This window comes from Hyperoodon ampullatus (assembly GCF_949752795.1).
Source record: "Hyperoodon ampullatus genome assembly, chromosome: 13".
In the NCBI taxonomy this organism is placed as follows: domain Eukaryota; kingdom Metazoa; phylum Chordata; class Mammalia; order Artiodactyla; family Ziphiidae; genus Hyperoodon; species Hyperoodon ampullatus.
In genome coordinates, this window is record NC_136926.1 from 79220156 (window position 1) to 79508513 (window position 288358).

The following is a 288358-nucleotide window of genomic DNA, read 5'->3' on the forward strand; positions in this document are numbered from 1 at the left end:
TGCATACTGCAAAAAAAAAAAAAAAAAAAAAAAAAAGTGTTAATTATCTACTTGGAGGTTCTAAATATTGTATTCTCATTGATTTCTAATTTAATACTGTTGCAGTCACAGAACAGAGCCTATAAGCTTCAACCTTTTGACATTTATTAAGTATGAATTTTATGGCCCAGCATATGGATTACTTAATTTTAATATACACATTAACTAACATGGTTTCTTCAATTATTTAGTAAAATATTTTGTTAATGTTATTTTGATCAGATTGTTTAGTAGTGGTTTTAGATTTTAAATAAATTGTTTATTTAAAAAACTCTTTGTATCCTTTTAACTTCAATCTGTCCATAATTTTCTATTTAAGGTGCATCTTTAACTATACACATAACCTCAGTTGGATATTTTTATCTAGTCTAAGAATGTCTGGTATTTAACTGGAGATTTTTGTCAATTTATATTTAATGTAATTACTATAAATCTGGATTTAAGTTTATTATGTGAGAATTTGTTTTATTTTGTACCTTCTCTATTTTGTTCCTCTTTAGGACTAGATGAATGTCCTTGTAGCAGTCTTTGCAAATGACCAAATTAAGGTTAGATCATTAGGGTGGGCCCTAATCCAATATGACATATGCCCTTATAAGAAGAGAAATTTGTACAGAGAGAGAAACAGGTACAGATGGAAGACTGTATGAAAATACAGGGAGAATGCCTTTTACAAGCCAAGGGACATCTGAGGCTACTAGAAGTAGGATAGAGTCATGAAACAGATCTTCTCCCCTCCTTTCTTAAAAGAAACCAACCTTACTGACACCCTAATTTTGAGCTTCCAGCCTCTAGAACTGTGAGACAATAAATTTCTGATGTTTTAGCCACTAAGTTGTGGTACTTTGTTATAGCAACACCAGGAAGCTAACACATCATTCAAAAAGAAAAAAAAACAACAACAACAGAAAACACAGTCTTAGGAGATAAAGCATACAACAGAATCATACTGAGAAGTGGCACAGATTTTGGAATTATCACACAGGAAATTTAAAGTATTATGATTAATATGTTATTATATTTCTCATAGTGAAAGTAGACAGCATTCAAGATCATATTGATAATGGAAACAGAGAAACAAAAACTTTTAAGACTGCTAGGAAAAAAATTTTTTAAATGCCTTTGATGTGCTCTTCTATAGAGGGGACACCAATGAGGAAAGAATCAGTGACTTTGAAGATATGTCAATAGCAATTTCCCAGTCTGAAATGGAAAGAATAAAAAGGCAGAATATCAAAAAAGTTATGATAATTTCAAACAATGTAGCATATATGTAATTGAACTATCAAAAGAAGAATGAGACAATGGAGCAGAAGAAATATTTGAAGTAATAATGCCTGAAAAATTTCCAAAATTAATGACAGACACCAAACCATAGATCCAGGAAGCGCAGAAAATTCCAAGTGGGACAAATACCAAAAGATCTACACATAGTCATATCATATTCTGACTGCAGGGAAACAAAGATAGAGAAAATAGAGAGGAAAACAAAATAAAAAACAAAAGAAACAAAAAATAACTTACCTATAGAGGAAAAGGGTAAGACTGACACTATTCAACCTGAAGACTTATTATAGAGCTATGCTATAATCAAGACAGCACAACATTGTCAAAAGACTAGACAAGTAGATCAATAACATAATAGACAGCCAAGAAATAGATTCAAACAAATATACTCAACTGATCTTTGAAAAAGCAGCAAAGGGAATTCAATGCTGAGAGATAGTCTTTTCAACAACTGGACATCTATATGTTAAAAAAAAAAAAAGAAAAAGAAAAACATCCAAAAAAAATAAAGACTACAGATACAGACTTAAAAATTTTCACCAAAATTAACTCAAAGAGGATCACAGACTTAAACATAAAATATAAAACTAAAAAATTTCTAGAATAAACTACAGGATAAGATCTATGTGACCTGGCTTTAGTGAGGAGTTTTTACATACATCACCAAAAGTATAATCCATGAAAGAAAAAATTGATAAATTAAAACTTGTAAAATTAAAAACTGCTCTGCCAAAGGTAAATTTAATACAAACCACAAAATGGGAGAAAATATTTACAAAACACTTAACAAATTATTTTTATTCAAAATATAAAAGAATTATTAAAACTCAATTATAAGAAAGCTCTCCAATAAGAAAATGGGCCAAAGATGGGAACAAATACCTCCCTATAGAAAACATATATAGCAAATAAGTATATAAAAAGGAGCTTGACATCAGTTGTCACCAGGGAATTATAAATTAAAATAATTAGATATACACATATATTAGGCTGGGTAAAATTTGAAAAAAGAGCAATACCAATGCTGACAAGGATGTAGAAGAACAGAAACTCTCATTCATTGCTGGTGGGAATGCAAAAGGGTACAGCCTCTTTTGAAGACAAAGCTAACTTTAGTTTAACCAATGATCTAGCAATTGTGCTCCTAAGAATTTTCATAACAGATCTTAAAACTATATCCACAGAAAAACCTGCATCTGAATGTTTATAGCAGATTTATAATCACCAAAAATGGGAAGCAACCAAGATGTCCTCCATCAGGTGAATAGAAAAACAAAACATAAAACATATATATATATGTATATATATATATATATATACATACACATTCATATATAAAATTGAATTTTGTTCAATAATAAAAATAAATGAACTATCAAGACACAAACATACTTGGATGAAACTTAGATGCATATTGTTAACTTAAAAAAAAGCCAGGGCTCCCCTGGTGGCACAGTGGCTGAGAGTCCTCCTGCCGATGCAGGGGACGCGGGTTCGTGCCCCAGTCCGGGAAGATCCCACACGTTGTGGAGCGGCTGGGCCCGTGAGCCATGGCTGCTGGGACTGCGCGTCCGGAGCCTGTGCTCTGCAACGGGAGAGGCCACAGCAGTGAGAGGCCTGCGTACTGCAAAAAAAAAAAAAAAAAAAAAAAAAAAAAAAAAAAAAAAGCCAGTCTGATAAGTCTGTAAATTTCACGATTCCAATCATATGACATTTTGGAAAATACAAAACTACTGAGAGTATACAATAATCTTTCAGTGTCAGGAGTTTGGGGAGAGAGGAGGAGAGAAAAATAGGTGAAACACAGAGCGTTTTTAGGGTAGTCATACTATTCTGTGTGATACTGTAATGACCTAAATAAGACACTATGCATTTGTGAAAACCCAGAGAACTTTACAGCTGAAGACTGAACTTGAACATATGCACATTTTAAAAAAGTCATTCAGAAGATTAGGAAATCCCAGGAAGGAATGTAGGCTGTGACAAGAGAGTCTACTTGTTTTACAAATTTATGAAACAACCTTACTGAGGTAGGTGAGGGACAATGATATTCACCTAAGTAAATTTGGAAATGAGTCAGTCTGAAACATTAAAGGTAAAAGGAGCTGTACATAGGTGCTGTATTCTAGATGATGAAGATATTTCCCACAAAGTGTGGCTTAAAAATTCTAAAACCACTACATGTGCATAATGGAATTAGACAATAAATGGATGCTGGATGGTGGGAAACAGGTTTCTCACTTTTGGAGTGGGAAGTGACAGATAAACAAGGAGAAAAGGCTAGAATGGTCTATGCGAGAATGGACTAAAACTGGAAACATCAATATAAACTCATGTATTGCTTAATAGAGATTTATAGTGTTACATATAGAAACATTGATAGATACATGTACATAGACGCATCAGTACACAGACACCTATATCTTTATTGTTGACTGAGCCAGCCTAAAAAATGGTACCCTGGTAGCAACAAATACACCTAAGACCCAGATCTTGGTTCCTAATACCATCATCCATTAAAAAGAATCAAAGTTCCTTGGAGGAAGGGCTGATTCTAGAACCAGGGCAGGAAATACACAAGATGAACCTGGACCTTCTTGTAGTGCCAGAATTAAGAAAATACTCAACACACACACACTGATGGGGTATGTCAAAGGAGCAGTGGAATCAACTGAAAGAACTCTCACTGTCTAAAGCTGGAAAAACTTGAGCAACAAAATAAATGAAGTATTACTGGATTTTAACCCACAGTTAAAATAAATATCTATGAATCCAGACTGATAAATGTTTGAACAAATTCATTAATGAGGGAAAATATCTCCAGTGCAGAATAACTCCAAATAATTTATACAGATACTCCATCCTTAACTCTCCATCTCTTAAGTGTATGCTGTGCATAGTGACTTTCTTCCCAAGGGTACAGTCTGGAAAGGGCATGGGAGGATTAACTTTACAGTGGAGAACCTGACAAATATTTACTATGTCAACCAGGTCATCAGGTCAGTATCGGCAATGGTAATCACACAGCTAGTATGTATTCTTGATATGATGTGATAAAAATAAAACTCTACCTCTTTGGTTTTGGTTTCCCTCTCAATAGCTCATATCCACAATCTTATGATAAAAACATCAGACAAATGCCAAATTTGGGCATCTTACAAAATACCTGACCAGTACTCTTCAGAACATTTAAGAACATCAAAATAAGGAAGTCTGGGAAACTGCCACCACCAACAGGAGCCTGAAGAGACAAGCTAACTAAATGTAACATGGTATCCTGGATAAGACCCTGGAACAGAAAAAGTGATAACTAAGGAAATAAGAAATAAGAATTTCAGTTAATAATAATATATACATTTTTAATCATTATAACAATGTACCATATTTACATAAAATGTTAATAGGGAAAATGGAGATTACGTGGAAACTGGGATTTCCTCAATTTTTCTGTAAATCTAAAATTGCTCTAAAAAATAAAGTCTTAAAAAAAACGTGTGAGGGCTTCCCTGGTGGCGCAGTGGTTGAGAGTCCGCCTGCCGATGCAGGGGATACGGGTTCGTGCCCCGGTCTGGGAAGATCCCACATGCCGCGGAGCGGCTGGGCCCGTGAGCCATGGCCGCTGAGCCTGCGCGTCCGGAGCCTGTGCTCTGCAACGGGAGTGGCCACAACAGTGAGAGGCCCGCGTACCGCAAAAAAAAAAAAAAAAAAAAAAAAAAACGTGTGAGGAAAATGGAGTTGCTCCATTTTAAAGGTAGAACATCTTAAAATAGGTAAAAAAATAAATCCAGATGTATGGAAGGCATCTTTCAGATATTTATCAATACAAAAAACTAAAAATTAATATAAAGTTTTTTGATATAAAATTTATCAATTTAAATTATAACCAGAAATCAGATTTATAATGCTGTGCAAGGTAAAGTGTTCTGGAGGGTTAAAGAGTTGCTCTTCTGGCTCCCAAAAGAATGAAGGGACAGAGCTGCATGACACTTCACAAGACAGGAAATGGATAGACCATGTCCGTTTTAGGAGGCTGAATAACTTCCTGTTGCCTTTAGAAAATGCTCTTCAAAGGGTCAGACTTCCATTTTGAAAATAATAATCTGTTTATAATTGTAGAGAGGATTGGAGGAAATCCAGAATACACGATTTACTAGTGCTGTTGCATTAGACAAGGTAAAAGGGACAGAAAAGTGCTCCAGAGTGGTGAAAATGGAGCTGAAGAGAGATGCAACACTTACAGAATTACATATAAAATCAAATAAACAGGACTTGTTGATGGATTATATACCAAATATTAATATAAAGGGGTAAGAGATGTTAATGAGGAAACCAAAGTTTCTGGCTTATGCAACTCCTAATGAAATTGCCATTTACTGAAAAAGGAAACACTGGAAAATGAGCACATTTATTCTAACTCATTCCTTTCATCTGGATGTAAATTCGTCTAAGCACCCCTACTGAAATCAAACTCTGGCTCTCCATCTATTATAATGTCTCTTTAGAAGGTACCACTATGGGATAAAGACAGGTAGATATATATTTTTAATATTCTCTCTCCCTTGCCTGGTGCGATACCTGACACAGTAGGAACTTCAATAATTTGTGAATAATAAATATATGTTTTAAGTAAAAAGTGAGTCTGGGCATGGTTTCCGATATAGTTTCCACTATGTTTGCTTTAGAAGGTTGGTGCGTGCTGCGGCCCTTCACATTCACCCTTTCGCTTTTCCTTACAAAAATGTTCACACAATTGCAAAAGTGTTTTCTGTCCTTATTTTGCCATTAGTATTGATCTTTAAAAAATAAGTGTACACCACAAAAACCTATAATTTAGATTCACTGCTGAATATTCAAGCACTTCATATTTATACTTAGATAGGTCATACCATGGTCTTCATTTACTTCTATTATGACTCATAGCTATTTCACTTTTTTTTTCAGTTTTCCATCAAAAAGATACTCAGACAAAGAAAAAGTAACCATAGGCAAGAATCAGCAGAAGAAATGGAAAATGTGGCCGATCAGCAAGGGTTTTTAGATATTAGACATAATAAACACAATATGTCAAATAGATGTATTTGAAGAAATAAAAGGCATAGTAAAATATTTTGAGTGAAAAGAATTGTATTACAACGAGTATATAGAACGAACAGACCTGATAAAGAATCAAAGAGACCTTCTAAAATTGAAAATGTATTTATGGATTTCAAATTCTCACGATGGTACATAAGGTAATTTAGAACTAATACAGAGAAAAACTAGAAATTCTGGACCAAAAAGAAAAAATGTGTACCTATCTCATCTGCCTGAGGGCATTAGAGAGTTAACAAGATAACAAAGATTTATCAGGCCCGTAGTACAGAGATGATGGGACCCTGAAGATGAGGGTAAGTTTTGGAATGCTTTACACCCTCTAGACTTTATCCAATGCTATAATGCATGTATGACTGAAAGGCTGAGCATCAGTTATGTCAGCCTTCTGAGACTAGTTCAGTGTTTCTAAACCTCAGCAATGTCTACATTTTGGGCCAGATAATTCTTTGCTGTGTGGGTATGTCCTGTGATATGCAGGATTTTTAGCAGCATAACCTGTCTTCTATCCACTAGATGCCAGGAGAACTTTCCCAACTGTGGCAACCAAAGTGTCTCCACATATTGCCAAACGTTTCCCGACTTTGTGGGTTGAGGATGCAAAATTGCTCCCTCTCCCTTGCACCCTGTTTATGAGAGCCACTGGAAGAACTTTTTGGAGTCTAGAGTCTGCCAAAAGAAGGGGCACCATGTAAACTTCTTGTTTTGGATTCGGAAGGCAAAAGACTCTGCCCTAGAAGAAAGGGAAACTGGAAATACAGTCAACTGTAGAAAGTTCCTTCAATTCCAAATCATCTCAGTGTCTTAACTGGTATGAAGTCACTTTTGTTTCTGCTACTGCCACCCATTTTATGTAAACTTTAAAATTATTTATTTTGAAAATGATGATGCAAACAGATGAATATTATAGAAGTAGACTGCAAAGTATAATTTAATACAGTACTAAAATAAAACATTAAAAAACATTTATGGTAAGGTACAATATTAATCCTGATTTTGAATCTTCAATTCAATTCTCATTTTGATTTCATTTGATTTTGATTTGCACAAAATATTTTAACATGTATAAGAAGTTTTTCCATTTAGAAATTTATTCTCTCTAGAATCTATAGAGTGAAAGTTTGCTTTTGTGCTCACACACCCACTTTCATTAAAACGTTAATTTTTTTCTCATCTAAATACTCATAACCCTACTCCATGTTAGACAATCTTATGAAAGGTGTATTATTTCATCAAAAACTTTATAAAGTAAATAGAATTAAATGTAAATTTAATGGAAAATATGCTATTTATATTAAAAAATATATTTAATATTTCACAACTATCAAAGCTTTCAAGATCTTATTTAAATATCATATATAAATGGCAAAATATTTTACAATTTCATTTGTTTATGTTTGTACTGTGTTTATGTATATGTTTATCTAAAATTAGCATTTAAATTTAGGCAAAACCATGTACATTTGGGAAACCAAAGGCTAATAAGACATGACCTATGCTTTTCTGATTTCTTTTTTTTTTTTGGTCTTTGTTTTTTACAAGCTTTGATAGAGGCTAAACATCACAAAACACTATTCTAATAGATGGGATCAAAAAAGAAACTACTACAAATAACTATATTACAAAACAGCAAGACAGTCATAATAGAATGGAGATTAAAAAGATCAATTGTATTTCTGTCAGGAAAAATCAAAATATTTGTTGGAAGAAGTTATATCTAAATTCATACGCAAAGGATTTGCTGAAGTAAAATTAAGAAAAGCATCCCAGGCAGAACAACCGACATGACTGGCCAAGGTGAATTTGCGGGCCAGTGACCCAGTTCCCAGAGACTGTGGGCTCATTATCAATTGATAAAGTGGGGGGATTATCAATCAGGCAGGTTAGAAAAGTTGGACCCTACTGTGATGACTCCAGAATGCTACTGAAGTGAAGAAAAAATTCTTGATAGTAGATAAAATTCCAATACACTTCATACTTTTAAGTATGGATTTATGTAACCATGATAGAATCTTATAAAGTTTAATCTGGTATTACTATATAAAATAAGTCCAACAGAGGACAGAAGATAGTTTGAAAAGAAGAAAAAGATGTACTTGGGAGACATGTTCCAACACATTTTATTTGGCAAAAAAGTGGAAGAAGATGCAAGAAAGATGAACAAAATTATCTGACTATTGTTTTAAATGGGAGTGAATGATGCAATTATGACATCACTTGAAATAGGGAAGTCAAAATAGAGAAGATTTTTAGATTAACACAAGATTCATGTGTTACACTATAAACTCAAAACATTTTAATGGAGTTGGAAGAGAAGTCAGATTGAGGATTTGACTGGTAGTTAATGAAATTTTCATTATTCTACACCAAAAGTTAGAACAACCCTTTAATAGCACAGATCAATTTTACCTCTTCTTGAATGTTATACAAGTAGAATCATTTGTCATATAGGTTTTTCTGCCTGGCCTCTTCATATCAACATTGTGTTTGTGGAATTCATTCACATTTTTCAAGTAGTTCGACTGAGCACTCTCATTGTTTCTCTTATTATTTCATTTTATGAATAAGCTACAATTTACCCATTCTACTGTTTATGGATATTTAAGTTTTCTCTAGTTTTGAGAAATTACAAGTAATACTGCTATAAACATTCTTGTAGTTTCTTTTGGTGAATATATGTGCACTACAAATATATATTAAACATGCTTCTATTGAATATGTATCTAAAAATGAAATTCTTGGATCAGAAAATATGCATTTTATTTGATTAAATAGTGCCAAACGTTAGTCCAAAAAAGTAGTACAAATTTACATTCACATCAACAATGTATGAGTTTCAGCTGCTCTACCTCTATTCCACCACTTGGTTTTATCTGTCCTTTTCATCTTAGGCATCCATCATAGCAGAGGTATAGTAGTATTATATTTTGGTTTCAATTGCATGTCCCTTAATGACTAATGACAGTTTTACTTTTTTTGGCTCTTTGGATATCGTTTATTGTAAAGTGCTTGTTCAAGTATTTTGACCTTTTTTTCTATCTAGCTGTTTGCATTTTTCTTACTGATTTACAGGAATTACTTTACATTCTGATCTATATGAAAGTGAATATATTCTTCCAGTTGATGGTTTTATAATATAATGTCCCTTACCTTATTAATCTATTAAAAATTAGCTATAACCCAAACGCTAATTCATAAAATCACAAGAATTAAAATCAAATTAATCCACAGAAGCCGATGGTATTTATGTTCATAAATATAGAGATAAATAGATATTTTAAACTTAGGAAAACATTTTGGGGTTGAAGCAGCAGCAAGATAATCAGAAAAGCAAAGAAAACATTTTCAGATGAAATAATAATCTGGAATTTAAAGGTAAAGAGACTTTCATCTTCTAAGGATGGTTACTAATATCAGGTACTGCAGAAAGTCAATGACTATGAGTAAAGACTACTTAATTTGCCTTGTAACAGGTTACTGTATCTAAAAAGAGATTAATTTCAATAGTTGGCTAGAACAATAAACCAGAGTTGAGTGAGTGAGATATGAGGAAATTCAAGCAAAATATATGCTTCTTTTTCAAGAAGTTTGTAGGAAAGGAAAGAAGTAGCATGAAAAGCTGATATTGCTATTTTGATTTCCCTATTAAGCAAAGATTTATTTATACGGTAATACTTTTTCTATTGCCAAATTATTGTTTGTGCATTTATTGCTGTCTTTTTCTTAAAATATCCATCCTTCTGTGTGGTGTAATGAATAGTAGCATTGTCTACATACTCCAGGGATACTGAGAAGTCTCTGAAAGTTTAAAATTATTTTTATACTGAAAACATTATTAAATTCAGTATGAAATGAACTCTTCAAATACCCTATAAATGTTTGTGTAAGGAATTGCTGTTTTCCCCTCATGTCAGCTATCCTGGCCTTTTTTTTTTTTTTTTTTTAATACCTTCACTTCTTAAGCAAGGCTTGCAGCCTCCTTCATGGTCATACCACAGGAATACTCTTCCTCTCAGACCTCTATCATGGTTAAATCCTAGGGGCTTAATTTTCCCTCACAGTGTTATAGTCAGCTTCTAGAATTACTCTTGAAATCTTTCTCCAATGTGTAAATGTGTTAACAATAGAACTAAAATAAAACACCATGAATGTATAATTTAATATAATTTAAAAACTGATAGTGAGCTCAAAAAGAATTCAAATCAACATTGTATATGTCTGTAATTTATGTTATAAAAAGAAATAGAAAGACGCAGATGTAGAGAATGGACTTGAGGACACAGGGAGCGGGAAGGGTAAGCTGGGACGAAGTGAGAGAGTGACATGGACTTATATATACACTACCAAATGTAAAATAGATAGCTAGTGGGAAGCAGCCACGTATCACAGGGAGATCACCTCGGTGCTTTGTGACCACCTAGAAGGGTGGGATAGGGAGGGTGGAGGGAGACGTATGAGGGAGGAGATATGGGGTTATATGTATATGTATAGCTGATTCACTTTGTTATAAAGCAGAAATTAACATACGACTGTAAAGCAATTATACTCCAATAAAGATGTTTAAAAAAAGAAATAGAAACATTCAAAAAATACATAGAAAACAAAACTAATGATCTAAGCTATAATTTGGAAATAAAACTATAAATTATATTAAGAAATAACAGAAGTGAGGGGGTTCTTAGTATGAAGAGGGGGCTTGGGAGGTGACAGATTGATTAATATAAACTAACAAATACATTTGAGAACATATTTAGCTAGAAGCAGAATTTAAAAGTTCTTCCTGTCTTTTCCGTGGTTAAATTCATTCAATGATTTACTATTCCCTTTGGCAAGAATTACAAGAATAATGTTTTCTTCAGTTATTCATTGTGTCATATATTCCATCTATGGTGCTCTTTATTTTAGCAATAATTGTTTCTTACCTATTATTTCTGCTTATTTCTCCTCATGATTTCTTACTTTGGTTTCATATTGCTAAAATGTTCCCTTGCCTCTTTTATGTGCTTACTGTGCTTGCTTTAAAATCTAGGTCCATCTACATTAATATGTTTGCTACTAGGTAGCATCTATAATCCATCTGTTTGTATCTTAGGTATTCGTCTGCTTTAGTTTACATTTGTTGGGGATACTGACTTTTTTGGCTGAATGTATATGAAAAAGGCCAAAGGCTAGAGGCTGATCAGCAAATGAATACCTCAGATGTAAAGGACAGTTCAAAGAAAGATGACTGAATGAGTTATTAGGTGAAAAACCACAGGTACCACTTACCACAGTAAATCACTCCCATTTTGTATCATCTCATCAAACCACTATTATGCTCAACACATCAGCTTTACATACTCAGGAAAAAGCACTTTGCAGGAAGCATTGTAGCTTATCGTGTACCAGCTATGGAAGTTTGGAGAAGAAGAAAAGTTAAAAGCTCATCAGTCCTTACTTGTTTTCTCTGCTACTCTGCCCAAGCATGAGTTTTGAGCTACCGTGATCTCACCTGTATGGATATCTATTCAAGTGACTGTAGCTTTGCCACAATATTTGCAATAAAGGAATAAACACTGCTTTTATCCAATGCAAAGAGGTAGGGAGCAAGAGAAATTTAAACCATATTTTTTTTAAAAAAAAGGGCTTCCCTGGTGGCACAGTGGTTGAGAGTCTGCCTGCCAATGCAGGGGACACGGGTTCGAGCCCTGGTCTGGAAAGATCCCACGTGCCGCGAAGCGACTGGGCCCGTGAGCCACAATTACTGAGACTGCCCGTCTGGAGCCTGTGCTCCACAGCAGGAGGGGCCGCGACAGTGAGAGGCCCGCGCACTGCGATAAGAAGTGACCCCCCCTTGCTGCAACTAGAGGGAGCCCTCACGTGGAAACGAAGACCCAACACAGCCATAAAATTAATTAATTAATTTTTAAAAAAGACTCATAACCTTGGCTGCTATCATTTTAGATTCTGTGTTTTCCTTCATTAGCTTCTCTTGGGTTGAACTTTGAAGAAGGAGCCTTCACTGGGGGCAAATCCACCATCTTGGCAACAGCCCAAACTGCATACTCCCCACTAAGATGAGAAAAAAGCAGCCACAGGTTTTAGGTAGAGATCAAGAGTTCAGATTTCAACATGCTATATTTAAGTGTCTTCAGCATATGAGTATTTTCAAGTCCAAGAAACTCAATGAAATCATGTAGGATGTGAGTGTACCTACAGGTATTCAAGGACAGAATTTGAGGTACCCCAATATTTAATACCCATAAAGTTTAGAAAATGGAAAACAATCTAGCAAAAAATTATTAGAAAGAGTAGGCAGTGAGGTAGTAAAAATGCCTGAAGGGATTGGTATTATGCAAGATAAAGGGAGAAAGCATTAAGACACAGTATCATAAGTATCAAATGCTGTCGAATTATCAAGTAAGATGAGGACTGAGAATTATACATAAGGAAATGGACAGAATGAATAGACCAGAATGAATAGAGTGAACAGACCACTCTTCCAAAGAATTTGTAATTAATGAGAAGAAAAACTGGGTTGTAGATAGCAATGTTAACTCAAGGTGGTTGAAGATGGGAGATAATACATTTTATGCTGAAGGATAGAACCAGTGAAGAAGAGACCACTCAAAGGAGAGAGGTGGATTAATTTCAGGAGGAAAATCCAGTGCACAAGTAGAATGTGTATTCTGATGACTGACTTAACTGATGGGAAACAACAGTCCTTGTCACAAAGTGTGTGAGCATTAAGTATGTGCTACTGTGGTATTATGGATATTTCCAATCTCATTCCAGATTTTACTTTCCTTCATAAATCTTCATTATTTATCACTCTACTTCTCCTTTTCCTCCACAATATATTTGTTGAATTTAATTTTGGTAGCCCCACTCCTGTTCTTTTAATTATTAATGGCTTATATTTATTTTAATCAACATTTTATTGGGTTCAATGAAGAATAGGTTAAAAAAATGTGATCCATTTACATCTGGTTACCATACTGACCACTGATTATATTCCTATTTTCCTAATACACATACATAAAATCTAAATCACAGAATGCTAAAGAGATTTTTCTAAGGTAACAAAGTTACTAAATTGTATAACTGAAAATTCTGAATGTATCTATGTGACTCCATACAGAAGCTGCTTTTCAACTAATTGAATAAAACGCATATAAATAAAACTGGCACTGCTTTCATTTTCTAAATTCTTGGAAACTCCTCAAACATTTAAAAAATATATTCTGTATCTATGTATAGTATCATGTGATCTGCAAACAGTGACAGTTTTACTTCTTCTTTTCCAATTTGGATTACTTTTGTTTATTCCTCTTCTGTGACTGCCGTGGCTAAAACTTCCAAAACTATGTTAAATAATAGTGGTGAGAGTGGGTGAGAGTGTCTTGTTCCTGATCTTAGAGGAAATGGTGTCCATTTTTCACCACTGAGAATGATGTTGGCTGTGGGTCTGTCATATATGTCTTTTATTATGTTGAGGTAGGTTTCCTCTATGCCTACTTTATGGAGAGTTTTTATCATAAATAGCTGTTGAATTCTGTCAAAGGCTTTTTCTGCATCTATTTTGATTATCATGTGGTTTTTATCCTTCAATTTGTTAATATGGTGTATCACATCCTAAAGATGCTACCAGAAAACTACTGGAGCTAATCAATGAATTTGGTAAATTAGCAGGATACAAAATTAATGCATAGAAATCTCTTTCATTCCTATACTAATGATGAAAAATCTGAAAGAGAAATTAAGGAAACACTCCCACTTACCATTGAAACAAACAAAAAATGCCTAAGAATAAACCTACCTAAGGAGACAAAAGACCCATATGCAGAAAACTATAAGACACTGATGAAAGAAAGATGATACAAACAGATGGAGAGATATACTATGTTCTTGGATTGGAAGAATAAACATTGTGAAAATGACTATACTACCCAAAGCAAACTATAGATTCAATGCAATCCCTATTAAACTACCAAGGACACTTTTTCACAGAACTAGGACAAAAATTTTCAAAATTTGTATGGAAACACAAAAGACCCCGAATAGCCAAATCATTCTTGAGAAAGAAAAAGGGAGCTGGAGGAACTGCACTCCCAGACTTCAGGCTATACTACAAAGCTACAGTAATCAAGACAGTATGGTACTGGCACACAAACAGAAATATACATCAATGGAACAGAACAGAAAGCCTAGAGATAAGCACACACACATATGGTCACCTCATCTTTGATCAAGAAGGCAAGAATATACAATGGAGAAAAGATAGTCTCTTCAATAAGTGGTGCTGGGAAAACTGGACAGCTACATGTAAAAGAACGAAATTAGAACACTTCCTAACACCATACACAAAAATAAACTCAAAATGGATTAAAGACCTAACTGTAAGGCCAGACACTATAAAACTCTTAGAGGAAAACATACACAGAACATTCTATGACATAAATCACAGCAAGATCCTATTTGACCCACTTCCTAGAGACATGGAAATAAAAACAAAAATAAACAAATGGGACCTAATGAAACTTCAAAGCTTTTGCACAGCAAAGGAAACCATAAACAAGACAAAAAGACAACCCTCAGAACGGGAGAAAATATTTGCAAATGAAGCAACTGACAAAGGATTAATCTCCAAAATATACAAGCAGCTCATGCAGCTCAATATCAAGAAAAAAACAACCCAATCCACAAGTGGGCAGAAGACCTAAGTAGACATTTCTCCAAAGAAGATACACAGATTGCCAACAAACACATGAAAGAATGCTCAACATCATTAATCATTAGAGAAATGCAAATCAAAACTACAATGAGATATCATCTCACACCAGTCAGAATGGCCATCATTAAAAAATCTAGAAACAGTAAATGCTGGAGAGGGAGTGGAGTAAAGAGAGCACTCTTGCACTGCTGGTGGGAGTGTAAATTGATACAGCCACTATGGAGAACAGTATGGAGGGTCCTTAAAAAACTAAAACTAGAACTACCATATGACCCAGCAATCCCACTACTGGGCATATACCCTGAGAAAACCATAATTCAAAAAGAGTCATGCACCACAATATTCATTGCAGCACTATTTACAATAGCCAGGACCTGGAAGCAACCTAAGTGTCCACCGACAGATGAATGGATAAAGAAGATGTGGCACATATATACAATGGAATATTACTCAGCTATAAAAAGAAATGAAATTGAGCTATTTGTAGTGAGGTGGATGGACCTAGAGACTGTCACACAGAGTGAAGTCAGAAAGAGAAAAACAAATACCGTATGCTAACACATATATATGGAATCTAAAAAAAATGGTTCTGATGAACCTAGTGGCAGGACAGGAATAAAGATGCAGACGTACAGAATGGACTTGAGGACATGGGGAGGGGGAAAGGTAAGCTGGGACGAAGTGAGAGAGTGGCATGGACATATATACACTACCAAATGTAAAATAGATAGCTAGTGGGAAGCAGCCACATAGCACAGGGAGATCAGCTCAGTGCTTTGTGACCACCTAGAGGGGTAGGATAGGGAGGGTGGGAGGGAGATGCAAGAGGGAGGGGATATGGGGATATACATATGCATATATTTGATTCACTTTGTTATACAGCAGAAACTAACACATTGTAAAGCAATTATACTCCAATAAAGATGTTAAAAATCTAAATATGTATTCTGTATCAATGAATGTATCAGATTAGGAAAAAAATAGAAACATTCAATTTGTGCCTTTGACTAAATCATAGTCAGCAGTCCCACAAAATGTAAATGTTGTGGTTGCCCTTTAAAACCAAGTAACACAGGGTCAAAGAAGAAAATTATTATTTATTTGTAATGTCCTAGGCAGTCATAATGCTGGAACTCTACAGAGACATCATTCTTTCTGGTATATAATTAAACACCTTAATGGTAAATCATTCTGGAATGTATCATTATTCCTAGGCCACTACGCCAAAACTGTTGGCTGCTAGGGAACAGCGTGCAGTAAATATACTATGTGCCCAAAGATTCCTTCAAACCAATTCTGACTCCAAAACGCTGCACTGTCTTCTGAAGCAGGAAAGTGAGTGATTGAAACCAGTCCTGCTATATACTTGGTCTTGTACACAGTTGTCAACGGAGCCAAATGGCCGAAAAATGTAAGAGCTGCTCAATAATTTGAGTTTATAGAGAACAATGTTTAGACCTTCTGCCTAAGAGCACAGTATCTAAATTCCTTTCTTTCAGTTACTGCTTATCGATGGAATATTGTTCTGCTAAAAGCAACTCAAAAATTAAATCAGTCATAGCCACATATCCAGTCAAAGCAACTGGATTGATGGGTGCGGTAATGCCTCCAACTTTGTTTAAATTAATTCCCATTTTTCTTTTCTTTTTTTTCCTTTTTTTTTGAGGCAAGGAATATGACTTTATTTGGAAAGTCGGCAGAATGAGAAGAAGGCAGACGAGTGTCTCTGATAAACCATCCTCCCTGTTTTTCTAATAACAGTATTCAACTTGTTTTAAACATGAGAATATTTTGTTCAAGCTATTTAGAAGCTTAGTTATATGTGTATGTGGTGGAACACAGTCGTGCTTCAAAGACTGTGGAATCACATAACAATTACAGCAAATTTTCTAAGTTTTTCAAAGGTCAAGAATGACTGAAAAGTTACCTGGAAATGGGCAAAGCTACAGGGAAAGTAACTAGAATTTCTAATGACCTTTATGCCAATAACATGAAAATTATAAAGTGTTTACTTCTTTTTACTTTTCCATGTGGATACACTTTTGAAAAGTTTCAAACAACAATATAAAATGTAAGGAAGCTCACTGGGGCTAGAGCCCCAGAACAAGCATTAGAACACCCACAATGTGTGCAGAAAAAGCACTGTCAGAAGAAATGTGCCACAGGCACCTGTGTGATGAAAAGACAATCATTGATTCTATGAACCGGCATGACAGTTTTATAATCCCAGCTTGACCATTTACTGGATGTGGAACAGTGGGAAATTCACTTAAATTCTTGGGGCTCTAGTTTCCTCATATCTGTATAAGACAATGCTTCTGAAGATTTAATGAAGAGACGTGGGTAAAAGCCTCTACCCATAGTACCTGGAATGAATTGTATTTTCATCGATCCAATAAGCATTTTATGTTTTTACGTATATATACATATAGCCAGGGTGGCAATGCATGCCTTGTTCGACCTTTCTAAATCCATTGGTGCTTACAACAGTTAAGAGGATTTTTAATCTTACTATTTATTGTTAGAATTCAAAGGTCAGTGTCCCTAAACAACCGTGGTCATTGTTTGTTACATTTAAAAACATGTATGAAGAGGAGCCACCGCAATGAGAAGTCTGTGCACTGCAACAAAGAGTAGTCACCGCTCGCTGCAACTAGAGAAAGCCCGTGCACAGCAACGAAGACCCAACGCAGCCAAAAATAAATAGTTATTTAAAAAGATAAAATAAAAAATAAAAATATGTATAACACAAATAGAAATTACACTTCCCAGTATCGCTAAACTCAAAGTTATTCGGGAAACATCTAAGTAACTCAATCAAGAATACACATTTAAATGCATTTGATGTGTTTAAATTAACCTCTAGCTTCTTTAAGCAGAAACAAAAATAGGGCAAGTGAGCTTATTTTGATATTTTTTGATATGAAATAAAGGTCATAACCAAACTAATGTGCATTAAATATCCAAACCTGAGGAAAATGTTTCTGTTTACTCATATGTCCACAGGTCAATTGGAAGGTCAATTTTTGATCCTGAGAGAAATTATATTATTGTCAGTATCTGGTTTACAGAGCTTAATATGCTTACATTTTTGGTAGAATTCTGTTTATCAGCTATAAGACTAAAACCTATTTATCACCTTAAAAATTGGTTGAGTCTGAGTTGTTCATTCTCACTGGTAGGCGATGGTAGGACAAAGACAAAATCAGACAGGCCATGCTGTATAGAGTTAACGAGCTTCAGATTTGCTCTGAGATACCTGCCCCCTTGCCAGGTGGCCATAATGTAGGAAGTTATTGCTGGGACCACTGACAGGACCAGTAGGCAGTTATTGTTTTTTGTTTTTTTTTTTAAATTTATAGTTGCATGGGGTCTTCGGTGCTGCACATGGGCTTCTCATTGCGGTGGCTTCTCTTGTTGCGGAGCACAGGCTCTAGGGTGTGCAGGCTCAGTAGTTGTGGCATGCAGGCTCAGTAGTTGTGGCACGTGGGCTCAGTAGTTGTGGCTAACTGGCTCTAGAGTGCAGGCTCAGTAGTCGTGGTGCACAGGCTTAGTTGCTCTGCAGCATGTGGGGTCTTCCCCAGACCAGGGATCGAACCTGTGTCCCCTGCATTGGCAGGTGGATTCTTAACCACTGCGCCACCAGGGAAGTCCTGGCAGTTACTGTTCCTAACACACAAAACCACATCTAGAGAGAAATAGTGTATAAAAAGTTAAAGATGCTTAGGATCAATTGTTTGGCTTGCTTTGTTTTTATTAATTTATATTAAATATAGTAAAAATTCATATGTATATACAGCCTCATCTACGCTGCACTGAAATCATGTGCTAGTCTTTCATCAATGTAAAGCGTTAGCATGAATTTGTCTTCTTAAAACAACTAGATTTTATAACATACTGATAATCTCATGGAGAATAAAATCAATGGGATAACACTGTTAGTCAAATTCTTGAGGATACAGTGAAAAGAAGTTGGAAATTACAGCTGTTTCAGTTGCACTGTTTGTAAACCACATGGATTTCAATGGAAGAAGCCGCCTGAATCCATACAGAGGTTGTCATTGCTGCTTCTATGAACAGTCAATGCTAGCTCAATTTTTATCCATGTTTTCAACCAAATAACGTCTCAACATGACTTCACCTAACTGAAATGCAAGGCAGATTTGTTGTTTATAGCAAGCAAAAATTCACTAACTGTATTACAATTCATCTATTTTTTCCCCCATCAGAGACTTATTATTTTTTAGGATACTACGAATGAAATCTGAGCTGTCCATTGAAGCCTTACCTTCCCAGATACCAGTCTTTTAAAGGAGAAAGGTAGATGCCTAATCTCTATAAATAACCTTTTCTAGTTTTGCTGTTCTTTCCAGTTGAAATTTCCTGGTTGAATTTTTCTCGTTTCATCAGATGCCCTCCCCTAGCTCCCTGCCTCTCTGCCCTGTCCACTGGAGTAGTTACCCAATTGGAGGTGACAGACACTGCCTCTCTCAGTAAACGTGGTAGCTTCTAGAAGGCGGAGACGGATCCACTCCACCTAGCACGGGAGTAGGCATATAGGAGAAACTTTGTAAAATAAATGAGTATATATATTTACTGTGGTAAGAGCCCCACTGACATTTGTGAGTACGTAATTGATTTTGTAAGTGGCCATCAGCGGGATCCAATTCATTAAATAACAGAGGTGCTAGGAGTACAGTTCAAACCTTTCACTCCTCAGGGAGAGGCTGGAAGGTAGGCACACCCTCCAGACTATAGCGTGCTCTGCCGGGGCGGGGTTTATAGCGAGAATGCGACTCAGCTTTTCCTACCCTTTCCAACGTGGCTGTTTTCTCATTTACTCACGTGTAGGTACCACTCAGCTAGTTTCTGGATTTCTCCCAGTGAACAGCGGTGCATAGGTGGACATTTGGTGTGTCCTGGGAGGGGACAGTTCAGGAGCCCCTTAGGTCACCATCTAGGTCCCTCCCCTCAGCCTCGTCCTAAGGTGTGGGCCTCATTGTGGTTTTGATGTGCATTTCCTTAGTGATTAGTGACATCGAGCTTCTCTTTGATGTACCTGTTGGCCATTTGTATGTCTTCTTTGGAAAAATGTCCCTTCAAGTCTTTAGCCCATTTTCCTATCCGTTCCTCTGCAATTGAGTTATACAAGTTCCTTTCATATTTCAGAAATATGTGATGTATGCGAAAAAGGTGATAAGTGGTTTGCGAAGAGTCTCCCATTCCGTAAGCTGCACTTTCACAATGAAAGAAAGGATGAGTGGGCAAATAAGTGAATGAGTGTTGCCTAATACAAACTGTCACTTGCCATCTGCCTCTAAAAGGATTAGTTCACTGGCCATTGCAGTCGCTGTCCTTCAGAACACCCTGAAAGGAGTTCAGGGTGCAGATCAGGAATGAGGCCCTCTGTGCTCTGGAAAAAACCGGCAGAACAGGCCTTCAGATAGTTAGATATTTTCAGGAGGAGATTTTCATGAGCCCAAATTCTTGCATCCTCTCATACCTAGAAAAGCACTCAAGTCATTAACGAAAATATCTGCTCCTGAGGACTAACCTTCTCGTGACCAGCAGCAAAGCCTCTGCTGAAATGTGTGCTTGAGTGCACGTCCCCAGCCTTCCCTGAAATCGTGTAAGATACCGACCTTCCCCCCTACCTCTTTGGAGCAGTTCCTCAGAGCTATCTGAGAGGTTATCTCCCAGGCTACAGTCCTCATTTTGCCTCAAATAAAACTTAACTCACAACTCTGTTGTGCATTTTTTTCAGTTGACGGTGTTAGCATAAAAAATGCTGTTTTCCTTCCAGCAAGGTCAAATTCCATACTTCTCTTGATCCCTGTCTTTGCTAACGCTTTTTTCCCCAATTGTTTCTCAAATTACTAGAAAAAGAGGCTGAGGATAATTAAAATAACAGTGAAGACAGTAAAATAAATCTTTTCTGTAGAAATACTGTGTGAATTTCATCCACTCTGAACTGGCTCTTTGGCCAGGTTTTTATTAAGCTATGTTGCCAAGGGGGGGAGGCGGAGAAAGAGAAAGAGGGAGGGAGGGAAGGAGGATGGAGATGCATGCGCTTAGGAAGACTGTCATCACTATTAGAGTAATAGAGCAACAAAATAATGGACTCTTCCCTAAGGCATATGGTAGCACACTGCCTTGGGGACTGTTTGCACTTACTACACTGACTTTACATGTTAAGCATGTGAGACGGTAATTAGTTTTACAAAAATGCCCTTCTTCCCATTCCTTTTGTTTGTTACTGATCAATTTGAAATACACCACTTGCATTTTAAATGACTCTTCAGGGCTTCCCTGGTGGCGCAGTGGTTGAGAATCCGCCTGGCAATGCAGGGGACACGGGTTCGAGCCTTGGTCCAGGGGGATCCCACATGCCGCGGAGCGGCTGGGCCCTTGAGCCACAACTACTGAGCCTGCGCGTCCGGAGCCTGTGCTCCACACCAAGAGAGGCCGCGACAGTGAGAGGCCCGCGCACCACGATGAAGAGTGGCCCCCGCCCGCCACAACTAGAGAAAACCCTCGCACAGAAACGAAGACCCAAAGCAGCCAAATAAATAAATAAATAAATAAATAAAATTTAAATGACTCTTCAAGCATGGATGAGGCTTTTTGTTTTTTTTTTAGCTTTAAGGTTTTGTTTTATTGTGAACAATGTCTACTAGCATCATTACATACAGATCCTCCAAATCAATTACTTCTATAAAGGAAGAGAATCTTTTTTTCTGTGATAGATTGAGAAGAGCCATCCTTCATCACTCAGTGTTCTCTAATGAAAGACTCACAGTACAGTAGGTGGGCACTGGAGCCAAGATGACTGGCCTTCAGTTCATTAACCTAAAAGCTGAGTTATTCTCACACATTCTTAAAGTCCCAGCCGGCCTCCAAGCAAATATTTGATAGCAAAAAACTAGCCATGAAGATTTAGGGTAAGAATTCATTACTGGCATTAAATATAATAAATCCATTTGATAATATATCATCAAGTGTTAAAAAAATGGAAACTAAATGGCACTTGTCAAAATAGTTTTTTAAAAGGATATTTTTTGAACTACTTACTTCAGGTGTTTTTTGGCCATTTTTAACAAAAAGTAATTCAACAGATCTGATCAGTCAAATTAGTTTTCCACGTTATTAATGTGAACTATAAAACTCTTCTACATTAAATGATGGATTTAGAAGATCTAAAACATTTTCAGGGCTTCCCTGGTGGCGCAGTGGTTGGGAGTCTGCCTGCCGATGCAGGAGACACGGGTTCGTGCCCCGGTCCGGGGGGATCCCGCATGCCGTGGAGAGGCTGGGCCCGTGAGCCATGGCCGCTAAGCCTGCGCGTCCGGAGCCTGTGCTCTGCAAACGGGAGGGGCCACAGCGGTGAGAGGCCCGGGTACCGGAAAAAAAAAAAAAAAATTCAGAGGCAAGATTCTTTTTTTTTTTTTTATCATTTGATGAATGGCAGAAAGACTTGAATATCCATTTCTTTCCACTTCCTTTTAACCAAAATGGCTTTAACTTCGCCTAGACCTGACTAAACTTTATACAGGCTTCTTCCTGACTCTAGGCCCTGACCTCCCCTTTTCTTGGAGTATTTACTTTAGAAAACTTGCTGCGGTAAATTCTCTATCCCTTTGAAATGTAAATCTTCTCCCAGCCTCCTGCCAGTTTTACAGCTCAGAAGAGTCGTTTTCAAGGACCAGGGAGCCAACTCTTTGAAATGTCATCAAGAAAGATCAGCCTCCTCCCCCAGTCTCTGTGGGAGGGTAAGAGCCTACTTTCAATAAAGGAAGGTTAGAAAACAGAGATAGCCTAGTCACACTGCCCAACCTCTCTCAAGTCCTTCAGTACTTTTCTATTAGTTCACCCATTTAAAAATCCTCCCACCCTTTGCTTCAGAGAAACTGAGTTTTATGTCTCTCCCATAGTGTGATAGTCTTGACCCCTATTGCAAATCTATTCTCAGGGCTACTTTTGTTTTGTCTTGCTTGTAATTACACTTTCCTTTTTTTTTTTTTTTTTTTTAACCTCAAGAATATTTGAACTTAGAATCCTCTGATAAACTGAACATCTTATGGAACTTGACAGAGTGGTATCACACAGGTAACATTTCCTCTTTTTAAAAGTTACTAAAAATGTAACTTTAAGTGATCATTTGTAGAAATTTTAGCACAATGCCAATGATTTTAATAACTTTCTTCTATGACATTTAAGTACTTAATTTATTCATTTATTTTTGGCTCTTGCTGAGAAAAAAGAGCATTATTATCTCCATTATGAGAAGTATGTCATACAATGACAGTTTATAAGTGGAAATTCACACATCCCAACAAGCATAGAAGGGTCTTCGGTAGCAACCTGGACTGTGGTTTCTATCCTTCTAATTCTAGAGAAGAGAGACCATGCAGCAAAGGCTATACAATAAAATAGAAGTCTTTGCTGTGTGATACTTTCTCTGAATTCCTAGGTTGGTTCTCTGGGTATCAGGAGGCCATCCTTTCTTTTATTTCAGCCCAAGTCAACACCCATCTTCCAAAAAATCGTCAGACACAACAACTTTTAAGTCAATTTTGTTGCCACCTCAGTCTTGAAATATGAGAATTTCCCCCTGCCACCCTATCTGGCCTATCTTTCTAAGATTTTCTGTTCTCAGTGGATGTTTAATCAATCTATGGCTAATAAATCCTGTCAGACCACCTTAAAAGAAAGTGATGACAGTGAGATACTTTGGTATGAAAATAAGTTAAATACATAAACTTCATAATAAATGTTCTGAATTTTCTTGAATAAAAGGTACAAAAAATGTTCAACATATGCTAATATTTACATGGGGTTGGTGGAGATAATTTAGTATTTGTGAGCCACTATGTGTGAGGCATGTGCTTGTACCTTACATACACCTCCTTTAAATTATGATACATTTTTCAAGGGATACTAATAAAATGAAAAGTAAGTACAATACAAATTGAGATTGAAATTCATGGGTAAAAAATTAGATTTTGAAGAGAGTATTACATATGCTAGAATTCCCTTAGGCTACATATACTAAGTCAGCCAGCTTTCAGGCAGCAGATGGAACACATAGGCACTGACATCAGTGGAATTCTGCCATTGAATTTTTGACAAAGACAAACTATTCAACAAAGAAGTCTTCATCATTAGACATTTGTGCCTTCACTGTTGGAGAAGAAAACATATTACATCATGATTAGTGTGCAGTATCATTAAAATGATTGAATGGACCTTATCAGCTTCTTACTCTTAATTTTCTGGGCACTGAGGGGTGTGTGCAAGTGTGAAATGGAAAGCCATAGCAATTGCTGTGTGATTATATTTTCTAAGTGTAAAAAGTGGATTTATTTCAACCTTTTCATTCTTGAACTGAAGAGTTCCTGTCTCTCTAAAATTATGCAAATATTTGCCATTAGGTTTAAACATCTTAGTCGTGATGATTTTACAAACTAAGTGAACACAGAAAAGCTTCTGTAGTCTTAAAACGGCATTTTTAGTCATTTGTCATTAACTGGTAAAAAAAAAAAAGACACAGTTGAAAATTTTTTCCACATTAATCTAACTTTTCTTCCCATATTGACAATTTAGTCTTTAGTCAGTATAACTCCCAGAATTTCAGCATCATATGCAACAAGCCTGGCAAAGTTCTATTCTTCTCAGGCAGAACTGATCAATATTTATATACAAAATTTTTAATGATTGTTATGCTTTCTGCTAGCCTCATGAATTTATGTGAAGACTAATTAGAAGTTGAAAAATGATTGAATATGGTCTTTTATTGAGGTGAAATGGTTTTGTTTCAGGGGGTGCTTTCTGAATACACACTGAATCTAAACAAAACGAATTTTTAGAGGCGATGTTGTATAGTATAAAGGGCAATTAGAAAGACAGAAATTACTTAGTTTTGGTGCTTCAACAATGAATTTATCATTTAATCTAAAAAATAACCCCATAAGTATTCTAGATGTCAGTTTTTTATATCTGAGAAGTACTTGCAGTAAGGTGACTTTTCAGAATTTCTCAACTGAAAATTATCCAAACCAATGTGGCAGTGAAGCATGAAAAAATAACCGAGTTTCATTCAATTCCTTCTTTATCAAAGAAAAAGTCTCCAAATCTACGTGGAGTTAAACTGCTAAATTTAAAATACCCACATTCAAAATTCTCAAGATTGTTTTGGGGTTAATATCACCTAATTAAATGCTCATATCTTATGCATTTTATCTACAGCAACTAACCCCTCTAGCACTAAATTATTGTAATTTATTTAGGCAACATATGTTGCCCATGTAAGAAACAGGTGCCTCAAATGTCAAAAATGACAATATTTTACCTAGGAACTGTTCAGATTTCAAATTTCAAAAATTTCCTTTTCCCATTAAATCATGACCTATTTTTCCTTGATATTGTCCCTCTGAAACTATAAATTTAGACACTGTCTGGCTGTGAATGATTCTGCTCGTCACCCTCATTGCTCTCTAAGATTTGGAACTTGCTTCTTTTTTTCTCTTTTTGGATTCACTCCCTTCTCTGAACCTAGCACCTTCAATTGTTCCAGATAACAACTCCCATCTTGCAGTTCAAAGTTCCTTTAAACTCCACTTCCCATGATATATTTCTGGATCATCAATAGACCTGTCTAGCCAAAGATTGGAATTAAACTCTTGGGCTTTCATAATTGTCATGAATTATATTACCTTGATGATGCATAATTTAAGTACTGCCTTTTAGAAATGCTTGCTCTGAATTTGCCCCGCATCCCTACACACCTATAAACTCAAAGTCAACTTACATAACTAGGCTCACATAAGGAAAATAAATCAAGTCTTTGTATTTCCTGTTCACTGCTCTCCACAGTAATATTTTTTCTCACCAGTTTAAGTTATTCACTCTGAGAAAAGAGAAAACATATGAGAATCAGAGAACTTTCTGAAAAACGTTTCTGGAGAATCAGAGAAAATTTCTGATAAAGGCTAAAATTTGACTATGTAGGGACACGAAAGTATAGAAAATTAAAAATAGATTATGTGCAATAGTTGTTATGCTTACCTAATGATATAAATTTTTATACTGATCTATACCACATTAACGTTTATTTTATTACCATTTTTACATAGTAAAATAAAGTTGGACCTAATAGCAGAGGTCACTATCATAATTAAAATAAAGTGCATATGGAGATATACTAAGTAAATATGTCATATAAAAGGTAAACACAGCAGTGCAGTGGTTAAGAATCCACCTGCCAATGCAGGGGACAAGGGTTTGAGCCCTGGTCCAGGAAGATTCCCACATGCCGCAGAGCAACTAAGCCCATGCGCCACAACGACTGAACCTGTGCTCTAGAGCCCACGAGCCACAACTACTGAGCCCACGCACCTAAAGCCCGTGCTCCACAACGAGAAGTCACAGCAATGGGAAACCCGTGCACTGCAACAGAATCGCCCCTGCTCGCCACAACTAAAGAAAGCCTGCGCACAGCAACGAAGACCCAACGTAGCCAAAAGTAAAAAAATAAGGTACACGCAGTAATTTAACTTCCTGGTTATCTTATGTATAGAAAGGAATAAATACCATCTAAGATTATGTTTCAACAGGAAATTTTTAAGAAACATCTTTTATTATGGGATCATAACAAGATTCTTAAATATTCTCCATGATTATATTTGATTCTTTCTGTTATTCAAAAGCTTCACACTGTATCTCCAAACATCAGCTCACTAACTTCTTTCTCAGAACTACATCATAGAATGGAGAGGGATGGAGGCAGAAGCGGGTGAATAGGAGGCAGCGGGTGAATAAGAGGAATAAGAGACAGCAGGGAGAAAGGAATAATATATCTTTTACACTTCACTGAAAGTTTTCTAATTCTAGAATTGATTTCACATTTTAAATTTCGCCTGAAATCAAGCAGAACCAAAACAATTTACAAATATAGAAGCCTGAGTATTTGAAAACAAGATCTATTTGCTTTGTATGTGTAGGCATTCATCCAGTTATTTCAGTATATCAACAGAGTTTATATACAATAACTGACAAATGCTCTTTCTTTTATATAAAGTTCTTTTATTTTACCTAAATATGTTAGATTATTATGCTTTTCATTTCATGTAAATAATTTAAAAGAAATCAAACAAATCACTGCATCATAAACAGATAAAAGTCATATTTATGCACTAACTTCTACTGATCTTGCTCTGTAGAATCACTCACCACCTCAGTATCAAGAAAAATAGCCAGTATCCCTAATAAACTTTGTTTACTTCTACAGTTTTTAAAAATGTTCTCAATTTATTCACCAAGACATTAAATTGAATGAGATAGAAGCATTCAGCTTCAAAGTCCCTTTTCCCCTTGGTATAGATTAGACCTGGTTCTCCAGTGGGTTGCTTTCTCATCATCCTCCTCCCTCCTTTTCCTGGGCTTACTGGGCTGAAGTTGTGGCTGGGAAAGAAGAGGAAGATATTTCCTCAGCTGACTCGGATTTGTGAGCTCCCTGTTCTCTCTTACAGTGACCAAAATTGCTCTAGATCTTGGAATTCCTTGCTCTCATTTGGACTAAGATTACTTAATTCTCAACCACTTTGAGCAGATACACTTAAAGCAAGAAAAACTGTATTATCCTCGCCATGTGAAATGGGATTATTTCCTCTCAGCTCTTTCATGCTTGCTTTACCCCACATCTCCATGTCCTAGCAGCATCAGTCACTCTAGTCCTGTGGCTTACTAGAATTTATCCAAATATATTTATAGGTGCTTGCTTTAAAGAGATGGAGCATCAAACAAATCTTCATGGAAGAAAAGAGTGGGAACTGATAGCATCTACTCACAAATTCTGTATTTTTCCAAAACACTACTTCACCAGCTCTCTCTTCTCCACCCTCTTTTTTTTGTTAAAGGTATAGGGAGGGACACCTGAAATGGCACATTTAATCAAGTCCTTCCCAAGTTAAGGCTGGACCCTCAGCTATTAGTGTTTCGAGCTTAGACGGTGGAACAACTTAACACATTGCCAAACCTCAGTTAAAATAGGTGCTAAGAATTATAGTAAAATTACTATGTAAATGAATTAAATACCATGGTGAAATTAGTAGTGGTCCAATTGGACTATAAGATTCCAGAGTAGCAATCCAATTATCATAATTTTCATATCTACAGCTCCAGGTGCAATTTAGACAAACTGTCTATTGAAAAATGTTTAAGAAAAAAGAATGGTTTTGAAATTATTTTTAGAACCATATTTAACTGGAGAATTTTTGTTCACTGATATGTTTCTTGAGCATTTGTGTGAGCATTTTTTAGAAGTGTACAATCATATAACTCTCAAGAGCCTTAAGAGTCACAAAAATTATCATCAAATTATGGGAAATTCCATAATGATGATGATATAATAAGTAGGATGGAGTATTTTGTAAGGAAATCACCAAGAAAAATAAACGCAAATCACACCATAGTTACTGGTTTGCTTTATTTGATCAGATCACAACAGAAAAACAAACATGTATGATTACCCATTTGTTAAATAACAAACACAAACACACAGAGAATATCTGTGCTAAGAATATTTAGAATCATAGCACGAATGTAAACTTTTAGGATATATTTTGATCTCTTAATTGTTGACTTTATCATTAAGCCTATTTGATTGCATGAAATAAAACCTACCTCATTATTTAAAAAAAAATACTTATGCCATCTTCAATAAAGAGAGCACAAAAGTAAGATATGAAAAGACAGGGAGCAAAATTAGCTGTCTCATTCATTTGTAGCTATTTAAATGGCTTTGTGAGAATGGAATGAATATAATTATTTCAAAAGACATAAAAAGCATTTGACAAAATTTAACACCCTTTCACAATAAAACACTAAAAAATCTAGGTATAATGAATAACTTTCTTAAACTGATAATGGGTATCTATGAAAAGCCAATAGCTAACATCATAGTTAATGGCAAATAATTTGAACATTTTCTCCCTAAGTTCAGGAGAAAAGGATGTTTAATCTTTCCACTTCTATTCAAATTTGTGCTAGAGGTTATAATCAGGGTAAATATGTAAGTAAATAAAAGTCATTTGGACTGGAAAAGAAGATTAAGCCTATCTCTATTAGAGAATGACAATCTTTTTTATAGAAAATATTAAGGAATCCTTTAAGAAACAATTAGAACAAATAAATTCAGAAAAGTTTCAGTGTACAAGACCAAATAAATTCAAAATTTTCAGTGTAGAAAAAAAGAATTGTTTTTCCAGTATGAATGAACAACCCACAAATGAAGTTTAAAAAAATTGCATTTACAAGAGCATCCAAAAAAAACAAAATACTTGGGAACAAATTCAATAAAAGTAAAAATTTTGTATACTGAAAACTGTATACTGTATTTTGTAGACTAAATTTAGTTAAAAGTAGTTAAAGAAGATCTAAATAAGTGAAGTCATCTCTTAATTATGGATTGAAAGACTTATACTGTTAATAAAGAAATACTTCCTAAGTTGATCTATAGATTTAACTCAATACTTAACAAAATACAAGGTAGATTTTATGCAGAAATTGATAAGCTGATCCTAAACTTCACAGGAAAATGTAAGAACTCACAAGAGCCAAAGCAATTTTGAAAAAGAACAAAACTGAAAGACTACACTTCCTGATTTCATATTCACAACAAAGCTACAATTATCAAGACTGTATGGAGGTGGCATTTAGATAAAACATACAGATCAATGGAATAGAATTGACAACGTCCAAGTATGCCTTTATATTTATTAATTTTTTGAGTAGGATATTCAGACCATTCAATGGCAGAATGAATACTCTTTTCAACCAATAGTGTTGGGACCACTGGCTATCCACATGGAAAAGAATGAAGTAGAAAACATACCTCACACCACACACACAAAAAAAACAAAGGGAATCAGACATAAGTACTAAAACTAAACAAGTCTCAGAATGCAACTTTGAAGTAAATTTTTTAATTTGGCATGAGGCAAAGCCTTCTTAGATATGGTGTCAAAAGCATAAGCAACAAAAAACAGATTAGGCTTCTTCAAAATTAAAAACTTTTGTGCTTCACAGTATACTGTGAAGAAAATGAAAAAACATTGTATAAAATTGGGAAAATGTTTACAAATAGTATGAGTTAAGGGACTCATATTTGGAATACACAAGACTTTAACAATAACAAAAATACAAAGAATACAGTTAAAAAGTTATTTGTGGGAAAAGGATCTGAACAGACAAATGACAAATAAGAACATGAAAAAAATCTCCATATCATTACCAACAGGGAAATGCAAATCAAAACCATGATGAGACACCAAGTCAACACATTTGAATGGCTATACACAAGACCATATTAGAAAGTGTGGATGAGGATGTGGAGATATTGGAACCCTCATAACCTACTGGTAGGAATATAAAACGATGCAGCTACTTTAGAGTACAGTTTGACAGTTGCTCAAAATGTTAACAGAGCATTCCTATGACCCAGTAATTCCTAGATATTTACCCCAGAGGTATGAAAACATGTTCACACAAAACTTGCACACAGATGTTTACAAAAGCATTATCTATAATGGTTAAAAAGAGGAAAGCTAAATACCATAACTGTTGAATGGATAAAAATGTGGTATAGCCATCCAATGGAATACTATTTGGGAATAAAAAGAAATGGAATACTGATACATGCTATAATATGGATAAACCTTGAAAACATAATGCTAAGTAAAAGAAGCTATTCATGGGCTTCCCTGGTGGTGCAGTGGTTGAGAGTCCACCTGCCGATGCAGGGGACACGGGTTCGTGCCCCAGTCTGCGAAGATCCCACATGCCGCAGAGCGGCTAGGCCTGTGAGCCATGGTCACTGAGCCTGCGCATCTGGAGCCTGTGCTCCACAATAGGAGCGGTCACAACAGTGAGAGGCCCATGTACCGGGGAGAAAAAAAAAAAAAAAGCTATTCACAAATCACCACATATTGAACAGTTCCATATATATGTAATGTCTAAAACAAGCAAATCTATAGGTACAGAAAGTAGATTAGTGGTTGCCTAGGCAGGTTGGGAGTGGGGAGTTATAGATTGGGGGTGTCGTGGAGTGGTGGGGGAAATTGGAGTAATGAGGTTTCTTTTGGGGGTGATAATAATGTTGTAAAATTAGATTATGGTAATGGTATACAATTCAGGAAATATACTAAAACCACTGTATTATATACTTAAATCAGGAGAGTTGTACAGTACATGTATTATTCTCAAATGTTTTAAAAAGGATGTAATAATAATAATTTAGAAAGAACTGCCAGCATTTCCAGTAGGGTGTTGAGAACGCATCAATCACTCAAAATTTGGGGGTGAGAACAAATTACCTACTGACTTTTCACTACTTAAATCACCTCACTAGATTTACTCTAGTTAGTTTATGTTACAAGAATTCAATCAAATTATGGTTATCATGACTCAGAACAAAAAATATTTTAAAAGATGGCTGGGCTGCATTTTTATTTCCACATATAAGAAGCTTAGAAGTCACCACTCCTCTCTGACAACACATAAAAAGCTGAATAGACTAAAAAGTCAATAATTCTTCATAAGAGAGAGAAAGATCAGGGAAAACTGCTCCCCACAAGGTTGGAGAAGACAGAAAGACAACAGATACAGGGAGTCAGGGCTTACTGGAGCAGAGACTCATAAGAAGAAACTTCCATGGAAATCAGTGTCAGAGTAGGAAAACCTGAACTGTAATTGACAAATTGCTGGAGGTCCCGTGTGGACAAGTCTGAGAGTTAAAAACTTCAGAAGGACCCCCCCAGTATTGTGAGGTTAGAGCTCAATCAGGTTGTCACAGTAGATATCAGAGAAAAGTCCTCTTCTACTTCTGGCAGGGGGAGGAAAAGAGGAACCATTTTGAAATACTCAGAGCACTCTGTTCTTCTTAAAAAGGTCTGCTTTAAAGGGAGACTAGTTAACCTGAGGCTAACCTACGGGGGTATTATCAGAGCCCTACTCACATGGGGGAAGGTAAATACCCAACTCTACCTAGCTCTAGTGTTCTCAGTGGAACCAGGAGAATACAGTTATCCCCTGGTATCTTATGGGGATTGGTTTCAGGACCCCATATGAGTACCAAAAATTCTACAGATCCTCAGGTCCCACATACAAAATAGGTAAGTACAGTCGGCTCTCTGAAAAAGCAGGAACAAATAAAGGTAAAATCAAAACTTTGATTTTCCTTATTCTTAATTGATCTAACAGATAACAGTTTGTTCAAAATACTACTAAAAATGTAATGAATTGTGTATGAGATATACATATATATGCTTATGTATGTTTACAGGTATGTGAAATTAATGGGAAGAATGATGGGATTCTAAGAAGAATTAGGATTATTTTCTTGCTACAAGGTACTCAGACTACCAGTGAAGTACATAGTGTTAATCAAAAGTGGACATAGAATAACTATAAATGGATATTGCAAACTCTAGGGCAACCATTAAAAAGGGTAAAAGAAAAAGTATAATCAATATGTTTAGACAGGAGAGAAAATGGAATCATAAAATGTACAATTAAAACCACAAAAGGCAGAAAAGGAGTGGAAGATAAAAATAGGAACAGAGAAAAAGGGCAACAAACAAAACGGTAACAAATGTGAGATATTAATACAACTATACCAATAATCACTTTCAACATCAGTTGTCTAAACACATCAAATAAAAGAGAGACTGGCAAAGTGGATTATAAACCATTATTCAACTATATGTTGTCTGCCTGAAATACACTTTAAAGTTAAAGATATATACAAATTCAAGTAAATGGATGGAGAAAAATATACCATGCTAACACTAATCAAAAGAAAGAGGGGTAGTTACATTAATTTCAGATAGAACAGAGATCAAAACAAGAAGAGTTATCAGGGAAAAGGCATGGTATTATAAAATAATAAAGGTGTAAATTCTCACAGAAGACATAAGAATCCTTAATGTGTACACACCTGAAAGCAGTGTCAAATTATGTGAGTCAAAAAAAAAATTTGAAACAGAATTTCAAAGTGAAATAGATGAATCCACTATCATAGCTGGAGAATTCAACACCCCTATAGCAGAAATGACAGGTCCATTGGGCAGGAAATCAGTAAAGACATAGTTGAACTCAACACCACCAATCAACTGGATATAATGGACATCTAGAGACTACCTCATCCAACAACAGAATACACATGTTTCTCAAGCTTATATGTAATATTCACCAAAATGGATCACATTCTGGTCCATAAAACACACCTTGACAAATTTAAAGGAATAGAAATCATACAATATCTGCTCTTGAAACAAAATGCAGTTAAAATCAATGATAAAATGCTAACTAGGGCTTCCCTGGTGGCACAGTGGTTGAGAGTCTGCCTGCCGATGCAGGGGACACGGGTTCGTGCCCTGGTCCGGGAAGATCCCATATGCCGCGGAGCAGCTGGGCCCATGAGCCATAGCTGCTGAGCCTGCACTCCGCAACGGGAGAGGCCCCAACAGTGAGAGGCCCGCGTACCGCAAAAAAAAAAAAAAAAAGCTAACTAGAAAATCCCCCAATACATGGAGAGTAACAACACAATTCTAAATAACATGTGGGTCAAAGAAGAAATCTCAAGAGAAGTTTTAAAATATTATGGACTAAATGAAAATAAAAACACATCTTATCAGAGTTTGTAGGATGTAAAGTAGAGCTTAAAGGGAAATTTATAGCACTGAAAGTTTATATTAGAGAATAAGAAAGATCTAAAATCAATCTACTAAATATCCACATCAGGAAACTAGAAAACAGCAAATTAAACCTAAGATAAGCAAAAGAAAATAAGAAATTAGCAGAAATCAATGAAATTGAAAACCAAAAAATCAATAGAGGTAAACCAATGGAACCAAAAGCTGGTTCATTTAGAAGATCAATAAATCATCAAGTCAGGCTAAGAAAAAAGAGGAGGACACAAATTATTAGTAACAGAAATGAAAGGTAGGACATCACTACAGATTCTAAGGGCATTAAATGGATAATTAAGGCATACTATGAACAACTGTATGGTCACAAATTTGATAACCTAGATGTAATAGAACAATGCATTGAAAGACACAATCTTCACCCAAGAAATAACAGGCAATCTGAATAGGCCTATATCTATTAAAGAAATTAAATTCATAATTAATAAATTTCCAAAACAAAAAGCATGAAGCCTAGATGGGTTCACTGGTCAATTCTACCAAAATTTCAAAAAGAAATTATACCAATTCTGTACAATCTTGTGTTTGCCGGAGCTGGGGGAGGGAAGGAATGGACAGGCACAAACACTTTTTAGGGCAGTAAAACTACTCTATGATACTATATTTGTGGACAGGAGATATTATACACTTGTCCAAATCCAAATGCACAACACCAAGAATAAGCCTTGATGTAAATTATACATTGAATAATTACAATGTGCCAATGTAGATTTATTGACTGTAACAAATGTACCACTCTGATGGGGGGTGCTGTTGATAGGGTAGGCTGTGCGTGTATGGGGGACAGGGGCTATCGGAAATCTCCACAGCTTCCCCTCAATTGTGATCCAGAAGTTAAACTGCCTTAAAAACAAAAACAAAGAAAACTTCAGAAATATCAAACCAAAAAACCAAAAAACCTCATCTTTAAAAAATAGCTAGTATTGATTGGGTTGGCCAAAAGTTCATTTGAGTTTTTCTGCAACATCCTATGATAACCCGAACGAACTTTTGGCCAACTCAATAAAATATGACTGCTGAAGGTACCTCTTCATTTAAACCCATGAAACCTGAGTAAGATTGACTTAAGTGCTCAAATTCACTAGCTCAGCTTCTGACAAGGGATCTTGGGCTATACACATGATCTGGGTGAATTAGATGGGCTGATATGCAAAACTTCTTAGGATTGTTAGGTACGTGTGCTCAGGGGCCACTCTGGCATAGCGCTGTGAAATCCCCCAAATTGAAACTGAGAGGCTAGAGTGTGGAGATAAGTATACAGAGTATGAAGATGCTGCAGTGAAAGGCACTAGAATGAAGGTTAAGTTATGAATTAGAATGTGTGACCAGAGAGAATATTCTGCCATCTCTTTGCATTTACCTGAATGCCTTACTAAGAATAGATATTATATATGAACTGGCCACTTTGGCCTTACCATTTTTACAGGAAGTCGTAAACTAATTCCACTCTTCTGTAGTTTTAAGTGTTCATTATATATATGGAATGTTTGAATAGCCCAACCCTTCCTAAGTAGCCAATTTTAAGCAACATGTAAGCAATACAGAATTGGTGTAGGACAAATGTAATTGTTTTTTTTTATGGCAAAGCATGGAGTAGAGGTTTTGACTGTAAAAACTACCTTTCTGGTAGGCTTGTCTGGGAAGTTTATAAGGTGTATGGTTTTTGTATGTTAATAGTAGACTATCACAAATTAAACAAGGTATCTCCTTCAATCACCTCAACTGTACCTGACATGGGAGAGACTATATAGGAAGTGTTCAGGCCAAGGGGGCTCATATGCCATTATAGTCTTGATTAAGGTTTTCTTTTCTTTAGTAATTTTGGAGTCCAGTCAGAACAATTTGCATTCTGGGGGAGTGAATTTTGGTTTGTGTTTACTGTAACACTGCAAGGATATTTGAATTTGCTTCCCTGTTGCCATAATCTAGTGAAGACGGTCTTGGGCTTCACAATCATTCAGAATAGTTTGTCATGAAAGCTGACACAGAGAGTGAAGCATTGAGGACTGTGGTCATCTAGGTGACAAACAGAAGCTCTCTGGTAAACACAGCTTACATCCAAGGCTTAGTTCAAACTGTGAAATTCCTGGAGCAGCCATGGTCATTCTTCAAACTCTAAAAAATACTTTATGTCCCACCGACCCTGTCACTGGGCAAAAATCTCAGAGACTAGCAGGCTGTTCAGACTTTTTATTTTGGAATTCTGTTGATCCCTGTTCCCAAGGGACAGAATGATGCCTGAATATAAATGAAGGCTGAGCTGAAATAAGCATTTAAAGTTTTACAGAGGACCGTGGCTTAGGCACTCCTACTAGGTTCTTATCGACAGTCACTGTGGTATTGTAGCATATGCAGAAAATATGCACAGATTGGGGTCTTCAGCAAATCAAGTAAGGCTACCAGCAGAGGGCTCTGGGGCTTTGCATTCAAAAGCTGCCTAATGTAGCTGTGTAGCTCAAGTGAAAGACAATTGCTAGCTTCTTCCTGGAGGGGAGTTGATACTTCTGTGACCCTGGAGGGCATTAGAAAATTCTGAGGTCAGAAATACTGATCTGGGTGAAGTCAGAGAGATTTGTGTGGAGGGAGAAAACAGCCCAGCAAAATTCACTGTTGAGGTATATTCTTAAGTGGAGCTGAGGAGGATTGCACTAGTTATGCCAACAGATTGTGTCACTGCTGGTACAGACAATAGGGCAGCCCTCCAAAGACCTCTCTTCTCTCATCACTTGGGTTCTTTGATGAGAGATTCTGGATTGAGAGTACACTGTTTGCAAATCAGCAACAGGGCATGGAGACAGTAAAAATGATGAAAGGAAGAGGGGGTGAGTTTACACAGAGTGTGGAATAGTAGAAGGAAATGAGTGTAAAGGCCTTACAAGGAGAGTTTGGCTATTTACCATATCTTCGGCCATAGGTAATGGCCTTGCTCTAAGGTTAGTCAAATGAACTGAGCTCACAGACAATAAAATAAGAACATCTGGTGCACTCAGTTATGGATGTTTCCATGAGAATTTGGAGAATTAAAGTGACCACAGGGATACTCACCTTAAAGCCAAATTTCCAACTCAGAATGGGATTTGAATGCTAGAGTACAAGCCTTAGGTCCCAAGACCCAGATGTGAGATACACTAGCACTAGTGCTCAGCCATGCTTAAGCGGTTTGAGAGACAACTCATCCCCTTCCCACCTACTATAACCATCAATGTAATTAAAAAACAAAAAAACAAACAAACAAAAAAATCCTTTCAATGTCAATAGGCAAATGAATCACTTGAAAACTGCAGTAGATAAAATGCCCTGAGGACATCAACCAATGCAAAGCTGACAAATGGCTTATAGTTTAGCTTTACCAAAAACCCCTAAGGGCGGGCTACTATGGGTATAACTGGGATTAAGATTTATTCTACCCTAGATCAGTAAAAGAAAGTTCCCTTAAGCACCAGACTTACCCTAAAATTCAAGAGGCAGCGCCACTAAAGGCAGGAGGGGCACCGAGTAGATCTATTAATTTTGCTTTGTTCAAACTCCTTTTCACGATCAGTCAGCTTTCTTGAACATGTCTATTGTTTCTTACAAAGTGAAACTGAATATGAAAGTTACAAAGAAAGCATCCCCTGGTGCAATGATTCGCGGCACAAACCATGCTGGTAACAATTATGTGGCCTCATCACAGAGTATAAAGGAGGACATTTGCATATATACAGCATGGGTCCTGGTAGAGCTCTCCCTGGACTCTAAAATTTGAGCCTGAGTTGCAAACACATTTTATGTTTGCTCATTTGGTGAAGAAAGCAACCTATTTCTCATTTTCAGTGCTTATTCGTTTCTACTGTGCTGTTGTTTATGTTCCTTCACATGATCTTGGCAGAGTTCTGAAATTCCCCAAGGGGTAGAATATTATTTTGAGAAAATATTTTGGAGGGGGTGGCAGATTGATGAATAAAATATGATCTTTGTTTTCTTTGGCCATGGGGTGTGTGTGTGTGTGTGTGTGTGTAGTTTTCAATATGCAACAAACACATTACTTTTGAAATAACTTTTAAATGAGGAAGAATGCCCTTTTCAAAAATAAACATTATTTAGGTACTAATAGAACGTCAAAAATTCCTTCATGATATTTCTCTCCATATTGAACCCTAAGCTTTACCAGTTGTGACTTAACTTAGGAACAGACTGCTTTGGGTAGAAATCAATTATCCTGAAGCATGTAAGGATAAATATTCCCTACTGAATTTTTCTTTTTCAAATTAGCTATCTTATATGCTTGCTAGCAATAATATAATTTCACTTTCCCTTACTTTCAACCATGCAGAATTGGGTACATAAACATTCCAACTATTTTCTACCTCCCAACTTTATATTATATAGGGTTGGCCAAAAAGTTCCTTCTGGTTTTCCGTAACATCTTAAGTAAAACCCGAATGAACTTTTTGGCCAACCCAATACACATAGCATTATCATTAAAAAATGGTTTATTACTGAGTGATTTTGGTTACATCTCCTACAGCTTGCCTGTCCTTAGTTCTCTTCTTCCTTCTCTGTCCTTCTTTCCCATAAAAGTAGTAAAAATATTGAGAATTTTTCAAGCACTATTTCCGCATCTAAGGTAAAAGTCAACTCCACCTCACTTTGTAGACACAACCATCAATTTCATGCTAAAAGCTTAAGAAATTATACCCTTAAAGACTGGTTTAATTTTGTTCAGGCTGGCTTGATTCTTATTGGGTGCTGCTTGATTTCCTTGATGTCTAGTATTTAGTGTGTGTGTGGTATGGGGAGTGTGGGCATCTTTTTTTGACACCATTTGGTCAACTTACCTTACAAAAATCACAGTTGATGTTACAAATATAAGTGCAGCAAGTGTACAGCATACTCAAATCTCTCTCTCAATTATTTATCTCCACCCTATTAATTGAATCCGGAGGACATTAACCAAAGCTCTAGGAGATGATTTCACATACTGCTGGTGAAAAATTGAGTCTTCTGTTGCAGACACAGAAAACCCACAAATTCTGGTAATTTTATTACCAGCAAAGCTTTAGCAAAGCATTATCAATCTCTGCAACCAATGGAGCGTCTCATCAAATGTCAATAGCAGTGCATTCCCCTCATTTAAGGATTACATCATCTGCTGCAGAGACAGCCTAACATTTTTCTACCTTGAGAAATAAGACCCAAAGTATCTATCTCTTAAAATTTGATGAAGTAAAAGCGGGGTCCTTCATGGTGCATCTGACTAAAGACTTTTCTTTTCACTGATATGATTGTGGAAGATTAAAATGCCTAGATGCAATTTGCATATTTGTGTGTGTTGGTGGATTCAAGTAATGTTAGAATATTATTTAAGCCATAACATTTGCTATTGAAAAGCACTTAAGCTATGAGCCTTGTCTAAAATTTATAAGGGCACTTCTGAAAAATAACATACAATACAAAAATCAAAGGTACTACCTAGTTGATGGATGTCTGGCAGCAAGATGACGAAGCTTACTGTGATTGTGCTGGGGCAATGATGTTTATCATTTTGCAGTGCTTTCTGTAATTACTGAGACTCAAACACTATTTTACTCAGCCGTGTAATAAAGTAAGGGAGCTTAATTCATTGGGGATTAATAAAGCCTCAGGAAACATTAAAAAGTTACTGAACTTTTAAGTATAGATTATAGATCAGGGTAGGATACTACTTATTCTTTGAGGAACAAATGAATACTTTCTAATAAATTACTACTATACCAAAATGTTAAGAACTTAAGCTGTTTTTAAAAAATAAGTTTCCAGAAGGGCCAATGAATTTTAATTTAACTTGGAATTAGTATTATAAATATATTTCAATAATTAAAGTAGCATAGACTCAGATTCCAATCATCTGGGGTATTGATTATACATGCAGTATTATTTATAAAAGACACTAAAAAGGAAAACAAACTAAATGCTCCTATTTCAGCATCTTCATAGGAGCCTATGACTGTGTGGAAGAGTGTTTTTGCATGTTTGTGTGTACCTGTGTGTTTTTAGGGAAGTAGACTGTGAAAATGTTAAAGTATTTGACAATTTACTTATATCCCATATGCAAAGAAGCTCTAAAATGAAAATAAACTAAATGTTACTTGTCATAACTTTTTATGTTTTTCTTGATGAAAACTGAAGAGAGTTGGCTGTATGTAATGTCACTTAATTCCCAGGTTATCTTTAATTTTCTGGGTTCAAGATTTTTTTTCTCCCCAATAGTTTAATCACTTTAACTTTTTCTCCTTTGGATCAATAATAAGTTTTCTAGATTTCTCCATGAAACTCTAAAGAGTTGTGCACAAAAGAGATTTATCTCACTTTGGAAAACGTCCTTAGCTTGTTCACTGTACCTCTGACTTGGACTCAATAGTTGGCTCATTAAGGTTTCTAAATATTTTCATATGGATTGATGTCTAATCTCTGACTTTCCCATTACTGTAATTATTATCAGTGGAAATCCTGGGCCTAGGATTGATGTTGAAACTGTGTGAGGGAAGGCAGTATTTATTGAGCAGGAACAGTGGTAAAAGTCATGTCATGGAAGAGGGCTATTTATCCCTAGACAAACTAGGACAGAACTCAGCTCTGTGAGACTGGGACATGGAGATCCAGCCATGACCAAGGCCAGGTGGGGCTGTACCGTCAGCAGGCAGTTGGATTAGCTACAATGTAAGGCCCTTTCCAATGCCAAGACTGTATTTTTAAAATACTGAAGTACAGGGAGTGATATCTGGACCAGATAATTTCAAGAACCAGAACTGGTATAAGACCAAGACCACGTGCTTGGCATCCGAAGGGTCAGGTGGTGGTTAGGTGCATATGACCAGGTGAAAGACTCTTGTGGTTTTGGTCAAGGTCTTTGAGGAAGGGAAGGGAGAGCTTATAAAGAGCACTGAGGGATAGACTCACTGGTACTGGGTGTTGCGACAGTTACAGGCAAATAGGACGGAAGCAGATGGTATTTGTTCTTACCATTTTCCACTTTGTTTAAAGCAAGCTAATTAAACTTTGTTTCCATAGTCCACAAGGTTTTAGTTAAAATATCATTTGTAAGAGAAAGGTAACTAAAGTCAGTTATTGACAAAAATTTTTAAAGTGGAGCCATACAATAGACAACTTTCTTTTAGCTCTGTTTCTGTGGTCTCTTGTGAAAAATAATCTGAGAGTATCTTTAGTGCTATTTTATCCACAAAAGCCTATCACCCAAAATCAAACAACACAAACAGTTGTTTGGGAAATTAGGGTCCTTCTCTATATAAAAATTTATAGGCAAATAAAGTCACCCTGCCCTGTGCTTCATTACGTTATTTACTGTCATGAGTAAAAGTAACATGATCAGGGTTGTAACCATGATCCTACAGCCTGGATTGCATTGGACATGGCCATGATGGCATGTGCATAAGCCTCTTGTACAAAAGTCAAGCCACACTCCAAATTATCTCACAATGACATAATTGGAGGTGGAGGGACTACCCTGAAGGATTCTATGGTTAAATCCACTCATAGTGAGTTTGTCAGAGTTGTTTTCAATGTCTGAGAGTCTCCATAGTAATCTGAGTCTGTCCTAACACATCATGGTGTTTATCCAAATCATTTGAAATATATGCAATTTGCCTATGCTCTCAAAAACCTACAGCAAATAAAACCCTTATTCATTTATCATTTTGATGAAGCAGGCTTCACAGAAGCCATTCCAGGCTTCTTCCCTGCTGCTCTATGCTAATGGTATCATTTGGTAATGGATGAAATGCATCAAATGGGAGAAGAACATCAAGAAAAATTTCAGTCTGTCCCGCTGAGCTCATTTTGACCCACTATACTCTCCCTCTGCATGAGGAAGACACTTTTCACCCAAGGAACCCCAAAAGCCCATTTAATAATTACCTTGATATATACACATTCCACCATTTACCTCTGCATGTGACCACCATCTCAAAACCATAAGGAGCTACTTTGGATTGAAAGACATGTGGGACCCTTCCATCAAGAAGTATATAGCAAATTTTCTCCCTGTTAGATACTGGAGGTGTTACTCAAGCCCACTTTTAGCGGCATGGCTGAGGACATTACCTTTAAAGAGCACTTGGTTTCAGCTGGATGTGTCCAAAGGAAAATGATTTTAAATCAAATAACAACAGGGTGTAGAAAATCTTGCTATCTTATAGATCTTGATGCACTGTAATTTCAGGACACACTAACATCTTCAGTGCTGATGAGAATAGTCTCTAATAATCATGTGCCAGAGAGAATTTCACATCCCAGTTTTAAAATTGAAGAGGTCAAATATAATGTCACAGATATGAAAGGAATACAAAATTTGACCAAAGTGGAAAACCAATCCATCTAGATTTTCTCAAATATAATTTATTTTCAAATAGTCTTGGAATGAGTGTGAGGATCATAAGCCTTGCTTTTCTCCCATCCTCTTTGTTCATATTAAAAAGCTAGAGTCAGATAAAAAAAATGGTTAAAAATTACATATGGATCTGTTATTTTGCTGTATTATCAATACCGGCCAATATACATGTTTGATTGATTTTTGCATCAGTGAAAATTACTTTGAGCACTACCATATGTCAAACTCTTGTTCGGCCTATTGACCACCACTCTCATCTTGAGGCATCCGTTAGACTCAATTCCTTCAGGGAGTTCTGTTCCACGTCTCTTATACACATATCATCTAATCTCAAATCTCACTGTTCTCCTCATTCATTCATTCTTCACTTTATACATAGGTATGAAATGCTATGTGTTAGTGGTATATTGTAAATACTGTACAGACATTTGTGAACAAAGTCTTTTATAAATTAAATAGTCTCAGTTCTAAGGGCAGTGAGATGGCCTGCAACACAAGCCAAGGGGACCTGAGCTTTGCAGCCTACCTCAGCTGACGGGGAGGGAAGAGTTTCCACAGAGCGGCACCAGGGATGGAGTCCTCCTCAGCTGGCTACATGACATGCTGTTCAGCACTGCATAGTAACAGTTCCCACAATCATCTCAGAAATAGGGTTACTTTTATGAATTGAGCTGTATAATTACAGCTGTGTAGAAGGAAAGGTAAAGAAAGGGATGGGCCAACAATGAATGTCCCAGGGAGTGGGGTGAAATGGGTTGCTGATATTTAACCGGTATAGTTTGTTTTGCAAAGATGGAAAATTTCCAGAGATCTGTTGCCCAACCCTGTGCATATAGTAAATAGTACAGTATTATACACTTAAAAATGGTTAAGACAGTAAATTTTATGTCATGCTTTTTACCACAATAAAAAATGAATATCAAAAGAGCACAGAATTATACTGATAGGAAGGCTAACGAATATTAGTACTTGTTCATAGGTGGTGTTACAAGCTGAATTGTGCCCCCTAAAATTTATATGTAGAAATCCTAAACACCAGTACCTCAGAACAGAACTATATTGGAAGATAGAGTCTTTAAAGAGGTAATTAAAATAAAATGAGGCCTTTAGGATAGGCCCTAATCTAACTGCTGCCTTTATAAACAGAGGAAATTTGGACACAGAGCACGTGCATAGAGGAAAGGCCATGTGAGGACACAGTGAGAAGGCGGCCATCTGAAAGCCAAGGAGAGAGCCCTCAGAAGAAATCAAACCAACTGACACCTTGATCTTGAACTTCTAGCCTTTATCACTGTGAGCAAATTTGTTGTTTAAACCATAAACAAACTAAAAAAGTGCCCTCTGATATTAATAACTCCTATTTAGTAAATGATTTACTCTTTGTTAGGCACTGTTCTCAACTCTTCATTTAATCCAGAGTCCTAGGAAGTAGGTACTATATTTTATTACACAAGGGCAAAATATACAAGGAAGGCTCATATGTATTCCACTATGAAATTTAAGTTATTGTTTATAGACTTTTAAATAGTTGTATAAAAAGGTGGAATTTTAAAAAGATTGTATGTAAGGTAACACAGGATATATACCTATATATCATATATATATCAATATATCATATGTATTAATATAATATTGCATACTTAAATGGAAAAACAACAAATGTTCCCCTTTAAGTGGTCCCATCAGCTGAAGTTCTCTATTTATAGTACATTTGGATGAGACAGCTGTATAGGCAAATACAATGTTACTTTTCTAGCTGTTTCTGTAATCAGTAACTCCCAGTGAGTTAGAAATCCCAGTGAGTTAGAAAATGGGGTGATACTTCTGCCTTTTAAGCTCTAATTACAGCCAGTTTTTGCAGACTGTTGAGCTTGTATGAACCTCACCTTTCTGCCCTGCCTTCTGACTCTTTGTTTTGACTTAGAATATGATCAGAACACATGAGCTTTGATAACAGGTGTAATAGAAAACATAGGTACTTATATAACTCTTGTAATATCCTGAAGTATTTCATGCAGTTTTCAAATTTATTTTTAAGAACTGAAATTTTCTAAATTGTTTTTTATTTATTTATTTATTATTATTATTATTTTTTTCGGTACGCAGGCCTCTCACTGTTGTGGCCTCTCTCGTTGCGGAGCACAGGCTCTGCGGCCATGGCTCACGGGCCTAGCTGCTCCGCGGCATGTGGGATCTTCCTGGAGCGGGGCATGAACCCGTGTTCCCTGCATTGGCAGGCGGACTCTCAACCACTGCACCACCAGGGAAGCCCTAAATTGTTTTTTAAATATCAGTAAGAAGACAGATGGAATACAACTTCATAAGGAAAATGGTTGCTATAAATTTCTCATTTTTCTTATTTTTCATTCGTCTTTCAAAAGTTTCAGCTGTTCCCCAATATCCCCACCATGTACATTCTCTTTCTTTAACTGTTCTTTTCCTTCTAACATATGTTGTAGCACATTACATTAGTGAGAGACCATTTGGTTACAAGGGGTGGATACCCTGTCAAAATAGCTCCAACACAAGGAGAGGTTGTGCTTGAAGATTAAGGGGATATTTCTTAGAAATCCAGAAAAACATGGTAATTTCTGCCAAAAATCAGCCAAGATAGATTGACTGCTTACCATACCTATACATCCACCTTTGTAGATAATTTTAGAATTAAAGAAGCCTCTTTCCTTTGGGTCTACTTGTCCACCTAAATACCCATTCCAGCTTCCCCACAGGCATCTCTAGCTTAAACAAAGTGCAAAACACACACACACACACACACACACACACACACACACACACGTCAAAGGTATTTAAAACATACAAAATAATTTATTCAGAAACTAAGTATTTTTTTCCACTCAGTACCAAGGAAAAAATAAAGGTCCAGAGTTTCACAGCAAATAAAGTTTTAGTAAAGACTGAGAGGAAATAAGTTGAAAGTCACATGACCTGGAAGGAAGAGCATGATGTTTATCATCCTCACTTCTATTCACAGTCTAATACAGGAAAATGATAGAATGATAATTGGTACATACATGTGAAAAGTTTTTTAAAATGTCATTTCAGACTTTCTTTCATCACAATGTCTCTAAGCATAGAAATTTGGAACAGAAGCCATTTTTAGAGGATAACACTTGAGTAGCCATCTTGGTTGGAAACAAAGAATCAAAAGTCTTGATGGAAAGGTTGGAAGCAATTGGTGTTAGTTGCTCCACAGAGTAGAAACGGACCTTTTTTCTTGTATAATTATGAGGAAAAATACCTTTTTCCTTCTCCTTTTGTAAAAAAAAATATATATTTCTGGAAGAAACTAGACTTGGGAAAACTGTCTCTAAAAACAATCAAGCAAAAGGCCATGGTCACATGGTGGCAGGCAGGTTTCACTAGTGAGGCTCTCAAACCATCAGAAAGATCTCTTAGATAAATTAGTCAATATGAGTGGTGCCTGTAGAACGGGGTGGGAAGGTTGGGGGGGTGGGGTTCTGTTTACACTTGGGAGGAAGAAGTAAGGGAAAAGGTCAACAGCTATTAGGAGCTCAGGTTTTAAAATGAGACTCAGGAGTACATAAAGCTAAGCTTTGTGCAGCAGTTCAGATCAAGAGAAAAGTTAAAGGTCAGGAGAACGTAAGAAAATCTTTCCTATGATTCCATAGGAAAATCAGAGAGATCACAAAATTTCTCACAACAACATGGAAGAAATGTTTAAATATAAGCATGAAACTCAAAAACTTCAACTTTTGGGAACATTAGTACTATGATGGTAATATAATATTAATCTTACACCTTGGGTTACATTTCATCTTTTTTCTCTTGTTTTTGTAAAATCACTGTACTTCTTACCCTGTGATATTTATTGTCCTTAGAGAAAATTATATATAATAGTTCAATGGGTCATTGGGTGGTAAGTTAATTACAATAAACCCCTCCCATCCTGGAAGATCCATCAGTATCTCCTCAGGTATAAATATTCAATACTTATTTTGAACATGAATACCTTTTTTTCTGCAAAACCTCAGCCAGCACCACTATCTGAAGGTTTATGGATACTCGATCCACAATATCACATCCAACTAGAAGATTCATTTCACAGCAAAGGAGGTATATAGGAGATGGCCCATGACCATGAAATTCACTTATTGTATCATGTAGCAAGACATCCAGAAGTAGTTAACTTCATAGAATGCTAAAGTAGCCTACTAGAGGTACATCTGAAGCACCAGCATGGAAGCAACTCTCTGAATGCAATGAGTATCACTGTTCAGGATGCAGTATATGTACATAATAAACCAGGGCCATCGCACTGTATCTCAAGTAGAACATGTTCATGGTTTCTAGAACCAAGGTGTGGAAACAAAAGGGGGCTCCATTCAGCAACTCCCAGTTACCCATCATGGTTCCAACCCTGCAACTCTGGGCTTTACATGGGTGAATTTCCATCGGAGAACTGGATACTTCTAGAATAGCAATGTGTATGTGAAATGAGTTCCATCACCCTAGAGATCTTAGGGAAAAAAAGGTGAAAATGTAAAACTTAGAGGTGATTAAGTCATGAGTAGAACTAGTTTCCTTATATAAAAGACACCAGAGTGAGCTCCATTAGCCCCTTCTGCTACCTGATGAAACAAGGAGACGTCTGAAGAGGGCCTTTACTCAAACATGCTGGCACCTTGATCTGCTAATCACCAGAACTCTGAGAAATAAATTTCTGTTTTTGTAAGCTACCCAGTATACAATATTTTGTTACAGCAGTTTGATCAAACTAAGTCATGTGCCAATGACTGAAGAACAGGAGAAGTAGTAGAAATCACAGCACATGCCACTAAGTACCAGACGTAGCCCTTGCCCCAAAGCCTTTATGTTACAACCAATTACAGAGATAAGGCAATAAAAGGGAAATTTAGAAGTGACTGAAAGTAACTGGGCACTGAAGACCAACTTAAGTTCTACAATAGAAAAACATTTTTGTTCTTAAACCTCATATTTTTGGCAAATGATTTTCACTGGTTTTGTTATTCTAGGAAAAGTAGAATTGTCAATTTACAGAAATCAAATTGAAGGTCCTGTTCAGTGACCACAGAAAATCTCTTAAAATTAAGGCAAATATTAAATAGACACAAATATTAAATAGACCGTGATTGGATTGTGGATCATTTGGTGAGTCAGCCCGGTCACTTATATTTGAAATTCAAAGAGAAAGCAGGAACCAAATTCTCAAAGAGTGAAAAATGGTATCAGATTGGCTTGTGATCTTGCAATATAAGACTGATGGGGAAAGCGATGGATTTTTCTGAAGTACAATAAACGGGTCATTTTTAAATAGATCAACCAAAGTATTTCTAATACTCTACTTTTAAAATCATTTTTGGTGGGAGAGGGGCTATTCCACAGAGAGCTTAAAGTAATTTAAATACTATTTTTTCACCTTCTGAATTGTATTAATCAAGTATGTTTCATTTTCCTTAATAATGATTTAGATAATATAACTCTATATATTGAATACATGAATCTTATCACCATGTTAAAACTTTCTATCTTGACTTCTGTCTTTTTGCTACTAAAATTCAATTGTATGTTTGATTTTTAGAAATCCTTATGATTCTATTATCACTGTAATTTTTCCTCTCAGAAATTTAAAATTTACCAATGAAAGAATATTTGTCCTAAGTTCTACAGCAAACTGCAAAAATACTTTAATGTGTTCTTTAAAAAGTGCTTATTTCTGTTTGATTTTAATGCACAGCATTAGATCATCTCCTGAAAAAATTATTTGTAATGAGTGACATTTAATATAACTATAAATATAAATCTGATTATTAACATTAGTGCAATATTGCTTAAATATTTTTTCTTAACCATGTGCAACTTTATGTCAGGTATGAGCCTATTCAATCATTGTTGCTACATGCTAGAAGCTTATATTAATTTCTATAATCAAGTGTATTCGTGAAACAAAGCCCATTTACTTGCAATTACAATATATTTTATTAATAAATGATTAAAGTCTGTTTCCATCTTTATGACTGATAGAAAATATAACAAATGCATTAATGGACTTTACAAAAAGTCTTTCATATGTTAATATAGTAGCATATTTACTTAATAGATTAGTTTTAATATATTAATTTATGAATAAAGTAATATGTTTTGTGTTATGAGTAGACTTTTAATCTTATGTACATTTTGTGAAACCAGAAATATTTAAAGTACCATTTTTGAATTACCACTTTGCATCTTAAATATTCTGTGTTCGAGTCTAACATAAAGCAAAGAGATTCGGGGCATTGAAGTATGCCTTAAACTATATGGTTTTAAAAAGAACTGTAATTGCAGCTGACTAATACATGACAGAAATAGACATGCACATCTGTGTTCTATAAAAGCCATAACTACATATATTTTCAAAACAAAAATGTGTTATACAATGTGTTTTACTGAGATTTAAAAAGAGATACTTCAAAGACCCTTCGAAACATGTTTCAGAATGTCACTTTTTTGGCAAGGGGTAGGGTGACATACATCTGAGTAAAGTGAATGAAAATTATTTTGCCAGTTTCCCTATCCATCCTGTCGAAAATTTTTGCTAGTTTCCCTATCATATCTGTGAAGGTTTATTAAATATCTGGAAACTCGACTGCATTTTTTTGTATGTTTTAAAGCAAATTACTTTGAGTGTAAAATCCATAAAATAATTTCCATGATGATTATGACATTTTAAAATTTCAGTGGTAAACTTAAAAACAATGTGATTACACAGGTTGTTAAATAAATAACATTGCCAGTACAATCTAAAGTTTCCAGGAATAGGATTGATTTCTTTGTTCACACCACCAACATTTACTGAACACTTGCTTGGATCCCAGAGGAGATAAAAGATACACAGTCTAAGTGACATAGATCAGTGGATAAAGCAAACAATAAACAAGAAGATTTATACCGCCTTCTCCCTAAGAGTAGGAGCCATGGTGGTCAAGAATTTGGGCTTCTATATGTATTTCTTGGGCTTGTCAATAATGTTTCTCTTCTCATAATTTAAGAGACAAATTTTAACATATCATGGTGGAGTAGATGATTCTCAGGCTAATGCATATCCTCTGGAAGGGATTTTGGATGTGTAACAGGTTGGGTTCTCTTGGAAGCCATCCCTAGGACGAGGGAAGGAGTTAGGGAGTGCCTTTGGGACCAGTAACTGCAGAAGCAAGGAGGAGAAAGCAGGAGAGGAAGAGAGAGAAGCAAAGCCAGGGTACCAACCCAACTGCTGCTTGGGGAGAACACTTCACAGGGTGCTCTTGAGCTAAAGTAGCCTGGGAGAGTTGTCCAGAGTTGGGCCAAGACTACCAACTCCTTAAGACTCCTGTTTGCATTTATCCACATAGCTCAGTCATGGGATGTTGGCTGCTCAGAGGAGTGTGAACTTGAGTGAAGTGCAAGTTTGAAGCTGAAACATGTATAGATGGGACTGAGAGTTGACATTGCCTTAGCAGCTGGGCAACAGAACTTCACTGAAGGAGGACGTAGGGGCACATCACACCATCTCCACAGACTGTGATTGGTAAAAGAGCTCTTTGAGAATTGGACACTTCCATTTTTCCCTTTCTTCTTATATACTGGAAGATCACAGACAATCCCAATACCTTTTCATTGTCAGAGCGATTCTTTCAGGCTTCCTATTCAAATTATAAGTATAGGTGACCCAGCTGACTCACCATGTGATTCACAATCCAGTCAAGGTCTTTCTTACAGTTATTCTATCATTTCATCAAATAAGATTGCAGTGCTCAATGCTCTCCCAAAGAAAACAAAATAAGTAAAAGTCTGAATTGTGTTTTTAGATCAGAAGTAATCAAAGAAACTTTTAGATATGCCACATTTTATCATCAAAGGGTTAAAGAGAACGTATGTAATTTAGTACCATAAAGTTACATATGAGGTATGATGTTGGACTTAATGTTTGAATATACTGTTTCCTTATATGTGGGTAAAAAGCAAATTAATAAGTAGTCTGTATTATCAACATTTTCAAGATTCTTATTTCAAGTCCTAGACCATCTATTGCTGTTTAGCAAACAATTGCAGTTCACCAAACTGTTTATCATTCATAAAATTAATGACTATTTGATCTCTTTGTTAATAACAGTTTTAATACCTGTATTATTAATGAATGTACATTTAAATGTGGTCTATGAATTTTAAAGTATTTTTACAGTCATATGTAAAGATAAGTATTTTTTCATATGTATTAAAAAAGAGCTTGAAGATTTTGACAATAGGTTATATAACAGAAAAACACTTCTAAAAATTGGTTATTTAGTCCAACTAATCCTAGGAGGAATATTTTGCTGTGTCAATGATTCTTGTTGCTTCCTATCAGTAAAATTATTGTCACCATTTCCTGATTTGACAGTATTATCAAGATACTTAGATATCTATTTATGAAAATTAAAAATAAGCCACCTAGAATAGTGCTGTATTATTTACTTTTAGTAATGGTAATTTATTTTCAATCTGTCTTATATATCATTTTCTTCTGCATTTTCAGAGAGCGTGCCTGTTTGTACTCTTACACAGACTTGCTCTATACCAAATGTTTCTCTAGAGAAACGTGATTAATCGATTTCACCTTTCCCAACTAACAACTGACTCAGTGTAATCTCTTGATGTGGATCACTCCCATTTGACAGTCACACTGATGTCTGAAATTCTTTTAAACATCTTTTGCATAGATATCGAATGAAGGAAGATTAGTTTTCAAAATTCATGGCAGCTGCTTGCTTCAAAGTGTTTTGCAATCTAAGACAGAGTATAAAAATAAGACATACTAGTCCTGTTCTTTTAAATGAGGATAATTTGCACAGTTTAAAAAGATATTATTCATAATAGAATTTTCATATTCTAAGTTTGTAAAAAATATTCATGCTATACCCTGAGATTCTAAAAACTTCTTTCAAATAACTTTTTTCTCTAATCTTTTCTTCTAAAAACTTCTATAACTTTATTTATAATCCTTTTCCAAAATTCTATTTTATAGAAAATCAATCTTGTTTTATTCATGTCAAATTAATACATTAATCATTTACTGCAAATCCTTTACACAGAAGAAAAAAAGTAAAAGTTCACTTTTATCTTTCTCAGACATGGATCATAAGTTTGTTTTTTAAAGTTCTTTTCTTATATAATTTGTTTCATTATGTATTTACACTTATGTTTATGCATCTCTGTATCTATATATCTAATTTGTTTTTACTTTCATAAATTGGATCAAACTATATTGTTTATAATATAATTGTTTCAATTAATAATACCTGTTTTCTCTGTCATAACACAGACATACCATATTCTTAATGGTTGCATGGTATTTTCCAGTTGGGACACAGCACAAAACATTAGTAGTTCTAATGATAAATAATAAGTCTGTTTCAGTTTTGATGTTTTAAACAATGCTTCTATTTGTACCTGTACAAAATTTTGCTTTCATAAACAGGCATTTCTGTAGAACACATTAATAAAAAAGAAACTGCTAGGTCAAATGATACTCCACTTTCCCCAAAGCATCTAAAATGTCTAAACGTATTTGTGAACCTCCTTCTGGAACGAATACACATTTTCTCTCAAACCTTTAATAACCACACTACAGTTTTTTCAATATTTTATTTGTTGAAAATATTATATTTTGTATTTTGATTCATACTTATTCTAGTGGATTTTAGCATCTTTTATTTTTTCATTGGCCATTTGTATTTCTTGTGTAAATTGCCGTGTTATATAATGTGACCATTTTAAAAACCAGATTGTCTCTTACTAATTTGTATATACTCTTTATATATCTTGCACATTAATTTCACATTCATGTCAAAGATCTTTAATAGCCTATAATGCTATGTCACTTTGTGTATATTTTTTCAAATATGTTTTAAAACATTTCTATATATTTAAATCTGTCAGTTTTGTGCTTTACACATTGTCCACTTTATGTCATATTTAGAAAGGCTTCCCCAAAATAAGCTTTTCCAGAAAAACTTAAAATATCACTTCATTACATACTATATTTCTAAATATATTACATATTCTTTTTCTTAATTTTTCTGCTCTACTGATTTGCTGATTCTTGTACCAACAAAATATAATCTAAATTATTTTTCTTGTTAATGTTTTGCCTTAAAGGATACAAATATGAATTTATAAATATATCAACAAAAAAGAGATTAAAGAGGTGTTATATTTACATAAAGCAAGACAAGTGAAAAACAATAATACGTGGTATATAGATTAAAACTAGGGCTTCTGTGGTGGCACAGTTGTTAAGAATCTGCCTGCCAATGCAGGGGACATGGGTTCGAGCCCTGGTCCGGGAAGATCCCACATGCCGCAGAGCAACTAAGCCCGTGCGCCACAACTAAGCCTGCGCTCTAGAGTCTGCGAGCCACAACTACTGAGCACGTAAGCCACAACTACTGAAGCCTAGAGCCCGTGCTCCGCAACAAGAGAAGCCACTGCAATGAGAAGCCTGTGCACCGCAACAAAGAGTAGCCCACGCTCGCCGTAACTAGACAAAAGGCCGCACGCAGCAACACAGACCCAATGCAGCCAAAAAGAAATAAATAAAATAAATTTTTTAAAAAAAAGAAAAAAACGACTTCTAGGGACTTCCCTGGTGGTCCAGTGGTTAAGACTCTGTGCTTTCAAAGCAGGGGATGCGGTTTCAATCCCTGGTTGGGGAACTAAAATCCCACATGCCATGTGGCATGGACAAAAAATAAAATAAAATAAAATAAAACTAGACTTCTAAGTTGTCAAATTCAAGTTTGGCAGGATATAGGTAATACTTTTTCAGTCTCCCCACCAAATTCAACCTTAATGGGTTTAAAAATATATGAGGAAGTTAATAATAGTAGTAAAAGGGAATGCTTTTTACAGCTATGTTTACAGATGTGATTTCCTTTGGTTAAGAAGTCATTGTTGGGCTTCCCTGGTGGCGCAGTGGTTGAGAGTCCGCCTGCCGATGCAGGGGACGTGCGTTCGTGCCCCGGTCTGGGAGGATCCCACATGCCGCGGAGCGGCTGGGCCCGTGAGCCATGGCCGCTGAGCCTGCGCGTCCGGAGCCTGTGCTCCGCAACGGGAGACGCCACAACAGTGAGAGGCCCACGTACAGCAACAAAAAAAAAAAAAAAAAAAGAAGTCATTGTTTTTCAAATATTCAACTAATATTTGACTATAAGCAAAATCCTGACTATCCAAATGACTGTACTTTGTCTTTTGCTTATTTTATCAATAATTTGCAAAATTTCTTATCTATACTGTCTTGATAGGGAGTTTCACTACTATTTGATTAATGTTACTGTTACTTCATTTTGTAAATCTTTGGTTTTAAAATAAGAGAAAACAAAGAGAAGATATACTGGAATTCAAAACCAGAAACTATTAAACCAACTGCTGAAGTTCTCCTCGTACACATTTTTGAACTTATGATGAAATAAAATTTAAGTAACTGAAAAAAGGGAAATATATAAAGAAAAATGGGTCAAAACCACAGAAATTTGAATGAAAGTGTGGACTTCTGAACTTTATATTTTGTGTATTCAAATCAGGAGTGAGATTTAATGCTTCCAATAGAAATCAAAGAAATGAAATTTAAAATGTATTGTGTCCTCAGTGTTACAATGATAGAGATGAGCTTGTAATATATAGTGGCTAAGGGTGAGATATACATGCATGGGATTAACAGTAAAAATAAAACCTCACCATGAAGTAGGTATTAAAATAACTGTACAGGTAAAGGTTGGGACATATGCCCTCTCACCAAAAATTAATAATGTAGCTTTTTCAATATACTTTGATAATTATTTTATCTTATAGACAAGAAAACATTTCTGACACTTAAAATCAACCATACCTATGTTTTAATGATGATTCATTGAGAGTGAAGGCTGGTGGTGGATAGAATGCTTTTGAAAAGTAGGGGCTGAATCCTGATCTCACCATGTAATTAGCATGTGAACTTGGGTGATTTTCTCAAAAATGGCTGAACTTTTGTTGGTTCACCTTTAACATTAATCATCAGGCCAATTTTGAAGATTAAAGAACATATGCAGCATGTCTGGAAATGCTTTCCACCCAAGGTGGCTGCTCCTCGCAGCATGGCTTTCATGGGGTCCTGGGCATTTTCCTTCTCTCCCCATCTTGTGCCTTGAACTCTGGTGTGGGATTCCTGATGTAGGAATATAAAGATCTCATTTTGCTGTGTGGTTGCATTTTGTTGCTGCTTATTCTCCCTCATTTAATCTTTTTGTTCCCCTCTCATGGTTTAACTCATTTAAATATTTCTGAGTTTATCTGACAGGTAATCACTATGACTCTCTGAGGTCCAAATGGGAATTTACTGAGAAGGTTTTTTCAATCATTCAGTTCACAGGTCAACTAGACACGTGTGGTTCGGGTCCTGATATTCCTGCATATATAGCCTTTCAACTTCCTTCCCAGAAGTCCTCTGAAAGAGGAGGGAGGTTGGTTATTGTAGGACATGGGAACAACTGTGGGTATTGTATTCAATATAAGAGAGAGGCAACAAAGCAACTAGTTAAATAAGAACTACTTGTTCCATGTGAAATTAGTTATGTCAGGGCCCTAGAGGGCGAGAAAGGATTCATATTTACATTGTACTCCAATATGCTTACTTGAGCTCAGGGCAGTAATTTTTTTTTTTATTGGAGTATAGTTGCTTTACAATGTTGTGTTAGTTTCTGCTCTACAGCAAAGTGAATCAGCTGTGTGTATACATATACCCCCTCCTTTTTGGATTTCCTTCACATTTAGGTCACTGCAGAGCATTGGGTAGAGTTCCCTGTGCTATACAGTAGGTTCTCATTAGTTGTCTGTTTTCCATGGGGATATTCAGACATAAAGGATTAGGATAGGATTACTCTCTGCATATAATAGTTTGTTGAATGTGTCATTTTATAATACTCTAAATGAGAAGTAGGCAAAAATGAATACAGTAAGGAACTCAATTAGTAATTTACAGTTTCTCTGATATCTTGAAAAGCAAAATCATGTGACTTTGGTTTCTGTCCCTTTAGTCTACCTTACACCTCATGACTACGTCACAATTCAAACTATTCCTAGTCTTACAAGTGAGAATATATGTTCTGATGTATTCCTAGAAATTAAGAACTTTAAAAGAATTTAAGAGTTTTAAAAATTAATCTTGTTTATTCATATTTTTAAATTTCTTTGAGAAGTTTGTATGAATGCTAAAGAGTCAGCCAATGTTTTAGATTTATATAGTTTTGCTTTCTCATATGTACTGTAACATTTACAAAGTTCCAGTTGGATCAATGTCTTAAAAAATGAAACCACAAACGTATCAAAATAAGACATGGCTGAAAGTTTTGTATAGTACCTCTAGTTATTTAACTGTCTTGCTTAATAAACTTGTAATGGCACGTTCATGCACTATAATATCAAGTTCAAACTCCAAGTGTGGTATAGAAGATTCTTTAGCTATTCTATTGACTCCCTTTCTCTTATCTGCTGTGTCCTTAAGATCTTCTCACCTGTCAGTAATTAAATGTTCCTAACATCCTTTTTGTAAAATCGATTGTATTACAGTTAATGTTTTTGCTTCCCCAACTCATTAAAGACCAAGGACTGCTTTATTTCTGCCTAGAAATGCCTAATACATAGCTTAAATACATGTTTAAGTAATGTTTGAAAATATATTTTCAAAAAACGTCTTGGAGAACACAGCTTTTCAAGAACTCCAGCTTCACTATTATGCTGGTTTTAACAACTATACATTGGCTAATCTATAGAAAGATGTTGAACATGGTTTCTACTGTAGAGTTGGAGGAGAGAATCCAGACTGAAAGGCAGACTGTTACCAAGTACCCGCACATTCTAAAGTGAGCAGAAAACAAGTCTACACAAGCGTCAAATGTTACAATGAAGGTGGTTATTTAAAGATTTGTTGTAATATTGATATTGGCTTAGTGGGGAAGTGAGAAATGCTCTAGCTTTCCCCTCCCCATCATGGATGAGGGCATTCTCCACCTCCAGGAATAACCAAGTAGAGGGACATTTACAGGACAAATGGGTGACACTCTCTCCAGAAGAATACATGCTGAACTGCTAAACTTTTAGGCCCGCCCTTTTTTTGTTTTTTTTGTTTTTTTTTTTTTTTTTTTGCGGTTAGGCGGGCCTCTCACTGTTGTGGCCTCTCCCCTTGCGGAGCACAGGCTCCGGAGCACAGGCTCAGTGGCCATGGCTCACGGGCCCAGCCGCTCCGCGGCATGTGGGATCTTCCCAGACCGGGGCACGAACCCGTGTCCCCTGCATCGGCAGGCGGACTCTCAACCACTGCGCCACCAGGGAAGCCCCCTTTTTTTGTTGCTACAGCAGCTTGACAAAGGATATCCAACCAGAGCTTCACAAGTGTCCTCCAGGCTGCATGTTTCTTGCCTGGATACTTCATAAGTCATTAGGTTTGCTGGAGTAGACTGTGTTAGCTGAAGAAACCACTTTTGCGCAATGTGCTTGGGAAGACAATGTCTTTTCCTTCCACACTGTTTCCTATGCCCTTGGAGGACATGGACAAAGACCTTTCTGTGGCTCCACATGGAGACTGAGGACAAAGCAGAAGGGATGGTTTTTGCACAGGCATTTGCATGCCATGTAAGGCAACCTCCTTCTAGGAGGGGAAATTAGGGGCTAACAAAGATTTAGAGGTTAAAAAGTATACATAAGTGGCCCTTCTAGGATGAGGTCATCATTGGAAATGTGTGCTAGGGTGAAGCTGAAGATCTACAAGATAATCATGCAAGGGTATGCAGTGGGCCACCATATAAGCAGAGGCCAGTAGCAGGTGAGATCACTAGTAACCCAAGAACATGAGGTGTCTCCACAGCACTGACCAGTAACTTGTTAAATAAGACAATCACAGTCCCACCCATTTTCCATTACACTGAGGGAGTAAGAGCCTATACTTTTCCATCCATTTCAAAGACAGGGGATGTGGAAAACATTAAAAAAGCTTGCTATGCTCACCTCTTATAAGTAGTCAGAGCAAACCCTAGACACTGATGTTGAGGGTGGCTGGTAGAAAAGGATTATAAATTACATGAGATCAATTAGAAAGGACCACATTGTATATAACTTTTTGTTGAAAGTGATTGGAGATACATGGACTTAACCTGAGAAATCATAAAAAAATGGAAAAGATTCAATGAAACATGACTGAAGGAGTAATTAGAGAAAAAACCCTCATATATGTACCGCCACTTATTTCAGTGTATTTGCTAAACTGGATACATGTACATGATAATATCTATATATGAGCTTTAGTTGCTATTGAATTTTAAATTAAAAAAAATTTAAACCATAGATCATTAAGCCACATATTTTGACATGAAATAACAAAGCTATTAATTCTTATGATTGTGTTCAAATGATAGACTAAAAATTGTTTAGCCAAACTCTTGTGCTCTGTGGGTTTCAACAACTATACTCTTATTTGTATGCATGTGTTATTAACAAATTTAATTTTCATTAGTCACTTCTAGTGAGGCTAGAGACATTGCTGTGTGATTAATTAATGACCAATCAACAAGTAATTTCTAAGCATCTATTTTTTGCATATTATAACTTAAAATCAGTGTAACTATACAGTAAGGCTTTATTTTTTTATTTTGGTAAGACACCATAACAATCCAATACATAGTTCAGACAAAAGTGGATGGGATGTTCTCCTACAGGAGACAGGGGAGTTATACAGAAGGTCCAAATATTCAGCTTTCCTCACCCCCATATAGGCTTCTTCACCATAAGAAAATATAGAGTATGAAAAGTGCTTCCTGTGTATTTTCCTTAAACTCCTCAAAAATAATGCAAAAGCGGAGGACAAAATGTCAAGAAAAAGACTACAATACTTTTAGATACCTGAGAGCAGATGAATAATTAACTTAGATATTGCTGCAGTCAAAGAAGGTAGGTGAACACTTCAGGGAAGAGGAAGAAGCTGGGAGGATTTTCACCTCCTTGTGAAAATTTGTAAATTTTTTAGGTCAGCACTTTTTGTGATAAGAAAACTATTTACTTTACATCAAACAAACCAAATGTCTCCAAATTTTTTTTCCAGTAACAATTGGAATACTGGCCAAACAATGTGTCTCATTATAACATGACCCCGAATTTCATGTGATTCCAATGTTTGCACCCTGCCCGCTGCTTTATGGCAAAGCATTTTCTTTATTTCCATCTCTACTCCATTCCTTCTTTCACCTCACCTGGAGGTCTAACTGCTATACGGTTATTATGGCGGAAGCCAAAACTTATTTACGTGGCTCCACCACTTCTTGAGACCCGTCCAGAGGACAGCAGATCTAACCAATATTTTGTGGCCTGTTTGATCAATCCTGGGGAGAGAAAAATTAATTTTTAAAAGTCACATTTAAGTGATTTTATGATTTCTTGACAAATATAAAGTTATTTCTTATTAATTATATATTGAAAACTGGAACTTAATCGCCTTGCATATCTAAACAGCATACCTTTCTTTTCTTACTCAAAACAAATTAATTCTTAAAATATTCTGTATACATTTCCATTTACTGGCTATTCTTTTCCTCATATCTCCTTAAAGTGAGGTAATTACTAACAAAGCTTTAATAAATCTATTTGATGTGTCCTTATCCAGACAACTTAAAACCTATTTGGGATGGCCAGACAAGTGACAATTATGATCATAAGAATTTTGTATGTATCATCCTCAAATACTGATTATCAATAAAAGGCTAAATTCTGTCACACCAAAAATTAGAACTAGGACAGTAAATATTTATGTGACAGCTGTAGAGTACTGAGTATGTGATCTAAATAAAATTAAGGGAAAGATGGGAATTGGGAATCACTGGGGGAGACATCTCCACAGAAGTATAATCTGAGTTGGATAATAAATACAAAAATACCTCAGTTTAGGAACAATCAATTATAAAAATGAAGCAGTAATATGATAATAGGAACATATTTTATGGTATTACAAACATGCACTGATGCTTTTGCTTTAGTTGGTATGTTAAGTTAAAAACTGAAAATGCTTACAACAATTATTTTGAAATATTACTTTGTTGTTTAAAAATGGGACGAAGTTCAATTCATTAGGACTAAGAACACATGCTACTTTTTGAGAGATATATGAAGTAATCTAAAGTATCTGCATTTCCTTGAGTAAAATTTTATAAAACTGTTCTTGGCCTCAGTTATATTTTCTGAAAAATGGGTCAGTAATAAGCTGTATAATTGTTTCAATGTTTAAATAAAATATTTTAAAGTGTAAGGCATACTGCAGACACTAAATATTAAACTTTATCTTTTATAATTTTATATAATGGTATTTTTTTCCAAAATTAATCATATTTTAACTCAGTAAGGATGAAAGATGATTATACCAGTGCAAGTTAGTATCTTGTGAGGCATTCTTAAAAGTAACTGGAAAAACTCAGAAGGATGACTATCCAAATCTGGCTCAGAAATATGATATAAAAAAACCCTGATGATGTGAGTTAAAACTAGCTGGGGTAATTATGCTGTGGATCAACAAAGCACTATGACTTCAGCATTCCCTCATGTGAGAAAACATACACAGAAACTCTCTATATGCTGAACTATTTCATTCAAAATGTGATGACTGTACAGACCAGTCTGCCAAAGCACAACTGTTAAAACAAACAGCATGACATAGTTTCTGAGACAGAAGCAACGTGAATGAGTAGCACAGAGAATTAAAGGATGTGAAGATAAGGCAAGGAGTCTTGGAGCTGTTTAAACTTAATTTCCCAGCTGTGGTAACTTTCCTTAAAGCACATTTTAACAAATCAAGTAAATTTCCAGATACCATGAGTGTGCTTTTTGTATATCACCTGGTGAATGTATAAATTATTTCAGACCCATTTTGGCATCAAAGACGACAGACCTGTATCAGACCAAAACACTATTTCAAGACATAGTACCACCCCTGTGGTATGCCTCAGCAAGGCAGTGTATTTCATCTGTAATGGTCAGGCATTAAGGACATGACAGTTAAGATCTATTGCCAAGAAAGTCAGTGCTAAGCCATTCTAAGTGAGTTTGCTGTTTTGATTCAGGTTATTTGACTATGTATAGACCTTACATATCCAAGGCTTAATGTAATACAGTAATAACATGTCAACTTTCACCAATGACATGACAAAAACTGATGCAGCATCAGTTAACAGTTCTTAATGTAGAAACAATAAAACAGTTTTTACCTGTGAAATAAATTCACTGGAAATATAGAGTTACTGCACTGAATTATTTTTTAGGTCTTTGCTAAGCTGGATTTACTATATAATTACATAAATCCAATGCTTTGGGAATGCAATCCAAAGCCTGGAATTTTGCTATGGTACAGCCAATGAATATAAACTACACTGATGAATATGAAATGTTTTTACTCTCATTGGCTGAATTCCTATATTTGTATAATAAGGTTAAAATCAATAAATGCCATAAATAAAGTGAAAACATTACACAATCATTGGCCAGAAATGGAGAACTGGACTGCATCTCAGTGCTGAGCTGGGCTGCCACTGCTGCTCTCTTTTGGATGCAGTTCTCCTAAACTCTCTTCCTGGCCCTTTAGCCCTGAGCTCATCTTCTCTTGCTCTTAGGGACTCACAAAAATTCCTAGAAAGCTTTCTGACTTATTTAAAATAACAAATCAAGGACAGAGAATACGGTAATGATATTATAAAAGCCATGCCAGAGTTCCCAATACCCTCTCCTTAATTGAAAAGCTAGGAAATTCAAATATTACTGGTTTCTGATGCCAGAGTAAAGACAGTTCTACTCCACCAGCCCCTCTGAATCAAAGTGGAAAAACAAACAAGATAAAAACAAAATGGATATATAAAACTTAAATTTAAAAAAATGACAACACTTACAGTCTGCACTTGAAACCAGAAGTGTAAAGAATACTGAGAAAATTTGGACCAAGATGTATTGATAATATGAGCATCCTCTCATACCTGTTTATATGTCAGATGAACACAAATATCCCTAAAAGTGAATGTCACGGTTTTGAAAGAGGCACCAAATGATGCTTGGATTATAGTGATTAGATTTAATGCACTGGGACAGCCAAGAAAAAAGGGATATCATAGAACACAAGGCAAAGTAGAACTTAAGGAGGTAGTGTGCTGTCAAATATTTTCAGGCTGTACAACCTGGCACTCAGCTTCACAGAGATGGCTACAAATGACTGCGGCCACAGGAGAAAATGGAAGCTGCCTTTGCCACATCACAGCCCTGGAAGACTGTTAAGACAATTTACTGTGAACCACACTGACCTGCTAAAGATGGGAAACAAAGGAGATGGACTTCTGGGGCAGAAACCTTTTCTATTCAGGTTCCAAAGTCAATAAGTCTGAACACAACTTTGAGATCATACTGAAAATACCACACTGTTATTCAGCAAATAGCACATCAAATTCAGAGATGAAAATGAATCAAGCTATTGGGAAGGTATAGAAGAGAACAATGAAAACATCATAGATATAATGCCCCCACTGGAACCAGACAAGAAGAAGAATGAAATCATCAATGGTGTTATAGTAGACAAGTTTGAAGAGATCATGTAAATAAAACTCGGTGAAAATGATTGAAGAGACATGAAAAAACTCTAATATATATACTTAATATTTATAAAGGGGGAAAGAGAATGACAGACTATTCCAAACATTCTATCCAAGTGTCCATCCACAGATGAATGGATAAAGAAATGTGGTATATATACACAATGAAATATTAACCATAAAAAAGAATGAAATACTGCCATTTACAACAATGTGGATGGACCCAGAGTATGCTTAGTGAAATAAGACAAAGACAAATACTGTATATCACTCATAAGTGAGATCTAAAAAAAAAAAAAAAAAAAAAAAAGAGTGTGTATACAAAACAGAAACAGACTCAGAAAACAAACTTGTGCTTACCAAAGGGGAGAGGGAAGGGAAGAGGAACAAATTAGGAGTATGGGATTAACAGATACAAGCTACCATACATAAAATATAATAGATAAAAAAGGATATAGTATATAGCACAGGGAATTATACACTTTATATTGTAATAGCGTATAATGGAATATAAACTGCAAAAATACTGGATCATTATGCTGTACACTTGAAACAAATTATAATCAACTATATTTCAATTAAAAATACTTTCTTGATATAGAGAAAGCTTAGACTCTGTGGATCAAAAAAGAATAGTGTCCAAGAAAAACTGATACAGAATGAACAATAAGACATGACTGATAAACTACTGAACTCCAGTAGATAAAGAAGAATCTCATGAATAATCAGTCAGAAAAACCAAATCAGCTAAAATGTATCCAAAGCTTTATTTCAAAAAAAATTAATACAATCAGGCAGATTTCAACCTAATCTCCATAAACCCTCTTGAACATATGATAATGGAGGAATATCTATGTGAGTAAAAGAAAGTATTAAGCATTCATGTGATATCAAAATATAATTCATGTATTGCAAACCACGAACAGTTTCAACCACACAAAAACTCAGACTATAACACCTTTATCTTACGTGTAAAAAAAAAAATCTTAACGAAAAATATCCTAACCAGTAAAAGCTAAAGTTATAGCAGCAAGGTTAAAAAAACAAGTGGCAGAGGGCTGTGCCTCTGAGGTGGGAGAGCCAAGTTCAGGACACTGGTCCACAAGAGACCTCACAGCTCCACATAATATCAAACAGTGAAAATCACCCAGAGATCTCCATCTTAATGCCAAGACCCAGCTCCACTCAATGACCAGCAAGCTATAGTGCTGGACACCCTAGGCCAAACAGCTAACAAGACAGGAACAAAACCCCATCCGTTAGCAGAGAGGCTGCCTAAAATCATAAGACCACAGACACCCCAAAACACAACACCAGACGTGGACCTGCCCACCAAAAAGACAAGATCCAGCCTCATCCACCAGAACACAGGCACTAGTCCCCTTCGCCAGGAAGACTACACAACACACTGAACCAACCTTAGCCACTGGGGGCAGACTCCAAAAACAACGGCAACTATGAACCTCCAGCCTGCGAAAAGGAGACCCTAAACACAGTAAGATAAGCAAAATGAGAAGACAGAGAAACACACAGCAGATGAAGGAGCAAGGCCAAAACCCACCAGACCTAACAAATGAAGAGGAAATAGGCAGTCTACATGAAAAAGAATTCAGAATAATGATAGTAAAGATGATGTAAAATCTTGGAAATAGAATGGAGAAAATACAAGAAACGATCAACAAGGACCCAGAAGAACCAAAGAGCAAACAAACAGTGATGAACAACACAATAAATTGAAATTAAAAATTCTCTAGAAGGGATCAATAGCAGAATAACTAAGGCAGAAGAACAGATAAGTGACCTGGAAGATAAAATAGTGGAAATAACTACTGCAGAGCAGAATAAAGAAAAGAGAATGAAAAGAATTGAGGACAGTCTCAGAGACGTCTGAGACAACATTCAAAGCACCAACATTCGAATTAAAGGGGTCCCAGAAGAAGAGAAAAAGGGACTGAGAAAATATTTGGAGAGATTATAGTTGAAAACTTCCTTAATATGGGAAAGGAAATAGTTAATCAAGTCCAGGAAGCACAGAAAGTCCTATACAGGATAAATCCAAGGAGAAAAACGCCAAGACACATATTAGTCAAACTATCAAAAATTAAACACAAAGAAAAATATTAAAAGCAGCAAGAGAAAAACAACAAATAACACACAAGGGAATCCCCATAGGGTTAACAGCTGATCTTTCAGCAGAAACTCTGCAAGCCAGAAGGAAGTGGCAGAACATACTTAAAGTGATAAAGGGGAAAAAGCTACAACCAAGATTACTCTACCCAGCAAGGATCTCATTCAGATTTGAAAGAGGAATTAAAACCTTTACAGACAAGCAGAAGCTAAGAGAATTCAGCACCACCAAACCAGCTTTACAAGTGCTAAAGGAACTTCTCTAGGCAGGAAACACAAGACAAGGAAAAGACCTACAATAACAAACCCCAAACAATTAAGAAAATGGTAATAGGAACATACATATCAATAATTACCTTAAATGTAAATGGACTGAATGCTCCAACCAAAAGACATAGACTGGCTGAATGGATACAAAAACAAGACCCATATATACGCTGTCTACAACGCACCCACTTCAGATCTAAGGACACATACGGACTGAAAGTGAGGGGATGAAAAATGATATTCCATGCAAATGGAAATCAAAAGACAGCTGGAGTAGCAATTCTCATATCAGACAAAATAGACTTTAAAATAAAGACTATTACAAGGGACAAAGAACACTACATAATGATCAAGGGATCAATCCAAGAATAAGATATAACAATTGTAAATATTTATGCACCCAACATAGGAGCACCTCAATACATAAGGCAGATGCTAACTGCCATAAAAGGAGAAATCGACAGTAACACAATCACAGTAGGGGACTTTAACACCCCACTTTCACCAACGGACAGAACACCCAAAATGAAAATAAATAAGGAAACAGAAGCTATAAGTGATACATTAAACAAGATGGACTTAACTGATATTTATAGGACATTCCATCCAAAAACAACAGAATACACTTTCTTCTCAAGTGCTCATGGAAAACTCTCCAGGATACATCATATCTTGGGTCACACATCAAGCCTTGGTAAATTTAAGAAAATTGAAATTGTACCAAGTATCTTTTCCGACCACAATGCTATGAGACCAGATATTAATTACAGGAAAATATCTATAAAAAATACACACATGGAGGATAAACAATACACTACTAAATAACCAAGAGATCACTGAAGAAATCAAAGAGGAAATCAAAAAATACCTAAAAACAAAGAAAATGGAAACATGACGACCCAAAACCTATGGGATGCAGCAAAAGCAGTCCTAAGAGGGAAGTTTATAGCAATACAATCCTACCTTAAGAAATAAGAAACATCTCAAATAAAACACCTAACATTACACCTAAAGTAATTAGAGAAAGAGAACCAAAAAAACCCTAAAGTTAGCAGAAGGAAAGAAATCAAAGATCAGATTAGAAATAAATGAAAAAGAAATGAAGAAAATGATAAGATCAATAAAACTAAAAGCTGGTTCTTTAAGAAAATTATCAATTTTGTTTAACCATTAGCCAGACTCATCAAGAAAAAAAGGAAGAAGACTCAAATCAGTAGAATTAGAAACGAAAAAAGGAGAACTGACACTGCAAAAGTACAAAAGATCATGAGAGATTACTACAAGAAACGATATGCCAATAAAATGGACAACCTGGAAGAAATGGACAAATACTTAGAAAAGCACAACCTTATGAGACTGAACCAGGAAAAAATAGAAAATATGAACAGACCAATCACAAGTACTGAAATTGAAACTGTGATTAAAAATCTTCCAACAAACAAAAGGCCAGGACCAGATGGCTTTACAGGAGAATTCTATGAAACATTTAGAGAAGAGTTAACACCTATCCTTCTCAAACTCTTCCAAAATATAGCAGAGGGAGGAACACTACCAAACTCATTCTACGTGACCATCAGCACCCTGATACCATACCCAGACAAAGTCGTCACAAAGAAAGAAAACTACAGGCCAATATCGCAGATGAACACAGACGCAAAAATCCTCAACAAAATACTAGCAAACAGAATCTAATAGCACATTAACTGGATCATACACCATGATCAAGTGGGGTTTATCCCAGGAATGCAAGGACTCTTCAATATATGCAGATCAATCAACATGATACACCATATTAACAAGTTGAAAGAGAAAAACCATATGATCATCTCAATAGATGCAGAGAAAGCTTTCGAGAAAATTCAACATCCATTTATGATAAAAACCCTGCAGAAAGTAGGCATAGAGGGAACTTTCTCCGACATAATAAAGGCCATATATGACAAACATAGAGGGAACTTTTGCCAACATAATAAAGGCCATATATGACAAACCCACAGCCAACATCATCCTCAATGGTGAAAAATTGAAACCGTTTCCACTAAGATCAGGAACAAGACATGGTTACCCACTCTCATCACTACTATTCAATATAGTGTTGGATATTTTAGCCACAGCAATCAGAGAAGAAAAAACAATAAAAGGAATCCAAATCAGAAAGGAAGAAATAAAGCTGTCACTGTTTGCAGATGACATGATACTATACATAGAGAATCCTAAAGATGCTACCAGAAAACTACTGGAGCTAATCAATGAATTTGGTAAAGTAGTAGGATACAAAATTAATGCACGGAAATCTCTTGCATTCCTATACACTAATGATGAAAAATCTAAAGTGAAATTAAGAACACACTCCCATTTACCATTGCAACAAAAATAATAAAATATCTAGGAATAAACCTAAGGAGACAAAAGATCTGTATGCGGAAAACTATAAGACTGATGAAAGAAATTAAGATGATACAAATAGATAGAGAGATATACCATGTTCTTAGATTGGAAGAATCAATATTGTGAAAATGACTCTACTACCCAAAGCAATCTACAGATTCAATGCAATCCCTATCAAACTACCACTGGCATTTTTCACAGAACTAGAACAAAAAATTTCACAATTTGTATGGAGACACAAAAGGCCCTGAACAGCCAAAGCAATATTGAGAAAGAAAAATGGAGCTGGAGGTATCAGGCTCCCTGACTTCAGACTATACTACAAAGCTACAGTAATCAAGACAGTATGGTACTGGCACAAACACAGAAATATAGATCAATGGAACAAGATAGAAAGCCCAGAGATAAACCCATGCACTATGGTCACCTTATTTTGATAAAGGAGGCAAGAATATACAATGGAGAAAAGACAGCCTCTTCAATAAGTGGTGCTGGGAAAATTGGAAAGCTATATGTAAAAGAATGAAATTAGAACACTTCCTAATACCATACAGAAAAATAAACTCAAAATGGATTAAAGACCTAAATGTAAGGCCAGACACTATCAAACTCTCAGAGGAAAACATAGGCAGAACACTCTATGACATAAATCACAGCAAGATCCTTTTCGACCCACCACCTAGAGAAATGGAAATAAAAACAAAAATAAACAAATGGGACCTAATGAAACTTAAAAGCTTTTGCACAGCAAAGGAAACCATAAACAAGATTAAAAGACAGCCCTCAGAATGGGAGAAAATATTTGCAAATGAAGCTACTGACAATGGATTAATCTCCAAAATTTACAAGCAGCTCATGCAACTCAATGTCAAAAAACAAACAACCCAATCCAGAAATGGGCAGAAGACCTAAATAGACATTTCTCCAAAGAAGATATACAGATTGCCAACAAACACATGAAAAAATGCTCAACATCACTAATCATTAGAGAAATGCAAATCAAAACTACAATGAGGTATCATCTCACACTGGTCAGAATGGTCATCATCAAAATATCTACAAACAATAAATACTGGAGTCAGTGTGGAGAAAAGGGAACCCTCTTGCACTGTTGGGAATGTAAATTGATCGAGCCACTATGGAGAACAGTTTGGAGGTTCCTTAAAAATCTAAAAATACAACTACCATATGACCCAACAATCCTATTACTGGACATATACCCTGAGAAAGCCATATTTCAAATAGAGTCATGTACCACAAGGTTCACTGCAGCACTATCTACAATTGCCAGGACATGGAAGCAACCTAAGTGTCCAACGACAGATGAATGTATAAGGAAAATGTGGCACGTATATACAATGGAATATTACTCAGCAAAAGAAGAAACAAAATTGAGTTATTTGTAGTGAGGTGGATGGACCTCTGTCATACAGAGTGAAGTAAATCAGAAAGAGAAAAACACATACCGTATGCTAACACATATATATGGAATCTAAAAAAATAAAAAATAAAAATAAAATGTTGATGAAGAGCCTAGGGGCAGGACAGGAATAAAATGCAGATGTAGAGAATGGACGTGAGGACACCAGGAGGGGGAAGGGTAAGCTGAGACGAAGTGAGAGAGTAGCATGAACTTACATACACTACCAAATGTAAAATAGATAGCTAGTGGGAAGCAGCCGCATAGCACAGGGAGATCAGCTCAGTGCTTTGTGACAATCTAGAGGGGTGGGATAGGGAGGGTGGGAGGGAGACACAGGAGGGAGGGGATATGGGGATACATGTATATGTATAGCTGATTCACTTTGTTATACAGCAGAAACTAACACACCATTGTAAAGCAATTATACTCCAACAGAGATGTTAAAAAAAATAAAAATAAAAATAAGCACATACTACCAACCTTCAAACACACATGGCAAAGCTTCAATGGATTTTATTTATTCTTTTTGGTTATTATTTTTTTTAACAATTCTTTGTAAATGCTGTACCTTGGACACTTTTGAAGTTGTCAAAACTTCACTTTATGATAAAAGTTATATCTTGATTGTAGTGCACAGAGGGATTTCAAATGCAATGTTTTATTCATTTTTTCAAAGTCCAAAAGCCCCTTAGAATCTCTAAGCGTTTTATTGTTCTCTCCTTCTAGAAGTTGGCAGCTGTGGCACTCCTCTGAATGAGACCCTTCCCCTGCTTCATTCTTTTCACTCCCCACTTCACTCTTGAACCCCCCCCCCGAACCCTCTCTCCAAGCTCCTTTCGTTTTAGAGAATCTAACTTCTAAATGGGATTTCAGACTGACAACAGGAAAAAGAACGTCTTGCTTGAAGTTGTTTTTCACTTTAAAGGATTCTTTAGTGACAACCTTTTTTCTCCAGAAAGAAGAAAATTCCAAAGGTGAAAGGTTGTTACTATACACTTGAAAGCATCAATTTCTGTTAGGAATCAAATTATTCTCATATTTTTTACTACAACTAGATCATACTGATAGTGGTTGACTCTTGTAAATATTTATTCAGAACCATTTGAAATACATAAAATATTTTGGTTGGAAAAGTTATTTCTATGTAAATAATTCTGTATAAAAATGTAACTTGGAGTTTAGATTTTAAACTATGTAAACAACGTGTTCTCAGATTCAGCAATTTTTGGTAGAGGAGGTTTTTTTTTTTTTAGCATAAAATAATACTAAAGTGTTTTTGAACCACTTAATTCTGTGAAGGAGGGAAATCTCTAGCAGAGGACATTTAGTCTTTCCCTTCTTTACATAGTAAAGGTACAAGGATCTGAAAGTCTCTCTTAGCCTGGTTTTCTTACATCACTGTGAACCTTTATGGAACCAACATCTAGCATTTAAGAAAAGCCTAGAGAAACTTGTTATACATAGAGCTACAGGACCCAGATTTTTACTTTTAATTATATGAAATGCTGCTTAGCCTGGATATTTTATTTTCCTACCCCCTCCCTAGTAGTCATGGCTGATTTTAACTTTATTTGGAGCTACGGCAATGAACCCCAAAGGGGACACACTGAACTGTTTCTTTAAAAGAAACCATGTATTGCCCTCAAAACTGATTTTTTGAAGAACTATTAATATGTTTCCTATTCCATAGGGATCACAAGGACCTGAAAATTCAGGGCTATATTTGTTGCCCATGTTTCCTTCCACAGTATCTAGCATGGGTTTCAGCATACTGTAGGGTTTCAGTATTTATGGACTAATTAATCATTGGCTTAAACTGAAGTGTTAAACAGGTGAAAGTGCAGTGAAATTGGTATTCTAATCCACTGCTGATGGTAATGCAATTTAGTACAACCTACTTAGAATGTAAAGCTTAGCTGAAGGAACCATTAAGATGTTATGCACTTTGACACGAACAACCATTTACTTAAGCATTTATCCTATAGGAATAAACCACAAAAATCAAGATCAATAACAGTTTAATATATTAAAATCTTTGTTTTAACTCAAAAAGAAGAAACACTGAAATATTTAATATTAAGGGAATAGTTTATTAATGTAATTATGTTAACATAATTACCTATTATACAGTTACTAAATTTATATTTATGAAAATGATATAAATTGAAAAATAAAACAAATATTGAAAGAGAAACGTGTGCATACTATTATTATAATTTAAAATGTAAGCATATAGTCAAGAAAATTGAAATTGAAAACCTTTATAAGGAGAAGAAAATATATTTTAAAAGTATAAACACACATGTTAAAATATTACAGAAAATGTTCTTCTAAGAGTGTTCTGGGATGAAAGTAGCACTTACTTTAAACTGGCTAATTTTATTATTTGGGTTTTTAAAAAACTTTTGGGCTGGATTCATTGTCTGGGTTGTTTGAGAGCAGACATTAATTGCCTTCATTCAAAATGGTGACCATTCAAGAATTCATGTGCTTCTCAATAGTTACTCCGGCTATCTGAAGCAAAATTTTATTAAAAAAAATACATTTTAGGGAACTATTTATACATTTTTTTTTTCCTTTCAAGCAACTACTGTGGTAGGTATTGAGTAACCTATATTGTTTGGGTTGGTCCCAGACAAAAAATTGCCTTGACAAACCACACCATAATTACAGTAACATGAAGAAATAGGCACTAAAATAAAGGACAATATTATTACTGACTTCAAATAAGGAAACTAGGTTATTTTAATTGAATGCTTACCTTATTCAGACTAAGCAAATAATTACTCTAGTTCTTATTGTTAGTGTGGTTACAACTAAATTACCTAAATAAACGTAGAGCACTAGGAACTCTGTGAAGGTAGTACATCACATTTGGAAGATGTATAGATAGATGCTTTCACTATTATGTTCAAAACTATTTATCAAGCTCCAAAACTTGAATGATTCAGTGGGTGCATTTTAACGAGGTTAAATGGATGTCCCTTTGCCTTTGAGAAGGAAGATCTCATGAGCTCTAATTTTGTTGGCATGATTATTTTTGCATTTTAATAAGGAGTGAGAATTAGAATTGACAGTTTCTGTCTTGCTAGGTTGTTAATATGAAGTACTTTAAGAACTAAAGGATGGCATGCTTGAAATAAAATATTCCAGTGCCATGGATGGATAACCAAGAGTTATCAGGCAGGGACTGGTAGAAGAATTCTGTAAAGCAAAGCACCACAATGTCAAAACGTACAGAGGCTTTAAACCACTAGGCTTATTAGGAAATAGTTAGGGATTTGGTTTGGTTAGGCAATAGAATAGAAAGCAGGAATGGTAGATATTAAGGGAGGAGTTACAGGGAGAGGTCAAAATAGAGAGTGTCTTTTAGACCATGTGCCCAATTTGTACTTTGTTACTTACATCACTGCCTACAGGATTTATGTATTTCACAAGTAATAACGTTTAAACAAGGAAACAATAACTAAAGTAGGAACCAATATATGGGTTTATTTTGCCAAATAAAGACTTGAAAAGCATACAAAAGCAACAACTATGATTTACCAGCTCTTCTCACCATATTGATTTCCAAGAAGTAAAAATGACATTACAGAATAAAAGATACACTTAACTTCGATGTATAAAACTCGTAACATTTTCCATATTTTTCTTATGGAGACAACACTAACCTATTGAGCACAGAAAAAGAATGAGAGAGGTAGAAGGAAATAAGATTATAAGGTATTTGACACACAAAAAACTGAATAGAAGCTATCGTGTTTATGATCGTCACCTACTTTCTGCTTCCTGCTTGTCTTCAAAATTTTAATTTACTCCATTCTAGAAAATTTACCAGGGGTCCTCTGACAGTTATACTAACAAGAATTACACTGTCAAACATTTAGGGAGCCATAGTCACCTATCGTTTTCCTCTTCACAACCACCACTATCTGCCATGAGTCTATGAGAGCTTATTACATCATGTCATTTATCTCTGTGTAATTCCAGTTACCACCTAAAGATTCAGAGTTCCAAGATTTCCTTCTCTCTCAGTTACCTTAAATTCTGCATATCCTCATTTGAACTGTAGTTTCTCATGCTTAATTTCTGGAACCCTTTCCCTATGACCATAAGGTATTTAATGACCCACCATTGGCTAAACTTTTCTTATGTTAAATATTTTCTTAAACAATTCTGTTCTTGTTGTAAATGAAAACTGGCTCTTAAAATCTCTGCTTTGCCTAGAGCCCTTGGTGTCTTTTTTCTTTTTCTCAAAACACTTGTACCTTTGGAGAAAGAGGGGAAAAGGGACTGCATACTCTTTATTGTTGCTTCCAGACTAAGTTCCTACCCTCCCTTCCTAAAACCACCACCTCTGTACCTCATGTCACCAGACCATGTCACCCATGACCCATCATAGCTATCGTCTACCAATCCATAAGTAAGTCAGTCACATTCATGGCTTTAGCTCCTAACTTCCTCTCCTTTTCTCCAACACTACTCTGTCTTCTTTCTTTCAATGATCTTATTCTTCATCCCAACCAAATAAGTCATTTATATTTTCATACTCCTCACCTTGTCAGGCTTCATCCCCCTATGATCACAATTTCACAAAAGACAGTTTGGGATCACCACCTCTTATCTTTCCAATTCAGTCCCTTAGTGTCATGACTTCAGTAATCCTTTAACCTAAAAGAAACCCGATCCACTGAACCTACTAAACTCCTCTAATCTGTTATCTTTCTTCCTTATTAAAAACCCATGGTAAATTATTTTAACTTTATTGCATAGATCTTCGGTCTTTCTTCATATTTGTTTGGGAAAACAAAAACAATTGTTAACTTTGAATATGGCTGGGGAAAATTACGGTATGGAATAGATTGGTCTAGCCTGAAAATCATGACCACAAAGGGCAGTGAATCCCAATGCTGACCAGCAATCCTACTCTACTTTCCCGAATTATTTCATACCTTCTCTAAGCAAGTCCCAATACCTCTCTCAGCTGCTAAGTTTATGTATTTCACTCAAAGAAAAAGGAAACAAAATGAGAAAAAACTTCACCAGGTTTTCACCTCCTCATATATCCACAAACCTTTATACATGTAAATCTCATGTAAGTGATAATCGCTGTTCCTTTTTTCCTTTTTATGTCAAACCCTTAAAGGTATGTTTCCACTCCCCTTTTACTTTTTCAAGAACAGTACTCTGTCAATCCTTTTCTCCTCTCATGATAAATTTTTTTCTTCACCATTCAGTTGTTTCCATTCGAGCTAATACGTGCTCTTATTTCTCTAAACTTGTCAAGAGAGTTTGTTTACCTTATGTGCACATTCAAATACCATCTAATTCTTTTCCCCCTTTAGCTAGTCTTAAAGAGAGTTTTTAAACTCATTGTCTTCACTTTCTTTCCTCTCATCCACTCTCACAAACATCCACATGTCACCGGAATTACAGAAATTATGTAGTGATCTTCTGCCTGTGGCACCCAGTAGGCAATTCTCAATTCTTATCGAGCTCATTGTGATATTACCCATTATTCTCTCCACCTGGAACACTTGTTCCACGTGATTTAAATAACATGACACATCTTGTTTCCTTCTGTTCTTTCTCAGCTTACTTTGCTGAGTTTTTCTTTTAATACTCACCCTTAATTTTGGATTGTTCAGAGTCAAAATTCTTGTACCTATTTTCTTATTTATTTGCACTTAGTCTCAGAGTGATATAATCCATTTGCATAGTAACACTGATTTCCTGATAAACAACAAATTCTGTCTCCAGAAAAATTCTCTTGTGAGCTTCAAAATCATATTTGGTATCTTCACTTAGTGTTTAATAGATCTATTTCACTTAATATACCCTGATGTTCTAATGTTTCTTCCAAAACCTGGTCTACCAACTATTGCACCATCAGTTACTGGCAATATCATCCTTCTAGTTGCACAAACCTAAATTCTTAAAGTTACCCTTTCTTCCCAGAGTTCATCCCTTTCTTCAGAAAACCCTACTGTGTCTTTTTTTTTTTTTTCTAGGCATATCCAGAGTTTAATCTTCACCAACTCCACTGCTTCTACTATTTTCCAAGTCACCACTATATTTTGCCTGGATTATTAATAATGACTTTTAATTGGTTATCTTGTTTCTAACTAATCTTGTCTAAATGATTCTCAAAGTAGAAGCAACTGTTGACAGTTAATAAAATCTTTTCATGTATCTGGTTAAACCCTGTAATAGCTCCTTATTTCTGCCTGAGTAAAACCAGCTTTCTTAGAAAGTCTTATCTGTTGGCCTCCATTACCCCTCAGACCTCATTTGCAGCATGTTTCCTTACTCTCTGGTTTCTCTAACATCACATTAGATGCTAAAAATGCATCTGACAAAACCCAAAACTATTAACAAACAAGGGATAGAGTGAAACTATAAACAGTCTCTGAAAACCTATAGTTAAAATCATACTTAATGAGCAAATAGTCTATGCTTTCCTCTATGTTCAGTCAGCAATAAGACAGCTTATCTTATTGCCCACCATCACTCCTTCTATTAATAGATCTAATGAAATTATTCAAGGAAACAAAATATAAGGTATAGAGATTAAAGAAAACAAACAATTTTCATTATTTTGCAGAGGATATAACTGTGTCCATATAAATCCAGGATTTGTGAACAGGGTTAATTCATAAAATTAAAGTGGAGTTCAGAGAAAATATATAAAAAGCATATATATTTTTATATATTAGGAATGTGCAATTAGTAAAAATAAAAAAATACAACACCACTAACAATCAAGTATCTCAGAACAGTTATGGAAAGATGCTCAAGACAACTTCCCTAAAAACTATAAAATCTTCCTAATGAGACTAAATATCTTAACAAATGAAGAGATATACTATGTTAATGACTTAGAATGCTCAATATTGAAGTTATCTGTATATTCCATGCAACTTCAATAAAAATATCACAGGAGAATTTTTTTGGTAGAAATTGACATGGTTTCTAAAATGTAAATGGAGAAGCAAAGGGCCTAGATTAGCCGTGGCAAGTTGGAAGTAAACGTTCAAATATGGATGACTTACACTACCAAATATTGACATTTTTTACATTTACTAACACAGTACATTATTGGTACTAAGTTTGACAAAATAAATTGATGGAACACAATAGAAAGGACAGAAAAAGAGACATAGGTATGCACTATCGCCTCATGCTGATGAAAGCACCACTAAAAATAGGAAAAGACGACCATTTTAAGAACTTGTGCCAAGTAAACTGGGCATTCATCTGGAAAAATGATCCTGAAACTTTAGAGAAAACCATATAAAATTTTCAATGGGATCTAAGCATAAAATTGAATGATAAGTCAATAAAACTTTTAGAAGGGAACATTAAAAGTATTTGACTTTTATATACCAAAAATTTAAAAATATTACCCATAAATATAGGATTAATTGAATTTGTTAAAATTACCATCTTATGTTTATTAAAAGATAATATTAAGATACTGAAAATGCCAGTCACAGGGTAAAATTGTTCATATCCAGGATACATGAAGAATAACTACAAATAAAGAGAGGTAAACCAAATTAAAAAATGGCTAAATGGGCTTCCCTGGTGGAACAGTGGTTGAGAGTCCGCCTGCCGATGCAGGGGACACGGGTTCGTGCCCCAGTCCGGGAAGATCCCACATGCCACGGAGCGGCTGGGCCCGTGAGCCATGGCCGCTGAGCCTGCACGTCCGGAGCCTGTGCTCCGCAATGGGAGAGGCCACAGCAGTAAGAGGCCCACGTACCGAAAAAAAAAAAAAAAAAAAAAGGCTAAAGACCTGAAAATATAGTCCTTTAGACAACACTGACATGTAAAAATTAATGGGGCTTACACTTAAGATACACATACTCTGCTGTAAGTTATATCTCACAAGAAAAAAGAACATAGCAAAAAACTGGAAATTTTTTTCTTTCTATGTTTTATTGAACCATCCTCATGTAGTCTCCAGGATACATTAAATAAATAAGTTTTCTAATTTTGTCCACACACCACTGTGTGTTCTGAACATACAATCTTTAGCATCCTACCACAGATTCCATAAACATTTAAGCTTGATGCTTTGTTCTCGAAATGGTTTTAATAATTCTTCCTTTCACTTAATAACATATTTTCCAGTCACTCACTCAGCATATCTTTGTATTGCTCATTAACCTTGTAAAAGTAAACATTAATAATACTGACATAAAAATGATGTATAAAAATTCAAACAGATTTAAACTAGAGGAATTGACTGGTATTGTGAGTTATGTAACTTCTTATCAAAACAAAGAAGCACGCTTTAAAGTTCAGTGTGGAAAGGAAAGGAGGAATTGATTTGAATTATTTTCACTTGTAACGTAAAAATATTCTTTTATTTCTGTTCATTTCTAATATATTTTTAGCTCTGTTTAAGCACCACTCCATTTGTATTTTTAATTTCAATTATCTAGAAAATGCTTCTTTTCAAGTCTATGAGCTAGTAAGTAAAAGAAAGATTTACTTCATTCAATATACATGTTCTTCTCTTCAAGCATAAAAGTTTTGACACCTTTATTTTTCTGGAATTAAAGTTTCTAGAGTGTGGGCATTGAATACAGTGTCCTGAATATTTTCCTTACGAGGTTCAGGTGCCCTTTTGTATTTTTATATAAACACAACAACCTATTTTGTGGAAAACTTAAGAAACGCAGAACATGGGAGAAAAGCTTTATGCCATTACCCCTAAAGATAATCAATTAACAATTCAGTGGGTACTACTTGATATAAGAAGTTATAAATTTGAGAATATGATCACAATTTCTCAGATTAGAAGTTTCAATCCAACTGGAGCACCTAGAAGTTTCCTGTTATTTAAAAAAATACTTAAAATGTAACAATGTATATTCCTGAGATATCTTGCCTAACTTTAAGTACAGACACAACTATTTCATGGCCTGGAAATCCACTATGTTGCTGTCAGCATACATGACACAGATGGTTCTCAGACCTTGTGGTGCTATAAACCACCTTGAACACCTAGTGAGACAGAAAGACACTTTGTCCAGAAACATGCAGAATTTTGCAAAGCACTGCAGAGGACGTGCACTGCCTCGCCCCCAAAATCTTACTCATTAATACCAGTAAAGATTCAAAACTCACTCTCACAGCATATTACAAATCAATGTAACATCTCTCTTCAACATATTTAAATGTTAGAATGATATGTTCTATAGATTATATATCGGTTCTCACACGCATTAAAGGATGTTTCTTTAACTGAAAACTCGAAATAGCTTACTGAAATGTATTATGATCATTATACTGAGATAAAAAATAAAGTTCTCATATAAGATAGAGAATAGAGTTGAAATGTGTCATGTTTCTATGTAGAAATAAGGATTTTCTTTTGTAGCAGAGATTTTGTACATGTAATTGAGAATACACTTTAGTTTCAGAACTCACTGTCTTCAGGTGACAAACTCATCCATAATACTTTAATTCTTTGAAAGCAGTTTATATCATTCTTTGAAGACAATTACCATTATCAAGAAATTTGAGGAATTTATTATAATAAAACTTTAATACAATTGAGAGTTTATATTAGTATAGTGAGTAAAGGATAAACATGTAGGTCTCACAGTGGCAAAAGAGTTTAAAAATATTTGAAAATAATTTTAAATGCTTAATTAGGAAGAAGAAGATTTGAGTAACTTTTGACGTTTTGAGATTTCAAAGGTAAATGATTGTGAAATCACAAGTGCTTAATCCCTAGAATCATCAATATTATATATAGATGAATGGATATATAGATGGATGGAGAGTTGGATGAATGAATAAATGTGTGATTGAAGACCACTTTAATTCAGATGTAAAATCTGAACGATGAAAAATATTGAAAGAAGATGAAAAGTTCAAACATGACAATGTAATTGATCAATAATATATCATTGGTGACCTTTCTAAAACACGTTTCAATAGAGTGACTCTAGTAAAAGCCTGATGGGAAGCAATTAAATTTGATCAATTTACAGGCAAATCTACTTCATTCCTTTCCTCCAATAATTTAAGAGGAATGAAAATGGGATGATCAGACATAGTTATTTATTTTAGCTAATGAGAGTTTATCTTCTGTCTTTAAAAAGTTCTTACCCCTTCTGACCATTTTCCTACTTCTTAAAGCCTCCACTTCTTTTGATATAAAAATCACACAATACTTATAATTTTTTTACTTTTGTTCTTATTGCAAAAGCTATCCCCTTCTAATTTGGGGCCAAGACTGTTTATTTTGAGCTTGGGATGGATGCTCCAAGTCATGTTCTAGGTAATTTTTTCCCGTGATACAAACCTGTGCTTGTTTGTTCTAAGAACTGGATTAAGAAACTCAAGAGGAAGTGAAGATCTTTTGGTTGAAAATATTAGTGAGCATCTAGTAGATGCTGGGCATAACAAGAAAAGCATCAGAATTCAGAATAACCTGAAAGCAATTCATATGTATTCTTCTCTTTTTTTTCCATATGTATCCTTTTGCTTCCAATACTCTGTTCTATCTACCTCTTACAGGTACTCCCTTCCCTCATGGCAACAGATCATGGATGAACTAACTCAGTCTTATCCTTCCCTGAATCATTCTCCTATCTCTGCATTGACAGTTATTACCAGCATAAGCAACAACAACGTCTGGATAAATTAGCTAGGAGGTATATATAACATGGAAATTCAGGAAAAATTACTTCATTATTATTAATCTGTTATCCCACTACATATATATTACAACTTATTGTCAAGATATATCCATTCCCCACATCTGAGATCACTTAATCACTCTGCCTGCTTTAATACTGCAGTCATCCTAACTGAATTATCTTCCTTCAGCTTATTTTAATACTTTCAGGCCAAGCACTTATCTTTTGTTTGTGAAGTCTTTTTTCTTAGTGATTATAAACCAGATTAGACTTTCCTGTTTATGAGCTCATGGACTTTTGGTTATAGAGAACAATTCAGGACTGGAATTCTCAGTATGCTGAGTAACTGGGAGACCAAAATCATTTTTCCCCCTGAATTGATTAAATGCTTCTTTAAAATAATATATATATATTTTTTTACTTGAAGTCATCAAGAAACCCAAAATACAGAGTGGATCCTTAATTAACATTTGCAGGTCTGTTGATAGATTGGTATTACTCACCAATTATATTTTTGAAATATTATTTGTTAAAAGTTTGTATTCAAATGTATTTTTGATTATATCAAAGTCAATATGTAATTGACATATAAGTATATATATCAATTAATATAACACTTTTATCGTGATTCCATTTTCTCCTTAATGCTGTATCTTTTAACATTGAAAAAAAAGACGTTTCAAATAAGACCAGAGTTTAATTAAATGTAATATAGCTATTTCTAAGACATAAAAAGTAACCCCTGTGTCTTGAATGGGTAAATAAGATATTCACAAATTCTTCAAACCAATTTTGTTTTAGGAATAAAACCATGTGTGTGCTATGCAGAAACCAGTCTACTCAAATTATGTTAAAATACCCAGTTGTAGCTGGTGGTGATAGTGAATTAGTTAGCTGTTCACTACCTCACTGTTGCTGTTTTTGCTGTTGGTTCTCTTTGGATGTCAATCAAATCTTTTGATGAGGTTAAAGTAATCTTCATTTCCAATATATTTCAGACGTATATATACACACATATACAAATATATACAACATAAACATACATATCCAGAGACTGAAAAATAACAGTAAGGGCTTTTTCCCCTGATTTTGGATTTACTTTTCCAATATTGGGACTTCTTATTTTCTGCAGGTTAGATATTTGCGGCTTCTACTGTAATTCATGCCTTTAACACTCACTATTAATGGAGATGCTTTATAGCTGAGAAAAGTTTGAAGACTTGTTTTAGTTCAGAAAAATAACCTTCCTAGGGTTGCTGATCACAACTGCATCTCACCTACTCAAACCTTTAGAGTTTGTGAAATTGAGCTGAGAGTTCTAGTAGAAAATGTAAGCTTTATAACAAGATTTAATCTTTCTGCAAGCAGCTAGTCCAGAAATACCATATCAACAGCTGTTCTCATGGAATATTAGCATTTCAGCTTCTGGCCTCAGCTGCTTCTCAGAATTGCAAAGAAATGCAAACATGGAAAATGTTCATTTTTAACATTAGCTCGAGTTTGAAAATCAGGGTACATTCATCGGTCCCCAAAAGTAATGGATGCACATTTCTAATTATTTTATTCCTGAAGTAACGTGAGACATATACATAACTCAGAATATCCTTGTTAACTATAGAAAAAGGAGAAAGACATATTCATCATTTAGCAGCATGATTTTCAACTGTTGCCATAATGTGGGTGTAGTCTTTGCATGCAAGACAAAAATGCAATGTAATTATCAATATTACCATACTTAATTTCATATTTATCCTCTTGTATTCATGACTAAAAAATAGAAGCTATGAAACTGTAGCAACTGTGGTAGTATTTAAGTAAATAAATTCCCTTTCCAGTTTGAATAACATGGATGATCATAACAGAGACCAGCTCCAAGATGGGGGACGGGGACGGTGAAGTGGGTGAAAGGATTTGTGTCATAGGTAAAAAATTTATTTAAATTCATCTTTTACTTTCTTTTCCTGAATACTAGTAGCCTATCTAGTCATTAAGTTCCACAAGTAATATGGTTTTCCATTATTATATCAAAATATGCAGCCACTTTAAGATAGTAAGACACATGCCTTCTGTCTGCCAGTTAGAGCCTATTTTGCTAAGTGTAAAGTTCTTCAGAGTTTCTTGATAATTGATAAATTTCATACCTTAATATTTCTTATTATAGTGTTTAATCTTTCCAAAGATATGAACATTTTCTTAGGATGAAGAATTATGTTTCCATCATTGTGACTTAAGTAAGTATTTGCCTTGCTCAGATAACCTTCGTATTAACTGTTGTGTTGACCCAGTTCATTTACAATGGATTCAAGGCTTTTGAAACTTTTGGGATGTTGGTTTTGTCTTTAAAAAGTCTACTTAAAATGATATTTGGAGAGAATATTTTATTACAGAACTTTAAAAAGAAAGTCAAATGTGAAACAAGAATTTTCATATGGAATTAATGATATATCAATAATTAAGCTGTCACCTTAAACACACACCCACACCTTAAGAATGCCAAGAAAGTAGTGAAATTTTGAAACCACCATCAGCGTGAATTAAAGAACTGTTCCTCTCTTTACTTAAACCCTAATGTGCTCTTGAGAGCTTCTCCACCCAACAGCCCCCCGCTTCCATTTTGCCTCCTTTTGGATTGGTGTATTTTTTATGGAAAAATTTTCATTTTCTGTAGGATATTTACAACAGTTCATACTGAAGAACAGCAGCTTTGTCAGCAAAACATTTATAACTATGACTGTTCCTGCTGTATCTTGCATATACCCACTCAAACACTAAGATAAGAGGTTGAGGTTCTTTCCCTTCACTTTTAAATAGTCTCAATTCCCTCCTAATATGTATGAGTGTCTTTTTTTTTCCTATCAGAATGATAGCAAGAGAGGGGCTGTTGGATGAGGTTTATGAATTGACTTTTGTAGGAAAAGAAAACAATCTCTGATGAACACTATTTCATAAAAAGCCCCCCACCAGTTTAAAAAAAACAACTTTGCTTCCAAGTTTACACTCTCAAATATGAACCTGAAAACTGAGATTTTAGAGTTTAACCATGTCATGCCCATTTATGTTCATAGTACATGTCTCAAGATTTATATCAATATTTTTAATGGTACAATTCAGACAATTGACCTGATTCTGGTAGTTATGTGAGGTCATGCCATTTAGATAATTATATGTAAATAAACTAAACTGGTTTAAGTATTAAACTTGAAAATTACAGATTTTTTTTTTAATCATAGAGAGAATAAAAAGTGAGGAGCGATTAGGGCATGGTAGGAGAGAGAGTATTTGAAAGTGTAAGAGGTTATATCAGTATAAAGGATCAGGGAACTTTATATGAAGCAGATGATATTGGAAACATTCAATGATAGGATTTTTAGAGTGATTGGCCATTTAAGTAGGATATTTCTAAATAAAGGGAATTATGTAAAAGATTAGGAAAGTTCAGAAATATTAAGGGAAAAAGGAGAAAGAGTCTGACTTAATGGCTGAGTTTTAAAGGAGAGCAGTAGGATATAATGGAAAAATGATGTGAGCCATTTGGTGGAAGGTCAAGCACACCAGGCTGAGCAGTGAGCTCTTGATTTAGAAAACACAAGGCAGGTACTGCTTGAGTTTTAAGGGAAATCTGAATCTACATAGTATGAAAATCATCCCTCTAGGCACAAAATCCCAATCATTTCCTACAGAGTGTTCCAGAAGAGAAATACCCATGAGTTAGAACTGAAGCAACAACTTGGCTATGGTCTTTTAAAATTTTGACCCTATTGCTTATAAATGTCATTTTATTGTGAAATAAGAAATCAGTGGCAGTGGTCACAGGTGGCATTTGTTCCTCTGCAAAGCAAGAGGAACATCTGTGTATCCTCTTCTTTTAGTGGTCCATTGGGGAAAAAAAAGACAAACACTGAAATTCAAGAGTTCTAAGAAAAAGTACCTAAGGGTTGTTGTTTCAGTGAATTTTAGCAACCACATGGTGATTTGGTCCTATCCGATTTGTGCTGCTTACATTATTTATCATAGTTTTTGCTCAGGGTAGAAAACAATTCTTAAATATTCAAAAATATATCACGCATTTTCTAACATCCCACAAATCCCTCAGGAGGAAAAAATATCAGCCTAATAATTTGCAAATTTGTTTTAAATACTAACTTGCCATAGAACTAGAAAAGGCATCATTTCCAACCCTACATCTTACCTTACCCTGGATCTCCAGAGAAATCAATTACCCACTGCTGATGGCTTCCCTCTGTTTGCCATAAAGTAGGGGAAAGCAAATCCAACTTATAGATTAGGGAAGATACAGTAATGACTTGAGGTAGAGTCAAGAAGGTATTGTCTCAGAAAAGCAGAAGAATCAACAGTAAAAGAGAAAATGGCAAAACAACAACATGAAATAATTCACAGAGTAAATTTCTTAATAGGGAAAATATTCAAGAAGGTAATGTATTGTAAACATATTTGGCACACTTCTGAGTGGAGATGGAGAAGTATCTAGCCACTTACCCATATATATTTAAATAAACAATAAATAACTTATGAGATATTATTAAATATATTTTTATAATAGGCTAACAATAAAATGTGGCTTTTTCTAATTTCAAGTCTATCACAGAAGGAAGTGATGTTGGCTTTTAATATTTGCCTTCTTGATATTCCTTATAAATCCTGTGAGGATCAAATTGAATATTTACTATCAGTGGCACCTTCCTGGATTTGCCTACCCTGCCTGCAACACTTCTGTTAAAACCTTTCACTGTAGAATTACAAATGCCTTATTTATCACAGTGATATTCCACTGACCTTTGCCTCTAATAAGACATTTTACAGAAGGGTGGCAATGGGCTCACGTTCTTAGAAATCACTGTTATTAAGTTATCCATAATCCCAAAGCAGCTGGCCTGATAGAACAATGGAACAGTCTTTTGAAGATTCCTTTCTGTGTGTCAACCTCTGAAGGCAGCATAATATCCTCAAGGATGCAGTCTCAGTTCTGCACCTGTGACATCTGTGATTTATATATGTTGTTGTTTCTCCCACAGCCAGGATTCACAGGTCTGGGAATTAAGAGGGTGAAAATAGAAATGGATTCCCTCATTATTGCTCCTAGTGGTCCACTAGTGAAATGTTTGCTTCCTAGTCCCTTGACTTTTGTTTCTACTGATCTAGCAGTGTTAGTTTCTGGGGAGGGATGGTTCTATCAAAGGACACCACAGTGATTCCATTCACTGGAAGTTGAGACCACTATATGTCCCCGTTGGGTTCCTTGTACCAGTGAATCAACAGGTAATTAACGGTGCTAGTGTGCTGGCCAGAGTGATCAATTCTCATTTGGAAGGGAAACTGGGTTGCTACTATTGACACATAACAGTGGTAAAGAGAAGAATGTCTGGAATGCAAAAGATGTGTTAATATAAAGCTTGTATCTCTGTATTGAAGTAGCAATAAAGCAAAGGCAATTGTGATTCAACTAGGAAAGAAATGCACAACACCCAAACATGTATTAGGGCACTCTGCACCCACTTTTGGGGAAGATTATTTTCCTCCTCTCAGCTCTACCAGGGATAGTTTCATCCCGTTAGGTGCAAGCACAATTTTGTTACTGTCTCTGCTTGGAAGTTAGTCAGGATTAAGGGAGGTGTATATGGATGCTAAGTGGACAGTGCTCACCATATTATGGGCCAACTTAAATTAGAAATAACTTTTCATAAATTCCATCTCCTCTATGATTCTAAATTGGAGTTAGCCATGAGAAAAATATGCATGAGGTTTAGATAGAAGACATGAAGAAGTCGTTTCATATAGTTTCAAGTTTGGAGGTAGGTACCAGGTACAGTGACAGCTCACACATGTAGTCAAGCCTTGGCCTCTCCACCTTGTTGGCATGAGGTGCACATAAGCCCACGGGTCCCCTTTTAGCTTCTCTGAGCCCTGATCAAGCGTGGGTTGAAGGGTACCTATTCTCCCGCATGACAGATGAGACTATAGGAAACATTCTTCATTTGGTTCTCATGTGTCCCTGTTGACTCTTGCAGGGTCTAGCTTGCCCTTATTCTCCTCCACTTCACATTCGGCTCTCCTCCCTACCATCAGCCTCTTTGACCAGATGGAAAAGTCTTGCATATACTTTACCAGCTACCTAAACTGAGTACAGTCTAACTGCCATAACAAATTCCTTATTCTATATTACTCATATCAACATATCATTCTAATGAAACTCTGGTACACAATTTTCAATAAATATTTTTATGAAAAGATTTCTATAACAGTCTTTGGAAGATGTGAATCAAAAAAAAAGGAATCACAAGAAGAAAAAGAGCAATAGTCAGTACTTGAGACCAGGGAATTGAATAAAATTGAAATCAGTTGTAACATCTGTACACCACATTTATTTTCTCAGCCCACTTTTCTACTCAAGCTATTACTGCTGCAACCAATTGACCAGCATCTGCTTCAGTGCAACGCGGATACCAATCGGAACATCTCCGCAGGCGCTCTCTCAGCTCTCATGAACTTGCACAAACGTGGAAGTGGAGTGAGTTATTAACCTTTTCGGGCAACGCTTGCCAAAAGGGTTATCTAGTTATCTGATGGGTAACTGCACTTTTAATCTGTCATTATGGTGGAGAACCCTGAGGTGCATTGTACAAAGCTCTTGAGAAAGGTGCCAGTGGGATAAAATCCATTTATCCACAGTGGTGGTCAGCTCAACATTTCAACTCTGCACTAACTGTCCCTCCTTCCCTGTTACGCTCCTCATTGCTGCTTTCCTTTGCTTAGGTGCACTTCCAAAATTAAAGTCCTTGCATTCAAGGTATTTTCTTAGGCTCCACTTTTGAGGGAACCAAGGTTAAGAGAATTGGCTATAAATGTGGCCCTACCAAGAATGTCTTAAAGAGGGAATTCTAGGTCCCCTGATTTGTACCAGAGTCAATAAGGACCTTATGACTAGGGGTGGTGTGGAGCTAATAACTCTGATGTGTAGTTGTTTTACAATGACCATTTGTTTCACTGGTGGTGAACTTGATAAAGTACAGGTGGGAAGTGAAACATTAGTTGGTTCGTGGTGGTACTTGAATGGAATGAGGAAACTGTAATCATCAATAGTGCAGAGTAGTTACCTGTTGATTATAGCTTATAAACTACAAAGGAAACTCAACGTTTAGGCTTGGCAGATATCCTTTGCCAAAGTCAGGACTTTGGTAGAGAAAGAATAGGATACTGAGTCCTGGGACAGTGATATTTGGTCAATAAACCTGAAAGCTCAGATTATCCTGCATGAGATGAGCACTTTCCAAGACAGTATTTGTGCTCCTAAAAATATTCCCTCATCTATCTAGTTAGTTATGTATAATCTCCAGGTGAAAAACTTGGGCAGCATTTAAGCAGAGCCTAAGCTGATGAATTCTTTCTCTGCTATGAGAAGACACCACTCTTTTACCAAAGGGTTTTGGGATCTGAAAACAGGTGAACGCATGTAGTAAGTCTTGAAGATGTTGGATCAGACAGGAAGACCTGTCAGGGTGGATACGGGAGAGTTTACTGACATGGATATATATTCCTGTGATCTGAGATTAAACACCCTGTCAATGAGACCTGAGCTATTCCTAATATGCTACTGGAATAGTTTTGTTATGGACACAGTGGGGGGCTACCATGAGTGACAGAAAATTTAAAAGATAAAAAAGCCTCACAGATGTGGATATGGAGATGTTACAATAGATTTAATGTGTAAAACCATGAGATGCATCACCTGACTATGTTCTTCAGGAGTGATACGAGGGCTTCCCTGGTGGCGCAGTGGTTGAGAATCTGCCTGCTAATGCAGGGGACACGGGTTCGAGCCCTGGTCTGGGAGGATCCCACATGCCGCGGAGGAACTAGGCCCATGAGCCACAACTACTGAGCCTGCGCGTCTGGATCCTGTGCTCCGCAGCAAGAGAGGCCGCGATAGTGAGAGGCCTGCGCACCACGATGAGTGGCCCCCACTTGCCACAACTAGAGAAAGCTCTCGCACAGAAATGAAGACCCAACAAACCAAAAATAAATTAATTAATAAACTCCTACCCCCAACATCTTCAACAACAAAAAAAGAAAACTACAGCTTAAAAAAAAAAAAAAGAAAGAAAGAGTGATACAAGACCACTTCCATTGCTAAAGCCATACATAAAGTGGGTTATTAGTTAAGTTAGACAGTAACGGCTTTGAGAAGTAATAACTGGCTTCTCTATGCCGTTGTTGATAGAAGGCTATGCTGCTATGAAACTAGGCTCTCAATATCAGTATATATAAGAGGCTTTTAGATCAGAGGTTAAGTGTGGTGGTTAACTGATCAAGGCCAAGTGCAGGTAACCACCATAAAGGCAAGACTGGAGACAACCAGGATGCTTTGACTTGCAGGGATCTTTGACAACGGCTAAGTGACCTGAGGGGTGAGATAGATGGCAAACCACCTTGGATATTACTTGGCTTAGATAAGCAGAAAGTAAAGACAGAACTGAGAAGCAAATGAAGAGGTCAGCCATAGCAACTGTAAACGATGACCCATCAATCACTTTCCAGATCTAAGTCAATTATCAGACCTAAGATGTTTTAATCAAAGGAGAATCCAGACCTCTTAAACATATACTTATGGATATACATAATGAAGAAATCAGAATACACAGGCCACCTAAAAGCTGTTGGGTCTCAGGTTTGAACTGATTCTGATACCAACAGAACCAAAACACTGATGTTTAAGTGAAAGCATATGGAGGCCTGGTGCTCAACGGGGTTGAGGCACACACATCTCGAAGTCACTCCAAAATGTGTACTCATTATGTGATTTTTCCAATTGTATAATTGGGGTGCATAAGGTGTAACTGGAGAAGAACGCTGTAAATGTTTTCTTACTTGTGATTTAAGAACCATTAAGATGGGGAAGGTCAAGTGGAAGTTCCCGAAACCCTCCTCTCCCCCTACCACACAAGCAAAGTCAAAGAGAATGAATTAAAAAGGTTAATGCCCCTATCAAAGAAATAAAAGATGAGGCAGCCATGTGCCCTAAACATCCACATTTAGTTCCCAGTCTGGGTACTGAAAAAAAAATCAAATTGTGCCAGATAATTGTGGAATATCCTAAACTTAAACAGACGGCACTTCAATTGCAGCTGGTACATCAACATATGGTATTGATACACAGATACAGTAACTTAATGCAGCCTCTGGCACTGGGTGTGTGTGGCTATTGATCAAAGTTAAGAACTATCTGGAGAAGACATCAGTGAGAGAGTTAAAAAGTCAAGCCCAGAGAGGTGATAGTCGCAATAATTACGGGCAACAAATTATTCATATTCAAATACAAAAGACTGTGTATCAAAAATTCAGGCTAGAGCTTCCCTGGTGGCGCAGTGGTTGAGAGTCCGCCTGCCGATGCAGGGGACACGGGTTCGTGCCCCGGTCTGGGAAGATCCCATATGCCGCGGAGCGGCTGGGCCCGTGAGCCATGGCCACTGAGGCTGCGCGTCCCGAGCCTGTGCTCCGCAACGGGAGAGGCCACAGCAGTGAGAGGCCCGTGTACGGCAAAAAAAAAAAAAAAAAAAAAAAAAAAAAATCAGGCTATTCTGTTGGAAGATGGACAAAACTAATTGGGCAGCTTCTTCACAAAAATAGGACATCAACTGGCAATAAATACAAAAATACACTTAAATTCATTCATTACCTAGGAAATAATAATAAGATCACAACAGGATACTTCTAAACACCTATGAACATTGCCAAAAATGGAAAAAAAAAAAAGAATAGTGTTGGAGGGCTGTGCATCAAATGAAATTCACAGATATCTGTCTTAGTGAGGTATAAATTGGGGGAGGTGCATCTGAGGACTGCTTAGCAGCATACGCTAAAGCTGTACATCTGTAAACCTTACCACCTAATGATTTCTCTCCTAGGTTCATACAAAAGAAAAATTCCTATAAATATTTAACAAAAGACATGCACAAGAGTCTTTTAGAAGCACTACGTGTAACAGCCTCAAACTGAAGGCCCAAATGTGCCTAAGCAGTTGGCTGAATAGACTGTAATATCCTCATAAACAAAATTCTATGGAACAGTAAGAATAAATAATTTACAACTACATACAGTGACACGGACGGATCTCACAAAGGTAATGTTGAGCAAAAAGACGACAGATACAAAGAGGTACTGAAAAAGGCAAAACCAGTCTACAGTGTTAGATGCCAAGACTGTGGTTTTCCCCCTTGAAAACAGCTGATTTCTTTCCCGCCCTGGCACTGATTATCAGCACACATCCACTCTGAAAATTTACCAATGTACAAACTTCTGATTTGTTTACTTTTCTCTATTTTATACTTTAAGCTTCCTTATGTGAAAATGACAGCAGTACACATGTACGGTCTTGCCCCAGGGCTGTGTTTATTCCTCCATTTCTGCTACAATATAGTGGACAGAGGTGTTTGCCACCCTATTGTCCTACAGAACATCACACTGGTCATGATATTGATGCAATCATGTTTCCTGCAATTGCACTAACCAGGAAGTGGTACTCGGCGTAACTCAGTAAGACATACACTGCAGAGGGCGAGAAATAAGGCCCACAATGGCCAAGGAATCTGCCACAATGATAACAATTTTCAGGTTCTGATAGTATGAGTCTGTCTACCTATCTCCTCTAAGGTACAGGGCTGTTTCTTGCACTTTGGTACGACCTCTCCTTTAAGCCTGCTGGGCCACCTTGGACTCTGGAGGTGGCATATATCACACCTGGAATGCTATGCCAATGCATTTATCAGTTGATTCAGATGTCCCTTAGCAAGAAAGGGTTCTGCAGAGCCAGCTGCCTTTCCACTCATGCCATGTGATCCCACAAATCTGGCACTGCTAGAGGTACCCCAGGAGAGAAACTACCCTGTTACATCTCTATTAAGCCAAAAATGAGACTTCTTAGGCACTAACGCCAGGTCTTGCCTCCTCTGGTGGGGAACTACTCATTGCTTTAAAAACAGCAGTCAGTTTTGGCACTGGTCCCTATTAGAGACAAACATCTGGCCTTGGGGTAAGAGGCTATGCAGCCAGAGCAGCCCATCCTGACCTGGTTCCTCTGAGATCCATCAGGCCGCCTAGGGCTGCAGCAGAAGCAATCCACTGAGCACTGACAAAAATGCACTGTGGACTTGACTTGAGAAGGTCCAAAGGCAAAAGTGTGCTGAATAGGTGACTTTGATTCCTTTGTCACCTCTGCTACATCAGTGCTCACTTTACATGTGTAACTTTTTAGGGACTTCTCCATAATAACCACATAAAGGAGAAGAGCATTGTTTACAAACTCATCCCATTACCATCATGCACTGCAGTGCTTGTGTGTTATATTTATTCTGCTACACAACAGGCCTATGAAGGATGGTCCTGCAGGCAATCGTCAAGGGAAATATTTCCACTGGACAGAGCAGTTAGCTGTGCACTTGGTAATTCACCTTATATGCAGGGATGCCAGAGGTACAGATAGACATGGATTCCTGAACAAATTGTTTAGAGGTTTAGCTAGGAACCAGGAAGAACAAAGGTTAGAAGATTGCAGCCAAAGAAGTTTGGGAAAAGGGGCAAAGTGTGTGGATCTCTGGGAGTGGGCACGAAGAGTAGCTGGCTTTGTATCTCTTTTCCATGACAACCAGACAGAATGCCCTGTCGAGGAGGAAGTGTTTAAACAGATGGACAGGATTCCTCTAATGGAAGTCTGCTACCCTCTTTCCCCAACCAGAACAATTTTTGTGCAGTGGATCTGCACACATTAAGAGAGTTGGCCTGACCAGAGTCCTAAAAACAGGAGGCTTGACTAAGAGCAATGGCTCAGCACAGCAGGGGAAGGTATGATGCTGCTTCTCCGCGGGACTTACAGAGCTATACAAGCAGAATTAGGCAAGCAGAGACATCATCTGTGGAATTCATCTCTTAATTTCTGAACCTTAGCGTGGGTTCAGCCTTGCACAGTCCTTACAGCATGATAGACACTGTTACAGTTGCAGTGAGCAAACTGTACAAGCAGAAAGGAGAAATAAGGCTGTACAAAAGGACTGTACAATGCGTTTTTTTAACATCTTTATTGGAGTATAATTGCTTTACAATGGTGTGTTAGTTTCTGCTGTATAACAAAGTGAATCAGCTATACATATACATACATCCCCATATCCCCTCCCTCTTGCATCTCCCTCCCACCCTCCCTGTCCCACCCCTCTAGGTGGTCACAAAGCACCAAGCTGATCTCCCTGTGCTATGTGGCTGCTTCCCAATAGCTATCTATTTTACATTTGGTAGTGTATATATGTCCATGCCACCCTTTGTCCCAGCTTACCCTTCCCCCTCCTTGTGTCAAGTCCATTCTCTACATCTGCGTCTTTATTCCTGTCCTGCCCCAAGGCTTTTCAGAAACATTTTTTAATTAGATTCCATATATATGTGTTAGCATATGGTATTTGATTTTCTCTTTCTGACTTACTTCACTCTGTATGACAGACTCTAGGTCCATCCACCTCACTACAAATAACTCAATTTCATTTCTTTTGATGGCTGAGTAATATTCCATTGTATATATGCGCCACATCTTCTTTATCCATTCATCTGTCGATGGACACTTAGGTTGCTTCCATGTCCTGACTACTGTAAATAGAGCTGCAATGAACATTTTGGTACATGACTCTTTTTCAAATATGGTTTTCTCAGGGCATATACCCAGTAGTGGGATTGCTGGGTTGTATGGTAGTTCTATTTTTAGTTTTTTAAGGAAACTCAATTTGCATAGGCATCTCTTGTGAACTAACCTAATGAGAATTGGAACCTATGAATATACATGTACGTTTTGCTTAAAATATCTATCTACCAGACTTCCCTGGTGGCACAGTGGTTAAGAATACATCTGCCGGGCTTCCCTGGTGGTGCAGTGGTTGAGAATCTGCCTGCCAATGCAGGGGACACGGGTTCAAGCCCTGGTCTGGGAGGATCCCACGTGCCGCGGAGCAACTGGGCCCGTGAGCCACAACTACTGAGCCTGCGCGTCTGGAGCCTGTGCTCCGCAACAAGAGAGGCCGCGATAGTGAGAGGCCAGCGCACTGCGATGAAGAGTGGCCCCTGCTCACCGCAACTACAGAAGGCCCTCACACAGAAACGAAGACCCAACACATCAAAGATAAATAAATAAAATAAAAAAAAAAAAAAAAAAAAAAAAAAAGAATACATCTGCCAATGCAGGGGACACAGGTTCGAGCCCTGGTCTGGGAAGATCCCACATGCCGTGGAACAACTAAGCCCGTGAGCCACAACTACTGAGCCTGCACTCTAGAGCCCATGAGCCACAACTACTGAGCCCATGTGCCACAACTACTGAAGCTTGCACATCTAGAGCCTGTGCTCTGCAACGAGAGGCCACCACAATGAGAAGCCCCTGTACCCCAATGAAGAGTAGGCCCTGCTCACCATGTCTAGAGAAAGCCCACTCACAGAAACAAAGACCCAACACAGCCAAAAAATAAATAAATTTAAAAAGAATCTATCTACCAAGAGGTATTTAGTGACTTTATTTCATTCTAGTTTAAATTTATTGATGCTCATAAATGTTTATTTAGGAAGAAAAATAATCCTACTGCATGGAGCAGTAAGGAAGGGCTGGAGAAGTAGATGGTGTGACAGCTGAATGGGAAAGAGGAGCTAATTACTGCCCACTGCTGTGCCTCACAGCCTGTGATGAGCCCTGAGTGCCCACTGAACAGAAGGAAATCTCTTTCTGTTCCAGGGAAGAATGATTCATGGCTAGGAGAGTGCTTCTCTTTTCTTCTTATACAAAGCAGACAATGCAACTGGGAAGGCAGGGAGAAGGGTGCTATCACCATAGAAGCACAAATCATTGTACAGCCTTGAGGATAATGACATTTTTCATCTATTCTTTCCTCTTCTTTGTTATTGACTAGAATAGTATCTTCAGCTTGTGTGTGTTCTTGTATTATGTTGTGCACATAACGATAATAGTCACTTAAATTACTCTATTTCCAATCATGATAGAAAAATATTTCATACAGGGACTTCTTGTTTCCACCAGGCAACATGTATCAGAAAATAGAAAGAGGAAATCACTGCTTTATAGACTATGTTCCAGATGTCTGGCCAGTAATTGTCTAGAATGTAACACGTGTCAGAGAAACTGTGGATAAGAGTGGTGAGGTAACAACCTGGATCAACAACTCCCCACAAAAAGAAAGCTATTTAACTCATAATGCTCCTGAACCATTTTAATAGCATATCTCATTCATAAAGGAAAGGGAAGAAAATGATTAGACAGAGAGAATGAAAACTAGTATTAGTTGTGAACCTTCTATATGCCAGGCACTTTTGATAGAGTATCCCAGTTACAGGCAAGTGTTGTCATTTCTCTATTTTATAACTGTGAATGTTAAAAACAGAGTTATTGATAACTTGTCCAAGGTCACTTAAAGCTTGTGAATAGCTAAACTAGGTATTTAAGCCCAGTTCTGTCCGATTCAGATTTTCTACTGGATCTCCTCAGGATGGTCAAGAATTGGATGCCGCCTGAGATTTCTTACAGGCTCCTAACACCAGTTCATGGAAAAGATCCTGAGAGTACACATGCATCTTCACCTAAGCTCAATAACACACCTCTTAAATTCACAACAACCTTTTCAAAACCAGACCATTATTGTTAGGATTCAGACTTGTTCCTGGGGTTTGAAGGGTGTAACCAGGATGGCAGGTGAGAAGCAGAGAGCAACTCTGGGTTCCCTCAAGTGTCCACAACAGGCACCTATTAGTTTTCGTATACAAAATAAAAGTCTGAGAGCTGTGTTTTTGTGTCATTAACAAAAATGTTTTAGGTCAGTTTTCTTACAGTGCACTTAGATGAATTTCACTACTTTAATCAGACTGAAGAAAATCTCTTCCTCTGGATCACTGTTTTATTAAAGGATAACAACTATCTAAAAAACCACATGGGGGAAGGTAACCGGGTTATTTCTTTCATATTTGCCTCCCAAATTGAGAACTGCACTCCCATGAAAAGAACAACAATCCCTAAGGTATATTTTATTTTTTTATTTTTTTGCAGTACGCAGGCCTCTCACTGCTGTGGCCTCTCCCGTTGCGGAGCACAGGCTCTGGATGTGCAGGCTCAGCGGCCATGGCTCACGGGCCCAGGCGCTCCTCGGCATGTGGGATCTTCCCGGACTGGGGCGCGAACCCGTGTGCCCTGCATTGGCAGGTGGACTCTCAACCACTGTGTCACCAGGGTAGCCCCCTAAGGTATATTTTAAACACAAAGAAAGCAGAGTTGATGTCTTGCCTCAGCCTCCTCCTCATTATCATTTTTCCAGCTGTGTAACTGTGATTGATTATCCATGGGGTGATTAAGAATTTAGCTATCGCATTCTGTTTTTCCATGAATGCTCATCAAAAGGAAGAGGCGCTTACTTAGTCACCACACAGAAAATATGCCCTTCCCAGCACAATCTTACAGTCCAGCATGTGTGACTGACATCAGTGATACCCGAGATGCTATTCTTATATTTTGGCTGGTGAGAGAGTGATGGGAAAACATAAACTCACTTTCATGAACTGGTAGGTACTACAAAAACAAAAAAAACCAGAATTCTAGGTGCCAGTGCCTCCCCTGAAGAAAAAGATGGACATTCTCAATACTTCTGTAATTTGCTAACTAATGTTTGCTGTATTTGCCATGGTCACAGGTTCTGTGCAAAGAAGGAAACTACCCATTCTTAAGAGCATAATGGCATTACATATTTTCCCAATTATTTTAGACAAAATATAATACCAAAAAATACTCTAAGAAAACTTATTTTCTCTTTTCTCAGAGTGAACCATAGGCACATTACCAACTTGTACATATTGAGTTTATTTTTAAAGAATGAAAGTTTTCATTTACCCTCCTTAAAGAAAAATTCTTCTTTCTTTTTATTAATGGAGACACCAAACATCCTGATAAAAATGGCAACATAATTTATATGCTACAATTTAAGGTTGTCTTAATAAATCATAGGGGAATTAATAAGGTGTTTGTTGCGTATGGGAAAAATCAAGGCATCACGTTAACATGATATATATTCACACACCCATCACTTTACTGATAGTTCTTATTTTGGACAAATATATATGTTTTGTTAGTTTATTTGTATACATTCATAATTTGAGTGAATTTTCAAATTAAAATTTTCAAATGAAAATTCACTCTGGTTATTTACAGAGGAAGATCTTTCATAAAAAGAAAATTATGAATTAATCCAAAATTAAGAATGTGAAGAAAGATGATTAATGTCTGTGTGAGAGTAACATTTTTAACAAAACATCTCAATTTTTTAGGATAAATTGCCTTCACAATATATTCAGGCAGATATGAAAAAAGAACACACATTATTTAAATAACTTCAATTAATTTCCCATTTGCATTTTCATATAAATTTTGACTGCACCACCTGAGATTTTTTATAAGGCCAGAATTTAAATATTAAAGTAATTAAGTACTAAGAAAATTGGGAAAGTTTTCTCCGATCTATTAATAATTGTGTTTGCCACCAACCACTGAGCCCAAGTATATCATGCTAGGAAGAAGGAAAGTAAGGAAAGTACTTCCAGCTATAAAAAGTATCCTAAATTTTGTACCGTGGTCTCAAATTTGAATACGGGATAATGAACATTTTGTATGCTAGTTCTCATCCTAAGCAAAAGAAAAATATTTATGACTGATTGAATGCTATATTCTTTCCTTTCTTATAGTGAACAGATATTCAGAAGTTAAGGAAATCGTTAGGTAAATTAATTTTTAGAATGGTCCTTAATACATTTAACGTGTAACCTTCAATCTATCAGGCATTAGTTTGATTAGCAAAATTTATATATATTTATCCTACGTACAGTTTGGGGGGGTGGGTTGTACACACTGGGACTAGGTTACAACTTTGCATTTCTATAATAAAATATGTCTGGCTGCTGTTTTCTATTTTTGTCAACTCAATGTTTTGCAGTCTCACATCTCTTGTAGTAAATTAATTGTTTCCATTATAAATTTTGTTACTTATTGAACTTCCTGAATACTGGAGGTACAGTACATTTAAATTCAGGAAAGGCTAAAAAACGTATTAAACTACGTATAGTTAGCCCTTTTATATACTTGTGAAATATATTTGCTTTCTTTTTGAAGATAAAGCAATTGTACAGATGACATTTTGGGGACCCCTTTTTCCATTGTGAAAGCCACATGATGAAATTCACAGCTGTTTATAATACCCCAACTGCCAGAGCAGCTACTCCATAAGGAGATGTACATGTTTTAGTGTACCTGAGCTCCACCTTTGCAAAAACAGGCAGTAAATGTCATTGATCTCTTTAACTGTACTTATCTGAAAGCCAATAGGGATTATAAATATGCATATATTTCCAGCGGAACAATCTAAATAGTGCTAAGAGGGAGTATTAGCTTATAAATAGATCCACTGAATATAAAACAAATTGTGATTAGAGTTTAGGTTCCAAATTTGTCCAAACCAATGACTTTGAAACCAAAAACTGGGGGGAAAATATCATTGTTAGGGTTGTAATCTTAGTATGTATTTCTCCACTAATGTAATTTTCTCATTTATGATAGTTTAATATCAATTGCACTAAACTCTTACAAGAAGCCAATGATCCAGGAAGTATATTAGGTACTAAGCCCTTAAAGATGAGGAAGACACAACTCGTTCCTAAAGAGGTCTAGGTAGTAACAGAGACAAGTACAGACATATAAATAATGTCCTTTTAGGGCAGTTTCTCAAGCTCCGTACCTCAGCATTTGGAGCCAGATAATATTTTGTTGTGAGGTCTGTTCTGTGCACTGCAGGATGTTTAGCAGCATCCCTAGTATCTATTCGTTATATTCCAGTACCTATACTCCCCTAATTAAGACAACCCTAAATTGTTCATGACATGGCAAATGTTCCCGAGGGCCAAAAATCACACCTAATTTGAGAATAATTGCTCAAGTTATTAAATGCAAAAATACAAGTGTATAGAAATGTAACCATGCTGCTAAGTGATTTACGCTGGTGTGTACTGAGGGGCAGGGGCTGGCTGTAAATAAAAAGATCCGTCAGAGGTGTCTTCACGTTCAGCATGTTTTCTGAACAGCTTCCTGAACTAGGATAGCGTCCAGGTCAGCCAGGATGAGGTGAGGCCACGAGAGGGAGGAGATGGAGTGTAAAATAGAAGACCTGAATCAGTACGGGGCTCATTGATTCCTTGTTGTACACCGAGTACGGAGGTTTGGCAGAGAACGCAGCATGTTATGACGGTGCTGCATCATATTAAATACTGAAGCCTTTCTAGGAAACTGGGCGAAGAGAAACCCCTTTGGTGACGGGGGGAATAAACAGTGAACATTTTTGTGAGCAAGTCATTTGTTCAGATTTCTGGTTGAGAAATGAACTGGCTGTGTTGTGGAGAAAGAATTGGAGGGAGACAGCCTATAGGTAAGATTTGAGCTTCAGTGTGTGTAGTCAAGCAGACAGGAGGATCTGGATTACAACAATGAGAAAAAGTATAGAGAAGAGCATCTGCATCGGAGTATAACTGGGAAAATATATTAAAATGACTTTTCGGTTACTGAACATAAGGCAGTGAAGAAAAATGGAATAACTGGAACACTTTTGGACTGAGTTATGTAGCAGATGCTTCCAGGGCTCACCCATAACCCCTTGGATCCCTTGGCATTTTGAGTATGCTGACTCCCAGCAGTGAGCAACTGGGTCTATTCCAGAGGCATCCCATTTGTCTACGGGAGCCTGCTTGCTGGCATTCACACATAGCCAGGTTGCCAGGGAGTTTACATGTGTCCTGAGGTGGCCTTCAACCAATAACTGCCAGGTACAAGAGGGTATATTCTATACCTCCCCTACATCTGAGCAGGGCAACTCTGACATGTGGCCTGCACTGTCTCCAGAGTTTCCCTGAAGGATTAAGCCAAAGTTCTACATATCGCACTTGATATTTCACCCTTTCTTAGCCTCCAAATTTTTCTGGTACTTCCCCCCTCCCCCCATAAACACAGTTGTTAGTCTTTCCTGAACACAGCTTTTAATAAATTATGTTAACACATATGCTTGTGTCAAGATCTCCCTTCTGATAAACCAAACCTTTTTGTATATTTCAGGCATCTATGGGATATTGGAGGTGACCAGTCATCATTTGGATATCTGGAAATGGAGCTCAGAAAAGGTCTGGTTGAAGTTTTTGGTTACATATTGAGGAAACAATATTTTTAATGCCATTATGGTCTCCTACTGTATATAATACTATGTATTAATTCACATTCACTCAAGTCTTTCCATATGCAGAATCAGTCCTTATCAAATAAAAGTTGAAAACATGTTCTGCTAATATATTATCACCTCTTTTAACAAGAGGTGGGTTGTGAAATTAATATCCAATCATATTTCTAGTACATGCTTTTTCCATTAGCACCTCTATCCCATTTTTCATTTGAGCTGGAACTTCCTGATTAACACTGCCATTCATGCATTTATTTGCTTGTTCCATTATTTGTTCATATGTTCATCTTTAATAAGTAGTTGTGACCATCAGTAAAGTAACAGGCTCTGTGTTAGTCACTGGGAAACAATCATGCATTAAAGAGTGGCTTTTCTACATGAAAAGTGACTATGATGTGCTGTATCTGAGAAGCATATGCTCTTACCAATTAGGAAAAGATACATAACTTGCCATATTCTGGCATGGAATATTAAGAGATTACAAATCATACTCATTATTAAACACAGAGCATGCCTACAGATATATTAGGCAATCTTGTTTTATACATTCAAAAAATATGAAAAACCTAAACACTAAGAAGATGGTATCAACCAGTTAAAGCCTCAATAGTTTTGCATAAATAGGCTCAGGAGAGACACTTGCGTTTCTCAAATGCTTTAGTCAGAACTTCATGGGAATGTTCAGTTAGGGGCTACCAAAATTTTCCAGATAAAACTTGAGGAGTCTGCATAAGAAGAACTATGATCCCCACCACACTGTGTGTTCCCTCTGCTGAATCTTCAACACTCTCCAGAACTGTACTTTTCATAAGAAGCCTCCCATTAAGTGTTCATTTAATTGAATAATTGCATTTAATCCAAATACTGTTCCAAGGCAATGAAATATTTTATTCCCCAATTAGACATGAAATAGTTTCAAATAGTCACAGGAAACTAGCACACAATATGTTCTTAGTGACATGTACCATCTTACAGCACTGTTTTCCTAAAAGTTGTCTTGTATTGAGTAAAGTACTAAGAAAATAACATCTATATGCTGTCTACAAGAGACCCACTTCAGACCTAGGGACACATACAGACTGAAAGTGAGGGGATGGAAAAAGATATTCCATGGAAATCAAAAGAAAGCTGGAGTAGCTATATGCATATCAGATAAAATAGACTTTAAAGAATGTTAAAAGAGACAAGGAAGGACACTACATAATGATCAAGAGATCAATCCAAGAAGAAGATATAACCATTATGAATATATATGTACCCGACATAGGAGCACCTCAATACACAAGGCAACTGCTAACAGCTATAAAAGAGGAAATCGACAGTAACACAATAGTGGGAGACTTTAACACCTCACTCACACCAATGGACAGATCATCTAGTGTTCTAACATGGACTCTGAATATACTTCAAATGGTGGCTAATTTGAGAAGCTGTCAGCTTCAACTTTAATGTACTCTGCATTATGACTGTGTGCTTGGAAGCCTGGAATAGTTCCCTTTCTTAGCATGGATTTATTTTCATTTATATATAATAAAATTATGCAGTTTGTTGTTGCCAAGGGGGAGGGGTTGAGGGACGGATGGATTGGAAGTATGGGATTAGCAGATGCAAACTACTGTGTATAGGTTGGATAAACAGCAAGGTCCTACTGGATAGCAGAGGGAACAATACTCAATATACGGTGATAAACCACAAGGAAAAGAATATGAAAAAGAATGTTTGTGTAACAATCATTTGGCTGCACAGTAGAAATTCACACAACATTGTAAATCAACTATACTTCAATAAAATACACTCAAAAAGATGCAAAACAGAGTTGGTAATGGGGGAAGCTATATATGTGGGGGGGCATATGGGAAATCTCTGTACCTTCCTTTCAGTTTTGCTGCAAACTTAAAACTGCTCTAAAAAAGAAGTCATATGTGTACACCTGAAACTAAGGGAAAAAATGTGGTCTGACCAAGCTATTAGGAATTGGGTACTCATCCATTCATTCAACAAGTTTTTATTGAGTGCCCACTGTGTGTAATTGGTCAAGTACCTGACTTTTATCAGACTATTTTTCTACTCAATGAGAAAATTAATTTTTTAAAAACATGCATGCACTTTCATGTGTTCACCTGAGTGCTCAGCCACAGAAGAGTCTCAGCCCAGTAGCTCAAATTTGAAAGGGCAAGACTGGCTGTAATTATCTGCTGCTACCCTTATATCTGGTTTACCCTTTTAATATAAACCATCTTGTTAGATTTTTGACCACAAGATAGATGAGTAAATGAGCATAAAGTGTTATCTTTTTCTCCATCCATTCATGTAACATAGCCCTGCTTCCTCTGTGTTTGGAGCAGATTCCATTATTCATTGCTCTACTTGCTTTGTTATGGAAGTTGATAAAACTAAGTAGTTAAGTATTTTCTGTATTTTCTTTAGTCTCTCTAGTAACTCTTTCTCTCCCTGAACACTCTCTCTCTTTATATCCAAACATACATATACCCTGAGTCAATAGATATATGACATTACTCTGAATAACAACAAAACCAGATTGGAAGAGCCAGAAGTTTACTTCAAAATACAGAAAGCAAAGAAATAATCAAGAGTGATGTAGGGAAATCGAATTAAAATGTTATTTATCTGAAAAAAAACAAGGAAACAACCTTGCGAGCAATTATAAAAAATATGAAAATCTTACTTCAGTTTTCAGAAGTATATTAATTTGAAAATAACTTTACCAAATACAACTGATTTCTCTTTTGATGTGGAGTTTTAGAATACATTAGCAGATGCAAACAGAAGAACAAAAACAAAACATGATTCAGTTCTGATTTTCTCATTTTACAAAAAGGGTAACAAACCCAGAGGTTAAACAACATGCCCCAAATTGCAAATTGAGTAGTTTTACAGAAATTTAGGTTGTCTATTTAAAACTGTGTAAAAATATTCAAGAATCAAGAAGAGTACATGTAAAGTACTTCAAAGTCCAAATCTTGAAGAGGTAAAACACCTTTCAAATGTAAAATATACAAGGTAATATTGAAAACTGATGAAAGATATCACTAATAAGCCTTGTGGTGTGGCAAAAGGGAAGTGAAGAAGGGTATTAGCAGTGAGCATCATTATTGGTGTATGGAATGTTCATGCATATTACAAGGTATCATGTCCTGAACTTCATTTTTCTTAGTAGAGGATTGTATTGGTTTTTAAAAATATTACATCTCTTTTAAATCATAGCAATCTTGGAGGATAAAAACACTGTTCTTATCACAATTGCTATATTTATTGGATTTATCACAATTTTTCACTGGGTGTCTTCTGTCCCAACAATTGAAATGAATCATAAAAAGTAAAACAAATTGACATCAAAATTATCAACCACAATGTGATAATCCATGTAAAATAAATTGCAAGGAGTTTTTCATACATATCAAAGTATGTCTAGAGCATTGAGGCAATTATATATTAGAAGAAAATTGTTGGGGATTACTTATGTTTCATTCTACTGTTAAAGAAAATGTATTTATTCCATAATTGCCAAACTGATCCCACCTTGCATGTACCAGAAACTAATACATGTGTTGTGGAAGATTTTTCAGAAGTATAAAATTGCTTTTGAAGTGCGACTATTTTTTTTCTTATTTAACTCCTTTTCTTCTTCTGGAAAATAATTTTTCAGAGCACAAGGTGATATAGTGAAAAATAAATTGGCTCTTCAAATGTGTTGAAAATATTCAGTGCTTCTGAGGAATAGACATGTTTCCCTATTCCTGCTAAGTAGAATTAAGAACTCTGTACATTGTAACTAAAACAAACAAAAGACTTTTTAAAGGTGAGAGAAGGCAGCAGACCAGCTAGGGACAAAAACATTGTGATGTGTTCCCTGGGTTTTCTTTTTGGCTTACATTCCATATTTAGAGCTGAAGCAACTGTCAACCCAGAAACGCCAATGTGCACAGACAAAAAACACAAACAATAAAAGCCTGTGCTCTCTAGCCAAATGAGGAAGAAAGAGGCAGCCTTTTGGACAATATGCTTTTAAAGGCAGAAAATTTTACACAGTAACTGCTCTAATTCAGACAAGTAGTGCAGAAAAGAACTGTGCCTCCAGTTCACCCCATGCAAGCTTAGGCTAAATAGGGAACCAACTTCCGACCTCATGAAGATGTAAAAACGCAACAGCCCGATTCATGTCAGTGAAGGTCAGATAAGGAGCCAGGACTTCTGTCATCACTGATCCATAATATCCACCCCACAAATTGCTAATGGGTACCATATGGAAGTCAGAATGCCCACCCTAAAGCAGCAGTAACAAGGGTCTTCTCCTTTAGGTGTCAAGGGATTCCAGGTGGGAAAACTGGGATTCTACTTCCACCTGACATTAGTGAGGCAGCATCTCCTCTTACCTCTTGCCCTATATCTGGCAGAACAAGCCAGCTAAAGGAGAACGTTGGAATAAGATCCGGAGTCTCATAATATGAAAATATCAAGTTTCATTTGAAAACCTGTTTCATACCAAGAACAAGGAAAATCTCAAACTAAATTAAAAAAAATGCCAACATCACGATGACAGAGGTGTTGAATTATCTAATGAAGTTATAAACTGTGGGAGATAAATGACTTTCTTTGTTGACTGGTTTTTCCCTCTAGTGTATAGAATGTTCCCAGCACATAATAGATACTCAACACATACTTCTTGAGTGAATAAATGTCACCGAGAAGACAAATTGTTTACTGCAGATTTTCAGTTATGTTTATAAAACTTAAGTAGCAACACAGCTTCTGATTTAAAAAAAAAAAAAAAAAAAAAAGAGGAGGACATTGAGGACCCAAATGCAGAATCTGGCCCAATAGTAAATAGAATCTCTTGAAGCTAAAGAAAAATGATAACTTATTGTATTAATAAGATTACATCAAACTTATCTTTAGATTTTAAAAGGACAAGAACATCTTTATTTTGCCATATTTGTTGTTAAATTTTAAATTTTCATTTGCTTGTAATGTTCTACTTATTTGAAAATGTTTGATAATTTTTGGTTTCTGCATAAAAACTTAATATTGACAGGATCTTAAAAACTGACTTAATTGTTATTGATAGTATTTATTTTTCTAAGATCTTAGCATTTAAGAAAGATGAAGAAATGAACAGTGCTGAGTTCGGAAGACATTCTACAGACATGTTGAATTTTTATGTTTTAAATCTTGGCATATTTGGAATTTATATATTCATACATTATTAAATATATTAGTTCTCATAAGGTAGCATAAATATAATTCCAGGTCTAGTTTATGCAACTATTCAAATATTTATAAGGGAAAAAAACACAAACACCTTTAATTCTTACTGTTTTGAAACACTGGGTCAAAAAATGGTACTCCTGTTAATAAGTGTTTATTCCCTGATTTGTAGTAGTAAAATGAACAAAACACTATTTTACATTTATCTGACCTCAGATTAAATATGCCTCAGAAAACCTCTTCTAAGTTGATGGCCTAGGCTAACCTTTTTTTTTTTTTTTTTTTTTTAAATAAGCTTAGAACGTATAGACACCAAAGGGGGAAAGCCGCAGGGGGGTTGTGGTGGTGGTGTGATGAATTGGGCGATTGGGATTGACAATGTATACACTGATGTGTATAAACTGATGACTAATTTTAAAAAAAAAGCTCAGAAAATGCACATTTCTTCCAGATAAATTTTTCTTTCAGTATTATGACTCCAATATCTTGCATCAAATTTTGCATAGTATATATTTACTAAATATTTATTAAATTAATTATTCAATAGTTTAGATTTCTCTTCTTCCTGCATCTTAGCTTTTTTTTTCTTTTTACTATTTTACGCTTTCTTCTATAGATTAGAGAACACATCAGTTTTTCTTAAGACTACTAGAAATTTTGGATTCTATGTATTTACACTCCAGCTAGAGCAAAAAAAATTATATAACCTACTTGGAGTATAGATTGATATTCTATCAATTTTAATACAATTTTATTATTTTACTGAAATAGTTTGTTTTATAATTGTTATTGTTCATGAAATTGCAATTGTACAATCCAGAATTATAGCCTGAAACTTTATATTCCCTAAGATTATTGTCAATAGCAAAACTTTTTAAAGTAATATGAAGCATCCATTATATTTTTGTATATTCACATTTCAAAAGAAAATTAAGAGCTGAAAAATAACACCATAGGTATCTGACACAAGGAATTTAGTACAATATTATGAAAACAACAACAAAACCAGAATCCACTGTAAGCTTGGATAAATTAACTTCTTTGTAGTTTGGTTTCCTATCAAATCCTACATCATCTCAAAGATGTCCTAAAGTTAAAAAGCACAAAAAGGCTATATAAATACATGGACAAGACTACATTACTCTCGTCTTAAATCAACCCAAATTGTTAATTTAAAATACCATTTTTACAATAATTTGAATAATAGATTCAGCTGTTGGTCTGATCTGAATGTTTGTGTCCCCTCAAAATTCATATGTTGAAATCTTAATACCCAAATTATGGTATTAGGAAGTGGGGCCTTTGGGGGGTGCTTAGGTTATGAGGGTGAAGCCCTCATGAATGGGATTAGTGTTCTTATAGATGAGATTCCACAGGGCTCCATAGTACCTTCCCCCATCAGAGGATACAAGTCTGTATTTTGGAAGAGGGCCCTCACTGAACCATGCTGTCACTTTGATCTAGGGCTTCCAAAACTGTGAGAAATACATTTCTGTTATTTATAAGCTAATCAGCCTGTGGTATTTTGTTATAGCAGCACAGACAGATCAGGACAGCTACTTTTAAATTTGGAGGAGACAGCCAAAGGGTACAAAGCTTCAGTTTTGACAGATAATTAATTGCTGGAAATCTAATGTGCAGCACAGTGCCTATAATTAATGCTTTATTGTTTGCTTAAAATTTCTTAAAAGGGTAGACCTTTTCCTAAGTGTTCTTATCACAAAATAATTTAATAAATAGTAAAAGGCGTAGGAGGAAACTTTACCGTGGTGAAGGTTTCATGGGTGTATACTTATCCCCAAACTCATCAAGTTGTATACAATAAATATACCGTTTTTTACATGTCAATCATACCTCAGTAAAGAGGTTTCAAAATGTGGATGATATTTATAAGATGAGATAAAATGCAAACAAAAATGGTTAAGGCTCATCTCTTGTTAACTCTTACATCAGAAAGTTTTAGCCTTGAGAAACTTCAACAATGGCGGGAAGCACACCAAACTTGCATTTACTTGTAAGGATTCAACTGTTGGTGCTTGGGCTAAAGAGTAATTAGTAGCAGCAGCTGCAGCAGTAACAAAGGGGACGAAAAGAAGAAATGTACAGAGTGAGGTTGGTCCCCCTCCTCATTCCATTCATGGACTGGAGACAATTCATCCAAGTCTCTTGAGAGAGAGGTGGGGATAGGAATCTGCTCTTTCACATGTGGTCCTGGTCTGCAAATGCTGAATGAGAGCCAAGTGATTAATCTGGTCTCACGGGAAGTGGGGACCAGGAAGTAAACCTCATGTGCTAGACACAATAAGAGACAGTCTTTTGGGAAGTTGCTGGGAACTCAATAAATCTCCTGACCTATTCCCTGCCTGGGTTTGGAATAACTGAGAAAAAATTGTGTCACCTAGTTGGAATAGCACTGAAAATATGATGGAGCAGTGGCTTAGCTCTACTAAAACTGTCAGCGTGGAGAAGAGAAACTTATTCATTTTCTTTAGGCAACTGTCACCCAAGAGAAGGAAAAGTTGAGCAATCCAAGTCCACTTCCTTTCAGCAAACTCATCCATTCCTCAAGTTACAGCCCCAGATCTGGGGAGAAGTGAGTTAGGTTATAAAGAGGAGCATCATTCTGAGAGTCTTCTCCTAGAAGACTACATCAGAAAAGCTACATCAGAAATGGAATGAATTCCTCCCTAAGGTATATGTCTGTCTGCAGTTTAACCAGTTTCTAAAATAATTTTATTTCAATGTGATTTTTTGTTATATATTCTGATATTAGATGCTAATTATATTTTTGCCATTATTGAAAATTAGTACACAACAGTTGCTCATGAATTTCTTGCACTATATTTTTAACATCTTCACTGTAGTATAATTGCTCTACAATGTTGTTAGTTTCTGCTTTAAAGTGAATCAGCTATACATATACACACATCCCCATATCTCCTCCCTCTTGTGTCTCCCTCCCATCCTCCTATCCCACTCCTCTAGATGGTCACAAATCACGGAGCTGATCTCCCTGTTACGCAGCTGCTTCCCACTAGCTATCTATTTTACATTTGGTAATGTATGTATGTCCGTGCCACTCTCTCACTCCATCCCAGCTTAACCTTCCCCCTCCCCATAACCTCAAGTCCATTCTCCATGTCTTCATCTTTATTCCTCTATTACCCCTAGGTTCTTCATAACCTTTTTTGTTTTAGGTTCCATATGTGTGTTAGCATACAGTATTTGTTTTCCTCTTTCTGACTTACTTCACTCTGCATGACAGACTCTAGGTCTATCCACCTCACTACAAATAACTTCATTTCTTTTTATGGCTGAATAATATTCCATTGTATATATGTGGCACATATTCTTTATCCATTCATATGTCAAAGGACACTTATGTTGCTTCCATGTCCTGGCTATTATAAATAGAGCTGCAATGAACACTGTGGTATATGACTCTTTTTGAATTATGGTTTTCTCAGGGTATATGACCAATAGTGGGATTGCTGGGTCACGTGGTAGTTCTATTTTTAGGTTTTTTTTTTTTTAAAGAACCTCCATACTGTTCTCCATAGTGGTTGTGTCAATTTACATTCCCACCAACAGTGCAAGAGGGTTCCCTTTTCCCCACACCCTCTCCAGCATTTATTGTTTGTAGATTTTTTGATGATGGCCATTCTGACACATGTGAGGTGATACTTCATTGTAGTTTTGATTTGCATTTCTCCAATGATTAGTGATGTTGAGCATCCATTAATGTGTTTGTTGGCAATCTGTACATCTTCTTTGGAGAAATGTCTATTTAGGTCTTCTGTCCATTTTTGGATTGGGTTGTTTGTTTTGTTGAGATTGAGCTATATGAGCTGCTTGTAAATTTTGGAGATTAATCCTTTTTCAGTTGCTTCATTTTCTAGAACTATTCTTGCAGCTTCAAACTCTCTGGACTGGTAGCTTCTTTAGGAGTTAGGAAGTGTGTTTACAGTTTTTTTGTTTTGAGGCTTAACAAAGACTAAATATTCCATACATTTTTATTAAATAACTGACTGAATATAAAATGAATGATTAAATAGAATGTATTATTTCTATAACTAAATACTAAGTATTAAGTGACAAATACATTTGGCCAAATATAATAAGTTCCCTACAAGTATTTATAACCCCCAAAGAATATGTACACATAAATTTAATTTCAACTTAGAGCATATAATTTTACACTAATTTTAAACCCACTGTATCCCAGTACAAACCAACACGTCAGCATGATATTTAAAACATTCTGCATCTTTGGAATTCATGCAGTGGGGTTTATCATGATCTTTCCCTCCCCTGTCCTTGTTATAAATAAAATTTAATGAGGAGTCCTTGGTCCTTCAGTGTTTTCCTAAATGACTCTTGCCACTAATTGGCTAAATTGCACAGCTGCCACCTACTTCATTTAGCACAGCATGAATTTAGCAGACTTGACTTAATAAAAACCTATAATATTTGCAGCAAACTAACCTCTAATCAGCAGAACATGAAAGATACATTCTGCATATTCAAGTAAACAGTCCAGAGTTCAGCAAACTGATTTCGATGGTGAGGGAGTATTTCCACAGTTTCAGATGCGATAGGAAAGACAAGGTTAATAATAATATCTAAAACTACAGGAAAGTTTTTTTGTTTTTGTTTGGTTTTCTTTTTGGTAGTGGAGAAAATGGCGTTTCACAGGAAGTCTCCAGTTTCACACAAAATTAAGGCTGTTTAGCATGGTTTCTCTGAATATACGCCAAGCACCTACTAAGATACGCTTTTCTCTCTTGGTCCTCTCAGATTGCATTAGGCAAGGGTTTCATGTCTCTAAACTGTTTCTGAATAATTTCCTCTTGTAGTAGCCTTATCATAAAATATTTAAAACATCCCAGTGGAAAGTCCCTAAAAATAGATGCTTTCCCAAAATAGAAGTACAGTGGGTCATGTGTTAAGAACATAATCTCACTAAGTTGAAAGAAGTCCTGTAGGGTAAAAACAGCTTAGGATCAGATGCTGAGAAAGAAGGAAACGTTTTCAGAGTATTAGATGCTTTGTAGTACAAGTTTTGCCACTATTTTAGAAAAAGAACTAATTGAAATGCAGAGCAGATAAAATATAATCATCTCGGAGACTTGGAAAACAACATTCAAACTCAACCTCTGAGGTGGTAACTACATGTAAGATCTTAGGTCACTTCCAACTGTTACTGCTTACCCCCTGCCCCCCATTTTATGAGCTTCTGATTTTTCTTCAGATACTTATAAATATGTATTTAAATTACTTTAATAATAACCTCTAGCCCTTGAAGCCTAATTAACCAACTTTGTGTACATAGTTAAGTGAAAAAAAAATTAATTCTTGGCTATGCTTAGAGTATTTCTCAAGAATTTTTAAGTTAAGTGTGCACAGGAAGCATCAATAGGGAATTATTTTTTTAAGTACTTTAAACTTCTATTTGTAGAGTTTTTTTTTTTTTTAATTTGTAATTTTTGGCTGCATTGGGTCTGTTGCTTCTCAGGCTTCCTGTAGTTGCGGCAAGCGGGGCCTACTCTTCATTGTGGTGCACGGGCTTCTTACTGCACTGGCGTCTCTTTTTGTGGAGCACAGGCTCCAGGCATGCAGGTTTCAGTAGTTGCAGGATGTGGGCTCAGTAGTTGTGGCTTGTGGTCTCTAGAGCTCAGGCTCAGTAGTTGTGGCACACAGGCTTAGTTGCTCTGCAGTACATGGAATCTTCTCAGACCAGGGATCAAACCCATATCGCCTGCACTGGCAGGCAGACTCTTAACCACTGAGCCACCAGGGAAGTCCATCAGTGGGGAATTTTGAAAAATCTGACTACCTGAGCTACCTCCAAATATTTCCATTCAACAGATCTGGCTCACATAGCACAATAATATTCTGAAACAAATGTTCGTGAAACAAGGCAGCATAGAGTGGGTAAGGAATACGCGGGTCCAGAGACTTACTGGTCTTCAACAAGGTAAGGGCTGAAGTTGACAGTAAACTTTTAGGAACATTTATGGCCATTTGACAAAAGAGCTTAATGTGTGTTTAATCTAACAACAAAATTTGGCTTCTACTCGTATTTTGTGTTGTCCTGGTGATTGAGGAAATTTTTCCAAACAATTTTAAAAAAGAAATGACTTCAGAAGACTGGAGGAAATGGAGAAATCTGTACTTTGAGTACATTTCAGTAAAAATGAATTAGAAAATCTAGGAAGAGGGAGCTTTGTAAACTGTTACAAATTAAATTCACTTGTTGCTTAATTTTTAAAACATTCTGATTTTTCCTAATTATTTTGTTATTGATTCTTAGTTATATCTGTTATGGTCAGATAATATGGAAATGATTTCAATCCGTTTAGATTTATCAAGATTTTCTTCATGACATGTTCTACTTTGGTGAAAATTCCATGTGCAGTTGAAAAATATGAGTATACTGTAGTGGTTGGGTATATTATTCTATTAATGCTAATTGGTTAATGGTGTTCAAATAATCTATATCTGTATGTATATTTTCTACTTCTGCTATCAATTACTGTAAAAAATATGGCAAAACCTTCAAATTAGGAATTCTAATTCTGACACAGGAGTGTACACAAACTAAAGCTAATCCTATCCAATGATAACAACTATAAATTCTGGCCAAAATAAAAGAACAACACAGAACAATAAAAGAGCAATGCAGAGGCAGACAGGTGGACACTGAATACACTGCATAGAAAGTTTGCTTCAGAGCTGAACTTAGAGAATGCAACTCTCATAATAGGCTGCAAGCAAAGCAATCCTTTACTGCAGAGGGTGACATTATTATCTTTATACTGGTTATTTGCTTCTGTTTTAGAGGGAGAAACTACCTTCCAATTCCAAGCCTGTTTAGTATACAAACATTCTTGAAAAGATAGTTTTAAATAAAATCTGTCAGTGCATGTGCTGTAGGTTTTCAAGATAAAATGAAGGACATCTAGATAAATTTGAATATCCAATAAACAATTTCTTCTAGTATAAACATGTCCCTGAAATACATGGTATATACTTACACTAAAAATACTGCTTATTTGAATTTAAGTGAGCATCTTCTACTATTTACCAAAATTACAATCGTAACTGCTTGAAAGACATGATGAAATGTCAAAGACCCATGGAGAACTGTCTACCAGCAATGAGTTTCCCAATTTTGTTTTACTTTGTGTGCTTTTTTCCCCCAGGGCAAGCCTCAGTTGCCAACTTAAACAGAAGACACAATGTTGGAAAGTCCACTATCTTTCTGCCCAGAGGTACCAAGGAAAAGAGCCCAGGCAGGCTACAGAGAGGAAGTGAATCCCAGAGAGAGAGCCAGAGAAAGGTATTCTGAATCTCTACAATAAATTACTAAAATACTCGATCAGTCCCTAAACTATATATGCACTGGAGTGACCCAAAACACCATATTAAAATACGTCACTAAAATAAGATTTGCACTGCTGCCCATAGAAGGTGAGACACCTTTACTATGAATTTAACAAGACTGATTCCTTGCTAAAATAGAAACACCAACATGCTGCTGATCACTGTGATGGAAATCTGAGTCTAAAGAACATTACAGACAATATACAGGATATAATCTAGAAGGGCTCAGTAAGTATAAAAAAAAAAAAAGAATTTAAAAGGACATTGACCAGGCTTCCCTGGTGGCGCAGTGGTTGAGAGTCTGCCTGCCGATGCAGGGGACACGGGTTCATGCCCTGGTCCAGGAAGATCCCACATGCCGCGGAGCGACTGGGCCCGTAAGCCATAGCCACTGAGCCTGCACATCCGGAGCCTGTGCTCTGCAATGGGAGAGGCCACAACAGTGAGAGGCCCACGTACCACCAAAAAAAAAAAAAAAAAAAAGGACATTGACCTATTCAAAGAAACAAAAAATCAAAATATGCTAATACTTAGTTACTTAGATGTTATAATTGTCAGAAAAATATTTCAAAGCAGCTCCTATAAACTTGTTCCTGGAAGCAAAAGAAAATACATTTGAAATGAATGAAAAGAGAGGAAATCTCACTGAAGAAAATAAAAACAAATAAAAGTTACGGAATGAAAACTACAATTTCTGATTTTATAACATTGTCAGTGGGCTTAATAGCAGAATGGAAATAACAAAAACATCAGGAACTTCAAAAGAGATGAACATAAATTATGCAACCTAAGGGGCACAAAGAAAAAAAAGTGGAAAAATGTAAAAGGCTTAGGAAGTGTTGGGACAATGTGTCTAACCAATGTGCAATTGAAGCCCAAGAAGAATTAATGAGAGACTGAAAAATATTTGAAGAAAAATGTCTGAAAAATTTCCAAAACTGTGGAAAGAAATAAATTCACAGTGAGGACTGGTAAGGGTAAATTCAAAGTAAACCAAGTTTACGTATGTCATGATCAAACTGTTGAAATCCAAAGATAATGAAAATGTCTTGAAAGAAACCAGAGGTAACAATATCAGACAGAAGGTTCGAATTTGGGGAAACATTAAGTGGATGCAACATGGCAAGTATTTGGTAAGTACAAAAGATTCTCTTTTCCTCTTAAGTTGGTTTTAAGTTGTCATGTACATTTTAAACAAGATTTTCAGTTTGGGGATTTATGGTTTCAGCTATGATATGTAAAGAGCATGGAAGGCGTCACTCTTATCCTTGAAAGAGAAGCTGAACAAACTAAAAATAATGACTTTTTTGGACTCATCAGAGAACTGAGTTTGGCAAACTGCCACACTGAAGTGTAGAGAGACAGACACAACGGAAATTGGCTTACCTAGAGTAGAAGCCACTTAAGCCCTAAATTGCTGGGATACTTAGGTGGTAATTGTGATGAACTGTTGGATGCTGGATGTGGATTATCAGATGAGTGAGAAATTCCTGGGGGCCACATCCTAGATGAGCCCCAATTTTGGGGGGTTTACCTTCAACAGGAATCTACTGTGTTCTTACAGTGAAGATGTAAAAGAGACTCTCTCATACTTCTGGCAGATAAAACACACCCAGAGTTCTCTTCATAACAAAGATACACCCCGCAGAAAAATGACTTTATCAGAGCCCAATTTCGGTTGGTAAAAGAAACACCTCTCTCTCCTATCCCCTCCAGCCTTCCTATATCACCTAAGGAGAAAAAAAATACAGTCATCAGGAGTTATATATTTAAAAAGAATAGATTGGCAAAGCTGTAGTCAGAGAACAGAGAAGTGACTAGGGGTAAAGAACTACACAACTGGAGAAATGTTTGTGAGTATCTCAGCTCTGAGAACCAAATCAGAAGCATATCAAATATTCGAATTCACCCCCAAATTTTACCACCACCTCCTATAGTATAATAACAATGGATTAGAAATATAAGAGCTGTGAGACCCAACTAAAGAGGAGTACTTATAAAAAAGTGCAAAATCAAGAGGGAAGACAAAGCAAGGACACTAGAAGAATTTGAAGCCTCTGGCACAAATGACTATAGAAAACAAAGACCAACCACAAGCTAAAAGGCAAAGAGAAAAAAATAAAGAGTTAAAAAGAACACGATATCTAAGAACTGTAGGAAAATATAAAAAATCTATTATTGGAATAACAGCAACAACAAAAAAGAATGGAGCAGAAAAATGATAATAAGCAGGATAAATACCAAATAACTCACACTAGGCACATCATAGTCAAGGTGAAGAAAAAGAAAAATTATAATTTAGATTAAAACAGATTTCTTATAGAGAAACAGAAATAATCACAGTAGACTTTTTGTCATAAACCATGCAAGGAAGTTGAACACTGAAATATTTAAAATTCAGAACAAAAGAAGACAAACTAACCTATAATTCTACTTCAAGGAGAATGCCATTCAAACATGAAGAGACATAAAGACTCTCTCAGGCAAACAAGAAACAAGAGAATTCATTGCCAGAAATAGAAACATTTCTAAAAGAAATGTTAAACAAATTGTTCAGGGCAAAGGTAAATTAGACAATTCAGAACTTGGATCCACACAAAGAAAGGGAGAGACACAAAGGAGGAGGAAATGAATGTATATTAGTTTTCATATTCTTCATTGACCTAAAAGCAAAAGGAAAAGTAGTGCAATGGAAAAGGTGATTGTAAACATGGGTGACTGAAATCATTACTGTATAGTCACATGGGGCAGGAGACTGACTCGGGAATTTTATTTTGTAAATTGTCTGTACCACATGTGAAGCAGTATAGTGTTATTTGAAGGTAAACAGATTTGTTAAAAATCTATTTTGTGAACTCCAGGGAAACCACACGATGTTTTTTAAACATATAATCGATAAACTGGGAAGATACACTGGAACTCTGAGTCGATGAAAATCAGAAAGCATAAACAGAGGTAGAAAAAAGAAAAAAAAAGAACAAATACAACAAATAGGAAACCGTTCCAAACTTGGAAGGTATCAATCCAACTAAATAATCACAAGAAATCTCCATGGTCTTAAATACACTAATTAAAAGATAGAAATTGTCAACAGTGCCATGCTATTGAGAGATAAATGAACCATAAAGCAATGAAAATATGGTTAAACCTTAAACATATTGCTAAGTGAAAGAAGCTAGTCTTCTAGCTTTATAGCATATAAATTGAATTATACAGTATGTATAATACTGTACCTACTGTATAATTTTATGCAGTATGTATAAAATTATATAAAAATTTATATAATTCAATTTATATGCTATAAAGGCAAAACTATGGAGAAAGTGAACAGATGAATAGTTTCCAGCATTTATTGGAGGAGAAGGTTGAATACATGAAACAGAAGATTTTAGGATAAGGGAACTATTTTGTGTGATACTGTAGTGGTGAATACATGACACTATGCAGTTGTCAAAACCCACTGCAGAAAGAGTGAATCTTACAGTGTACAAATAGATAAAAAAAATTGGGGTGACATCAAGGAAATCCCAGGATGATAGCTGACTCTAACAAAGAATTTAACTGTATGTGTAAACGACTTCACTGAAAAGGGGTACAAAAATGTTGATAACCCAAGTAACTATTGAAATGAATGAAGTCTCTAAGACTAAAGGCAAAGGAACCTACACAAAACCTCTACTTGTTAAAATTATTTCCTATAGGAGTACGGGTTAACAATACTGATGCTGCTGGGTAGACATACTGAAATGAACAATTAAGGAAAATGAACAAGTACACCAGAGCCAAGTGAAAAATTCCAGGTAGTTAAAGTTGGAAGAATTCAAGTATGAAAATAAAGAATTATCAGATTCTAACTTAAAGTATAAATAACTATCCATGAATCCATACCAATATAAATAAATGAACAATTAATAGTGGGGGGAGACAAATATTCCACGCAGAATTCCAAATGATACATGTAGATACTCCACCCTCAAGGATTTGGAATATAAATCCCTACATACATGTGGGCTGTGCATAGTGGCTTCCTTCCAAAGAATATAGCATGGGAAATGGGGAAGAATATATTTTTAGTGGAAAAATTTAAGTTTACTGACATTTGTTTTATTGTCCAGCATATAGTCTCTAAGGATCAGTGATCTTTAAAAATTACCTGGGCTCTTGAAAAGAACATCACTCCTCTGAACTTTCTATGTGTGTTTGGCTTACTATCAAAACTAGATTTACCAATCTAAATAGGCCTATACTTTTTGAAGAAATTGAATAATTAAGTCTTCAAAAGCAGAAAACACCAGGTTCAGATGGGTTCACTGGTGAATTCTACCCAACATTTTAGGAAGGAATTATAACTATGCTCTATGTCATCTTTCAGATTATGGAAACAGCTAAAATACTTCCTAATTTATTCTATGAGGCCAGAATTACCCAAATACCAAAACCAGAAAAAGACATAAGAAAACAACATAGATGAACCTAACTGCAAAAATCCTCAACAAAGTATTAACAAATCGGGCTTCCCTGGTGGTGCAGTGGTTGAGAGTCCACATGCCGATACAGGGGACACGAGTTTGTGTCCTGCTCCGGGAAGATCCCACATGCCGCAGAGCGGCTGGGCCCATGAGCCATGGCCACTGGGCCTGCGAGTCTGGAGCCTGTGCTCTACAACGGGAGAGGCCACAGCAGTGAGAGGCCCGCGTACCACACACACACAAAAAAAGATTAATAAAAAAATTAACAAATCTAATCCAAAAATGTACACCAGCAAAAAAATTATGACTCACTGAAGGCTCAGAGGATGATTAGCATTTTATAGAAATAAAGTATTTTAAAATTAAGGTATGTGTATTGGTTTTATATATATATACACACATTTATTTATTTTTGGCTGCATTGGGTCTTCATTGCTGCGTGTGGGCTTTCTCTACCTGCAGTGAGCAGGGGCTACTCTTCGTTGTGGTGCACGGGCTTCTCATTGCAGTGGCTTCTCTTGTTGCGGAGCACAGGCTCTAGGTGCATGGGCTTCGGTAGTTGCAGCACACGAGCTCAGTAGTTGTGGCTCACCGGCTCCAGAGCACAGGCTCAGTACTTATGACACATGGGCTTAGTTGTTCCGCGGCATGTGAGATCTTCCCAGACTGGGGCTCAAACCCATGTCCCCTGCATTGGCAGGTGGATTCTTAACTACTGCACCACCAGGGAAACCCTGTTTTGTTTTGTGTTTGATATAATGCTATTGCACACTTGATATACTATAGTATCGTGTAAACATAACTTTTATATGCACTGAGAAGCCAAGAAATTCACGTGACCTGAATATTATGATATTTGCTTTACTGCTGTGGTCTGCAACTGAATGCACAGTATCTCCAATGTATGTCTGTATAAAAAGAATAACACATGACAAAGCTGGATTTATCCTATGTGAGCAAGTCTGGTTCAGTCTTTGAAACCAGATAATTTATCACATCAACCTGCTAAGAAATATCACATGATCACACAGTAGATGCAGAAAGAGCACCTGACAAAATTCAACACATATTCACTATAAAAACCCTGTGTACTAAGAACAGAAGGAAACTTATTTAACTTTATAAAGACTATTGCCAAAAAAAACCCCTATAGCTAACATTACACTTAATGATGTGAAACTCAAAGATTTTCAGCTAAGATCAAATATAAAGCAAGGGTGATCCATTTCAATACTCCTTTTCAATATCATACTGGAAGTTTTAGTTAACACAAGGAGGAAAAAATAGTATACAGATTGGGAAAGAAAAAAGTAAAATTATCTTTTTCAGATAACATGATTATCTATGTAGAAAATTAGGAAGAACAGATAAAAGTACTCCTGGAAATATGCAATTATAGCAAGTTTGCAGGATGCAAGGTTCTTTATAAAAGTCAATTGCTTTTACATATACTAGCAATGAACAAGTAGAATTTGAAATTAAAAACATTTTTATTGCCCACCCCACCCCCACAAAAATACAGTACTTAGGTATAAATCTAACAATATATGTACAAGAGATCCATATGAGGAAAACTACAAACTCTGATCAACAAAATCAAATAACTAAATAAACGGAGATATTCCATGGGTATGGATATAGGAATACTCAAAATCCATGAGTATGGATAGGAATACTCAAAATTGTCAAGATGTTAGTTCTTTCTATCTTGATTTATAGATTTGATGCAATCCTAGTCAAACTCCAGCAAGTAATTTTGTGGATTTTGACAAACTGATTCTAAAGTTAGGAGTGGCAAAGACCCAGAACTGCCAAGACAACGTTAAAAGAAGAACAGAATTGTAGGACTAAGACTACCTGAGTTAAAAACATTATAATACTACACTAATCAAGACACTGTGGTACTGGTGAAAGGACATATAGATCAGTGGAACACAATAGAAAGCCAGGAAGTAGATCCACATAAACTCAACTGGTCTTTGATGACCAAGCAAAAACAATACAATGAAGTAAATATAACCCTTCAGCAAATGGTACTGGAACTACTGGACATACATGCAAAAAAATAAACCTAGACACAGACTTTACACCCTTTTCAAAATTTAACTCAAGATGGATCATAGATCTAGGCAATAACACAGGGGAAAACCTACATGACCTTGGGTATGTGACTTTTTATATACAAAAGGCATAATCCATGAAATAACTGATAAACTGGACTTCACTGAACCTAAAAACTTCCACCCTACCAAAGAATGTCAAAAGAATGAGAAGACAAGCCAGACTAGGAGAAATATTTGCAGAAGGCACATTTGATAATAGATTGTTATACAAAATATACAGAGATACTTTAAAATTCATCAATAACAAGCATGCTAATTGAAAAATTGGCCAAAGACCTCAACAGGTACATCTACAGATGGCACATAAGCATATAAAATGGTTCTCCACATCACATCACCAAGGAAATGCAAATTAAAACAACAATGAGGTATTACTATATACCTAGAAGAATGGCTAAAATCCAGAACACTGACAACATTAAATGCTGGTGAGGATGTGGAGCACAGAAACTCTTTCATTGCTATTGGGAATGCAAAATGGTAAAGCACCTTGAAAGACAGCTTGGCACTTTCTTACAAAACTAAACATACTTTTATCATATGATTCAGCAGTTGTGCTCCTTGGTATTTACCCAAAGGAATTGCAAACTTATGTCCACACAAAAATCTGCACATGGATGTTTATAGCTGATTTATTCATAATTGCCAAAACTTGGAAACAACCAAGATGTCTTTCAGTAGGTGAATGTATAAATAAGTCATGGCACAGAGACAATGGAATATTATTTAGTGCTAAAAAGACATGAGGTATCTCATATCAAGTTTAAAAAGACACGAAGAAACCGTGAATGCATATTAGTAAGTATAAGAGGTCACTCTTAAAAGGCTACATATTGCATGACATTCTGTATGTTTAATATGTCTATATGACATACTATATGACATTCTGGAAAAAGGCATAACTATGGAGACAGACCCATAGAATTATACCACCAGGAGTGAACTATGTAATATAATATAAACTATGGACTTTGGGTGATTATGATGTGTTAATGTAGGTTCATCAGTGGCAACAAATGTACCATGCTGGCTGTGGATATTAACAACAGGGGAAGCTATGCATGTGTAGGGATAGGAGGGTATGTGAGAAATCAAACTTTCTCCTAAGTTTTATGGGAACCTAAAACTGATCTAAGGAAGTAAACATTTATTTCATATTTATTTTGAAGGATACTTTTAAACCATTTTTTAATTGAAGTATAGTTAATATACAATGTTGTGTTAGTTTGAGGTGTACAGCAAAGTGATTCAGTTATACATAGTTATTCTTTTTCAGATTCTTTTCTGTTGTAGATTATAAGATATTGAATATGGTTCCCTGTGCTATACAGTAGGTCCTTGTTGGTTATCAATTTTATATATAGTCGTGTGTGTATGTTAATCCCAATCTGCTAATTTATCTCTCCCCTGAAAGGCCCCCCTCCCACCTTGCTATTCCCTTTGGTAACCATGTTTTTCTTCTATATCTGTGAGATGTTTGTTTTGTAAATAAGCTCATTTATATATATATTTTTTAGATCCCACATTAAGTGGTATCATATGGTATTTGTCTTTCTGACTTACTTCACTTAGTATGATAATCTCTAGGTCCATCCATGTAGCTGAAAATGGCCTTATTTCATTTTTATGACTAATATTGCATTGTATATACATATATATACCACAGCTTCTTTATCCATCCATTTGTCAATGGACACTTACGTTGCTTCCATGTCCTGGCTATTGTAAATAGTGCTCCAATGAACATTGTGATACATATCTCTTTTTGAATTATGGTTTTCTGAGGGTATATGCCCAGTAGTGGGATTGCTGGGGCATATGGTAATTGTACTTTTAGTTTTTTAAGGAACCTCCATACTGTTCTCCATAGTGGCTGTACCAATTCACACTCCCACCAGCAGTGCAAGAGTGTTCCCTTTTTTCTACACCCTGTCCAGCATTTATTGTTTGTAGATTTTTTGATGATGGCCATTCTGATCAGTGTGAGGTGATAATTCATTGTAGTTTTGATTTGCATTTCTCTAATAATTATCAATGTTGAGCATCTTTTCATGTGCCTGTTGGCCATCTGTATGTCTTCTTGGAGAAATGTCTATTTAGGTCTTCTGCCCATTTTTGGTTTTTTTTTTTTTATATATCAAGCTGCTGTTTGTATATTTTGGAAATGAATCCCTTGTCAGTCACTTCATTTGTGAATATTTTCTCCCATTCTGTGAGTTGTCTTTTCATTTTGTTTATGGTTTCCTTTGCTGTGCAAAAGCTTTTAAATTTAATTAGCTCCCATTTGTTTATTTTTGTTTTTATTTCCATTACTCTAGGAGACGGAGCCAAAAAATATTGCTGCGATTTATGTCAAAGGGTGTTCTGCCTATGTTTTCCTCAAGGAGTTTTATATTATCCAGTCTTACATTTAGCTCTTTAATCCATTTTGAATTTTTTCTATATGGTGTTAGAGAATGTTCTAATTTCGTTCATTTACATGTAGCTGTCCTTATGTTACATGTAGAATTCTATACACATTATTTTCTTTTCACTATTTTAAAGGTGTTAAACTTGTAGAGTCTATTGGAAAAAGTAAGTAAAAATACAATTGCAATGTTTTTAGTGAGTGAAATATCATATACACAATTCTCCTATATGAGAAGAATACCATATCATCTTCTAAATAACATTAGGACTATCTGAAAAATCTTTCCTGATGGGCTAGTACCTAAATGAACTTGAAGGAAGGAGCTTGGCAGGAAATGGAGGTTACAGTCAGACACTTTATTTAAGTAGCAAAGATATCCAAGGGATTTAACAGGGAAAAAAGTGATGGTTAGATAAATGCTCAGTTTGACTGAAGTATAAAGTTTAAAGGAACAACAACAGGAGACCTTTTATATACTAAAGATTTTAAAGGCTCACCTGAATAATGCAAGAATTCATTAAAGAATTTTAAGCATGGGCTTTGAATACATTGTTTGGATTTTAAAAGATTTTGTGGGTGACTGACCTGACAAAGGATGAGTTTAAGACAGTCACACTTAAAGGGATTTCAGTACGGAAACTGATGGGAGTAATCTGAACAGAAATAAACAAAGATTGAAACACAGCACAGACCATGGGGATTATACATAAATTTGGAAATGTAAAATATAATGTTAAAGATTGGATTTATGGATGAAAGAAGGAGATAAGTCTAGAATGATGCCCACATTTGTGACCTTTGGAACTTGACATGTGGGGTGCTGATCATTAAGATGGAGGTCGACAAAGAACAGGAGAATACTGAATTCACACAGGCTCAATTAAAACCTGAGGTTCCTGTTCACTAGGCAATTGTATATATAGGTCTGAAGTTCAGGAAAGCTGTGGATGGCGGAAGTATGTTTTGGAGCATATATCAAGGTCACCAACATTTTTGGCATGATGAGACCCCATAGGGATACTGTGAGAGGAGAAGTTAGCCAAGGAATAAAATGTTAAGAAAACCCAGTCTTTTAGATACAGTCACAAAAATAGAAGCAAAGGATACTGAGAAAGAGTTGCCGCAGAGGCAAAGGTAAATTAAGGGAGAGCGATGTCAAAGCCAAAGGAAGAGAGTGTTTCAATGAGATTTTAAAAAATCAGCATTGACAGAAGAAAGTAAAATCAAGATCTCTGAATCTGGAGAGATTACTTTAAAAGGGGATAAACAAGTAGATCTTTAAGACATCTTGCTATCCAGAAACGAATCTAGTTCAAAGAACAAACACCAGTTCTTTTTTTGTATAAGAGATTTTTTTGTTAGCCAGATGAATACTGAACTCCAGAATAGCAAAGGCTTGCTTTTATAAAAACATTTAGTAAGATTTAAGATCTAAAAAATAATTTCAGCTTTATTTAAATAATAGTTTTAATTTTTTATTTTTTTTGAATTTTATTTTTTTATACAGCAGGTTCTTAATAGTCATCAATTTTATACACATCAGTGTATACATGTCAATCCCAATCGCCCAGTTCAACACCAGTTCTTTTTGATCTGAGAAAATTCTTTAAGTGGCCTGTGCCTCAGTTATCTCATTTGTAAAATTAGCATAAAAATAGTTCACCTGCTAAATGGATTTTCTTTCTATCAGGAATATATATCAAGTATTGCAGCAATACGTAGTCAACAATGCATGTAGGAAAAATATTTGCTGTTATCTGAATTTCCTTGTTCTTCTTTTGTATGTATTGCTGAGGGTTTTTTTTTGTTGTTGTTAGAAGTATGCTTCTGTATAACTGATAATTTTGATGATTTTTGAAATTTGTTTGAATATATACAATATAACCTGCATCATATCCATGAATGTTAATACTTATTCCTGGATGCTTTGGGAGGAAGTACAATTACCAAATGTGACTGGGGTTTATTACTGCCAGAGAATGTGCCAGACTGCCTCTTATCTCTCCAAACCATGGGTCCAAAGGTACAGTCAGACTAGGTGGTTAATCCCAGCTTCAGAGATAATTATGGGATAGACGTTGTTATGGTAATGGTGGGGGTAGTACTAGACACCAAATTTTTGAGAAAGCTGTTTTCTCTGAACTGTGTTTGGGAGAATACATTTGGTATCCTTCTAAATATTCCCAGTTTGACTAATTGCACCTTCGCTGCATTATGTCAACGACCTGAAATGAACCATGCTTATGCAGTGGGTATGTTAAAACTCATGATGACTTTACCTGTTAAGAGATTATTGATGATGTTCTAAGATTAATTTTAATGGACCAGTTGGCTAGACACCAATATTGCAATGGGTTTTGGAAAGCTAGGAAGTAAACATAGTGCATATGTAGGACTTCTGGTGAACTGACTGGGAATACCAAGTGGAAACCTGGAGGGTGAGGTGATTGGGGGAAGGTTTTCTTTAGTATGGGAAGGATCTTCATAATGAAGGAATTTAAATTCTGATGGGAAAATATTAAGAAGGGAAGATAATTGAGCAAAGGGTGAATAATTTATAGCAGCCTCTTGGAAGGGAAATAGAGAATGAGATCCAGATCACAGCATAAGGGATGCTCATTAGACTGAAAGGATGACCTCAGACAAAGTGACGGGACAGGACCCAATAGAAGATAACAGAATATAGTTTCAGCTCTTACTCTGGCCAGAAATTGCTCTAAGTCCCCAGCTGGAATTTATTCACTTCCTGCTTATTAGCCTTATCCTATTATTTTCATTTTACAAATGAGGGAACTGAGGTGTGGAAAGTTATGTAACAGGCATGCAAGGTGAAATAGCAAGTGTCAAATGGAGCTACGGTTTGAGATGACAGATTGGCTGTAAAACCCCTGCCTTTTACTTTTAAATCCTAGATGGTAACTGATGAATACAGGTAGATGGAAAGTGGAAAGAATACAATTATTCTTAGCTTGAAAAAAGAAAGGAAAAGGAAACAATTTCAAAAGGCTTGAAGGTATTGGCCAAGGAATCTTTAAAATACTGCATCAGAAATTGTAGCCTGTTGCTGTGTACCTGAAACTATCACAACATTGTTAATCAGCTATACTCCAATATAAAATAAAAAGTCAATAAATAAAGTTTGAGGACACAGACACACTCACAAAATGTAGCTTGAACAGGAAATTAAAAGGAAACAATGGATAGCTTCAGAAGATAAATGGATAGTGTAGTCATTAAGGTTAAGAAACATCTGGACGCAAGGGAACTAGTGATAGTGTGTATGCAGTAGGAATTGTGTTAGATGTGAGCCATACCTGAGAATGCAGTCATGGAATAGACATGTGAAGAGGAGATAAGAGTCTGGATAAAAGGAAGTTATATCTACTACGGTTGCTGTAAATATAATTTCAGAGTCAGCCACACGTCTTTATTTTACTTACAGTGCTATTGGCAACATATATTTGCAAGTTTTAATATATTCGAGTTTTTCCTTACGTCTTAAAATCTTCACTACTCTAATAAAAGCATTCTTCATTTTCCTCTACTGTGTAAGTTTTCTTTTATATATTTAGTCTTTACACCATATAATCTATTTAAGGCAGAATCTATCTTTTCTGTCCTATAATTTTCTAAACGTTTTTTCAATTAACACTCTTACTCTCAAACACAGATTTATAAATTTCCTTTTATCATACATCAAAGTCCCACATCCCTTTCTGACACAGTTCTCCCTACCTGGTGCTCACTGGGATTAAAGTTCTTCACTCCCTCTTCCATCCATGGCCTCATCATATGCTAAATGTGTACGCCCTCCCTTGACTTCTGGCCCTGCCATGTGATTTGTTCTGGCCAAGGTCAAATGTACAGAAACGACAGTGGCACGCCAAGGCCAAACCTACACTGTCAGAGGCCACATGCATGCTTCCCATCTTATTTCTTTGTCACAAGTAGGACAGACATATCACAGATCTCCCACTGTCTCAGGAGGAGGATGGAGGAGAGGTACCCCAGCTGTTACATCCCGAAGCCCAGCCACCCAGGTTACCCAAAGCGCCGCAATGGGAACAGCCAGCTAACCTATGGAGGCTGAGGTCAGCTCCACCCCTGCCAACCTACAGGAGCACAGATTAAAATTGTTTGAAACCACTGAGTGTTGAGGTGGGAGGTTGCTATTTGGTGTGCAACACTATTGAAAAAGCTACCTGAGAAAGCATTTGCTAAATAAAAAGTGCTGCTACAAATCAGGAAGAAAAGGTAGGAAACCTGAAATATGTGGTATTTACTGTGGGACAGAAAATATGTGGTATTTACTGTGGGACAGGTTAGGAAACTAATTTAGAAGGTTAAAAAAGTAGTCTTTTGCTTGTCCAATAAATTGTCCACTCAAATATTTGTACAGTTCTAGATTTTGATATTTATAGATTCTGATGCTTACTAACCTCTATTTTTTCATAGATGTTGCCAACGTTTTCTTCTATTTTCCTTAAGATATTCACTGTGTTTTGAAGTTCTTCTCTACTAATTCCAAAATCTTGACCATTTGTGGAACTGTATCTACTGCTTTTATCCTGATTATTGTATTCTTTGGCTTCTTTACATGCCTAGCACGTGTATGTCTCCTGCCAGCAGTGGTCACCTTTTACCTGTTGGACATTTAGGGTGAGAGGCTGATTGCCTCTGTCCAAGCAGAGATGGGTCTGGACTGGAGTTTGGCTGTGGTTTTACTGCGATTCACTCAGTGTCTAGGTTATCACCATCCCTACAGCTCAGCTCTGCTCGAGTCAAGGGTGAACTCCTCCCCCCCATTTATGAGAGAATCAAAGTACTCATTCTGATTAGGAAACCCAATTCACCTAACCCTTGTCTTAAGTTGATTACAAAAATAATATTTCGGATAACGTATCTTTTCCTAACTCTTTCCATGAAACTCTAAGCTTACTCAACCTACTATATCTCTACTCAGAAGCAGAAATTTGGAATCATCTCCAGAGAGCTTACCCAAAGAGACCTTCAGAAGGTGTTACAAACTTCAGGGAATTTATATGATGTAAGGATGCGAGCCTAATGTCTAGAATGTGTGGTTCTAGGATCCAAGGTCCAGCTTGAACTTCTTTGCTTCTTGTATGGTGCCTGGGTAGATTAGATGTTCTGGGGCTGGTGGCAGGGGTGGACAATTCATCAAAATTCAACAGAGTATGTATTTAATTAAACCCAAAGTACAGCTGCCAGCCACCAGGTTTTATTTTGTTTCTCCTGTACATAAGGCCATCAGGCAAAGAAAAGAATTGCCATTCTGGCAGGGATGATTTTTTATTATGATGAGGGGACCTTGACAAGCTTGTCTCAAATTCAATGGATTCACCGGGGTGCAGTGTACTGAGACATCTGAGCAACTACCATCTGATCAGTGTAAAAATGACTGCAGGTTCCGATCCTCCATGGAGTAGGTGTCTGTTCTACTCTGCCAGGAGAGCACCCTAGAGTAATAGTGGAAGGACTTGGCTGTGTATGAGAGGAATCTGTAAGCTAGAGGGTGGTAGAAGAGGGAAGCAACAATATAAATCATGGCCTTGCAACCATCTGCAGGTAGTCCTACTGAAATTGCAACTGGCCAACACCTCGAAACCTGAGAGTAAGAACAGACCAGATTTAACCATAGTGTGAGGGAACCTAAGCACTGTAAGGGGTGGACTTGTGTGGATACAGTTGGAGCTGCCCATGTCCTCTCAGCATCAAACTAGATATGCCAAAGGCTGCCTATGGCAATTATTTATGCCTCTGCCTGGGCTTTATTCTGGCTGAAAGAGCATGCTCAGCCTGTTGGTGGAGACAGCTGGACCTGCTGGAGAGTGACTATCCCCAGAATCAATCCTCATCCATGGAACTGCTGAATAAAACTCCTCTCCCTTAGCTTTCAGCTAGAGTACATCTCTGGCATGTTCTGTACTGTTTTCTTAGTTCCCCAGAGAGCTGAGCTCCAGGTGTACCTAGAAGCAATTCACTGGCTTCCTTCCTTCCTCTGTCTTACATTTTCCCTAGTTTGCTAGTATTTCCTTGGTTCATGTACCAAATAAACTACATGAATTAAAATGCTTTTATCAAGATCTGCTCCTGGGGATTCTGCGCCAAAATAAGGCAGGTGGCTGCTCCGCAGAGAAGTATTAAACACAGGGGCTTACTTATATAAAAAAAAAAAATTCAAGATCTGTGAATCAAGTTTTTTAAAAAATGAGAATAAAATTTTAAAGTATATCAAAAGCAACAAAATAAAATTATCAAATAGAAACCTTTTAAATTAGAGTATTGGCAATTTTTAAAAACAATATGCTATCTATCCATATATATATCCCTTGTTTGGGAATATGGGATGGATAGAGCATTATGTGTTGAAAAGTGCAAAATTTTATTAAAATAAAAAAAGGTGCATCATCTTCATGCAAAAGAAGATAAAGTATTCTTCCAAATCAAACTATACCTTTAATACTGTAATAAATATGATATAGAAGTTACTTATAAAGCATGGTATAGTTTTACCTGAAACAAACTCCATAAGACCAAACATCTAAGGGCAACTAAGTCATACTTGCAAAGGACACAATAGTGGAACTTCTTTACAGAGTATCTTGGCTTATGAAGTTATTATTTTGTTAGTATGGTATTACCCTGGGATATAAACATTAAACAAGTAGAACAAAATAGAGAGCCCATCAGTAGACTTACACATATACAAAATTTGGATAAAGATGGAGATTGCTTGCAGAGCAGTTGGAAATGACAGTTTACTAAATCGTAGTGGAAAAAAGTGTTACTTGCATGGCACTAATCTGCATACTTAGGCCACATGATATGTAAAGCCAGTTTAATTCGGATTAATAGTTTAAATGGGGAAAGAAATTCTTTCGACACAGAAGGAAATATAGGATATCATCTTATGACACAAGGGGAAGAAAAACTTTCCTAAGCAATAATAGAAATATTGATAATTAAACTTTGCTAGAATTTTAAAAATTATTATATACACAATGACTATATATAATGATTTTCTCTACTTAGTTACTTGAGAAGTATGTGGAAGACAACTTCAAAAAACGAACAAAAGACATGAAAAAAGCAATTCACAAAATAGAAAACTCAAATCACTAGGAAACATGAAAAGTTTACTACTCTCATTAATGATCAGAGAAATACATATTTAACCAGAAATCCTTACACACATACCAGAAAAGCAAAAAAGATTTGTTAATTCCCCTTATGTTCAAGGGTGTGTATTGTGTAAACTGGTAAGACCATTGGGATAGCTACTGACAACCTCTATTAAATTTGAGAATGTGCATAATCAGTCATCCAGCAACTACATTTCTAGGTATAATCCTGGAGCAATCCTTTCACATGTGCCAAGAAAATAATTGCAATATTGCTCATAGCAACATTATTTATAGTGAAAAAGTCTAAGTATCCTAAATTTCCTTCAAAAGAAATTGGAGAATTTACTGTATGGTTATACAATTAAAAGCTATAACATTAAAAACAAATGAGCTATTGCTAGAAGTACTAACATGGTAAGTATTCAGGAATATAAAATTAAAACTAAAAGGAAAGTTGCAGATACACACAAACCAACATTAGTTAAATTTGACTACTGATGAATAATACTTTATGTTGCTTAGGGAGACATTTAGTAAGGATATGAATCATGTGTAGGAAGAATAGACCTCCAAATCAGCATAGTCCTTATCTCTGAGTAAGATGGAAGGTTACACCACACTCAACTCTTTTAAATATTCTATTTGTTTAGATGGTTGATGGATAATTAGCTGTCCATTATATTATTTTTAAACTATTTGGGATATCTGAAGTGTATTTCAACTATTTAAAAAGAAAATCTGATTTACTTTAAGTTACTTTAGAATAATAAATCAAGAAAGGCAGAATTTGTCCATGAAGATTTCTCTCTCGTTTTTTAAATTTAAAAAGGCAATATTAAATAAGAGAACCTCAACTTTGATGCTTATTCAAGACCAAATTTGATTTATAACAGTATGGACTAATTGTGAATCTATCTAGGCTAAATCTAGCCATTCATTTAAAAAATAGAGCTATCACAATTTTTCATATTGAATATAAACACTTCACATATAGTAGTTGCATAATGATGTTCTGCTAATTAAGATTTTGCTTTTACATGCTTGATCACATTCCTCAATCACAGAAGATCAGAATTAAGACACTTGGAATCTCATTTTGTAGCTACCATCTTTATAAATTCTGAAAAAAATTCTGACCTTAGTTCTTTCATTTGAATATGGAATATAGTGATTTATTTTTTAATTTTGACTATTGATTTATGGAATCAAGTAGTTTGTTTCCTCCATGAATAGAGAAGTAATTCAGGATATATCTTTGTTTTTTAATTATTAAATATTTTTTCATTGTGGTAAAAAACACGTGACATGAGATCACCTCTGTTTTTGACTTTTCCAGTTCTTTCACGTACCTCTTTATTCTTCTAAGGTACTACCATTTTCACTAATTTGCTTAAATAGGCACCAGTCTGACCTTCAGCACTTAAAACAAAAGGGAAAAAATGACAAATATAGCTTTAAAGCTTTATTTTTCAACTCTTCTACCTTTGCTTGCTGCTGGGATCCTGACAACTTAAATTTAATATGGAATTATCTAAGTAATTATAAAATATCATAATGAACAGCTACAAACTTCAATGAAAATCAAACACTCCAAGATGTAATTTATTCTAGACACTAAGTTTTTTGCAATCTCAATTTCCCTCAAGCCTTTTAGAGGACAAAAAGAGTTTAACTACATTCATAGTAATGAATTATAAGTTAATTTTTATCCACAGACAATTAAATAACATGACGATCTGTTTAAGATTCTGTTTACTGACTCCCTAGTTGTGAATAGATGTCTCCTGGATGCTAGCCATTTTACTACATGTATTACAATAATTAAAAGACACATATAACAATTCTCATTTCCACCGTGTCTGTTTTGCAATGATCTGTCTCTTGAGCTTTACCAAAATGTTTAATATTGCCCTAAGATAAATTAAAATGTCTTCCTTTTAAAAATGATTTTCCTAATAATTTGTACTACTGAGTAACCTGAGAATCCCTTTGTCAGAAAATCAGACTTGATTCTAATTGAAATACTTTTGAAAGCATATCAGTTAAAGGGATACCTTAAAATTTTGCAAGAAAAGAAATGAGTATAAAGATTACAATAATTTTGCAGTTACAGATTATTTACATATTTTATATATTTTTATAATTTCTAATTTTGTAAACATTAATGTTATTTTAACTGGAAAATGATACTTCAAATGGAAGAATGGGTGAGAAATAGAGAATTTTGGAAAGAGGGAGCATAAATGAGAAATTGGTTATATGAATATATATTTATGAATAAAATATTAGAGTGGGGCAAAATATTAATAAAAGAAATGGATCCAAGTAGATAGACTTGAAGGGAATATAGAATTAAATAATTGGAGAATGGAAGTTTTTGTTACTCAATAAATTCAAATATTTGGTAAAATATTTAGATACAAGATTAAATTTGATTTTACCTAAATACTATATCCAAATAAATATTACTTGGATTAAAGTTATAATCATATTAAATGAAGTCATAAAATTCTAGAAAGTATTTTAATACCTAATTATTCCTGGGATTTTGAAATTTTTCTATGTATAACCACAATAAAACCATTACTAAGAAATTATATTTGGCTAAATCAGAATCTTAAATATTTTTGTGTCAAAACAACAAGCATAATTTAAGATGCAATGCATGACATAGGAAAAATTCATATGAAATTTGAGATTTAAAAATTTGCCAACATAAACTTATTTTTACAAACCAAGAGTAAACTTACAAAAAAGTCTCATTTAAAAATAAAGTAAGTTCATGAATAATTTACTTCAAAAAGCAAGTGGCTAATGGATGCTTTTGTATTCTTACTAATATACCAAGAGATGAATATTAAACAATATAGCATAAGCACTGTTTTACAAAAGCTAAAACTCTGATTTGGAAACATGCTTTGAAAAATATATGGAAATAAATTTTCTGAAAAGAATTTGGTTATAGATAAAGGACTTTTGACAAGATCATAAGGCAATCCCCCTTCTAAATAGCCTCTATGAACATAATCACACATTTTTTCTAAAATCTTCTGTGCAATGATGTTCACTAATTACAATGTATAAAGATATTAGGTAAAAATAACCTCAATAAAAGAGTAGAAATTCAATTATTTTATATCTATGTGATGATATATACCATATGATTAGAAAACAAGTTTTCAGATATTAGTGGCATCAGAAAGTAATTACATTTTCATGGTAAGTGGAACATGCTGAATAGAAATATTAAGGTGTTAATTACATAAAGTGTGTGTTTCTAGAACTGGAAAAAATTTATAAAACTACTCAACAGGACTAGTTGTGATTTTAATTTATTTACATCCAATACATATGGTCTATAGTTTAATAAATTCTATATTTGTAACTGCAGTATCCTTATAAAGGAAGCTCAAGGATTCAAACGCAGAAACAAGTCTAAAACCAAATCAGTAATGGGCAGGGAATATGCAAATTTCACTGTCAAAACAGAGTCCTGAGGCTAAATCAGTTACAGTCAGTAAAAAAAAAAAAAAAAAAAGGAAAATCAAGAAAATGCAAGTTGAGGGATAGCCATCAATCAAAAACCAAGGAAGCAGTGAGTAGTGCAGATGAAACACACCAAACGCAAATGCATTTCCTCACGACACAGCCCCTATTTTAAACAGAAAGCTTATTTTTATTTTTGCCAAATAAGCTCCGAGAGCAAACAGGTGGGTCAAATTCAGGAATCAATTAGGCCAGGCTTTTTGAAGTATGATTTATGAAAAATTAGTAAGTTGTCAATTTATAGCTTTGAAAATATTACAGGTTGCTGACAGGTTTTTTGATTAAAATACTATGCTTATTCATTTCTATATTGAAATGCATATACACTAAAATGGAATTCAAAGAATAAAATTATAACACCCTTCTCTGAAATATCTTAGTGTTTTTGATGTATTTCTTTATAGCTTTTCAATTTGATATTTTTGCCCGTGTTAAATTTTAATTGTCCAGCAACTAGAAGTTCATATTGTTTCTTTTCAAACTTACTGTTATGGTATTTATTCACCACGTATATATTTTATAGCCTGAGTAACCATCAAATAGAATGACTAGAGAATATCCTTCCAAGTGGATTATTCTCTTATATTTGTTATTGTATTTACTATATAGTTTTTATATAATAAGTGGAACAAATGTTTCTCTGCAAAGATATGTAATATATATATTTCCTTCATCCTTCCATATAAAGAACTATATATACACGTATACTTTCTATACACTAGATTTCTCTCAAGTTATCAGATTAAAAATACCATTTTTAGGAGGTTGGACATGTGGAAATATGTTTTCTGAAAGGCTCGTAGTATTTTACAAAACTGGCTTTAGTATTTGAATGGCAATTTCACTGCAGCTTTAAATATATATATACACACATATATATATATATATTGGATTGCCAAAAATGATGTTCAAATATATATTTCTTTCATTGCAAGTCAAGGTGTCTAATGTATAATTCACTTACTTAACCATCAAATAATTTGTGCTAATCAGGCACAGGCCACACAGTCTTGAACATGCTGCCTGTTCTCATGGAACTTTTTATCTAATAATATTAATAACCATAATAGTACCATCCAACAGCTATTGAACTATTAAATAGGCCAGGCAATGATTTAATCTTTACTTGCATTAACACATTTCCCTTCACAGCAATTCTCAGAAATATAAATATTATTTAATTCCCAGTCTTCTGATGAAGGCTATCTCACAGCTAGGTTAAATAACTTGCTCAAGGTTATATGTTAATAGTAAAATGGGATTTGAACACTAATGAGGAAGAAAGGAATTTAACAAGATATGGATATATACTAAGAGCTTATGAGATCAGCTATGTAGGAATGATCAGAATGCTATGGTAGAGACTATCACAGGAAAATTATTCTGTGTCAGTGAGAGTTTCCATATATGTGACATGGAATCTGAGACCTGATATATGAGAGAAAGCCATTCTCATTTTCCTATGAGTAGCTGGAAGATAACACAAGTGAAGGAATTGAGGTATGAAAAAAAATTGGCACATTTTGTGTTTGTATACTATTTTTTTCAAAGTTCAAATGGAATGAATTCTCTCAGCTATGTGTGATAAAGTATTTTGCCTACATTTCTAGAAGATCTATTCAGACATAGAAATCTGGGTTTACAATATCTATTTTTATTATTTGAAGGTGTTCCTCCATTGATACCCAGTAGTGTGGTTCCCACCAAAACTTTACTATCCCTTTCAATATTCCTCAATATAGAATATTTCTTCTTTCTCCAGCTCTCCTCATTATATTTCACATTTTGATTTTCAAAAGTTTGACTATGTTGCTTGCTTTATTTTTTAGTTTGAGGGATCTTTCAGCTTCTTGGAACTGTGGTTTAAGTCTAAGTTTCTGGAAAATCCTTGAGATTTTAGGCACAGTTAAAGATTTTTTTTAGGTAGAATACATAAAGCATGGACAGGAAAAAGGAAAAAAAAATTAAAAAGACAAATTCTTTAGAAGTCACAAGTTCTGGCCCTTGAAAAGGCACTACTAAGATAGGTCAAAACAAGCCATAAAATGGGAGAAGATATTCACAACACATCTGTCAAAGTCATACTCCGATTACATAATGGGATAAACTTCCCGAAAGAAGATAATGTGAAAACATAGCACATGACAAATTGCTCAGCATCACTGATTAGGGAAGCACAAATTAAGACAATATTAGGGTACCACTACAAACCTACTAGAACAATTAAAATTTAAAAAGGCAATAAAGGATGTGGACAAGCTGGAACTCATATTTGTTGATATAAAATTTCAAACACATTTTGCCAACATCATTGCTGCTTCGTAAAAGTTCAACATACACAGACCATGATTCAGCAATTCCACTCCTTGGTATTTACCAAGGAGAAATGAAAATATACTGCACACAAACTCAGAATTTTCTATCGTCTTTATTCTTAGTATCCCCAAACTACTAACCCATCAAAACATCATCAATTAGCAATAGTTAAACAGAATGTGGTATTTCTATACAGTGAAATACAATTCAGCAATAAATAGCAATAGACTATTGATATATGCAACAACGTAGATGAATTTCAAAAACATTGTGCTGAGTAGAAGTAGTCAGACACAGAAGAGCATATATAGTATCACTCATTTTATATTTATCAATAGAAAAAACATCTCATCTCTGAGTGGCAGAAATAGATCAGTTCTTGCTGAGGGTGGTATGAAAATGACTCGAAACAGATAAAAGGAACTTTGTGTTGACAGAACTGTTCAATATCTTGATTATGGTTGTGGACGCATGGATGTAAATATTTGTCAAACTCACTGAACTGTACAATTAAAATGGATTTTTAGATGTAACTGGATCCTAAGCAAAATCAATTTTAAAAGATATGTCTGTGTGTCCAGATCTTTGTACTATATATGCTGTTGACTAATTGAGTCAAAGAACCAATTAATTGATTCTCTTGGTTATTTTATCACTATAGAAAACAAAATGGGTTAGGTTTCCAACACTGAGTTCTTTAATCTACCTTGTTCCTTCTCATTTGTGACATTCTCCTTCAGCCTGACAAATTCACTGACTCAAACAGATGAATGCTTTCCCTGAGCCTCATTCTTAAATAACAAACAATCTCTACACTTCTGTTTACTCATTTTCTTATCCCCTAAGGATAAGAGTAGATATGGAAGATATCAAAGAAAGTTTTAGACAAGGGATTTAAAAGATTAAGGGGAGGAGATAATTAAATTTTTCACCAAGGTAAAAAGTAATCTAAGAGAAGATCTTGTTTCTCTGAGCAAGGTGGAAAGGAAAGAAGAATATTAAATAAAAAAGAGCAACTTAATGTTGGGGGAAGAATACTCCAGTAAGTAGTTGATAAGCTAAAAAAATATATACTTGAAAGAAATCAATATAATTTCTCCTTTCAGAAAATCCTGAGGCTTACTATATTAACTACACAAAAAGAGCATTAAGACCCTGGGTATTTACTCATGTAAGCTTTTTGCTGAAGTTCTCCTGAATGTTTTAAATGTTTTAATCTGATCTACCACCAGCCACTTGTGTCACCTTGGTCAAGTGGCTTACTTTCTCTGAGATTCAGTCATCTTAACTATTGTGAAGGGGAGAGATTTTTTTAAATCAGTTTTAAATTTTAGGGTAAATGTTATGTCAAGGGGTAAATCCATGAATTTTACAACACTGAATCATATTTCTACAAACCTTATTTTTTCCTATAGCCAATTTAGTTACAATAGGACATAGCTAAATAGACCAGCTTTGCTTAGCCAGATTTTCTTTTAAAAGTTTTGATTATTAACAGATGCATTTTATTTTGCTTCACTAAATATATAAGATTAAGGCTTACAAATAAATTTTATAAAGTACATTTTAATAGAGCTTCATTCTTTACTACATTGTCTTAAATTGTTTATATTCAATATTTTTAAAATGCTGGTGGTCACTTTTTCTGTGGACATTTATAGGTACTCTGTTTGCTCAGTAATGTATTTATACAGCTGCTCAAATGTTGTTTTTTCTTTTTTAGCTGCCAGTGAATAAATTGGCTACAAATTTAGAACCTGGAAGTAGTCTTGCAGTCCTTTTAAAATCTTGGATATTGAGTCTAGCCAACCACTAGGATGATGTCTTTAGCTTTAGTTTATCTAGACTAACATTGTAATGGATTTTCTGGAGGAAGCCTAGGTACCACAGGTCAATATTCAATCTTCAAATTTAGTACCAGTTATGAAGATATACAAGTTTATCTGTTAATAGTGTGGCTCAATCTCAACGTAGGTTTAGGTACTGGACAGTGTACTTAGCACAGCTTTATGGAGGTTATGAACCACCTTATAGACCTCATGGATGTCCTTCTTAACCTTGTAACTTTGCTATAGTTTTTTTTTAATCATTCGATTGTTAAAGTCATTTTTCTTGGCAGTTTGTTCCTAGCTCTAGGCTTGAATACAAAGATTCTCTTCTACAACAATAAGGGTGAATATATTAAAAGCACCACTTTAAGGGTCAAACATAATTCTTTTTTCTTCAACATTCTCACCCAAACTAAACAATTGCTAAATAATAACACCAGTTGGCTTATTTATGATTCTTAGTACATTGTGTTCAAAGATTCCAACATATTTTTGGCTTTATGATGGTAGAAACTAAAATAAATTGATACTGTGTCAATAGTATTGACAATTGTCTTCCTAAGTTAGGTGGCTACAATTATTTTCATAATCTTAGAATATACTCAACAGAACAGAAGCCTGTTGGAGAAAATGGTAGATACTAGGCTAACATTGAATTCAATAAATTTTAGAAGCCAAAATTTACCATTAAAATGCTTATTTTATAATTGTATTCCTTATAGGTTTATTCCAACATCCTTAAAGATACATAAAATGAGGCTCTAAATGATAAAATTCAGCTTGTGAAAGCCAAACCAATCCATTATTTGTAGAGCACCGCTGGACTAAAGTCTTAGTTCAAATCCAAGGTTAATTATAAACAAAGAACTTCTTTGGCACTCTATTAAAAGAGATTACTTTACTTCAAACATACAATTTAAAATTCAAAGTTTTTGAAAACCAATGTTGAAAAGTACAAAAGGATGGCACACATTGTAAAAATATTTCTGGAGAGCTCATCAGAATTTGAAACACTTGTGATCTTCTACAGCTAAGATTTATGAAACAGAGAATTTGAATACTTCCTTGTAACTCACACACACTAAAAAATTTTGTAGGAAAATTTTACAAATTTAAATTGCTTTTCAATGGAGAGAAAATCCAATTTATTTCCTACCACCATTTATTCTAATGTTCAACAGTACCACAGCAAGCTTCTGTATCTATTTTTGCCATGAAATCAACATTTGACAACACTTACCATAATGTATCTGTTTATCCTATTTACCTTATGTAAAAAGAATGTTCAAAAGCTTCTTGTACCTCATCCAATATTAGTATGATTTATAGGTGATAACAAATTCTAAGCTCCACAGTGAAAGTACACATGTTTTGCTGTTTCATCTGTATGTCTAGAGTTCAGTAACTACTAAGCAATAACATGCTTAATAAATGGACAAATCCATTTACCCAATAAACACTAAGTGGATAAGTATTCCCTAATATATTACAATTCTAGCCAAAGTGCCACCAATCTTAGCCACACTCGTTCTTTACTTCCATTTTTTTTCCAGTAGCTTCAACAGTAAAAATACAATAGGTCTGTAAAGGAGCAGATACGGCTAGGCAAGATGGACTCTCAAATTTGGGTGGCATATGGTTTGGGAAGTTGAACTTGATTGTGAGCAATATGTTGTAAGTTAGATGAGGAAAAACATGATTTCTATCTTGATTTTCTCTCATTTTTAGCACTGGACTTCCTTAGGTAGTAAAATGCTATTTATTCAACGAATAGTAAATCTGATGCATTGTACCATGCACTAGGTAAGCAAAAATGGTTGCAAGTGGATGTGGAAAGTAAAAGGTATATTGGTTTCCTATTGCTGTTCTGATCGCCACAAACTTCATGGCTGGAAGCAACTGTCGCCACAAATGTTCATATAGACTATTTTCATATGGTCTATTTTCAGGGATATTTAAAGGGGATGTTATTTAGGTGGGCGGGATGGACTAGAAAATCCATACAGAATCTCATATGCAATATTTCCTGTGACCTATTACCAAATTAATTTATAAAAATTAGGTCATTTGGTGAAAAATGTCCCTTTGTGGAACTGACCTAAATGATTACTATAATGTGCTTATTTTAAATGATTTTGTTAGTTGTTAAAATATGTCCTTTGTAGCAAGTATGATAACATTGTTTTTTAGCCACATCCTAATGACTAAAAGTACCCATCCCAACGACTTTTTTCTCAGCTTACAAAGTATGATTTCTCTATTTAAAAAATGTGTTTACCTTTATATGCATGTGATTTAATGGAATATTTGTATAGTATATTATGTACAAATCTGTGTATACATTGTGGGGAAATACAGAAATGAGAATTCAGTGATTCTTATGCCAACAGATTAATTTTACAAAGTACCTGCATATCCACTAGTAAGTCAATCCCTTCCTTCTTCCGGGAAAAAAAAAAAAAAAGAAAATCAGGAAAAAAAACCCTGCAGTAACTATCAGGGTTGCTTTTAGCTAGTGCATAGCTTGCTGTAGGGTTAATGTTATTTGTCTCATTTTTAGAAGAATGATTCATATTAACCAAATTCAGATTAAGAAGAGTTACCTACTCTATTAAAACATCTAATCATACTAATTTCATCAGATTCCTGAAAGGTGTTTTCTGGAATAGGAAAATAGCTATTATAAACTTAGAGTTACGCTGTATTTTATATGGAAGGTTTATTCTAACAGATTAGTACCTGCTATGAAGTATTTTATCTTCAGGATTCTAATATCAGTAACTCACTGTGAAGTATTTCTTTCCCCAGTAAATTGTTTGAGTTTCACAATTTTTAAGTATATAAAATGTGTTCTCCTTTAACATTTAATTTTTTTTTATTTCCTGAGTTTAAATCGTTTAACTTTAATTATTAAAATACTTTAAGTATTTTTATTTTTGTGTAGAAATATATAACCTTGCTTCAAAAGAAAGCAGCAATATTTAAAATAAAGTTCCCATATAAAACATCAAAACGGACAATCGGTTCTTGTGCATGCTGCTGTTGTCTCTCTGGATGCTTCAGGCTTAAATGACACTGATTATACCTGTTACCCTAATACATTATTCATGACATTGGTGGTAGAGCATCTTCTAACAGCCCGTCATTTTCCATTACCTTCCATCAAAGAACCATATGCTGCTTTCATAGTTTATTGATACTGAGGCATACATAACATTCTCAGAAAGGCATTTGGAGGCATTATAGGCTTTCAGATGAGCTTTTGAAAATACTTATATAACACTTTGAATGGCTTATGATTATGCAGTACTTTGGCTAACAGCTTAAAAAAAAAGAGGCAATAGGTAGCCACCAGCTGTTAGCCTTAAGGTGTAATACTAAAGCTTTCTTGACCTTTCTCCTTACCTGTCAAATGAGGTTAACAACGTAGTTGTGAATACAGAGATGTAAAAAGAGTATATGAGTCCTATCAGTGTCTGTCAGAACTATGATATTCAATAAGTACTAATTGTACTAGCTAGATTTCTAGTCTGCAGACAGCTAAGAGAGGCATAAATTCAAAGGTGAAAGTTACATCACAATTATAAAAGCTGTGCATGTTTGTTGTATTTTGGAGCCATCATCATTTTACAAATTATATTTCTTTTCCACAATTTAGAATATTGGCTGATAGACTTCTGTTAATATAAGGAATCTTTGCAGCTCTAAGAAGGTTGATACTTTTTTTTTTTTTTTTTAAACCTAACACCATTTAGCCACACTGGAGACTTTCTTCTGGCTTGTGAAAGCCATGTGCCATTGGATGATAACATTTAGTTCTGTGTTCATATTACTGTGAAATATGGTTCTACATTTTTATCATTGGGAAACAGTCAGACTAGGTTTTGATTATTAGAACAGAAGACTTCTTTCTCCTCACCCCTCCTTTGATGATCAGTCAACAATGGTTGCAAAGAATTTATATGCTGCTGACCCTCTACCTAAGCACATTAAAGATTCACTGGTTTTAAGATTAAGAAAATAGTCAATGCCTTTAGACATTCAATATCCTTTAAAACAGTTCTCGATGCTGCATTTTGGGATTTTTCTTATTACTTTTGTAGGCAGAAATGAATATAATCTCACCATATGGAAAAAAAATCTAAAAATAGACAAATTCCTTCAGCATGACAATGTGGGAAGACGATTTGTCTAATCATCTGGAGCTCAAACAGTGAGTTAACAGGTTAATATCAGAGGATAAGTACTTGATGTTGGTGACAATACTTGGATTTTGAGCTTAAGACTAGCCTGGCTTCTAATGTGAAAGTATTTCAGAGACAAAGAAATTTGAAACTTAGAAAGGCAACAATCAAATTGCACATATTTGTAGCACCAGTTCATCAAAATCTATTAGTATGAACAACTGATATTTACCAGAATAGAGATTTATGCTGAGACTGCTACAGGAAGCAATGGATTCTGTATTCTCTTGATAATGCAGTTGGTCCCAAAGAATCTTTATATATTGAACTGTTTTCTTTTTCACAATGATTTGAAAGTTATTAAAGGCACATAAAGTGACAACATATTGTATAACTGATCCATGGTAAGAATGTCATAACTGGAGGCCAGAATGTATATGTATAATGAATTATAAATACCTATATACTACATTATGTATACACATATAATACATGTAATTGTTGAATATACAAAGCATATACTTTTTTGAAAATAGAGAAAGCAGTAATAGACTTCAACTTACTTTAAGAGGCAAGTATAAAACCTTTGTCTCGTGTATATAAGCCTATAGAGATATAAATATGTAATGCATTTGCCTTCTAAGTTTTACAGAGCTTTGCAATTATTGTATACTCTGATCAGTTTTATTACTTCAACATTCAGAATTGTTCTTAGGAAGTCCAACTTACTATGAGATTGTTAACTGACTTGTGCTATATTAGAGATGTTTTAATTTTATAGTTAAGTCTATGTATCAACTGGATATTTTAGAAAAATAGATTTAGTAATCAATGTTAATTTTCTTCAATTTGTGGACTTAGAATAGATTCATTGAATTTGTGAATACCATAACAACATTTAACGTGATCGTTTTATAGTTTACTTGATTAGTACTTGATATTATTATGTTTTCAGACTCACAAGAATAATCTTCAAAATATAATTGTCAAAAAATTTCATAAGTACTTTGACAAAACTTACATTACACAAAAGATAGTAATTAAAACACTTCAGTCATTTTTCGTTTAAGTTTCAGTTTTTACATCTGGTCTCTGCATTGGGCCACTGTCTTCCATTGTGTTTCTCTCAAAGCCTGATTGGTGCTCACTAAGCACTCGCTTCCTATAATACCCCTTCCACCCAGCCCCAGGCAACTACTCACTTCGTTGTTGTAGACTGACTGTTTTCTAGAGTCTGACAAAGATGATTCTGACAATTTTGCTTAATTTTTTGATGTTTATGTGGAGGAACTGACTGCTGAAGCTGCTCACAACTGCCATTTTCCTTTAATTATTTCTTGACTTTAATTATCTCAAATTTCAGGAGTCATTGGAATTTAGAGTTATGACATTTGAATTTATCCTTATAGTAAATATGTGAGTAATAAAGTTATCTTCCATAAGTGAATGAAACTAAGTTTCTGTGAGATTGAGACTTGCTTGCAAAGACAGAAGGAAAGGACAGTTAACTAGTACCTCCTTGCACCATGTGGTATAGCAGGAGACATACAGTGTTTCTTATATTTAACGTGGAATTTAAAGTCATAATTTCTATTAAAGTCATAATTTCTATTATAGTTTTTGTTCAGCTTCCTCCTTAGTAAATTACATTTGCATAGTACTTGAGTTTTCAAATTGTTTTCGTGAATAAGGATACTCTACATTTTGTAGTTGAGAAAATAATGTACACATGTGTAAGATTATTAGGTCTAGATTAAAAGGGTAAGATGAGAACTTGAAGGTTTTGCCTCACTTCTAATCAAATGCAGTTTTTATTCCACCACGATTTAGCACACACATACATGCATATACACATGCCCACCATTTACACCTTACACTATTAATATGCTATCCAAAAGGTTTCCCCTTTATAATAACTTGTCCAAGTATTGTACATAATTTAGCAAAAGCTGGCTAATGTTCACTGATTTTCTTTTCAGAGAATTAGCCTAGATCACCTGAATATTGAATTATTTCTAACATAACAGTGTACAGCCTCAAATATACTTGCTTGACTGTCTTTGCAGGGTATTCGATTCCAAACCACAAAGCCTGATTTCGAGTTTGATTTTGAAGCAGTAATACCTCAGCTAGTAAAAGTGTCAGCTTCAGGGTAGATAATGTAGTGATGTACATGAAATGTAATAGTAGAAAGATGTTTCTTGGGCTTTTCATTATAAATATTGTATAAGTGTTGACCTCTACCCAGCCCCTTGGAGATTTAGGTGTCTGAATATCCCAGACAGATTTTGTCATATCACTATATTCTCATATGTGCCTTTTGAAATTGTGCTCTTAAAAATGACATCATTTATGGAACCCATAAAGAATATGATTTCCCTGGAGTTTTAGGTGATTCTCGTAAAATATTGAAAAGCATGCCATATTAAATATAGTAGTATTAGAACTTTCCTCTAGTCAGATAAGAGGCTTAAGTATTTAAACATCACATCAGCTGGCCCTTTAAGTACTTCCTAAAATAAAAAGTAATCTACAGAAATTTTTAATTAACATGCATTCAAATAATTTTCTACTTCAAGTTAAAAATACTACAGAATTAGGAAAAATATTATTTGATGAAATTAAGCATTGGGTTATATATTTGAAACAAGTCTCCCCTTCTCCCATGTAAAAGGTGCTATTTTTCCCTTTTGCTCTTATATTAAGGTCATAAATGCCATAAGTAGTAGAAAAGGGAGAGATACAGAAATATTTGAAAACAAAAAGCTAATGGGAATTCATTCCAGTTCAACAAAGTGATACTGTATCAAATGGTATCACACTTTTGGGGACGTCAAATGGTCAGCAGCAGAGGCAACAGCACAATAACACATTCTTTGTGTAGTATTTTGGGTATATGTCTTGGCACTTAGCATTCCATTTTCCTGCCTATTTCCTTAACCTAATTCCCTAGTCTTCCAGTAAATCCTGTGAGGCACCCAGTCTCCACCTAATACATTCATTCTCTAGATTAGAGTTTCTTTAGGACTACCTGACTGATCAGAAGACTCCTAAAAGTGAGGTGCAAGTAAACGGGTAAAATTTGGAAGTGGATCCTTGATCTAATTGGGGCTAGACAAGTACAAACCAGTTAATTAACTACTGAAATATTGTACACATGTATGGCATGCAACAGCATAATGAATAACTACATTATTTCTTGGGGCCACCTGGAATAAATTCTCCATTGAAGGCAAAGCTTTCAGATTCATCAATAATCACATGGGTGCAGGATGAAAAAGAAACAATGACATACGTAAATCCCTAAATCCTTAGCATAATGAACTGTCTAAACCATAGGGGATTCCTGTAACTCTTCTAAAAGAATCTTCATAACATTTGCAGAACTATAATACTTTATGCAAACACCTGTACCATTTTGTTCCCTAAGGAAGCTGAAATGTAATTTGCAGCTTCATCAGATCTCCTATATGAAAATAAGGAACATGAAATGAACAAGCTACCACCAGCCAAAAGAATTCAGGAGGGGTCAAAAGGAGGGAGGAGACACCAGCCCATAATGAGTCCTGCCAATCTCTCAGAAACCTTTGTGTTGGAATCCATATTGGCTGAGATATGTGTGCACCACCAGGAAGGACCCCGAGTCAGACCAGCTATGGGCACAGGCAAGATGACTGGCCAGAGACAACCTGGAAACTAAACTCATTACCACAAAACCTGAGACTGAGCCATGAAGCAGAGCAGTTCTCCTGGGCTCCCTTACGCCTTACCCACTACTCTCTGCCTGGGTGCCGCTTTCCAATAAAGTCTTTTGCTTTGTCAGCATTTGTGTCTCCTTGGACATTTGAGTGTTAGACAAGATCCCACTATCAAGTTCTGGAAGGGTCCCCTTTCCTGCAACAGATCCACTCAGATCCTTGGTTTGCAGCTAGACACAGTAAGTGATAAAACTTTGGGCTGTCTGTAGGGGAAATTTTCAGTTAGCTCTAGGACAAGTTGAATTAGGTGAAGCATTTTTTGTATTTGGAACCATATATATGGAGACTGGTATACATTGATGTTTGTAACTATGGTTGTGGATTAATTGGACATTTTTGAATGCTTAGTATCTAAAACCTCTTACTATGTTTAAAGACCCTGTACTGTGGTAAGTCTGTGCAAATATTCCCATCTAGTGAGTTTAAAAGACATTTGGTCCTTGATGTTTGTGAATTAGTCACTGAAGCTGTCTATCCTAAGAACTACTGTATTCCAGACACTACACGCATACGCAGCATATTCATAAGAAATTATTAGACGTCAAGGTGAAATAGCTAACAAAACATAAGAAATCCATACATGAAGTATAAACATAAAATACCAACTTTAAAGCAGGTCAAGTACCTACCTTGTATTAACAACATCTAGAAGCTGAAGCTGTGGAATGCTAAGCATATTTGGAGGGTTCTGTTAATGGACCAAAAGAACTTTCAAAGTCAGAAAAAGAACTAACTTGCTGTCACCACATAAAAATGTCGGACTACAAATTTGAGGAAACAAGAACATTTCTTTCTACAGCAGAGTACTTGACTATTTGAAGTAGAGAGATTAGAGATGAAATACAAATTATAAGGTAATGAGAACCAAAGCAGCTTATGTGAATAGGCATGAAAATTTTTCTGCAGGCACGAAAGTCTTTGGTCCCAAGATAGCTAGATACAGATGATCCAGTATCAGCTGGTGATGCCAGAAAGACCAACAGTGTGACTAGATGGCTGGGACTTTGAGTTGCATGATGTCAGCCCACCCTCTGAAGGAGGCAGAGACTGAATTATTGGTCAGAAAGTTCCTCAATTATAAATATGTAATGAAACCCCAATATAAGCTCTTGACACTAAAGCTTGGGTGAGCTTTTCTGGTTGACAATACTTTGTGCATCCTGTTATACATCAATGTGATCAATATGCTGAGAGGGTGACATGTCCTGACCCCCTGGGGAGAGGACAATGGAAGCATATTTGGGACTCTCCCAAACAATGCATCTCCCCTTTTGCCTGGTTCTGATTTATCCTTTTTGCTATAATAGAATTAGCAAGTATAACTTTCCCAAGTTCTATGAATTTTTCTAGTGGATTATCAAACCTGAAGATCCAGCTCCTGAATTTATACTCTGTTGGTCAGAATTGAGGGTGGCCCTGGGAACCACCAAATCTGTGGCTCATGTGTTACGTAAGAACCGTCGTGTGGAGGACTCAGGCCTACCTTCGAAGGTTGAAGACAAACTCCAAGTCGTCAGGATCAGACGTCGTATCACAAAAAATACAGAAACCACACCAACCCCTACCCACAACCCCACCCACACACACAAAACTTCCTTATTTTGTAAAAAGAGTACCAAAGAGAATGGGTGTAAACTGGGCTGCATTCTGCAGTATTCATATTACAGTGAAATAGAGAATTCTAAGAGCAATTTTTATTTTGAGTAATTTTTAGTCTGCATTTGGGTAATGATTACAGCATTCTATGGAAATTTACTACCAATAAAACAGATTCTATGCCTTGTTTAAAAAGGCAGGCAGGCTCTGTACTGTCAAATCCATTTCATGTTTAAACAATTTAGTCATGTTACCTGACAGGTAACTCGAAGAACTTGTCATTCTGCCATTTGTTAGACACTCCAATGTTAATCACATTAGTGAATAAATAATTTGCTTACCTCCATCCAGCAGGGACGTGTAGAGCAGTGATTGGCTTACCTTTTGTGGTGCACTCCTCCATGACTGTTCTCCTGTGAAGCAGCGACGGTTTTGCTCTTTATTCCTAGTCCAAGCGACCTGAAAAACCAGATCAAAATAGTTCATTTTTATTCACACTTGCAACATTTTATAGTGAAACTAAATCCTGAAAAATGAGAATTGTAGACCCAGCTTGGATTCGTGTCTTATTCATCCTCGTATCCTCCTCCTCTAGCAAGTGCCTGCCTCATAATACAAACTCAATAAATGCATGATACTTTGAACTGAGGATGTCTTTCCACAATCTGTAATATATGTAAATAGGTAGTTAGAATCTGGGATACTCAGTACAGATATAGAATGCTTCTTTAAGTGTTGCTACCTTTTAAATTTAAATATTTAAGATATAAAATGCATTTGAAAGTTCTATCAATTTTTTTATTGCCCATCTTCTAAGGGGTAACAAAAAATCATATTCAAATGACACAAAACAGCCAAGTTTAGCAAAGTGCTAAAGGTGTTTTGTATTTTATGTCTTAGGGGAAAAAATGTCAAATCTGTATTCTAATATTTATCAAAATCTCCCAGTTAAGGATTTGGTCAGAATGCAGGTACTTTGCCACTTTATTAAAAGAACACAAGTCTACTCCATACAAAATATACAGGCGTTTACAAATTCAAGTCTGTGTGAAGATGTGCAAATTTCATATTCCTGTAGAAATGTGGCATGACAATTCTCCAAAAGATCTTACGCACTTCAGATCTTGTCTTGACATGTGCTTCTTGCAGAGCCCAGATTGACTCACCTTGTGGAGTTATCTTCAATAGTGCTTCATGAAATAGCCATTAGATAAAAATTTTCCTAATTCTACAGAAATGCAATATTACATATGCTTTCCTTCTTTTACATTAGTTTGGTAAATTATATTTTTCTAGCAAATTATCTATTTCATTCCAAATTTCAAATTTATTTACATGTAGTTGAGCAAAATAGCCTCTTATGATTCTTTTAATTTCCTTGTTTCTTACTTTATTTGTGCTTTCCCATTTTTTCTTGATTTGGTTAACTCAAGGTTATCTATTTAATTATTCTTAATAAAGAGTTTTTAAAAATCGAAAAAAGAAATGTGGCATAATTAGGTGATAATATATTTATGTCAGTTATTTTTCCAGGAAAAATGATATTCTTTATCAGAATCTTTAAATATAACTTTATAGTTAATATCTTCATAGCTTTGCAATTTATTTTAATAAATAATCTGCTAAAAATGGAAAATGACAAATATGCAGTTACATATGTATCACCAATACTAAGACCAATGCTTACCTCAATGTTTTTTTAAGTCTAAAGAAAAATATTATAAATTGTACCTGCAAGTCTACATACTTATGCTTTTCAAAACAGTTGGCTATTTATATTTTAATCCCTAATTTTTAAAAATGCTCTAAATTATGTTAGGAGGAAAACATTGCGAGGCACAAATCATATTTTACTATTTAGCAAGTTATGCTATTATACACTCATAGATACTATTTGAGAGTTTTAATTCCATATTTTGATCAAAAAAGTTAGTTGAAAAAGCTGTGCTCTCACAGGTTGTTAGCAGAATCAATTGCTAGAGAAGACAAACTATTCTAGTACCTTTTTTCTTCTCACTCTTGACTCTACAAAAGTTAACATTCAGCTTTTTCTAGATTTGAGCAGTTAACGTTTACTTGTTTGCTTTCTCTCACATTTTGTATATAAAAAACAATCCTGAGGATAACAGAACAGGCAAGGAAGGGAACTGACATGTTTATTTAATACTGAGGCCCTAAGTCATCCAACCCTGAAGCCCTCTCACTCTCACACTAGAGAGTTTGTTCCAGGATTTAATCTGGTGTTTCTATTGCTTCCCAATGAAAGAATCTCATCTGAAAAAATCCAGAAACTGATTTGTTCACTTCATTTGCAGAATATTTAATCCTCATGATCTGCCTTCTAGAACAGTACAGTCATCATCCCCATTGCATGAAAGGGGAAATTTCAGAACAGAGAGGCTGGGACGCTTACTCAAGAACACAAGCATCAGATATTGAAAACCAGACAGACGAACTCCAAAGCCCATTGTCTTCATCACTGAACTAGCATGATTTCCCTACCCTTCCCTCCACTCATTACCCCTTTACTGTATAAAGTATGGACTCAGCTTCTCAGCAAATTTGAAATATGACATATAGTGCTTAAAGATTGCAGGTAACTCTACATCTGGGACAAAGAACACTTGATATGGAGACTGGTGTTTGACCTATTAGGCTATTCCTTCTCAAAGAAGGCATTTCAGTTAGTAAATAAGTGATTCTAAAAGGGAGAAGTTACTCTAATACTCAGGGGGGTGGTTTTTGTGTGTGGTTTTAAGGATTATTTGCCTAGTGTTTCCATCTAAACACATTTTTTCTACATTTGGCAAAGTTGGAAATAAACTCTTAATTTAAATTTTCTTTTTAAATAGAAAAAGATCCAATTTGGATAATACAAAGAATGATTCTACAAAAAGCTATTGGGGACCTACTTTTAGCACTCTAGTAATAAAGGGATTTAGAAACAAGATTAGAAGCAATACATACTTAGATTCATTGCTAGGTTCATAAAAGATAACAGAAAAGGTGTCCTACTGTGTTAACATGCAAAGTCTAGGCTAGTGTTTCCAAAAGCTGCCCTCGTAGATAAGTGCACTGCATCTGAATCTGTGATACATAGAATATCATCTAATTGATTACACAGCCCTATTCGATTATCTTATACAAGAAGATTAATGGATCACTGAGGCCCTGAGAAGAATTAGCTGCCGAATGAAATACATGATTCAACTTCTCACGAGAAATATGGGCTGGTATTGCAATTGGCCATTAAAAGAAATAGGATGCTAGAAACAGGTTCACTATAGCAACCTGTACAGAACTTTCATCTCTGTTGTTGTGGAATCATCACATACACCTTACAGAGAAACTGCAAGTTGGACAAGCTAGACTCAAATTTACTGTCAGAAAAGCATATGTCATATCATAATAGTCACCTAGAGGCTTAAAGCTCTATATTATATAACTATAGTTTGAAATATGTACAGATCAAACTGATGCAATTCTGAAAGGTGTTGACAAACACCTGAATTAACATGTTTGAGGTAGTCAAGGGTACTGAAGATGTAAAGCGTCATTCGTCAGTAGTGAACATGGAAAACTTTCCAAGGCTGCCAGAAGAAGGCTTTTAATTTTTTTATAGTTTGAGATTGAAGGAATATCAGGAAAATTAGACATAAACTTATTAAGTATGTCAAGCAAATGAGCAACTGTTTATTCAAGACCCTATAAAAGTATGTAGGAGAGCAGAGTTTCTTAGTTGGTGGAAATTTTATAGCATTCAGCTCTTCAATTATTAATCTGTTTAGTTTTGAGTTACAGAATAAGTTAAAATAATGTAGTGTCAGATAGTTTAAAATGATTGCCCACATATTAGAGATGAGCATGTATACATACATCATGAACTTTGGCACATAGCTTTCATAAAGCTAACAACAAATATGAACCTACATCCAGTCTCTCCTTTGTGAGACTATATTTAAAAGTTAGCTTATAATTGCCTAGAATCCTAGGTACTTGGTGAAGTCCCATAGGTATGTCTAGAGACTGAGGCATGATCAAATGCAGCATTACTAAGCATTTTATAAGGTGATCTATATATGATATGATCATCAGGGAAACGCAAATCAAAACCACAATCAAAAAGACTAAAACAAGTGCTGGTGAGAATATGGAGAAGAGGGAACACTTGTGCACTGTTTGTGGGGCTGTAAATTGGTGCAGTCATTATGGAAAACAGTATGGAGGCTCCTCTAAGAATAGAAGGAGCCATCTGATCCAGAAATCCACTTCTGGATATTTATCCAAAGAACACAAATACACTAACTGGAAAAAAATATATGCACCCCCATTTTCATTGCAGCATTATTTACAATAACTAAGACATGGAAACCACCTACTGTCAACTGGTGAAAGAATGGATAAAGAAAATGTAGCATATATGTATAAAAGGGATATTATTCAGCCATAAAAAAAAAGAAATCTTGTCTTTTTCAACAATATAGATGAACCTTAAGGGTATTAGGCTAAGTGGTAAGATAAAGAGAAATGCTGTATGATCTTGCTTTTATGTGGAATCTTAAATATGCAACAAACTCATACAGAGAAGAGATGGTGGTTGCCAGAGGTAAGGGTTGGGAGATGGGCCAAATGTGTGAAGATGATCTAAAGGTACAAACCTCCAGTTATATGATAATTAAGTCCAGGGGATGTAGTGTACAGCATAGTGATTATAGTTAACCCTGCATTTTATATTTAAAAGTTGCTGAGAGTAGATTTTAAAGTCTTTTTTATTGAAGTATAGTTGATTTACAATGTTGTATTAATCTCTATTGTATGACAAAGTGATTCAGTTATATACACTTTTCATTTTCTTTTCCATTTGGAATATCACATGATACTCAGTATAGCTCCCTGTGCTATTCAGTAGGACCTTGTTGTTTATCCATTCTATGTATAATAATTTGCATCTGTTAATCCCAAAGTCCCAAACCATCCCTCCCCACCTTGGCAACCACAAGACTTCTATGTCTGTGAGTCTTTGTTTTGAGAACAAGTTCATTTGTGTCATTTTAGATTCCACATATAAGTGATATCATATGGTATTCATCTTTGACCTACTTCACTTACTATAATAATCACTAGGTCCATCCATGTTGCTACAAATAGCATTATTTCATTTTTATGGCTGAATAGTATTCCATGGTATATATGTACCACATCTTCTTTATCCATTCATCTGTCAATGGACATTTAGGTTGTTTCCATGTCTTGGCCATTGTGAATAGTGCTACTATGAACATGGGGGTGCATGTATCCTTTTGAATTATAGTTTTGTCCATATATATGCCCAGGAGTGGGATTTCTGGATCATATGGTAATTCTATTTTTAGTTTGAGGAACTCCCATACTGTTTTCCATAGTGTCTGAGCCAATTTACATTCCCACCAATGTAGAAAATTTCCCTTTTCTCCACACCCACTAAGAGTAGATCTTAAAAGTCCTCATCACACAGTTCTAACTATGTATGGTAATGGGTGTTAAATAGACTTCATGCTGTGATAATCTCAAAATATACCAATTAAATCACCCTGTCCACCTGAAACTAGTTTGAGATACAATTGACATATAACACTATCTCAAGTCTTCAAAGACTAGTGGGAATTTGAATTACTGGCATTCTCTAATTACTAGTGTTTTAAAGTCAGAAATGCTACTATTTCTTTTGTAACTAAGGCTATTGCTGCTACTATTACTATTGATACTATCCCAGTAACAGCAGGGGTTTTGGGAGTGATAAAGGCAGTGATAGTTAAGTGTTATTTTTTGTGCATAAATCATATTTGGAAAAAGACTTCTCTCAATTGAGAAAATAGTTTAATGTGGGCTTTCATTATACAAAGCTAAATCCCAGAACAAACTCTGGAATCAGAAGGCTGTAACAGAAGTGTCGTTGCCGGACTTAATCTAAGATGCCAAGTTTAAACTTCGAAAACACAGTTTTAGTATAGTATGTCCCAAATATTGTATGGGACACACACTAAAGTGTTATTTGTTGTTTATCTGAAACTCAGTTTAACTTGACATCCTGTACTTTATCAAAAAAGCCTGGACAAAAAAAAAAAAGTAATCCCAATAAAAACATAAAATTAACTCTTCATTGTAGATATGGTAGCATCACTGCAAACCCATTTTAGGTGACTTTTTTCTTTCCTCTGGGTGCTTATGAGATAGGCCGGGACCTGGGACCCTTAACTGCAGTGCCTGTACCTGGACAAACGTTCAAGGGACCAGTTCATACTGCCCCCCCCCACCAGGAATGAGCAAGCACACCTGTTACTTGTTTTCACTCCCTCGTACTACAGCACAAGTACCAATAAAGCCATGACTGAATTTCTCATCTTAAATTTCTATTGATTAAAGAGTCCAAGAACCCTAGTCAAGAAAAGTTACACAGAAATATGTGGAGTCTTCAACTTAAGAGATAAATATAAGAATAAAACTGATCTGAAAGAGTTTCAGGATTGTAACATGAAACTGAGTCCCCCTAAAACCGAGTTCATGATTAATCTCTATCCAAAATATTATTCCCTTTCTTGCCCAACACCTGTTCGCCTCAAAGATTAAGAGTATCAAAGACAAGGGGGCATTGAAACCGAGCAGGACCTTGTGTGGTCCTCCCAGGTATAAAAGCCTTCCCATCTCCCCCATTTGTTTGTAGGAAAAAAAAGGCTTCAGCCTCCTAGACCTTCCCAGAGTTCCAAAGGGAAGATTCAAACAATTACTCATCAGGGAAGTGGGAGAATGTAGAAACAAAGGAAAGCAGTCAAACAGTAATTCGGCAATAGAGTCCTAGTTCCTCCTCAAGGGATACATAACTATTTATCTTTGAGCTCTTCTACACAGACTAAGGCCTCCATCCAGGTGGGGGGTGGGTAGAAACTTCACACTGAACACAATATTCCTAGACCATACCCCGTTACCTCACCACACCAGCCAATTAGGAGAAAAGTCACATACCTCACAGCCCGCCCTCACCCCGAATTTTGCGTTTAAAAACTTTTCCCTGAAACTCACTGGGGAATTCAGGCCTTTTAAGCCCTAGCTGCCTGTTCCCCTTGCTTGGCCCTTGCAGTAAACCTTCCTCTGCTCCAAACTCTGAAGTTGGTTTGCTTGGCCTCACTGTGCATCAGACACATGAACTTGGGTTCAACATTAACAGGTGTAGATTATGAAAGAGGCAAGGAGGCAACCCCCAGAGAGGGGGCACAGCCATGATTCCATTCCCAAGCCTTCAATAACCTAAGCTACATGCCATAATCTCTTGTTACTGCAAAAAGGCATAGCTCTGCCTGTTCTTAGGGCCTAGTGGTTTGGAGCTGCCTGGAGAAACTGTTGCAAGACCACAGAGGTCTTGGGCAGGAGAGAGACCACAGAGCAGCTAGGGCAGACTTCTGGAATAAGAGAGGCATGTAACATGCTATCCAGGAATATTAGTGTTCAGAGAGGGAATGTAAGAAAATTTAGGAAAAAAACTTTAGAAGGCAAGTAATATTAAACTTCTCCATTTTAAAGATACGCTGGAGTGGGGAGAATTAATTAAATGTTCTATTGTCTCTGTATCAGTTTCCCCTTGCCACTAAAACACATTATCATAAAAGTAGAGGCTTAGAACACAAGTTTACTGTCTTACAGTTATAGAAGTCAGAAGTCCAAATGAGTCTTGTGGTAAAACCGTGGTGTCGGCAGGAACGGCTTCCCCTCTGGAGTCTCTAGGGAAGAATCTGTTTACTGGCTTTTCCCAGTTTCCAGAGACTGCCTGCATTCTTTACCAAACGGCATCTTCCCTCAGAGTCAAAAACCAGCGACCAGCTCCCGCCAAACTTGGCTTCCAAGATGGCGTCTCCTTCTCTGCCCTTTATAAAGACTCGTGATTGAATTGGGCCCACCTGAACTTCTGGAAGACTCTCTCTCTCCTTAGGACGCTTGTGATTACATTGGGCTCACCTGGGTAATCCAGGCTGCTTTCTCCTTATAAGGAACACTGTAATTACATTGGGCCTACTTGGAAAATACAAGATAATCTTCCCATTTCAAGATACTTAATCACATCTGCAAAGTGTTTACCACATAAGCGAACATAGTCACAGGTGCTGGGGATTAGGACCTGAACATCTTAGAGGAGCTGTTGTTCTGCCTACCGCACCCTTACAAGTAAGGATTTAAACCAATAGCCACACAAAACTCAGGCTCTTAATCAAGTGTTGATTGGAAAATGTATACTATATACTAGGAACTCTTCTACTTTCTAGATATTTAACTAATTTAAACATCACATTTATTAACTACATTTTACAGATAAAGAAACTGAGGTTTCCAGAGGTTAATAAACTTACTCAAAGTTACTCAGCTAGTAAGTGGCCTCACTACCCACATGAGGACCTGCTCAATTGCTAACCTTTGTTGCCTCCAAGTTGTAAACATTGGAGATGAACTACACAAGATATACAGATGATAAATATATTCTCTAAATTAATATTAGAATGATAAAAATACCACGATAAATGTGTTATTACGTAACTAGCCATTAAGCTAGAACAAATAATGCAAAAAAGACGTGTCTGAGATTGCCTAGCGTTCAATTGAGAACAACTCCAAGAAACTTGTTTACCAGAGAACACATTTGCTAATCATTAATATAAATGGCTTTGTCTACTGACTGATTTCCCTGAGCACTTCCCATTATGCTAGGTCACTGCATCGCTTTTATTTATTTATTTCCTTACTTATTTACTGAAGTATAGTTGATGTATAATATTATATAAGTTATAGGTGTGCAGTATAGTGATTCACAACACTGCATGAATTTTTAAAGGGTAGTTAACATCAAATTTTCCTTTCTTACTCTGACCATACTGCCTATTAAATACCTGGCAAAGATGACACTGCAGAATGGGGTACCCAATTATTTCACTGATAAAGTTCTCATTAGAATTTTCTTATTTGAACTGAATCTGTAACTATCCCCCTTTTAGGCAACCAACAATATCTAAAGATATTGAAATAAAATGTTTATTTCCTTATTTATTCAACCACCTGAAGCTTCTAGAGATTGTACTATGGAAATAGAAAGAGATAATTCAATAATTGTGGGGCAATCACTGGCTATGGTGGCAGGTAAACCTAGACTTGAAACCAGGCCTTAGAATTTGTTAACTGTAAGAACTTAAGACTATAACTTAACATCCTTAATACTCAATACTCTTATTTGTAAAATGATACTTAAAGGATGTATCTTTTAGCAATAAACCTGTCTTCTAATAATAATTATAATGACTAATATTTAGGGATTGTTTATTATTTTGCAATCACACATTTAAGCACTTTATCCATACCAGTCCATTTAAACATCATAGAAATGCTTTCAGCTAAATACTATTATCACCCTCATTTTACACATGAAGAAGCTGAAGTATTTTAGAAATATATTTTTCTAATATCACTAGGCAATAAGTGATAAAATCAAAATTCTAGCCCAGGAAATATGACTGCAAAATAGTAAAAAAATCAATTTTGTGTTAGTGGTATCATGAGAATCACTGAATAACTCTGCAAAAGTTTTGCTGTGTTCTGTTTTAATGTTTCCTGATGTGCATGTTTGAAAACAACCATGTGCTATTTAAAAGTCAGAGTAGGTTGCAAAATACAAGAGAAACTTAGAATAGTAATAACGGGGAGTAGTTTTATTGCCAATCATCATGTAAATTTGATATAAATGCAAATTTATAAATCCAAAAATCAGTTAAGTATCAAACTTGAAGTATAAATATGTTCCTATATGTAAGTAATCTGATAGTTTAGTGATGCATAGAATTCTAGAATATTCTACTGTATTATCTTTTGATTTGCTGAGAGAGTGAAAGGAAAGCAGACAAGAGTGAAAATAGAATGAAACATAGACTTTCAGAAGTAGGAATTTGAGTCGTATATGCTCTGTTTTTGATTTGCATTCAAAATATAAGAAAGATTGCAAGTTGAGATTTTACTAAACAGGAGAGATGTATGAAGTAATAGAAGATAATTAAACTTAGTAAGTAAACAACTTAATAGCTTAGGTCTTTTTATTTCCTCTTATATTCTTTTGATTCATATTATTTTAAAATATGACAAATATGACAATTATATTTAATGCCTGAAAAAGAAAAATTGAGTAGAAAGGATGTTATTTTTTTAACCTAAGCAAAACTTAACTGTTATAATGAAAATAATATTCATTATATGAACTTTTATTAAATACTACTAAGTGCCAGGCATTGGACTGATTGTTTTATTGTATTAACTCATTTCATCCTCATGCAATTCTATCAAGTAAATGGTGTTGTGAAAACATGTTAGTTTCCTTATGAGGAAACTGAGATGTATACTGGTTGTTTCTTGCCCAAGATGACAAAATAACAAAGTGGTAAAACCAGGATTTGTACTAATATCATAGCAGTCTGGTTACTAAATCATCACTCCTAATCATTCTGGTAGTATTCATAATTTATGCCATCCATTATGCTGTAATACCTTCTCATTTCAACTTAAAAAAATAATTTGAGAACTATTTCTCACCTCTTACTTTCCCAATTAACTGGGCACTGGTGACCCTAACCAGATATGTGTCTATGCCAGGATTCCACCATCATTGGCTCACTTGGGTTGGTGTGTAAATTCTTTTGTAGGCAACCTAGCAGAACTGTTGGCAGTTATAATGTATACTTCTCACTAGGTCTAAGTTATAGTGTTTACAACTTTTAGCACTTTTGCAGATTTTGGGGTTTTTTAAATTACCTACAAGGTGACAGTCATATCGATCACTTATTTTGAACTTTAGGGTCTAAAAACTAAGGCCCAAGTATTTTGGCACAGTCGAACAAGGAGCAGACAAAATTGTTCACACACTAAACTGGCTCTGTAAGCTTCAAACCCTTTGGTGTGAGAAATAGTGACCTTTCTTGGGAATGACCTCCATTTCCTAACCTCCTCCAGGGCCGCACATTTCTTTGTTCTGAGGTCAACATTTAAGAGCGTAGTCAAATGCTTTTGGCTTGCTCAGAAAATGACAATACATTGTTCCTCTTGTCTTTCACTGGGAGCTTTATACCTTCATTCCTTCTCTTCCTGACATTCAAGATGGAAGAGAGTATCTTTCGCCAACAGTATGGGATTTCTTCAGAATATCCAATACTCTTATTAGTAGGTGTCTGACCTTCTAACATTAGAAGTTTTTATTTTCCTTCATTTTTTAAATCAAGTTTGTTTTTGTTTTGGTCTCATTTTTACTCAAGTGTGGACGCTTGTCATTTATTTGTCTTCATTACATATACATTTCCACACCACAGAAACACTTCAACTGCATCAGACATTTTGCTTAGCTAGGCAGTTATAGATATGTATTACTTTCTAGCTCCTCACACTTTTACTATCTTTGTGTTATCTTATATTTTTATTGAAACTTGAAATAATCAGCAATGAAAGCATGTATCTGCTCTCCTGCTTTACCATCATATTTCAGAATTACCTTTTTCTTTGATTCTTTCTTTAAAATTTTTATTGTGGTATAGTTGATTTACAATATTGTGTTAAGTTCAGGTGTTATTGTCTTAATTTTTATAATTCTCACCCTACAAGCACAGAAGGAACCAACTCTAAGACCTGTAGCCCCCAAGGGGAGCATAGCCCCTGTGTCCACCTCAGTCATGGTAGTGGGAGATAACGGACAAGGATGAATCGCCAAGAAAGCAAAGCAGAGTCTTCCAGTGTAAAGAGCTTACACTACAGCCAGAGAAGATACTCTCAATTCCTGTCTGTGTGACTTGATAACACCCATGTTCCAATGGCTCCTATTTGTTTTCCAGACTCCTTTTGTGCTGATAAAACTTTTTTGCTTCAGACATACTGTATTTTTGTTCTGTTGTTTTTGGTTTTTGTGTTGTTGTTGTTGTTGTTTGTTTTTTTGGTACAGCTTACGGGATCTTAATTCCCCCACCAGGGATGGAACCCAGGCTCCTTGCAGTGGAAGATTGGAGTCCTAACCACTAGACAGCCAGGGAATTCCCATACTGTTTTTCTTTACTGTTTCATCCTGGGCATTTTACAGTAAGATAATTTACCTTTTACTGTATGAAGAGCTCTATCTTCACCAAACGACATACAGTTCACCAAACTAAGAAGCCTCATTTCTACTTAGAGTTTCAGCTTCATAAAGAAGCTAAATGGAAATTTGGGGTTGCTGCTCTTAGAAAATAGTGAATGTATTTTAAGAGTACGAAAAAGAGTGTGCATGGATATCTAATTGGCCAAAGTGGTGTACCTTAGCAGAGATGATAATCTATCCCTCCATATTTGCTCTCCATTTATTCCTTACTAATAAAATATCTGGGTACAAGGCCCATGGTATGAAAGCTACATTTCTTAAACCTCTCTTGAAGCTAGTGGATTTAGAGGCTTGTGTGCCATATTATATATATAGTTGATAACTATAAAACTGAAAATGCTTTTATTTCTCTGCTTATTCCAGCTTCTGATTGAATTATTAGCACAAAGTTGGCATTTAATACATGCTGAATTCAACTGATCTAAAATTTTCATTGTCCATAGGCCGTACTAAAATTTGTACAACTACTTGTATACATATTTGTGGTTTTTTCATATACTATTTCCTGTTTGTAATTTTTTTTTTATTTCTTGAATTTAGAAAAACATTGTCCACACTCTGTATGATGCATTAATATTAGAAAGATAAATATACACAGGCAACCCAGAAAATCAGTGGTGGACACATATTCTATAAAAGTAGTAGATACATATTTTATAATCCACATGGTAAAATGTATTGTTTTTTAACAGCTTTACTGAAGTATAATTGACATACAATTATACTGAATGTATTTAAATTGCAAAATTTGATGAGTTTGGACATATTGACATATATATGCACCCTTGAAATCATTACCATAATGAAGATAGTAAAAATATCCATCACCGCCACAGAACAAAATCTCCTGTTTGTCCTTTGTAATCTATTCCTGCAGCTGCCTCCCACCCATCTCCTAACCTGCATCCATCTCCCGTCAGCCACTGAGAGTTTTTTCCTTTTTATTGCTGAGAAACATTTGGTTTTATTACTTTACCACACTTGTTTGTCTAGTCTCCTTGGAATGGACATTGGATTTTCCTCAGGTTTTGACTAATACAAATAAAGCTGCTAAGAACATTTGTGAGAATGTCTTTGTGGGGAGATAAGCTTTCATTTCTCTGGAGTAAATACCTATGAGTGGAATGGCTGGGTTATATGGTAAGTGTATGTCTCACTTTTCAAGAGACTACCAAACTGGATCCAGAGCAGTTGTATACAGTAGCACTTTGTGAGAGTTCAATTAGTTCCATATCCTTATAAACATTTGGTATGGTCAATCTTTTTAATTTTAGCCATACTAGTGGGTATGTGGTTGTTTTAAGAGTTTTTAATACACTCTAAATTAACTTCTTTGTTGGGTATAAGTTTTCCAAATACGTTCTCCCAGTTTCTGTCTTTTCTTTTTGTTCTCCTAACAGTGTCTTTTGAAGAACTACTGTTTTTAATTTGGATGGTGTTTAATTTTTTGATATTTTATTAATAATTTGTGAATTCTGTGTCCTACTTAAGAAATCTTGGCCATAACCCAAATCACTAAAATTGTCTTATTTAGTTCTAGAAGTATTATAATTTTAGCTACATATTTATGTATATGATCAGTCTTGAGTACATGATTAATTTCTGCACATGATGTAAGATAGGGTTTGAGGTTCATTTGTTTGTTTGCTTGTTTGCACATAGCTATCCTATATTTTCTGCATTTAGTAAAAATATTATTGTTTCCCTTGAATTGCTTTTGCACATCTGTCAAAAATCAATTGGCCATATATGTGTGGTCCTATTTCTAGATTCTCCAGTCAATTTCATTTATCTATCTATCTATCTTTACTTCAGTACCACACTGACTTGTACTATAGATTTATAATAAGTTCTGAAAGAATAGAGCATAATTCTTCCAACTTTATTTCTCTTTTTCAAAGTTGTTTTATCTATTCTAGTTCCTTTGCACTTCCATATAAATTTTAGAATGGCTTTGTTTCTGCATGCCATTTAGCGCCTGGCTGTCTTACCAGCAGAGACAGTAGATAGGTTGACCTTGAATAGGAGTCCATGTTGTTGATCCATTCACAGCATTTACCCAATACCATGAGATAGCCATTCATAAGCTTGTTGTGTCAGCAGAGACTGACTGACATCAACTAGTTGAGTCATTCTGCCTGCTTGGTTGTTTGGTGTTTCTGCTGGCTTGGTGCCTCTTCTGTCTACTTGGTTGTTTGGATGCTCTCTGGCAAGTACTAATTTGTGATGAAAAGAGTTTCGCTTTTTATGTCCACTCCCATTAAGTCTGCCCATATGACTCCTTCCAAGACCTCCTTGTCCTCAGTCTTCCAGTTTTCCAGGCATTGTGCTTCCTTCTTAGTGCTGGGAGGTTGAGATGAGAATTTTCTTTTTTTCTTTACTTTGTGGATAATTTCCAGGAAAGTCCATGACCATTCTAACTCTCCTGATGAAACAGGTCCTTGAAACACCGTACAGTTTACTGCCCACTCTCTGGGCTGTTTGTGTCTTACCAGTGCTCAGGCAGACTTTTCATATCTTGCTCCAGTCTGATTAAAATGATGGTATAAAGATATCATTAATGTGATATTCAGTAGAATGTCCAGATGTCGCATGTCACTTTGGATTGCAATTGTGATACATAATAGGAAAAGCAACATAACCCTGGGGTAAGACCATAAATGTATACTATTATCTATACTAGGTAAGGCAAATTGCTTCTGGAAAATGAAACTGCTTGCCAGTGTGTTACAGTCTGTTTCATGGGGCAGTACTTCTAGATCAATAAACTCTCCTTTACTCAACTTTTTGTTTGAACACCCCTTCTCCCAATCCAAAACCCTGAGGTCTAGTCCTATACATATTCTTCCGGCTCCTGTTAATACATATTGTCTAACTCCTGTGGCTTCTTCCAGATATATTTCCTTTCTTCCTGCTGCAAATCTAGCTCATTTATGACAGTATACATTGTAGTTTGATCATAGTTGCTGGACTTGTGATTTGGATGAGATGGGAGGCTATTTCCTAAAACAGAGAAATGCTTTCTTGCAAGGCTGAGATATTTGCATCATCTTCAAGCAAAGGGGATGCAATAAACTTTATCAGAAAACAGTGAGCTACTTTCACAGGCCACAAAGTTTCAAGATATTTGGGGATTCAAGATTTTCAACTGTATTGAAATGGATGCCCCATTCCTGGTCTCAGAGTCCCAAATCCTTCTCAATTACAGCCTTGACTTTGAAATGGCAGGCTCGCCAAAGTTGAGAATTCAATATTCTCTGACACCTATTAATAGTCTTGGGCCTGATCCTCACCGTTTTCTTCTCTCCACTGGCAGGAGATGAACATCTCTTTGTATGATGCTAAGGAAGCTGTCTAGCTTTGCTTTGAATTGGTTATTAATATACCTTGGTCTTTCAATGTCTTCCCTAAAGAAGCGACAGTCTCCACTACCAGCCATTTGATTCGAATTTCTATTCCTTCTAACCTCTCAAAACTTGATGTATTATACCACAAATAAGCATCCAAAGGTATTCTATGCTGCTTCACCACCAGTGAATTTTTATAAAGTCTCTGCTGCCCTCTTCCAATGGCTATCAGTATTCCACTTAGCACCACCAGAGATGGGTCTTCATTGTCACCAGCCAGCGGGTGATGCTTCAAAAATCCCATTTTAGAGTCTCTTCCAAGGACTGCTCTTAATAGAGTGTTATCGGGCAAATTCTACAGAAAACTCTCTGAATCAGAGATTTGCGTGGGTGGTTTTTGAGAATTGTTCTCAGGAACAAAAGCAATAAGGGTGAGGCAAGAATGGGACAGAAGAAAAAAAGATTAAATTGTGCTACAATAACAACAGCAGCCTCAGCTAATTGGATGTGAAGTTTTTAGCCTGGAAGGCCCTTCATATATATCCTGATCAGAGGCAAGAGAACCAGTCGGTCTCACATACACATCAAATAATGGATGAGTGTGGAAAGCCCTTGTTTGGAGAGAGGGTAAAACCTTGAGCAAAACACCTCTCTTAAAAGGAAAGCCATCCCTGGGGATGTACTCAGCTTCAAGCCATTATCAGGCAACACTGCTGACAGCTGGGAGAAAAGTTCTGGGATCTAGAAAGACATATCTGACCAAGAGCACTATAGCCTCCAATCCATCATGTTTTGAACAAATGATAAAAAGATCAATAGCATTAACAAATCACCTCATCATGTACATGTGTTTTTGCTTGAGTTATGTATCTTAGTGTGAGTTATTTCAGGGCAAGAGAATATCTGGTACTGTTTATGCTTTTCATTCTATCTTCTATGTTGTCATTTTCTTATAAAAAATATTCTTTATGTAATCAGAATGACATATATGCCTATTTTTATTATTAAAATATATTTTTAATTAAGAAAAGAACAAAGGCCTTAGACCTTGTCATCACTAAATCCTGGTTTGCTTTTAGTTTTTTAGAGTTTTTTTAAACCACTTTATTGAGCTATGATTGACATATAAGAAGCTGTACATATTTAATGTATACAACTCTATGAGTTTGGTGATAAATATACATCCATGAAACCATCACCACCATCAAGGCCATAAATATTTCCATCACCTCCCAGAGTTTCTTTTGGGCCCCTTTGTTATTGTTAGGTGTTTGTTTGTTTGTTTTGTAGTAAGAACATTTAGTATAAGATCTAACCTCTTAGAAAATTTTAGGTATATAATAAAGTATTATTAGCCATAGGCAATGGAAAGGTAATTGTTAAAGGGCACAAAATTTCAGTTATGTAAGATAAGTTCTGGAGATCTACTTTACAGCCTAGTGCCTATGCATTTTTAGTTTCTAAATCAGAGAAAAAAACTAATGAATTTATGTATACTCGGCAAATCTTTTTAATTAAAATATTTCAAGTTGGACTTATTTCCTATTTTCTTATTTCCGTTTCAGTTCAAGTTAAGTATTTGTAATCATTCTCTTGTTTCTTTGTTAAATATATATTAAACCTCTCTTATTCTATAGATTTTATAAACACAATTCAATAGACTGAGTTGTTTTTTCACTGTTTATATTCCTTTTTTCTATTTTATACCTCCTGTAACTAGAGTACACTTTGGTGTTATTTTGATTTCTAGGTGAAATTTGTATTATCTTTTGGTGATATTTTTCAAGAAATTGTTAGTAGGTCAATCTCCTCATCTTCTCTGTGGATCCTGTCATTTTTCTCAATAAGGTCTTTAACAGGCTCTTTCTCCCCAAACAGCAGCTTGCAGTGAGACGAACAGGTTTTTTGAAGTTGCTTGTTAGATTTTCTTTGATGTGCTTCTGAAGATTGAAGAGAATACAATCAATCCCTGGTGTGTTCATATATGTTTTGATGTCTTTTCAAATCCAATTTTTGTTTCTAAAGTAGAGAAGTTCACAACCATATTTCTAATGGTTTTTGTCCTTGTGAACTAACATTTTTCAGCCTTTTACCTCAATCACTGTGATGGCATTAAATTGTTCACTCTTATTGTATTTTTTAACATTGAAAACAGATGATTGCACTTAAATATGTTTGTGAGAGAATTAGGTATATATTGGAACATATAGTGGTGGTTTGAAATTTCATGATTTGATTGGAACTTATATTCAATTTATTAGGAAATATTCTGGACAAAATCAAAGTGAGGAGAGCTGTAGTAATAAGCAGATACACAGATTATGGTTTGTCTTTCTTGCATCATTTTTACTAAGAGTGAGAGAATATTTCTGATTATTACTCCAAAAGAAACCTTTCTGAGTAATTAGGTTACTGATTGTTAGCTTTTACTTTGCGGATATAATTGACCATTGTTACTAATGAAATTCCCCCAAATCATAACCCCAACCTTGACACCCAGGAATTCTAATAGTCAAGACAGAGAACTTTCTCCCCTCCTTCTCTTTCTTATATTTTTCTATCATCAGTTAAACATCAGTGAAAATTCATTGACTGTGACTTAACTAGTGAGAGAGAAGCAGTATGAACAATAGTATGTACAACGGGTATACATTGTAGAGAAAGGAAAGCTGAATAAGAATTGTAAAATTAGGTACAATTACCTGAGAACAGTTATCTAGTGAATATTAAATGAATAAATAATAATTTAAAAATTGATTCTTATTTGCCATAATACAATTCCTGTTGGATCTCAGTACAATTAGACTAATTATATCTGTTGAAAACTCATTTATTCTTAATAGAAATGACAAGAATCCAAGACTAATGTTTGATGTTTCAGGACTCAATTTCTCTCCACATGGCTTTGACAACTCAAGTCAATCCCCACCTGTTTCCCCACCAATACTTCTTCAGCCTGAGAGCTAAAATCAAGAAAAATCATCAAGTCTAATGTCAAGCGGAGCCTTATTTCTCAGAAGTCTTTTTCAGACATTCCAACCTCAAAAAGGCTTGGCCTAAATGATACTCTTCTTCATTCCCACTCACATACACAAAGCTTTATTGTATTTATATCTTATCTTTTCCTGTTTGTTTTCCTCTGTAAGTAGATTGATATGAAGGTATGTCTAGAAATGGTATGTCTTCATCATTTATCCTTGGTATCTGACATATAATAGATGAGCAAAAAGTGTTAATTACCTAAAACAAATGTCATTTTGAAACTTTCTGCCAAGATGGCAAATTAGGAAGGCTTCCTGTTTCTTCCCTCAAAAATTAACAGTGAAGAAACTGTAAGGGACTATAAAGCAGAAATCCAAGAAATTAAAAACAACAATAATAAACCATGAGAAACTCCTGAGATGGAGGGGCAGAACAAAAAAGAAGAAATGAAAAAAATCAGGGTATTCAGAAGAATATTATGCATGATTTTGGCAAAAAAGCCATAATCATAAAGGAAATATTAATGAATTCTACTACATTAAACTCAGAAACTTCTGTTCATCACAAGACTTCAATAATAAAGTAAAAGTGCAAAGCAGAGAAAAGAATCTACTTTTGCAATAGATATAACAGACAAGGGACTTCTATCCAGAATACATAGAGAATATTTGTAAGTCAACAGGAAAAATGCAAGTAACCTCACTCTCAGAATAGGCATACACTTGAATACCACTTCACTGAAGGAAATATGAAATCTTCATTAAACATACAAAAAAATGCTCAATTTAATTAAAATTCAAGGGAAGTATAAAAGTAAACTGTGATGCCACCAGAATGGCTACAAAGCAAAAATCTGATGATACCAAGTGTGGTAAAGAAAGTAGAGCACCTCTAACTCTTGTACAAAGTTGCTGGAATGTAAATTGTTTCCATCAATTTGGAAACATTTGGAATTACCTACTAACACAGCTCACATGCCTAACATACATGCAGAAATTCCTGGGTGTGTTTCCAGCAGAATTGTGCACACCTGTATGCCAATGTCATGTTGATAACAGCACTATTTAAAACAAGGAAAACAAAATAATTGAAATCAACCTAAATGGTCATTAATAGCATAGTGCACAAATAAATTGGGATATATTCACGCATTAGAATACTATACAGTAAGGAAAATAAACAAACTGCTGCTACACTCCATGTCAGGGATACGCCTCCCAAACACAATGGTAAGAGAAAGAAGCCAGATATAACAAATACATACTACAAGAATTCAGAGATCCAGATGGAAAATAGCAGTCTCAGCAGTGTACCAACTGTTCCCTGGCTATGAGACCTCTTTTACCAAATAAAAGGAACAAACTCAAGGGTGGTGGGCATTCCGAGAAAAGTTAAGGTAGCAACTTATGAGGAATTAAAGTACTTTATAACCAGAAATATATGGGCAAAGTTACTTCATATAGCTTTTAAAAATGCATTTCTTTTTATATACTTTATAAATGAATAAATGATATTTGGGAAGACAAGTGTCATCTGTCGTGTCATTGCCTATTATTTATTTTGAAAAATTGCATTAATCAAATGCAAGATTTTCCTCTCTCCCCCCCAAAAAATTTGTATTGCTATGTGTGCAAGAATGTTTAGTTATCACTTAGCACCTTGTGCAATGTCACGATCCCTTTTTGCACTATATACTTGTCAAGTTTGAATGGTGGTTGAAATTTATATGTTATATTTAAGAATATTCATATCTATCCAAGTTTATTATGCCTTTTATGACTAAACTAAAGTACACTCTCCTCTAAGAAGCATTTTCAGTAAATTACAGGTCAAAATAATTTATTTTTCTACTAGACTAATAACCATTACTGTCTCTGATACTTAAGCAACAATTAATCTCTTAATTGCTAAACAAAGCCATCACATTACCTATAGTTCTTTCTTTCACTTTGTTGTTAAATGGTTCGTGTGCTTTCACCATTTTATATACAAATGCAACATGCTTTTTAAAATTTTATATTTATGTTTATAAATAAGTCTTAGAGTGTACATTGAATTGCACCAATACATCATCAAAACATTTATTTACATAATAATGTATCTCTGTGCAGATATACCATAAACTTGAGTCAAACTAAATGTAAAATTTTGCAATTCTTATAGAAAGAATATTTTCTGTGAACACTAGGTTGTATTTATTATTATTCAGTGTTTAATGTTTGATAGATGTTTCTAAATGTTGTTGCAAATGAGTTAATTATTTCCTATTCTAAAAAAAAGCTTGCATATTATGGTAAAAGTGGAGTTCATTCTATAAAGTCATAGACAATTTAATATTTTAATAATGATGAATGGATATGATATATTTACATAGCAACATTACATAATTAATTAATATTTATAATGTTCCTTTTTTTTTGTTTGTTTGTTTTTTTGTGGTACGCGGGTCTCTCACTGTTGTGGCCTCTCCCGTTGCGGAGAACAGGCTCCAGACGCGCAGGCTCAGCGGCCATGGCTCATGGGCCTAGATGCTCCGCGGCACGCGGGATCCTCCCGGACCAGGGCACGAACCCGTGTCCCCTGCATCGGCAGGCGGACTCTCAACCACTGTGCCACCAGGGAAGCCTGACCATATCTTAATTACTAAAAAACACATATCTTTACTCTTGCACAGGAATTATGTTTGAAAAATATGATTTTTTAAATTTAAAAACTCTTAGACCTTTACTATAATGAATTTCGAGGGAAAACCATAAGAAATAGACAAATAGGTTTAAAGGCTTGTGATGGCTCATTTTCCCAGAATTTTTTGAAGCAAAGGCTATAATTTCCACCATTACAGTAGGCCATTTATTCTAAAAACAAGAAGGGAATATCTATCATTTGGATATTTTAAAACAGCCTCCCAAAATACATTCCTGATATATGAACTGTTGCACTGCCAGGCTATAATGGAGTAGCAGAAAATTCAGAAGCCTTGTGTTATACCCCATCTGTTTAGGGAGTGACTTTCCCATATCATGAAATATTTTTTGTTTGGTTTCGGATCCTCATGCCCTTTAATTATAATATCAGAGGTTGTTTAGGAATTCTTTTATCCTTGTAGTTATTGGCAAATTTTATCAGAAGAATAACTCTTGCCCTCATATTTTTTTGAGTGTTTACCTTCCACAGTGAATTATCTCCAAGCATTCTAGATGATGCTTTTTTTCTATTCTTATATAAGAGTTCTTATTGTAATATCAAGAAAGTGATACATAGCTCTGAAAAATCCATCCTCGGACAGCATGTTACTCAGTAACTTAACTTCATCTCTTGACTGATGTGATAATTTAGTAAATGAAATAAAACATCTAATTTTAGAAAAGGAGAACTACAGGGCTAATGATCCCTTTTCAACAAGATGGATGTAGCATTTTAGGAGATTACAAGTGACCCCATGAAATGCTGCTTTACTTCTATCTTTTCTATGGGAATTACCAGGTGGTTTCTGATGTGCCTGGGCATGACTTTTCCAATCAAAAAGATCAGAAAAGACAATAGTTTCTGTGCATGTGAAACATTCTCAAAAGGAAAAAATAATTATGTGCTTATGAGAGTTTCTGAAATTGGCTTATAAGAGAAAAGGGAAGGATATTTAAGCATTCAAACAGCATGTCTAATTGGCACAGGTATAATAGCGATAAATCATTTACAGTTCTTTTGCTTACATCATAATGATGACCAGCAATATGTTTTTGTGTTACTTATGTTTAATCAGAATGATGCACCCTAAAAAAAATCCTTTTAAAAACTCCTCTATCTTTTATCTGAAATTGTGTTTTCAGAAACTCGGGGATTCAGAGAATTACTCTGTTTAATTAAAATTTCTTTATCTTCAAGATACAGAGTATATTGCATTTAGCAATTTACATAAAAATTTAAAGATGGCTTTACTTGTGTATGGGAAGGGGATAGGAGTGTCATTACTTTGAGAGTGGCTCAAAATATTTTTAGATAAATATACTTTTTGCCAAAGATAAGCAGGACCAGACAAATATTTTCCATACATTAAAGAAGTCTAGCCCAACATTATTCTTTTTTTTATTTTCTTGAATCATGGAAACTCCTTTTGGGAATCTAGGAATAAAAGAGATAATTCATCATTAAATCTAATAAATATAACACCTAGACAAGTGGATGAAATCTGAAACTTATAAATAAAGCACAGATTCAAGCTCCAGAAATATTTTTTAAATAGGTACTCTTGTTTTCTATTGGTCTGATAATGTAAAATATAAATTAAAATGAGATCACTAAATACGCACTGGTCTCACCATGACACATCAGAGGGAAATTGCCTTTAAGTATATGTTGGCAGGGAACTCAGCAATAAAGGCCTGTTCTTAGTTTAATCCATGTTCTTCTTTCAGTGACTGATTAGTCTCAGTAAAATGAGGCACCTGGAAGGGGATCAGGTGAGTGGACAGATGAAGCAGGAAGAAGAAGAGATGGAGAGTATAGAATATTAAAGGTAAGTTTTTCCTTCTTCAGTATTTTACTTAGAATTGCTTGTAACCAATCCCCAGTTTTTCTTTCATTGAAGGAGGTTAATATTGAAGCATAGGAGAAGACAATCAAATTGCTAGAGAACCCGATGGGCGTCCACATTTTTCTTTGCTAAATACATTTACGTTAGCAACACCTACTGATTCTAGAAGTAGCTCCTTATTTAACTACAGCAATTTGCTTAGTTACTAATTTCATTATAGCTCCAAGACTATCTGATTTTTATTTCAATGGAATACTACTCTTTTAAATATAATTAACTAATCATGTTTCAGTGTTAAAGAAATTGGGTTTCTTATTCTAAACTTTTTCTGGACTCAGTTTTAGATCGAATTTAGTAGATACCTAAGTGATGTCCATTCAGCTAATATGAAATCGTAGGGACAAGACAGGAAGAAAGGTCTTAGCTAATGATGTACTAAAACTTAACACTCATTTTCAGTTAAAAAAGATAGATAATCAAAACCCAAGCCTTTCTCTAAAGACTAAATATCTGTGTTTTATATAATATACTATATTTCAAGGTTATCATTATAAGCATGGTAATTGCCTAAATATGGTAATGATAATCTGTACTGATATTTTATTATTGATAAAAATTAGGGTTAATAAAGTTCAAGAAATTTCAATTATTATTACTACTAATTTTAAAGATACAAATAATTATGTAGGTCTACAAAGAAGTAAGCCTTGTCAAGGTGTCTTAGAAAGAAATAGTTAACTTTTTGAGAATGCACACATTTAACATTCAGAGTAGAAAGGCTAAAAACAGCAGAACTTAGCAGCTAGTTTCACAAATATTTCATTTGTTTTCAGGATCACAAAGTTGGTGGGAAAGCATATTTGTATTCTGCGCTCCTAACCCACATCCATCCTCAGGCAAATTGTCATCATTATCATTTTCAAGATGAGTGAAAGACAGATAGAGGTTTAAGTCAGAATGCAAAAATCAGTGAATGTATTTGATTAATAAATAAATAAAAGTAGTATAATATTTTGCTGGCTATTAAAAGACAATTAAAAATGACTATTATAAAGTTATAAAAGTGAACATGTGCTGATGATTTTAACTGAAGGGTACCACCATGATGCTATCAAAGGAGAATGCAAAGAAAAGGCATATTTATAGACAAGCAACATTGAAAAGAATGCGTCAATGGAGGCAAAATTACCTTCTTCAGCCCTGGGGGGGCAGGTGTGGGGGGAGGAGAGTCACTTGAACCTCTACTAGGCAGGACGGAATTTGCCTGTCTATAGACTATTTGCATTGCATTTCTAAAAGTTTCTATAATTTCCAGAGTTGCAGAATAACTCCCAGGTAATCTGAATCAGACAAACTTCAGGAGTGTCCTCCAGACAATGCATAGTTTTCCACTGAAGCACAATTTTTTTTTCCTACACTCTTAGATTTTGGATATTTTAATGTATATTTTGAGGAAAATTGTGAAGTTTCAGAAATAGAAACAGCTCTTCTCTTTCTATTTAATGTCTGTATGATTTAAAAAAAAATTTTACTGAAGTATAGTTGATGTACCATATTATATGTTACAGGTGTACAATACAGTAATTCCCAATTTTAAAAGGTTATATTCCATTTATAGTTATGATAAAATATTGGCTATATTCCCCATGTTGTACAATATATCCTTGTAGCTTATTTTATACATAACAGTTTGTACCTCTTAATCACCTACCCCTATATTGCCCCTCCCCACTTTCCTCTCCCCACTGGTAACTGCTAGTTTGTTCTCTATATCTATGAGTCTGCTTCTTTTTTGTTATATTCATTATTTTGTTTTATTTTTCTAGATTCCACATATAAGTGATATCATACAGTATTTGTCTTTCTCTGTCTGACTTATTTCACTTAGCATTATACCCTCCAAGACCATCCATGTTCCTGCAAATGGCAAAATTTCATTCTTTTTTACAGCTGAGTAGTATTCCATCGTATGGGCACTTAGGTTGCTTCCATATCTTGGCAATTGTATATAATGCTGTTATGAACACTGGGGTGTATGTATCTTTTCGAATTAGTGTTTTGGGCCTTTTTGAATGTCTGTATGATCTTAGTCACCTAAATTCAAAGCTTAGTTTCCTCCTTTATAAAACAAATGCTATAACTTTATATAATGCAGGGTTTTGCAGGGGAGGGGCAGGGGATTAAATGAGACAACATATGGAAGAGACCCTCAATAAATATTACAAAAATATGTCATATAATTCTTACAGTAGATATTTGAGAAAGACATCATCATGAAACTCAGAGTCTTCACTCAAAGTTGTATGCCCATATCCCTCCTAGAACTAACTTGTTAGCAGTCTCTTAGAGCTGCACTCAATATCTCACATTCTGTATGCCATTGAACCCATTTTGTCCTCTGAAACTGGATGCATTGTAAAATCTTTGGTGTCCTGCAATTGTTCTTGTCCAGGTGGCTGTCTGGGCATAGTTATCATGGACAGCACTTGCCCAAATCTGGTCATTGGTATTCATATTATCAGCAAATCAATGGCATTATATGCTTTACTTAAAATTATGTGTTGTTTAAATTGTGTTAAAACAGCATTTTGTGGTTTACATTGAAGTGAAAGGTTACAGGGTATTCAGAAAATCTTGGAAATAAAAATATATTTCTAGTATATTATTGGAGGATTTACTACACTTATATATTCTAAAAAATTTTGTCATATATAAAATAAAAATTTGAAGTTTTTCCCTTATAGTTTAATTGGACATATATTTTTTTCTTAGTCATACATAAATAGTGGTCCCTCTTTAAAACTGACAGCTTTCTAGATGTAATGAATCACAGCATACCAATTTATTTAATTTTCATAACAGCACAGATATAAAGGTAGCTTTTATTGCATTACACAAATGAAAAGCCTGGTATTTAGAAATTACTAGAACCTCAGAATCCTTACGTCCAATCCTGTGTCCTTTCCATTATCGTAGCAATATTCAGAACACTTTTTTTAAAATAGTAATCCTTATTTATTTATTTATTTTTATATTTATTTTTGGCTGTGTTGGGTCTTTGTTTCTGTGCGAGGGCTTTCTCTAGTTGCGGCAAGCGGGGGCTACTCTTCATCGTGGTGTGCAGGCCTCTTCAGTATCGTAGCCTCTATTGCTGTGGAGCACAGGCTCCAGACGCACAGGCTCAGTAGTTGTGGCTCACGGGCCTAGTTGCTCCGCGGCATATGGGATCTTCCCAGACCAGGGCTCGAACCCATGTCCCCTGCATTAGCAGGCAGACTCTCAACCACTGCACCACCAGGGAAGCCCCAGAACACTTTTATTCTATAAAGATTTTATTAACAGTATTAAGTGAATGCACAATCTTGGAAGCAGTAATTTCTTGATCCATTTTTAAAATTACTTAGGTATATGGCAGCTCAGCCACACTCAAAAATTGTATCTATATCTGTGAGTCTATTTCTGCTTTATAGATAGTTTCATCTGTGTCATATTTTAGTGATCTCATATTGTATGTGTCTTTCTCTTTCTGACTTACTTCACTTGGTATGATAATCTCTAGTTGCATCCATGTTGCTGCAACTGGCATTACTTCATTCTTTTTTATGACTGAGTAGTGTTTCATTGTATATGTGTACCACATCTTATTTATCCATTCATCTATCGACCTAGAGAACAGACTTGTGGTTGCCAAGGGGGAGGTGGGGTGGGGGAGGGATAAATTGGGTATTTGGGGTTAGTAGATGCAAACTATTACATACAGAATGGATGGACAACAAGGTCCTACTGTATAGCACGGGAACTATATTCAATGTCCTGGAATAAATCATAATGGAAAAGAATATAAAAAAGAATGTGTATATATATATGTGTAACTGAATCACTTTGCTGTACAGCAGAAATTAACACAATATTGTAACAACTATACTTCAATAAAAAAAATTGTATCTATATGAAGCAAAACTAGAGTTGGAGACAGATCTCTTTTTAAATAAATTATGAGAAAATTGATTTTTATTTATTAAAAACATGACTGTCCATGTATATATGCAGGAAAATATTATACATTCAAATATTTGGATCCTTTCAATAAATATATTTTGTGTGACATAAGCAGAGAATTGGAGGTTGAAGTTTAATAAGACACAGAGTTAAAATTGTTTGTTTGTTTAAGTTGAGGGAATCATCAATGTATTTGTAAGCTGATGTGTCATGCTTTGTGTGGTTAAATGGAGAGTTTTTCCAGCAATATCTGTGATTAGGTAAAAAGGGAAGAAACAGATGAAAGATTTATGAAATGTATGCTGCATTACTGGTTATATCTGGTCCCATGACTTGGGTATTGAGAATGCCATAACCTGAAAACTCTGCAGGTAGATATTACAATTATTTCAGTGCCTTCACACATTAATTTTGACTTCCTGCCTTCATAATTTATTTCCAATGCTTCCTTTTTACTTTTTAAAATAAAAATTTTAACGCCTACCTTCTTATTTTCAAAGTTTGTTGTTCCCTCCAGAAATAAGATGGTATGATGAAAAGAGCCTGGGATGATCTAAGTAAGGAATATAAATGAGTACATATCACAGTATATGGGCTAAAGGATTACTTTAAAGAGAATTTTCTTACTATGTTTCACAATACATAGACTTTTTTAAAAAAAATTGGGGTATAGTTGCTCTACAGTGTTGTGTTAATTTCTGCTCTTCAATGAAGTGAATCAGCTATATGTATACATATATCCCCTCCCTCTTGGGTCGCCCTCCCACCTCCCATCCCACCCATCTAGGTCACCACAGAGCACCGAGTTGACTCCCTGCACTATACACAAGGTTCCCACTAGCTGTTTTACACATGGTAGTGTATATATGTCAATCACAATCTCCCAGTTCATCCGGCCCCCCCTTCCTACAGCACTGTTTCTACACATACATTCTCTACGTCTGCATCTCTATTCCTGCCCTGCAAATAGGCTCATCTGTACCATTTTTCTAGATTCCACTTATATGTGCTAATATACGATATTTGTTTTTCTCTTTCTGACTTACTTCACTCTGTATGACAGACTCTAGGGCCATCCATGTCTCTACAAATGACCCAATTCCACTCCTTTTTATGGCTGAGTAATACTCCATTGTATATATGTACCACATCTTCTTTATCCATTCATCTGTTGATGGACATTTAGGTTGCTTCCATGCCTGGCTATTGTAAATAGTGCTGCAATGAACATTGGGGTGCATGTGTCTTTTTGAATTATGGTTTTCTCAGGGTATATGCCTATTCATCTTATTCTAGTCATTATGTCTTCATAGAGTAGCATAACAACACAGGACATCCTATCTTTTGTTGAGAAATAGATGATACAGTTACCACTAAATTATAAAATCTCTATGCAAAATAGCTGAATTCACAAATAAAATATCTGCTTTTCAAATGAAAACACAGATACAAACTCACATAAAAAAGATAAATATTTGAAATCCCACAAAACAAAAATTCATCTAGTTAGAATTAGAAACTTTCAGTAAGGATTGTCATTAAATTTCTGGTTTTAAATGCTTTCTCTTCAATGTATACAAACTATACATACACAAACAGACACATCTACACATTTTCAAGGTCACTGCCATGAATTTTACCATGAATTTTTGGGCTATTCTACTTATGGTCCATTTTTGGCAATTCAAACTAATTTTCAACATTTACTATGATTTAAGGAGAAAGAACATACAGAGATGAATTTTCCCAGAAATCTTTCAATTAAACAAACTTCCTTTAGAGAGAGCACCCTTATTTAATTATCACAGGACAGAGATCTTCAAAAATAATGACTTGGCAAAATAACTAGGTTTTCAGAAGCTCCTGCCAGACTGCTTCTGTGGCACTTTGCCCCCTAGTATTTCCTTTTGGGGACCACAACACTATGATCCATCAGAAAACCTAAGCCCACACATAAAAGTATTTATCATAATTTTATAACCTCTGATCTTAAATAAGGAAATGGAAGCAAGCAATATGGTAACACCTGGAATTTAAAACATATATAATACTTTTGAAAAATCCCAATCCATATCAAAACAATCTACCATTTTGTAATAGCCTGTGGGTCTTGGAAAAGATTTACTTAGCTGATGAGAAAAGTAGAGCTTCAAAATATACTAAAATATATTAACCCCAGTTAAATAGTAAAGTCTGCAGCCACCACTTTTTCACTGTTAAAGCTCCTTCTTAAAATGCACACACACAGATATTTTCCCCAAGATTAGGAGGGGTACTAGGTCAGAAGTGATTTCTACCTGTAACCACTGCCACCACACCTGCCTTCTCAATATGTCTTTTGATAAAGAGATGTATTTTTATTTTATTCTATGTATAGTCACTTCCAAATTTAAGTGTTCCAACTTAAGAGCATTCCAAAATATTATCTGTATGTAATAATGCATTTATCATCTCTAATTATTTTCCTCCGTTTTCACAGTAATTACATAAGTCATCAATGAGTTAATCTCAGTACATCTCATCAGAAGTTCAACCGAACTTCTCTGCTGTCAAATGAGAAACAAATCTGCACATTGCTAGGAGGGGCTTTATTTGAACAGACTATTGAAATATGCAAAGGGGTGCTATAGCCATAGGGAGCACACTCTGACCAGAGATCTATAGGAGCAGTCAGATAGGGCTTATTGGATGAGTAGGTAGTGTGATCAGATAGTTGAGCAGGAAGTGTTTTTCTCTGTGGTCAGCTGACCTTGGCAGGACCAGGAGCCTCACCTGATTGCAAGGGCTTGTGGGGAGGAGAGAAGCCTAATTAAAATTTGGTCAAGTCATATTAGCAGGCATTAGTCCAGATTGGAAGAAGACAAACAGTTGAACTAGTCATTTATGAAACAAAGAATGGAGATTTGGAGAGCCTGTGTCCTGCCTTGTCATAGGAAACAAGGGAGCCATAGGCAAGTCTTAACCTTGTCCTATGGGGAAAGGTGGTTCTTTGCAGGGTTTCCAGGAAATTAGAAGGATGTGTGGTTGTCTCACCCCTTTCTGTTTTTCGGGATCGCAAGGTGCAGATAAAGTTCAACATTGTGATTATTAAGCAAATTATATTACAGTTGGCCCTCCATGTCTATGGGTTCCCCATCCATGGATTCAACCAACTGTGGATGGAAAATATTCAGAAAAATATTTCCAGAAAGTGCCAAATAACAAAACTTGAATTGCTGCATACCAGCAACTATTCACATAGCATTTACATAGTATTAGGTATTACAAGTAATCTAGGGATGATTTAAAGTATAGGAGAAGATTGCGTAGGTTATATGCAAATATTATTCCATTTTATGTATGGGACTGGAGCATCAGGATCCTTTGGTAACTGCAGGGGTCCTGAACCAATCCCCCATGGATACTGTGGGGTGACTGTACAGACATTTGCTTTTGTTTATTTAAAGATTATTTGATAATATTTTCCTTATAAAATAGTAATGAAATAATGTATTTTCTCACCAAATAAATACTGCAAGGCTTATAAGGTTCTCCTTTCCTCCCTCTCTCTCTCTCTCTCCGCCCTCCCCCCTCCCCCCAGCTCTCACTCTTGCTCTCATTTTTTTGTTTAAAACATTTCCTTTACATATAATATCCTTGTTGCTAAGCTCTACTTATTTTATTCCTAGTTTTCCAATGAGATCCAGATAAAGTCTTCATTGTTGCAAAGTCTTCCTCTTCTACCTCAAAACTTTATGTTCACCACTTTCTCTAAGGCAAGTGGTAATAATTTTTCTATCTTACCCGTGAGAAGTCTAGTAATATCTACTTTGTACTGGGAATTGTATTTTCCTGTATGAGATCTGAAAGCCAACTAAATAGGAAATCATTCTGAACCAGAGAATATTGAAATTATATATTTTTATTTCAGTATTTGGTAAATGTTCCTGCACCTGATAGATGTATAATGGACATTATCATTTATGGGGGTAAGAGTATTGATAGAAACACAGTGATGATAATGTGATAAACAGAGGACATAATATAGTTTAACTGAGTCAGGTTTTGGTTGCCAAGGGATGGATGTGGAAAAAATGCAGAGTTATACTTAATGTAATTTTATGGCTACTGGATTTATTTCCTGTCAAGAAAATGTCCTCCTTTCCTGCTAAATTCTTCAAATCATAGTTGCAGTTGGAGGTCAACTCTAACCAACAAATACCTGGGGGAAATATAACACCTTGAGTTAATTATAAGCAAATATAAAATTATACACACACATACAAACACACACAGTCAACTTGAGTTGTAATATAAATTTGACTACAACAAAATTAAGTAGTAAAAAATGGTTTGATTTTTGGAATCAGAATTTGTTTCATCATTTACTAGCTCTGTAAATCCGGATAATTTACATAACATCTGATATACATTTTCCTTATTTCAAAATGAATATATTATACTATTCACAAGATTATTTGAGTTATAAAATGGTGTCAGTAGGTGTTAATATGTACCTTTCTTTCTATATTTCTGTCATTCTTAACTTGACAGGCTGGCATTTGATCACTAATAATCATCAGAATAGATGGGAAATATGTTGTATAGAGGGTTCCAGGCTTCCAATAATTAAGTCTGGATTTAAATGTTTTTTATTGAGAGAAATAGAAACTATAATAATTTTTCTGAGTACTCCAACCTTACACCACTCTTTTAGTATGGCTTGCAATTCCCTAATAGAGATTTTGGAGAAAAAATTAGCCTCAATAATTTTAGATTACAAGATAAGAGAATCAATAACAGAAAATCTTGCATGAACAAATTATCATCCGAAATTAGAAGATTTTGTTTTCACTCTTCTGTAGGCAAGATTCACTGAGAAATAATAGGTTGAGGATTAGAAGTATGATCGTTTGAATTCTTTGAGTCATCAGGATATCATTTGTCTGCTCCCAAACAATTTTCTCTAGAATCTTATTTCTAAATTTCCTTTACCCCATGCTTTCTATTTTTGCTTCTTTACACGTGAATTGTATAACTGTTGATAAGCACATTTATTCTACTTTTAAATTAGTTCATTCCTAATGAATATGTTGTTATCAGCTCATTCATCCTATCAATATATTGAGAATGCCTCATCACTGGAGTAATAAAGAAATGATAACCTAATGGGTTAAATAAGAACTGAATTAACTAATAAGGTTAAATAAGGTTGACTCAACTAATAAATAAAGATCAAACCCTGCCAGACCTTGATCTTGGAGTTTCCAGCCTCCAGAAGAGTGAGAAAATAAATTTCTATTGTCAAAATCACCCAGTCCATGGTATTTGGATTTTTAAAAAATGGCAGTCCAAACTGATAAAGAGAGTTGTTAACAAGTTAGCTCAGAAGTTAGTGGTATAGAGAAACCTTCAAGATGGCAGAGGAGTAAGACATGGAGATCAACTTCCTCCCCACAAATATATCAGAAATACATCTACATGTGCAACAACTCCTACAGAACACCTACTGAATGCTAGCAGAAGACCTCAGACTTCCCAAAGAGGCCCTCAGGCGACCTAGACACAGAAGTGGGGCCAAATCCAAAGCTGAGCCCCAGGAACCATGTGAACAAAGAGAGAAATGGAAAGCTCTCCATGCAGCCGCAGGAACAGCAGATTAAATCTCCACAATCAATTTGATGTATACTGAATCTGTGGAATACATAAATAGATGATGAATCACCCCAAAATTGAGGCAATGGACTTTGGGACCAAAAATAGAATTGGGGTTTGCTTTCTGCATCTAATTTGTTTCTGGATTTATGTTTATCTTAGTTTACTATTTAGAGTTTATTATCATTGGTAGATTTATTTATTGATTTGGTTGCTCTTTTCCTTTTTTTAATATATAGATATACATATATTTCTTTCCTTTATATCTTTTTGTGAGTGTGTATGTGTATGCTTCTTTGTGTGATTTTGTCTGTATACCTTTGCTTTTACCATTTGTACTAGGGTTCTGTCTGTCGTTTCTGTTGTTGTTTATTTTTGAGCATAGGTTTTAGCGCATGTTATCAGTAATGGATTTGGTTTTTGGTTTGGTTGCTTCTCTTTTCTTTTTTTTTTTTTTTTTTTTTTTTTTGCGGTAGGCGGGCCTCTCACTGTTGTGGCCTCTCCCCCTGCGGAGCACAGGCTCCGGAGCACAGGCTCAGTGGCCATGGCTCATGGGCCCAGCCGCTCCACGGCATGCGGGATCCTCCCAGACCGGGGCACGAACCCGTGTCCCCTGCATCGGCAGGCGGACTCCCAACCACTGCGCCACCAGGGAAGCCCTTTTCTTTTTTTTTTTTTTATTACTTTTTAATTTTTTTATTTTCAATAATTTTTTATTATAATAACTTTTATTTTATTTTGTTTTGTTTTTACTTTCTTTCATTATTTCTCCCTTTCATTTTTTCTCCCTTTTCTTCTGAGCCATGTGGCTGACATGGTCTTGGTGCTCTGGCCGGGTGTCAAGCCTGTGCCTCTGAGGTGGGAGAGCCGAGTTCATGACATTGGTCCACCAGATGCCTCCTGACTTCACGTAATATCAAACAGTGAAGCTCTCCCAGAGATCTCCATCTCAATGCTAAGACCCAGCTCCACTCAATGACCAGCAAGATACAGTGCTGGACACCTTATGCCAAAAAACTAGCAAGACAGGAACACAAACACACCCATTAGCAGAGAGGCTGCTTAAAATCATAATAAGGTCACAGACACCCAAAAATGCACCACTGGATGTGGACCTGCTGACCAGAAAGATAAGATCCAGCCTCATACACCAGAACACTGGCACCAGTCCAATCCACCAGGAAGCTGACACAACGCACTGAACCAACCTTAGCCACTGGGGGCAGACACCAAAAAACAATGGGAAATACAAACCTGCAGCCTGCGAAAAGGAAACCCCAAACACAGTAAGTTAATCAAAATGAGAAGACAGAGAAACACACAGCAGATGAAGGAGCAAGGTAAAAACACAGCAGAACAAAAAAATGAAGAGGAAATAGGCAGTCTACCTGAGAAAGAATTCAGAGTAATGATAGTAAAGATAATCTAAAATCTTGGAAATAGAATTGAGAAAATAAAGAAACGTTTAACAATGCCCAAGGAGAACTAAAGAGCAAATGAACAATGATGAACAACACAATAAATGAAATTGAAAATTCTCTACAAAGAATCAATAGCAGAATAACTGAGGCAGAAGAAAAGATAAGTGACCTGAAAATAAAATAGTGGAAATAACTACCACAGAGCAGAATAAAGAAAAAAGAATGAAAAGAACTGAGGACAGTCTCAGAGACTTTTGGGACAACATTAAACTCACATACATTCAAATTATATGGGTCCCAGAAGAAGAAGAGAAAAAGAAAGGGACTGAGAAAATATTTGAAGAGATTATAGTTAAAAACATCCCTAATATGGGAAAGGATATAGTCAATCAAGTCCAGGAAGCACAGAGTGTCCAATACAGGATAAATCTAAGGAGAAACATGCCAAGACACATATTAATCAAACTATCAAAAATTAAATACAAAGAAAACATATTAAAAGCAGCAAGGGAAAAACAACAAATAACATACAAGGGAATCCCCATAAGATTAACAGCTGATCTTTCAGCAGAAACTCTGCAAACCAGATGGGAGTGGCAGGACATATTTAAAGTGATGAAAGGGAAAAACCTACAACCAAGATTACTTTACCCAGCAAGGATTTCATTCAGATTTGATGGAGAAATTAAAACCTTTACAGACAAGCAAAAGCTAAGAGAATTCAGCACCACCAAACCAGCTTTACAACAAATGCTAAAGGAACTTCTCTAGGCAAGAAACACAACAGAAGGAAAAGACCTACAATGACAAACCCAAAACAATTAAGAAAATGGTGTTAGGAACATACATAACAATAACTACCTCAAATGTAAATGGATTAAATGCTCCAAGCAAAAGACATAGATTGGCTGAATGGATACAAAAACAATACCCATATATATGCTGTCTATAAGGGACACACTTCAGACCTAGAGACACATACAGACTGAAAGTAAGGGGATGGAAAAAGATATTCCATGCAAATGGAAATCAAAAGAAAGCTGGAGTAGTAATTCTCATATCAGACAAAATAGACTTTAAAATAAAGACTATTACAAGGGACAAAGGACACTACATAATGATCAAGGGATCAATCCAAGAATAAGATATAACAATTGTAAATATTTATGCACCCAACATAGGAGCACCTCAATACATAAGGCAAATGCTAACTGCTATAAAAGGGGAAATAGACAGTAACACAATCATAGTAGGGGACTTTAACACTCCACTTTCACCAATGGAGAGATCATCCAAAATGAAAATAAATAAGGAAACACAAGCTTTAAATGACACATTAAACAAGGTGGACTTAATTGACATTTATAGGACATTCCATCCAAAAACAACAGAATACACATTCTTCTCAATGGCTCATGGAACATCCTCCAGGATAGATCATACCTTGGGTCACAAACCAAGCTTTGGTAAATTTAAGAAAATTGAAGTCATATCAAGTATGTTTTCTGACCACAAGGCTGTGAAAAGAGGTATCAATTACAGGAAAAAAATCTGTAAAATATACAAACACATGGAGGCTAAACAATACACTACCAAATAACCAAGAGATCAGTGAAGAAATCAAAGTGGAAATCAAAAAATACCTAGAAACAAATGAAAATGAAAACACAAAGACCCAAAACCTGTGGGATGCAGCAAAAGCAGTTCTAAGAAGGAAGTTTATAGCAATACAATCCTACCTCAAGAAACAAGAAACGTCTCAAATAAACAACTTAGCCTTACATCTAAAGCAATTAGAGAAAGAAGAACAAAAACACCCCAAAGTTAGTAGAAGGAAAGAAATCATAAAGATCAGATCAGAAATAAATGAAAAAGAAATGAAAGAAACAATAGCAACAATCCATAAAACTAAAATCTGGTTCTTTGAGAAGATAAACAAAATTGATAAACCATTAGCCAGACTCATCAAGAAAAAAAGGGAGAAGACTCAAATCAACAGAATTAGAAATGAAAAAGGAGAAGTAAAAACTGGCACTGCGGAAGTACAAGAGATCATGAGAGATTACTACAAGCAACTGTATGACAATAAAATAGACAACCTGGATGAAATGGACAAATTCTTAGAAAAGCACAACCTTCTGAGACTGAACCAGGAAGAAATAGAAAAGTTAAACAGACAAATCACAAGCACTGAAATTGAAACTGTGATTAAAAATCTTCCAACAAACAAAAGCCCAGGACCAGATGGCTTCACAGGCGGATTGTATCAAACATTTAGAGAAGAGCTAACACCTGTACTTCTCAAACTCTTCCAAAATATAGCAGAGGGAGGAACACTCACAAACTCATTCTACAAGGCCACCATTAACCTGATACCAAAACCTGACAAAGATGCCACAAAAAAAGAAAACTATAGACCAATATCACTGATAAACACAGATGTAAAAATCCTCAACAAAATACTAGCAAACAGGACCCAGCAGCACATTAAAAGGATCATACACCATAATCATGTGGTGTTTATCCCAGGAATGCAAGGATTCTTCAATAAGTGGTGCTGGGAAAACTGGACATCTACATGTAAAAGAAGTAAGTTACAACACTCCCTAACACCATACACAAAAATAAACTCAAAATGGATTAAAGGCTTAAATATAAGGCCAGACACTATACAACTCTTAGAGGAAAAGAGGCAGAACGCTCCATGACATAAATCACAGCAAGATCCTTTTTGAGCCACCTCCTAAAGAAATGGAAATAAAAACAAAAATAAACAAATGGGACCTAATGAAACTTAAAAGCTTTTGCACAGCAAAGGAGACCATAAACAAGACGAAAAGACAACTCTCAGAATCGGAGAAAATATTTGCAAATGAAGAAACTGACAAAGGATTAATCTCCAAAATATACAAGCAGCTCATGCAGCTCAATATCAAAAAAACAAACAACCCAATCCAAACTTGGGCAGAAGACTAAATAGACATTTCTCCAAAGAAGATATACAGATTGCCAACAAACACATGAAAGGATGCTCAACATCACTAATCATTAAAGAAATGCAAGTCAAAACTACAATGAGGTATCAGCTCACACCAGTCAGAATGGGCATCATCAAAAAATCTACAAACAAATGCTGGAGAGTGCGTGGAGAAAAGGGAACACTCTTGCACTGTTGGTGGGAATGTAAATTAATACTGCCACTAAGGAGATCACTATGGAGGTTCCTTAAAAAACTAAAAATAAATCTACCATATGACCCAGCAATCCCACTACTGTGCATATACCCTGAGAAAACCATAATTCATGTACCACAATGTTCATTGCAGCTGTATTTACAATAGCCAGGACATGGAAGCAACCTAAGTGTCCATCAACAGATGAATGGATAAAGAAGATTTAGCACATATATACAATGGAATATTGCTCAGCCATAAAAAGAAATGAAATTGAGTTATTTGTAGTGAGGTGTATGGACCTAGAGTCTGTTGTACAGAGTGAAGTAAGTCAGAAAGAGTAAAACAAATACCTTATGCTAAAACATATATATGTAATCTTAAAAAAAAAAAAAAGGTTCTGATGAACCTGGGAGCAGGACAGGAATAAAGACACAGGTGTAGAGAATGGACTTAAAAACACAGGGGCGGGGGGAGGAGTGTAAGCTGGGACGAAGTGAGAGAGTGGCATGGACATTTATACACTACCAAACATAAAATACATAGCTAGTGGGAAGCAGCCGCATAGCACAGGGAGATCAGCTCGGTGCTTTGTGACCACCTAGAGGGGTGGAATAATGAGGGTGGGAGGGGAGACGTAAGAGGGAGGAGATATGGGGATATATGTATATGTATAGCTGATTCACTTTGTTATACAGTAGAATCTAACACAACATTGTAATGCAATTATACTCCAATAAAGATGTTAAAAAATACTTAGTGGTATAAAATAACATCACATTATTTTCTTATGATTTGGGGGTCAGTAATTTGGGCAGGAGTAGAAGTTACAATTCCACTGTACTGTTTTCATCTGAAGGTATGACAATCAGGCTCACTGCCTACACTGACAATGGATGCTGTTTACAGGCTGGGACTTCAGCTGTGTTTCCTACTAGGTTAGGGTGACTACGTGTGGTCTCTTAAGCTTGGCCTTGGACTTTGTATTGTGGCTACCTTTTCCCAGAGTGAGCCTCTCAAGAGAACTGGGTGGAAGCTTCATGGCCTTTTCTGACTTAGCCTCAGAAGTCACCCATCATTCCTCGGCTCCATCCTACTGTTCAAAACAGTCAAAAGCCCATCGGCATTCAAGGGGAGGGAAAGTAGACCCCACCACCTCTGAGAGAGAGAAGCAGTAAGAATTTATAATTTACAGGCTTTAAAACACACACACAAACACACACACACACTTTCAATACTCTTGTATGCAGGGGAGGTGTTTATAACATCTGTGCCAGAACTGTAACTGAATATGTCTTAGAAAATGTCATATATTAACATACAGCAGAGCGTGAACATATGTCCTGAGCAGCACCAAACAAACAAACATACAACAGTGCTCCCAAATATAATGACTGCAATTTACTTTTCTTGTGGTGTTTATTCCCATTGGATGGTCACACCATATTTATTCTTTGCTGTTGTTGGATAATCTGTTTGTGTTTTTTCTAGTTCCAGTAATGTTATCTCAATGTTGAAGAAAAATGAAAAAGTACCTCTACCAAAAATGATTTATATGATGTTTAGGACAGCATAGTAGCACAGGTGAAAGTCTTTTAACTCAATTTTGTAGAACTTGAGCTTTTAAACTGATATAAAATGTATACTATGCTGGTATTATTTTCCAAGAAACATCCAAAGTCCATGAGTGAATTGTTCTGTATTTCATGGGGAAAAAATATTGAATGTTAGGCCATTGGCCCTCAATTTATTCTTCACTCATTTGGTCCAAATTTTACCTTGTCAAAATGGATAAAATTTGTTCTTACCAATGAATTAAGTCACCATGGTGACAAATATTATATAACACTTAGTTTACTATAAAAGGTGATTTTTATAAAACCAAAAATATCTGGTATGAATAGTTTTGGTAAGAAACCTTTCTTTAAGAGTCTTAACGTAAACAAAATGAATTCTGGAGGGTGCAATTGGAAAAAACAGCAGCTACCTAAATAAGTAACTGAATAAAAATTGGACATAATTTACATTAAAATTATTGCTTAAAATACTAACATTTATCCAATAAACTTTATACTCCATCCATTTCATGTCATTGTCTGCCACCTTATATGAATTAAACCACAATTTATATTAACATAACCATTGAAGGAGTTTAGAGAATGTCACCCCAAGATATGACATATAGATTATTTTGAGTTAAAGTCACTTGAGAAACAGAAGATGCAGGAAGGGCTCTCTGACCCTCCTTTTTATTCCTGAAAACAGGAAAAAAAAATCCCTATATGAAAGATGTCCTCTGTATACCAGATGGAAAGAAAGTAACATCCTTATCATCAAGGACAAGCAGGTTGAGATGGAGAGAATTCTATACAAACAGACCTTGTTAAAGTGATCCTTATCTTTCTTTAGCCTTTCCACATAGTTACTTTTCCTTAATAGTCTATCTTTGTTCAACCTCCTATAAAAGCATGTAGGTTCTGCCATTTCTTTGAGTCTTTATCCCTTATGAGGGCTCCCATGTCACAGAAGACAGTATAAATGTGTATGCTTTTCTCCCGCTGATCTCTCTTATGTCAGCTTAATTTTCACACCCAGCCAGAAAGCCCTAAAAGGGTAGAGGTAAAAACTTGCCTGCCCTACACTAACAACTTAAATTGCTCTAATTAATATACATTAGATCTGTTTCTGATATATAAATAAGAAAAGAAAAAAGTAGACACATGCAAGAATTTTAAACATTCAGAAAAATAGGAGCTATTTGGAAAATATTTTGAAAGCAGCCAAATTAATTTTGTACACTCTCATAATAATGCTCTCTAATTTTTCTGTTATAAAACTTCCAAATATATATTATTTTTAACATGTAATTACATCAAAAAATGAAACACAAACTGAGCTTATCTCTTAAATAAATCTCTTAAAACCTGGTATTATCGCACCCTAGAAGAACTCGTTGAACAAAATCTGATAATATGAAATAAGGTCAGATTTTAATTACTGCATACAATAATAGTTACATGTCCACAGAATGTTATTTTATGCCCAAGGGATTTTTGTAATGATCATAAAGGTATCCAGGTGACAATACAAGAATCAATAACTGCATTTCCTTCACTTCTATTAAAACAACAATTTAAAGGATGTGCTAATGATGAAAAATTAACCGAGCTCTTTAATTAATTGTCCTCAAATAGAATTCTCATTTTAAAGTTATACTGCCTGTCACTTGGCAGTCATTAAGGCATAGAAATTGACACAATAGTTTGAAAAAAAATGGAATGAGGTATTCTCATTTTCTTTAATTCATGATGTTGTTTGGCTTCTCAACCACCAAATTGATGGGTTTTAGTATATTAGAGAGAGAACAATAATGGTTATAATAATGAATTTATTGCTGAGTTTTTAACTGTCAATTTTGACTCTTTCTTATTTCATGCTGTGGTTAAGGTCTGATCAGTAAAGTTTTCCCAGAGAGGAAAAGGCTCTGTCTAATTCTAAGGGCTTGTTTTTACATATCAAGACATAATCCCAGTAAACTCAGAAGAGATATTTTTACTGCACCAACCCACCATACCAGACCCTGACACTTTGTTTCTTACCAACAATATTCCAGTGTTATTTAGGGTAGTCTCTAACCCTGTCCTGGGCAGTAAATCACTGTTGGGTCTTAGCCAGTTATGACAACTGCTCATTTCCCCAGTTTTTCAAGGGAGGTAGGGGTAACATGAGCCAGTACAGTCCAGGGACGTGTAAGAAGCAATTTGTCAGGAACTTCCAGGTTGTGTCCAGGTAAAAGGAAAGTCGTCCTATCTCATAATATCTGAACTTCCTTCTTAGGAATGTGGTTGTGTGTGGAAACTTTCATAAGGAAGCAATGTGCTTAAGGCAAAAAGCACCTATATTAAGGGCAGACCAGAAAAATGGGGGCAAATGCCAGCAAGGACCAACCCACAGAGTTATTAGGTGAGAAAAAGGAACCTTTATTTGTTTATGTCACTGCTACCTGGATTTCTACTAGTAGTAGCTTAAGACATTCCTAATGGAACCCTTAAGGGAAAGGCCCAAAAATATAAAATTTGATGTTGTGAAGAAAAGGAAGAGCCACCTTCTATATTCCAAACTCTGGTTTATTCATTAGGAGGCAGTAGAAAAACTATTGTCTAACAAAAGAAAATATTGGTAGGAATAGATTCCCAATTTTTTTCCCATGCTACTTATAAATTATTCTCTTCCAGGGGCTTCCCTGGTGGCGCAGTTAAGAATCCGCCTGTCAATGCAGAGGACACAGGTTCGAGCCCTGGTCTGGGAAGAAACCACATGCTGCAGAGCAACCAAGCCCGTGAGCCACAAGTACTGAGCCCGTGTGCTGCAACTACTGAAGCTCATGTGCCTAGAGCCCGTGCTCTGCAACAAGAGAAACCACTGCAATGAGAAGCCTGTGCACCGCAATGAAGAGTAGCCCCCGCACGCGGCAACTAGAGAAAGCCCAGGCACAGCAACAAAGACCTAATGCAGCCAAAAATAAATAAATAAATAAAATAAAATTTTTTAAAAAGTATTCTCTTCCAGACAAATGGTGGCAAAGACTATAGTAAGGGTGATTTCTCCCTACCTGAGGCAATTGCTTGAATTGCTCAGGGCAGAGGCTATTAAGCTAAGGGCCAGAAGAGTGGCAGATCTCAGAACCCAGTGAGGAGAAGACAAAAAAAAGAAAAGAAAAGAAAAGAAAAATCAGTCTTGTAGACTGTATCTAGACATTTGGCTTTAAACCAACCAGATGCAAATATTTGGGAATCTCAATAAATGGTTAAAACAATGTTGATCAAAAAACTTCATGCCTGGGGCTTCCCTGGTGGCGCAGTGGTTGGAAGTCCGCCTGCCGATGCAGGGGACACGGGTTCATGCCCCGGTCCGGGAAGATCCCACATGCCACCGAGCGGTTGGGCCCGTGAGCCATAGCCGCTGGGCCTGCACGTCCAGAGACTGTGCTCCGCAATGGGAGAGGCCACAACAGTGAGAGGCCCGCGTACTGCCAAAAAAAAAAAAAAAAAAAAACCAAAAACTTCATGCCTGAACAGCAAACAGATGTGAATTTCCACCTCCCCAAAACAGCCCTAAGCTTCCAAATCTGCACCATTAGGCAATGGAAACTGAAAATGACACACATGTGGCATCCTATCAAATTCCAATTCACATATGACCATGGAGGTCGATGGACAAAGAACCTCTCCTCCCCAGAAAGTGGTTCCCTTGCTTAGAAAACCAATGTCAGACTCTCAGGAATGAAGGTCTAGATCATTTCACAAGACAAGCAACCCAGACCAGTTGAAGCAGAGGGTGTAGAAAAACCACAAGGAACATTAATTACTTTGAGTGTTAGTTGTAACAGCAGCTATAGCTTAGTTTGCTATAACCCTTTTTACAGAGTTTTCAGAACTGAGGTTGGTAAACTTTTTCTGTAAAGAGCTACTTATTTTAAATATTTTAGGCTTTATGAGTCTCTATCACAGATTTTTCTTCCTCCTCCCTCCCCCAAATCTTTAGATATGTAAAAGCCATTACTCAGAGACACACAGAAACTGCCCTGTAGGCTGGATTTGGCGGGGGGCCTGGTTTGCTAATACTTGATTTAGAAGATTACAATTAGCCACAACGCTGAGGAATTGGATCTTCCCCCCTTTCTCCAGGGAAAAGGTCAAGGAATCTTATTTCATGGTGAAATTCCAATATCCTAAGAGTATATAAGTGGATCTGATTTATGCAAATGGATAAATTGCATAAATCAGCTGAACTGGATTGAGTTTATGCATTGGTCCAGATTCATGCATCCTTTCTTTCTGGCCAGAATGGGATTTTGAAAGGTAACACCTATCTCCGGTTGTGGAGCTGGATGTTACTTTTCCCGTACGTGTTAGTACTGATGAGGATACTGCAGCTATCATTGCTTTTAAGCTCCTTTGTCACTCGTCATCAGCCATGCCCACGCGTGATGCACTACACTCTTCTCACTTCCCATGGAGAACCTTCCTGCAGTGTCTTGGTAAAATCTGGCAAGAATGGGTTGTTAGCTCATACTGATGCTGTGGTCTGTTGTGGAAGAAATTCTTTAATAAGTCTCCTTCTTTCCATGCCTCACTTCCCTGTTCCGCTTCACTGGGATTGAATCCTCCTCAGGAAATTATTATCACATAAACACTTGCCTTAGCTTTTGTTTTCTACAGTATCCGGACAAAAACCACAGTCAAGAGCACCCTGAACTGAGACAAAGTTATATTGCAGAGAGGGACTAGGATCGACTTTGTGGATAAATCCATCCCACTGAACAGTGGAAGTCTGAAGTGGGAAGGAAGGAGAAGAGATCCAATGCCAATATCCTCAATTCTTCCTATTTCCCTTCTAGATGATTCCTTTTTTAAAATTAATTTTTAATGGAGTACAGTTGCCTTACAATGTTGTGTTAATTTCTACTGTACAGCAAAATGAATCAGCTATACATATACATATATCCCCTCTTTTTTGGATTTCCTTCCCATTTAGGTCACCACAGTGCATTAAGTAGAGTTCCCTGTGCTATACAGTATGTTCTCTTTAACTATTTATTTTATACATAGTATCAATGGTGTATATGTGTCAATCCCAATCTCCCAATTCCTCCCACTCCCCCCTTCTAGATGATTCTTAAAGTGGGAGGGAGGAGAAAAGCATATATTGTTGGAGAGGAAAGCCAGCAACATAGGGCCGTGAGAGTGCCACTTACAATTTCAAATTCTGGAAGAAAACTGCTTAGCATATTTCTCTGTGTCAGGATGTAAAAATCAAAGCATGGGAAACAGAAAAGTCCTGCAGTTGACCACTTTTCCTCACTTTCTCCATTGCTGATTGCTTATAAACATAGCCAGCTCTTTCTGTACGTTCATTATGTGAGGCTGAGAGTACAGCATCAGTGGTCAACCTACAGGGCAGAGAGAGGAGGGCCATGGGGGCCTCGGGAGAGGTAGCCAGTCGGCCTCCACAGAGCCAATAGCAGAAAGGAGTATATGTTTATAAGAAGTGACCACTGCTCCTCAACACACCAATTATTTTTTAATCCATACTTCAATTCTGACTATGTGATATGTTTGTATTCAGACAATGAACAAACTTTTGAAGGATCTAGGACTTCAAATGTTCCCCAATATCAGAAAAATGTCAATATTTCATATTCAGTAATAAATATTATCGATAAAAATTTGCCACCATAACTTAAATGTGTTTCTATTTCTTTCAATTAAGAAACCATTTCAATAAAAGTTCAGAATACACTGTTTATTTCTATGTCTCTTGCTGTGTTTCTGTATGTAAAGAATTTTCTTCATGTTTGGTAGACTCTCAACATCATTATGTTGGATTTAGACAAAATGTATTGAGTTATCAGAGAAGTATGTGACAGAACAAAATCCTCCCCAAGTCAGTGAGAGACAAGTTCTGAGTTACTCTGAACACAAGATGGTTTTAAAACATGTTAAGAAGGAATAAAGTATGGTCTAGGAGGTAGAATAATATTTGTAAAGTGCAGCCAAGAATGTCTCTTTCTATAATAGCTATTGAATTTACAAACACAATTAAGGAGAGCTACTAGCTCATGCATCAATTGGACTTGAAGTCTTTACTGAAAACTCCCATTAGTGTCAAAAGCAGGAAATAAGAACAAGTTTTACTAACATTGTTAGATTTTTCTAATGTAAGGAGGATAGCAGTAAAATTCTGTTGAATGTATCGATGTGGTAGTTTTTAACAATTATTATAGATACAGCATATTTGTAGTATTCATTCACTCTGATGTTCACTTTTGCCTAAGAATATACCACACCTTAGGAGAAAAAATAAATATGCTACACAAGGTAGGAGAAAGTCCAAATACAATTAAAATGTATTTTATTTGCTTACTTATTTCCATTCTGTTTTCAGACCCAAAAACTAACCTAAAGAAATTTCATTTTTTTGTTAAATCGTTACTACAACCTAAAGTGGAATTTACATTTCAATATTTGGATATATTTGGGGGCAATGGAGAGGACAGGAAAACGGATAAGAATGTCATAAAATATTAATATTCAAAGGTAACTGGGGGAAATGAAAAATCTGAAATATAGGAAAGAATAAATGACATAATACATGATGAGAGGAATACTTTTGATTTTCCATAAGTGCATACAGTAATTCAAAGTGGTAATTAAAAGATGTCAAATACCTTCCCTGCAAATCTCACTTAAATTTATTTAAATCAACTTAAATTAACCATTTTATTGTTTCATTAAAAGGGTTCTTGTTTTCTTGTAAAAAAGACAAAAACATAATGCCTTGAGGAAGCTTCAACGTTTTCCTTAAAATATTCTTGTTATTGATTCAGTTAGCATTACCGAAAATTTGTATGGTTAAAAAAAATTACTTTTCTGCTCTGCTTTTCTAATTTTGCAAAATGTCTTTAGAAAAGTTTGTCCTTTTGAAAGATTTAGGTTTATACTATTAATTCTTCATTTTTATAACGTTTACCTGAGACAAACTTTCCTTCTGATGCATAAATTTTATACCACTTTATAACTGGATTAAAAACAATAATGAATTTAAAGACTCAAATATAATAAAATGAGCCTCAATGCCTTATGGTAAGGAGATAAAAAGGCATGGTATTTTAAGATACATCTAGCCCCTTCAAATAAAAAATTTGAAGAAAATATTTCTTCTGACCTCTACATCAGAGATAAGCTTGTGATATGTCTCCAGCAAATTGCCTCATTTATGTGGCTGAGAAGTTTATAAGTTAAGATACTGATGAATACACAGTACCTATATGCATTTCTATGCATTTACATAACTCTGTCACTTCCTTTTAATTTTCCAAAATATGTACGTGCCCATGTACAAAATAAAATAAGTACGTGCTCAGGACCTGTGTCTGGAGTTGCTGGATAAAGAAGCCTCTACCAGTTCTCTCTCTCCCACCACATCCATACTAGTTTTCAGGACCCAAAAGTACTTCCTTCTAAACTTCTCTGATAGTCAAGCTGGCTTCCCTGTTTCTCTCCCTCTCTCTCCCTCTGTCTCTCTCATTCTCATATTAAGAGGCTGCATCAAATAAGGAGTAGCCACAATGCTATGTGCCACCTTATCTGCGAATCTTTCCCCAAATGTTTCCCACCATCTCATTGTGGAATCAATTTCCTTCACGTGCATGCGTATCTCTGTTCTTGAACATGACTGCATATAGTAGAATGAACCATATGGGACTGTCAATACTCTATCATTTTATAATATTAAATTGAGCCATATAAAATTGCTATAAAAATGGCGATTTTATGTGGCTCAATTTAATATTAATAGTATCTGGTCATGATGGAAACTTCTACTAACCTTGAGTAATTTAAAATTTCGAGAATGGAAATTAGGAAGTATTTTTTTGAAACCATGTAGCAATCACTGATGTACATTAAAATATGAAGGTAAATAGGTGACATTTTTTTGATTTCTGTACTTAAGTTGTTCAGTCTATATATATATATATATATATATATATATATATATATATATATACTTTAAAAATCAATGCTCTTATCTCTAGCATTTTTTAAGTAGAAACTTATTGTCTCAGCTTTCCCATTACAGTCCAGCTCAGGGCTACTCAGGTAACTCTATTTTTACCCTACAGTGCAAGACGCAAAACTCATTTCACTGAACTATTAAGGATGAATTTTAGCATCTGTGGGGTACTGGTTAGAAAACCAGAAATGAGAATTATCTTTCAAGATATTCACTTGAGTGATATACTGAGACACCAAGTCAGTGCCCGCTGAGTCTGCCAAGTTTGTATGAAGACATTTCATGGGGTAGAAGTCTCATATCCTAAAATATTATTGGATATTTCCCTCTCTGAATGCACTGGTATACATGATCTGTATACATGCTCCTCTCTCAGTCAGTTCTGACAGCTATAGCAAAAATACCATAGACTGGGCAGCTTAACAACAAACATTTATTTCTCACAGTTCTGGAGGCTGGGAGGTCTAAATCAAGACACCAGCTGATTCAGTGTCTGGTTAGAGCTCACTTAGTAGTTTGCAGTTGGCCACCTTCTTGCTGTGTTTTTAAATGGGAGAAAGCAGAGAGAGGGGGCATGCCCTCTTGTGTCTTTTCTCATAAGGGCACTAATCCCATTTATGTGGGCTCCACCTTCATGACCTAATTACCTCCCATCTCCAAATACCATCACAGGTTTCAGGATTTCAACATAGGAATTTTGAGGACACACACACATTCAGTGCACAACAGCTCCTTATGAGTCTTTATAATCAAGTTAATCTATGTTTTTCACCCTCCCCCAAAATATTAAAATATTGAAAGGCAATCAACATATATAGAACCACATAAAGTCCCTAACATTACAAAATAACAATAATATAAGCATTATTTTTAAATTGTGTACATTAGGTGTCAATATTAATACTGGGGGTATTGGGGTCACTAGTCTAATGGAAACAAAGGAGAGAGATAACATCTATTGATCTTTTATTCTAAGGAACTACACTAGATTCTGTACAATTAGCACAATTAATTCTCCAACAATACTATAAAATCTACATTATTATCTACACTATATAGAAAAATAATTTTATTATCAAAATCATGAGTAAATTTGACTAACTTGAAATGATAAATAGAATACAGATGTAATCAGAGTTTTTATTCTAAAATCCGTTTCCATACAACTCCAGGACATAGAAGGTTTACTATGGAATTACAACTTTTCTGTATATTAACCTTGAGATGTTGCACAGGTCACAGCCAAATTTGTACTCTCAGTGGTGTTCAAAGATTTATTCTTTCCATTACGAATACACTCAGCAGTGAACTTAGGCTAATGTACTTTCAATAAAGAAGTGACAAATATAAAGCATTTTGTATTAGTTTAAGAAAATATTCTTCAATCATAAAAAAAGTAAAAGTCTCCTCTTAACTCATATCTCTTTTTCCCTTTAGCTACATAATCATTTACTTATTTAAGTAATGATAACCTGTTGCTTATTTCCTGGCAGAAAAATAAATAAGTAAATAACCACATTATTACCTGCTGGGAAAACCCTACCCAGAGGTCACTAAAACTATTATAAACCATAAATACACAAAGAGAAATAAAGTGAAGAAAATGTAACTATTATACTTTTATAGATTCTAAGATTTTTTTTTTTTTTTTTTTTTTTTGGCAGTACGCGGGCCTCTCACTGTTGTGGCCTCTCCCGTTGAGGAGCACAGGCTCTGGACGCACAGGCTCAGCGGCCATGGCTCATGGGCCCAGCCACTCCACGGCATGTGGGATCTTCCCAGACCAGGGCACGAACCTGTGTCCCCTGCATTAGCAGGTGGACTCTCAACCACTGCGTCAACAGGGAAGCCTTAGATTCTAAGATTTTTAGAGTCAGCGTAGGGGAGGTAGTAAGGGTTTTTTCCCCAAGTTGAATAAAATACAGTATTTTATTAACACCATTTTAGTAATATTGTTTTATCTTGATGTCTTTCTGATAATTTATCACTGCTGGGAAAATGTTTTCATTCTGTTTCAAATGGTATTTCCGTTGAAGAGAAATTATTTATAATATTTTTTCTCTTGCAAAAAAGGAGGCACATTTTTAAATTGATTATTAAAACAAAATCAACAATATTTTTCCTGAAAGATTAGCTTTTGATTTTTGGAAGCATCATTTTTCATAAGAACTAACTCATTTACGGAAATACACCTATTTGTGTGTAGGTGTGAGTGGGTGTTATGTGTGATACATGCGAGCTTAGTCTATAACCCTTAAGTTGACTTCAGTAAAATGATTTTAATTCCTAATTTTATACTTTTCCTCTCCAAACCATCTGCCTCTGTCTGTACACACAGAGAACCAAATTTTAAAAATCTTAAACAATTATATAAGTCAATCATTAGGTACTAAAGACATCAAGAAACAATACCACCTCATAAAATTTCAAAATAATAATACCAGAAATTTAAAATACACATAAAAATGAAAGAAACTAATAAAAATTGTTCTATTTGTTTCTACTATTCAATGTATTTTACGTGTGTATCTAATATTATTTTGGAGTATTTTTAACTCAAAAAATTCAGTTTTTAAAAAGGAGGTATATTTGGGTATTTTTATTGAAAATTTCCCTCTGGATTATTTTGGGAGGGGAGTGCCACCTTTATATCTCAAATTTATATGGAATTTTAAATAATTTCTGTCTATGTAACTGAGTTGTACATATTCCAAGTAGAAATAGCCACTCATATATTTAAGCACATATTAATATGCCTGGCACAAAGTAGGTACATAGTAAAAGTTTAAAAAGAGTGACAAAATATGGAAAGACATTCTGAATATTATAAATTAATTTAAAATATAAGTTAGAAACAATAGTGCCATGATATGTGAGTATATGTATGTAATTAACTACCCTCTACTTTTTTATAATGATTACTGTCTCTGTGACTCAAACTAAATCAAACACTAGCCTGGGTGTGTCTTTAGGAAAAGAAAACATTGTTTTTGAGAATGAATGTGAAAGGTAATATTATTCTTTGATGAAAACACTAATAATAGCAACATATATTATAAAAATAGACAATAGTATCATTTAACTAACACCAACCTTATAAAAATAATTTTAACTTACATGTATTTATGAATTGCTATAAAACAAATGATCCAACTCAATAACCCAACTGTTTTCCTAACTCAATATCCATTCATATTTATACCCTATACACAAGGAGTTTGTTATGTAATGGACATACAATTTTTGAAATGTTGAATGCATTTTTTTATTCTGGAAAATTTTGGAGATTTACTCCCCTTTGTTCAATCAAAAACAACTAGAGTCACAGAAAATAAGTAAATAATTGTAGCCACAGTGTAAAAGAAACGTTTTTTCAGCTCTTATTTTCCAAAATAGATTTTTATTTTTCAAAAGAGACAACAGCTCGGATATTCAGATTTTTTTGCCAGGTAAGATTTTTGTTTGTTTGTTCTTCTCCTACTGTGTTACGTATCAAGAAGCAGGCTGGAAATTCCTGTTATGACGGTGGCTGGGTAGCACTTATTGGTCAAAAATCTCTTAAGGATAGCAATTGTAAACTCTGGATGAAAGAGAAAAGGCAGACGTTTGAAAGAACAGAAGATGAACCAAAAATAAGACAAAAACAGGATGGAATGTGATTCTCGAAAGAGGTAAGCATACTAAATGAAATGACATTTTCTGGGCATTTTCTCTTTGGCCACCCCTGAGGGTGCATCTTCCAAGACTCAGAGATATCCTTAGTAGAATACAAGGGAAACCACACCTAGGTAGGACATATTCAAATTTCACAAACTAAATATGAAGAGAAAATTGAAAAGCTACCAGAGGGGAATGAGATACAGTCACGTTGTATTACAATTATGGTCTGTAGAAAGATGAGATAACTATGTTTTCTTTTAAGCTGCTAAATTTGTGGTAATTTGTTACACAGCAACATAAATTGAATACATTACCATATGTCAAATGTCTAGGAATAAGATTAATAGCAAATGTTTAAGATCACTACACTGAACTTTCCCCTCCCCTCAAAAAAATCATGGCTAAGAGAAATTTTTTAAATATCCAATGACATAGAGGGATACACAATGTTTGTAAACATGAAGACTCAATATTATTAAGATAGCCAGTTTTCCCCTAAAGAATCTACAGATTCAAAGGCACTTCCAGCAAAATCCCAAAACCTTTTTACTGTCATTGTTATAAATTGATTCTAAAATTATATGGAAAGTAAAAGAACATAGAATAGTTAAGAAAAATCCCAAAGAATAAGCTTGCAAAACTTAAAATATGAATTTCAAGACTAACGATTGATCTATAGTAATTAAGACAGTGTGATATTTTTGAAAGGATTGGCAAATAGATAAAATGAACAAAATACAGTGGCAATAAATAAATACAAATACAAATAAATAAATGAATCCAAACCAAAGCTGAATTCAATTTTACACTATTTTAGCTTATGGCTTTTTGGGTGAGAGCAAAATCCTCTTTGGGTTTCTTTTGGTTAGCAAAAACAGGTAGTAATGTATATCTTTTGTAAGAGCAAAGTGGCATAAAACAAACTTTTGAAAAGCAGACTATATACATCTTCTCACTTGATAAATGTACAATTAATGCACTATAGCAATTCATTAGGGCAATAAAAGGCTTTTCAATAAACTATCTTGGGACAATGAGATATATGAATGGAAGAAAATAAACATTGACACTAAATGCTGTCATAATTAAATCAGATGAATCAGACCTAAATGTGAAAGATGAAACCTAAAATTTCTGGAGAAAATAAAAGACAAAAATCTTGTAATAATGAGAGATAGAGATTCTTAATAAGGACATAGACAAAAGTAATTGCAATTGTAAATAAAAATATTGGTAAGTTAGATTTCATCCAAATTAAAATCTTTTGCTCTTCAAAATTGTTATTAAAAAATGAATTTGCAAGCGATAACCTGTAGAGCATATTTGTAATACACATATGTGATAAAGGTCTCACATCTAAAATTCACACAGAACTCCTATCCAATTAATACTGACTAAACACCTGAGCACTTTACAAAAGAATATCTATGAATGACCAGTAAGCCCTCCCACCTCCCAAAAGTTTACTCAAGATCATTAATTACTGGAAAACAGCAGAGATACCAGTATATATCTATCAGAATAGTTAAAATTAAATGGCTGAAAATACCAGGTTTTGGAAAGAATGGAGCAACAGAAATTCTCTTACATTGCTGTGTACAGTGTAAAACTTATCCTTGATTTGCTACTATTAATATTTAATTTTGTTATAACTATATGGGTGTACAAAGGAAGCTCTTTTTATCATACATGGGTACCTTCATTTGTTCGTCTAATTTGTTAGAATCTTTTAAATTCACCAAACTGAAAAATCTAGGGAATGATATAGGTCAATATATTTGCAGAAATGAGATATTTCCTGCCACATTCATATGGAAAGATGTAGAAAATAAGCTGGAAATACTGTTTGAGGACAGATTGACAGTGAAAGGAATATTAAGAGAAGGGAAGAAATGGAGCCAACATTTACTGTGTACTTACTATATGCTAGAAATTACAAAGCACTTTCCTTTTTATAACCTCTGCTATATTCCACAGATAATTTAAAGCTGTTTAAAAGAGAACAAGCAATAAAATAAATGTGTGAACAAAATGGAAGAGTAAAAACATATGGAATTAAAATAGAAAGGCAATAAGAGAGTGTTATATCAAGATGCTGGAAATTATTCCTACCAAGTGATGTTTCAAGTTAAAACAAAATGTATCCATGGTGAGTTACAATATTGTCATTATCCCAAAGGAGAAAATTGGGTAGATGATAGGTAGATAGATGATATAAATAGATGATAGATAGAGATACCTATAGGTAGGTAGATAGAGAAGAATTTATTGAAAAATAATTTCTATCTTATAAACTTCAGATTTTTTTAGGGGTGTATATTTAATTAAGAGTATTTATTTTTTAAATGAAACTTTAAAAATATTTTAAGAAAAAGCTAATCGAGTATGTAAATCTATATTATGACTATCTTTTGTTTTTCTTCATTTTTTTTAGCTCTGGTTAATAGAAGTGATGCTAACTGAGAAGTACAATTTTGAAAAAGAGGAAATTGGTGAGCTCAGAACTCAAAGGCAGTTTCTATTTTTCTTTCTTTGACATTTATAAGGTAACAAGACTCAGAAATGTATAAACATTTTAAATGTGATATATCAAATAAGAGAGAATAAATCTCTGTTATTTTATCTTGGCATCCTCTGTTCTCCTTTGCCTTCTCTAGGCTTTATTTAGAGGGAAAATAAGGTTCATTCATTCTCACTAATAATAAAGTAACCAAGTTTGGAAAAGTTATTTTTCTTACATTCATTAGAAATGAGATCTTATTTGATGTTGACTGCATTTACACTTATTGTGCTAGTAGAGGATCTGATTTAAAAGATTAGGAAGTGCTTTATGAATCATGCATTATGAATATGTACTAGAAACAACACTGCCAGGACATAATTCAATTCACCTTGGTGGTGACATATGACGATGAGGCTCATACAATTTGACCACATATTAGGTGAATCAAAGATAAATAACAAGATAACAAAAGTTAAAATGTTTCCCTTATCAAGAAAAACTATGCCACGTTTTCATCATTTTCATAAATATAAATTGTTCTAAGGCACACAGCATGCTCCTTTTTTGACTAATATCAAAATTGTTCAATAAATATTAATCAAATGTCATGTAAATAAGTATCACTAAAAATTGTGTTTGTTCCTTTTGAGGGGGTCGAAAATAGATACTCATTTGGGCTTTGGTAAGATGTCCTTTTGTTTAATTTAGCAGACTATTTTCTGGAGTGTTCAATGAATATCACACAAGGGCAATAAAACCACGTATATAGAAAGCATTATGCATAGATGCAATTCAGCAACTATAGTACATGCGATATCCCTGAAGGATTGATTTTAACGTCTCATTATATTTAAACATCTGTATAAAATGATCTTGGTTGCAGTCACTACGGGCTCATTTACATTTCAGTGCGGACAGTACCATTTTGGATGCTATTGGGTCCTGTTTAGAGAAGGTTAAGGACATTCCTCCGGAGTCTTTTGACACATTTTAAGATAGGTTTGTAGTAAGTGTAGCTGCACATAAATTGAAGACATTGTGGTTTACATCTTAAAGTGTAAATGTAAAGAAATGATTAGATCTTACAACTTTATGATAATATCTAAATTATCTGCATGTGAGGAACAGAGTATGAACATGAATACAGATTGATGTGAAGTGCTGTTAACTCAATAGATAAGAAGACAAATTCTGCTTATTTACTTTCAGTGTTTTGTTTTATCTAGTCAGGAACATTTTATAATTTTTTTAAAAAGCAACAAAATAAACAAGGAAACAAAAGGCTACAAACATAGATATGCCATAGAACAGTCTCTCTCTTGAACACAAAGTATCGAAAATGAATTTGCTATGTTGATGAATCCTCTCTGTTGGGTGCATTATGGAATTTATTGGAATACAGTATGTAATTAATATATTCTTCTTTTGAAATTTTGACTCTGGTATGCTATACTTGTAAAAGCCAATCATAAATTATTTAAGTATTGTTCAATATATATAAATAAAGAGGGTTTTACATTCAGTGATTTAGAAGGAATGAAGTATGCCTACTGACTTATAAACTATGTCTCTGATAGCTACAAATATTAGGAAAAATATTAGTCATAGTGATAGATTTGATGTTATTTCTGAAATAACATTGCCAACTTAAGCAAAATTTCCTTTGGCCTTTTGCTTCAAGATTTTTTTTTCTTTAATTCTACCAAAATAAGATTCTTGAATGAAAGCATTTCTTTTTTAAAATTAATATTTTATAAATAGGCAACATTTTGCTTGATCACCACTGCACTCTTATTGAAATATGCTCTTCTGTCTTCATATATAAACAGTAACATTAGAAAAAAATTATCTAGTACAACTAGAATACATCTATATTCTTAATATTATATAGCAATATTTAAGATTTAGGAAAAATACATATATGTATATATCATTATATTCATTGTATATATGCATTATATATGTATATATATACACATTATATATATAATGTATATGTATATATATTTATTCTGAAACTATATATATTATACATATTTATATTCATTCTGAATTTTAAGAGTTAACTTAAATGAGAGATCTCTGGATATTTATGTGGTACATCATTTATGTTAAATCACACAGCATTATGTTTTTCTTTAGGGAAATATCTACTTACATAAGTGTGTGGAAAAAAGCACACATAGAGTGAAGGCACACTGAACTAGAAAGAGTGGATTGAAGTTTAAGGTAGCAACAAAAATTGGTCATTAGATTCAACCGTAACTTCTGAATCATTTACTAAGTCAGCATATTCAAATAATTAATGTACAATTGGAATTTCATTACTGCCTGCAATGCATTTTATTGCACCTCACTTTATTGTGCTTCACAGACATTGTTTTTCACAGACTGAAGGTTTGTGGCACTTGCTGTACTTGCTGTATGCCTGGTTGCCACAGGGCCACCAGGGAAGCCCTGTGGCAACCAGGCATACAGCAAGTACATCAGCGCCATTTTTCCAACAGCATTTGCTCATTCCATGTCTGTCTCTGTGTCATATTTGGCAACTCTTGCAATGTTTCAAATGTTTTCATTATTATATTGGCTATGGTTATCTGTGAGCAGTGGTCTTTGATGTTACTATTGTGATCGTTTTGGGGCTTCATGAAATGCACCTCTATAAGATGAATAACTTAATTGATAAATGTTGTGTTGTGTGTGTTCTGACTACTCCACTGACCAGCTTTTCCCCCATCTCTCTCCCTCTCCTTGGCCCTCCGTATTCCCTGGGATACAATATTGAAATTAGGTCCGTTAATAACCTTAAAATGGCCTCTAAGTGTTCAAGTGAAAGGAAGAGTCGCACATGTCTCACCTTAAATCAGAAGCTAGAAATGACTAAGCTCAGTGAGGAAGGCATGTGAAATCTGAGACAGGCTGAAGGAGAGGTTTCTTGAGCCAAACAGGTAGCCAAGTTGTTAAGGCAAAGAAAAAGTCTTTGAAGAAATTAAAAGTTCTGTTTCAGTGAACACAGGAATGATAAGAAAGCAAAATAGCCTTATTACTGATAGGGAGAAAGTCTTAGTGGTCTGGATAGAAGATCAAACCAGCCACAACATTCTCTTAAACCAAAGCCTAATCCAGAGCAAGGCCTTAACTCTCTTTAAGTCTCTGGAGGCTGAGAGAGGTGAGGAAGCTGCAAAGAAAAGTTTGAAGCTAGCAGAGGTGGGTTTATGAGACTTAAGGATAGAAGACTTCTCCATAACATGAAAGTGCAAGGTGAGGCAGCAAGTGCTGATGTACAAGCTGCAGCAAGTTATCCAGAAGGTCTAGCTCAGATCATTAATGGAGGTGGGCACATTAATGGAGGTGGACATATTTCAATGTAGATGAAATAGCCTTTTATTGAAAGTATATGCCATCTAGGACTTTCAGAGCTACAGAGGAGACGTCAATGTCTGGCTTTAAACCTTCAAAGGACAGGTTGACTCTCTAGTTAGGGGCTAATGGAGGTCGTGACTTTACATGGAAGTCAATGCTCATTTACTATTAGGAAAATCCCAGGGCCCTTAAGAATTATGCTAAATTTACTCTGCCTGTGCTCTGTAATTGGGACAACAAAGCCTGGATTTCAGCACATCTGTTTACAACATGGTTTACTGAATATTTTAAGCCCACTGTAGAGACTTACACATCAGAAAAATAGAATACTTTAAAAATATTACTGCTCATTGACAATGCACCTGGTCACCCAAGAGCTCTCATGAAGATATACAAGATTAATGTTGTTTTCATGCCTGCTAACACAACATCCCTTCTGCAGCCCATGGATCTGGAGTAATTTTGACTTTCAAATCTTATTATTGAAGAAATATATTTAGTGAGGTTATCACTGCTATAGCTTGTGATCCTCTGAAGGACCTGGGCAGAGTCAATTGAAAACCTTCTATAAAGGACTGACCATTCTAGATGCCATTAAAAACATTGGCGACTCATGGAAGAGGTCAAAATATCAACACAAACAGGAGTTTGGAAGAAGTTGATTCTAACCTTCATGAATGACTTTGAAGAAGTTCAAGACTTCAGTGGAGGAAGGAACTGCAGATGTGGTGGAGATAGCAAGAGAGCTAGAATTAGAAGTGGAGCCTGAGGATGTGACTGGATTGTGGCAATCTCATGGTAAAACTTTAATGGATGAGGAGTTGCTTCTTATGGATGATGCAAGAAAGTGGTGATGTGATATGATGGAATCTACTCCTGATGAAGATGCTGTGAAGATTGTTGAAATGAAAACAAAGGGTTTAGAATATTACATCAACTTACTTGATAAAGCAAGCAGTGGCAGATGTTGAGAGAATTGACTCCAATTTCAAAGAATTTCTACAGTGGGTAAAATACTATCAAACACATTGCATATTATAGAGAAATTGTTCATGAAAGAAAGTCAATCGATGCGTGAACTTCATTTCTGTCTTATTTTAAGAAATTATCACACCTATCACAACCTTCAGTAACCACCACCCTTATCAGTCAACAGCCATAAACATTGAGGCAAGACTTGCTGCCAGCAAAAAGATTATGATTTGCTGAAGTCTCAGATGATGATTAGCATTTTTTAGCAATGAAGTATTTTTTAACTAAGGTGTGTCCATTGATTTCTAGACACAATTCCACCGTGCACTTAATAGACTACAGTATAGTGTAAATATAAATTTTACAAGCACTAGGAAAACAAAAAAATCATGTGACATGTTTTTGTGAAATTTGCCTTATTGCAATGGTCTAGAAATGGACCTGCAATATCTCTGAAGTATGCCTGTATTTGAGCACCTAAAAATAACCGGAATATTCTCCCATTTTCTATTTGTATCCTTTCCTAATTATCCCTATTTCCATCCTCATTATAGTGTTCTCTTTTTTCTTCATATTTGTTTTGTAACATTTTCTATGTTAGATTATAGGATTCATGAGAGTTAGTTTCCTACCAGCTTGTTCACTTCTCCATCCTCAACCACATTTGTGGTGTCTAACATAAAAAGACACTCTGTGTGTTGAATGTATGAACAATAGCAACAAAAAAAGAATGGTTTTGCCATTCAGTAAGACAATAGCTATGGACAAGGACAGCAATATTCCTGCCTATACCTCCACCCCAGCATATCTGATCCTTATTCTCTTTATAATCAATCTCTTAAAAGCTCATTGTAGGGCTTCCCTGATGGCGCAGTGGTTGAGAGTCCACCTGCCGATGCAGGGGACACGGGTTCGTGCCCCATTTCGGGAAGATCCCACATGCCGCGGAGCGGCTGGGCCCGTGAACCATGGCCGCTGAGCCTGCGCGTCCAGAGCCTGTGCTCCGCAACGGGAGAGGCCACAGCAGTGAGAGGCCCACATACCGCAAAAAAAAAAAAAAAAAAAAAAAAAAAAAGCTCATTGTATATTTATATTTATCAACATTTCAGTACAAGTTTAGGCTTAGTATATATAACACAGATCTTATAATAACATATGTCTTTGTTATTTTTTAATGCATTAAAATCTAGTATTGAAGTACATCCATAGTCACACACACATATATGTGCCATATGTATTTATTACAGAGATAAATTTTTATGTACTTCCTTTTCTAAGATTATGTACTTATTATACCTTAACTACCAAACAACTCCGAGGTAATTATAATGCTCAGATCTTTTTTTTTTTTTTTTTTTTTTTTTTTTTTTTGCGGTATGCGGGCCTCTCACTGTTGTGGCCTCTCCCGTTGCGGAGCACAGGCTCTGGACGCGCAGGCCCAGAGGCCATGGCTCACGGGCCCAGCCACTCCACGGCATATGGGATCCTCCCAGACCGGGGCACGAACCCGTATCCCCTGCATCGGCAGGCAATGCTCAGATCTTTTAAAACCAGTTTTTAATTTTTTTACCTCTCCATATGTATTTTAAAACCTCCTTTTGCCTTTATTTTCTAACATAATACATATATATATATATGTATTTTATGATATGTATATATTTTATGATATGTATATATATATTTTATGATATGTATATGTATATATATGATTTTATGATAAATAGTTTTAAACACAGTACATAGGCTAATCTAAAATATATGCTAGAGTTAGAAAGGAATTGAGGTTTCATATATATTTGATCAAGAAGGAAATTATGCAAATTATACACTTTTTCAAAGGTATAATAGTTGATGTCTGCATTATTTGCTAATATTTCTAGAATGAACCAAGTCTAGGTAATTATTATATATAAGATGGCATGTCCCTTATATTTTATATATTAACATTTTCATAATTGCAATAAATGAAAAAACAATTTTCACATTAAAACATAATACAAAATTAGATATTGTCATAAAAACAAAAAATACATTTAAATAACTGATAATTTATCAAGATAGGCTGTAAATAAAAATATTAGTTTGATAGTGTATTTTTTCAGTGGGAAACATGAAATATTCTAATGACATTTGCCTCAAAATCTGGAATGTACTGTAAAACTGAGTTGTTTACAAAAACAAAATCCATTGAAACAAAAGAAAATGTATATTCAAAAAATTAATAGAGGAAATATTAAATGTACTTAGGCTACAAATACTGAAGTAACTTTGGTGAAAATTTAAATTCTTTAAAAATGCATTGCAATAAATGTATACCTATTGTGGCCGTTTAACACTATTTCATGTTAAATATATTATATGTCTTATATATTCCAATTTATTACTTAAATCTGGCATATACTTGCAAAAGCAAAGTCCCACAGTTAAGTCCTCCTTGCTACATTTGAAAGCATTGTAAATAGTAATGTGATAAAATCAAAGCAATACCGAATTATTGTTGGGCTTTTATTTTTTTAGTAAATGAATTATTAAAAATTCACAATAAGATTTTCTACTTACTAATTCTCATATATGCATATGATTTAATAATTTATGCAAACTACTTTGCTGGTGTTTGTGATAAAATTTTATCAGTCACACTACAAAGGATGAGGTGTGGTACTGGTCTTTCATTTATTCTTTTCAGACTGCTCATGACATTTTACATCTGTCTTCTGTGATAATTAATATGCTAATCCAACAGTCATTTTAACAAAACTCTTTGATGACTGGCACTTTTCTGTAAAAGATATTTCTAATACGCAGCAGTAATACTCAAGTGATCATGAATGGAATGCTATATTGAAGCTGTCAGATACATTGATCAGGTTTGTGCAGATATTTTTTGTCCATTTTTATAAATCTACAGTCTTAAAATACAACATCCAATTGTTTGATTAGGTCTTAAAAATAAAAATAATATTTATTATAAAATACAGGAGGAATTTGAATACTATTTAAAATAAGAGGATGACTATTTATTCCATTCAGGTTCTGTGTTTTTCAGGTGGTAAAATAATCTCCAAGAGTGAAACTATGTCTGTGCCTCATTTTAAACAATATTCACAATTTGCCCTTTATGATTGGAAATGAGATTATGGTTAGTAATTTATTCAGAAAATGGGCAGGTTGAGAATACTGTTTGCTTCCATATACGAGGTCCCTTTAGAAAATAATTTATATGAACTATATTTGCAAATAAATAGCATTGCAAATGCAAAAGTTGTAAAATGATAGTTTCAACATATTAAAATTAAGTATGAATAAAAATACTTTATGAGAAATGATATGATACGTTCACTATTTTATATCAACAATATCAGTCATACCAGTTTCATATTTAATTATACCAGTATCTTCTTGGTCCAAGTAGTTTTCACTGAAATTCTCCAGATGTCTGCTAGCTGGTCATTCTTATTCTACATTTAATGATCAACAGTCTATTCTGAAAATTATATCACAGATGTTTCTTACAAACTAAATTAGATATTAAAAATAATTTATTTAAAACCTTGCAAACGTTATACTCTCAATATTAAGCAAAAATCCTTACCATTGCTCACAAAATTCCTCAGATCTGGACACCTGTTAATTCTTTTTTTTTTTTTTCCTGGAGCTCACCACACTGGGCTCCATGCAATCCTCAAATACTTTTCCTTTGTCCTTTGTGGCTCCTTGAGTTGTTTTTTGTTTGTTTGTTTTTGTTTGTTTCAGGGTTTTTTTGGTCCTTTCATTAGTGTTTAGTATATGCTAAGATCCTATATAATTTAATTTCATAGATCTCTAATGAAAGGTCAATAAAAGTAGGGTTTTTTTAATCTGTTTTGTTTATTGATATATTTCAAACACTAGATCAGTGAGTGCCAAAGAGTAGCTCATCAATATTTATTTGTTGAACTATTAAATGAATAATGAAAGGGAAAAAATAAGGAAGACCGGCACAAAAAAAAAAAAGGAAGAAAAGAAATAATAAAAAAAAGAAGCAAGATGGAACATATTATATTTTGATTTTTTGATGTATAAATTTTATTGTCACAAGAAAAAGAAAAAAGACTTCCCAGATAAGAAGAAAAGCATGAAAAAACTTGAGTGGGAAAGCAATGTCAGGGTTGCTGTGAAACCACTGATGAGAGTGGTTTAGAGATGATATTCTATATCATGATTATTGTAGATTTAATTCTGGAGTCTTTTTAATTTATGGTATCTATGAGTATCTCTCATATCCATCAAATTATATCATACTGTCACTCTTTTCTTGCATTTCCACACTCATTCAACCACTTCCTCTAGAAATAGTAGAACCGAGCAGAACTCTGCAGGTATCCCCCCCGCCCCCTGAAGTACAAAACACCTCTATGTTCCCTGCATCTCATTTGTAATAGAAAAACTGGTCTCCCAGGCCTCACAGAGTCACAAAAGAGCAGGTTTGAGTAGTTAATGATGAGTACAATAGAGTCACACACTCAGGGTCCAATGAAAGAATGAGATTAACATTATTGTTCATAATAATCTATATCTTTGTGGGCATTAAAATAATTGTAACTTGCTCTGCTCATATATGTAAGCAAGCAACAAAAACTGTCAGCAAAGAGATGCTACAGATCCATGTTGATATCTTCCCCTCTGAAAATATGGCACCTATATCAGCATGAAGAAGTTACAGAAGATGGACCTTCATCCCTAATCTCATAGAAATGGAAGTTAGGATCTGTAAGTAGCTCTTTTGCCCCTTTCCTATTTGTCTATTTTTGTTCCCCTTAAATATTAATTATAAAAATAAGATCACTGGGTAACATTTAACCTAACTCCTGACTTTGCTCTACTCAGTGCACACAATGTCTTGCCTAACCTGTTGATTCCTTTCCTGGGTTAAAAGGAATAAAAATGAAGAATTAAGGAATTAAAGAATGACTGACTCTACCCTCAGCTTTCCCCTCAAAAAATTTGCAGGCAGACCACTAGGCCACAAGATAGCATCCAGTTGCAGGCAGACCACATGGGCAAGACAGTATCCAAAAGATGATCAGAGGTCAATGGGTCTGCACACAATGGAATTATGACAAAGATCTGACTTCCTACTTTAATGATTAAGTGAGATTGTTTACCCTTTAAAAATTGTTATGGCTGAGCAGAATCTTCAGGGTTGGTCTTCAGACATGAATCCACCTTCTCCCCAGATTGCCTGCTTTTCTGAATAAAGCAACTTTCCTTTCTGCCAACACTTGCTTTTTGAGTCGTAAGCAAGCCAAACCCAAGTTTGGTCACAATAGGATTTTAATATATGTCTCCTGACACCCAGTACTGAGTTATTTATTATTCCAAACTGTCATATAGATGCATTTCTAAAATCCAGAGGTACACATACAAGTGTGCAATGCACACACACACACATTTGTATATATATGTTACACTTCACTAATTGCTCTATTGTACCTTAAGATGATTTTCAGTCTTCTGATGATTTTACTTTTCTCTGTGACGTTTTTAAAAAATATTCTTTTATACCACTTAGTACTTGATAATATATTAAGTTGTCTAGGGCTAAATTATATATTCTACATGTTATTTTCAAATTGTTTCCTATTTCTATGCCATTATTACATAAGTTTAATTCTCCTAACGTATACATGTCTTGAGTACAGGAACCAATTCTAAAAGTACCTGAAATAATGCTGAGTGAACAGCAAGTGGTAAATAATGCTTATTAATGGCGACATCAGAAAAATAATGATGAAGAGCAAAAATAAGAAAATATGTGTTTTTGTTTTATTCTTCCTCACCTTGACATTATAAATACTGTACTTTCACATGTATAAGTTGAGGTTTATCATTTCTGACACTTTTCCTGGATGTTGATAAAACCTACATTTTCAACATGAACCTTATAACCATATTTATTCCATCTTCTTTTTTAAAATATATTTTATTAAATGAAATAAATAAGAATTGAAATGCAATTCCCAAGGAGGGTGTTTTAGGTCAAAAATAATTACTGTATTTGCCCAGGACAAATACAGTGGATTATTTTTGACACTGCGGATTTTTTTATGCCACTGGAGTACCTTGGCTTTTTTTATGACACTGTGGTAACTTGGCTTAGGGAAATATACTTGACCTCTTAGCCTATTGTTTTGGACAGGAATTATATCCAATCCATCAATTCTAACGTCAAAATGGTGAATTCCTGGCAGCAGTAGACTCCTCTTTCAGGGGAAAATCATTTGCTTTTTCCACTGTCAGTTTCTCTCTAATTCTAAATATTTAGATGACATTTCCAAAAACAAAACAAGCATGCGCTTAATGAGCATGACAAATTTTTAACTAAATCTGCTGGAACCTTGTCTATCCTGGAAGAGGAAAATAGGTCTGTTTGTTTTGAATGTCAACATACTAATGAATTAATTCAAAACTATTTTAGCATTGAAAGCTAATATGCTTTCATTACCATTTGCAGTACTGTAATTTCCTCAAGGGCATTTGAAAGGGCAAAAGAGTCACTCTTTCTGTGATGTCCAGGACCAGTGAATTATTTTTTAGTAATTGTCTCATAGTTTTATTAAGTTCGTGCATTTTTTTCCGGCCAAAGGCGATCGTGGCAATGCAAGTCGCCTTTGCTTTGTGACAGTCTCATCTCTAACAGGCCGTATCCAAGTTGCCTAACAATCTATTCATTCAACATATTAAAAGGCGTATCTAATCCCCCTACTTCCTGCAAATCTTTCCATTCTCTTTCATCTCAAACAGACTAATTTCTACTTTCTAATTTAGGGCTTGAATATGCCTGCCTCTTCCTCCTCATCTTTACCTGGATTCACAGCTCACAAGAACTCATCCTTCAGATTTCAGCCAGAAAGTCATTACTTACCTGTCACACAAACTAGGCTTCATCCTGTCTCATTGTCTCATGGTATCATGTACTTTTCATTCATATCACTTTTCATAGATATAATTAGACATTATTATTTTATGCTGTGTTTAATGTTCATTTCACTTCCTAGACTATAAGTTTCAGGCTGGCAGTAGGTCTCACACTCTTCTGTTTCTTCCTGTCCTCTGTCAGCACAACAGACGCACAGCAGAAACACAAAATCTCTTAACTGCATGAATAAATGAATGAAACTCTATTGTTCTCTATATATCTTCTCTGAATTGGATATGGGAGAAAAACCTAATTTGTTATATTTTAACCAGAAAACAAGATAAGCTATTTGGCATAACTAAGGATTAGAATCAAACACTTTTAGTGAATACTTATCCATTTATAATTAAGTCCAACTATAGGTTTCATATAGAAAATTCTCAAATAGAAGTGTAAGCAGAGAGGGTACATGGTACCCAGAGAAAGAGAAACAGGCATGGCTTTCTTGACATAAGAGAAGCCATTTTAGGCCTAAGCCATTTTATGATCCAAGCCTGGCCACAATGCCTGTCCTTGAACAGGTCTTAGTAATTCATGATCTGAACAAGAGAATGCGGAAGCAAAGGAAAAGCAGTCAAGAATTAATAATTCAGTCATAAAACAGAGTCCCAGTTCCTCCTTAAGGGATATACATCACAATCTGAAACATATCTTTGAGTTGGAACCAAGGCCCCCACTCAGGTAGAGGATGGTAACTACATGCTGAGACCCTAGATTGGTCAGAACCTAAGGAATGATGTTAAACTTTTCTGACCCTGGTGATTTCAATCAACTAAAACTTGGGCTCTGTCAACCTTTTCCCCAATTCTATGCTGGATTCTCCTTTACTCAAGACCCTTCATGAATATGCATGTACCCTTAGCTCAGAATTTCCCCAGTGTTGCTGTTCATGGAGACACTGCTTTGGGGAAGATCCCCTGTGTTCTCCATAGTTGCTGCAAGGAATAAATCCTTCCTTCTCCTGCTCTTCGGCTTAGTTGTGTCTTTTGGCTGGACATCCACCAAGTAGTGAACACAGTTTTTTGGTAACAGGAGCAGTAGTATCAGCCATTAACGTGTACATGATGAAATTATCACCTAATACACAAGTAAATTAAAGTTACCTTTGTGCTAAAGGCTGAAGGGTAGCAGAAAACGTCAAAATGTCACCTCAAAATATGCTACTTTGGAATATTGATTATTTTGAGCTGAAGACTCTTTAAAAAACAGTAAAAGCAGGAAGAGGCTTTCTCTGAACTCTCCTCATCTACCCTAAAATAAGATCCTCCAAAAGGAACTCTGTTTCCTAAATCCCTCCCTGGGGAATTTCATCAACCAGGGAAGATTGACTCTTATCACAGGAGAGGAGACTAGAATTCAACACCACATCCAGACAAACTTAGTCACAAACAGTTGTTAATTCAACAAGGGGGCCATTGGACTGAGGCGGCTCTCATGCACTGGTGGCCCAAGTAAGTAAACCAAAATCTAAGCCTGTAAAGGACTCAAGGTTAGGAAATCAACATGCTAAGGACAAACAATCACAGCCAATGAGGCTTTAAGCTACAGCCAATCAATAATCTCCTCTCTTAACTTCTGCACTTCCTCTAGATTTCCTTCCCATAGCTCTTGTCTGTGGAGTGCTCCTAATCCTTCCCATTTTGCATTGTCTGATTCAAATTGACTTTTGCTCAAATGAACTCTTAAATTTTTTAATATGCCTCAGTTCCTCCTTTAACACTATTATAACTTTGATCTATTTTTCTAAGGGCCCATTCATCTTTCCCCAAATTCATTTACTCTCCCCTAAGATGCCTACATACCCACTCCCCTTTCCCTACTAAGGTAGCATTCAATGCAGAATTCTAAGCCACCTGGGAGAATTATTCATTTTTCCAGGGTATTTTCCATACTGTACATGAGGTACCCATGTTAATAAACTGCTGTTTTTCTCTTGTTAATCTGTCTTTTATTACAAGGGTCTCAGCTGTGAACTCAGAAGAGTAGAGGGGAAACTATTTTTCTTCCCCTACATGACCTAAATTCCAGTAACTTGTGATTATCTGATAGATACTGCCATAACTACTCTAAAAGTAATACACTAGTAGCCACTATAACACTCTCCTTGTACGTAAACACACACGTTTTGACTTAGGAGCAGTCTATTCTAACTTACAGCAGTAATTCTGGGGAAAATGTAAGTACTTTTTTTCAGTGGGTGCTATGCATAGACTTCTAAATTCATTAGGAACGTTTCTAAATTATGTGTCCGTCCTCTTAATTCAAGTTCTTCTCTGAGTTTTTCAGGTAACTGGGCTTATGCTAAGGATCTGAGATTTAAAATAGGTATGGGAGATGTTAGTAATGCAGTTCCAGAAAAAAAGTAATTTTAGCTTTCATGAACAATCACAACAGCACTATCAACACTGCTGTGGAATATGTGACAAATGTCTGAGTTGGCTACTCTACAGTGTTCCTACAACGCTCTTAACATTGTTGGGAGCCGGGGTTGGGGAGATAAGCCATATATTATTTGTTCTTAAGCATTGACAGTGTATTGGCCACTCTGCTACCTTTCTTAAACTCCTAAGTGCAAAGGACAATTAAAATACTCATCAACAGTATCTCAGGCAAATGTTTTAGTTCTTACGGCTCACTGATTTGTGATATTCATACTCCCATTTTTTTTTTTTTTTTTTTTTTTTTTTGCGGTATGCCAGCCTCTCACTGCTGTGGCCTCTCCCGTTGTGGAGCACAGGCTATGGACATGCAGACTCAATGGCCATTGCTCACGGGCCTAGCCACTCCGCGGCATGTGGGATCTTCCCAGACTGGGGCACGAACCCGTGTCCCCTGCATCGGCAGGCGGACTCTCAACCACTGCGCCACCAGGGAAGTCCAACACTCCCATATTTAATTCCTAGGGCAATATCATATCATTAACGTGACTATGTTTCTTTGCCTCAATATTTTTCAGTGATTGTATTGGCCAAGGTCAATGTATCTAAAGGATCTGTAGTTTGAAAATTAAGATTATTTGTTTTTGATCTCTGAGGGTATGGAACAGGATTCAAGAGGCGTTTACAACCCAAAGCCATTTCATCTTTGAAAGGAGTTTAAATAGAGACAACTTGGCTCTCAGTGATCATCTTGAAAATTTCGGCCCTAGTTGTTTTTGTTTGTTTGTTTTGTTTTGTTTGCTTGTTTTGCTTTTGAGAGACAGAGGAAGTGTAAAATTTTGACACATTAAAATGTGCAAATCTCAATTGGGAAATTCTGACAAATCAAACTCATGTCTTAGCCACACCAGTATTAAGGTAGAGAATATTGCAATCGACAAAGAAAGTTCCTTTGTTGTCATCTCCCAGTCTATCTACCCTTTCCACTGCATCCAGAGGTAACCGCTGCTCTGTTTGAGTTTTTTGTTAATATTGTTTTCCACTAAAAATTACTTCTACATGTATTAGAGTGTCATAAAATAGAATACACAGACATGCTTGTATATGCAAAGGCAGAATAAAAGAAAATAACTGTACAAGCTAAAACTGTGCAAAGCATAAGAATCAAAAGGAAAAAAATAATTTTTAAAATACGGTTTACATGTATGTATATTTTCTGGATATAAGTTTTTTATCAGATAGATATTTTTTTCAAATATTTTCTCCCAGTCTTTGCCTTGGCTTTCAATCTCATAACAGTATTTTAAATTTTAAAAGTCTTGATAAAGCTCACTTTATCACTTTTTTCATTCTTTTAAAATTATGGCTTGGGTGTTGTATCTGAGATTTTCCCCCCATTAATTTTGGGGAAATTATTAGTCATTATCACTTCAAATATTTTTCTTACCCATATTACTGTTTTCCCTTATTCTTAAATTTTATCTACCCATATGTTAAATGATATAATGGTCCAAAATTTTCTTGTGTTTTCTTTTTTTTAAACTCTCTTTTCTCCTTTGTGTTTTGTTTGGATAATTTCTACTAACTTTATTAACTTATTTTCAAGTTTATTGATTCTTCCCTCAGCTGTTTCAATTCTACTGATGAGACAGTCAATGGAATTTCCCATTTCTGATATCATTTTTTAAAATGTCTAGAATTTTAATTTGAATCTTTCTTAATATTTCCTTCTCTCTTATGAAATTCTCCATCTGTGCATGCATACTGAACTATTTTTCACTAGATAATTTAAGACACTCATGATGGTTATTTTAACGTCCTTGTCTGAGAGTTGCAACATTGTATTTCTGAGTCTGGTTTTGTTAGTTGCTTTAGCTCTTGAAAATGGGATTTAGTTTTTCTCTCTTTTGTACTTTCATACATTTCTATTGAATGCCAGTTATGACAGAAACTATGGTAGGTAGTTTTAAAGCTTGGAAAGGGGCTCAGGCATTCTTCCTGTCAGGACATTAGTATCAGTGGTTGGGCCGACATAGTCTGGAATTGCACTGCTTTGTTAGAGTTGTAACGGTTTGTTGTTATTGCTATTGCTATGGTTGCTTTCCAAGTGCCACAGGTTTCACATACCTCTAACGGTGGTGAAATGCTGGAGAGTTTTTCTCAGTTAGTGCTCCATCCGTCCTCAGCTTCCAGCCATTCGTGAATGTCTGTGCCACAGAGGAGTCTCCTTATGAACTTGCCTTTCCTAGCAGCAGGTTGTGTAACACTTGGTATTGGGATCTCGGTGATTTTTGGTCCTATCTTCTGTTTTGTCAGTCTTAGGAAGGCTCTGTGTCCCTGTGCCTTGGAGGAGTGTCTTTTTCAGCATCCCCACACCTCCACCCCCTTACGGTCTAACTCAGCTTGAGATCCTCAGTTGACCTTGGATGGGGGTTTCCTGCACCACCTGCAGCTGGGGGAGAACACATCAATATAGTTCATGTCATATAGATCATATTCATATGGACTGTAAGGCCTGAGATGATTCTTGCCTCTCCATCAGCTGTAGCTATTTCTCTTTAACTTTCCTTCATCCACAATCTTTGCCTGTGCCTTGAAGGTAAGTGGCCTTGATGTCCCTGCCCAGCAACTTAAGTAGAATATCATCATGGTGGGGGGAGTGATGCTGACCATACTATCATCTCCACACGTGGTAATCATCTCCTTTGAATCCTTTCTCCTCCTTCTGTATCTTTTGTTCCCAGGAAAATGTGGGGTAATCATCAGGGTTTTGTGTCTATCTCCCCTGCTGCAAATGATAGATAACTTCCTTTGAGGCTGTATAAGAATGATTTCTTCCCATTCCCAGCGATGGAGTCCTTTGGCTTCACATAAGAACAAGACTGGAGAAGCAGGCAGTGTGTTGTTTGTGTCTTGTCTGCAATCTGTGATTAGCTCCTTTGAGTTCTGTAGGCAAAAGCATCTACTGCTCCTACCCCAGAGGATTAAGATATTTGCAATATAAAAAGAAAGGACTCTGGAAGTGGGACATGTTTTGTGCTGGTCTCAGAACAGCTGTCAATCACCCCCTGCACATCTGAATCACTCAGCTTTTCTCACCCTGGTCTCTTGCCCTGCTCTCAATTTCTCCTGTGAGCATCCAGTGGGAATGTGATTTCAAGCTATACAGGGTTGTATGGCTGAATGAGGGCAGTTGCTAAGTGCCCCAAGCAACTTCAGATTTATTAGCTCCCACTTGACTTTTAGTCAAGTTAAATTTTACCTGCTTATACTGTGGTCAAAACAGCTCCAGATTCTCTGATGCTCTGTCATGGGTGAGAAAACAGATACATCCTTTCACTACTTGGAAGAATTTAAACGTCTTTGGATTTCAGATTCCATCATTACCTTCTAACTCCAGCTTTCCAATGGGAGTAAGAAACGTCATGAGATTATAGCTTATCTCTTTTTTTTCTCATTGTTAAATTAGAAGCAACTTTTAAAAAAGTATATTTATTTGCAGTTTAAATGAAAGTTCATCCACAAATTGTAATATGTGTTTGTTTTCATTCATTTTGAAATATTTTAAAATTTCTCTTATGATTCCATTTTTGACCCTGAGGTTATTTAGTAGTAGAGTGTTTTATTTACAGACATTTGTGAATTTTCTTCATATTTTAAATTTATCAATTTCTAATTTAATATAATTATGATCAGAGTGTGTACTCTCGATTATTTCAAAATTTCAACAATAAGACTTATTTTGTGACTTGAAATAATGATTTGTAAATGTTACAAGTTCACTTCAAACAAATATATACAGTTGAGCCTTGAGCAAGGTGGGAGTTAGGAGTATCTATGCTCTGAGCAGTTGAAAATCCGGTTGTAATTTATAGTTAGTCCTCCTGTATCAGGGTACTTCCCTACCTGTGGTTCCACATCTGCAGATTCAACCAACCTCCAATCCTGTAGCACTGTGGTATTTGCTGTTGAAAAAAGTCTGTGTATGAATGGACCCATGCAATTTAAATCTGTGTTGTTCAAGGGTCGACTGTATTGTAGTTATTGGCTGTAGTCTGTTAAGTAAATGTTAATTAGATCAAGGTGGTTGGTAGTTTTCAAATCTTCTATAACTTGAATGATTTTCTGTATTTTTACTGTTTGTCAGCAATTTGACAATAAAATTCCTTAAAATCTCCAACTGTTGGTGGATTTATCTACTTCTCCCCTTAGTCATGTCAATTATTGCTTTATGTATTTGGAAACACTCTCTTTTAGGTCCATAAACAATTTTATGTCTTCTAGATGAATAACAAAAAATTACAACATGCTTTTCTCAGTCTTTGGTAATGTTTTTGTCTACTTTTTTGGTTAAAACACAGCCACATCAGCTCTTTTTAGGTTTTCACTGTGTATTTCTTTTTCAAATATTTTCTTTTAAAACTATCTATTGAATAGTTCTTTATACCTAAATTTTGTTCCTTTTAAAAAGCATATAGTTGGTCTTGTTGTTTTTAGTTTAACTAATTCAGAAATGTGTGGTGTTTAGTTGGATGGTTGTGTTCTTCTACTTATATACACACATATAATATGTATATATACTATATATGTTTTACCTAGATATTTACCCTATTAAAATTCTTTTCTGAAACGTGTGATTCCATTTAATATCATTGATTTTACCTGAAACATTTGTTTTAATATTCCTTACAGTACGTGTTCTGCTATAGATAATGAACCTTAGCTTTTGTCTGTCTAAGAATGTACAGTATTTCTCTTACTTACCCTAATGTTTTGCACATTAGTATTGCCATTCTATTCTTCATTAATATTTGGAGCTGTTTTGAGTATTTTTATCTCTTTATTTCCAATATCTCTATATAGCTGTACTTTAAATGTGTTTCTTAAAAGATGCAATATAAGTGGGTGTGGAGTTTTAACCCTCCCTAACAATCTGTTTTCTAGTGGTCAAATCAAATCCATTCACATGGAGTATAACAGCTGACATATTTGATTTAATTTGTTCCTATTGCCTTAATTTATTATTAATCTTACTCTGTTAATTCTTTTTTTTTTGCCTTATTGTTGCTGATGTAGTCAAATTACTATTTGTTAGTTTTATTCCACTGTTAGTTTTATATAATTCTACACTGTTTTTTCATTTTTGTCAATGGTCACTTTCCCTTTCAAGATGCTCACATGTATCCATCATATGAAAAGTTACCTATTATTTCTCTCACAAAGATACTCTGTGCACACACTTGTATCATATAATCTCTATTCCCATTTAGATTAAATCTTTTAGAACATTCATGACTTTACTGTCATTTCGAATTTCTCGTCTTTTACATGTTACTGTTTTCCTTTTCCCAAATTTTCTGTTTAAGAGTTAGAATACTTATTTTAGTAACAAATGTCATTAGAAGTCTCTTTGAAATAAGTCACTTTTACACTTGAGGATTTGTGATACATTACAACAGACTACACTCTCCATCTTAATATATAAATATATGTATATATATCTTTCAATTTGTTTTTTTAATATATATGCATGCATGTGTGTGTTTATATATATACATGCTCACTATGCTTCTTTTTTCATTACTATCCCTTCATCTTCTCATTATCACTTACTTTGTCATATAATTTCTATATTTATGGTTAAGTAGAGTTTTAGTAAGCACCAAACATTTTATTTTTTCATTTCTAAACCACTTTTTTCCCCAAACCAAACTATTTTTTTTTACTAAAATTTTGTACAAGAAACCTCATGAGTGCTAGAATCTCTAAATTATTTCATGACTAAGAATGACTGTAGTTTTGATTTTTACAAAGAAATTTTAATACTATATACTTCTCACATTTTATTTTTCTAAAGTTTTGAAGATAATAATCCTCATGCTATGTTGCAGCATCAAGTGTTGCTATGAAAATGCCTGGTGCTAAAAGTATTTTGTCTTCCTTGTATATTACTTTCTCCATTTTTTATGTTATGATTAGATGCATATAAAATAAAACCAAAATAAATCACTCCAACAAGATAAAGGTGTACATCTCTAACACAGAAACAAGAATAAAAGGAATCTAGAACTGGTGTTCTGTGGTCATCAGGTATCAAATTCCTCCTAAATTTTTATTGTACCAACATTGGTACATGACTTTGAAACTCAAGTTCATCTCATAGTTTGGAATGGCTAATAAAATTTCAGCTATCATGTTAGAATTCTATATAGGAAAAAAGAGTAAGAAAGGACAGAGGCAAAGTGACCACATCCCAACTGAATTTTGATGTTTATTTTCCTTTTATGTTAAACTAAACAAAGCAAAACCAAACAAGAAACACATAGGGACAGGCTATGCAGAGCAACCTAGTTTCCTGCTCCACTAACTGTTCAAAATGTCTGCTGGATTTCTAACACTAAGACCAAAATTTTAGCAAGAAGGGGAGAAAATGTGAGAAGAACAAATGAGAGTAACCACCAGCTAAATCAATTATTTCTATATAGTCTTCCCAGAAGCCCACCCAACAATTTTGATTTATATTAGTTGATCACCTCTAGGGGCCAGCAAGGAATCCTTTACTTGTGTTCCTTCCCACATAGAGTAAAACTGAGGTCTATTATTAAGGAAGAGGAAGCAGTAGAAAACTATGTGTTTCTACTATATTTGCATAATCTGCAAGAATGACTTATGGCATCTTTTTAATCTTTGGAATTCAATACCTTCATATGGATATTCATTCAAAAATTTAGTAGACACTGAAGCTATTTGTTTTTGTTAATTTTTTATGAAAATTTCAGAACTAAATATCTAGTCTGCAATACTTTTTTTTTTTTTTTTTTTTTTTGTGGTACGCAGGCCCCTCACCGCCGTGGCCTCCCCCGTTGCGGAGCACAGGCTCCGGACGTGCAGGCAAAGTGGCCATGGCTCACGGGCCCAGCCGTTCCGCGGCAGGTGGGATCCTCCTGGACCGGGACACGAACCCGCACCCCCTGCATCGGCAGGCGGACTCCCAACCACTGTGCCACCAGGGAAGCTCTGCAATACTTTTTAAACTCATACTCACTGGCTTTTAAGCTCTGCCAGTTCCTTTCTCTTTTATCTCAGCAGTTGCTGCCTTTAGGCAATGTGAAACACTTGCCATCTTTGCCAGTAAATTCACTACTTCCATATGGCAAGGCACCAGGATTATTCCCCACTATATCTGCAACTTGACAACCACTGCTCATAATTGAGACAATATACAATATAGAAGCAATTAGCTTTTTAACCCTGAAAATGCTCCAAATTACAGACTCCTTGGCAACTATTTTTGTAAGCCACAGTCAGAGAGCGCTTCTCCCTTGGCAAAATGGCATTTCTTCTATCTCTCTTAGTAGATTAAAAGCTCCAGCCTCAATTTATTTCTCACTGAGTTTTTTGAAAGCATGAAGGAGCCAACACACACTAACATTCTGAATTTTTCATAAACTTCCTGTAATATCCCAGCCTCAGGAATCATAGCTCTTCCTTCCAAAATCTGAAGGTAACAGTTTGACCTACTGATTTTCCACTACACAATGATGCTCCCCAGCTTCCCAGCCTGGAAAATTACATTCCTTGTCATACATATTCTCACTTCTTCCAGCTACCCAGTTCTATAATCTGTCTTCTGTTACTGGCAGTACACCACAACTGGTCTCGATTTAGGATAAGATTCAACTACATAGAAGCCAAAAAAGAAAAGGTGGTTTAAACAGAGAGACCTAATTATTTCTCATGCAAACAAAGACCAGCCTAGATAGGCTGCCTAGAACAAATATAGCTTTCTTTTCGACCATCACTAATGCATCCTCAATGTTACCTCTTTAACCAAGGTGGATGCTGGGTTTCCAGCCCCAAGTTTTATGTGTCTGAAAAGAAGAAGGTGTTACAAGGAAAAGGGCACATATGCCAGCTGACCCAGACCTCAAAGTGTCTTACCAAAAACATACCCTATAATGTCCACTACATTTAACAGGTCACCACAGTGACAAGAGAGTCTGCAAAAAGCAATCAGTTTACTAAGTAAATCACTAACTAGAATATACTTTGGTTCTTTTTATCAATATGAGTGAAAAGAAAGATGCACCACCAGAGAAAAAGAGATCTATGCCTCATCTGCTTTTGCTTTGTGAACAAGATTGAGATTCTTTTACACTTGAAGACAAATCACTTCATGAATATATGCAATTATATTATGTTTAGTCAACTTTTCCTGATATGGTAAAACCTTTTGTACTATCATATTAAAATAATATACTGATATAATATTGTAATTTCTTTTTTCTTCTATTCTCATTGAATTTTATTTCTATTTCTATTTTTTGAGACTTTATTCCTTGGTAATAGCAGAATATGCCACATTTCCTTCTGTCTTTAACAGTTTATCAGCAATAATTTTTTTTTTAATTTATTTATTTGGTTGTGCTGGGTCTTAGATGCGGTAGGCAGGCTCCTTACTTGCGGCATGTGAACTCTTAGTTGCGGCATGCATGTGGGCTCTAGTTCCCTGACCAGGGGTCGAACACGGGCCCCCTGCATTAGGACCACTGAGTCCCACTCACTGAGCCACTGGGGAAGTCCCCCAGCAATAATTTTTAATTATTAATTTTAACCTTCTGTATAATATTTAGCAAACATGTTCATCATATTTCTGATTTCATTTTCATTTGTTATTTTCCCTTAGTATAGATTTCTTTCATCTCTCATTTTATTTTTTTATTTTTATTTCATTCTGAGATTTTCCAATTAGCTTTTTTTTGGGGGGGACCACCTAGTTTTTCAAAATATCCTAGAACACCAAACAGTATTTTCCAACATTTTTTTTTTTCTTTTTCTTTTATTTTTGGTTAGAGGCACTGTCCCTCTGATCTCACTGGGGCTATAAAGACCTTTTTTTAAAAAAATGATTTCCCATTTCTTTGGTTCATTCATGTTTTGATGCACTTCTCCTTTTTCCCTCTGTTGATACATTTTGCCCATTTTTAAGTGTATAATTCACAAACTGGTCACTATGATTACTTGTCAGCTTCAAATATAGTCAGGGAGATAGAGAATTAGTCTCTCTACTGAACCAGGTTTGTTTAAAAAAATACTGCTATATTAAAAAAGGATAGGGCTTCCCTGGTGGCGCAGTGGTTGAGAGTCCGCCTGCCGATGCAGGGGACACGGGTTCGTGCCCCGGTCTGGGAAGATCCCACATGCCGCGGAGCAGCTAGGCCCGTGAGCCATGGCCACTGAGCCTGCGCGTCCGGAGCCTGTGCTCCGCAACGGGAGAGGCCACAACAGTGAGAGGCCCGCGTACCGCAAAAAAAAAAAAAAAAAAAAAAGGATAACCAACAACGACTTACTGTGTAGCACAGGGAACTCTGCTCATTGTTATTTGGCAGCCTGGATGGGAGGGGAGTCTGGGGGAGAATGGATACATGCATATGTATGGCGGAGTCGCTTTGCTGTGCACCTGAAACTATCACAACATTGTTAATCGGCTATATCCAATATAAAATAAAAAGTTTAAAAAAAGTCAATTCACCATTAAAGAAACCCACCCTTACTCATCATACTGGTCATTTTTTAAAACGCAAAAGCAAAACTTTACTTAGTTTTTATTATTCCATAGTTTAGTGTGACTCACAATTTAGCCATATTTTTATTGCAGTAATACAGGGGTTTATGGATATATATTTTTAAGATTTATTAAGTTATAATTATCTTACACAATGTACCCATTTATAGTGTACAATTCAATAGTTTTTAAAATACTTTACAGTTGTTCAAATATCACCATTATCTCTTTAAAATTTTTTTAAAAGAAACCGAGTACACTTTAGTCATTACCCTCCAATCCTCCGATATAACTTCCCTCCCAGCCATAGATAACTACTAACTTAATTTCTATGTCTATTAAATTGCCTATTGTGGACATTTCATATAAATGAAATCATACGAAATGTTGTTTTTTTTAATTTTTTATGTCTGGTGTCTTCTACTTAGCATAATGTTTTAAAGATTTTTCCATTTTACTGAATGTATTAGCACTTCTTTCCATTTTATTGCTGAATAATGTTTCATTGTTTGTATATATCACATTTGTTTTTTTACCCATTTGTCGATTGATGAACTTGAAGGTTTTTTTCACTTTTTATCTATTATGAATAATGCTTCTATGAATATTCGTGAAAAATGTTTTCAGTTCTCTTGGATATATATCAAGTAATGGAATTGCTAAACTGTATATGGTAAATCTGTGTTTAACTTTTTGAGAATCTGCCAGATGTTATTGTCAAAGTGGCTACTCCATTTTACATTTCCCCCAGCAGTGTGGGAGTGGTCTAATTTCTGTACATCCTTAAAAACACTTGTTGCTATCTGTTATTTACATTAGAGTTGTCCTAGAGACTGAAATTATACATCAGTGTGATTATTTGCATTTCCTTGATGGCTCACAATTTTAAACATCTTGTGCCTTTGGCCATTTGTGTACCTTCTTTGGAAAATTGTCTATTCAGATCTTTTGCCTACTTATGTATTTTTTATTACTGAAACTAATATCTTATCAGATACATAATTTTCTAATATTTTTCTCCAGTTAGAGGGTTGTCTTTTCACTATCTTGTTGATGGTGTCCACTGAAGTACAATAGTTTTGAATTTTGTTAAAGTTCAATTTTTCTATATTGTTCCTCAGTTACTTATGATTTTGGTGAAATATTTAAGAAACCATTGCTGGATACAAGGTCATGGAGATTTTCCAATGTTTTTTCCTAAGAATTTTATAGTTTTATCTTTTACATTTAGGTATTTGAACAATTTTAAGTTAATTTTTGTATATGGTATGATCTAGGGGTCCACATTCATTCTTTTACATGTGGACATTCAGTTGTCCAAGCATCATTATTTGAGAATACTATTCCTTCACTGCTAAATAGCATTGCCACACTTGTCAAAGATAAGTTGTCTGTAAATGAGGATTTCCATATTCTCAAGTCTGTTCTGTTGATCTTTATGCCCATCTTCATAAAGTAGCACACAGTGTTGATTATTGTAGCTTTGCAGTGGGGTTTAAAATTGAGAAATGTGAGTCCTCCAAATTTGTTCCTTTTTTGAAGATTGGCTATTCTAGATCCCTTGAATATCCATATGAATTTTAGGGCTACATTGTCAGTTTAGGAAAAAAGTTTGCTGGGATTTTGATAGAGAATATATTGAACCTATAGATCAATTTGACGAATACTGTTATTTTAACAATGTTAAGTTTCCTTTTCCAAGTATAAAATGTTTTCTATCTTCAGAGGTATATGTAAATTATATTATAATATCTCTTAAATGTAAAATAGCTATGTTTCAATTGACTTATAGTGACCTAGAAGTGCATACTTGACCTGCAATTCTCCAAACTCACTGAAAATAAGAAAACAGAACTTCTAATATTTTAAATATGCTAGACTTTTAAAAAAAATCCTGTTTACAGAAAATGTTAGTTCATTAACAGTATGAGATTCCAAGTTTACATAATTGAAGTAAATATTGGGCAAAGATAAATAATTTAATGTTTTTGGATTAGGTAAAAAGTTATGTCTTTTCTCTGAAATGTAACTGTTAAGCATAATACAAGCATACATTTGGGTTTGTTTTCTCATTAAAAGCTTACTTAGAACTTTCTAAACTATACAGGTTTTATGATCAAATAATGTAACACTACTTCTACATAATAATTAAGGTTGTGAATATGCAAATTCGTGTTAAACTAAATTGTAACATTTTCTAAAATTTTTAAAATTAGTACTATCTTTCCTTGTAGTGTATCACTTAAAAATAATCTCCAATATATTTAGGCAACATAAAACCTTGAACTAATATTAAGATAAACCTATGTAATGAATAATTCTTGATTACCTAAGAAACATCTTGGTAAGACATGTTACTGAAACCTTGATTTTTAAGCATAATTTTAAGTGAACATGTTTTTGTTCTAGAGTTGCTATATATTCGGGCAATCTCAATGAGCAAGTTCATTTTTATCTCCTTATGAAAGAGTACAATAAATGAGAGTAGCTGTAGAAAGTTGAGTTATGTGCATCCGTGAGCTTTGCTGTCTATTTAAAATGCTTTTATATGTCAAGTAATTTCTAATTACCTATTCCCAGTTTCCTCTGTGAAATAGAAATGAGTTACTTTGATAAAAGTTGTAATAAAAGCTATAACTATATGACGACATAAATGTCCATCGACAGATGAATGGATAAAGAAGATGTGGTACATATATACAATGGAATATTATTCAGCCATAAAAAAGAATGAAATAATGCCATTTGCAGCAACATGGATGGACCTAGAGATTATCACACTAAGTGAAGTAAGTCAGAAAGAGACAAATACCATATGATATCACTTATATGTGGACTCTAAAATATGACACAAATGAATTTATCTACAAAACAGACTTACAGACAAAGAGAACAGATTTGTAGTTACTAAGGAGGGAGGGTGGAGGAGGAATGGGGTGGGAGTTAGGGGTTAGCAGATGCAAAACCTATGATATATAGAATGGATAAACCACAAGGTCCTACTGGGAACTATATTCAATACCCTGTGATAAACCATAATGAAAAAGAATATGAAAAAGAATGTATATATATATATATATATATGTATATATATATGTATATATATATATATATATATATATGTATGTATAACTGAATCACTTTGCTGTACAGCAGAAATCAACACAACATTAAATCAACTATACTTGAATAAAATAAATTTTTTAAAAAGTGAAAAAAAATTTATGACAATATGAATGGCTGAGCCTGTACTGGTAACAATAGTGACAAAAAAAGTTCAGCCATTTATTTTGTCCCAAGGGAAATGCCAGTTTGTCCAGAATATATTAGCTTATAGTTATGGTTAAAAATTAAGGAAAATTCATTTACTTCTCTTGCTCTATGGTGTTTAAGTATAACAAAAAAATTATGAAAGTTATAAACATTTTGACAAATTTTGCTCAGTTTTTAAAATTTTCTTGGTTTATTACAGCCTTTGCTTGAAACTAAAAGGCAAACCTTGTGTCTTACCAGAACAGATTTTGTACTTTATGTTGACATAATTATATCCTTTATATTAAAAAATGCAACAAAATTTCTTTACTTGTAAAAGTTTTAAGTTTTCTTAAAAACATGTTTTCTTCTATATTTATTTTAAACATGCTTATTATCACTTTGATCAAAAGAATAAACATATGATTTCAGGTTCCCTGATTCTATCTTAATCAAGTGACCAAACCTCCTCTAAAAATTCTTTTTATTTTTCCTCATAAAAATATTATCTTAGATCTATAAAAAATAATGTAAAATGTTCAGAATATGTTTTACATCTAAAACTATTTTAAACTTAACCAGAGGGCCCTTGGAAAATCACAAAGATTTATTTTTTTTCACCTTTTGAAAGGTGAGTTGCCACAAATAACTAGATTTGTTTGATGTACTCCATATTTCTTAAAAAGCTAACACTATTTTAAGAACTGGATAGTGAAAGTTGTCAAATGGGAAAGTACACTCAGTCTTCCTTAGCTTAAGTTTGCATAGGTAAAACAAGTAAAATGATGTCAGTATACGTGTGTTTAACATAAGTTTTTCAGAAAGTGCAGACTTTATGAAATGCTCTGCAGATTTGTCTACAATCCTTCTGTGAATAATTGTTTCTACTCTTAGGGTTAAAATGCTATCAAACGTTTGTGAGATAGTTGTATGACATATCCCAATAGATGATTTTACTGTATTCCATCCTGATATTCTTGATTACCATAATAGATTCACCAGTCATTAAGTCTTTGTCATCTCCAAATCATTCTGTTTTATTCTGATGCTTCCCAGAAGCCCTTGCACTATTTACTTCTTCAACAAACTAAAGACAGTCTGGGAGCCTCAGGGAAACGACTGTACTAAGTACTTTGAACCACTCGACAAGTTAAGGTGCAGGGTTTTGATGCCTTTTTTGACATTACTGAGACAATTTCAGACCATTAACTACAGACCATCCCAGAGTAATAAAGTTAATGTTGTTTTTACACTTCATTTTTGATAGAAAAGTGAGAAAATCCTTTTTTATGTCTTCTTAATCTAGCTCTAATCTTTGAGTAGAGTCTGTTTTTGTAAATCGAAATAAAATATTTTTAAAGTTGCATTTGATTCTCACTGATCTCCCTACCTCAATTTTGAAACTCATATAAGTCTATTTAATTTTCATTGCAATACAATTATTTACCCAGGGTCAATAAGAAAGCTGCTCTTTTTGCCAAGATATAATTAGACAAATTGGTTGTGCAATCAAGACCATAGCTGTAGTGCCACATTTGTGGATGACTCTTATTTAAACAGGTGTGTCAAGCTATTAAACAACAAAGATTTTCCTTATGCTTATGAAGCTTTGCAGGGAAAGCAGGCATGGAACTTACAGGATCGCAGTCTCGCAGTCAATAAGGAAGGTCACCCCTTATCAGGCCACGCACCATCACAAATTATGAGAGTTTCAAGAAAGGAATTTACCTCCATTTATATATACTGCAGATCAAATTTACTATGAACAGTTTCATTGACTTGATTTCTCAGCAGCAGGATTGCAAATAATAGAAGCTTTGAAAAGTCCAGTCTGAAATTCTATATGAAAACTTCTGTCTATAACTGAATTCTAAGGCCTTAGTAGTTACTCAGTATTGTGCAGCTATTAAAGAGTAAACCAAGGAGACACATCTGGTTTTTCAACTTTCTCTGCACCTATGGAAGTGATCAGACCAAATTAATGAGACTTGCCACTTTGTGATTAATAATAATCTGTAGGGACTATTTATGATCACAAAGGGAGAAACTATAAGGAAAATTTGTCAAAGATGAGGAAATGTACAAAAAAGCAGATGAGATGTCTTTTCACTGCAGTGCTGGGCATTGTGTAGAATTGCAATGTCTAATATGGCAGACAAAAAATTACCTAAAATTGCGTTAAATAAAAATTCAGTTACTCAGTCACAGGATCTACATCGTGAGTGCTTACTAGCCACATCTGGCTAATGGTTATGGTATCAGAGAGTTCAGATATACAAGATGCCCATGATTGCAGAAATATCTATTGGACAACGCTGGCTTAGGGAACCCTTAGGGGATTTTCTGATTCTGTAGGGATTTGTGACTTTGTCTTTCTATTCTCATTCTATTTCTATCAACTCAGATATGTTATAACTCAGGGTAGTCATTGAATTGTATTAATAATAGTATCGCAAACAGTTATTTTCCATAGCAATTCAAATAAATTGTATCTGATACATCCTCTAGAAAAAAATGACATCATACATTTTAATGCCCTATATTCATCAATTTTGTATCTACTAGCAAGTTCATTTAAGCATATCTGAATGCCACTGTATATGTCTAGTCTCCAAATTTTCCTTTGAATCTGTTTTAACAACTTACTATTTCCCTCTAAATAATGACTTGAGTAAAATATTTAACACATGTTCATTTTATAGTTTTATGAGTACCATGAACTTACATTTTTGAAAAATATACTTTGGCATTCTCTCTCTAGTTCTTTTGAAACAAGTTATTTTTTTCTTGTATACAAAATCTTTAAAGCAAAGCAATGAAGAGTGTCATTAAATATTTCAATTTGGATGATGTCATTCATAAAATATTTCCAAGCAAACTGCAGAGATACAGCTACAATAGTGATTGCTCAGTCAATAAATGTAATCCGTGTTAGAAATATGTTTTCTTATTGTTCTACTGGGTTTTTAGCTTGCTAACCTTGGGAAAAAGTTGAAGCTTTTGCATAAACATACTCCTTTCTGGACAGCAAGCCCCCACAGAGAATGTTGCTACCAATTTTATGATCTTGGACTGGGTTAACCTGCCCTCTTACCTCCATATTCTTCTTCTCTAACATTGGTATACCTTAGATCACAACAATTTTAAGCATGGAATCATTTTAATATTATGAATTACATTGTAATTCCCCAAATCCAAGAAGAGTTTGTTGTGTTTGAAGCCAGTTGTAATGGGCACAATTAACTGCTTGGCCTTGATGACCAACCAGTGGTAATTAAATCTGGGTGCAGAGTGGAGTCACCTAGAAGTGCTCAACAAAGACTCTCCCTTGTCTGTCCCACTCACCCTGGTCCCAGTCCAATGAAAACACAATGTCTGAGGTGGTACCAAAGTCAGCTTCTCAGGTGATTTTAATGTGCAGACAGTTTTGAGAGCCCTGGCTAAATCCTCAGGTGTAATCCCTTCATTCACTCTCCACATTGCGCTTCTGCCCCATATCTCTTTCTTCTAGTCCTGGGATGCCAATTAAATGTATGTAGTTTTCCTCATATAGATATTGCACATATTTTGTTTGATTTATACCTAAATATTTCATTTTTTGGATGCTAATGTAAGTGGTATTGTGTTTCAAATTTCACTTGTTAATTGCTGATACCTACGCTTTTAAACCTTTGGCATATTATTCTGATTCTATTTCATAATATACTATTGTTCAAGCCAATTGCCATTTTGCAGCTCTTCTGACCTCTATATGTTCTAGGTTCATTGGATTCATACCTACCCATATTCCTACACCCAATGGTCTTAAGGGCTTCATTATTTTCACATACATTTCAGATTAAATTAGCTTACCGATATATTTCAGAAGACTATAAATAATTTTTCATTGTCCCTTTTAAAATTTAAAAACACATCTATCTACCTTTCATGTAGGATTGAATTACATTGATAGTGCTCCCTGTTATCTGTGAGAATTTGCCCTTTTTACCTAAGAACAGCTATTTCATCTTCTCTAATGATGTGTCAACGTTTAGCTCATTCTAACATTATTTTGTGATGTGTGTGAATTTTTTGGATTAAAACAAGGTTTCATCCTTCTGAAAGTCCAATAGAGTAACATTATTCCCTGTGGACGATAGGTCCCTTAACAAAGAAAACTGAAACATCTCTCAAGCAGTTTTCATTATTTTATGTGAACCTGGAGTTTATGGACTTGTAGGACAAATGATAAAGAACAAGCATCCTTTCTAGATCAGCAAAACTTTGTATATTAACACACATATTTTTCTGATCTTATTTTGTTTCATCTTGCTTCTTTAAAACGTTTTCAAACTTTGACAACTTATAATTTTAAGATTCAAAATGTGCTGAACAAAAGTCTTGCCCTTTATAGTGAGAACCCTAGGAAATATACCTGAAAGTGGCTATTCTAATAGGAGATATTTCAAGTGTCTTTCACAACTAAGTCAACTTTTCATGACCTTAGTGGTCTTATCTTTTAGGTTTAGTATCCATTTTAAATTAGATTCCCCAGCATCTGCTTCTTACCTCAGCATTCCATTGCCATTTGAAAAAGTTACTAGAAGGAAAATTGTTGAATAAGATACAAAACTGTATTTTGTAGACCCAACTTGACTGTTAGCTTGGTACTGAGTTTTATTAACTTATTTAACTAGGCATTTTTTTTCCATTCTGAGTGTATAACAATTGTTTACAAATTATTTCATAAATATAATAGAAGATTAGCATTTCAATAGAATAAAAAATAAAAATCACATCATCTCAATAGATACAGAAAAAACATTTGACAAAAATGCAACATCCTTTCAACATAAAAACACTAAACAAATTAGAAATAGAAGAAAACTACTTTAACATCATGTTAAAAATTCAGAAATAGCAAAATTAAAGCCACCAAATCAATAACTAGTATTTAGAAAGAATTTATTATGCATATAAGAACACTTCACCAACTGGGAGCCTTCAAATTCAATGACTGGTATGAAACTCAAGAGTGTAAAGTTACTGGATGGCTTATATAGTGAAAATGAGGAAGTGGTATGTCCTCTACATTAACTGGTTATCACAGTGATGGTATCTAGATGACAGTGGGTTGGTTAAAAGTGATTAGCTCGTACCATTTTTAGGACGATGACCTAAGTGTTTTTATGATTGTCAGAAGCATTTACAAGAAATAACCCAAGTAAAGTTTTGCTTATATTCATGGAAAAGCTAGATTTAGTTTTGCTTACATAGCTTAAATGGTTTTATCTGCTTAGGGAATTCTCCAGTCTGTTTTCCATTTTGTATTTAATTTTAACAACATAAAGACCATGTATGAAAAATTCAATATCATACTCAATGATACTCAAAAACTAATACCATACTCAAGGTTGAAAGATTGAAAGTTTCCCTCTAAGATTTTGAAAAAACAAAGATGCACACTTCACTACTACTATTTCAACATAGTACTGAAAGTCCTACCCAGAGTAAGTAGATAGATAGATAGATGGATAGGATAGATAAATAGATAAATTGCTGGCGTCCGAATTGGAAAGAAGTTTTTCATAGGTGCTGATATCATACTTAACGGTGAAAGACTAGGTGCTTTCCTTCTAAGATCCAGAGCAAGAGATATCTTGCTGTAGCCACTTTTATTCAACATTGCATTGGAAGCTCTAGTCAGGGCAATCAGAGAAGAAGAAAAATAAAAGGTTTGAAAAAGAAGTAAATCTATTTCTGTTCTCAGGTAATGTAATCTATATAGAAAATCCTAAAATTTTATATTAAAAACAATTAGAATTAATAAACAAGTTCAGCAAGGCTTCAGGGTATAAGGTCAATATACAAAAATCAATCATATTTCTATACACTTTATTTAAAAAAATTTTTTTTTTTTTTGGCTGTGTTGGGTCTTCATTGCTGCGCATGGGCTTTCTTTTGTTGCGGTGAGCAGGGGCTACTCTTCCTTGCGGTGCACGGGCTTCTTGTTGTGGTGGCTTCTCTTGTTGAGAAGCACCGGCTCTAGGCACGCTAGCTTCAGTAGTTGCAACACACAGGCTTTAGTAGTTGTGGTGCACAGGCTCAGTATGTCTCACAGGCTCTAGAGCACAGGTTCAGTAGTTGTAGCACACGGGCTTAGTTGCTCTGTGGCATGTGGGACCTTCCCAGACCAGGGATGGAACCTGTGTCCCCTACATTGTCAGGTGGATTCTTAACCACTACACCACCAGGGAAATCCCTCTATGCACTTTTGATGAACAATCTGTAGATGAAATTGATAGCAATGTCATTTATAATATCATTATTAAAGTGTGGCCTGAGGTCTGGTATGGCTCTAGGCTAATGCTCCCTTTGAGATATTTCTGAACTAACCATTTTACCCTAATCCTTCATTCTGCATGTCAAATATGCTAAGCTGCTTTTGGTGCTGAACTTCCATTTAGGTTAAGTTTTCTTGCACATACTCTAAATTCTGCCTGGAACACTCTAGTTGTCCCTCTTACTCCAATGTTTACACTAGTTTCTATACAACATTTTTTTTTCCTGAAAGTCTTACCTGACATTCCAGTTTGGTTTGTCTTTTTCTCTGTTTCTACAGTGTTTACTTCCCAATATTTTAATTGCTTTTTACTTATTTGCAATCTCCAGTTTGACAGTATCTTTGATGAGATTTTATATCCTGTATATTGTACAACATTGTATCTTCCTTGCCTAATTCATTGTCTGGCATAGGGTAAGCATGTGGAAATCCCTCTAAAAATTAATTACTATGATACTGCATAAATCTGTACAAAGCTATCTGCACAATTATAATGTTTAACTCATTTACTGAGCCTTCTATTTTTCTAGAAAAATATGAGTTCTCTCTATGTCATAATCAATTTGTTCCCAGTCCTGGTTCTGGGCCTGCTAAAGTGAGTTCAATATGTATTTGGCAAATACACTGATGAAAGGATGAATGCCTTTGGCAGCATTGATATTGTATAGCTTATGGGTTAAAATTCCAATAGAAGGAAGACAAATCCTGACTCCATAAGTTAGTAATTGTGTCATTTTGGAAAAATTACTTGTTTTCTTCATAACTTAGTCACAACAAAAATGACTATAAATTATCAAGTAAATTATTATTATGAGGCTAAAATGAGATAGTACGTGAAGTGTTTAAGACAGTGCTTGGTCCTAATTAGTACTCATTAACTGTGAAATTTCATTAGGGAAATCAAGTACTTTAAAAACAACATTAAGACTAAAGGAAGAAGGAAACAACTAACATTTAATAACAGGAAAAAATGTTCTCAAACCACAGATAAAAACAACAACTTTTCATTATTTGTGAATGCTCTGCTAATGTTTGTATGATATTTGACTAATTGGTTTTTCCCTACATAGGTTAAATGTCCTATTAAAATGGAAAACAATCTCAAAAATATGTGCAGTTTAAAAAATATGTACCTCACTATTAAATGGCAAATCTTATTGAAAATTATTTCTTTGCATTCAATGTATTATTCTCATCCCCAAACTGTCAGATAAGACTGAAAGTATCCTCAATAAGTTTTGCAATTGAGGATGTCTGTTGGTTTTGGTAGAATTTATTTTTTTTTTTTTTCAGAAGGAAAGATATGTTTAAATTTCAATGAGTTAAGAAAAAAATCTCTGGCAATTTGCAGAAAATCAACTCAGTATTGTCCATAAATGAATTGAAAATAGTTTAGAATGAGCCCGATTGACAAAGACATATTTGGCCAATTAGTAAATGTATTACAGGTAGAAATGATTACTCAGCACAGTTTTGAATGTGGCCTGAAGCAAATGTTAAAATCACAGTTTAATATAGACCAATATGTGTTGTATAGTTGGAACACTTACATAATTGGCCTTGATTATAATCATCCCTCTATATCTAACCTCATTTAAAAACTTTCCTAATAAATAGATGGGGGAGTTAGAAAAATTAAAAATAGAAAAGCACAGCCTATTTTAAAAACAAGTTTTGTTACTTGTTGTCCTCAAATTAATGCTTTGTAAATTTTATTATTAGGAGCACTTTCAGCTCTTAGTTTAGGAGGATTTGTTGTTATAAGGCATTCACTGATGTTATATAATAAGTTTAGAAATTTAGTGATTATAAACAATGTTATGCAGATGTCTTGCTTAATTGTCACAATTCAAGTTCAATACACTTACTTTTAGAAGGCATCATGTTAAAGAAGGATACAAAATTTAGAGGTAAAAAGGCTATAGATTAAATCCCAGCTCTTAACCCTTCTAGGGGCAAGATTGGGTGAACTTATTTTAATAGTCTCAATTTTTCTTATATAAAATTGACATGATATTTTTACTTCATTTTTGGTGGTAAGATTTAAATATCCAAACATATACAAATTCTAGTACGTAGATATATCAGTTAACTTTGCTTTTTTTTATTGGAGTATAGTTGCTTTACACTGTTGTGTTAGTTTATACCGTACAGCAAAGTGAATCAGCTTCACATATACATATATCCCCTCTTTTTTGGATTTCCTTCTCATTTAGGTCACCACAGAGTTCTGAGTATAGTTCCCTGTGCTATACAGTAGATAGTATCAATAGCAGACCTAGAGACTGTCATACAGAGTGAAGTAAGTCAGAAAGAGAAAAACAAATATCATATATTAATGCATATATGTGGAATCTGAAAAAATTGGTATAGGTGATCTTATTTACAAAGCAGAAATAGAGATACAGATGTAGAAAACAAACATATGGATACCGGGGTGGTGGTGGGATAAATTGGGAGATTGGGATTGTCAGTTAACTTTGAATTGTTCTGTCACGAAACACTGAATAACGAATAGCTATTGTAGAGAATGCAGTTAGATACTATAGACCACATGGTGTAGGTATTAAGACCTTTGATAGCTCTCTGAATGATTTAACGTGGTGCCCAGCAAAACTTAAGGCAAAAGTGTTTTTAAGAGTCTGAAGAGCCTTATAAACAGCATAAGGTTAGGCTTTCCTCTTTTACCAAGTTTTGCAATTTTGGATGTTTAAACATTTATCAGACCATTTAGTGCATTTATACTTAATATAAATATTGATAGGTTTAGGTTAATGTCAACCATTTTGCTATTGATGTTCTATTTTATTCTACCTGTCTTTTATTTCTTTGTGCTTCCTTTCCTGCATGGTTTTGGGTTCACTGAGTATGCATTTTCACTATTACATGTTATTCCCGCTATTGGCATTTTAGGTATTTTTCCTTGTATTAAAATTTAAGTGGCTGCTCTAAAAAAGCTTATGATATGCATCTTTAACTTACAACATATCCTGCCAAACAATAAACAATTTTACTAACATTATAAGAAATGTGCACACTTTAAAGCTAAAAGCAAAGAGGGTTTAGAAGTAACTGTGGGAAAGATATATCCTATGTTTGCTTTTCATAGTTACTTTGAATCTCATTTCTACTAATTCCAGTACGTGAGCTATCTGTGTAACCCTTCCTGCTGCCTATGAGTCTCTTGACTATGAATCATATTTTCCTGCTTCTTTTTATTTTCACAATTTTAGAATTATATTTTAGGCCTGGGTTATAAAGGCAGAGTAGAGTTTGAAGTAAATGTTTTTTACCTTCTGCCAGGATGCTACCATAGGGATCAGAGACAATCGTTTCTCTCATTGAGCTGGGTCTGGGCTTTATTGTGCCTAAAGTTATAACCAGTTTACTCCTGCCTTCAAATATTTTGAAGGCAAAATCAGGACTTTTTAATCAATAGAGTGCCAGCAAATCTCAAAAGATCTCTTTGTGCTTTACAGTGTATCACCCATTTCCAAATGGCTCTTAACTCTCTGCTTTACAACCCAGATACAACTTTCTCTTTCCTTTATTGCCCTGTTGCTGGTCTTCAGCAGGATTCTATCTGGAACTCAGGAGCACTATGTTAGCTCACTTAGAAATGTGAAAATGTATGAAAAAATAAGCTGGCTTCTTTTACCCCACTTGTGGAGATTTCATTCCCACACCCATCATTCCTCTAGTAATGAAATCAGCCCTGAATGTTCTTTCATACTAGGAAGAGCTATTTATTTTGAGAATAAGGAGTTCTTTAATACAATATCAAAATATGCTAGAGAAAAATTCTTCCTTACTTTAAATTTTTTTTTTTTTACATTTCTAGATCAAATTATGTTAACATTGATTATTTATTTAAATAATTCTTTAAGTATGGAATAAATCTGAATGAATCAATACTGGGTTCAAAGCTGATAGCAAAGTACTGCTTTTTGAGGAACATTTCTGTGTTTATGTGTAAATGTTCATGTGTCTAATTGTATAGCAATTTATCATTAATAATACATTTTCATAATTTAAGCATTATTGTTAATAATGTTTATATTTTATATAGTAAAATAAATATAGTTATCTTTAATACACAGGATAAACAAACAAACCCATTCGTATCCACAATGCAGAATGAAGCTATGCAATCAATTTGGTTTATGTATGTTTCGTTGATATATATGCACAAATCCACTTCAGATCACATAGGCCCTGTCTGTCTCTAGTGTGAAAACTTGCAGAATTACTTAAATGTCACCTTAAAAGCAAGAAAAGTCTGGTAACTGTCATGTAACTGGAGTCACCATGGAAATGTTAGCATTTTTGTTGTTCAGTAGAACTGTCTAAATCGTTCTGGAACTTCTGGAAGCTTGTGAAAAACAGATTTCAGAGTGACAAAAACATCTGCTTCTTTAAATATCAGGAAATCTGGGTTTGTTTTGCTGTAGTACGGGTAACAAAGAATAAAATATACAATAGAGTATGCTAGAAGTTACTTTGTATTCAGCGTAAAAGGATCTTGTCGCTGTATTACAATTAGAACTGAAATTTCCGTGGCACTGTGACTGGTGGAGGGTTCTTCACCTACATTTTATATAAAACCAACTAAAATGCTTAGAAAAAGGATTTATCAAAAGAAAAGCACTGCTTCCAGCTTTCAATCTTTAAATGAGAAATACCCAGAAATTTTAAACACAGTGCCACAATTTGCTTACTCTAATTACTTAATAATAACTATCAAGAAATTCAACCAATCAAAATGTATTTTATATTATAAAGTATATCCTAAGTTGTGAAGGATATCTCAGTTCTCTCAAAAGACCCTTCCTCATGTTGTGTATATTATATAAATGAAAAATCAATAATGTGAAACGTACTGGGTTTTTTTACTCAATCTTCATATTTTACAGATCCTGAAAAAGTTAAAACTATATTTTATCAACTCCCTTACTGATAAGGTGTTAGATATGAATTACTGTTCACCAGCTGGATGCATTTACAGAAATGTTGAAGGCAGAACTGAGGAGGGGAGATGATTATTCTGGAACTGTTGTCAGTGGTCATTGTCTACCAAGGTCATGGATTCCCATCAGCAGTTTCTAATGTTTATTCTGGATAAAGTTCATCTCCTGGATTTGATGAAACAGTGTCCATAGAGATAGTCTCTGCATATAATTCATGAAGCTTGGAATTGTAGCTTTGGGTATATCTTCTCCAGCCTATTACTGTTCAGAGGCTACACTGCCATAAGATCTGAGAGATAGCTCGATGTAGTTCTGGGAATTATTCTCAGGTACGTGGACTGGAACATGATTTTTTCAACTTTCAACAATTTTTATAAGCTCCATACTCTTTATATTAAATTTCTTTCTGACTGACTCACCTAGCTGAGTCTATATCTCCTCTATTGAATTCCGATTAACAGTATCTATCTGTAAATTATTAATTTAACTCTCCCTTAATGAAAAAATGTAAAAGTAAACTATCCTTAGAGTTGATAGCTTGAACATAACATTGATATAGAACATTAATGTGTTTTTTTCTTGGAAAAGATTTTTTATTTAAAATTTGATGTAAGGATAAATTTAGTACCTTATGTTTCCTAGTGTAAATGTTTCATAATGCAGATGCAAGCATTTTTATATGCTTACCACCAGGAAGAAATCTTCACAGTTGAAAAACAAGTAGATAATCTTTCGAACTTCACTTACAATGTCTTCAGAGGAGAATACTACATGACAATTGTATCTTAACCATCTCCCTGTATTACGTACATTGTGATGCTTAGGGAAAAAATTTCAAAATTCTAATTTTAAATATCTGTCTAGTCATCTGACATTGATCCTTTTAGTCACACAGTAACTGTACAAACCTTTATTCATTTCTAAATAAGTATATAATCTAAAGAGTAATTGATTTTGAAAATCATAGTTCAGAAAGATGTGAACTTTAAAAGAAAAAAATATCTACAATAACTTCTGTCCATTATAATATCATTTTTAAGTCCCAAATGTGGAATCATTCTCTAGTATTATCCTACACTTGGATCTCCATACTTTAACTGTGTTCATGTTTTACTCTTATTCGTACATCAGGTATCCTAGAAATGACGGTTAGAGCATTCAGTTCTTCTTAATGCTATCCTTAACCAAGACTACAATGACGATATACAAAATTTTGTTTTATATATATATATATATATATATATATATATATATATATATATATATATATATATAATCTTTTTTACTTCTTACTGTATTTCTTGCTTCCCAGTGACATGACTATCATCCTTTGGATAACTTCCAGAGTTTCCTCCATCTTCCAACTCATACCACATAATACTAGAAGTCTAGGTTTGAATTTGTTTACAAATTGTATCTACTGCCTAATTTCTGCAACCCTTCCCAAAGAGTATATCATTGACAAATGCTGAAAGTTTGTTCTATAGGACCCACTGTAGAAAATCTATATCAATGAAATTGGATAATATAATGTACATATTAAAGAGAGAAGATAAAGAATATCACTGTGGATATGAAAAGTTCAGTTCATGATTGGGATATATCCTAGATTTTATCTTTTGAGCAGTAACATGAGTACATCTGATATCTCTAATACTCTAATGTGATTTTTAAAAATAATATAGATTCCTTTTAGAAAGTGAGTTGATATATTGTGTTTTCTTATAATCCTGAATATGAGACAAATGAGTAATTATTTTGAAAAATTCTAGCTGTGTTTTCAAGTTAGCTATTTACATCTACTTTCAAAGTTATGCTAAATCAAATAAAATTCTAGTATTTTGCTATTAACGTGCCATGCATATATTACTAATTATGTGATTATGTTTACTATTTATAAATCTGGCTTATTTTTATAGCATTATTATATTAATATAGATGTGGATAGATGGATGAATAGATAGAAAGATGGATTTCTGTGACACCTAAAAATATGAGGGCAAAATTTTTAATTTATTTAGCATACTTCATCATTATAGAATCATCCCATAAATACATGATGAATAAATAAATAAATGATGGATGTTTATATCTTTTATATACAAGATACTGTGTTAAACCCTATGGCTATAATATGAACAAAATATATAGTCCCAGTCCCAGTATAAATGTTGACTCAAATAAAAGTAGAGGGGCTTCCCTGGTGGTCCAGTGGTTAAGACTCTGTGCTTCCACTGCAGGGGGTGCAGGTTCAATCCCTGGTCGGGGAACTAAGATCCCGCATGTTGCATGGTGTGGCCAAAAAAAAAAAAAAAAAAAACTATTCAAATATATTCAAATAATGGTAGATTCTCTATTAATGTAGAAAGCCTCTATTTGTTATTGGGAAGTGCAAAGTGATATTTAATACTTCTGCTTCTGGGGAAAATGTAGTAAAATGGATTATCTGACACTTCTGTCTGAAAAAAACAAAAAAAAATAGAAAAAAAAATGTTTGCAATATACTGGATAGTAGGCAATGATTGTAATTCCTCAGAGATGTGAAACAAGCATTGTGAGTCCCATGATTAACAAACTGACAGCCGTGATGGAGTTTCTAGTCTAGGGAAGGGACTGAATTGCCTTAGTAGAGAAGAATGAGGAGATAAGTCAGCTGAAGTTCACAGACCAAACCCTAGAGAGGAGAAAGCTGCAAAGAGGGAAAATTCTAAGAACAGTGGAGAACGCTCCACAGGTATTTGGCAGAGTACTGACTGATGCGTTCATGTGGAAAATACTTCAAATGGGGAAAGAATCATCTTAGAGGGTCAGAAGTGCCTAGTCTCAACAAGTCATGAAAGAGAACCTCTTCTCACCAAACAGACAAAATAATCTCATACTTCACAGGGTATTCAGAAGGGCCCTGCCTCAGTAGTGGGGAGTTATTTAGCCCTAAGATAAATCCTGCACTGGCCCAACTTAAAACATCTTAAAGCAAGCTTCAAAAAAATCAAACTTCTATTATTGATTTAACTGTATTCCAGGAAGAAGCTTAAGAAGATAGATAGATAGATAGATAGATAATACAAAAAGATCTAACAACCAGCAAGATAAAATTCATAATGTCCATCATCCAAAGATTACCAGGCATGCAAAGACCAGAAAAACACAACCTATAATGGGGGGGGGGGAATTAACCAATCAAAATTGAAACAAAACCTTTCCAGATGTTCAAATAGACAGTATAGTAAATGAAAACAATTATCATAACAGTATTCCTTATATTCAAAAAGTAAATAAACATATGCAAGGTATAAACAGAATCAATTTGACGTTGATATTGCAGACAGAAAGATAAGTGAATTTGAAAGCATAGCAATGAAAAAAAAAAGAATAGAGAAGAAGAGTATCAGTTATCTGTGGGAAAACTTCAAGAGTTTGCTCTTAAATATATGCACAAACAGTGTCCCTGAAGAAGAGGAGAGAATGGAGAAGGTGGCATAAAAATGTCAAGAACACATTTTTCTTTGATGAAAATGACATACCTACACATCCAACGAGTTCAACATTTCTCAAACATAAAAAGCCTGAAGACAGTTAAAGTCATATAACCAACTTGCTCAAAAGCTGTGAAAAAGAGAAAATTTATAAAGCAGAGACAAAAGACATGTAACCTACAGAAGGACAAAGAAAAGTATATTGATTTATTTTATTGAAAAGAATGCAAGTGAGAAGAGAATGGAACAATATATTTAAGGTAAAACAAAGAAAACAAATCTATCAACCTAGAATTCTGTATCTGAAGAAAGAGTCATATATCAAAAGAAAAAAAAAAAAGAAAACCTGTCAGCTGAGAATTCGATGTCCAACAAAACTATATAAAATTGAAGGTGCAATAAAAACAGATAAAATTGATAGGATTTATCCCCAACAAACCCACATTATAAGAAATGTTATAAACTTTCCTTTAGGCAGAAGGAAACTGATATGATATATCAATATGGATTAATATAAAGATCATTAGAAAAAGTAAATACATGGTTGAATATAAAACATTTCCTTCCAATTTAAATATTTTAAAAAGATAAAGACTACTTAAACACAATAATAATATACTGTCAGGACTATAACATACATATATGTGAGTAAACTATAGGACCATCATAGCCTAATATATGTTAGGGAGGAAATAAAAGAAATATTTCAAAATTCCTATAGTGTAGTATATGAAATGTTATATCACTTGAAAGTAGACTGTGATAAGTTAAAAGATATATTACAAACACTAAAGTGACTACTAAAATAACAGAACAGTTATATCTGATAGCCAAATAAATAAAATGTTATAAAATATACTCAAATAAGAAAAGGCAGAAGGTTATAAGAAAGGAAACAAAGAACAGATGGAATAAATAGAAAAAATAGCAAAATGGTGCACTTAAGCCTAACCATATGAATAATCACATTACATGTAAATAATCTGAACATTTACATTTAAAAGATGAAGATTAGATTGGCAGGTGTGAGGGTGGGTGGGAAGGAGGACTAGATCTAATTATATGCCTCTTATGAAAACACACTTTGAGTATAAAGACATAGATAGGTTGAATTGAGTAATTTCAGGAAATATATACTATAGTGACACTTGTAAAAAAAAAGGCTGAGTATTCTTATTATTATCAAAGTAAATTTGAGAGCAAAGACCATCATCAGAGATAAAGAAAACAATTTCATAATAGTCAAGCGGTCAAATTTATCAACAGCAAATAATAAACCTAAATATTTTATGCACCTAAATATGCTGTTTCAAAATACATAGAGCAAAAACAGATCTGCAATGAGAAATAGACAAATCCACATTTATAGATGAAGATTTCAATACCTTTCCTTCAATAAATGATAGAGAATTTTCTAACAATTACAGTAGAAAGATTTTACACACCTCTCTTAGAAAAAGTGAAATATGTGGTATTAGTGAACAAAACTAATAGGCAGAAAATTAACAAGGAGATAGAAATAGTGAACATCATGAACCAACCGTACCCAGTTCACATTTATACAATAGTCTGAGGCCAGCATTACTCACAGGAAAAAAAAAATTTACAACTCATTAATTAACAGAACATAGATGCAAATATTATGGACAAAATTTTAATTAGTATGAGCAACACTGAAAAGTACAAAATATTGCTGAGAGAAATGAAATGCATAAATAAAGAGATGCACCTTGTTCATGTGTTGGAAGCCTTAAAATTAAGTCCAGACAGTAAATATTTCAGGCTTTGCAAATCACAGAGTCTCTATCCAATTCAACTCTGCCTCTGTAGCAAGAATATAGCCATAGACAAAATGTCAACTGATGTCATGGCAGTAAAACATGGCACTTCAATAAAACTTTATTTACAAAAGCAGGTGATAGAGGTAGCCAAAACTAGAGAGTGGTAGTGTGTCAATCCCTGATCTACAGATTCAACAAAATCCCTGTTAAACTTCCAGCAGGCATTTTTGATAAATTAATAAGCTAATTCTAAAATGACTATGGAAATACAAAGAGCCTAGAAGGGCCAAAACAACTATTTAAAACAACAAAAAGAGTGATCTATCAGTCCTTTATTTCAAAGCTTATGAAACTACAGTAATCAAGCCAATGTAGTATTGTCAAGGTAGACAAACAGAAAAATGAAACAGAATTGAGATACATAAAAGGTCTGGTCACTTTACAATTACAATATGTGGGTGAGGAGGGTTTACCCCACACCAACATGAAATTCTCTGACACCAGCTGGATATCCTACAATTGAACTCAATTCTGACACACTGTATCTACCTGGAGAGAGCATCAGAACCCATAGGTAAGGGCTCAGTCCATTAAGACTGTACTCCACACACATGCACTTCAGATGTCAATCGAAAGCCCAAAACCTGTGCTTCTAACAAACACACCATAGGTCCAACAGATAGAAGGTTCCAACTTGGTTTTGATTAATTTGCTAGAGCAGATCACAGAACTCAAAAAAAGCATTTTTTACTAGATTACCAGTTTATCATAAAAGGATACAATGATTGCACATGGAAGAGCTGCATAGAGCATGGTATCCGGAAAGGGCACAGAGCTTCCAGGCCGTAGCCCAGCGAAATCTCCCCGTGTTCACCAATCTGGAATCTCTCACACTGCCCTTCAGAGTTTTTATGGAAGCTTTATTACAGGATTGATTAAATCATTGGCCATTGATAATTGATTCAACCTCCAGCCCTTCCCCTCTCCCTGGAGATCTAGGGGGCTGACACTAAAAGTTTCAATCCTCTAATCACTTGGTTGGTTTTCCTGACAACCAGCCCCTACCCTAAGGTGGAGTCCTCATTAACATAATAAAACACTCCTCTGCTGCTCTCCCTAGTTAGGAAATTCCAAGGGTTTCAGGAGCTCTGTACTGGAAACTGTACAAAGACCAAATATATATTTATTATAAGTCACAACATGACAAGAGAGTAATCATAGTATACTAAGGCTTCTATAACAAAAATACCATAAACTGGATAGTTTATAAACAACAGAAATTCATTTTTTACAGTTCTAGAGGCAGGAAAGTCCAAGATCAAGAAGCTGGGCAGATTAAGTGTCTAGTGAGAGCTTGCTTCCTGGCTCATAGAAAGCAGCCTTCTTATTATAACCTTACATGGTGGAAGGGTTAAGGGATCTCTCTGGGGTCTGTTTCATAACCCTGTCCTTAAAGGTTCCAGCCTCATGACCAACTCAACTCCCCAAATCTCCACCTCCAAAAGCCATCACACTGGAGTCTAGGTTTCAACATGCTGAATATGAATATTCAACATATGAATATATGAATATTCAACATATGAATTCTGGGGGGACAAATTCAGTCTATAAATAGACATGCACATATACAATAGCACAATAGCACTTATACAGACAACATATACGTGTCATATATATGTATATACTTTTTTGAAAGTAATCAAAGGCAAGTCAGTGAAGAAACAACAGTCTTTCCAACAATTGTTGCTGGAACATTTGGAGATATATATATATATGCCAAAAAAAAAAAACCAACCACTTTTATCCATACCTTGCACCAGATATAAAAATAAACTCAAAATGCATTATAGACTCAAAACAAAGCAAAGCAAAATAAAATAAAACAAAACTTTCAGAAATAAGCATAGGAGATAATCTTTGTGATCTTGGTTTAGACAAATAATTCTTAGATATAACAAAAGAATAATCCATAAAAGAACCATTATTAATAAATTGGAATTTATGAAAGTAAAAAAAAAATAATAAATTCTATTCTTTAAATCATACTCTCAGAAAAATAAAAAGACAAACCACAGACAAGACTACATATCTGCAATTCATATATCTGATAAGGAGATTGTATTCAAAATATATAAAGAACCTCAACAATCAATAATAAAACAAACAATCCAATATAAAATGTGCAAAATATTTGAACAAATCTTTAACAAAAGATATTCAAGTGACCAATATACAGAAAGACATACAATATCATTAATGAAGAAAATGCAAATTACAAACACAAGGAGATACCCTTATGTACCTGTTAGAATGGCTAAAATTAAACTAACCATAAAAAATGATGTTGAGATAGTGGACCATCTGGAACCCTCACACACATGTAGTGAAAATGTAAAATGGCACAATCACACTGGAAGACAGTCTGTCAGCTTCTTAAAAAGTTAAACTTGCACTTACCATGTGTAGTAACCATTCAATTCCTAGGTATTTATCCAAGAGAAAAGAAAATATATAGGAATGTTCTTAGTAGCTATATTGCTATAAACAACCTTGAATCAAATCCAGATGTTCATTGGCCTATAAGTGAGTTAAAACTGTGGTATATACATACAATGGAATATTATTCAGCAATAAAAAATTAAAGTACACAACAATATGGATGAATTTCAAAAGAAGCAGAGTGAAAGAAACCAGACCAAAAAAGTGTACAGAGTGTATAATTCAAGTACATAAAATTCTAGAAAATTCAATCTAACCTATAGTGACAACAGTTCAGTGGGTACCTTGTTGGGGGTTCAGTATGGGTGGGAGGGAAACATGACAAAAGGGTTCCAGGAAATTTTGGGAAGTGATGAAAAATTTTTTTTTAACTTGCTTGTGGTGATGGTTTCTTGGTGTGTATATGTGTCAAAACATATCTAATTTTACACTTTAATAAAATGTGTCATTTATTACATGTCAGTTATGCCTCAATAAAATGGATGAAAATGGTATGCAAGCAAAGCTAAGTAACATATGATCAGAGGACAAAGAATATTAGAAGTAAATGCTAAGACAGAGCTAGGCTTAGACATAAAACATAAATATAGGATAGACAAAAAAAGCAGGGTAAAGATAATGTGCAAAAATGGTAAAGGAAGTTGTCTGAGAGTTGGTATGGACTGGGTTGCCATGTTGGACTACGTGCTTCTGATGAAGCCAACATTCTTTTTGATTGGTCAGTGCCTATGTGCTTCATATGTCCTTCATATTTTCTCTCAGTCCTGCTTCAGGAAGTACTTGAAAGACACTTGGGCAAAACAGAGTATGCAAGTTTTCAGTTATCAAAAGAAATTCATTTAATTAACCAAATATTTATTGAATGTTCATATTGCCAAGCAATATGTGGCATAAACACTGCAAATTATGACAGACACACTTTCTTTCGTCTTATCATTTGGGGGTTACTGTTAACACAGCATGGAATGTAAGATATGAATGTTAGAGATAAGGCTGGAGGAGCATGTTCTTAAGTGACTGGAGATTTTTTGAATATCTAGTATTTTACATCACTATAATTAGTCAAGTTCGGAGAAACATACATCCTTATGCAACAGAAGCAGAGAACTTAAGACTTGTATCCTTCTCTTGACTAGACCTATAGAAAGTGACTACAACTTAGAAGATACATATCTATCACAGCAAAAGCACACTGCAAGTAGAAAAATCCTTTGTTTTCAAGTACATAGATGCTATTCCACAAGCTCTTCTGTAATTGCATGATTTCAGAGTTGTATTTCATGGACGTGACCGAATCTTTCCAAAGTGATGCTTGATAGAAAGTTGAAGAGTTGCAGCCCAGCAATACTTTATAGGTAATTACCAGAATGAGTCACTATTCCGGATGGTGAGTAGCATTGATTTTTAGTCACTTAAAGGATTTATTTATTTTTTTCCTTTTAACTTATCTGAAAACCTTCAGTAAAGGAATGGTGCTGCGTATTTAATCATAAACCTTTACGGCAATGACATAAGGGAAAAATGATTCCCTTACCTTTCTTTCAAAATATATTAGAAAAATGTGAGACTGGAAACAAACTTGTAATCCCTTTTAAACTGTATTAAGATGTCAACAACATTTTAGGGTAAAAATGTTTTATAATTTTTAAAACTATAGATAGGTATAATATAGACAGATCGGTGTCAAAATTAAGAATGAGCTACATACAACAATTTTAATGTTATTAATGGTTTTTTTTTTTTTGAATTTGGTAAGTACTTTCAAGTGAAGGATCAAGCCAGGACACCCATTCCACAGAATCAAAATAGGTGTCTGACACTGACTTGCCTCTAATTTTGTTTCCTAAACTAGTCTTCATATAGTCTAAATATTCTTTATAAGGAAAAAACCAATGCTGACACAGAGGTGAGAAGGCTCTCCAGCTCTCAAATCTAGTGGACATATCATGATAAAATAGACTTACTATTTTTTCTAACTAGTATATTTAAGATTACATTTAATATTTTATATAAACAACTTGATTTTTGTTGTTGTTTTGCTCTTTCCTCAGCAGCAGTCTATCCAGTTTATCATTGTGTGTGTGTGTGTGTGTGTGTGTGTGTATGTGTTTTGTTGGCATATACATCAATCAGGCAATCTGGGAATGCTAAAGTGCTTATCCTTTACGGGCTCCTTACTATACCCCTTTGAAGAAAGCTCTTCATTTGAACAACAAACATATTGCACAGCCCTAGAAGCCAGGCATTATGTTAGCTGCTGGAATATTGACAAATACTGACAAATAAAGACAAAGTCTCTCTCCCAAAGATACTTGCTGGAAGCGTTTTGTGGTGGTCAAAGAAAATGAACTAACACCAATTTTCTTCAATAATTCTTTCCTAATTCATTTGTGGACAAGTGTTGGTAAGTCCATGGAAGAAATGGGGCATAAACAGTATATATACAGTCTCATCTGTGTAATTAAATATATAAATGATTCACTTGTCATGATACATCTCCCACTTGATAGTATTAATAAATATGTTTACTGTTTCTCAGCTCTGCGATCTTGTTTATTTAACTTAAACTTTCTGTCCTCAGTTCCCTTTCTTAAGAAATAGGGGGGTTCTTTGGTGGCGCAGTGGTTAAGAATCTGCCTGCCAATGCAGGGGGCACGGGTTTGAGCCCTGGTCCGGGAAGATCCCACATGCCGCGGAGCAAAAAAGCCCGTGCGCCACAACTACTGAGCCTGCGCTCTAGAGCCTGCGTGCCATGACTACGGATCCCACGTGCCACGACTACTGAGCCCACGTGCCACAACTACTGAAGCCTGCGTGCCTAGAGCCTGCGCTCCACAACAAGAGAAGCCACCTCAATGAGAAGCCCATACACCGCAACGGAGAGTAGCCCCCACTCGCCGCAACTAGAGAAAGTCTGCGCCCAGCAACAAAGACCCAACACAGCCAAAAATAAATAAAATAAATAAATATATTTAAAGAAAAAAAAGAAATAGGGATAATAATACAACCCATATCCAAGGGTAGTTATGAAGATTAAGTAAGATAATTCATGCAAAGCACTTGTAATAATGCCTGGTGGATATATCACTAAATAGATATTTTAATTTTATTATCAAATATTAAGCAAACTATCATTTTTCAGTGTTGATAATTCAGATGTATATAAAAACAGTATCAGCTACAGCATATCTGAATTTTTAAAATATCTATAAACATACCCAAATATACACTTTAAATATTCAAATGCCACTTTTATAGATTTTCCTCCTCTATGACAACACTCTTTATTCCTCTAATAATCAAGGCACTCTTCTGAAATCCTATAACACTACACATCATAAAATTCAGCTTTTAATTATGTGATAATTTTCATTGTAACCATAGTTTTTTCTTTCTATGTCCTATTATTTCATTTTGTGCCACTTATTTTCAATTGGATTTAAAGTTAATTGAAAGCAAGCAATGGTCTTATTCTTTGCCATCTTCCTAATGTAAATATATTTACTAACTAAACATTTCTAGATTTTATTTTTGATAGTTTTAACTATGAATATTGCTTGAAAGAGACTATATATTTGATAAAAACAAGAGTGTTTTATGAGAGATATTTATCTTTGGTTCTTTTGAAAAACAAATGAAAAATAATGTTGATCCAGTGTATGTTATTTTATTTTTATACTGACCTCTAAGACAGTTTCTATTTTCTAAATTTTACATATGAAGAGCTTGAGGTTGATAGAGGTAAAGTATTTTGCTTGTATAGCACAGCAGACAGTGTAAGAGTACAGAGCTAAAAAAAGATTTATCTAACTTCAAAACACAAAATGTTGATTAAAAAAATGTGTAACTGATTTTATTGATTTTGTACATGTCTCCATTTCCTTAAGACTTCCTTTTTTTCAAGAAATATTCTAGTATAAAATATTAATAATCATATTCAAATTTTAAAAAGTGGCAATAAAACATATATACAATGTTTCTGTTTTTTAATAGAATAGACCTCCTATACTCTTGCTGTAGAGAAATACCTATGTCAACTATTTATAATTTTACCAAGAAAAGACTGATCTAAGCTAACAAGCAAACAAATGTGTCTGAAATTCCATTAGCAAAAGGCTTTCAACAACATGAGCACAGTCAAGCTCATAATTTAATTTTTCCCACACATCTTTATTAAGTTCTATTTCTGATTAGAGGGTCATGTCTTCATCATATGGCTTAAAATTAACTGTGTGAAAAAAAAGCTCAGGTACCCAAAGTTAAACATGAAATACAAAAGAAATTCATGGAAAAGAAATTCAGCAAGTTGAAGGATAAAGTTTCTTTTCATGTGCAGAATCTTAAGCTATTTTCTGCCAGAGGTACTGTTGATAGACTATTGGTCATTTAGCAAAAGTTGTTTCTAATAAAATAATGAAGCCACACCCGGGATAATTTCCTGTAATTTTGTTTTCTGTGACTGTTTTCTAAATGTGAAGCGTTTTTTGGAGCTCAATATATTCAACTATATTCTAACTCACAAATATTGTTTTACATATCTCAGTATAGCATTTAGAACCCACCATAATTATCTAATAGAGTGGAGTATGTACTCAGCTAAAATGTGAGTACCTAGGTAGCAGCTGAAATCATGTATTATTATGAAATCTCAAATTCTTAAATTATGGTACATTGATGATCTCTCCAAATGGAAACAGAACTGTCACTATTACATTATCTCTCATCCTACACTACCTCATAAAACAATTTCATATTCCCTGTGTATACCATACTCATTCTTTTATGCTTTTATATATACATTTTCCCTAGGAATTAAATCTCTTTATCCTTCACCTTCCTTCTTTTTCTGGCAAAATCATATTTATCCTTAAAGATTAATTTATATACTGTATTAGTTATGACTTTATAAACATTCATAGGATTATACCTCTATCATAACATTCATTTCCATGTGAATGTTAAGTTAGGCTCTTGTTCCAATTTATGCCTCTTCTTTGCCCAATATCCTGTTTCTCTACAGCATACCAGCCCCTTTTTCATCCCAAATGGTTGCTTTGGGTCTGTTACTCTCACTATCCTATCTTCCCCTTTGTTGTATCATGTATATCTGAACCAGGAGTGGGGAATCCTGCTTTGTACAGTGTACAGTGGTTGAACTCAAGCATTTGTTGGCAGCAAGGTCAATCAGAAATTTCCTGATCCTGAAATATGGCTACCAGGAAAGAGTAATTTTCCCTCTTCAGGATAGCTGAACTGGGAATAATGTCATTCTGGTATTGTTGTCAGTTGTCTTGCCTGGCTGGTGAGCATCTACTGGAAAACAAAGTCAAGTGATGTTAAGAAAAGACAGATTGCCATTGTGTACACTGCATGATCCAGCCAATCCTGAATCTACACCCATCTCTGGACTTCACAATTGTGTAGCATATGTTTCTTTTTTAATCGAGTTATTAGCTAGAGTAGAATTTCTATCATTTTCAGCCAATAATCTCCTGATGAACAGAAACTGTTAAAAGGAATGCAGTTAAATACATGGACATGGAATAAAAGATAACAAGGGTCATTCTGGCCCTGGCGTGCAAGTTTGCAATTGAGTAGGATGATTACTAAAAAGGTTGTAACATTATAATTGCTTTATTTTTTTGAGCTTAAGACATATGCGGTGAAGTGTATGTCTTTAGGACACTTGATGGAAAAAAGTAAAGAGTAGGAGCATGTTAGTTTCTTTATGCAGTCTTCAATAGATTCTAGATGAAAAGGACAGACTTCAGTGCAACTTGGCTCTTCAGACAGCCCTTCATATTTTTATTAAGAGACCTCATTGGGGCTTCCCTGGTGGCGCAGTGGTTGAGAGTCCGCCTGCCGACGCAGGGGACGCGGGTTCGTGCCCCGGTCCGGGAAGATCCCACATGCCCCGGAGCGACTGGGCCTGTGAGCCATGGCTGCTGAGCCTGCGCGTCCGGAGCCTGTGCTCCGCAACGGGAGGGGTCACAACAGTGAGAGGCCCGCGTACCGCAAAAAAAAAAAAAAAAAAGAGATCTCATTGTATCTGCCTCCAGCTATCCCAGGTTGGACTGAGAATCAGATAATCAAACGTCCTGTGGACTTTCCAATACAGCTGAAGTGTGGGTCAGGGAATTAGAAATCATTTTACCATGGATTTCTGGATGATAAAGATCAACATGGTGACCGATGACTGGTGATTTGACAAGAATATATAGCACATGGAGCTCCTGCACTTGGAGCTGGAAGGAGTAAGTGAGTAAGACTTTACACTTTGAGACATTTCCTTTCTTAGCACATCGTAAGAACATTTGTATTGTGATTCTAATAGTTACATGAGGCAAACAGTGAAATACAATAATGTTGGAATTTTGTATATGGAAATACATGTCTATAGACATTTTTAAATAAATTTATTTTATTATTTTATTTTATTTTATTTTATTTATTGTTTCTGCCTGTGCTGGGTCTTCATTGCTGCACACAGGCTTTTCCCTGGTTGTGGTGAGTGGGGGCTACTCTTCATTGTGGTTCACGGGCTTCTCATTGCGGTGGCTTCTCTTTTTGCAGAGCACGGGCTCTAGGTGCGCGGGCTTCAGTAGTTGTGGCACGTGGGCTCAGTAGTTGTGGCTCGCAGGCTCTAGAGCGCAGGCTCTGTAGTTGTGGCGCACGGGCTTAGCTGCTCAGCGGCATGCAGAACCTTCCCGCACCAGGGATTGAACCCATATCCCCTGCACTGGCAGGCGGATTCTCAACCACTGTGCCACCAGGAAGCCCTATAGACATATTTTTATGGTGGCAAATAAAGTAGAAAGTTATCATCTTCTTAGTATCTCTTTTCTGTACAGCATAGAACTTCTGGCTCCCATCCCTGTGATTATGAAGAAATTGTCAACTGTTCTTGCCTAATTTATCTGACTACTGGTGATTCCAAAATGCCAGCTGGCCCTGGGAGGGAGTGGTACATGACAGCGACCTTGCCAGTTACTGTATGACATCTCTCTAAATCACTGGTTAAAAACATGAAGCTGAGACCAAAGACTGAAGTAAGGACATTGTTAGAGACAATCTCTCCTTGCAGGGGGATAGGGAGTGGGGAGAGAGAAGAGTTGTTAAGGAAGTGTTTAATTAGAAGGATTCTGTCTGTCATTTCTCCTGTCACATGGAGAAACCATGTCTGTAGAATGATTCCAAGCTCTGAGAGACAGAGATCTGAAATGAAAAGACAGAAATGATGGCATGTCTTTTTTTTTTTTTAAAGTCCTGTTTAAGACAAACAAACCAAACAAAATCTCTAGCTGTATTTAATATATATTCACATTTATACTTTTTTTTAACTTTTTTTTTTTTTTTGGCTGTGCCATGTGGCATTCAGGACCTTAGTTCCTCAACCAGGGATCGAACCCCTGCCCCCTGCAATGGAAGTGCAGTCTTAACCACTGGACCACCAGGGAATTCCCCCATTCTTGTACATTATACAATTATTTTAAATATGTTATTTTGAGATACATTTATACCTTTGACTAAAATTTTTCTGTAGGCTTAGAGATGGAAATAGGTGTTGGTACTAATTATATCTCAGTGACTAGCATTATTTTTGACACTAATCAATGGTTGGTAAATGAGTGAATGAATGCAAATATATTAAGCTATTATTGAACAAATTTAATTATCATCATAGTATTAATAAGATTATGGTACAGATGATATTTATCTTCTTTACTTTTCTAAAAATAGCTCTACTATATGCTGTATTTAGAATCATATGTGCCTCATAAATTAGGATGAACAGGTTTTAGTTTAAAATTCTATATACATGCCAAGGATATGAGACATATATATTATTCTTTATATGTCCTCTTGTTAAAAAGATCTACCTCATAAAATTATATGTATAGTAAAAGAAAAGAAGGAAAATGTGGAGGGATAAAGTAAAAGGGAAATTCAAGGTCAAAATGTGGTCTCAAGAATATATATGAGAGAACACTATTAATCATTGCTATAAATTACCAAAGTTACTGACTTTGTAGGATAATCAGAAATATGAAGAAGAGAAACTGTAACAGCTTTCTTAACAGTTTATTTTTAAATAATTTTATTCTAGAGGCTTATATTATTTTTGTTTACACTGAAAAATAATTTTAACCTATAAATTGAAAATGATAACCCTCATCACCCAAAATAATTTAGAAAAATTTATTGACAGAACAGGTCACTGACATTTTTAGTAAACATAATAATATGAGTAACTGAAAAGTACTATATTTTGAAAGATGAAATTCTAATACTAGAATACATAGCATGATTGGAAGTTATGATATGTTTTAGTTAGAATACAAATGTGTTTTGTAAAAAATTAATATAGGATACAGCTTTATTGTAACCTTTATTCATTAATTAAAGCTTGCTTTATGCTAGGTCCTATCACCTCATTTGCATTCAAATGCATTATATATATATATATATATATATGAACAAGATAAGCTTAATTTTACTAGTTAATATGGTCTTAATACTACTACATTACACTAATATTTTTATCAAAATTTTTTGTCTCCAAAGAGATTTTTTTATAGAATATCTCCATTTATATATATTTTCTTATGTATGTTGAGAAAATAACACTGATCCTTTCTGCTAACTTTATAATTAAAATGTAGTCATAATTTAAATAGGAAAAGTAGCAGGGTGCTGTGGTTAAAAAAAAGCATGGTTTGAGGTCAATTTGTCTAGATTTAAATTCTGTCTCCTGTAGTTACTACTGACCTGATATGGGGCAATCTTTATAAGCATCATTTTCTTAATATGCAAAGTGGTAATAGCAATATCCCTTAGAACATATTGGTTGGAGTAAATGAGATGGTGAATACAAGATAAATGGAATATTTTTAATGCTCTGATAAATGGCAATTTAAAGATAAATTGATAAATTTTTTTAAAAATTCAAAATGCTATATAAAACTTCTGCTTCTAGGAAAATGGAGATGTACTTTTTCTTATTTCTCTCAAAAAGTACAACTTACTACCTTGGCTGTTATACCTTAAAAATTAAGAACATGCCAAACAGTGGAAAGAAGACAGACCATATCCTTCATGAATATAGATGTAAACATTGTTTAAAAAATATTTGCAAAGAAAATTCAGAAATGTGTAAAAAAATTACATACCATGACCAAGTGGGGTTTATTCCAGACATGCAATGCTAAATCAATATTTTAATAACAATCAATGTAATCCAAAAGAGGAAAGATCACATGATCTGATTAATCAATGTAGAATAAAGCACTTGATTAAATTCAACACCCATTCAGAGTGGGAAAAAAATGTTTGCAAACAACATAGCTGACAAAGTACTTGTGTCCAGAATATATAAAGAAGTCTTAAAACTCAAAATTAAAAATAAAAGTAAAACAATCCAATTAGAAAATACGTGAAGAAACATTTTAACAAATACATACAGATGGTTAAAAAACACATAAAAAGATGTTCAAATTCATTTGCCACTAGGAAAATACAATTAAAACCACAGCTAGATATCATTCCACCCTCATTAGAATGGCTAAAATTTAAAACAAACAAACAAAAAAGGCAAAAAAGCAACATCTATCTGGCCAAGCAAATGAAGGAGAGCCTGCAAAGACTGAAAGAATAAATTGTATCAAAGAATAAGACTGATTATGACAAATGGGACTAACAGAAAAATCAGGATGAAGACTGAAATGGACTGTTGGATTTTATGGCATTGAACTCACCGTCGACCTTTTCAAAGTAGTTTTGGTAGAATAGTGGGTATAGCAGTCATTGTACAGAGAAAGAGAACCAGTAGGATATATATAGTAAGGGATTTATTGCAAGGAGTTTGCTTATGCAATTAAGAAGGCTCACTAAGCAAATCTGAAATCCACAGGATAGGCTATTAGGGAGATGAAGCTGGAACTTTCCTACAGGAGCTGAACTGCAATCCATGGGCAGAATTTCTTTTGCTGGGAATTCTCAACTGTGCCCTTAAGGCCTTCCAACTGATTGAATCAGTCTCATCCTGATTATCCAGGATAATCTCCTTTACCAAAAGTCAACATTAATCACATCTACAAAATACCTTCACAGCAACACCTAAATTAGTGTTTGATTGAATAATTAGAGACTATAGCCTAGTCAAGTTGACCCATAAAACTTGGTCATTAGAGTTGACATGAACTGCATATAAGAGAAAGTGGGAGAAGGGGAATTTGAGCCATCAAATAAATCAATTCAACAATTCTATAACAAAGAGGAAGAAAGAAATATGTCAGTAGTGTCATAGTTTTATGCTGCTAAAAAAAGATCCATTGGAGAAAAAATGACATACGTTTTAGAAGGCAGAACTTCTAGAGCAATATTCTTAGATATTTGACAGGCACAGAGTCTTGTGCATAAATTGGAATGTTGGTCTTAGACAGCAGGAAAGAAAGTGTACCTCTGATCAGAGGAGGGTATGCAGAGTATATAGGTAAGATGCTGGCTGTTAACTAGAAAAGATGGCAGAAATCTGTGTAAGTTCTCCTTTTTTTTTTTTTGCAGTACGCAGGCCTCTCACTGCTGTGGCCTCTCCCATTGCGGAGCACAGGCTCCGGATGCGCAGGCTCAGCGGCCATGGCTTACGGGCCTAGCCGCTCCGCGGCATGTGGGATCTTCCTGGACCGGGGCACGAACCCATGTTCCCTGCAGCGGCAGGCGGACTCTCAACCACTGTGCCACCAGGGAAGCCCACTTTTCTTTTTTCAGGAAAGTAGTAGATAAGAATGTCAGTGGAGAATGAAATGGAAGAGTTTATGATAATAAAGTTATGAGTAGAGGTTAGGCATGAAATATCAATCTGGGATGTGAGGGATAAGAAGAACTCAGGAAATGAAGCCGTTAGGGCCTCCCTTGGGTTTAGCGTCATGATTTTCAAAAGACCAGCCACTGTGATTATGTACTTTTCTCTAGACATACCTAGCTGCATGTACCATGCTGATTAAAGAACATAGTTCAGTTTAAGTTACCAATGTAGCAAGTGAAGAAAGAGAGTTCAGCGTATGGCAGAGGAGTGAATACGATGACTGGTCATGGAATTTAAATTGGTTAAATAGGAAAGTAAGAACATACATGATAAGAAGTAGGATAAAAGCATAGTAGATACAAAGGAATTATGGGTTTTTAGAGTTTACATGATGGAAGGACTAGGTGAAAATAGGAGTTGATCATCAAAATGTGGGATACTTGAAGATGAATTTATGCAGAGATTGTTGTTAATAATAACATGGTCTAGGAATTACCGTGAAAGGAAGAGGTGAACACCTTGTGGATTCCAAAATCATTTGAGGAGTAGGACTGAAAAAATTGGGGATCAAGTTTATATGTATATCAATAACATAATGAATTAGGACAGGAAGTGATCAATAAATAATTCTTAATTTAATGAAGGAATATAAGTATGAATGGGTATGAATATAAGTATGAAGGCCTGTCACACAATTAGTTATGGCAAATAATTATTTGCCACATGATTATAATTTTATAATTATAATATCTTAGTTATACTAATTATTAATTATTAATAAGAAGAGAAGAAGTACAGGCTACTGTAAAAAAAATTTTAAAGACCTAACTTCAAAAGTTAGGATATTCTTCAGAGCAAATAAATAATTTGAGGTCATATTTTTACACTAAGTAAGAGTTTAAGTAGGACCGGAGTCTGAGAGAATCCCAGTAGAGAACGTGTACAAAGAGAACAGCAATAGATTTGACAACTTTGAGGATGGAAAGAAGGCTAATTTGCTGATGTAAAGTAGCAGGGAGAAAAGAGGCATATGATAGATTTGGCTCAGAACATGGTAAGTGTTAGAGACTTGGCTAAAAATTTTACATTTCATCCAAAATGCAATGGAATATTTTAAATGGGTTTGGAGGAAAGATAACTTTCCTGAAAGGTGTAAATTCCTAAGGATCCTGTCTCTCTTGTGTTGCTCTAATCCTCCACTGACCTTTACTATTAGTTGTAGAATTAGTAAGAGGCACCCCAGTGAGTCTCTCAAATTATATGTACAGTCCTCTTATTGTGTGTAAGCAACTCACTATCAGTAAGTAGTATTACTGGTGCAGGCCTTTAGGATGATGCCTTTTTTTGCCTGTTGGTTCAGGAGCAGGAAAGCTTCCAAATGGCCAGGTATCAGTCTCAATATCGAATTTAACTGAGCCCTTGTGATGATTAAGGTTAAGTTGGGAAGAATCGTGTCTTAACAATAGTGAGTCTTCTAATATGAGTACATGAATACATACTACCTCTCCACTTATTTAGATCATCTTTGAGTACTTCATCAGGTTTGTAGTTTTCTGCATACAGAGCCTGTACCTAGTTCATTAGATTTATATCTAAGTATTTAATTTCTTTTTTTTGGTGCTATTGCAAATATTTTTATTTATTTATTTTGTTTTGTTTTTATTTTCTATATTTGCTTCCTAAACTGAAGTTTAATTTGCTGAACTGAGCACAAAGGATGTATTCATTCATTCCAAGGCAAAAATGAATATGTCGGCCTAAAGGATATTATATAAATACAGCTTTTCAAATTTCCCTATTTCTCCTGATGAGCCTAGGTTGGTACCTAAATTTTGTGATGTCTTTGCTAAATCATGGGATGAGGTTCTTTAAGCTTCTTATATCTCAGACAGAATCTCCTTTAAACTCCAGTGTGATTATTTTTATGATTACAGAAACATCTTTCAGTAAGTTGTCACCTGGGTCTAATATCTGTTTTCCTTGGAAAATATTTTACTACTCCTAGAGACATAATAATGAATAAAGCAAGCCTTATTGTAGTTTGTACTGCAACTGTGTAAAAATGACCTGTCCATGGACCTGCACCATTAGTTCAATATCTGAGAGAGGCTTAGCAACTCAGTTATGACTGGAGGTTATGATAACATACTCCTTGATATAGTCGGGGTTTGTTTTGTTTTAAAATGTCACTTTTCAACAGGATAAAATAAAATAATGAGAAGAAAGGGTTATTTCTAGATGATTTTTTTTCCATAGATTACTCTGTGACTTGAATACTTTACCTCAGCATTGTTAGGTCTTTACAAAGCTCTCTTTATTCACATCATCATAATGACCAGTAAGAGTTTCCATTTGCTATAAGCATTATCGAAGAAGTGCAGATGTATGGGAATCAATAATAATGTGTACTAATGCTAAAAATGCTGAGTCAGAAAAAAGGTCGTATTCGAATCTACCTTTAGATATACACCTAATAGATATATATGCATTTTGCTTCCATTTTTATTGACATTTTTTTACATCGATCTTTCTAAATATTACTAAGTTAGTAACTATATTGAGTTAGGAAGCATAACAATACAAAATTGGTCCCCAGATAATATTTTAAATTAATATATTACTTTCATTTTTAAAGATGAAATAGTTTTGAATAAAGTGCCACCAACCATTACAGAAAATTTCTTCTCTGAAATTGCTCAATTTAAGATTTCAATCATCTCTCTGTGGAAAAAATGCAGTGACACCATGTATAAAATGTTAAATATGTAATGAAATAGGGATGCACTTAAGCTTAATTTATTAAAATGCCAAAGGAATACTTAAAATACAATATTAATAAAAATGTAAATCTGGTGATTTTCCTGTTTTAATTTAAGCTTGAGTAACAAACAAGATGAGTTTAGACCTCAGGTAACCTTAAAGAATGCCTTTTATACAAACATAAACTTGAAGAAAAGCTTTGAATTTATTTGACAGTCACTCACTATTTTATTTTCCTACTATGTTTCCACTTATATGTGTTTCATTTAGTTCTTCTCAGTCAATTCTCAGCCATTTCTGATTCATCCTTGGCTGATATTGGAAACAAAATTAACCTAGTTAAACATACACACATGCACAAACATACATACACAGAACAAGAGTTGATGGATAGTTCAGAAGTAGCATAAGCAAAAGAAAGGATAATAAGAGATTTATACTTGCAAATATAATAACTTAGAAACCTTCTAAAAGCATCTCTTTCTCTAATTCAAATCCAGTGATCCAAGTCTTTCTGATATCTTGTCATTGTGGAGTATATTTAAATATTCTATTGGCTCAATAAACAACTGCAAGGTTGGTTGGCTCCTCTAATGCAAAGAGTTGATATAACAATTTATTTATTTCATTTATTTTTTTAACATCTTTATTGGAGTATAATTGCTTTACAATGGTGTGTTAATTTCTGCTGTATAAAAAAGTGAATCAGCTATGTGTATACATACATCCCCTTATCTCCTCCCTCTTGCGTCTCCCTCCATCCTCCTTATCCCACTCTTCTAGGTGGTCACAAAATACCGAGCTGATCTCCCTGTGCTATGCAACTGCTTACCACTAGCTATCTAGTTTACATTTGGTAGTGTATATATGTCCATGCCACTCTCTCATTTCATCCCAGCTTATTCTCTGTGCTGTGTCTTTCTTCCTGTCCTGCCCCTGGTTTCTTCAGAACCTTTTTTTTTTTTTTAAGATACCATATATATGTGATCTGTTATTCTCTTTCGAACTTACTTCACTCTGTATGACAGTCTCTAGGTCCATCCACCTCACTATAAATAATTCAATTTCGTTTCTTTTTATGGCTGAGTAATATTCCATTGTATGTATGTGCCACATCTTTTTTATCCATTCATCTGTCGATGGGCACTTAGGTTGCTTCCATGTCCTGGCTATCGTAAATAGAGCTGCAATGAACATTGTGGTATATGACTCTTTTTGAATTATGGTTTTCTCAGAGTATATGCCCAGTAGTGGGATTGCTGGGTCATATGGAAGTTTTATTTTTAGTTTTTTGAGGGACCTGCATACTGTTGTCCATAGTGGCTGTATCAATTTACATTCCCACCAGCAGTGCAAGAGGGTTCCCTTTTCTCCACACCCTCTCCAGCATTTATTGTTTGTAGATATTTTGATGATGTCCATTCTGACAGTTGTGAGGTGATACCTCATTGTAATTTTGATTTGCATTTCTCTAATGATTAGTGGTGTTCAGCATCCTTTCATGTGTTTGTTGGCAATCTGTATGTCTTCTTTGGAGAAATGTCTGTTTAAGTCTTCTGCCCATTTTTGGACTGGGTTGTTTGTTTTTTTGAATTTGAGTTGCTTGTAAATTTTGAAGATGAATCTTTTGTCAGTTGCTTCATTTGCAAATATTTTCTCCCATTCTGAGGGCTGACTTTTTGTCTTGTTTATGGTTTCCTTTGCTGTGCTAGAGCTTTGGTGTTTCATTAGGTCCCATTTTTTAATTTCTGTTTTTATTTCCATTTCTCTAGGAGGTGGGTCAAAAAGGATCTTGCTGTGATTTATGTCATGGAGTGTTCTGCCTATGTTTTCCTCTAAGAGTTGTATAGTGTCTGACCTTACATTTAGGTCTTTAATCGATTTTGAGTTTATTTTTGTGTATGGTGTTAGGGAGTGTTCTAATTTCATTCTTTTACATGTAGCTGTCCAGTTTTCCCAGCACCACTTATTGAAGAATCCTTGCATTTGTGGAATAAACCCCACTTGATCATGGTGTATGATCCATTTAATGTGCTGTTGGATTCTGTTTGCTAGTATTTTGTTAAGGATTTTTACATCTATGTTCATCAGTGATATTGGTCTGTAGTTTTCTTTTTTGTGACATCTCTGTCTGGTTTTGGTATCAGGTTAATGGAGGCCTTGTAGAATGAGTTTGTGAGTGTTCATCCCTCTGCTATATTTTGGAAGAGTTTGAGAAGGACAAGTGTTAGCTCTTCTCTAAATGTTTGATAGAATTCACCTGTGAAGCCATCTGGTCCTGGGCTTTTGTTTGTTGGAAGATTTTTAATCACAGTTTCAATTTCAGTCCTTGTGATTGGTCTGCTTATATTTTCTATTTCTTCCTGGTTCAGTCTCGGAAGGTTGTGCATTTCTAAGAATTTGTCCATTTCTTCCAGGTTGTCCATTTTATTGGCATAGAGTTGCTTGTAGTAATCTCTCATGATCCTTTGTATTTCTGCAGTGTCAGTTGTTACTTCTTTTTCATTTCTAATTCTATTGATTTGAGTCTTCTCCCTTTTTTTCTTGATGAGTCTGGCTAGTGGTTTATGAATTTTGTTTATCTTCTCAAAGAACCAGCTTTTAGTTTTATTGATCTTAGCTATTGTTTCCTTCATTTCTTTTCCATTTATTTCTGATCTGATCTTTATTATTTCTTTCCTTCTGCTAACTCTGTTTTTTTTTTTTTTTTTCTTCTTCTTCTTCTTCTTTCTCTAATTGCTTTACGTGTAAGGTTAGGTTGTTTCTCTGAATTGTTTCTTGTTTTTTTAGGTAGGATTTTATTGCTATAAACTTCTCTCTTAAAACTGCTTTTGCTGCATCCCATAGATTCTTTCTTTCTTTTTCTCCCTTTTCGTCTGAGGGCGTCTATTCCCCGCTCAGACAGGATGGGGTTAAAGTAGCAGCTAATTAGGGGGCTCTGGCTCACTGAGGCCGAGGGGAGGGACGGGTACAGAATGCAGGGCGAAACTCTGGCGGCAGAGGCTGGCGTGATGTTGCACCAGCCTGAGGCGCACTGTGTGTTCTCCTGGGGAAGTTGTCCCTAGATCACGGGTTGCTGGCAGTGGCAGGCTGCACAGGCTCCTGGGAGGGGAGGTGTCGATAGTGGCCTGTGCTTCCACATAGGCTTCTTGGTGGCTCTAGCAGCAGTCTTAGTGTTTCATGCCCGTCTCTGGGGTCCGCACTGATAGTCACAGTTTGTGCCTGTCTCTGGAGCTCGTTTAGGTAGTGCTCTGAGTCCCCTCTCCTCATGTACCCCGAAACAATGGTCTCTTGCCTCTTAGGCAGGTCCAGACTTTTTCCTGGACTCCCTCCCGGCTAGCCGTGGTGCACTAACCCCCTGCAGGCTGTGTTCATGCAGCCAACTCTAGTCCTCTCCCTGCGCTCCGACCGAAGCCCGAGCCTCAGCTCCCAGCTCCGCCCGCCCCGGCGGGTGAGCAGACAAGCCTCTCGGGCTGGTGAGTGCCAGTCGGCACCGATCCTCTGTGCGGGAAGATCTCCGCTTTGCCCTCCGCACCCCTGTGGCTGCGCTCTCCTCCGCGGCTCGGAAGCTTCTCTCCCCAACCCCCATCTCTGCCAGTGAAGGGGCTTCTAGAGTGTGGAAACCTTTCCTCCTTCACAGCTCCCTCCCACTGGTGCAGGTCCCGTCCCTATTCTTTTGCCTGTGTTTTTTCTTTTCTCTTTTGACCTACCCAGGTACTTGGGGAGTTTCTTGCCTTTTGGGAGGTCCGAGGTCTTCTGCCAGCGTTCAGTAGGTGTTCTGTAGGAGTTGTTCCACATGTAGATGTATTTCTGATGTATTTGTGGGGAGGAAGGTGATCTCCGCGTCTTACTCCTCCACCATCTTGAAAGCACCACGTGATGTAACAATTTATGATTAATTTCATCTTGAACACTTTTCTAAAATTCGATGGTAAAGAATATCCTCCATCCAATAGAAACATTGTTGTTATTCAACAATTTTGCATGAAAATATTTAATAATGCAATAAAGGAAAATTTATTCTACTAATTGTATGCTTGAAACGAAATGGTAAAAATTGTATCCATTCAACAGAAATAATGCTATTCAAAATGTCTGCATAGAAATATGATTCACTTTGTTATACAGAAGAAAGTAACACACCATTGTAAAGCAATTATACTCCAATAAAGATGTTAAAAAATAAAAATAAAAAAACACAAATAAGGAAAAGGTTTTTACACTAAATATTTGAAAGTATTCCATGATATATATACTAGCAACAGGTCTATTCAGGCCAAACAGAATATTCCTAAAAAGCATTTATCTACTTTATGAACAATATAGATGTCAAAAAAATATTAAAGGCAAAAATGTGTTTCTTTAATGCTAGAAAACATTTTTGGCTTTTATTTTGTTATATAGTTTGGTTATCTCATAGGGCAAGACGGTCCATTTTCCCATATGAGTAAGTTAAACACAGAGTTGTCTGATTTTTGTGTGTGATATTTACATGGGAACTTATTTATTTTTGTTAAGGAGGCAATTGGAAGGAAGACATCATTCAATGAGCAATGCCTAATTCCCAGGAACTATGGTAAATAGTCTTGTAAACTAAATATAATGTTCTGTCCTCTGCTTTGCTCCTCAAAAACATTGGTAGACAACCATTTATTTTGATGGGCTTATAACATGGGGCCATTCACATGTTGCAGTTGAGTATAGAAAGAGGCAAAAACTCTCTGAAGGCCAATGATTCAGTTTTATATATTTTAGATACAGCCAGTAAGTCACATTAAAAAACAGCCTAATGAAATAATATCAAGTCAATGTGAAGATTTAGATCTGTGAATCTATTACAGAAACATTTAAAAGATTAAAGCAAAATATATGTATAATAGAAATATATTAGATGCATTATATATATTTATATAATTGATTTATTTTTATTCAGTAAAGACTTTAAAAATAGGTACTTTTCTCTGCACTAATTTTTGGTAGAACTTGGAACTCTCTCATGTACTATATAATTAATGGGCAGAGATGTTGTCATCTTATTTACTTATTTATCCCAAGTGTCTAGAAGTATATCTGGCATATAGTGGACACCTGACATATGTTTACTAAGTCGAATGAATGAACCATATAAACATGTTTATTCAGTACCATGTGAGAAGAAGAAAAGCATGTCACAAAATAATATTTGCTTTCAAAGTCACTTTCTGTGGTTTCACATCCACATTATATATTACATATGTTTTAAACATATGTTCATTTAAAAGAAAAAAAATGGAAGAATATTTACCAAAGCATAAATAGGAATTTTTATCCCTTGGTAAATACATGATTGCATGCTTATATATTCTTTTCTTTGGTTTACATTTTTTTAGTCATTGTTCAATTTCTTTTTGTAACCAGTATACATAAAAATGCATTACTTTTCATTCAATCAAATTAATTTTAATTTAAGTAAGTCAGAAAGAGAAAGACAAATACTGTATGCTGACACATATATATGGAATTTAAGAAAAAAAATGTCATGAAGAACATAGGGGTAAGACAGGAATAAAGACACAGACCTACTAGAGAATGGACTTGAGGATATGGGGAGGGGGAAGGGTAAGCTGTGACAAAGTGAAAGAGCGGCATGGACATATATACACTACCAAACTTAAGGTAGATAGCTAGTGGGAAGCAGCCGCATAGCACAGGGAGATCAGCTCGGTGCTTTGTGACCGCCTGGAGGGGTGGGATAGGGAGGGTGGGAGGTAGACGCAAAAGGGAGGGGATATGGGAACATATGTATATGTATAACTGATTAAATTTGTTATAAAGCAAAATAAATAAATAAATTTAAAAAAATTAACATGACAAAAAAAAGAAGAAGATGCAACACACTTCAGAAGTGTAATGCTTTTACGTTTCAGTTCTTTATTTAGCTAAAATTTAATCAATGGAGAAACAAAATTCTAATAAAACTTTCTGATTCCCAAACTTAGTTCTTTCCTCTGTGTCATGCATCTTGAACGTCAGTGAAAAAAAAAATATATATATGCGAAATATTATATATTTATAAGAAATAAATTTTGTAGTAGAAAGTTATGAGTGCAAGATTCTTTTGTATATGATATTTTTAGAACCTCAGAGGAGTAAATAATTAATTGTCAAGTGGATAGAAGTTACCACTTGTTGAAAATTTCATCTTTTTTTCACTGCCAACAACCCTCTAAAACATCCTTATTTTAGAGAAAATGAAGTTCGGAGCTGCCAAATCATTTGGTCCATGGAGGTCACCGAGTACCTGTGTGAGATGAAGTTGGCAAAATAGAATGAAGCTTAAATGGTGAAGCACTTCTTTTGACATCCTGTAAGTTTGGAATTTAGCCTGTTGACAATGTAGACTCAATAGAAGTTTTGTTGTATTCTACTTTGTTGTTTTTAAAAAGAGCAGCACTATCTAATCAAGAGGAAAAAAAGAGTAAACATATTATACATCTTTCTTAAATATACTTGTCCTTTATAAGATATATTGAGACTGCTAGTCATTTTATTCCCTACATCGATTTTTCTTGTTTCATATTTTACAACACATATGTCAGTAGGTAAGGGGAGGTATATTCAGCTAAGTGTACGTTTAGACTTTTGGGAAGCCAAAGTTCCTTTCTATGGAATATACAAGCTATTGTGTTACTGAATAATGTCAACAACCAGAATTTTTAAAGTTTTTCACCACAAATTTAGGGATGGCATATACATATATATCCCAATGTTCACAGCAGCACTATTTACAATAGCCAAGATATGGAAGCAACCTAAGTGTCCATCAACAGATGAATGGATAAAGAAGTTGTGGTCTATATACACAATGGAATATTACTCAGCTATAAAAAAAATTGAAATTTTTCCATGTGTGACCATATGGATGAAACTGGAGAGTATTTTGCTTAGTGAAATAAGTCAAACAGAGAAAGACAAATACTGTATGTTTTCACTTATATGTTGGATCTAGAAAATAGAACAAATGAGAGGTCTGAGGGGAGAGACAAAATAGGTGAAGGGGATTAAGAGGCACAAACTACTATGTGTAAAATAAATAAGTTATAAGACATAATGTTCCGCACCGGGAATAGAGTCCATATTTTATAGTAACTTCATATGGAGTATAATTGATAAAAATATTTTATAAAAATATTGAATTACTACTCTTATTAACAACAGGAGAGGACTAATTTCAGGGGCCTGCCCTTGGCTGAAGTAAGGCTGCCTTACTTAGAGGTACCACAGAAGTGAGGGCAGAGGTGTCTGTTGATTTAACTCAGAGTTGTAATGATTTAACCAAATACCATGCTGCTGTGGGTGTCTCATTGCTGTTCCCAAACCTTATTCCTCCACAGTAGCATTACAGCAGTGAGGGAAAATTACCTCTTCAGACACATCATGTGCCCTTGTGAAGTCCTGTCATGAACATGCACGATTTTGAAAAACAAAATGATTTCACTGTTGTAATGTTTGGAATATTTATAATGTCATCTCTACCACTACCTAGATTAGGTCAACAGATAAGTGAATTCAAATCTTACTATTATGGCCCCTCTATTTAGATCCAGCGAATTCTCAAATCTTTATGTCTCAGGAAATAGCTATTGTATGTGTTGTTACCTACTTGATAAAGCCTATTGTTGAATTAAACAATGAGGCCGTTAGACTCTTAAGGATTAGGGATCTGTTGAACCTGATGTCATGGAGCCTGCTGTCCTGGAAATAGCTCCATTTCTTCAAGGTGTTCCACTTTTTTTGTAATCTGACTTTTTTTGAATTTTATTTTGTTTATTTTTTTATACAGCAGGTTCTTATTACTTATCCATTTTATACATAGTAGTGTATACATGTCAGTCCCAATCTCCCAGTTCATCACCTGAACACACACACACACACACACACACACACACACCTGTAATCTGATTTTATCAAGGAAGTGGCAGCCAGAGCACAGAGAAGCTATCTTCCCAGGTTCTCGTACTAGTAATTACTTAAACATGGCAAGGTAAGCATGCTCGCTCTCCCATACTGCATTTTTGTTTATACAAGTAAGGCTAGAATTAGACAGCGTTATTGAAGTGATTTTTTTTAATGTGAAATGTTACAGACATATAAAAATGTATTTCTTCCCCCTGAAACAACCATTGAACTTTATTTGGTATTAATAAGTCTCAGGCATATGACTGTACAGAGAATTGTTTGACATGTTTCTAAACTTTCTATCAAATTGTACCTAAGCAAGATCACTTCTCTGTAGTCTTTATTACCCAGAAGCATGTCTCCTATCTCTATCACTAATTGACTGTATACCTTCACATTAGATATTTAACTTGTTTGTGTTGTGATTTCCCTTAATAACATAAATAACATGATAATTAAAATGATATGAATAACAACAACCACAACAAGAAAAAGGTGGCTTTAATGCCTTAGCTGTCTGTAAGCAGAATAAAACCTAAGCATGAAATACCTCAAGGTTTAGAAATTGAAACTTTAGGACAACCAATCATGGACAGCCAACCAAGAGGCTTTCTCAAATAATGCAATTGCTTCAGCTACAGCCAAATAATCTTTTTGCTTTGCTTCTTTTTTTGTTTGTTTGCTTGTTTGTTTATTTTTTAATTTAATTTTTATTTTATATTGGAGTATAGTTGATTTACAATGTTGTGTTTATTTCAGGTGTACAGGAAAGTGATTCAGTTATACACATAAAAATATCCATTCTTTTTCCAAAATACGTTATTACAAAGTATTGAGTAGAGTTCCCTGTGCTACACTGTTCCCTGTGTGACTGTTTTTCCCAAGTTCCTGTGGGTGGAACCTCCCAACCACTTCCAATTTGGTGTTACCCACCCAATTAGAATCAAATTTTGCTCAAATAAACTAAAAAATGTAATATGCTTCAGTGTATCTTTTAACATTATTAATTTTATATGAAAGCAGCTGTCCAAAATTCATCAGCTATTTCCCCTATGTTGGTGATTCTTGGAGGATGAACACTGGCTATCCTTAGAATTATTTTTATATTCTTACACTGTACATTCACAGGCATTAATGTTGTATGTTGCATTTGTTTGTTCATGTTCTGTCGTTTTCATCTAAATATTCTGTTCAATTCTGTTAGGGAAATTATGTTTTAAGGAATATTTTTCCTATTTTTCTCTCCCATTTGTTCATTTCATTTTGTGAGGACCCACAAGCAGTCTTATGTCGCTTCCACTTTTGCCTATGACAAATACATTTCATTTTCTTCACATAATTTTAATTCTGTTATTTTCCAATTAAAAAGGCTCATTATTCTCAATTCCTCCATCCTATGTTTACAAGAGTGCCTCACTGTATTGTACTGTATTCATTTTTGTGCCAATTTTACTTTTATTCCACATTTCTGTCTTCAGTTATGCCAGTTCACTTTTTATATCTGTCTGTTATCTTAAAATCCTTTGAAACTTTATTGTTCTTTTGAGCTCTCGAATAAAAGAGAAACATGTTTTATCACTTTTAAAATTTTATTCTGTTTCACTTCTTTATTGGCATAGCTATTTAGGGACGCCTGTTTGTTGCCTTCCTTTTGTCTTTCATGCTCTGTATTTACATTTTTGTTTACTGCTGTTTGTTTTTAACTCCATGCTTTTTATTTAATATTGCAGTTTTTCAGAGTAGAGTTTTTTTCTTTGAATATAACTTCCTGATGGTAGTCATTGTGCCTGCTTGAATTTTGGTATGTTTTCTCCAAACATATTCTTTACAACATACATCTGTGTATGTTTTAACTAGGTTGCCAGAAGTTTACCTGCTTCCCAATGCACGGGTGATAATTTGTCATTTATTTCTCTTGAGCTCTCTAGAAGTCTCTGTCTTGATTTTTTTTTTAATCTAAGTTAATTTAATTTTATTTTATAAAAAGAACACTGGAGTCAAATAAAGAAGACCATGATGAGTGCTGTAGTTATGTCACAATCAACATTTTTATTATAGACAAACTAACTGACCATTTAGAGAATAAGTTTGGGCCATTAAAAATTGGAAAAATAAATGTATTCAATATGGACAGTTGTGATGTAATTACAATAAATTATTTTAGTATGATAATCTTAAAAATCAAAGAGCCGGGGATTGTAGTGAAAAATTAAATATACAACCATTTGTTGCTTATTCACTCTGAGTCAGTCTCAATGATAGGTACTGTGACAAATAGAAAGGTAAGTGAGACAGTTGTGTCTCTGCACAAAACTGAAACCCAATGGGGACATGATATGGAAGATACAGGCTCTACTCCCCCAGCCACTGTGAATTTCTGTGGCTGACAGCTCACAGCTGAGTTCCTGTCTAGACAACAAAGGGAGCCATTTCACATAAATCTGCAATCCACTCGCCAGGGAAGTCAGCGTCCACTGATTGGTCTCTGGGGGAGTACAAAGGTCGTTGCCACTAGGTAGAAAATTTCCTAAGAGCCATCCAGCTGGAGAGAGAGCTCCTGTTACCTTTGTTAAACTACTCCTTCTGTCAAACTCTGCTTCCCTCATTCTCTTAGATCTTTTTTCCCTAAGAGCACTAGACAGAGCAACTTCCTGCATACACACCTCCATTTCTGTTTCTTGAGAAACCAACCTAAAACAGTCTGAGATACCTATAAACAACAAACTGCTACCAGACGAACTGGGGGTCAGGCAAGGGGAAAGTGATGTGTGTGCTGAAAATAAAGCTAGTATTGTTCATACATCCCACAGTACGGGTATTGTGAAATCCCACCACTGACACTAGCTAACCATCCAGAATAAAACATGCCCCAAGTCATGTGGAAATTTGGATTTCAGCAATGCTGCTGTTTATTTTCCTTTTCTTGGGGGTGGCGTCAAGTGGAGAGAAGAATGTATTTTGCAATTCTTGCTTCATTAAGCATTGTCATATTTTGTCCTTGAATTACCATTACCTACTGTTACTCAATTTTACATTATTTATTTATTATTTGCTTTACTAATTCAATAGACAGGCAAGGCCCATCAAGCAAAGCAATAAATTAAAATTACCAAGAAGTTACAGTGGACCTATTTACACTCCTCTAACCAGGCAGCCAATTTCCCTAAATTTATCCCTGTGATAACTAATCCTCCAAAGGTGTTTGTGTATAAGTATTTAGCTAAACAAAGTACACTTGGCACTTAGATAATGTGGGGTTAGGGTCATCAACCATCTGCACAGTCAAAAATCCATCTATAACTCTACAGTTAGCCTTCTGTATAAGCATTTCTCTATATCCGTGGTTTTCCTCCATACATTCAACCAACCACAGATCATGTAGTATTGTGATACACATTTACTGAAAAAAAATTGTGTATAAGTGTACCCACAAAGTTCAAATCTGTGTTGTTCAAGGGTCAGCTATATTAGTTTTACTCGTTTTTAAATTTACTTACTGTTTTCTAAAAGGCATTGCTGAGAGGGCAGACAGCAGAAGCAAGAAGAACTACAATCCTGCAGCTTGTGAAACAAAAAACACATTCAGAGAAAGGTAGACAAGATGAAAAGGCAGAGGGCTATGTACCAGATGAAGGAACAAGATAAAACCACAGAAAAACAACTAAATGAAGTGGAGATAGGCAACGTTCCAGAAAAAGAATTCAGAATAATGATACTGAAGATAATCCAGGACCTCAGAAAAAGAATGGAGGCAAAGATCCAGAAGATGTAACAAATGTTTAACAAAGACCTAGAAGAATTAAGAACAAACAAACAGAGATGAACAACAAAATAACTGAAATGAAAACTACACTACAAGGAATAAATAGCAGAATAACTGAGGCAGAAGAACGGATAAATGACCTGGAAGACAAAATGGTGGAATTCACTGCTTCAGAAGAGAATAAAGACAAAAGAATGAAAAGAAATGAAGACAACCTAAGAGACCTCTGGGACAACATTAAATGCAACAACATTCGCATTATAGGGGTCCCACAGGAGAAGAGAGAGAGAAGGAGCCAGAGAAAATATTTGAAGAGATTACACTTGAAAACTTCCTTAAAATGGGAAAGGAAATAGACACCTAAGTCCAGGAAGTGCAGTGAGTCCCATACAGGATAAACCCAAGGAGAAACACACAATAATCAAATAAGCAAAAGTTAAAGACAAAGAAAAATTATTGAAAGCAGCAAGGGAAAAATGACAAATAACATACAAGGGAATGCCCATAAAGTTAACAGCTGATTTCTCAGCAGAAACTCCAAGCAAGAAGGGAGTGGCATGACATACTTAAAGTGATGAAAGGGAAGAAACTACAACCAAGACTACACTACCAGCAAGGATCTCATTCAGATTCTATGGAGAAATCAAAAGCTTTACAGAGAAGCAAAAGCTAACAGAATACAGCACCACCAAACCAGCTCTACAACAAATGCTAAAGGAAGTTCTCTAAGTTGGAAACACAAGAGAAGAAAAGGACCTACAAAAACAAATACAAAACAATTAAGAAAATGGTCATAGGAACATACATATCGATATTAACCTTAAACGTGAATGGACTAAATGCTCCAACCAAAAAACACAGGCTTGCTGAATGGATACAAACACAAGACCCATCTATAAGTTGTTTACAAGAGAGCCGCTTCAGACCTATGGACACATACAGAATGAAAGTGATGGGATGGAAAAAGATATTCCATGCAAATGGAAATCAAAAGAAAGCTGGAGTAGCAATATTCATATCAGATAAAATAGATTTGAAAATAAAGAATGTTACAAGACACAAGGAAGGACACTATATAATGATCAAGGGATCAATTCAAGAAGAAGATATAACAATTATAAATATGTATGCACCCAACATAAGAGCACCTCAATACATAAGGCTACTGCTAACAGCTATAAAAGACGAAATCGAGAGTAACACAATAATAATGGGGGACTTTAAAACCTCACGTACACCAGTGGACAGATCATCCAAAATGAAAAAGAAACTAAGAAAACAGAAGCTTTAAATGACACAATAGACCAGATAGATCTAATTGATATTTATAGGACATTCCATACAAAAAGAGCAGATGACACTTTCTTCTCAAGTGTGCATGGAACATCCTCCGGGATAGATCACATCTTGGGTCACAAATCAAGCCTCAGTAAATTTAAGAAAATTAAAATCATATCAAGAATCTTTTCTGACCACACGCTATGAGATCAGAAATGAATTACATGGGAAAAAACATAAAAAACACAAACACTATGGAGGAGGCTAAATGCTATGCTATTAAATAACCAAGAGATCACTGAAAAAATCAAAGAGGAAATCAGAAAATACCTTGAGACAAATGACAACGAAAACACGACAATCCAGAACCTATGGGATGCAGCAAAAGCAGTTCTAAGAGGGAAGTTTATACCTATACAAGCCAAACCTCAAGAAACAAGAAAAACCTCACAAAAAAAATCTAACCTTGCACCTAAAGGAACTAGAGAAAGAAGAACTAACAAAACCCAAAGTTAGCAGAAGGAAACAAATCATAAAGATCAGAGCAGAAATAAATGAAATAGAAACAAAGAAAACAATAGCAAAGATCAATAAAACTAAATGATGGTTCTTTGAGAGATAAACAAAATTGATAAACCATTAGCTAGACTCATCAAGAAAAAAGAGGGACAGGACTCAAATCAATAAAATTAGAAATGAAAAAGGAGAAGTTACAACAGACACCACAGAAATACAAAGCATCCTAAGGGACTACTACCAGCAATGTTATGCCAATAAAATGGACAACCTGGAAGAAATGGACAAATTCGTAGAAAGGTATAACCTTCCAAGACTGAACCAGGAAAAAATAGAAAATATGAACAGACAAATCACAAGTAATGAAATTGAAACTGTGATTAAAAATCTTCCAACAAACAAAAGTCCAGGACCAGATGGCTTCACAGGTGACTTCTATCAAACATTTAGAGAAGAGCTAACACCCATCCTTCTCAAAATCTTCCAAAAAATTGCACAAGAAGGAACGCTCCCAAACTCATTCTATGTGGTCACCAAAACCCTGATACCAAAACAAGACAAAGATATGACCAAAAAAGAAAATTACAGACCAATATCACTGATGAATATAGATGCAAAAATCTTCAACAAAATACTAGGAAACAGAATCCAACAACACACTAAAAGGATCATACACCATGATCAAGTGGGATTTATCCCAGGGATGCAAGGATTGTTCAATATATACAAATCAATCAATGTGATACACCATCTTAACAAATTGAAGAATAAAAACCATATGATCATCTCAATAGATGCAGAAAAACTTTTGACAATATTCAACACCCATTTATGATAAAAACTCTCCAGAAGATGGGCATAGAGTGAACCTACCTCAATGTAATAAAGACCATATATGACAAACCCACAGCAAACATCATTCTCAATGGTGAAAAACTGAAACCATTTCCTCTAAGATCAGGAAGAAGAAAAGGATGTCCACTCTCAGTGCTATTATTCGACATAGTTTTGGAAGTCCTAGCCATGGCAATCAGAGAAGAAAAAGAAATAAAAGGAACACAAATTGTAAAAGAAGTAAAACTGTCACTGTTCAGAGATGACATGATACTATACATAGGGAATCCTAAAGATGCCACCAGAAATCTACTCGAGCTAATCAATGAATTTTGTAAAGTTGCAGGATACAAAATTAATGCACAGAAATCTCTTGCATTCCTATACAATAATGATGAAAAATCTGAAAGAGAAATTAAGGAAACACTCCCATTTACCACTGCAACAAAAAGAATCAAACACCTAGGAATAAACCTACCTAGGGAGAAAAAAGACCTGTATGCACAAAACTATAAGACACTGATGAAAGAAACTAAAGATGACACCAACAGATGGAGAGATATACCATGTTCTTGCATTGGAAGAATCAATATTGTGAAAATGACTATGCTACCCAAAGCAATCTACAGATTCAGTGCAATCCCTATCTAATTACCAATGGCATTTTTTACAGAACTAGAACAAAAACTCTTAAAATTTGTATGGAGACACAAAAGACCCCAAATAGCCAAAGCAGTCTTGAGGGGAAAAAGTGCAGCTGGAGGAATCAGACTCCCTGACTTCAGACTATACTACAAAGCTACAGTAATCAAGACAATATGGTGCTGGCCCAAAAACTGAACCATAGATCAATGGAGCAAGATAAACCAGAGGTAGACCCACGAACCTATGGTCAACTAACCTATGACAAAGGAGGCACGGATATACAATGGAGAAAAGCCAGTCTTTTCAGTAAGTGGTGCTGGGAAAACGGGACAGCTACATGTAAAATAATGAAATTAGAACACTCCCTAACACCATACACAAAAATAAATGCAAAAGAGATTAGAGACCTAAATGTAAGACTGGACACTATAAAACTCTTAGAGGAAAACATAGGAAGAACACTCTTTGACATAAATCACAGCAAGATCTTTTTGATCCACATCCTAGAGTAATGGAAATAAAAGAAAAAAAATGGGACATAATGAAACTTCAAAGCTTTTGCACAGCAAAGGAAATGATAAACAAGATGAAAAGGCAGCTCTCAGACTGGGAGAAATTATTTGCAAACGAATCAACGGACAAAGGATTAATCTCCAAAATATATAACTAGCTCATGCTGCTCAATATTAAAGAAACAAACAGGGCTTCCCTGGTGGTGCAGCGGTTGAGATGTCAGCCTGCCAATGCAGGGGACATGGGTTCATGCCCCGGTCCAGGAAGATCCCACATGCCGTGGAGCGGCCGGGCCCATAAGCCATGGCCACTGAGCCTGCATGTCCGGATCTTGTGCTCCACAATGGGAGAGGCCACACCAGTGAGAGGCCCGCATACCACAAAAAAACAAAACAACAAACAAACAAAAAAAACAAACAACCCAATCCAAAAATGGGCAGAAGGCCTAAATAGACATTTCTCCAAAGAAGACATACAGCTGGCCAAGAAGCACAAGAAAAGCTGCTCCACATCACTAATTATTAGAGAATGCAAGTCAAAACTACAATGAGTTATCACGTCACCCCTGTTAGAATGGGCTTCATCAGAAAATCTTGCAGTGTTGGTGGGAATGTAAACTGATACAGCCACTATGGAGAACTTAAGGAAGTTCCTTAAAAAACTAAAAATAGAATTACCATATGGTCCAGTAATCCCACTATTGGGCATGTACCCAGAGAAAACCACAATTCAAAAAGACACATTCACCCTAATGTTCATTGCAGCACTATTTACAATAGCCAGGTCATGGAAGCAACCTAAATGCCCATCGACAGATGAATGAATAAAGAAATTGTGGTATATATATACAATGGAATATTACTCTGCCATAAAATGGAATGAAATTGGGTCATTTGTTGAGACGTGGATGGACCTAGAGACTGTCATTCAGAGTGAAGTAAGTCAGAAAGAGAAAAACAAATATCATATATTAACGCATATATGTGGAACCCAGAAAAATGGCACAGATGATACAGTGTGCAGGGCAGAAATAGAGACACAGATGTAGAGAACAAACGTATGGACACCAAGGGAGGAAAACCACGGTGGGGTGGGGAAGGTGGTGTGCTGAATTAGGAGATTGGTATCGACATGTATACACTGATGTGTATAAAATTGATAACTAATAAGAACCTGCTGTATAAAAAAATAAATTAAAAAAAAATTTAAAAAGGCATTGCCAATGTAGTCTTCTGTGACTGGTTTGTTACTAAATATTGTCTTACTGAAATCCATTCATTTCTTAATATGGACCTGTATTACGTTCAATTTCACTATTGTATAATATTCCATTGTGTGAATATAGCATATTTGATTAACCATCTTCTATTCAGTGAATATTTAACTTGCTTCCAATTTTCTTTCCTTATTATCAACATTGCTGCTTTGGACATTTTATATATCACTCCCATTGTACAATTTCAACAGTATTTCCTATATATTTTCTTGGGTTACATACACTTACTTTACAAAATAAACCCAATTTGTTTTCCAAAGTTATCATAGAAATTTACACTTCCACCAGCAATGTATATAAGTTGCTGTTTATTCACATTATTTTGAATGCTTGGTACATTTCTTTTCAAACAGTATTATCAAACTGCAAAATTTTTTCAATGCAACATGTACAAGATAGTATTTTAGTATCTTAAGTCATTTTGGTTTTATATCCTTGGTTTTTTGAGAACCTCTTTTTATATATTGTGCATATATATATTTTATAAGTATACTAATGTGTATATATATATATATATATATATATATACCCAATTTACACATATAAAATTTATATATAATGGTTATATGTATATTTGCTATATATTAATCATATATATTTATATAAAATTTGATGAAGTCAGTTGGTGAAACCATGTTGCACACACAAACAACACAGACATACATATATGATGAACTGACCCATTATTGTGTAGTGTTTAACTTTGCAGACTTTGGTGATATGTTCAATAGACTCAATTTCTAATTCTATCTATTACTACAAGCATGGTTTCTTAATCTGAAAAATAGGATAATAATAATTACCTACATTATATGGGTTATGAAATAATCAAATGATATCTGACCAGAAAGTAATTAATATATTAGCTAGAAAATGTAAAATAATCAGTGAAATTGATTTTGATATTATTGATATTGCCATTTAATCTCTATACTACATATGTCATAAATTGAACTTACATGTCATATATTTAAATCTTTTTCCCATCTCCCTCATATTTTTTTAAATGATTTAATGGTTTTACTTTTAAAATGAAATATTTTAACTATGGGAAATTTATTCCAATATAGTTTTTTTTTAATCCTACATTTCCATATAGATTTGAAACACCAGTACTACATTTTAAAAAGATACACATAGGGCTTCCCTGGTGGCGCAGTGGTTGAGAGTCCGCTGGCCAATGCAGGGGACACGGGTTCGTGCCCCGGTTTGGGAAGATCCCACATGCCGCGGAGCGGCTGGGTCCGTGCGCCATGGCCGCTGAGCCTGCGCATCCGGAGCCTGTGCTCCACAACGGGAGAGGCCACAGCAGTGAGAAGCCCGCGTACCACAAAAAAAAAAAAAAAAAAAAAAAAGATACACAAAACACAGCAGAATGGGTAGTTCTGCTTGGTGTGAAACACTGGGGTTTTTTTCTATATCTAATTTTGGAAAGATTCAATTATGGGATATAGGAAGGGAATGAAAATGGCAGAGATTCGTTTGTGTTCCTGAGATGCAGGGGAGAATTGAGTCCATTATTTTGCAGCATTATTGAAAATTACTCCATTTCCCCTCTGGCTTGTGGAGCAGAGAAGAATTTGAGGTCATCTAGTTAACTATAAGGCATTACTGATGTAATACATTCCATTGTAACCTTTCAGCCTAAAAGAAGTCATGTTTTTCAGTTTCTAACTTATCGCTAGGATCCAAACCCTTGTATAGGTCCAGGGTTTGATATATCTGGATAGACTGTTAATGTTTTCCTTTTAAAAGCTGTTTGTGCTATTGAATCTGTTCAATTCTCTTTAGGTAAAGCAAACATCAAAAGAGAGACATGCTCTAGCATTCTAGAATCTCTGCTCATCTCAGTCATGTATGGATACAGTTTTAAAGAAGTTGAAGAGAATTAACATAACCAATAAAGGCGGTTTTAGTAAACTATTAAAACATATTTTTCTATGAATTAAAACCTCAGTTTCCTCAATTTTAAATGAGTACATATATATTTATATAGAGTGTGTACAGAAATTAAGTGGGAAAAGTATGCCAGATATAATAAACACACAATAAAGATTAGTCATTTTGTTAATCATCAAATTCTAGCAAGGAATATACATTTTAAATTATTTATGATCCCTAATGAATGATAAATAGTATATATCTTACAGGTACTTATAACAATCCCCAAATCCTAAACCATACTGGGTAAAAACATGTTCGGAATATGCATATTGCCTTTTTATTTATTTATTTATTTTTTAATATGGAAATGAGTGTTTTATTTATTTTTAACATCTTTTTTGGAGTATAATTGCCTTATAGTATTGTGTTACTTTCTGCTGTATAACAAAGTGAATCAGCTATATGCATACGTATATCCCCATATCCCCTCCCTCTTGCGTCTCCCTCCCCCGTCCCTATCCCACCCCTCTAGGTGGTCACACAGCAATGAGCTAATATCCTTGTGCTATGCAGCTGCTTCCCACTAGCTATCTATTTTACATTTGGTAGCATGTATATGTTAATGCTACTCTCTCACTTCATCCCCACTTACTTTTCTCCCTCCCCGTGTCTTCAAGTCCATTCTCTACATCTGCATCTTTATTCCTGTCCTGCCCCTAGGTTCATCAGAACAATTTTTTTTTTTAGATTCCATATATATATGTTAGCATACGGTATTTGTTTTTCTCTTTCTGACTAACTTCACTCTGTATGACAGTCTCTAGGTCCATCCACATCTCTACAAATAACTCAATTTCATCCCTTTTTATGGCTGAGTAATATTCTGTTGTATATATGTGCCACATCTTCTTTATCCATTCATCTGTTGACAGACACTTAGGTTGTTTCCATGTCCTGGCTATTGTAAATAGAGCTGCAATGAACATTGTGGTACATGACTCTTTTTGAATTATGGTTTTCTCAGGGTATATGCCCAGTAGTGGGATTGCTGGCTCATATGGTAGTTCTATTTTTAGATTTTTAAGGAATCTCCATACTGTTCTCCATAGTGGCTGTACCAATTTACATCCCACCAACAGTGCAAGAGGGTGCCCTTTTATTTTTAACATTTAAATTTTGTAAAATCCAAGGAAGAAATACACAGAGTGAAACAGTTGAAAGAGGAAGCGTAGATGATTGAATCAAGAGAGAACATAATGTGATTCCTCATGTATCCATCATACAGTGACGGTAAAGTCAGGATGAAAAGGTAAAGAGAAGAGGAGATAAACAATATGGCATTCATCTTCCTATTCCCAGCACCTTAACATCCTGTTCGTCCTGTAGGGTTACTCTGATCTGTGTGAGAATCTGCGTCTTGTGAACTAAAGGGCCATCTGTGTCTGCCTGTGTTGTGTTCTCATTGCCTGGTTCAGTTCCTGGCAGGTGACAGGAGCTCAATTTCCTGAATGAGTGAATCTGAAAGTGACTAAGTGAGTAAATAGATAAATTAAAAGATATGTCAGCAGAAAAGTCTCTTATTTAAGTTAATGTTAGAAGCTCTTATTCGATCTGGTAATGTGAGCAGTTTCCTTTGAATCTCTGCCCGAAGCCAAAACAACAAGAACAACGTGGAGAAAAGAGGGTAGCAGCCTAAGGGACTAACTACAAACTGGGTTCAGGGCTGAAAGCATGTGATTTTTCTGAGTAAGAGTAAATTCACTGCAAGAAGAAAACATGGAAGTGGCCCGGGGTGTCTGTGGTTTAAAACTATCTAACGCTGCCTCCCTTTAGAGACCAGATTCCACTCTTTTACAAAAACTACCAGATCACTCACTGTCTTAAAAATGAAATAATTATGTCTTAGATATGGGAGAAACACATTTTAAAATCTCAAAAAATTGTTTCACAGAATTCTTGCCTCTGCTTTTCCCTCTACAACTGACTTGAATTCTTACATGTTGTTTGCATTCACCATTTTACCTATTGGTTCTGTGTGATAAAGGAAAACAAATAGTTGAAAAAATATCCTGTATATATATTAAGAGAGACTGCACATGAAGGGAAAACATAAAGGTATTTATGTCCTTAGCTTCACTCGCAAAAGCACTGTAGCTGAAATGCCCATCATCAATCATTCCATTCTTCATCCTTCTTGATCAACGAAATGTTTGATAAACCTCTCTTAAACACTCTTCTATATGCTGAATCCTGTACCATTATGTAAATTGCTAATAGTTACTTAGGTAATGATCTGTAAGCTTTTATGCCTGAGGACCTTTGCTCATACTATCGTTTTCACTTAGAACAATCAAACCATCCCTACTGTCACACTCCAATCCATCATGCCAAGCTCCACTTAAAGTTCATCTAAAGTGAGGGCTCTCTGTTTGAATTCCTATTGTACTTTGCTTTCCTTTCATATGGGACTTTTTAATATTTTGCCTTTATTTTTATTTAGTTCTTGCTTTTCCTATTAGAGTTGTCCCTCGGTATCCATGGGGGTTTGGTTCCAGGAGCCCCGCAGATACCAAAGTCAGCAGATGCTCAAGTCCCTTCTCTAAAGGGGCTACTAATACAGTCTACTCTCCATATGCGAGGGTTAAGCAACTGTGGCTGAATCCACAGCTGTGGAACCAGTGCATACAGAGGGTCAACTGTATATACAATTTTAAGAAGTGTATTAGTATATTTACCTTTTTGCCTACCTCCACACTCAGAAACATAGTATTTTACATAAGTAAATATTAAATAAGTATTGGTTGTTAGATGAATGAATTGCCATTATGATTTCATGTTAGCAATAAATAATGGATACATGAGAAAGTGAGGCTTATGGTTAGTTTGGGTAGAAGGAGAAATCCCAAGGAAATATGGGATTATTAAATCAATTACAAGCCTGGATAATGGTTAGTTACTTAAAATAGATCTTTTGAAAGAGGTATTTGAGGATAGTAGAACATGAAGAAAAATGGCATGATATCCTATCCACAGTTAAAGTGATATGCAAGCAAAACTCATGCATTTAGACTGGGTCATTATAACCAAGTTCTGTCTTGTTCCTTTTAGAAGACACAGTGTTAGCCATCCACAAGGGGGGAAGAAAAAACATTGCAAGTATTAGTGAATGCACTGTATTGTTAAGGTAGACAATACTCCGAGAAATCAGCTGAAAGAAATGAGAGATTTCTAAAAGGTGCAGTTATCACCCTATCACATACTATTCAGAAGCATATATATCTATATATCTATATCATCTGTCTATCTATCTATCTATCTATCTATCTATCTCCTTGTCTTTATGTTTCCCCTTGAGAAATGATCGTGTTTGGTAGTAAAAGGAAACCCTTATATGCTATTCAGGAGCAAAACATTTTGTTTTTTAATAATTCTTTCTCAGTATAAAAACTATCAAAGGAATCAGCATGCAAACTCTCCATGGCAATTAGTGAGATCCATTTGAATTGTATGCTTCCAAGAAGCACCTCTTGAGGCCACCCTCCACCTCCATGTCTCCCCTGGGTTAATTGTATTGTCGGCCTTTGTCTAATGGAGGATAAACACAACATATCACAAAGCAATCAGGACAAAACTGGAACAAGCTGGTTTGAAATAAAATTGTAAACTTAGGCTGCATTTGTTACTAAAGTACTACTACCTATTGTATGTAGCAGTTTGATGACCTAATGATGTGAATCCAGCTCAACATTTGGACAGTTTTGGAAAGTGAAAGAATAATTCCCATTATTGAATGAGAATTATAGCGACAACACACAAGGTCAACAGCAACATGATCCAAAATGTATGCTGAAGCTTTAGTTGCATCCATGGGGATAAAGAAACAAAAGAAACATTAAGAGGCCTGAACTGAAAGAGATTTAATTCTGGAGATAATAGTTTAGTTTAGAGAAATAATGTGAGTGGTGATTTTTCATTTAAAACACGTGCTTGATGTTACTAATGATGGTTAAGTATACGTGGCTTCATAAGAAATACAGCATTCTTCAAATGGGTGAACCATTGATTCAACCAAAGAACACCCCCCTCCTCCTCTCCCCTGAACTTCTGTTATTGACAATAGATCTTGGCCTTTTGGAAATTTAACTAACTCCCATTGGCTACATTCTCCTATTTTGTAACAGGGCAACATGAGTTACATACACATCAAGAACATGGGTCTGATGACACTGTGAATGTTTTTCATTAGAATTTTTTTTTCAGCAAAGACCACTGCTTTGTTAAAGGCTATGTGCTCAGAGTAAAGCAAAAGTGCAGAAAATTGACATCTTAATTTAAGGAAGTCATTTTCCTCACTAATGTTGCATAGACACAATTGGAATGATTCTATAAAAGTGTCAACAGGTTTGGCTGAAAAAACATACATTTTGATATTCTCTCTTTCAAAGTAAGTAATTTCAAAGGTTGTGGTATCACAGAAATGAGGACTCTTTTTAAAAAATAACTCCTGGAATAACTAGGAAATCTTATTAATTTACACTTTTCATTATCGATATCCATCTGGTTTTAGAAAAGTTTATATGCTGTACAATGGCAGTATTTAGAAGTTTAGGCACCAGAATTTTACTGTCTTAGTGTATTCACTTGCCTAATATTTTGGAGCTATCGCAAGAATTTTGGATATTTAGTGTAACATGTACTAATAAGGATTTTGAGCAGTGTACTGAATCATTATTAAATTAAATTATGTTCAGTTTTAAAGGTAGAATGCAGGTCATGTACTGTTTAATATGCTTTCTAATTATAAAAAAAAAACCTAGGCAATTCTGTCATAATAAACCCTAAGCTAGAATAACAGTTCATGAATTGTTAGTAGCAATCCATATTTTAGCAAAATAGTTTTGAAATAAACATACACTCCATGACCCATCTAAAATTTGGTCTGGTTCAATTGTTCCCCCACTCTTTTATCTTCTTGAGAAGAAGACTTATACAAAATAACACTTTGGAGCTAATTAAAAATGGCTTGTCATTATTCTGGATGTCTCAACCTTAACTGATACCTTTATTCAATTAGAATTTCTATAAATTTTATCAAATAACATCTTTTGATTTTCCACTGTTAATCTCTCTATATCCCTACAACTGTGAGACTCAACTGCTGCCTCCCTATTTATTGATTGCCTGCAATGTGCAAAGCATCATGCTACACATTGGATATGACTGGAAAGCCCTTCATGGAGTCTGGATGAAATTCTAACTTTGATAACTGCTACTTTCCTTTAATCTGATACCTTAAACTGCCCCCTTGATCATATCACACTAAAGTTTATGCCTTCACATTTCTGACAGAATTTACTTTTTAAAGTCATTAACAGTTGTAAAATTTAGTCACAGAATTGTGAATGTAGTAGTTAAATTTTATAGTTAGAATTTCTTTTTTTAAAAAATATGACTGCTTTATGGTGTACAAATTAGTCAAGATGGATTCTGATGTTCTCAGTTTAATGCAGTGGTTCACTGGTAATATAGGATTATTATTTCAGTCACAGTCTGGTTCAAAAATCCATTTCTTTCTGCTATAGCTGTCTCAAACAACTGAAGGAGTCAGAACTGGGTTTGGAATATTTGGGAGGATTGGTGTCTAAGCTCTTTACCTGGATAAGTCTTATAAAAGTGTAGTGCATTCATATACTGTTCTTAGTGTTGCCACAGACGCCACTCTCTCCAGCATTTTTCGGGTCTCACAACTAAGGCTGAGCCAATTGCCTCTCTGATTAAAGTAGTTTTTGTTTCTTTCTTTCCCCAACTGTCCTCAGCAGTAGGCAGTGTACTTCCTTCTCAATTTCATCACATTTTTTAACCAAGGGACTTACAAATGTAGCACTCCAGCTTTTTTCCCACCTCAGCTAATCTCCCATTCCCCATTCAGAGTCCCAGTGAAGATTCCATTTTTTCCAGATCCTCAGGAGCCATGAAGACTCTGAGGGTTCATGCTTACTGGTAAACACTAGCTCAGTATTTTTGTTAATCTAAAAATATCTTTATTTTGCCTTTTTCCTTGAAAGATAATTTCATTTTGTATACATGCCAGAGTGACATATTTTTTAAAAGTTCTTGGTGTATTTTTTTTCAGCTTTATTGAGGTATAATTGAGGTAAATAAAATTGCATACATTTAAAATATACAATGTGATGTTTTGACACATATACACTTTGAGAAATGATTACCTGAGTTAGGTTAACTAACATATTCATCACCTCACACAGTTATCATTCTTTTCAATGTGTCTGGTGAAAATTCTTAAGGTCTACTGTCCTAGCAAATTTTAAATATACAAACCTACAGTAGATACACAAAAGATAGAGAAAAGTGAAACAAGGCATACTGCCTTGGAAAATCATCTATCCACAAAGGAAGACAGCAAGAAAGGAATAAGGGAAATACAAAACAGCCAGGAAACAATTAATAATATGCCATTAGTAGATCCTTACTTATCAATAATTACTTTAAATGTAAATGGATTAGATTCTCCAATCAAAAGGAATGGCATGTCAGACTGGTTAAAAAAATCTGAGACCCAACTAATGCTGTCTGTGAGAGACATTTCAGCTTTAAGGACACACATAGGCTTAAAGTGAAGAGGTAGAAAAAAGTTATTCCATGTATAAGGAACCCAACAGAGAGCAAGCGTAGCTATACTTATGTCAGGCTGACATATATTTTTAATTACCAAATTGAGAAATTCCCTGCTTACTTATTTACTTCCATTGTTAAATTTCTTACTTCCATTGTTCCTATGAAAAAGTGTGTTGTTAGTATATATGTTATTTCTTTTAAATAATCTCTCTTAAATTTCTAGTGGTCATTAACATCTTCTCTTTTGGTTTTGTGTTCTGAGATGGTAGTTTGATCTTTCTACTTTTTTCGGGGGGAGGGGTTGCTTTAAACATGCTTAACTGGTAATTCATTGAGCTTTGTTAATATGAGTATCATCTTTTTTAAAATTAATTTTTGGATATTCTCATTTATTAGCCCTTAAAATATTGCCTTTTTTATTCTCTCTCTTTCCATCATCTGGAATTCAAGTAAGATATAAAATCTTATTACCATAACTATTATTTCTATTAATTTCTTATCCATATCCTCTGTGGCTTTTTCTCTTTGCTCTTAGGAAAAACATAAAAAAAACACAAAAAATCTTAGTTTTACTTTTGGTTTACTAATTCTTTGTTTAGTTGTGTTTATGTTTAATTTATTCTTAAACAATCCAGTTAATTTAAATTTTCAACAATTATGTATTTATTTCCAGAAGGTCTATTTGGTTGTATCTCAAAATATGCTTGACTATTTTTAATAACTCTTCTCTAACTGATAAGAGTTCTACTTTCACTTTGTTTTGATCTCTGAGGATTTCTTTCTTGCCAGTTCAACAATGAATGGAAATGTTTATCTTTAAAAAGATTTTACTTGCACTTTTATTAATTTTTTTTAAGTGAGAAGATTGATCAGATTAGATTGCTTCCATAATGTTGATAAAATAATTTGCAAGGGTTAATTTTACAGAATTTTCACTCAATAAATGAGTCTCATTCAGAAACCATCATTTACTTCCCTGTGTAGAGCTTTCTTAATATGGGACATGGGGACTGGAATAGGGCAGGAGTTCAAAACCAGTTTTACATTTTTATGACTCTGTGGACATATGCCCGGTATCTTTCAGGTCTTGAGATAATTTATACTTATGCTGGTGGTTTGTTCTACAAGCAGGCTCTTTCCCTCAAGATGGGATGAGATTCAGTAAAATGGAAAAAGGACTCCTTGGTCATCCAGTCACACTTGGGTTCATACTGGGCCTTACCTTTGAAATTTTGTTATAAAATTCCTTTATTCTTGCTCAACAATTGAAATGTTCTGACCCCTGTGACCTGTCTAAATGTGTATACCTTTTTAGGTAGAAAAGTTAACTTGTTAACTTCAATTTCTTGAAATGTGTTAATGCCTCTGCATTTTCAATAAAAAAGTAGTAAAGGAAATAAAAGAAGACCAAATATCATACACCATGAGCCTGCATTGGACCTACAAGCTCTCATGCTCTCGTTCTCTTTGCTGCTTCCTCTCAGGCCTGGGCTATGGCTACTTGGTGTGGTAAAACCAGACATTAATGTGGACAAAATAGTGGACTTAGAATGCTGTGGTTTTTGATCAATTTGGTCCAACTGGACAGCATTAAAAAGAGTTGTCTTGTATCTCACTAGAATTTTACCTTGAGCTTTCAGGCCAATGTCTCTGTGAGAAACAACTGGCCTTTGTTTAAACCTGTGCTATCCCAAAGACCTCCAGGGAAATAATTTGGCTGCTCAAGAACAGAATTTGTAGTATCGGGAATCCTGTGAACTCAGCTTCTACTTTTCTGTCTCTGAATAACTAATGCAATACATTTTAAAAGCCATCTCACTGAAAATGCCAAGAGCTCACCTTGGGAAATCAGGGATAATGTCTGGTAATTTGTTGATCATGCTCCTTCCCATAAACATCACCCCCATCGATTCAATATACCAAGTAGTTTCCCCTAATTTGAAATGAGTAGAAAACAGATAATAAAAATTGATCCATTAGGTAAATACAACAGAACCACAGTTAGAGAAAGAAATAATTATTTGTAAAAGTTTGTCTCCCATTTTTAATTCAGTAAATTCCTTTTTCCCTAGGAGACAGCCATGCTATTACAGAGTAAGGCATATTTTGATAAGGGTTTCATTTCTAAACTGAAGAGAAACAGAAGTCGCCGGAGATAGGATTGCTGGATGATGTAGTGGTCAGCCTTGGGGGTATAATAGAATCACCTGGGGAGCTGTTCTAACAAAATACTGTTAGGTAGATCCCATCACCAGAGAATCTGTTTTAATTTATCTTGGATGCTGATTTGAGACACCCAGAGGCATGAAAGCTCTAATACGCAGATAAGAGTGAGAAAAACTGGTACTAAAATTGGAAGCCTCTATTTTACTATTATTATTACTGATCGTGAATCCCTTGATCCTAGCCTCATATTTGGTGTGGAGTAAGTGCTCAATAAATCTTTAGTGTGAGCAAAATGAGTAAGTAACAGTGAAATTTGTTAACAAACTGACAAATGCTGACTATGGGTCAGAGTGAAAGCATAAAACCCCTAGGGAGCTGCACACACAAGAAGAGTTGTAGCTTTTCACAGGCTCTTTTCTAGGGTAATTGTGAGAAATACTGAGGACAGTGCTGCAGATGGGAGAAAGCATTTCACTCGATGTCCTGATGGAAGGGATAAGAACTAACCCATGGGGGGATGGGCAACAATCTCTTTTGCCCACAGGGCACAGGTGAAGACCTACTGTAGCTAGGAAAAAGAGAAAGGGGGAACAATTACAGGTCCCCTACATATAAGAGTTACTTCACTGGGGGAGGGTTCAGATCACGGAGACCCGTCCTGAGGTCCAGAAACACAATGGCTGCAGAGGACAGAGGAGGCCCGAGAAAAGTCCTTCCCTATAAGCAGGCTAGCAACTGAGGAGTAAAAATCACCAACAGTCTACTGCTGTGACAGAAACAACTGCATAGAGACCAATTTTGAGATGGCAGCACACAGAGAAGGACTACAGCAGGGGAAGGTCATTAAAAAAAATTCTTCAGCAAACTAACCACAACCCTAAGGACAAGGTAAGAGTGGGGGAATTTGAAACAACAATGAAACCTACTCAATTCAATTCTTGGATAGGTTAAGTCAACTCACCCCACTCACATACTAGCAGAATATGCATACACATTTCTAGTCATAAATACAAAGTAGAAATTTCACACTCAGATATGATCTAACTGTTGAAACAATGACAGAGATTTAAATTTTTTTAATATTTAAAAAATTTAAACATTTTAAAATAACTGTTGTTTAATATGTTAAAGGCTCTAGTAGAAAAGGTGTCCAGCATGCAAGAGCAGTTGGAGAATTTCAGAGAGAAATAGAAACTATAAGAAAGAATCAAATGGAAATGCTAGAAGAATGGTAGTAGAGATTAAAAAAATGCTTTTGATGGGATGATCAGTAGACTTGACACAGATGAAGAAAGAATCACCCGTGATAGGTAGATAGAAATTACCCAAATTAAAGCACCAAGAGAAAAAAAGAGTAAGTAAATAAATATATATAAATAAAATGTTAATATAGTATATATAATATATATAAATATGCAGGCAAACAAGATCACAGTCTCTAAGAACTGTGGAAACATTTCAAACAATTTAACATACTTGTCAATGCAATCCTAGAAGCAGAAGAGAGCATATAGTATTAAAAAAGGTTTGAGGACATTGTGTTGAAATATTTCTAAAAATATTGCATGAAAGCAAACCATGGATCCAGAAAGCTAAGTCAATTAAAGAGAATAAATATCAACCAATGAACAAATGTATACACATCATATTCACATTATTACATTATTACATATTAAAGATAAAGAAAAGAGCATGAAGGCAGCTTGAGAATAAAAGACATATTGCATAAAAAGGAAATACTGTTTAAGTCATAAGATAATGGATTAACAGCTCCAAAATGCTGAAACAACAATAAAACTACTGCCAATACTGAATTCTATGTATAGTGAAAGTATTTCTCACCAAAAATGTAGAAAGACTTTTCAGACAAACTAAAGCTGAGAGAATTCACTACCAAGATATCTGTACTACAAAAACGTTACAAGGAGGTCCTTAGGCAGAAGCAACAAACAGAAATGTGAACCTTTAAAAAGAAATGATGATCAAGAGAAATGATTAAAATAAAGGTAAAAATAAAATATATTTTTCTATTTTTTAATCTCTCTAAATGAAAAATGAATTTTCAATGCAATAATAGTACTGATGTGTTGCAAAGAATATATAAAAAGTAAAGTCTATAACAGTGATAGCACAAAAAACAGAGGGAAAAATTGGTAATATACGATTTATATATAACATGTGAAGTGTAATGTCCATTTCAATCTACACTTTGATAAATTACAGAAATATATTGTTAACCCTAGATAAAGGGAACATAAAGGTAGTCAAGAACAATCCATAAAAAGAAGAAAAAAAGGACAAAAAATTGGATAAATAGTATATAGCTATATGTCAAATTTTAATACCAACTACTTAAAAAATTGCATTGAAATTGTATTGAGAGTAAACAATCTATTCACATTAGACTGTATAAGAAAATAGGTCCTGGCTATATTCTGTCTACAAGAATCACACTTAAAATAATGTTACATACATTGATTGAAAATAAAATTATTAAAAATATACATCATGCAACACTAAGCAAGAGAAAGCTTTAGTGACAATAGTGAATCAGGAAAGGTAGACTCTAATCAGGAACACTACAGGGGGAAAAGTCTATACACCTACAAAGAAAATCTCAGGTCCAGATAGCTTCTCTGATGAATACTCTCAAATGTTTAGGCAAGAAATAATACCCATTGTTAACAAATTTTTCAACAAAAGAACACTTTCCAACTAACTTAATGAGCCCAGTATTATCCTGAAACCAGACAAAGACAGAGACACATCTTTTCTCAGAAAACTCATCATAGCAAAAGGAAAAAATAAAAATCACATGAAGATTGAAAAGAAATAAAATTACCTCTGTTCTCAGACTACATGATTGTCCACATAGAAAATCTCAAATAATCTATTAAAATATTACTAAATCTAATAAATAAGTTTAGGATTTTCATAGAATACAAAGTCAATATGCAAAATCTATTGTGTGGCTAGAAACTAGAAATAGACTATTATAATTGAAAATTTAAAAAAAGAAAGAACATTTATAATAACATCAAGAACAAAAAATATTATAAATCTAATAAAATATATATGTGTAGAGATTATATGGTAAAAACTGCAGGACAATTTTGAAAGAAATATAAGAAACCTACACTAGATCAATGGGGCACCATTCTTTAAAAACAAAAGCAAAAAACCAAAAAATAAAACCTTTCCATCTACTTCATTCTCTATACCAAAATTTTTCTTGAATTTTATCACTAGGGAATTCTGGTAGGCATCAAATGATATATAATTTAAAATAATTTAAAGGATTCCATCAATACTAGTGTTGGAGTCCACCCACAGAAGGCTTTAAAAATCCTTCTTATCATTTTTCTTCTGAATATGCCTTACAGAAGACACCTGCCTATATGTCTGACAATGCAATCTCCTCATTCAAAGAAAGTTGGCACCCATTTGAAAAAAAAAGTGGTTGCTAAAATGAGTTTTCCCCTCTAACAACTGATCAGTTTATTTTAGACAAAAATAAGTGTAAATCAAGCTATGCTCATATATTTCAAAAATTGTGTACAAAAAATAATCGAACATGCATTGCTATATCTACTGCCACTGTAACTCAATTTCTTACACTCTGAAATATAGCTTCTATAAGGAATAAATGTTTAATTCATAGTTAAATGAACATTAATTATCCAACAGAGTGAAAAGTCATGGTTCCTACAGTGCTTGTATTTGTTCAATTTTATAAGTTATATAAAAGCCTTATTCCCTGTAAAAGATTCTTTTAATTTTTACACACTCTCAGTATATTTATTTAAATGTTTAACCTATTTATATGTGTTAACTCCTGTTATACAAATGTTGATGTTTTAATTTTTCCCATAACATCACTACTCTTTTCTATTATTTTTCTCTTTTCTGTTGCTGTGGCCTAGTTTACAGCTCTTCATTACTTTTTTCTGTGCATACTTATGATCAATTGAATCTTTAATATCAATCTATATTTTTCAAACTACCTATTTCTATTTAGTTTTTTGGTAAACATTTATCCCAGCTGATCTCATTGAGAATATTTATGTATTTAATTGACATGTTGACACACTTTAGATTGTCAATTTTACTGTGATGTTATTCAGTTTAATTTTTCATAGTAGTTATGCTCTCACTTTTCTAGTGGTTTCTTCTATTAGCTCATTCTGTTTTATGAGTATCAATTATCATTTTGGTGAAGTGCACACTTGTGATGCTCTAAAACTCAGGCCCTGGCTCTTTCCTGATGTGGAAAAAGGAGGTACTCAAGGATCTAGGCTGGATGGAGTAACCCATCTCAGTAGGCTCCCCCTCCCACATACCAGGAGACTTTGCCTCAGAGAAGTTTCTTTCATTTCTGACAGAGCATGTCTCCAAGAGAGTAGGTATACTTCACAAATTCTCAAATATTTAATGGGCTCCTCATACATTTGCTTCCAAATAGTTCCATGTGCTGCATCTTGTTTTCTGCCATTTCTAGATTGTTGAACAGTGTCCAGAATCTTTTATGTGTTCAATAATATTTGATGATTAGATGAAAGAACAAGCAAGTACACGTTTTAAATGAAATAATTAATAACTCATTCTTGATAAATAGTACTGTAACAAGCATCGATTCCTTTTTTGTTCTTTTAATGCAGGGCTTTGTTGCATCTTTAAAATATCACAAATAGATCTTAAGAATCATCTAGCTTCTTGTTTTTTCCATAGCTGGACAATTCTTAGATATTATTCAT